This window comes from Lichenostomus cassidix, chromosome 5, assembly GCF_008360975.1.
Source record: "Lichenostomus cassidix isolate B80296 chromosome 5, HeHo_3.0, whole genome shotgun sequence".
NCBI classification, from domain to species: Eukaryota; Metazoa; Chordata; class Aves; order Passeriformes; family Meliphagidae; genus Lichenostomus; species Lichenostomus cassidix.
Genome location: NC_139486.1, coordinates 54,147,090 through 54,435,447, shown reverse-complemented (window position 1 = coordinate 54,435,447; position 288,358 = coordinate 54,147,090). Strand labels below are relative to the sequence as shown.

The window sequence follows — 288,358 nt, the reverse complement described above, 5'->3', positions numbered from 1 at the left end:
AAAAAATCACCCTACTAACTGAAAGGGAACACCAACTTCCATTAAACCGGACCTAAGAAAATAGCAAATTTTCACGGTGAGAAGTGAAGAAAATTATGTAGAATACTCTTATAGTTAAAATATATCATAATCCATGCAATATATAGATATGAAAAATGAGTAGAGCATAGTTTTTAAATGTAGCTTAAAGTAATTGGAAATTATAGTATCAAACCAAAGTATATGTGTCCATAATAATATTTATTGCAAAATTAGATTTGCTCTATATTTCACAAATATTATACTCAGTGTATAAGTAAAGTACTCTGCAGATTATGCAGAAACAAATATAGTAGTAATACAATCTTTGTGTTTCTTAGGAACTTAAAAATATTCTACTATCTTGTCGTCTAGATGTCTCTCACTTTTTAGCAGTTATAAAAAGTTAAATGTATCTGGAAAAGTTTTAACTGGTACAGAGATCAGCATAATCAAAACTAGTAACAGGACTGCATTAATTAGTATTTCTGGTAAATAATTAATCATCAACCCTTTGCGTAGCCCCCGGCCAAAACTATATATGGTCTCAAACTGACAACACATAAACCTCCAGAGGTATTCACTAACTTGAATTGAGCTTGAGGTCATTTGTTTAGCTGTAAGAACATGGTAACTTTTAAATTAAAATTTTTATTGTTAAAGTATTGCTCTGGAATATAAAATTGCTGCACCTATGTTTGAAATGCCAGTTTTAATCATACAGAATGACTTGAGACTTCATAAATTTTTGGTACAGATGGTAGGGATTTCCTGGTGGGAGACTGTGGTGCCAAATGCATTTACTCCTATGCAGAAGCTCATATGTCACATGGCTCCAAGGGGTTAATTTTTTTACACGCAGAATTCTCTACATGATAATGCACTTTCATGTTCCCCATCTGGCTATTGTAAAACCACAGAGGCTGTGAAGGCACGAGCATGAAGTAGAAAGTGGTGTCCTGATTTTCAATGGTACTGAGTGTCTGCAACTCCTGCTGAAGTAAGGAGGGAGCCACAGGTGCTCCAGGGCTCTAAAAACCAGGTTATTATTGGGACAACTTTGGGGCTTTTCTTAAAGAACTTGACATAGTACCACCTATCACTCTAAGTCCCCATTTCTTCTTTTCACGCTCCTCTAAATGCCTAGAGTTTCTACTAGAAATGGAAAAACATTTAACACTGCAATCTGTAATAGATGTGAAAAACAGAAGCGTGATATGAGAATGCAAATAAAGCAACCAGGGGCTTCAGATGGAATGTGCAGATGGAATGTAGAAGGTAGGGAACAGAAGACTTTCCTTCACAGTCTGCTTATCAAAGCTGAAGAATTCTTTGCCACAAATACATTTTTATAGGAGTGAGTTGGGTGTGTGGTGCTTAGTTGCCAGTTGGGGTTAAACCATGACAGTCCTTTTTGGTACCCTGTGTGAGGCACAAAGTGTTGAGTGATAGAAAGCCCTGGCTCATCACCTACAGGAAAGGCTGAAGTATGAAGGCAAGATCACTGTCTGAAGCACTGCCTCATCCAGAAAATTTTCCCTTAAGGAAGCAGCTAAAACTGCTAAGAGTAGATCAGCTGTAGGTGCAAATGGCATCAGAGTATTTCCAGAAAACTCTGAGAAAACTTTCCAGAGCTCATTGCTGATGGTTTCTGACCCAAGGATGGCTGTAGGCCTCAGAGTGCATTCCCTGGCATGAGGGGATTCTCTCATCAGCCTATGATGCCCACCTCTCAGCATTTAGAAACCATTCAAACTTAATACAAATATCTAAAATATACTTCTGCATTGAAAGTAATCCTTAAAGTTGTTGCACATTCACTGTGTTAGTGCAAATGGAAGCTAGCTAATACAGGGTTGCATTTGTAGGTATTTTGTAGATAAGACAGTCAGACTGCTGCCTACTTCATAAATGAAGAAAAGTCTAGCAAATTAAAATCTACTGTGCCTGAAGTGTTGTGCAGTGTGGAGAGAAGGAATGGTTTACTACGAACTGTAGGAAGGTCTTGTTACATGCAATGATGTTCATATGGAAATTACTCTCAAGCTTCATGAATATACACAGTGAGAAATCATGGAATCACATGGATGGCAGTTTTCCATATCTTCATTTTCATGAAGCAAAGACACTTTGGTACTCATAGTATGACAGGGCAGAGCTAGACGAAAACTGCCTCATTTTTGAGGCCATTGTAGAGTTACATATTTGGTTGTGGCTATTCTCCAAGCCACAAGAATGCAATGAAACCTTGGGGAAAAAGCTTCCTGTGCAGCTCTGCGCAATTAGCAGGAAGGGAAAAAGCTGCAGCTAATCCAGAATCCAGCTAATCTCTTTTGTAGATGAAGGTGTGAGACAAAACCAGTACTCCATCTTGGACAGAGTGAGCTATTTATCCTCCCACACACCAGAATATTTTGCAATGATTCACAGGTATTTCTCTTGGTAAATGGTGGAGAAGCCAGATAGGGATGAAATCAGGGTTTGCTGTCATCAGTGGTATCTTTCAGTAGCAGCTACATCCGTTCTCTCTGCTTTAATTTCAACTACAAAATAGCACAAGTGCTCCATCAGGCAGCTGAAAGTTCCGTATTCTCACAGTGACAAGATCTGCAGCCCAGCCAGCAAGCTGGGAGCCCACAGGTTCCCTTCCAGCACTGCATTTCACTTGCCTTCAGAATGGCCTTGTAGCTCAAAGGTCTCTTCTTTTTTTTTAAATCAAAAAAAGATGAAAAAAAAGTTTTAACATTGAATTAATCACACCTGAGCCAAATCTATACTCCATATTACATCAAAACCTGTGGAAATCAGGTAAAGGTGGTCTGGGCAAGGAATACTCTGTAAAGCTCCCCTTAGTAAACAGGTCTATCAGCAGCCCATGAGATATAAGCAAAACATGGTAATGGATTTGGGAGCTCTGCATCAGACCCCTGACAAGTGTTATGTTGCTTAGACTGCATTTTTTAAAATTTTCCACCCTGCTGGGTTCTACTGAGGCAGTACTGCATCTTTCCATACCATAAGAGGTACAATAAAAGAGAAAGATTTTGCATCTCTTCAAAACCCACTGGAATCCACTGGTTATCAAGTAATTCATTAGCTGTGATTTGGTGAACAACATCAACTTTCAGAAGTAGTTTCAAATCTTGTTCTTCTAGGAACAAAACCCACAGCTTCAAACCTCTCATTTCTACTAACAACAAGACACATTTTCAACTGAGTGCTTTAATTCAGCAGAGATCTTTTTTCTTACAGTGCTATGAAATTAGTTCACAACATCATTTATGCCAATTTATTTTTAACATCAATTTCACTTTTAAGAAAACGTGTACTACTTAAAAGCTAAGAAAAATATCCCAACTATTATAGTGGTGGAATTCACTACAATGCAGTCAGCATTTATTCTGTGAGAGCATTGTATACTTACCAGGCTTGCTAACTGTTTCCCTGACCAAATTTTTGAAGCAGAGGCCTTCCCTTCTTATTAGTTCAAAAGCTTTTCTTCCAAGCTAGTTATAAAAGGTACAAGAAAATTAGGGTGAGTGAATGAACACATACTATTTTTCACTGGTGAGGCAAAAGCTATATATTATGGGATCACTCTGAAATCAAAAAATTGGCAGGACTGGGAAAACTTCAGAGAACTCTTCAAAACTGACTCAAGTTCTAAAAATGTGTCTCTCAGAGAGACTTAAAGGGAAAAGGTTATGAGGTTAAAAGGTGATTTAACCTTGGTCACCGGGTTTCCATAAAGGTAAAAAGTAATTGCTATGGGTATGGATTATATGGATCTTTAAAGCAGCAGCCAAAGGTTTACCAAGACACAACTGAAGTATGAGCTAGAAAACATTAAGCTGAACACATAGTGTATTTTGCTATTCCCTAATTCACCTATCCAAATCCCTTGGCTAACTGAAAGCCAACCTGCTGCCACTGTGTGCAGTATTTCTCTCACAGAAATACTGTCTACTGCCAACACTGTGTACTTATCAGTGCTTTTGAGTCCATGTCCAAGTAGTATCTTCCATCAAACAATTCAACAGTTCTGTACTAACAACCACTATATTGCAGTGATAAGAACCAACATTAATTCATAGCCCAATGTTTTTAGACTAGTGGGTTAAAAACAGTCACAAGAACTGAAACAACTGTTTTGCAAGACAAAACAGACCTCTCTCAATTTAGGCATTGTAGTCCCAAACAGCTGTCTTTCTAAAAAATTGGGTTTGGTTCAAACAAATATCATGGATGAAATACAAGAATTACTAGTTACTTTTATACTCTACCTTTTTAATATAAATCAGATTAGTCTTACATAGTAGGTGCTTGTATCCCTAAATCAAGTGTACTGATGTTCAGAACTCAGTTCTAAATTCTTAAAATCTATGAAAAGTGTTCAGTTCTCAGTCTAAGGTGCTATTTGCCATTAACAATAAATTAAAGCAACTGTGATTCATAGAAAAGTATAGAAGTGTAGAATATCCTTTTACTGTTCCAAAATACATATTTTTCAGAAAAAAAAAATAAAGCAGAAAATACCAGGAGAAAAACATCATAATTTTTAATTCTTCACTCTTTTATCTGGTATTTAGGTCTATCTCCTTTATTTATGTAGTGTGAATGTTGCCTTGTTTGGCCTCATTCTGACTTAGTTATCAGTAGAAATAGGACAATGAAAAAGCAAAGAAACGTCAGAAAAAAGTGAAGACCTACCCACAAGTGTCCATACTAAGAGTACATATGTTCATTAAATATAATAAATATGGTATCTGTATGTTCAATTAAATCTTTCTGTCTCATCTGCTTCCTTCACACTGATTGTGTTCTTCATGATATGGAAACAAATTAAAAAGGAAATATATATTAAACAATAAATAAATATATTCCTTTTAAAAAATGGTTTCAATATCACATACTTGGTATTTGGGTTTTCTGACTATGTACTAACAGGAGTATTAACCACAAACATCATCTCTAAAGGATTATTAGAGAATATACTTTGAAAGTAAGCATTGATCTGTGTTTTACTAATCACATAGAATGGAAAACCATATAATGTTGTCTGTGTTTTCAATCAAAACTAACAAAGATAGATTAAATTCCTAATAGATTTTGCATCCTATTATTCATGCCTAACTGGCTCACAAAAATTACATAGCAAATACTTTTGAGAAACTAATATGCCTTTTTGTGGCCATTTAAAACAAACAAACAAAAAAAAAGAAGCTAACTTCATCAAATGAATAATTTTTTTAGTTCTATTCCCAAAACACAGAAGTAGGTACTGAAAAATGTAATTGTCACATCCTGGTGAAGGATGCCTGTCACTTTATATCAGAGTAAAATACTGGGTTGTTTCATTCACATGGTTTTAATTTTTAAGGTAAAACATAAAATTAATATTTTGGTGCATTTTCCCCAAAACTTTTAATCTCAAGATGTCTTTGACAAAAATTACTGGTTTATTTTATCCCCTGGTTCTTCTTTGCAATCTCTCTCAGAACTTAAATCCACATGGAACTCAATTTAAAGAGCAGAAAAGGGGCAGAATGCATTCATTTCAGGACATGATACTCTGAGTATTAGCTGCTGACAATGCCCATTATTTTGCTATGCACAGATAGGACTAAATTCTCTCCAGACTAAGCCACCAACAGGAAACAGATAACTTTAGCTAAAGATATCAAGTTAAGTAGGTGAAACATATCACATGGCATCTCAAAAATCTCTGAAGAAATTTTCTGTGCCTTTAGAAAGGAGCAAGACTTGCCACATTTTCTTAATGGGTTTCTTATTGCTGTAAAGCAGGAAGTAATTTATTAGGCATCCCAGGCTGCTTCAGCTGCACAAAGGTTTTTGAGAAATACTGTGGGGGCCAGAGCCTCTAAGCACACCTGGAAGAATGAGCAGGAAATCCAATAGTGCAGATTGCCCAGGAAAAAGCAGCCCCTGACCCTTCCCTATTAGACAGCAGCACATGGGCCACACTCTCAGAGCATGACAGGCAGCAGGACTCTTGCTGCTCTAATCCTTCAATGTGCTGACACACTTTTGTATTTTAATGGATTTTCTTTTTGCTGGTTACTATTGTGGAAGCTTCTATTAGTATATGTGAAGATAGAAGTGAAATGGTAAGTGGAGAGTACATCTTAAAGTGCATGTGAAAATCCACCAGGCGGGTTTGTTTGCCACACCATGCAGAGGCAACTCTGTGCATTAACAGAGTTCTTGGGTCACCTCAGGGCTTGTGTTCCCCATGTAGGTACAGACAGAGCCTGTGGGGACAATAACACCCCAGCTACCAGGAGGAACTTTCCATCTTCATGGCCAAGGGAGCCAGGAATTTAGCAGGGAAGCATTAGCTGGAGACTGGAAGGGTCAAAGTGGCCATGGTAGCAATAATGCCTTTAACAGTTTCCTTAAGCGCATTAGAGGAGCACCAGGAGCACAAGCTATTAGTCAGGGTGAGAAGAAAAGCAATTTGCAAAAGCAGAATTAAAATCAGAAGATGATCTTATGGCTTTTGTATTACTGTTTTCAAATTAAGCAATAAAAAGGAGTGTGAATTGCATGCTATTAATTCATACACGGTGTTTTCATTCTTGGGTAGTCAACACAACAAGGGGTGAATTAATGTTACTTTGTTCTGACACTGTTGTGATTACAAAATGCTAATTTTAAGAAATATTTATATTGCTAATTAAGGAAGAAGGTCAGAAGTTCTAAACTCCAGCTGCAATCAACACAGTTCACTGCTCTGAATTTTACAAGTTCTGAGCTGTGAATTGTGCTGATTGCAGGCACAGCTCTGGATTCCTATTAGCCAGTCAAACCACCCCAGTTCTACCAAACATTTTATAACATATTCTATTATGTTGTACAAATCCTACCGCTATGATGCAGACATTAATATCATGAAGTGCAACAATAAAACTCATTCTGTATCAGCATAAATAGTATACATGGATTTTAGAAGTTAAAAAATGAATAAAAAGAAAGGCAATAAAGCTATGAGCACTTCATCATAGCAACATGAGAAGAAAAGTCTCATGTCTGTAATTGTACAGAAAAGAAACTGAGGAACCAAAATAAAGTGAAAAGAAAAATCAAACTAAGACAATCCAGAAAACAGGCTATCAAACGGTGTCTGTGTCCTCATGTCCTTGTACAAAGCCTAAAGTTACAAAAGAACTCAGCTAGATGCAACAAAATCAAAACAATCACAGAACAGAAATAATAAAGAATGAAATGGTGGTGGTCTTTTAAAACACCAGCATTAAAACATTATCTGGTGGCAACTAAGAGAAGAAAAACACAAAGTGGGGAGAAAAAACATGCAAATGCTTCAAGAAAGAAAAACATCCCTGAATAAAACGTGACATTTTAGTTGTATCATATGCACAGTAATTTACAAACTTTGCAACAATTCATTTTCAATTACTGGGGTAGCTTTTTATATTTTTTAGCTAGTATAGGCAGGTTGAGATTTTTGCAAGGAGGGATACCTATTTCGTAACTAAGACAAATGCTATAAATGATGAAAGACTTCGATGTTAATGTTCATGCACTCTCACAAATGTAAACTTTCATTTCTTCTTCTTATACCAGCAAACAAATAAACTTTTAAGAGACACAGTTAACCTGTACAGGGAGACCTGGCAGCCCTGGAACATCTCAGTTACAGAGTTAGCACAGTCAGAGTTGGAGAGGAAAAGCCTTCACCCTGATTGCACAGTTTGTAAAATCCACTTTGGGATTTGACCAATAATCTGTAAATCAATTACTCAGTCCTCAAGTATAGATCCTGACAACAATGAAAAAGACAGGCCTAAACTCTCAGTTTGATTTTATGGCGTTTCACTGCAATATTCTGTTATTTCAGGATTACTTAGTGGTCCATAAATCAAATACTCAATTTTTAATACTGAACTGTATCCTTTACCTCATTTTGCATAGAAATTTTTATTGTTTGCATACAAGCAATTATAAAAGCTCGGTCTTTGGTAAAGATTTAGCACACAGGCTTATTTTTTATTTCAGTGCAAAATTGTAAGTACTTGTATTATAAATGGGTCTGTACATTTTATATTACTTTTACAAGCTACTTACAGCATGTACATAATGACACCTGTGCTCCAAATGTCACACTGTTGGCTGTAGTCACAGGCACTGATAACTTCATGGGCTGCCAACCAAGCAGAAAAAATAGTATTAATAATAGAAAAAAAAAAACTTTTAAATGCTTAAACACAAAGCATGAAGAATGTGCTGATGTGGTATAATTTATTCCCATATGTAAAGAGGAACCAACAGCAGATGTTTAAATGAATAATGTACAGGCCTTAACAATTCATGCTGATGTGTCCTCACTTTTATCATTTAGCTGTTAAGGGGGTGGTGACATTGTGACATTAGCTGTGTGATTAAACTTAGTACTCTTTTTCCCCACAGTAAGTTATTAAAGCAGCATTCATAACACACTGACTAAAAGTATTGCAAGACATCACACGAACTTGGTTTTCTCCCAGACATAAGGATGGCAACATAAGAACTCAAGGTTTTTGCAAAACACAAAGCCTCTGTTTGCTTGAACACATCAGATGATGAACAAAATCTGTGGCAAAATACTCTAAAAGTAAAAATGTTCAAACCCACTTATTTCAGTCCTAGATTAAAAATTGACAAATTATAACCTATTCACTACTCACTTTATATCATTTCAGTCGCATCTCAGAAAGATGCTGGTTTGGGCCATCTCAGTGATATTTTATGGGAGATGTGGTTGAGTTCACAGCAAGATCTATGGCTTTTAATTCCAGAATCAATGGAGATGCAATACTTAGCCCCAGTAAGGAACAAGAGATAAAGGCCTTCATACAATAGAAGGGGAGATTGACAGTGAATATTTTACTTTGTGTTGCCCCGAACACAAATCAAAAAATTTAATTAAAATTTAACTTTTAATTCCCAGGAAAATATTGGAATTAATAGGCACCTAGAAGAAAACAAAGAGGTAAAATAGCAGATTACTGACAACAGGAAGATGCCTACCTGTTTTTCAGATCTGTGATGGATAGGGAGACAAATAACTGTCTGAAAATGTTGAGCTGTGATCTCAGATTTTTTTTTTATGTTTTAGGTAGGCACCAAGATTCAAATATCTAATTATTAGGACAAGGATCTTGAAATGGTTAACTTAATCATTTGATAATAACACAACTAGTAACAGAAGACTTTAAAGGAGATTCTGACCATTATTATTGTCAAATACAGGCCAAACCTACTGTAGGGACTCATTTTAAAGCATTCATTTGGATAACATTTTAAACCAGCAGTAATTCCCACTATAACATCCTGGTAAAACAAAATTATATAAGTTTATATCCTTAGATATATATATCCTACACAAAATAAAAAGACTGAATCAAGAAGTTGATATTACTTCTATAATTTTTCTTTACTACTAAACCAGTCTGATTAAATTTTGAATGTCTGTGAGTCTCACACAGGACAAGGGAGGATACAAAAAAACCAGAAAGAAGACCAGAAGGAAAACATAAGCACAGAGGAGCAAAATCAGAAAGGAAAAATGAGGAGCAACTAGCAAGTGATGTAACTCAAAATGAAATCATCTATGAGAATATGAGAAGTAGTAAGACAATGATAAAAACACTGGTGTTTTATTTAACCAAGAATGCAAGTGATAGATGATGTTTAGAAGGCAAATATATTTAATGTCTTCTTGCATCAATCTTAACCAAAATGTCAAGTGCAAGCAATGGACAGTCCAATCAATATCAATGACAAAGGGGCAAGACCTCAGTCTTTTACAGAGAAGGGAAAGGCTGGCAAGTACTTGAGCTGGAAATTTTAAAATCAGCCATAACCAATAAAATTCATTCTGGAGTACTTTAAAAGTGACAAGACTTTTCAGAGCTATTAGCTCTTCAAGAACCATTAGTGGAAGGCAGATAAAATACTTGAAAACTGAAAAAGGCAATCATGGTATCTATCTGTAAGAGAGTAGAAAGGCTGGCATCAAAGAATTATGGAAGTAACACTCTAATTTTAATTCCCAGGAAAATATTGGAATTAATAGGCACCTAGAAGAAACCAAAGAGGTAAAATAGCAGATTACTGAAAACAGGAAGATGCCTACCTGTTTTTCAGATCTGTGATGGATAGGGAGAGAAATAACAGTCTGAAAATGTGAACCACAGTTCCACCCTTTTCCTTAGTCCCACACAAAGGCTCCCACCTCCTCCCTTAGATCAGCTGGAGCAATTATGTGGCTGCAGGTGAGTTAACTGAAAATTTGTAATGAAAAAAGAGATTAGATCACAGCCTGCAGGTGTAAGTTTAAACTGATTGTCAAGCTGGAGGTCCAGGGCAGATAGCTGGAAAAATTTCTAGGAAGATAATGAAGCATCAGAATAGAGTTCCTAGGAAGATAATGGAGTCTCCATTACAGGAGGTCTTTAAGTACCCTTTACACAAATATTCATCAGAAATTACCTCAATATAGCTGCATCTTCCTTTGGACAGAGAAATAAATCAAACAACTCAAGGCCCCTTGCAGTGATGAGACTCTATGTTTCTGTCATCATTAGTAAATTGGAAATTAATTTTATCCTGTACAACCCCTTCACTTCAAGAGTATTTAATACTACTAGTATTTAATAAATCAGAATGTTGGAAGTACTAATTATCTTCCCCTAAAAGGTTTTCTTTTTTGCTTCCATTTGTTATGAGCAAGCTGTGAAATTTGCTGTATAAACTATTGAGGAAAAGACTTCGTAGAATTAAATAAATGAATGCTATATCAGATAATGGAGTGAAGTATATTACAGCATGAAGTGTAAACCACAAAAGGGTTACAAATCTTTATATTATAGAATGCAAAGTTTTTGTTGTCTAAATAGACAAGGGAAAAGCCCTGAAAAGCATGTTCTTTGGGCAGGCTATTTCAGAATTACCAGCTTTTGTGGTTTTGGGCTTTTTTCAGCTTCCATCTCAGCACCAAATATTAATCAGTCCCAAACTCTAGGGTAGGCACCTTTTTTGGGATGGAAATTGTCTAAAAGAACTAGTTTAGTATTTATTTCCACTGTTTAACTGGAAATTCCTATATTTTTGTGCAGCACATCAGAAGTCACAACTTAGCTCTATGTAACCTGAAAGGTCATTACCAGAGTGATACAGAGTTAAAAGAAATCTTACCAAAAGGTACTACTCATCACTTGTCCATGAAGAGAACATTTTTAAGAAGGGTGTAAAAAATGCTATTTTTTTAAACAAGATAGGGTTTTATCCTGTATGTAAAACCTTATTCAAGTGTCATACTTAGATGGAGAAGTCAAATTCTTCAGTATACTTTTATATTTTATACTTTTCATATCAAAGTCTGTGAGACAATACCTACATCTGAAGCTACCAGCATCTGTGAGTTCAGGAAGGACTCTCCTGATACTGAGAGGTGGCTTAAAACAGAAGATCTATCTATACTTATTAATAAAATTTCATCTAAGCCCCATGTGAGCGTGCACCTCTGCCATGTACTCGTGTGCTATATGGAAGAATCTCTGTTCTTTCACCAACTGAAGCAGCTACATGTTGTTTTCAGCTGCGTTTTTTATCTCACACTGGGATGGACCTCTCCTTTCCTGTAGCCACTTTAATTGCTGCTGGCCATACCAGCTTTGGGGTTTGGCTCTGTGTTTTCCACTTCTGCCATTAAAGTCATCCAGGAGTTATCACCCTCTAAAATGAGGGGAAAAAGCAAAGTGAGGAAAGATCTGACCTCATTCCCAGGATGGAAGGTAGGATAAATGTTTGCACCTTGCAGGGGAGATGACATGGAGTGTGAGTTGCTGTTCCAAGTGTTCCTTCCAAAACCAGGCCATGAAACAAGAATAGCTGGCTGTGGTGGTTTCTACTGATGGAAGGGTTGAATTCACTAAAAGGATGGAAGACCTGTTGAAAAGGCAAAAGATTTATCAACATTTTACCTACCTACAGCATTTGCAGGAAGAAAGGCACAAATTGCCCCAAACTGAAGGATTCAGAGAAATCCAAAATGATGTTTCTTAAAATGAGCATGACACTATATGAAGATACACAGGTCTCAGAAACAGAAAACAGAGTTTTACAGTCTGGATTTATCCCATCATATATTACTGAGTTGTCCACTTCAGTGTCTAAAATGATTCTCAGCCTGGAGTCTTCTATCCCAGATAGTAAATTCATCATCCAACAATTCAGTTCTACAAGATGATGCCTACATTTTAACAGTAACTACTACTAAAATAGCAAATTAGTGATGCATAATTAACACGTGATTTATAAAGCATCAAAAACTGTTTTCTTCAATACAAAAGAAGACATAAACATACAGAACATTGTGTTTGGGTAGTAAATATGTATTAATATGAACAGAATCCTATAATATACTTGTATTTCAATCAAGATACAGTCTAAACAGGCTTTTTTTCTAAATTACTAACAGATTTACTTTAAATTTAAAACATTCCTAATTTAAATATTAATTACATCTCACAGCATCTGCTGGCTTCCTGCAACTAATGGCTTGGGACTATGCAAATGTAGATCTGGATGAACAAGGTATGGTTACTTTAAGGAATTTTTTTTTGATTAACCGAGAAATGTAGTTACTATTAAAAAAAAAAATACTCTTTTCAACACTGGCTCTTAGCTTCCAAATTATTCTTTCCCCTAATAACACCATCTAGTAACTCATTTCAAAACCTACTAATAGGTATCAAAGTCAGGTCTCCCAGTAATACATGGGTATTAAAAACAGTTTTTGAAGCAGAAGTGCTACAATTGTCATCTTACCTTTATGTTTAATTTCATTTCACTTATTTCATTGATGCCACTGCTTTTAACTAGAATGTTTTCCAGTTTTAGAGCTCTGCAAACAGTACCTGCCAAGGGAGAGTAAGAAATAAAATGTGACCAGTTGCAGTGAATATATACTGACAGAAACATTTTAAACTCTTTTGATTAATTCCTATGAGCAGTTCCAGTGCATTTTACTCTAAACTAGTGGCAGCCTAACAAAAACCATCTTCCCCACTTCTTCCAGGGGGTTAAAGAAGAATTTCAAATTTTGAAGTCTCATTCATCACCACAATCCCATAAGAAAGGAAAAAGTACATATTGGTTCACTCTTATAAAATCAGATCATCTGACATCATCTAACAGAAAAAAAGTAGAGTCTATATTGTATATTTACCGAATTTGCACATCTTTTCATACCTGAAATTCATTTTTATATACCAAACAAGTCGAGACACAGAAGAAACAAGACTTTTTGAAAGGCACCATTCCATAATGCCAGAAAAAGAGGTAAATGAAGAGTTCATAAAATAAATATGTTGTAACAAAGAGGTTAATAATTTCTTTGCAAAAAAACTCAAGAATTCCTAGTCCTGCACCATCTACAGAATCTAAATTTTTGGCTGGATAGGTTAATTCTCCTGCAGACTGTGCTGAATTGCAGTGCTTCTGTATAAGGTGGATGAAAATGCTGATATTTACTGAACCTTAAATACAATGCATGCTGTTAGGAACTATCAGGAAAAATCCACTTCTGCTTTTTTACTTCCTGTAATACAAGAGACATATAACAACTGGACTAAGTTACAATGTAAAGCAGTTGCAAGCTAGGAAATAATAAAACAGGTATTGTCATAGCTGGTACAGAAAGAGAAATAAAAGAAAATGGCAGCAGGTATTGCATCTGTAAGAAACGTAAAGTTCTAAAAAGACATTCATGTCGTGTATTTTACTTTTTCTTTATTGGACTATTTATATCCTCTGAAATAGATAAAATATCAATCAGTTAACTGTTGTTAAATGTATGAACACTCGAACTCAATGAACACATGGGAGAGACAGAGGACTGTAATTACAGTTTTTGTGAAGACACATTATTGCTGGAGTAAGGCTTTAAATGATGTGTCCTGTCTCATTTTCCATAAAATGTCCTTTACCACAAAGCATTTTTTTAAGTTCTCCATCCTCACACAATTCCATTACAACATACATCTGCTAATATTAATAAAAAGGAGAATGGAATTATTTTGTTCTCTCTGACTTTAGTTCCTTCTACTGTAAAAACAATATATAATTAAATAGCAATGCTCCAGCTGTAGTGATGACCTAGAACCCCAATGCACTCAGTATTTTATGAACAGAAGGCAAAGGACAATTGACCAGCCACAAATATTGTCAATATTGTGTTTACTACAACAAGCCCTCAAGCTTTCAAAACATGCATTTTAAAAATGTACAAAAATACTGTGATTTCAAAACAAAGGCTAAGTATGGATTTTAGCTTAAAGCCTCTTACACTTAATGCATTATCAATGGCTTTTAGAAAGCCTAAGCACCAACCCTTGGAAAAAAACGTAAAATGCAACTTTTTAGCAACTAGAAATTAAAACTATAGTACTTCACTCAAATGAGAATTCCAAGCAATTCAATACCCCAAGACAAAAATCCCACACAAGCAGCTATCAGCAAGTATTTCTTTACATCTCCTACTGTAGTATTTATAATATGTGCTGCCATTATAAAGTCCTGAGATCTTATCTGTCAGCTCAGCCACAAAGCTTTAAGTAAAAATTTGCACTATGGTATCCATACTGATTTGTGAGTGGAACACTTTTTATTCTTTATTTTTACCTTACTTTAGTGATAAAAATTCTAAATGCTTAAAAAGAAAAAACCTGTTCAATTGCATATATTCTTTGAAGAGGTTTGGTTACTTTGCAACCTAATATACAAATATTTTTTCAATTATTCTTTCATGAAAGAATAAGAACGCTAAATTATTTGGTTAGACTGTAGAGTTTGAGTGTTTTCAAAACTTATGCTGCTTCAGGTTTCTGCCACAGGAGCAATGACTGAGAAAAAAATGAATACCTGAAAACTGAGAATAAACATCTCCATAACTGAAAAAAAGAAAGTCTGGATCTAATACGACATCTTGATGCTCAAACAGATTTTGGAAATGGAGTATCATCAGATAATAAGAAAGCTAGGAATAATTTAAAGAAAATCACACATCTACATGGTATTTACTCTTTTTCTGAGGTCTTTTTAATGGCTCATTTTTTGCCAGTAGTCTTGCGGTTTACTTCAGTTATCATCCCAGAGCTGCCACCTTTATTTTCCTTCCAAAAGAATGAATTTCATCAAAAACAAGATAATCATAAAAAATACTGCAACTTTTAAAAAGTCTTAATATATTGATCACCCATTAATACAAGCTAATCTAAACTTTGCAATCATATGTTCAAAAGATGTTCTTAATCTCAGAGAAACGATCTGATTCTTCAAACAAAAATATTTACAGCCTTACATGTTTACTGTAAGGCTTAAGATCAGCAGCTTGCAGAGTTCGGTACAAGTTTTCTACTTCACTTTGAAAAATACCACAAGTATCACCTGTCATTGTCCAGAGTTCCTCTCTTTATTTCCCATCAAATCCCCACATGATTTCTGGAAAATTCCCCTTCTGCTTTCTAAGAATGCCCATCCCCACCCCAAATCAGAGGAATTTACTCCCTTCTTTCCAAGAGTGCATTCCACTGCTTTCATTCCCTCTCATTCCTCACTGAGGACTGAGGAATGTCCTCAGCTTTCTGGGAAATTTTCCACATGCCCATAACTTTGCACAAGATTTCTGGGAATCCTGCCTTTGCTTCATAACACTTGCTTGTGTACTTTTGGGGAATCCTCAGCCAACTTACCAAGAATTTCAAGTGTGTTGTTTAAAGCATTCAACTTTGGCTGCTCTCCTCCATTTTCTACCTTCCACTTTCTAGGCCTTAACGCCTTGTTTTTCAGGAAATTTCTCCATTTCTCTGCAGGTATTTTCCCCCATGCGCTTTTTAGAAAATCTCCTTTTACTTGCTAGGAATTCTGTCCCTACTTTCCAGGAATTTAGTAAGTGCTTCCTAGGAAATTTCCCAGTGTCTTTCTAGTTTCTCATCTTTCCATGGGAAAATGCTTTCCTTGCATTTTCCTACTGATTTCCAGGAATTTTGCAGGTGGTGTCTAAGAAACTAAACAAAGAGGGACTAGTCACTGTATTGTTACTGATAAATAAAACAAACAAAAACCCCAAAAAGAAGCAAAACCACCTTCCATGATGCCTATGGCTTGGGAATTGCAGAAACTGCCTGTAACTGAGAATGTACATTATAAAAACTGTTCTTAATAAAGTGGCAGTTCCTGAATATAATACTAAAAAATACCTCCACAACCTCCCAATCACAATTTTTTTTACAAGAGTGTCATTTTCATAAAACTCCTGGGAGGTCTAAAAGTGGATGCTGTTTAGATGCCAATAACACATCTAGAGAGCTATGACATCTTCAGTTGCTAGGGGTGACTATCCAATATAATTTGACACTGCTTTTGCTGCAGTGACCAACATCTATGGCTACACATCTTCATTTTCCTTGCTGTGGCTTTGTGTCTCCTCCTCCTAAACATACTTTCCCCATAATTCACAAAGGCGAATAATTGGTTGCACATTCAGGTATTTCTAATTTAGGTGCTCCTTGAAAGGGGACCCATTTATGTTGCTTTCCGAGATGATACATTTTATTCTGAAATTTCAGGTTCAGTGCTTTTCTCAAATTTTTTTTTTCAGATGTACATATAACAAACTCCTCCAACAAAAGCTTTTAAAGTTTTCAACTGAACAATTTTTAAGCCTTCAATATTAAAAAACATATTATGATCCAGGATAAATATGTCTCTATCAATGTTAACTACTGCAGGAATGATAAGAAAAGAGACTGTACGTCAACGAGAGTGAAGTACAGAGAAATTAAAGACAATCAACTTCAAAGACAACTTCAGTCTCAATTTTTTCACCTACTATCTTTACTGTGGTATTACCAATTACACACTTTTCTACATCTGAAGGATACCATAATTGAAAGACATCAGGGTACAAGTGGGTAGTAGGAAAACCAGAGAATTGTCCATCACATGCAACCTCTGACTCCTAAAACAAAAGCTTTATTTCAAACTATGAGAACTTTAAAGCCTATAAACATAATCTAATGCATGTTAGGCTATTTCTAGGATTAATAAGTCCTTTGGAACATGTACTTCTTCATCAGTTTAGACAGTGGTAAGAAAATATATCTACTGGAGACATTCATGCAGACAAACCTTCTGCATGAATTGTCTCAATCTTTAAGCATGATATCACAGATCAATATCACTAGAAACCATGACAACACTTCAAAACATTATGCAATATGTCTCATTTATGACACTACCTTGAAGTAAAAAATTACTGTTAAATACCTTCAAAAATAAACCATTTTTTAAAGTCCACTATTTCAAGTTAACTTGCTCGAGTTATCTTCTGATGAATGGATTCTTTTAGGCAGTGGAATTTTGTGCTGTGGAATTCCTGGCATGTCTGCTGGGCAGAACTATCACCCTGTGTTTCCAGGAATTTCTTGGAAACCAGAACATTCTGTGACCACTGAAAGTAATGTCAAGTAGTCATTTAGGGGTAACAGTTGAAAAATATTCTCTGTGGAAGAGACTTTACTCTTCTCTTTAATTTTTTTTAATTCATTGGGAAATATAATCTTTGCTTGACTTTAAAGAAATGAGCACTAGTAACTGTAAAATAAGAATAAACACCCAGTCTTGAAAACACACCTCAAAAATACATAGCAAAGAAAGATAGGCTCAATTCCAGTTTCCTTACCTCTTCTATCCATGCTGGATACTCGTGTCACACACCTCCAAATCCCATGTGATCTTTGTGGCAATGGGGGCAAAAAAACCCACAGCATTGCTTGATTCAAACGAAGCTGAGAACGTGGTTCATTTTGTGGTCTTCCCTCCACTGCTTTCAGACAGCTGTTCAATTTTATATAGTCTGTGCCCAAATTAAATTAAAACACTGAGACTGGCAGGAATGTGTCCACTGCTCAAAGAAGTGGAATAAAACCTGAGAGATGAGGGGTCAGGTGGAACACAAAAGCCTTGTGTTCTAACTGCAGCTGTCTGCCACGCTGACAAGGGACTAGATTGGCATAACACAGCATGCTGGTTTGGACAGCAGGTCTGCAAAAACAAAAAACATAGTCAAAAATGATACTTCAGCTTTTTTTTTTAGCTACAGGATCTCTGGTTGCATTCAGAGATGGGAAAAATAAACTTTTTTTTCCACCAGACAATACGAAACTATAATAGATTTTTTCTTCAAAGCAAAAGGTATACAACACATTTTTAGAGGATTTCAAAACACTTTAATAAACCTGGGAAGCTGTTGATTTGGAGCATCCAATAAAAATGAACTTTTGCTTCTAACTGGCATTGTGTGAGGGTATCCTTCAGCAGTGCTGCCAAAACAGGGAAAACAAGAGCCAGGATTTCTGGGTACTCTTGCAAAGCTGAGAGAGCTGATTTGCACCTGGAGAGTGCAAATTTACCCTGGAAAGCTGATTTGCACGAGATTTCTCAAACTCTATTTTTCTCACAAAGAAAGCTGCACAAAAAGATTCAGAGGGAGTTAAAATGCACCAGAGAAGGAAAACTTAGCTGAACATTTCCAGGCAAGAAGGCCAGAGCTGAGTTCCTCCACAACAGACAACAGAGAAGAAGCAACACCTGGAAGTGTTTGGGTATTAACAAGCCTTTAACTCTTGGAACACCATCAACATGCCCAACTTTATAAAAGAGACTCATTTTAGCATTGTAAATGGCTGCTGCAAGTGAGGCACTGAAAACTGCCTCCAGCTGGCTCAGCTCCAGCAAGACAGGGATCAGAGTGCCAAACTGGAGGTCATCCCTCAGCAAGCACCTACTCCCCATGCTGAGGCAGCTGCTAACCTGAGCAGGGAGAAAAGCAGTACCCCTCACTTCAGGTGGCTTCAGTCTCTGGAGACCACGAGGGTGTTGGCATTTTGGACACAGGGAGACATCAGTGAGCTAAAAGAATGATCCAAGTTGCAAGGAAATGGAAGACATTGGCTTAAGCTGAGAGAGCACAACATGCATTCCAGCAGAAAACAAGGACCAGATCTTCAGCTGGCGTTCTGCAAAACCTCCTCTGCTCCATTGCCTCTGATGCACCTCAGAGATAATCTCAGATGTCATATGAACATCCTTAAGTCCTTTGGTTCCAACCTAGCTCCTCATTTCCCAGATCTAGGACTTTTCTATTTGAATGACAGATGACTTATTAGAAAACAATAGTACAAAATACTTACATGGAGACAAAAACTACTTAAGAGAATGTTCTTTTCTGATAGAGTGCTTTTATCATGAGATAACTTTTAATCTCACTCAATAGCCTACGTTTTGCAATTTACATGAAATGTGATTAATGCCCTATTTCCATATTTAAGTCTCTGACAATATTAATACTCTTAGTCCTACTATCTGAGACATTTTTAACTGTAATGTGATAAAGCTATTACAATTCTTGATTCTCTGAGACATACAAGGGAAAAAAATATGATAACTAACACAAAAAAGAGATAAGCTTAATGATATGTAGAAATCTTTTTGTTCTCTTGAAAATGTTCTGAAAATATTAAAAAAGGGCTAAAATCCTGAATTTATTTTACATTTTACTTCTGAACAAAATTTTTGCATTAAAAAATTCTGACCCAAGTAAGGTCTTCTGTTGATAAATTAATAAACTGAAGGATATGGGGTTTTCCCTTTAATATTATCAATATGACAATTCAAGAAAAAAGAGGATTTACTTTTTCAGAAAACCTTTGTGAACCCTTGGACTAAGCAGAAGAAAATGCTACTAATTCTAAATAAATAAATAAACAAAGCAATAAAAAATGGAAGGGCCTACAGCTGGTTTAAATCAGATTACTGCCAATTCTTGAAAGTTTTAAAAGAAAAAAGAAGAAAAAACCTAATTATACATTAGCTTTTGATTAAAAGCTCATATTCTTGATGCCTTACTCACTTCATGAGAGTCATGCAGTCTTTCTCAGACCCCTGTGGATGTCAGAACCTTAGGGCAAGACACCAGGCTAAGCCTACCCCATCTCTGTGCACCTAACAGATTATTTTGTAAGGTTTTATAAATCTCTGAAACTAGAAACTAACAACATACTTAATCAACCAATTAAAGGATGAACAAATAATGTGGCAGAATACCCCATGGATATATAAAATTCTCAAACACACCAGCAGTGAATTATCTGCCTTAACCACTTGAGGTAACTATGATAAATGCACATTTCATACAATTAAAAGTTGTACAGGAAGAGCAGATGAATACCTGTCTCTTTTTAATATCATGTGATACAAACAGGGAAATAGAGGAGGAATTGTTACCTGACAGCTTTGGTGCCTAGAGGCTTTTCCTCATCACATTTGCAGTTGGCTTTCTTTTCCTTTGTGAATTGACAACGTTACCAAAGAGCAATTTGAAGTTATTTTTCTTTCCCAACCCACAGGTTCTTTAGGTGTTTTTAACCACAGCTAAAATGGTGAGGGATCCAAAGGGAATGTGAGTTCACATGGATATATTTCATTGTTGCTGGTCAAGGTGGACATGCCAAGAGACAAAGTATCCATCACAGATTAAAAATGGCCACACTGGGAACTCCCACTTTGAACTTTCTGCTGTTGAAAGGTAGGAGCTACGTGGCAAATACATTAGAATCTAATATCCCAGCTCTTCTTTTATTTCAATTCCTCCATGATTTTTAGCATCTGCAATACCTGAACTCGATTTAAAAACCAAAGCAAACCAGAATGCTGAGGTTCAACCCTTATTGGTTGCTCCCTTCTACTTTTGGCACATCTGCTTCTAAACTGAGCCAGAAATTAAATCTTCTCCAAACTCCTTTGGGAGCTGAGAAGTCACATCACCCTCCTGCTACAGTTTTCCTTATCTGTTAAATTAAGATAATCTCACTTATCACAATTAATGTTCTATTATTACATGGCAAATAATTTGTGCAGGAAGACAAGAACTGCAAGAGCTATGAATGCACATTGAGGTCTCCTCCTACAATTTTACTTATAAAAGAGCAGCACCTAGAACAGAAAAAAAGCAGGGCCAGGACCTCATTGCAGCTGGCAATGTGTGATACAAAACACAAGATGACAGTCTTTGCCTACACAGAGCTTACTACAAACTGCTCTACTAAAGCAGGGAAAAACTTTTCATATTATGTAGGTTTTCCCAAAATCTGCCAGAGCACCATCCTTTAGAAAGCAAGGTTAGAAATAATCCTATGCCCTTGAAAAACCAAAGGCTCAACACAAAAGGCCTTAGATATAAACCATTTAAATAGTTGACCCTACTAGTTAATAAATCAATATATAACGATTTGTAAGTAGTATGTTTTTACCCTCAGTTTAAACAAAAACTATGTTATTCCTAGAAAATTAAATGCGAATTCCAAGGAAGCTGTGAGAAATTCTTAGAAAAAAAAAGGGATTATTCCTCAAAAACCTGTGGAAAATTTCTACAAAATATACATAAAATGTCTTAGAAAGCAAAGGCAAATGTATTAGAAAGAGGGCAAACAACAAATTTACAGGAGAATATGTCTGGGTAGCACAGAGAAAATTTCTAGAAGGCAGAGAGGAATTCCTTGAAAGCACAAGGAAAGTTTTCTAGAACACACGAGGTAAATTCCTACAAAGTACAGTTCAAAAATCTATGGAGGGGAGATTTCTCAGAAAGCACAAAGAAGATTCCCAAAACATAGGAGATTCAATTCCTAGGAATCAGGCAGAGAGAATTATTGAAAACCAGAGATAAATTCCTGGATATGAAAGAGGAAATTTCCAGAAGGCACATCAGTAATTACTGTAAATCAAGGGGAAATTACTATGAGGCAGCATGGGATGGGGAGGGGGGAATGGTGGGGAAATAACCCTGGGAAGTGATGAGGAAGTAGAAGTAGAGAGCAGACACTGTCATTTCCTAGAAAGCACAGTGCAAATGCCTGGAAAGCTGAGAGGTGAATTCCTAGAAAGCAGGCTAGGAATCCCTAAAAATCACATTAACCCTTTCCTAGAGATTCCCAGAGCCAGGTGTGTCCTGTCCAGCACTAGAGCCCAGCTTTAGCAGCTCTATCAGATTTTGCCTGAACAGAAAGCAGAAGCAATGGAATACTGGGTCATCCCTGCCCTCAGTGACAAAACCAGAACAATAATTTAGCAGTTCAAGCCAAGAGAAAGCCATTGTTTAGGTCAGACACTTCTGGAGACCTTCTCTTCTAGACCAACCCATTTGCTTTCTTCTGTGGCCACTGAGACTCAGAACCACGAAGGAAAGGAGGCAGAAGAGAGGATTGACCTTCCCTGCTATGCTGCAGATCCTCCAAGCCTGGACACACCTAAAATCCTGCTTTGACACGTGCCCCAAACTGCCCCCCTTGTACCAGGAGAAAAACAGCTCAAAAACCTTTTTCACGCTCCTCCTTCCTTTTTCTCTTGATTTTGCTTAACATTTCTGTGTTATCCCTAAATTACAGTGAGGATGTATCAAAGATACGGTGGACCAGTTTATTATCAGAAATTACAGACACTGGTTACTACTTAATCACCAGATATGAGTAGCAGTCAGTAGTTATTAACACAGATATCTCTATCACCTTCATCAATTGGCATCTTTTATTTGGAATTTTAAAAGACTGAAAGTGGAGGTTTTGAGAACCACAAGCAACAAAGGGGTACAGGATTCCCATGAATTTTCTTTGGTCAGTAAAATAAAGGAGGAAAAAGGCACATGAGGGTCAGCATTAATTTGTCTTATTATAATATAAGAAAAAACTGAAGGGTCTGCTGTGGATAGTTTGGCTTGCCAGCCTGAGAAGCCTCCAGAGTTAAGATCAAGTCTTCACTAAACAGGAAACATTCACGTCTGTGCCACTGAAGACATCTGTGCTATAAAATCTGCTGTGAACAAGCTACAATTTCTGTTCTGTACAATCCTGACGTCTTAGTCCCTGTTATAAAGACAGATCTCCCACTGACAGCATCAGAGGGGAAAAAATGACTGCAGGATTAGATCCTACATTTCGCTAGTTTTTATTTATGGCCACTTACCAACACCAACCGCTTACCACTTCTAGAACATGTCAAATTACTCCACCCAACCACAGACACTCAAATATATTCATATCAGCTTCAAACTGACTATAAAGTCAGTGTCAAGGTTCATTAATAAAGAGAAATTCTAGTGACAAGGCACAGGAGTCTTAAAGCAACTCAAACTGGCTGTAAGACAAGGAAAAGTCAACCAGCATGTGCATTTAGCACAACGACCTTGAGTCACCAGTGCAAACCCACAGACAGGTACTTGGTAATTTTAACAACTGGTCAGCAACAAACACTCTTTGAATTAAGAAAGCTGGCAAAAAGAGATGGGAAAAGTCATCTGTACATTTTCTTTTTAGTGGCTTCTGAAAATCCTGTAGCAGAACCGTAAGTGCAATTAAATAAATTCAGATCTCAGTTACACTAAGATGTTTGTGGTAATTCCAGTGAAGTCAGTGTAGTCACACTACATTTACACCCAGATCAGTGGGGTCAGAATCAAACCCTAAGTGACTCAAATCAACAGAGCACAGCTGATACCACTGCCCAAAAAATCGCAATAAGCCTCAGGCATGCTATTATCAGATTACACGATTTCACTGTCAGGTTGAGAAATTTGAAAAGCAGCTACAAACTGTGGAGGATTCAATTTTCACAGGCAAAGGATCTCTTATTTCAATTAAAAGGACAAGATCATGTTGCTTCTTCAAAGATAAAACTTAGTTTTGTTCTTCTCTTGTAAAATCACAGAAACATTCTTCCCCAGTGTTTTATGAGATAAAACATTTTTATCTGTGACTGGAATGTGAAGAACAGAGATGTTTGATTCCTTTAAGAATGCCAGAGAATGTTTGCCATGCAGAACCACCAGAGATTACAATTACAATTAGCATAACACTGTGAAGAGATTCTGCAAATGGCAGAAACAGTGGCCAGAAGTTTATTTCATTTTTCGTGATAGTAAGATACAAAAACAGATTCACCCTTCCAACATCAGACTGAAGCTTGTTGTCTCAATAAAGTCTAATGGGATTACAAAAATTAGGGCACACAAAATTTCTAAGAGAAGCAGTAAGTGGATGTGTTGTGGTATATATTCAATACTTCTAGAAATCTGTCAAAGATCTTTCCTTAACCCCACCAACATTGGAAATTTTTATAAGTTTTTAACCTTTTTATATTCTTATGGCATTTTCCTTTCTCAATCTTCCTAACTTCCTCCCTTCACTCTGTGCATTTCAGAGTGCTGGGTTAATTACTCTTAGTAAAGTAGACACAAAACTTCACAGCTTTCTAGATGAAACAAAAAAATCAGCAAGTATACAATCCTGAATAATTTGAAAGAGCCTTTTTTAGATTACTTGCAGTTGCCAGTTAGTAAAATTTAGCAAATCAGAGGTCAAGTTTGCAGTTTTTGGCAAAATAATGCCCACAAGCAGAGACAAAAGGGGACATCATTTTTCACAGCTCTGATTCAAGATTCCTGGCTGCCTTTCTGCACTCACAGTTGTCCTACTCCAAGCTTGGCAGAGATACAGGGTGAATGTTCACACTCACCAAGTGCCAAGGCAGCCTGAGATGCTTAAAAACCAGAGCTGGCAGTCTTGTCAGCAAAAGGAATTTATTCTGACTTCACCAAAACTGGACCAGCCACTAAGACCCAATTCAGTAGCCACCACCAACTGCTGCATTTGCACCTCTCAGAGAAGGATCCCAAATATCCAGCTAAGCCCCAGGACTGGGAAACAGCTAACGAAATACGTGGGAAAAGCTCGGTGTTTGGCAGCCTAGAACAAGCAAACAACAGTTCAGACAAGCAAAATGCAATTAATGGTTGCCTGCTGGGTTGTGTTTTACATTCCTGCCTGTGCTCAGTAACTAGAATGCCCATCCTGAAGCTGAGGTTGGAAAATGTCCCCATGTTGACACCCACAACTCATGCAACTCTATTTGACATTGCAACATTCATTTAATCTGTTAGGCAGCTATCAGCACACAGGCCTGTTAAAAGGATGTTCCATTAAATAACATTTTAGGCTTATCAGAAAAATAATGAAAATCTCTAGGTAAGGTAATCTACACTAAATTGTAACAGTACATATTAACAACCAGTGTTGTAGGCAGTTACACAAAACTTGCAATTAACACTTTTTTGGTGTATATGAATAAAACATGGGGGTTTTGACAAAAAAAAACCAAACCAAACCACTAAAACTTAGGGTAACCACCGAGATATATGCTTACAAAAATATACAGGTTATATATAATATATAATTTCACATCCAGCATAAGTGCCATTGCAGTTCAATTACATACTGTTCCTTCTTTTTTCCAGATTTTTTGGCATTGATGTATTTTGCCTCTGTCAGTCAGCATAGCTATGTGAGTGCTCCAGGATTATGTTAGAGGGGATAAAATATCAGAAGCCATTGCTGCAATTTCTTAGGCCCAGTTCTAACATCTCGTGTAGCTGGGCATAACACCAGCTGCTGATCATTTTCATTTCCTTGTATTTAACATTGCTGAAAGAAAGTATCACTTTTATTAACAGGAAAACATAAATTTCTCCCCTAACTTTTTCTGTAAGATTTTTTTAAGATAATTCTTTTTTTTTTCCAACAAAGTTAGTTTAGCTCTGAAATTCTCTTTCATCTCCTGAGATGTGATCCTACATCTGCTCTGCAGGTAGTAATTTATTTGAAGTGCACCACAACATAAGAGACAAATCCCTAGGTTCAAATCACTAAAGATTTTCCTAAAAGAGTCAAATGCAAAGAGAGACCTTCATACAAGAAATATGGTTGACTACATGTACACATAATTTCACTGGAAAACACACCGAAAATATGCAATTGTTATCACCTACTTCAATGTATTATTTGATGCATATCTTTATGTTGCCATACATTTTTAAAAAAATACAAAACTCTAAATTACTTTTTTATCCTTCATTTTGTTGAAATGTTTCACAACTTAAGCCTATCATATTACAAGGCTCTTCAGGTGACTTAAATAGTATTAAAATACTATCTTCAATTTGAAGGGCAAAATACCTGGAAAATTAAGGTCACATAATGTTTCAGAACCTAATGGAGTATGGATTTCTGCTTGGAGTACTTCAACCAGAAACCTCAGTAATCTTAAATCTGTCTCTGCTAGACATAATAAGTTTTAAAAGTTTGAATGAATTTCAGAGTACATTTTGTATACCCTGTAATTTCTGAGCAGGGCACCAAGCATTAAGTTCAGAATATACTCAGCAGCCATAAGAAAGAGAAATCATTCAAACCATAAGCACTCTTACAGGACATTGAGAACTGACAGCTGCAGTAATAGATTTTGAACCAGTAAATATGATGTTAATTTCTTACACTAGTGTTAAAATATACATAAATACCACTGTAATAATAAAGCAATGGGTTATTAAAGCTTGGCATACTTAAAAAACGTGCACAGCCAGACACAAAAAATAATCCGCATCTGACACTTATTGCTTAACTTTTCGGATGATGCTAATGTCATTCATTATTTCCTAAGTGTGCAAAGACTCAAAGCATAACAGAAAACAGCCTAAAACATCTTCAGGCTAGGAATATTTTTCAGTATGTTCTAATAGATATTTTTTAATACCTGACCTCTTATGGTCAATGTCAGCCAAGAAAAGCCACCTCACTAATATTCAGCCCACAGAAGAGCCCAGAGACAGCAGAGCTTACAGCACAGGGAAGAACCTGTGCTACTATAACCTCCCACAATCTTCTCAGCAGTTCATGGGGACAGCATGTGAGCAAGCAGCAGATTTCAGAGCTGTGACCCAGGATCAAGGAATTCCTCTACCACTACAGCTACCAAATAAAAGGTCTAAACCTATCTCTTGGCTAGTAGTAAAACCATAATCTGAGATGCCAGATGTGGAGAAATGAGTTGCCAGCCATGACTTGCTCAGCTGCACAGCAGAACCCCCACCCCCAATTACTCCAAATTGTCCCTACAAATGGAGAGGACAGAGGTTGCTTTTGCCTAATCTGAAACAAATTTAGTCATGGAAAAGAAGAATCCTACTGAGGTATTTACACAGGTTTCATTAACAATCCTCCTGAAACCTACAGACAAACTGGGAAGAGCTAAATCCAAAGCCAAAGGAATACAATGTTGCTCATAGTACATTAAATAAGCAGAAAAACCAAGTACTACTTTGGTTTTAGTTGGAGTCACGATGAAGAAAGCAGCATTAAACAACCTCTGGTTTTTCCCCTCAGCTGAGGTCAGAATTTTTAACCCTTCCTTTAGAGGTTCACCAAGCTCAGCAACCTTGTTTCCAACAGATACTGATGGACACATGATACTTTTTACATGGACTGCAGTCTTAGGCACAAAATCACTAAGATAAATTTAAAAAAAAAAAAAAGCAAAAAAAAAAGCTAGCACCCTTTGAAAGAATGCTACCAATTAGATCTCATTTGTAGACTATAAGATGAAAAATAATATCAAAACATTGCACTTTTTCCCAGGAAATATGTGGCTGGCTTCCATAACAAGCTGGCACCACTCTTGGTAAAACCCACATTGGTTTCTTTCTTGCCTCCATCTGAGGTCACACGTTGTCACATGAATACTTTTTAAAAACTCCCAACACTCGGAAGTGTTCCTCACACCAGTGTGACATCAATGATTCATGATGCCCCAACAACCTTAAGTGATCCTGAAGTGTTTATAAGATTCTTATGCAAAAAAAGAGGGGCGCACAGCAAACATGGATCTTCCAAAGCAAAATGCAAAACGAATGAACCTCCAAAAATCTATACAGGAATAAAGGTATTAGTACCACTTCTCTCAATTGTGTAACCCACACAGGGCAGCTATGAGAGGCCTTTACCACTGAATGAGCCAAAAACCATTGAAATAATGTCCTAAAAATCCAGAACACTCTATATAAACCTGTCCAAAGCAAAAATGATTCAAAATCACTGCACCAAGGTTGGTAGACACCTAGTGTTTCATTGACTGCTGTAAGAAATCCATGACATGCAGTTAAGAATGAAAAATTATTACATGTCATGTGTTAATCTGGAAATGTAGAGAGAATTCCAGCACAGGGGTCTGAATGCATCATCATTCTCTTTTCATACAGGGAATATCTACAAAATCTTTTTGTTTGGTTGGCTTTTGTTACCCAGTCAGGTTAGGATGACAGCATTAAAACTGTGCTTTAATACATTAGGAACAATACATTGAATTTGATGCCAAAATCATGTACTGATTCCAAGCATGATTTTTGGCAGTCATTTAACACTTATAACAGAAAGGTCCAACTGCAGTTACTTAGATATTTCATGAAAAGTTCACAGATGTAAATTTCAAAAATAATTCTAAATGTTTAGGAAAACATAAATTCAATTTCCAGCAGCGAGTCACAAATGCATAAAATCTATTTGTTAAACATTTTGAATCATCTACTGCATCATTTAGTTCACCCACAAGGTGGCATCCTTATTCTACACTTACTTTCTTTAATAGTCTAGGGAGGACCAACCTATCTTTTACAAAAAATGCTGTGACCTCAGATGAAAAGTGGAGGCCACTGCACAAAGACATGTTAGAATTTAGATTCAGAAATCATCAATATTTCTTCCTCTCAGATCAAACGTTTACTGATTTTACCATTGAGATAGGAATCAATTTGCAAGTCATACCATCCAATTCAACACTTTTCCCACTCAATTTGCCTAGTAAATATAAAAGAGAAAGTGCTTTAGGCATGATTGCAGAAAAATCTCTTTTTATTCTGTGTACTGATACTTGGTATTCTAAGTATTAAAGCTTTAATAATGAAAACTCTCTAACATGTATAAAGGCAGCTTAAACATGTAATGCCAGCCTTCAACCTGTCTGACACCAACCAAAACAGCTCAGTTTTACACACAAAAACCTGAATTTTAAAAGCTATCTAAAGTTTACCATTAAAAAATTAAATCAAACATCAGCTAAACATGGGCCTGCCAAAAAAGAGCATTCTGTGGTGCATGAAGTTATATACTAGTACATATATTACATAGGTAAATAGCTATTTCATTATATATTTTAAATTAATTATAAAATTGCAAGTAATTACAGATTTCACTGTGGCTGTGAAAATGCACTGAAGGTAGCACTAATTAAAAATTAATTTTCTACATGACAGTGAGGCAGATTTTAATGCAAAGTCACAAATGAGGTAATTATATTAAGAAGAAAAATGTAAGCAAGCAAACAGGCCTTTCTCCCTAAACTCATGTTAACCCTGCTGTCTTGTTTTCATTGCTGTTCTTTTGTGTTTGGTTTGCTGCCACAATCAAATGTATGTATTCCTTAATGCCATACTTTGTTATCATGAACTGGGAAGGTACCAATTTCTCTCTTACATTAAATGAAAAAGTTCCCAGGAACACACATGGCTGAGTGCACACAAACACATGCTCAGCTATCTTCTTTATGCAAAAATCTCAAAATAACATCTATAATCTCAAAGATTGTCTCTCAAAGATTGGAAAGGGGGAAAAGGGTACAGAAAACTGTTCCTAGGATCTTCCAGAGTGCATCACATTTGTGCATTTTACTTAAGATATTCCTTGAAAATGAAAATTCAGTGGTACTAAATTAAATGTCCTTCATTTTTACTGCCATCAACATGCAATTTGAACAGTCATAAAGTGCAGGAATCTATCAAAATTTAAGAATACAAACAGGGGCATGTGAATTATGTGCACTGTTGTGAGATAGTTATTTACTGAAGAGAAATGTCAAGAGTAAAAGTTAATTCTTACAGTTACTTTACTTTTCCTATCCAATACAATTGTCTATATTCCTCCTTAAAGATTGCCTTCCATCAAATTTAATGCAGTTGTTCCAAACTTCTTAGTTGGAAGATCCCTAAAAGTTTTTCAGTTACAACACAAGCAATTTCAGAATTTTTGCACAGACTCCTGTACAAAGAATACAAAATTGTTTCCACTGTTAAAAAATCTAATATAAGTAAAATAAATTATGCAAGTAAAAACCTCCCTCTTACATAAATATTTATCTTAGGCATTGGGCTGAGGCAATGAAACAGCCTCCAATAAAATACATGTTCCAGTTGTGATGGTTTATTAACAATTTGTTCTAACACAATTTCCTACCTTCCCTCTAAATTTTTGGCTCAGTAGAAAGTACATGAAAAAGAGAAATCATCTAAAATAAAACCCTGTAACCTCTCTACACCTACGTGCTACAAACACAAGAAATTAGACAAGTTCAAATCAAGGCTTTTCTGCCTTGGGTAAGGAAGCAGATGAAAAGATTGTTTCAGTGCAAAGCAGCCAACAAACAAGAAAACAACAACAAAACACCACTCCACAAATAAAAAGTCCATTTGGTTAGCTTTCTGGTAGGCACAGCAGCATTAAAAGATCAGCAACTGTACTGTAACCTCATAAAATAATAACTTTCATTTGATTTTATAATTGATTACTTTAGTAAAATTTAGGGGGAAAAATTAATGTCTGTAGAATTTCTGAGCTGGACTAGTATGAGGACAGAAGAAAGGAGACTTCTGTTATGTGTGCAGTTACCCCATGTGTCCAGCCACAGTCAACAGAGAGGGGGTTATTTAAAAGAAGGACCCCTATTGAATTTATTTTTTTAACTGCACACGTGAGTTCAGTTCCTGAAGTATTTTAAGGTAGACTTGAAACCCTTCTTCTGCTATAAAAGAAGGTGAGGGTTGCAAAGTGATGTATCCAGCTACCACAAATCAAGGAAAGATAAGCAATTAAGGCCCTCCAAAGCCGAAAGAAAGACCTTTTTGCCACAAAGATAAACAAGTATAGTGAGGAGTCAATCAGGGCAATGATCTAGTTTGGAAACTGACCCATGTTAAACAGGAGTAAGCGTAACAAAATATTCCATATTTCACTGACACCAAACATGGGTGAAGACAATAGCAGCCTCACCCCTTCACTGGAGCTTGTACCTGGCACAATCTGAACGATCAATTCCAGTTCCAAGCAGTTTAGGCAACCACACAAAGTATGCTTACTTTGAAGAAATCCCCCAAACAATCTACTTCAAACTATATTAAATATTGTGTATATGCTGTTTCAATACCAGTTCTGCATTTGGTGCCTTGCCCAGAGCTCTGAGAGCAGGTGTCCTCAATTTCAGTGATGCATCCAGCGTGGATCCATTCATCCTGGATGCACTTCTGAGTATTAATGCATAACAGCATCATTTGTTAGCTGCTGCTAATTAGTATCTCTAGTGAAAAATGCTAGACAAAAAATAGGCTGCTTCTCCAGATGAAGACATTTCAGTGTCTAGAGAAATTAAGTGGTGTACAAAACCTACAGGTTTTTCTCCCAACTGTATTAAATATTAAGCTATCAGGAATACCTTTCCCGCACCAAAAAAATATTTATTAGTTGTTTCCCTTCTTATCAAATTGAAAGCACATACAAATTCCCATTTCTGTTTTGTTGAAGTATTAAAAAAAACCCCACTACTTCCTGGCAATTATTTCTCACCTAAATGCAAAGAATGGAGATGAGATTTTGCACACCTCATGGACCAAACCTAACACAGAAAAAAATCGGTTTGGAAGACTTACAGTAAGAATATGTAAAATTGGTTTGGAAGACTTACAGTAAGAATATGGAAAATGCATTTTCAAGGTAACAATTATGATGTACCATCAAAAGTACAGAATGATAAAAGAGGTTTCTGCCTTTTCCTCCCCTCAATAGTGCCAAACAACACATGAGGCATATACCTCAATTGGAATTATACACAAGAATCACAAAAATCACCAGTTTTCAATTCACTTGAGTATCTGTTCACCTCTAAAGAGATAATAAACATTCTCAACAACAGTTTTAATAAACAAACACCTTATTTTTACACAGAAATATAACTTTTATCCTAAAAAATATGTACTTTATAATGAGATACAAAAATAATTATTTAGAGGATGGGTTTTCTCTGGAGGAGCAGCAAATGTTCTTTCAAAAAGTGTTATACATGCAGAGTGTTTAAATTTCAAGTCTTGTGATGTTCTAATAAAGCATATCTACAAAATACAGAAATGCTCTTCCATTGCTGAGCCAATGGGAAGCAGGGAAAAATTCTTTGAACCCTCAGTTAAAATTTTAGAGGATAGAAAAACCAAGATATGCAGGTGTGCATCTTAAATGTCACACTATGTAACTGCAGTTTTATAAGAGTATTAGTTTATCAAATATTTAATTTATATTTTTTTCGCTTCATTATTAATTACCACTGCACCTGACCAGTGCCAGGCACTGCTTCAATAATGTTTTTATGACTTAAGAAGTTAAAAGCACTTGGTACATGGCAACATAATAGGCAGAAAATTAAAAATTGTATCCAACATAAAAGCTGAAGCATTAATGGTAATGTTGTGTGCATATATATATATAAAAAAGATTGAAATTAGCAAATGAAATTAGCAAATAAATCTAAAATGATCCTCTCCAAAATACAGTGATGGGGATGAACATATTTCAAATCTAACGTGACAGAACTTCCAGACAACTTAAAAATAATGAAAATTTCTTGGATTTGAGAGATCATGTTTCCTCAGGCATTCCAAAAAAGATAATTTACACCTTGTGATGTTTCAGGAAAAAAAGAAAAAAAAAGGTCCAAGCAAAAAGTACAGGACCTGATCCTTCTTCTAGACCAAGTGACCAAGATTTACTTACTTGAACATGCACTAAAATTAAAAAAAAAATTATCAAATATTGAAATCCTCAAGTTACTGATATTTTGTGTGCTTGTGTTGCAGCTCAGTTTATATGTTCAGCACAGCAAAACCTCAGTTTAGATTGGCATGTGAGCACATTGACAATTTTTAAAGTCAAAAAAGGTGAAACTGTTAAAGCTTTTGCACACGACAAAAGTATTCTTGTCCAGCATTCAAGGCTGCTCCACAGTGTGCTTGGCACAGCAGGTTGGAATTACACTAACACAAGATTCAACATTGGGAATCTCAGGAACCTGTAATTTTAGCAACTTCTCATTCATCTACTGATCCCCCAAAATATTTGGGATTTACTTTAAACTAAGAAATGTTATTACCAGCATTCAGATACACAGCACTCCACTGTGCAGCCAGCAATAGTTATAGAAATATGAACAATGAAAAAGTGACAAAACACACAATTTTTGGAAGCAATTCATATTGGCTAATTTTAAACACAACTGAGTGCTCTGCTGCAGAAAGAAAAAGTACAGGAGACACCAGAGGAGCCTGTCCTTTAAAAGATATTTGCATGAGAAATGGCAGTGGGGAAAAAAACTTTACACTCCAGCTCACACCCTCCTTAAATATCTTATTCCACCAAGTATATCAGCAAAGCTGCCACGAGCAGATGCTAACACTGTAATTAATTCTCAGGACCCTTTTGTTTTACTACAGGGAAGGAACGTGAAATAGTTGGGTGAACTAAACTGAGCATCAAGTACATTCAGTTGCTGATGGCAAATTGATTTTTTCACAGCAGGCTATCAGTACAATTTCAGACAAGCATTTCATTAAGACACAGCATACATAACTCCTTATAACTTTGAACTACCTTCAACACAGCATTCAGATCAAAGAACAATCAAGTCTTTGAGACTATCCTTAAAATAAAAATTGGGCACTTGACACCATGTTCTCCAGACAGAGGAAAACAAAAATCAAACTCCAAAAGCTTGCTTGTACAGTATTTAAGTTTGCTAACAATATAACTGGCATGAACTGTTGTGTGGCCATTTCTATATGTATCTCCCAGCTTTTTTCTTAAAAACACTTGATGTCAGTTCTAGATGGAAAACCCACACAATCCTTGTTTTTTTCCAAATGACTTATCACAGCAGTGCTCCTGACTAAGCAGCACAACCCAACGTGGAGAAATATTCTCCCTAGTGCCTGGCAGGCAGGAAGGTCATTGCTCTGCACCCTTCCTGAATCTTATTGTGAGGATGGAAGCAGTGATGGAGCAATACCAAAAAAAAGAGGATTCTCAGCAATGCTATTCACACAGTCTAAAACCCACCAGCTTTCTCCAACTCATCCCACAGAAGGTCTTTCACAAGGCGTAGCACCACCTGATTCAAAACAAGAGCTTGGAAGGAATCTGGGCAGGATAAATGGAAAGTGGCATCAAAACAAAAAATGCAGAAAACACTAGTGCCACAAACTGATCTTGAATTTTTCACATCTATTTAGATGGTCAAATAGTTATTCTCACTTGGGTTCAGCGGTGACTAAAGTTGTTCCAAATTAATAAAACTTCAAACTAACAGTTCATGCCAAATTCCTGTTCAAGGAAAGAAAATAAAAAGGTTCAAGTTAGTATTTCCTCCAAGCTCAGTTCAATTAACTGTATTTATGTAAAAAACAGTGAAGAAAATGCTGCCTTGTGTGGTGTTTTTGCTCTAACCTTTCAGACAGGGTTACTGGGCTTCTGCTTAATGAGAATTTTTAGTTGAAAGCTCAGCCTTTAGATGCTTTTCAGCTTGCTGCCAGGAACGATGCTGAACTCTGTACAGCAATAGAAGCTACCAAATTATCTTCCTCCTCTATTCACTTCCTGTCCTACCCATCCCACAGAGTCTTATCTCACACATCCCAAAACTTTCTATGCCCTCCTCCATTCCCACTCTGCCTTTCCATCACCTCATCTAGCCCTCAGCTGCATCTTTATGGGCTCCACACATTCATTTCTGTGATGCTTTTTTTTCCCCAGCTCCTCCCTTATCTCTGTCTCTGATCCAGTTTTTCCTAGTGCTTCATTCTCTCATTGTTTCATTCTCATTCACCTTCCTGCTGTTCTCTAAAAGCATACAGATTCCAAAGCCAGTGGAAGATATCAGAGATATTGGTCATCTTTGCTGTGCCAGTCCAAACCTGAACCTGCAAAGATTCAGTAGAGCCCACAGTCCCACACCAAAATGAGTGACAGGTAGCAGGTACATTTTAAATGATCAGCTGTAAAATAAATATTTGAAACAGTCTTTTAAGTGAAACACAAGTATTTTGTTTAAGAGGCCCAAATTAGGACATGGTGTCAGATTACAGCTGAATTTTTACAATTGCAGGAGGGTTTAATTTTTCAGAGTTGACATGAAAAAAGATTTAAAATTTTGACAGAGTTTTAGATGGCTTGTTTTGTTCATTTTAACTCAAGCTAATTATTCTGTGTATTTGACTGTTTTTTAAAAATGCAAATTTGATGCACAAAAATATGTCAATATGGGTAAATTCATTACTTTTTCAATATGAAGCAGTTCAGGCAAATATCTGTGTGTAAAAACTCAATAAATGCAATTAATAAATCACAACAAGCGTTTCCTTGGTTCTGTTACAGTTGCTTAAGATGATGAAACAAAACACTTACTTTAATTGGTTGTTCCCTGTTCTTTCTATGCAGTGCTGTTTTCCCTGTGAGATTTCAAATGATAAGTAACTGGAAATTAGGAAGAGAATTAGTCCATTATTCTGCAGCAATGACACAATGATTAATTATATTAGCTTACTGCCCCTTCTGCTTTCAAACCCTGCAGTCATAAAATTAGTTTTGTTCAATATTCCAGAAGGGATATGAAAATTAAATTTATACAGTTTAACAAATTCCTGCAGGAAAGCCATACTCATCTAAGATGGTAGATGGATGGATCCTCTAATTTACAATAAAATGCAGATGGCACACCTACCCCTCACAGAGCAATGTGCTGATAAGGAAGCTTCCCAAATGGCTCAGAAAAAGAGGCTGAAAGGACATAGGTGGAAATAGATCAGGCAAGCCTGAGCTTGTGCATCCTCCTGGAAAGCACTCAAAAACTTTTCACTGTAATTCTACCTATATTTAATAATTGTAATTTCTTTTATCTAGTTCTTTTTGAACCACATAGTATTTTAAACACCCTGAGCATTTTCTATGCCCCAGTGAATATGAAATAAATGAAAGGCTATTAGGGTCTAGGGAGGCAGATGGTGAATTAAAGTCATTGCCACACCAATCCAAATCCCTACAACTCCCATGTTTCTGGTAAATAATGCATTTAGGGAACAGCATATTACTTTTGAGGAGCAATGTTTCTGCCACATTTTCAATGATGGAGAACACTCAGATGCAATCCTACCTCCTCACTGCATGCCTCTTGCATGACATGATTACATAATTCAAAATCTTTGCCTTTAATTAACTGATTTTTTCCCCCTCTCCAGAGTTAAGAATAACATCAGAGATCTGAAACATTAAGTACATATCTTAACCCCAGAAGAGCTATGGCCAGAGAGCCAGACTCAGCAGATAGCCTTTGTTAGCTGGCCCTGACATGGACACTGTTTACTGGTTATAGAATATCAAAATAAACTGACTGCAGAGCATTATTTCCGCTTTTAAATGAATAATACAAAACAAAACAAAGCTTCTATGTGAAGAATGCAAGGGCTTTATAGGATCAAGGTCTGCACAATTATGAAGTAGATTTGATCAAAGAATTTGAATGTTTGCACTGCCATATAATCAGGACATAGCTAAGTTATTGGAAAAGAGGGGGGAAAGTAGCAGTGAAGTTAAAGGACTTATTTATGTCTTGATTTAGAAGGTTGGCATTTCATATTGCCAACACGTTGTACCTCTATCAAGTAACTCTTAGATGACCTTTTCTGCAATCTCTGGATAAACTGGATTATTATGGGCAAACAGAAAAAGTTAGCAATGCACATTATCCAATAATAATTTTATCAAAATTAAACCCTGTACTTTATTGCAAATTCAGTTCATAATGAAAACAGACAGATTATTAAATATGAGAGAATACCAAGATCTTCAGCTGGTAAGCCAGTAAAATCTAGATACTTACAATTTATTGATCTTAAGATAAAGTAACTCTCTACTTTTTAACTCATTTAAAACAAACACCATGACACATAAATCACCTTTGACACGTAAAAAACTCAGAACCATACAGGAAATCATGGTGCAGGAGGATGGGAGGCACAAGGCTCTCACTGTACACAGGACATATCCTGCAGGGTATTTGTGCATTCTGTTTATTCATAAAACTCTGTGGGAAAAGTGGAACAGTAGAAGCTACCACATGGCCTGCAGTATTAATTATTAAGACCCAGATGAGTTTATACTGGGAAAAAACCCAACAAAACAATATTCTTAAATATAGGTATTTCTAATAAATGTAAGTACTATACTAAAAGTATAACACTCATTAGGAACATGGCATATAAGGTACTTCAACTAATTACATTTGTTTCTCCAAAGTTAATCACCACTGGAGAGGCAGCAAACATCACCTCAATGCTCATGCCTGCAGTCAGCTCCCAGCCCAAGAGGCAGCACCTCCGGGGATAAGCACATTAAAATCTACCATCAAGCAATAACTACCCATTTTCTCTTCTAAATTTCCCAATATTCTTCCCATGCCAAAAATATTTTCATTCTTCTTTAACAGGTATCAATGTCTGACGTACCTGACTGAAATATATTTGATTTTCCAGTTAAAAAAAATTAAATGGCTCTACTTTAAAAAGTGATTTTATTCTGCTCATTATACATTATGAAATAGGAATCTGAAGGTGCTGCAATCTCCCTTAATTCCTTCAGGGTGCTCAGTTCCAGCTCATGCTGACTGGAATTGACTCACCCCAGCAACTCCTCATTGTGTTTTTAAGGGCTTGGCATCTCCTACCAAAACTACTATTGGCTCCCCAGGTTTACTTCAGGAAGTATTGGTCCCAAAGAAGAGAAATTTTAAAAGCCAGGCTTAAAGACATTTTCCCCAATGCTTGGTATCACCATATTAAACAGGCCTTTGAAACATAATTCAAATAGATCAGCCACCTTGCCAAAGTTTACTGCTAGAGCTCAGATATTCACCCATTTAGGAGCTGAGCTTTTAAGGACTCAGGTAGCAAGTGTATCAGCTTCTCCAGGTAAATTATTAGGCATTCCTTGTATGCCAGTGCAGTTGAAACTATTTTTTCCCTGAAGAAAGATTATGAAATTCCTAGGCATAAAGACGAGGGAACATATTTGCCAGCCCTGGAATAATCTGAAAACTGGTGAAAATGGTTCCTGTGATGATTTAGGGAGAAAATGGGGTTTTCCCTGTTTTGGGTACCATTTCACAGCATTCCCACTAAAATTTGACCACTTTGCTCTCGTTTCTTTAGGGGTGCTGAATTTTTCCTCGCACAGAGTGAGCTTCAGGGAGAAATTCCCAGTTACAATTTTACTGTGACTTGGGAACAACACAGTGCTCTTCTTGGCTTGCGACCACAAGTACCAATGCTAAGAGAGCTCTTGCAAAGGCTTATTTAATAAAAAGCAACACCTTTCAGGCAAGAAAGCAACTTAAAAAAAAAAAAAAAGTGTATACTTCGATTCCTCAACATTTGTTATCCCTGAGACTTTGGGAAGAGCCCCACTACTTAAGCCATCTCCCTCTTCTCCTCCCAGGCATCATTTCTAAATTACTTCAGTTTCAGTCTGAGGAAAAAAAATACATCACAGCAAGTGTAGCCTGAGGTGACAGTGAGTGACTCAGGCACCTCTGAGAAAAGGCCACTTCCAGTAGAAGAGGTCAACTGTAACATTTCAGCTACATCAATAAAAATTGCTTGTTTGACCACTGTGGCTTGTAAATCGAGAGCAGCAGAGGCTCCTCTAAGACCCCCACATTCCAGATTCATGTTCCAATCCACAGCTGCCAAACAAGTGCATTATTCCCAGCATGTTGTCCCACCCCAGGAAAGCGGACCAAGAGCCAGCTCCCTCAGCCACCTGACAGTCACCCAGGGCAAGAGTGAAAGGACTTCACACAGGGCAGGTGATGACAAGGACATGTAATCTACCCTAATCAGGGCTGTTTTCAGGGGAATTTGCCCCACTGTCCCCAGACAGGTCTCTGCTGGCTAACTGCCTCGTGGGGTCAATTGCACACACACAGTTTGCAGGCTCCTTTTACAACCCCTGTTCAGATCTGAGAGGCTTCAATAGAACCTTTTCCAGCCCTTCTGGTGGCTGCTCCCAACCTGCCTGTGCTGTAATTTACCTCCATTGTGTCTGGGTTGAGCTGACCTGGCTTGCAGGTCTGTTCTTTATTTCATTGGTAGCTTGCACAGAGGACACACACTGAATTGTCTCTGTGTCCTTCCACTGAAAGGTTCAAGTTGAAACTGTCTGTGTGCTTTGCCAGAAACTTAAGATCAACAAAAGTAAACAGTCCTGTCAAATAAAGGGCATCAGTTAACAGGAGAATAAGAATTCAGTATTATGACCATACGACAGCAATATTGAGGCTAAAACACAAAACACATCAAAGGCTCACGGGGAAAATGATACTTTCTCATTCTCTTCATTTTCCAGTTCAAAATGCTAAGCACAAGTAAAAGCCACATATGAAGAAAGGAACCACTGTGAAAGCTGCTGTTCTCCTCTCAGTCAGTACAAGAAAATCTTGACCTTCATGCCACAATATTAAGCCAAAGTTCTTGAAAGGAGGCATTGTTTCAAAAGCCAGGCATTTTCTCAAGGGTGAGAAATGCGTGTTAAAGGCTAGGCTGAAACCTCTGAGGTCACATTACTTTTGACATGTGACATCTAAACTTCTTTATCTGAAAGAGGAATTTAGAAAGCTCTGACTGCTCTGTGCTACTTAGCTGTGCTTTGAACAGAATCCAGCATAAGTGTGTACTAACAGAAAGTCTATGGGAAAGCTTTAGATCGGGCTTTAGATATCCTTGCTACTTATCTAAATATTTATCCTGTGGTGTGTGAGTACACCTGACTCTCTCCTTTGGGCCTAAAGAGAGCTATTTCTGTTTTGGAAAGGTCTGGCATTAAATACACAGCAGATAAAGTGATACCAGCCAGCCTGCATCAGCAACACCAGAGGAAAGAGGTTCCCTGAGATGGAAAATGATGTCTTTTATCATACAGTAGTGTGATTCTAGTTAGAGCCTGAATACGGATGCACAGAAGCTTTTACTTCACACAATATGAAGAATAAGCTTATCAAGTGCCAGTACCTTTAACTAATTGCCCTGAGAATGATAATTTGGCATTAAGAGCTGCAGTGTCACCAACAGTGAGTGAAATTTGGACAGAGACACACAGCAATAAATGGTGGATAAAAGGCCAGACACGACCCTGCAGGGTGGGCTCTGAGCCCAGAAACCCTGGGCTACATCTGAAACACTGTGGGCAGCAGGTGAGCAAGGGGATTCTGCTCCTCTGCCCTGCTCTACTCTGGTGAGATCCCACCTGGAGTACTGCATCCAGCTCTGATTCCCCAGCACAGGGAGGACATGGAGCTGTTGGAGCCCAGAGGAGGCACCAAGGTGATCAGAGGGATGGAGCACCATTCCTGTGAGGAAAGGTTGAGAGAACTGGGATTGTTCAACCTGAAGAAAAGAAGGCTTCAGAGTGACCTCACTGCAGCCTAGTAGCACCTGAAGGGAGCCTACAAGAAAGAGAATTGTTTACATGGGCATGTAGTGACAGGACAAGGGGGGGAATAATTTTAAACTGAAAGAGATTAGGCTTTGGATATCAGGAACAAATTCTTCCCTGTGAGGGAGGTGAGGTACTGGCACAGGTTGCCCAGAGAAGCCGTGGATGCTCCATCCATCAAAGTGCTCAAGGCCAGGTTGGATGGAGCTCTGAGCAGCCTGGGACAGTAGAAGATGGCAGTGGGGTGGAAAACAGGTGATCTTTAAGGCCCCTCTCACCCCAAATCATTCTATAAAATGCTTCACGAAATTTCTTTATACAGCATGACTCCTCAGATCCCGGGCAGTGCTGCGCTCGCACTCACTGCTCGACTCAAGTTCATGGGCAGAGCAGAGGGCAGGCGGGAGCACCGCAGCAAAACAGCAAGGGCTCTTGCTCCTCCCACACCGATTTCACAATCCCTTCAGCAACAGGCAGCCTGGAGCTCCATCTGCCGGCACTGGCCGTGCAGGAGGACAGCTGCCCGGGGCACTGCCGGGTTAACGGGACCGTCTGAGGGAAGCTGCTGTGCTGAGGGACAGCACGGCCTGCTCGCCATGCTCGTCCTGCTCGCAGCTGAGGGTCTGTGGGTCATCGCCTGGGGAAGGGCTCGAGCTCCGTCAAATGAGCTCAAAAGTCATTGAGACTCCACAGGGACTCAAAGGTGATGCAGTACATAAGCACATTTCTAAAGGCATGAGGAGCTTACCTCAGGGAACTTGGTTGCACGCAGATGGGCGAATTCTTGTAGGTGACCCTCTTTTAAAATGTGCAGTATCGAATATCCTAATACTAACATCCCTAAAATGTTTAGCAACCAGTGGTAAAAACTCCACAGACAGGTTCTCACAGTCCAATTTCTTTTTCTTTCCCAGCAGTGTCTGAAATCAGTTCATTTTCTCTCTTTTTTTGCTGTGCAAATATATCGGTTTCAGTTCCTCAGCCCTGCTGCAGTGGGAATTGGCCTCTCACAGCCCACCTCATGAATTTATCCCAAGCATTCACCAATTTAATCCGATCAAATAATCACAGCACAGCCAGGCCATAAAGGCAAGGCTCACTCGTGCATCTTCTCAATGAGAATTCAGTTCACAGCTATTTGCAAAGCACTTTTTATATCCAAAAGTTTGGATGAAACTGCTCATATTTTTAAGAAATAGTATGCAGTCTTTTATTGTTAATGTCTATCTATTAGACATTATTAGAATTATTAGACAGCTTTATTAGAAATGTGCCTTTCCTGTCTTTTCCATCATTGATGCATAAGGGTTAGAGAGACTCATGAAAAACTGCTGGTTTGACACTCTCCATCTACAAATTAAGCTCCTTTGACAAACACTTTTAACTTGGTTTTCTCATAAATTTGAATTTAAGCACTATCTTTTTCTACAAAGAAAATAAAGGGGGAAATTAACTCCCCTCTTTCCCCATAACACCAGATTGAGAGAGAGCTATCAAGAAATATACAAGTGCTAACTGTTTTCTACTGGGTGCTTAAGGGAAACAGATGGGTGTAATTACAGTTTTATGGAGGTCTTACCTAAAATGCTTACAACTCAGCTGCCACATTACAGTTTGATCCTCGGTTATAAATACATATATTAATCTTTGTAAAGGTTTATACAGATTTTAAGCTAAGGCGGAACATACAGCTTCGTAGTGACTTCACAGGGAAGGAAACCACATCAAAAGCAGAAGGCGCAATGATGCTGGAACCTCCAGGACTTGGAGGAGGCGAGTTCTCCTTGCTCAAGACGACTCAAATCGTGCTGAAAAAGCAGCAGAGGGAGCCAGCTGCCTTGCTTTGGAGGTACCAGCTCCGCTGATGCCATGCAGCCAGCCCAGCACCGACACTCCACATGCTTTATCCCGGGGGCAGTGAATCTCCTGTTCCCAGAGGCTGTGTCGTTGTCAAGGAAATATTGGGGAAAGCTGAGCTTTGCTACATAGTTAAAGTTTACCGACCCATTCAGGTTGTACCACCACCTGTGGCAGTGATGCTTCCCAGGAACCCGAGAAAACACCCGATCAGTTGCAAAACTATTTAAGAGATAAATAAAAATCTTAATCTCCCACCCCTTTACATCTGTTTAAGCATTTTGTCTTTTCATACGAGCTGCAGAAGCAGTTTTGCTCAAACCAGTGAGGAGAATTATACACAGAACTTAACTTCTCTGACAAAACCAGCAACAAGACTGCAGTGCCACCTGTCCCAGTATCACCCTTGGTGTTTACTCACCTTCAATTCCATTAAAAGAATTCTCATTTTCTTCCCATGTGATGAGAAAGTGTAAAAGAAAGCAGAACGCAGCTACGATGCATTTTAAAATTTGAACCACGGTTTTAACCAGTAAAGTAATACAAAGACAAAATTCCATGTGATTTTTGTATCTCCAGCTCTAGAACCAATTTTTTTTTCTCCCAATTGGAATTACAAGAAAACACGCACAGGGCTAAAGGACACAAATCCTCCTGCTCCCAGCTCAGAGAGCCTCTGCCTCTTTTCTCACACTTTATGATGTTAAGGCTCAATTTATCTCTGAGTGACCCTAGTTAAATCAATCAGTCTTCAATGCATTTGCACAGGTACTCAGGAGGAAACAATTTGATTAGCTAATCATTTAATTACAAACTGCTGAAATAATAATGCAGGAGAATTTGACTCAAAATGAGAACGGCATTATAGTACTGACATCTGGGAAGAAGTGAGGCAACCTACATAAATTTATTTATTTACATAAATTTTTTGTAAACTGTGTATTATTTGGAAGCAGTATAAGCCAATAAAAGCCGAATCAGGCTAATTCTGCAGGTATCTTCCCACTAATGGAGTAAAAGGTTGAGCTCTGTGGCTATAAATATACTCATATATTTACAGTATGCCCTAATTAGGACCACTGAAAGGACGGAAATTGCATATTCTCATCCCATTAAATATATACTTGCACAATATGAATCATCCGGCTAGCAGATGAAGGGTGTGCTGGAGCAACACTTTTCCCAGCTCAGGGGCTGAATGTCTCCAGGGTGTTCCCACCTCTCCAGCACGTGTCCACCGCAGGCTGTCTCCCCCTGCCCCCAGAGATTCCCAGCCTCAGGGCACGGAGCTCAGGCTGGCATGATGCAACACAGCACAGCACGCTGGGAAGAGCTTTGAACATGGTGCAAGAGCTACGAACACGCAGTGAGACTCTCACCTCAAAAGATCATTGCTGTGAACTCCTTGTCCAGCAGGCTCACACTAATCAAGAGTGAAGAGATTTTTGTGAGATTTAAAAGATCAAATAAAGATTAAGGCTTTCTGCTTTCTTGAATGGTATGAGATATTACTTCTGGGGAGCCTTTCTGTGGTTCATGCTCTGGAGAAAATCCATCCTGCTGGTAACATCCCTGAGATAACCTCGCTCAGCCAGAGATGATGGTTATAGCATCCCCATTGCCCAGGCACTGCAGCTGCTCCCGAGCTGCAAGGCAGGGGTGAGTTTGTAGCAGTGGACTAAGCATTGGCCCTTTCCCCCTCACTCAACAGAAGTGCCCTGGAGGTGAGACAAGCTTTGTGTGATTCCTGGCACTGCTCAGGGACTGGAGGTGCTAAGCTCGAGCATCATTTGCAGCAGACAGGCAGAACGAAATCCTGTCTTCCATAATGAATGGTTCCAGCTGGGCATCCCAAAGCTGAGATGTCTCACAATGCTTTCATTTAACACTGCTCCATCATAATCCTGCAACCAGGTCCGAGGGCTGCATTCAATTCCCATCTCTGCTGCTCACTCATTCCATTAGATTTTCATGCTGTTTTCCACAGTTATAAATGGGAAATATTTATGAGTACATCACAAACATGGACAAAAGCCAGTTAACCAATGTTTCTAAAGCCCTCACAGACCACAGGAAAAAGGAAAAGAGGAGTGTCCACTGTTTGCTTAAAGCACTGGATTTTTTAATGCTATTTTTCATAAGCCAAAGCCCACCTGTAAATGTTAATAACATGCTGCACTGCAGATGGCTGAGGTGTTCACAATTATATGTAAGATGCAGAACACGGTTTGGGTAGGATTTAAGGATTAATTTTTAATTGATTTTCACTTCATCTAAGCTCTATATTGTTCCTTTATTTATAGCATAGAACAAAATATCCTATAAAGTTTTTGTTTCATTTCTGTGATATACAGAACACTTGCACAGTCTGCTGGTTCTATAGTGATCATCCCATTCTATTAATACTTTCAGTATTAGAAATTAAGGGTGTTTTCAGTTTGCTGTTCTGCTACAAGCAAAAACTTCTTAGCTTGGCCCAGTGAGTAAATTCAGAAGAGTTGCACTGTGCACCACAGGCTACACAGTATGGTATAGACATGTGCATAAACTGTTTCTTTGATTTAAATTTAGGTCTGTTTTAATGCTGTGGCAAGGAGCATTAAAAGTGTAGTAAATAGAAAAAATGTGATTGTTTACAGAATGAACACTAACTTATTCATTACCATACAATCCAGGAATAACTACATAAAATATCCTGGCACTCCTTAACTTTCCTATTACAACACTTGATCTGTTTTAATTTTTCTTCTATAACAACGTCTATCTGTTTTACTTTCATTGTCTGAAGATAGCACTATTCTGATGCTTTTTAATGATCTCTACATGCTGACATTTATACTGCTGGGCCCAGTATAAAACCAGATTAAGTTCTATGAGTTTGTATGAGCACAGTTCAACATCTGGAGCAGTGTTAGGGTGCTGTTTGTTCATTCAGCCAGCAGAAATGTTCATCCTGGTGCAGGCAGTCAGCAAAAGAACTGGCAACCAGCTAATTCTGCAGTGTGTGTCCACAGGAGCAAGTCTTACTGGTTGAGAGGCACAATCCAAATATTAGCTCTGCTATGAAAATTTACAGGGAGTCTATTACAAATTACATCCTAAGCAGGAACGAGTTATGTGAAAATTATCTTTCAAGAGCCTCCTTTCAGACACTTGGAGTAAAAAGGGAGCAGCTAGACCTGGATATCTGACAACAGATTTGAACAGCGCAATTTCTCATCTCCACAGTAATATTCCCACCACAGGAAACACTTTCCCCCACAAACCCATCCAAATACCGTGTTGTTATTGTTACATATCCTAATATAAACTTCTGCAAAATTCTCCGTAGTCTAAATGCTACCAGTCTACTAAATGCTCTCATGAAGACACACATGACTGCTCACTAAAATGTACTTTCACAAGTGTTTGTTAATGGACAGGAACATTTCTCAAAAAACAACCACTCCACCTCTTACTTCTTGCCCCTGGTCTACAAACAGAGCTTCAAAAGGTATGCATCCTCCTCGGCCCACGACTACTGCTATCTTTATTTCCCTCCAATGATCTCATTTAATATCCAAATAAAATCAGAGAAACTCAGCTGGTATTTAGCTTTGAAGTGAATTGCCTGTTCTTAACACTTGAAGGAATTTAGTGCCCAGAAGTTTTTCTACATTTTCTGATTTATACAATAAAAAGTTACTTCTATCTATAAATTATTTCCTAATTATATCTGAAGAGCAGCAGAGCTGCAGCCCTGAGAGGAGGATTCCTCACCCCTCAAGCCAATAGGCCCCCAGGTCAGCAAGCTGATGCTGATAGTTATATTTTCCCATAAACTAGAGAGGAACCAATAATAATATAAAAACACTTGCAGTGTCTGCTTGACTTCTTGCCAATAAAGGATTTTGTTCTTTTTTTTTTTTTTTTTGGTAAATTTTTTCAATTTTTAGCATTTTCAGTTTTAGAATATCTCTTCTGATTCCTCCAGATGAATACATTACAATATGTTATTCCTCTCACTAATAAGTAGCATATTCCTTGGCACTTTATGTGTACAGACATTAAAACGACGAACATTGTTTGCTACTTGTTCATGTCATGTTTGTTTCTCAATAACTCACAGCAACTGAAAAACAGCAAGGCAAAATATCTACTTGGTATTGAAAATATTAGCACAAATAGCAAGCTGTCTCCTGTGTTAGCATAGCTGCTTTCATAACTGCTCTGTTTTGCTGTCAGAAGTTATGAGCAACTTGGCTAATGATTGTTAAGCAATAAATTACACAATCCATACATTAATTGAAAGCAGATGTACTGAGAGCAAAAATTTCAGATTGATATGCAAAAAGACATTTCACATGATTTATTGTTCAGCAATGCACATTACACATATAAACATGCAGTCATTGGTTAATCTGTTAATTGTCAGACACCTGTTTGTAATAACTGTGATGCCATTCTCCTGACACAACACTGGAAGAAGCAGATCTTTGAAATTATCTGGGGTGGGGGGAATGAAAGCCAAATCTGGAGCTGTAATTTCTTCTTTGACAGACCTGTTATGAAAGTGCAATTTATCTCTTTTGCAACTATTTAACAGCAGGATTTTCTCATTCCACCTGTAACCCATTACATGTAGGAAAATTTGTGCCCTTGCTTGCATTTGCATGGGCCTAAGAAATTTGCTGGGATTTCCACAGTCTTCCTGGCATTTGTTTCTGCTATACTTACTTCCACTGGAAAACTTCAGGGTTCCTCCTTGCTCCCTTTCTCCACATCTGGATTATGAAACAGGCTGTGTGATAGAGGGAAAGATAACCACATAACCTATCACTTTTTTGGGCCACACGGCCTGTTGGATTTTAGAAGAGAGACCCTTCCTTTCCTACTTGTCAGTGCCTTCACCAGTGTGCAACTGGTAAAACACCCCAAGAATTTATGGGCCCTGGTGTTATGGTGTCCAGCAGCAGGAACATCACAAGCCAGCAACTTTAAGGCAACATCCAAGATGGATAACATTGTTCTTATTGCATGCACTGTATTGTGAATGTGCTAACCCATGGATTCATGTTTGAAAGCATATCAAGTCACATGTAGGAGTTCAGTTTTTGTTCTGCTTACCAACATGACATGAGGTTTATGAGGGTTTTTTTAATAGTTACGAATCTTAGAGGATTAATCAGAATCAAAATGCCTTAAGAGTGCTCAGGTCATTCAGTCCTGCCAACACACACTCAAAACATGTTTTATTTATGATGGTAAACTGGAAAACTCCTATTTTTAATAGAGGTATAATATACCCTGGTTAAATTTCATTAAAACAGGTGTTCTCCAAAACTAATGGTAGAGTAAATAAACTTACAGCCTTTAAGAAACAGGAGGCTCTTGTTGACTCTACTCTTCCAGGAATAAAAGGAAGCCATTGCATTTATACCAATGCCCCTAGATAAAATCTAGACAGCATATCATTTTTGCACTATTAATGGTAAAATATAGGTCTTTGGTGGAGGAGCTGAGAAAAAGTGATACCTGCAACACAGATAAGGGTGATCGATTCAGTGACAAACCTGCACTCACTGCCCTGTGCCAAGACTGTTACTGTTCTGAGAACAGGATCTTATCAGAAAGCAAACATATAGGAATTCACATTTAGAAAATGTGAAGGCTGTCCCTTCATCTCACAGTTTTCCAGTCAGTTTCTAATATCCAGATTTTCATTTCTTCAAAGAAAACAAAAGATTAGCTCACTACCAAGTTAAGGGCAAACAGTAAATCACACAGATAAGTAGAATATAACATTCATGTCTTATTATTATTATTATTTCATATATAAACCTTTACTTCAAGTGTTATCTAAAATAACATACATGGTTACCAGACAAAATAGCCCATATAAACTATGCTGAAAATATCATCTTTATTTACAGGAACCTAATTAAAATCAACTTTAATCGTGTTTGAGGTCTGCAACAACCTCCTCTCTCAGCGCTGGACCCCAGCCTGCATCATTCTGCTGGGCAGAGCTCTGAGGAGGAAGATGCCCCTCACACCCATGAAGAAAGCACTGGCCATGCAAAGATGTGGCTCAGCTGCTTCTGGAAGCAGCTTGCAAGCTATCACTCTCTGCTCAGGTGTGATGTCCTGTTACCCACCCTGCCCTTCATACTTTACAATGACATGCAGCCTTTGTTCAAGTGAACTCTAAATCTGCTCTTAGTGGTGTTCTGCCTATACATTGCAAATCTTAGCAATAAAAAAAAACAAAAAACACCAGCTTAGACATCCTTTCATTCTGTTTGAGCTTCTACATATGTGCATTATCACCATCATCTTCTAGTTCTGCTGGTAATCACAACTACAGGTAACAAGCAAAGAGAAAATCAGAAATAAATGACGTTATTTTATAGGCACTTCTATAACCATGTAATTCACTGCATAGTTAGATTACTGAATTCCAGTATCTGCTCTATAGAGAAAACAACTGCCTTGGGTTGTATAAAAATGCTGCCTTTGAGAGCCACGGAATCCCACACTGCTTTAGCAGGCATGAATTAGATTCCAGAAGAATCATGCCTTGCAAACAGAGCACCAAGTATGCACTGAGAAACAGCTCTCACAGAGCCCTTGTATTAGCACTATTAGCACTTGTTCTTTGGTGATTTAATGAAAATGCTGTGCTTCAAAAGAAACAGCTAATCAGATAATCACATTATACTGTATCTCATAGGCTTTGAGCAGCCAAGCTCCCAGAAAAATCATTGAATAAGACAACAGGATTACAGCCTTAATGACTACACATTGTATTTATCACAAAGCATGGCCACCATTCACACTGAGGCTTCAAGATTATTACATGGTTACCTGTGCTCTATAAAATAGAGATGTCACATTGAACAGATTATAAAATGGTACTGCAGTATGAGATACTATTAGTATGTTATTTTTTATTATTATTTATCATTACCTATGACCAAAACATTAGTACTTCAGTGTAAACACTGCAAAACATATACATGATTTAACAGATGGAATATGGACAGATTTAAACATTTTGGATCTGTTCTCTATCCACAAGATCTAGAAATAAGGCATATGGTCAGCAGAATAGGAGAGTTTAAATAAACAGCCCGAGTGCTTTGCTTTCCTCCCACACACCTTAACTCTGCCAGTCATGCTGCTGGATTCCTCAAATCTCATATCTTGAGGAGGTCATACCTGAGGAAGGCTGTTAGCTGGCTGAAACATCATTCTTTTAGTTTTTTCACTTTCCTGTGTACAAAGGAAACAAACAATGAATAGCTAAAGGGCTTAGTCTTTTTACAAATCTTGACAGAGCTTTCTGCTAGGAAGAAAACTGTGCAGCCTGAGAGGCTTCATTTTTTCCTGCTCACACACTTATACACATCTGACACTTTATTCCACTCAAGGGACCTCGACATAAAATTGTAGAACTGATCACACATCCGTGATAGATGCTTGACAGTTTTCCCACACAGCCCTGCCAAAACTTCCCATCAGTAGCTGCAAACAGAGTTAGCAGGGTGGCCACTTGGCAACCAAATGCTTTTGCTTTTGCAATCTTACAGTGTGGCGCCGCTTCCTTTTGGGCTGAACACACTCCTGTCCGTACGACGGCCACTGGAAATCCTGGGATGGCACTTGGCTGCTCTGGCTCTCCACGTCTTCAGAATCAGAGTCGTCCTGTTGCATTGAAGGGAAATGCCTGTCTGGATAAATCTCTTTCAGTTTGTCCTCAAAGAACTCATCCAGGCATCGTCCAGCCTCAGCAACCTCGGAATCTGGCTGTAAGGGAATGAATAACCCTTCAGTTCCACCACACATGGGAATCATCAAGGATCAAATCCAAATAACTGCCCCACCCCAACATCTCACCTCTGCTCTGTCTGTGACATCTCCATTAGCCTCTGCACACTTTCTACAGCCCATTAGTCCCTCTCCATTTCCAGTGTAAGTAAAAACCAGATGCTGCTATCAAAGAACAAGTTTGTGCACCTCCAAGAAATAGAGAGGTGCAGTGAACTAGAAAGAGCAGGAGTCATCACTGCTTAGGAATTTCTGTGTGTTTTATTTTCCCTAGGTATTTTGCTGGCTGTGACTGGCTTCTCACAGCAAACTCAACAACATTCCAAAGAGAATCCGTGAAGATGTCCCTCTTTGATTTTAGATCCATATGTATCTCAAGTTCTCAGATATATATATCATATAACTTCATTTCTGCCATTAAAAAAAACCTAACATAATTTCCAAAGAATAAAATTGATTAATACTTCCGTTTGTCCCAGTCCTACATCTGATTTCCACGGAATCAACAGTTACACCAATGTGACAGCCACTGAAAGAGCCACCCTGCTTTGTATGCCCCATGCATGTATATTAGAAACATACATAATTGAACTTTGCACAGTTCCAAAACATGAGACGCACGTCAGTCACAAGCTCCTCAGGTGCAGAATAGTGGGACTTGTCCCTTTTTTGCAGCTTCTTCCGTATGGTGGACAAATCCATTGGCCTTTTGATGATCTGATAATAATGCCGAGCCTGCCATAAGAATAAAGTGCTGGTATGTGACATTTTAAGTTAAAACTTTTTCTCTCCATTGACTTCTCTGCAAGTTTGGACAGAAATCATTGCAGAGGAGTCCTTGCACTGGGGAAGAGAGCTCCAGTGTTTTAGTGTCTACACTTGCACATCATCTTCCTGGGTGCTTTTTGGTTTGATTAAAAACATATTTGCCTGCAAGATGGATTTTGAAAACAGCACACTTCAGTGACTTCTGCTGCTTGCAGTTTGTAAAGTTTATCCCCAGATAACCATAACCCCAATTTAACCATGATCAATAATATATGTAACATTGATAATTAGCTGACATTTTCTCTAAGCAATTATAAAAAGAACGTGCTGCGATACTGGCAGCTGATAATGTGGGAAGTAGTCTGTCAAGAGTGACTAAAAATATGATACTCTGCACTCTTTTAAAAGTTCAACAAGAGTCTTTTCCAATGGGCACCAGCTACCAGGATATCCCACTCCTTAAATCTTTCTGGGTCTAAACCTACTTGTCAGGTAATTTGTTCCACAAGTTTATCGCAAGCATTTTTAGGTGGAATGGGTTTGATATCATTATTTGGACTATTCCTTCACTTAAAACCTGGAGACAAAAGGAGAGACCTGGAAAAGGAGAGACTCTGGGTTCCCTCTGATCCCTGCATGTGCTGTACTTACCAGGGGACTGACAGGTTCATGGAACGGGAGGCTCATACTGCTGCAGAACAGGGAAAGCACCAGCTTTTCACACTTCTGTGGAAGCCAGAATTGAAATACATTTTAAATCAAGACAAGACAGTTTCATTTCTGCCCTTAGTTGAAAGATAATTCTCATGTAGACTGTTGCAATTCTGATCCAAAATGTCACACTTCACTTTCATCCGAGGAATGTTTTGCCTCATGGCATTGCTATAGCTTTGAAAACAAGGATAGTCAAGAAACGCAAGGAAAGAAACATTTTCCGGGAAATTCTTGGGAATTAATCACTATTATTATTTACTTTCTGCACTCCAGGTCTATTCCTTAGATCTCAACTGAAAAAACAGCAGCAACAACGTGGAAAGAGTTAAATGGGAAATGTTTCATACTGCTGATATCCATACATGCAAACAGATGTAAGTTGGTAGTACTGTATGAAAACTTTTCCCTTTAATCATCATTAACTTGTAAAAGACTTACACTGGTCTTTGGCTTTTCACTAGTGAAAAAACAATGTGCTACAAAAACATTATAAACCATATTTTCTCACAAACAAAGGAATTTTTAATCAACTCAATTTTCTAAATAGGACTTCACTATTCAAGACCCAGATTTTTGGCCAATTGCAGCAAATCCAGTAGAAACAGGGCCAGCTCAGCCTCTGCATGAAGCTGTGTGGACTCAAGTCTCTCCGTCCAGCTGTCACCAATATACACAGGACATCTATTTTGAATTTGTACCTTCCAAATACCAAGTGGACTTGGTATTTCACATATGATGACTATATGATCATTTCAGTCCAACTGAAAGTCAAAAATTGTCTTCATCACAAAACTGTCATTGTACTGGCCCAAGCAGATGTCTGAGAAGGTGTCAAGTTTTAAAGGAAAAATATTCAGAGTCATAAAGCCAGGCAAAATTTACTCAGGGAAGCTCTGCTGTTGAGTGTGCCTTCCTTGTTCAAAGGAGAAAAGAATTCCACATCTGCATTCATTTTTAAATTGAATGGCAATGCCTAGAAAGACAAGTATGATATAACCAAACAGCAACAATGCCTTTGGTGTATTTACTACTGCGTGTGGCATTCGAGCTGCAGCCAAGTGCAAACCGTCATCTTTTCCATGAAAAAGGAAAACCCCCTGCTGAGATCATATGGCCTGCTCTAAATAGTGCAGTGTACAGTGATTCCCACCTTCTGGTCACACTCATCAAGGCCATATTGTGCACTGTAGCTGTGGCTGTAGCGTGTGTTTTCACAGTCATATTCCACCTCTGGCTTCACTGGATTACGGCAAAGCGAGCACACCCATTCACCCCTGCAAAACAGGAAACCAAAAAACTTGTGGGGAAGTTTTTCCACAACCTTGTCAAATAGCAAACCTCATAAATCACTATTTGAAAAGCCTCAATCCTTAACTAGCATTATGATAGCAAGCAATCTGAAACCCGTTGTACTAGATGTTCTTCACTGAACATGAATCCAGTTGGAAGTATAATCATTTCAGGTTCTATTCATGGTTTTTTTTCTGTCACAAAGGAAAAGAAAAAGTCCAAATTGTGTTTGAAATCAGGTACCAGCAGTGTGTGCAGCTGCACTGGTTCAAGTGCTGCTTTGGAAAGGAAATAAAAAAAAGGCAAAACAGGAAACAATTGGTTCATAAGACAAACCCAGACCCATTTGATAACTGAGGTATTTATTATCAATGGATATGATAACTGACATATTTATCTAAGGAATCAACATTATCAGAAAAGGTAGGCTAGTGCACAGGTCCCCAAACCAAACAGACAATTCTGCAAGGGCATGCATGTCCTTGCTAGTAGATCCATTTTCAGAAACCACCTGAAGAATTTCATTAAAGCAGTGATGCAACTTCTGCAGCATCAGGGTCTGAATAACTATAGATGAAGATATATCAAAAAACTATGAATACAGAACTTAAGGGAATTATTTTATTTAATTTGAATTTAATTTTGCCTAAAAATTTATTCTAACAGGAAAACTTGGTTTTCACATTGCTTTGAAACTAGAAGTTTAATTATAACTCAGCTACTAGAGAAATGAGTAAAAAGCCAAGAGCTGAAAAGCCCCTTTTTTTTTAACAGAAACAACAAACCAGAATTTCTTATTTAATATCTTACAACAAATTTTTCTCAGCCAAGACAATTATTTGGGCTTGGTTCAAATGAAGCAGCCTCTGGTCCCACTAGGTAATGATTCATAACAGAATTCATAATTACACACCACAGTAATGCACATTATTCAGCATCACTTTTAGAGTTTGGTATGTGGACATGCATCTACTTCTGGCTTATTGCACACAATCCATCTGTGACAAGCTGCTAGAAAACACATCTTAGGGAAACCAATGACTTCAATATTTCCACAAAAGCCCTGATAATCCTACATTTCCCATAAAATTTTCTAACACACTGAATAGAAATTCACTGGTTGCCCTTCCCTTGTGCTAGTCTCTGTTCTTGCAGAAAAGAGCTGATGTCTACACTCCAGATGTTACATGAGAGTTAGGATTTTATTCTTCTCCAGAGAGTCATATGAAAGTGTATTAAGTTCAGGTCTGCCACCTCCCTTGCTGTACTGGCCAGTTAACTGCAGAAAGGGCACAGTGGCTGGAAACAGATGTTTTCATAATTCATCTAGTTCCTAGCATGTATGACAAAAAAAGTATCAAAAAAGGTAAGTGAGAGATGCAGTCCTTGTACAAGGCTGAAACATTCATCCCTGAGGATATATTCCACCCCCAGGCAGTGAGCAGGAGCAATATGTTAGTGAAATGTCATCCATACTCACACTGGGAAGCTGAGCAGGGCTGGAACGTGGCAGGAGAGATGGAAGACCTTGGGGCAGTGATCACAGCACAGCAGCTCTCCCCCATTGAGACACACAGCACAGAAATCCTCATTTTCAATTGGACTGACTTCATGAGTAACTGGGGATTTTTTCATGCTGGAGATGCCATTGCTGAGCTTCTGATCAACAGATAGAGTATCTACAGGAGAAGATTGTGTCTGTCCTGCAGCCTGGGAGATGAGAAATCTTCTGTCCTCTGAGTTCTCCGCTTTGGACTTCTGTCCTTCAGCAGGACTATCTTTATTTATCTTGAAGGAAGAAAAATCTGGGATCACGCAATCATCATTTTCATAAATGAGCATAAAAAATCACAGGTTATCTGCAGACAAATCAGTTCACTTCTCTGCAGTGAGCTCCACTGGGGAGGGCACTGGGGCTCAGCAGGCTCACACTGCTGGCATCTGCCACTGGCTGGCCAGGTCAGGTCACCTTGGCCAAGTCCTTTCTTCCACACACCTCAGTGCAGCAGCGCTTTGAGAGCTATACAGAGTCTACTTCACAGAAACAGGATGCTCTACAATTTTACTTGCAAGTTTTACTGTAAACGCCTCAAAGCCCCCCACTTCCCCCCAAAAAAAAACCCCAAAAAACCAAAACTAACCCCACTAGAGGCCTTTTTCCCACCAGAAATTCCTGTTTCCTTCTGTGGAAAGAAGTTCACACTCAAGACTCCTCTGAAGCAATAGAATACAAAGCTTTTAAAAATCTATTACATTGTGATTTCTGGAATTGGTTGCTATCACTCAAATACACATTCAGGCCAGTTTTTTAGCTATTTATCCCGTATTTGTAACCACACAGGTAAGCCAAGTTGCTTTTTAGAATATAAAAACACTACAGAGACAGTCTTCTCAGAAACAGAAGTGTCAGGGAGTTCCACAGCAAGCTAAATGCTGTATTGTCTTTACCTCAACCCATCACAGAAGTACCTGAGGGTGAAACCAATCAACAGACTTGTCTATTGCACAACATTCCAGAAACTGCCTACAAACCAGTGGGGTAAAGGGGAGAAGGCAGGTAAAACCTCAAGGAAACCTCACACACCTTTATAGACATGCTTGAAGAGCGTGTCCCACACTCAATGACCAGCAGGAAATTGCCCTCCTGCTCGCTGTCCTGCGGCTGGAGCTTGAACACGGGCAGCTCCCCCACTTCCGAGGCTGAGATCTTCAGACGCTCCAGCCGCACATAGGGGATCTTCTGCTCCTTCGGGGCACCTCTGCAGTCAGAAGGACACATGGTTACATTCAGCCATATTCCACAAAATTCTCCTCACTGCTCAGCTTCATGCACTGTCATTTGTGCTCCTTCTCCTTTGTAAGTGTGATTCTAGTGGCCAAACACTGAAAATCTGGACATTTTTTCACAAGCCAATCCTTTAAGAAATGTGAATGAAATCACTTTAAATGAATCAGATGTGTAAATACATAACTAACTTCTGTGCTAAAACCTTGCCTAGCTCTGTAGATTTTTGTTTGAATTATCCCAGTTTAAGCTGTGCTTGATACTTTTCAGTGTGGCTGGCTTCAACAGAAGCATAGCACATTATCAACTTTAACATATTATCACAGCAGGAGCTGAAAACAAACTTTTACAAAGTTCTTGAGATAATATTAATCCTGTTCTTATTTTAAGTTTCATTGGGACTTACTATTTTCTAATTGTTCAAGGGAGATACATTTGCAAATACTTATTCATTCTTGAAAACTACACAGAAATACATTATTTCACCACTTCTTTTCCATTGTTGTTTTCAAGGTTAAGAACACTTCACAACTTTCAGAACTATTATCTATAAGGAATCTAGAATTCTTTTTAAGTTCTCCATCATCATCATTAAGTATGACAAATTTTCTAAATACATGCATAAAATTTCACAGCCAGTGCTTTTGTATTAAAAAAAAAAATACTCTGATACCTGACATTCTGATTGCTTTTCATATCCATTTCAAAATGTTCCTTTTCACAGTTATTGGAATCTGGAACAGAAGATAAGAAAACGAATAAAATATTTATAATATCACAGGCAGATTAGGGTAGAAAGTACTTCAATATTCATGTACTTCTGACTGGTGTTTAATATGATATCACAAGTGAATTATGGAATCATTTTATCTATATGTATAGAAAGTGTGTATGCTATTTTCTGTTCTGGTGCAGAGCCTTTGTCTTTCTTTTTTACTTGTAACCACAGCTTCTGTACTAAATATGAGGAGCATTTATGAAATATTTTGTGGAAATGGTTTCATTCCCAGGGAATTATATATGTACACAGCCATATCACATTCATCCATACACATGGAAAAACGTAAATAATCCTCTTTGTTAAAGAGCTTTCACTTGAGAAAAACAGACCTACTGAGGTCTGAACCCCCGAGGCTCAGGAAATCTTTGTGGTCTCCAGCTCCATGCTAAGAAGCTTCTGGATAATTCCAGTTACTTGAAAACAGGAAGAAAATTGTGTCTCACATCTGCCACTGAGGGGCAAAAGTTACACTATAATTATTTTCTTTCCTCCAAGGTCTCTAACCTATAAACACATGAATTCAAAACTATCTGCTATATAAGCATTTAGCTGGGGGTTTATGTAGCTATATCAGCATATAGCTGTAGTGTTTGACTGATATTAAACACAAGTAATAACACAATTCTGGGGAGACGAGAGAGAGTAAAGACAAATGTCCTGGTGGATGCACTCATAAATAAAAATCCACTGAACAATTTCATAATAACTCCTTTTGTTGGGAATTAGTTTTACATAGCCAATACTCACAAGAAACAAACCTATTGTCATGGTTATCTTGAGATAAGCAAGGGCCAGGAAAACATGCTTTTAAAAAGGAAATCTAGCTCAGGCCAATGGTACCTCAACACATGGCTTGAAGGCAACGTGCTTCTAAGATTCTCTGTTTTTTCCAGCCACAGGAAACACAATAAAATCAAGACTAACAAGGAATGGTGCATTTCACATCACACCTGAGGCATTATTTTTTTATGATTGTTGCTCAGGTGAAGGGTGGGTAGTCCTGACATGGACAGAGTTACTAAAGGGAGACTGCCCTCCAAGCTGAAGGAGCAGCTCTCGTTGCATTCTGTCAAAGCAGAGGATGTTCCAGTAGTCCTGGGTTACTACATCAGCCAACATTTCTGTCAGCAACTTGGCCCACAAAACCATGAAATGTGCGGAAAACACCAAACTAGAGGGGTGGCATTGTGGAGAATCTTTTCAGTTACAAATAGACCTTAATACACAAGAGAAAAAAAATCCCCTTAATCAGTAAGACTGAATTGAGGTAACTGTATTAAGCTCATGAAGGGTCAGATAAGTGTAATCCCAAAGGAAAACAAGTGACCAGGGAACTGTTCTTCAAAGGAACTAAAGGTTAAAGTGGACTGTTCACTACACTCAAGTCAACCACCTAATGCTGCTGCTGCTGCAGAAGAGAGAAATGCCATCCTGCAGGGTATTACCAGCAGCAGGAAATGTAAAACACAAGGAGCTGATACTCTGATTCTACATGGCACCCCTGAGACCTCAGCTGCAGCACTGTTTGGCTGTGGGCAGCATTCCTTAGCTGCAGAGAGCCCAAAATAGCACAGCATGAAGGAGGTGGTTTTGAAAAAATCAAATCCCTGACCCCCGAGGAAAGACTGAGACCATCAGATTTGTTTAGTCTGGGAAATAGAAGAGGAGGGGAGGGTGTTTATGCAAGTCATAAGAAAGAAAAGCGGCTGTAAGAGGGGAAATTATGACATTTTATACAATTTTTACCACATCCCTTGTGCCTAGGATAAGAAATATTTTGTTTTAAAATAAGCCAAAATGTTTAGGTTTAATATCAGAAAAGGATGAGTCATGGGAGACATATGCCAGAAGGAATGAGGCTTGGCAGCAGAGCACTGCTGAAGCCACCAGCAGGGATAACACTGCCTTTGCAGCAGAACTCATATTTTACGGTGCCCTAGTGACTGCATCTCCTCAGGTCTGCCCTCAAACAGTGACAACAGCAAAGCTGCTCATCCCAGAGACACTTGAACCTGGCTGAGGCACAGCTTTTTACAGGTGCTCCTGATTCTTGAAACTCACACAAATCATTGTGGCATAATTGCCACAATTTGGCATGGGACACAGAAGAGAAGACGTACATTTCCTTGGCTCACTGGGCTAGGCCTCCTTTGTACTAATTAGAATTATCTGAATAAAAATACAGCACAGAGACAGAAATATTCGTTCATCTTTTATAGAGAAATGCAGCCAAATGTTGGCATAAATCACGGGATAACTGCTTGATCCTGCAATCCCTTGCTTGCATGAATAGTTCCATTGACTTCCAGAGTTTGCAGGAAGGAGGCTTTACAGTGCAGCACAACGATGCTGGCAATTTGCCCATGAAAAGAGTTAAGTAAAGTCTAATTCTCCATTAGGGCTGAAGAAACAGGCCTTGGCTGAAGGGAATGTTCCACACCAGACAGAGCCAAGCAAAGGCACATACTGTGCAATGTATTAACAGAAATTTGGTGTTCTACTGATGTGACAGACTCAGCAGAAGGCACATTACATTTCGGAAGTAACGTGGGTTTTCTTAATTGAATTTGGACTCTTCAAACCAGCTCTTCAATAGTCATAACTGCAGGTCTCATTAACAGGAGTGCTTCTAAGAGAGCTAATACTCCAGGTACTTCACACAGACACACTCGCTTCTGGCTCACAGATGAGGGATGTTACAAATTCAAAGCATATCATTTCCATGTTTTTTCCTCCATAAATGAGATCAAACACACTTTTCCGCTGGATTAAGTACTCTGATTATATTTGAAGCTTGCTGGAAAAGCACATTTACATGTAAGTATATTAATAAGCATACTGCTCTGCAATGCTTGCAATGTACAGTGCTAAGAAAGAAAAAAAACCCCAAAATCTAAAGGAAATAATTAAATGCCCAGTACCTTCTTTGCTTCCAGGTTGTCTCATCCTGTCATTCACAGGAAGGAAAGAAGTGTTGCCAGGCAGTTCAGAAGGAGAAGTGCAGTGCTGAGATTTTTTGATTGAAAGATTAATAGGTTCTTCCATCACTTTTTGCATAGAAAGAGTTAATTCGTTAACTACCTCTTGCCCAGCAGCAGCAAAGCTGTTTTCTAGAAAACAATCTACAGCATTGAGGTCTTCATTCTCCAGCTTCAGGGGGCAGGGGAGAAAGAAATGCAGAGTTTTATTATCAGTTTTCATTCTTTCCATGTTAAGAAAATAATTTGTAATCAGTCTTCAAATACCAGATAAGGAAAACTTAGCCCATTGAAATAGCAATTCAATTTGACTAACAATAATAACCCGTGCTGTAAATGAAAGCTGATTCTCTCTCAGCAGAGGAGTTTGAGCCATCCCTACCTTGCATTTAGTGCCTCCCTGGCATGCATCCCCTGGTGTGAGGCCAGCAGGAGCCCCAGGGCTCAGGTCACTGGGAGCTGTGCCCAGAGCCAGGCTGTAGCTGGGCAGGGGCTCTGGTGGAGTCTCACAGTCACAAAGGCTGTTTGGGGACAGGCCAAGTGTCACAGCAGCTGCACCTTTCACCTGAGGGTCAGCCGAGCTGGATAACCTTGCTGGAGATAATTCCATTTCTGAGCAGTTTGGGAAGCCCACAAAGCTCAAGGATGCTGAATGCTGGGAAAGGCAAGAAGAAAAATAAACCAATACATTAATGAGCTTTTCAGCAGCAAAATGCTACTGGTCCTTTCTATAATAGATGAGATGCTCAGTTTCAGCTTGACATAATCAAACAGTTGTGTTACAAGGGCTGTAAGAATCTACTGTAATCCTATACTACTTCCAAAAGCTTTAGATTTTCCACCATTAAAACTGAAAACTGGAAAAGAAGGCAGTTGGGTTACTCTTCTGTGTCTTACAAAAAAAAAGTCTTCCTGACATCAATTAAAGAGATTCTGATTTTGGGATCAGGAAATCTAAGTATGTAGAATACTGTACCAGACCAGTCCTTGATAAAAACCCTATTATTTTCCATTAAGATCTTCCAGAAGAAATGAGATTCAAATCAGAAAATTTATCATTTTATTAAAAAATAAGCAGATCACTTCACTGAGAAAAATGATTCAGAAGAAATAAGATTTAACTCTGACACAAGAGTGCATGAAGATTTTGTTCCTGTTAATGATGCTGGAAACTTTATGCTAGTTAGTGAGTTGGTCCCATTAAAACCTAAGGCATTTACCCTTTAAATATCACAGAGTAAATCCAGAAACATCCTACATGTCCTAATAAGGAAACATGTCCAGTTTCCAAAGAAAGGGAACATTTACTGTGGTATCAATTCATATTTTTTACTGTCTCATGATTTGTCACTGCCAAACCCACAGAGATACTCTTACACAAACCAAAGCAAATCCACCATCTAGGTGACTTCAGTGAGCTGCCTCACATCCAGGGATATGTGATAACACTGAAAACAAGACAATTCTGGCATCCATGTGAAGCAAACATAAGCAGTCTCAAGAAGTGTACAGATCTGTGTCACCTGAATACACAACCTTGATTTCATCATTGGTGTTTCACCCTTGACAATTGTCTGACTATATCCTTTTCATTTGACTGCAATACAATGGGTAGCACCCACTGTAATATAAAGGAAGACACTAGAAATGTGTCCATTGCAGCTGAATTAGAGTTTAAATATTCTGTTGTACTTATTTCTCCGCTAGAGGCGGAGATGTGATGAAGAAGTGAATCTGAGACAGGACTCATCTGCATAATTTAATTAGTATTTTTCTCAACTTATACTCCATTTTGGATTTTGATAATTTTGCCCATCTTAAGCCCACGGTAGTAAAGACTGCAGCCTAGACTGAGCTGTCAGATGTGTAAATCCTACATCATGCCAAAGTCAGCCTTGAATTCCTCTGCTTGCAATGCACACCAACTATCTGCAAAGAGAATACTGCCCACAGACATTAATTACACCTAGGCATGTAATTTAATTCCCTTTTTGTCAATTTGCAATAGAGGCTACAACCTGAACAGTGAGCTTTGCCTGAACAGTGACCAGTTAATTTGATGAGACAAAATAAACCTGCATTTGAGACAGAAAGAGGTCAGCTCTTCTGCAGAGCTAGGGAAGGTCTGTGCCCTTCTACCACACAGTCCTCCAGTGAATTTACTTTAAATAGTCCCTCCTTGTAGGAGGCATCCCAGGGAGCACTGGGTTCCTGCAGCCAGGGAATTGCTCATTCTCCTCCTCTTGAGTCAAATGACATTTGACTCCTCCCTTGAGTCAAAGGAATTGAAGCTGTCTGAGCTGTAATAACTGTTTGGAAGCAGCTGGAGCTCTTCCAACATGTTCTTCCCACCTCACATTTGAACAACCTTACATTGCAACCAAAGTTATACACATAGGTCAGCAAGGAATCCACTTTTCATGGCCACACATCCTAAAGTCCACAGAGATCAAAAGTGTTTGTTTGCCATCACAATTTGCTTGTGAGGGGCTCCTGCACATGCAGTGACAAATGTGACCTACCAAATCCACATTTTCCTTTCCATTCCATCACTCCTTTTATCACAAGCCTTTTTCAGATGGCAAAATTAACATGTGAACTGTTGCCATATCACTTACAGAAAAAATAAAACAAGCAGAGTTCAAGCTTGAGCTGAAGATGAACTGTAATCAGCCCTTGCCTTTTCCCCTTATTTCAAAGTCCACTGCGAGCATTAATTAAGCCCCTGTGAGGTAGTTAAATATTTATTTAGTCAGGTTCTCCAAAGCATGAAGCATCCACAAATTCCTGAGTCAATAGGAACTACCTAGAGCTGTGCTCCATCAGGAATGGCCCTGCTGAGGCACACACATGGCACACACACCACCCAAATTTGCTCACCACATCTTCCTATGCTCACTGATGAGCATGTGCCATCATCTCATGTACTGAGACCTGACCTTCTGTCTAACTCAGGTGAAATGTTACCCCTCCTAAGGCCAGGCAGCATCACTCCTGGCTCCACTGAAACAAGTTTCCTTGCTCAGAGTAGTCACTGGATGACTCCTACTGAAGAAGGCAAAAAAAAAAAATAAAAGAAAAAGTATGGACACACAGGTAAGATTTTGTTATAGCTATAGTTTTCAGAAAAAGGTGAAATTCAATCGCATGGTATGGTTATATCCTCTTTTACTCTTCATCAGTTCCTTCAGAGATCTTTTGAGATTATATAAGCCAATGTAAAACCTCACTCTTGTTAAAAAGAATAATGAGGCCATCAAACTGCCATCTGTCTTTCCCTTGGGGCAAAAGTTAATTTTGTGGTTATTTTAATGATGAAGCAACATTATGATCTTTCAGTGCAAAATATTAAAACTCACAGTTAAGAACAGACACATTCCATCCTGATCCATGGAGCTGCTGTCAAGTGTGAAGTGAACAATGCACTGGGAACAAGGCTCATTAATAGACTATTAATTCACTCCCTAAAATAATCATTTCTTTTGCCATTAGCAAAAATTTCTCTTTTCCCTTGACAGTTCAGCTAGTTTTTGCAAATGGGATGCCTTTAAAGGATTTATCTCCTTTTTATAAAAGCTCTATTGCTTTTATATTGCAACATTTGAAAAACAACAAGCATTAATTATTCTCTTGGGCAGAGGGTAGCTTCAACTGTTGGTTGATTTTGAACTTTTTGACATTTTAATGTACAGTCTGGCACATTGAACTACATCTGTGTCACTATAAATGGAATTCTCATTGCCTCATAATTAATTTTGGTCTGATGATCCTTATGATAAATACAATGGCAGCAGCATCACCACCCCAAAATGCCTTCTACCACAATTTTCTTAGCTATGGCAGTGAAAGGTAAGAAGAAAGAACATGCAAAGTGCCTTCAGAGAACAAAAAAATAAACATATGCTTCAGTTCAAATATTTCTTTGCTCACTGTTGCATTCAAAAAGGTCCAGTGTAAACATGCAGCACCAATACAGAAGAATTCTGAGAAGCAAAATACTTACCTTGAAACAGTGGGATTAGGATTTGTTAGGACTGTTTTGGCAAAGTCTCAGGGCTGTTGACATTAAGTGTCACTGATAAAGGAAGCTAAAACTGGGAAGAGCCAATTCTCTTTGCTATGAGAGAAATACCACGCTGCAAATGGTTGCAGAGTAATGAACGGCTGCTATTAAGTGGAGCAATCCCCCTGGCAGCTCATTATGCTGGAAGGTTAAACAAATGTACTGCTCCAATCCAGCTGCTTAACACAGCAGTGCTGATAACACAGCCTGCACATGCTTCCCATTCCCAGCTTCAGAACAGAATCCCAAGGATTTCCTTTCCGCTTTCAGGAGAAAATAAAGAATCCAAATCTTCCTTCTCAATTTGTCTGAATAAACTGGAGCAGGCTTAAAGTGGAAGGAGGAAGAGATTGCATGGAGCAAGCAGCATCATGTTTTATTTATCCTTTTTTTTTTTCAGGTCAAAGGAAAAAGGGTTTGTAAAATTAACATTCTGGGAAATGTACCTAATTGCATTAAGCATGGAGGCATTTGAGCTGTAAGCAGTTCAATTCTGTAAAGTAAAAAGCATGCTCTGTTACTTTAGAAATTCATAGGACCCTAAATTCCAGGCTGTTATTTCCTACATCACTAATTCCTCTAAAATTAATAGTAATTAAGGGGGGGGGGAAATAGCAACAACAAACCCACTTTGGTCCCAAGCTTGGATTTGAAGTTCTAGGGTTGGATATTAAATTATTATTACTTTCAGTCACTAAGGAAACACAACACGCTCTGTGCAATACTAAGAACAATTAAAATGCTCTCTCCTCCAGCCACCTCTCCACAAATTTCATGTGTTTTTAAAGAAAAAAAGTTTCACCACGAACTGTCACCGTGTTAGTCTGGCATGAATTGCCACCACAACATATACTTGGAATAAAACAGAAGCCACTCAGAGTGCTCTGAAGAGTGCTTCTTGGATGGCATGGAATATTTCCTAGGATTTCCCCATTTCAGGTACCTTATGGTGTTTCAGACAAACAGAGCTCTCGAACTAAGAAGCTGGGACTTGTGCCAAATCATAAAGAACACAACAAATATAATGCACTATACAACATTGCCATGTGGTTACACTTTCATTACTATTTCTGGTCACCGTGCCTCAAAAATGATTTATCAAAACCACAAAGTATGGGGGAAATGGCCAAAGATATAGAGAACCAAAGTACTGAGTGGTTTTCATGAAAGAAAAACCTGACTCCAAGTGGTCACTTTTCAGCTTCAAAAAGAAACTTTTGAGAGTGAATTAAATACTGACCAATAAAATACAGATATTATGAATGTGGTGAATACAGAGTGATTATTCACTGTTTTTCCTAATACAAGAACTAGAAGGCATCTGACTGAACTATCAGGCAACAGACTTAAGGTAAACAACAGGGGAACTTCTCATGCAATGCACAACTCAGTTGCTGTGGAATGCTGAGGAGACCAGTAGTATTAAAATGGACCCACAGTAGTGAATTAGACAAATTCATAGGGAAGGAGTCCATGAAGAGCTCCAAAACACAGTTGTCTGGGTACAGTCTTCAGGTCAGAAAGTCCCTAAAGTGCTGGCTTTCAGAATCAGGGATACCATCAGATTATATTTGCCTGTTTCTGAAGCCCTTCCCTGAGGATCTGCTGCTGGCTATAGCTATAAAGAATCAGATGCAGCTGTTCAGTGATGATTTACTAATACGGTGCACAACATATTCAGAGATTCACTTAAAGCAGAAGGTGAGCTAACAGCTCAAGGGGAAAAACCCTCCAGGATTGCTAAGGAATATAACCAAACCTGAGGAGCAGAACCAAATGTTGTCCAATCAACTCACAACTGATCTGTGTCCTGGAAGGCAGGACCACACCTGCCCAAGCCAATTTTTTTAGGATGAGTGGGGAAGGTACAAAATATTGCACTGCTGTTGAGTTGAGCCAACTCAACAGCTGGACAAGACAAGGAATGCTCCCTCTCAAAGTAGAGGTCTTGCTCCAGACTACAGAAAGTGGTACACTTTATGGACTGTGAGTAGGAGAGATGCCCAGCTGGCCCTGCATCAACACCAATGTCTGTAGCAGTGGTCCCTGAGGCTCAAATTACAGATCTGTGCTCTAGATGTACAGTAATCATGACATTTCTTCAAATACTAGATGCAGCCTTTAGACCTCTTGCTCATCACAGCCCGAAATAAGAACTAGGGATGTGCAAACAAAACAGACTGTATTCCTATTATTACTCCTGAAAACACAATTAGGTCCATAACATGTTATTATTCTTGCCTTTGTTCCAGAGTAGATGACCTCTCTAGCCCTGTGCACAAATTAATCACTGGATATCATACTCTGTAAAAGCAGCAAGATAATGTCATTGCAGAAGGTTGGTAACCCTTTCCACAAAACTGTTAAACTAATTGAGTACTCATTCCTCCACACTGCAATTTAGCAATTCCAAAGCTTGTGTAAAACCTGTTTGCTAGAGCTTGGCACAACTCCCTGGAACTGAAGCTCAGGTAACACCAAAGTTATTCAGAAATCTGTTCTCTGTCTTGCTGAAATTCTTACTGGAGAGGTTGGGTATTTGACAGGCATGAAGACAGAGCAACTCCACAATCCAAAACAGAGGTCCTGGCTATGAGAGGGAAGTATTCTGACAGGGGAATATGAAGGGAAAATTATATCCATTTTCCACAGCGACAGAAAACTTTTATTCCTAGTGCTGCATTCTTCAAAGGTGCTAATCAAGCCCAAAATTATGCAAAGTGCAGTAATTGATTCTTATCAAAAAAATCGATGGTCTAAGTATAGAAAGATTTACTCTGCACAAAAAAAATTAATTCACAGAAAAAGAAGAGTTAGGAGAATACACAGGAAGACAAAGACTGACAAAATATCACCATTAACATCTGAAAATGAGCAAAACAAAGGAAAGCCATCTCAAACTATTAAAATCCCAAACTATTAATAGTATCTTCTCTATATTGCTTTACAAATAAATATGATCTTGTGTGCAGACAATTCATCTAGTTATCAGTCAATAATATTAAATTCATACCATAAACATGTTTCAAACTTAACACACAGAGGTTTAATTACGTGAGCAATCAAGCCTCGCCCCACTCCAAAATAAAGAAAACCACTGGGCTAAAGAAATTTTTTATTTATTTATTGGACAGATCTTGGCAACCTTATCACTAAACAGTTAACTCAGGTGCACACTGCTTTCTCCTTAATGAAACAATCTCAGCAGACAGGGAATTATGTATTCCACTGGGAATACTGTGCCCAGCTGAAGGCTGTCAGAGTTCAGCAGAAATGCAACACAAGACCATGAAGTCCAACACCAATTACTCTCCAAGAGACAGAACACAGCTCTTCTTCGTGTAGCAAAAATTTATCTAGCCATTTTCTCTACCATCTTTTTCAAGTATTTCAGGCTTTTCCACACTAATTTTCTCCATGTCTTCCAAGATCTTGAGAGAGATGAAATGTTCTGAGCAGAGGCCATGTGGGAGTGCATGGACACACACCTATGCAGAAATTTTTGTCTGGAGATGAGTATAAAAACATTGCATCAGGTGAACCAGAGATGAGAATGAATAGACACATTCCCTTGTTCTTAAACAGGAGCCAATCTCCCATTTAAACTCAGATTTAATCCAATTGTCAGCAAAAGCAGTCAGACTTCAAGAGCATTCATGAAGATTATATTTCAAGAATTTATTCGCTGTGCTGTTTCTCTTCATCATTTCTAATTTGCCATTGCCAGAGCTCAGAGTTAGTATCTTCATCCCATCCAGATGTCTTCAACTCTAATAGCTCATTAGAAGAGATGAATACAAGCAGAGATGGGGTACTGCAGCTGTTGAAAGTTCTCATTTCTTGAAAAGCCACCCAGCACCTCAAAAACCAAACTGTTTTCTGCACAAGAGCATACACTACTCAACACCATTAGAAATAAAATCCCTTTTTTATTTCCTAGGAATATCTTCCTCTCACCACCTTCTTAATTCCTACAGCAACAAATCAGCCCTTTTTCCTTTACTCCTCCTGCTTTTCCCATCACACTACGCTAGTCTCTCTCTCTTGCACATCTGCTTCCATTTTCTTCCTTCTTTCTGACTTTTCTTGCTTAAGCTGTTGGGAATAACCTTTCATTACAGGTCCTTGAAACAGATTTCTTTGTGGTTTTCAAATCTGATTTGCATGCTGCTTCCAGGCCCATATCCCTGCAACTCCCAAAGGGATTTCCAACAGTTCTCTGGATGGGTATTGCATCATAAATATGTTGCATCAACAGAGTCACACGCAAAAGAAGGAAAAATAACTTGCTTTTTGAGGCTAGAAAGGAAAGACAAGTGCTTCCACAATATTCCACATACAAATTCCAAGAGAAAAATATCCATGAAAGGCTTCTACAGAGTACACGAAACGAGTCATGCACTGAAGTAACAATTTGAGCAACCTGAGTATGATGTGTTGCTGGGACTGCTTCAAACAAACTGTGCAGAGAAGTAAAAGGCAGTTTCTCTGCTCCAAAAGCACAGGTGATATCCAGAGCCAGCAAGGGTCTGCTGATAAGTATTGGTTTTCCTGGTTTTGTTCATGCTGCTTCTTCAATAGTCAGAGCCTCACAGTAGATGGAAAGACCAAAGCCTGGCTCTATTATGTACTAAAATATTCTAGATATACAGAAAGTGTGATTTTTCTGCTTATAATTCAACAATGTGAATAAGTATAACAGAATTATATCCCTTTCAGGCACCACACCTTTAGTAGTAATCAGTGTTGTTATTTCTTGGGCAACTATTTTGAAGAGTGTTTCTCAGGCCTGATTTCATCACCATCTCTGACTCTTGCTTTTTTTTATTTTTTTCAAATTAACTGCTTCTAGTACAGTAGTTAGCAAGTGCTAGTAATTAAATCCCTAGACATAGCAGCCAGACAGAACTTAGGCAGTGAAGAAATAGAGCTCCTATTTGTTTGCCAGGTCATGCTTAACAACCATGCCAGCCAGATCTAAACACTATCAGTCTCTAGAAGAGTTGGTCATCCTGGCACCTTACTGGGAGATGCACACAAGGTTAGGCTGTGACTGCCTTCCAAAATTGGCTGACTTTTACTGCATTTTAATTTTTTCCACCTGACTTCAAACTCCAATGCCATATTCAATGTTATCAAATCATGTTTTTCCCCCCCCTTTTTTTTAAGAAGTTCTTTATACCTTTCTCACCGGATGGAAAGCTGATTGCTGCAGTGTGCTCTCAGGGGAGTGGCTCCTGGCACTGGCTTCTTCATCTAATGAGTGTGACAGGGAGGGACTGTCACTTTTGTCCAGAGGAACAACAGGTTTCTGGGCATCAGGTTCTGTGGAGCTCTCACAGACCTACAAATCACAAATAAGAATTTGTGTCTTCAAGCTCTCAGAAAAATGGTAACAAGTTTACATCAACTCACAGCATACACATTATGACAAGCCCAAAATACTCTAAAACAACAGAGATGTTCAAGGCTACCCTAAGTAGAGTGAGAAATGGAGAAAGATTTCTCTCAAACATTAATGAATTACTTAAAAAGAAAAAAAAGGACTCAAAGCTGCTGAAACGTACAGCTATTCCAAAAGCCTACAGTCTGCTCTTAAAGGTGACCTACTTTGAGGACTATACAAGGTGGCAGCTCCACAGAATTTACACAATGGGAAGTCTGAGACACCTTTCCACCATTTTAAATTAATTTCCAAGCCACCCTATTCTGCAGTTCATCTGCCTTGTAGTTTGAATGCTCACCACCAAGCACTGCCCCTCTTTCAAAAGGAGGATTTTTACTAGCAGAGGAAAAGGGAAGAGATTAGCCCTGCTGACAAAGCTGTAGCACAACAGCATGTGTGGATAATGATGATAATCTTACAGGACATGATGCAGCAGCAAGAGCAGCTACTAGGATGGGAAATAACTCTCAGACCAAGAAATCATTGTCTTCACTGTCTTCAATAATAATTCAGAATTGAATCCTGTTGAAGGACTCAGGGCTTAATGTTTCCAGTAAAAAACAGAGTTGAGATGGAAACTACTGCAGTGCTCCAGTCACCTGCTTGAAAGGGAGAAGTGATGGTGCTTTCATTCTCCCACACTGCTGCTCACATTGTCTATTTAGAGATTCAGATCTTTGGGATCCAGGGTGTTTGTACAGCACTTCACAGAAAATTCTGGCCCAATCTGCATGAGGCATGAAGCCTCTGTGCTGCATACATCAAGACACCAACAGAAAGTTTAGAGAAATGCACGAAATCTCAAAAGGTGTGTCCCATTTCTGAACTGACACTGACTAAATGCTGTAGGAGATAACTTTGAGAGAACTTACTTGTGCTTCATCTTGGATTTGTTGCTGCACTGAGGCTGGCTGCCTCACAATGTAGTTGATCTGACCAACTATGGTCTGCTGAACATGCTGAGGTGCCTTGGCTTGGTTCAGCTGCAAGCTGGACTGTCCCTGGGCCTGCAGGAGAAGCTCCAGATCCTTTTTCATCTCCTCCAGCTCGAGCTGGTGGTGCATGATGTCCAGGCTCTGCTGGATGACTTGCTTGTGGGTGCTCTCGTCGGGAGCTGGCGGTGGGGATGGCAGTGGCTGCTGTGGGGCTGGCGGCAGCACACGGCTAGATTTCATCTTCTGGAGGTGGCCGAGCTGCACTTGCACAGCTGATGCCTGCAAAGGTGCCTGTGGGTGGCTCGTGTGAAGCTGCTGAGCCTCGTGGGACACAACAGCACAGCTCTGCTGCAGCTGCTGGGGTTGGCAAGGCTTTCCCACCCTCCCGGACAGGCTCTCCGGCTCTGAGCGTGGCTGCTGCTCCAGCCCAGCCTGAGGGAGCTTCACGGGCTGGGCAGCTCCCCGTGGCTCCCTGTCCTGCTGCTGCAGGCTGTACTGCAGAGGGAAGTGCTGCTGGGGAAGGGCAGGAGGCTGGAGGAAGTTCTTATGGTGGTTCATGTCTTGGTAAGAAGGCTGAGGCTTGTTTGGAGGAGGAATGCTGAGGCAGTGGGAGCAGCAGAGCGGCGCAGAGCGCTGGACTGCAGATGGGAATTGGTGTGGATGGCTGTTCTCCAGCTGGGAGGCTGGGGAATGATGCCCGTGATACAGAGAGCTTTGCAAACCTTGAATATTTCCACAGAGCAGCACATCTGGGTGAGAAAGGTGTCCACCTTCCATTGTGAAACCCCCTGGGAAAAAAACCAGCAAATTTACTTCCTCCTGTGGTCTTGATGAATTTACACAATAAAAACTGTAGACAAGGAAATGACCATCACTCACATTTCAAATATAAAAGATATTAAAATATCCTATCCAAACAGTCTGCCAACATACATTCAAGACAAATTTTCCAATATTTATCTAGCTATTTCAATTCACACCAAACTCCCACTGATGTCAGTGGAATTCACGGTAGAATTACCCAGCAAATGCTTTGAAAAATTGACCTTATTTTATCTTAACTGATGAATATGGCTTATACTTTCATTTTTTATTGAAGTGTGAGTTTATCTTCCCATTCATAAGCACAGGTCCAAAAGACAGCTTCCAGGATGCAAGTGACAAAAATAAAAGAGATTAACTTTATGTAGTGAGACTCAGAAAAGCTAGGAATAGAAGCAACTTATGAAATGATCTTGTCCATGCTTTTTGTCAAGAAAAAATTGCTGCCTGCAGCACCTTTGATCATATTTTACCTCTTTTAGTTTTTAACACCTTAAAATGGGAAGAGAACTGATCTTTTAGATCAGTGATCAGCCCACTGAGCTGAATTTACTGTAAAAACCCATTGCAGTTGTGAAATTTGTAGCTGCTGGGAAACAAAGTCACAGCATGCACATTTGTTATAGAGATAACACTGTAATTATTGTACAGTCAGTGTCTTAAAGCCATCTTTTTGCCTATCAATTGCAAATGTCTCAACACTGCTCAGGTCCTGTGGCCACTGAGAAAGCACCTGACATCTCAATGGTCTTTTGGTGAATGGATATAACTGGAGAGAAAAACAGGAAAGTTCAGTCACACTTGCTTTTCTTCAGAACATGACAAGAGTTTCAAAGCTGGATGTTAAAATAAAAAAAGGAGAGCCCTTTAGGGGAGGTACTGTATTGTCTGCATCTGTCTAGCCTAGCTTTAGACACTTGCATATCATATTTTTCTTACCCAAATTGGAGAGCTGCTTGGTCCAGTAGGAGGGATCCCAAGTAAATCTGACCTTCAGAGGAGGTCCCATGTCTGGGTTACAGTTTGTCTCTAGCAAGCGCTGGATCTGAAACACAATCTGGTGACACATTAAAGGATGATGATTTTATTCGCAATTCTAAGATCGTGAAAAATGTTTCATTTGAGAAACACCAAATCCTTAAAACAGTCCCCACAGTTACTGCACAACAAGCACTGCTCTTACCAGCTCTTTACTGAAGAGAAATGGGATGGTTTTTTTACTGCACACGGCCCAGCTGATGAAGTTCTGGACATGTTCTACCTGTCTGCCTAAAACCACAACACCTTGCAGCTGTTGCTCCAGCCTCTGCTTCCTTTCACTGGTGATTTTCTGTGAATAATGGGAATCAGTAGAAAAGAGCTGTCATTCCTCAGACACACATCATGCATGGAATCATTGGCACTACACTATGCAGCATTTGCAGCAGCACTGTTCTTCAGAATCTCTTCAAACCACCAATCATAAAAAGAAGGCAAATCCAACTCAGGAGATATGTCTGAACTCAGGAAAACCAGTGATTTTCCAAGGAGCAATCAATCTGCATAATTCTGGCCTTGGTCTAACAGAATAACATAACCCAAGAAAGCTGTAGGAATTGGATCAAATTTGCACCTGGACCACTTTATTGTCTGGAAATTCTGATCAGCAATTTTTGTCCTCAGTATATTTCAAAATTAAATCTCATGTATTTCAACTGGACACCCAAAAACTGAAGAGTCAAAACTCAAAGTTCTGTTACAGAAATTAGACCAAACAATCTTTTTTGAAACAGGGCATTAATTGTGCTGCTAATGGGCTCCTTAAATTAAACATTAAACATTAAAATCAGAAGCTGGTTTGTTTTCTAAGTACTCAAAAGGTGCACATATATTCTCTGTAAATGCTTTAGAAATTGTGGTTAACTCATGATAAGCAAACATTTTGCCATTTCACCCTGAATCTTCATCAACCATTGATTCCACATAAAAGTCTGCAGAAAAAACCTCAAATATTTGAAAATATGAGGAAAGGAACAACAGCTCCCACAGTCTATATTCTTTCCACTGGCACTGGGATTAAATTTAATTTAGTTTAATTTCCCAAGGTATCAAACAAACTAGCCTCACTTACTTCAAGTTGCTCAAGGAGGATATTTGTTCGTTTATCAATTTCATTCATCAGAACCATCTTGGCCATTTTTATTTGGTTTTCCACCTTTTTGTACAAATGTTTCACTTCAAGCAACCTACAGTAAGAGATACACATCCCTGGATGAGCCAACTGTATGTCATTTATTCACTGCTCAGCAGTTATTTGTTACAAGAACTGATCTAGTGACAGAACTGCAGTGAAAGTTGCCTCATTTCCCATTAATTCTCCCCCACTTCTCTGAAGCCTGACCACCCCTCTCTGGATGTGACATCCTAATGCTGATGGATTCTCCCAAATATCATGCCAAGAAGAGTGTTTAGCTCTTTGTCAACAAATACATACATAATACATCCAAAAGCTTTCAGTTTATACTAGATTATGAATAGCATAAACAGATTTGTACTCTTGAAAGGGTTTTATTAATGCAGAAGAGAGATCCAGCTGCCACTAAATGCATAATCAGTAGCTGAAATCCAGTTCACATAGTTAAATATTTTTATTTTTATGTTAGTCTGGAGTGCAATTACAGCTTGTTTTGAGATTTCTTGAAGAAATACGGTATTTTAAAAATTATCTTTATTTCTAATATCATCAAATTCTAGTTCAGAAACAGATTATACAAAGAAACCTTAACTCTGAAGTCAGCTGTCACATGCCTTACAAAGACTACGGAATCATATATTACAATGCCATGACTTGTCAGTACCACTTAAATACGAATTTGATCTTTTTAATCTTCCTATCATTTCCTACCCTCCAATAAAAAAAAATATAGCAGCTGCATTTAATTCTGTTAACCTACATTTAGTGAAAATATTATTTTTGCACATCAACCACATTCACGGGGGGAAAAAAGAAAATGCATAGCAATTACCTGTCTTCAATCTGTCTAGCTGAAACCTGAATCCCATTTTTTTTCTCCTCCACTTTGCTTATGACATTCTCCAGGATAATTCTCTGATTTTGCAGAGCTTCATCAAGATGCCTGAACCTGTGAAAGAAGGGGAAATTCTCTCACCATGATTTTCCATGTTGGTGAGTGAAGAGGTGAGAACAGGGAGAGCCAGGTGAGGGCAGTGAGATGCATGTTGAATCACTTGGGAACAAGTCAACAAAAGTGAGTTTTCTGTGCCTTCTAAATTCAGAGCAGCCTGCAACATCATCTGGCAAGCACAGATGCAAAGTTTTGAACCTCAGAGAGCCCCCTGAGCAGGGAGGTACCTGTGCTCCTTGTGCTCAGCCAGCAGGCAGCCGCGGCAGGTCAGCGTGTCGCAGCTCTCACAGAACACCTGCAGGGGCTCTTGAGGGTGTGCTGGGCAAAACAGGGAAAAGTCCCTGGCTTCATCTTCACCTGATGAGGAATGGAAAGGCAAGGGAGTCACTGACAAGGGGCAGAGCTCAGAAAAAGAGTGACCAAACTAAGAATTTCATGGGAAGGCTTGATGGTGTTTGAAAAGGCGCAGAACCTGGAGCCATCGAATTATCTGAAGCTGGGTTTGTTTGTACTTTTTCCTTATCCATCCTACAAACTCAGCACACCAGGAACAAGCCATCAAAACAAACCATTCTGTCCTCTAAACCCTCGTGAGTTTTAGGTATCAGGAACAGGAGCATCTGCCTCACAACTTTAAATGCCCTGGTCTGGTAAACCACTTGACAAAACTATTGTAAAATGTAGAATGGCAAATCTATGACATAAACTTGCAGTGACAGGAGAAGCAAGGAAATTCTTTGTTCTTAAAAAGCCACATGAGCAATTTTTTCCCCAAATTTTGTTTGTTCCCATTTAGATCATAGACTTCAGCAGCTGGGGCTGATCTTAGGCCCTAAAATCCATTCTTAAAGGGTTTTTCTAAAGGGTGATGTGATGAAGAATAAGAATGGACAGTAGGCACACAAAGTGGAAGCATTGCTCCTGTACAATGTATTCTTGCCTCTTTTCTGAAGGGCAGAATTGTTTTAGAAAGAAGGAATATTCTCAACAAAAGATGCCCAAAAAAGACAATGCTAAACCATGGCAAAACAAACCCTCAACCACCAAAGAAAAGCTCAATTGCATCCTCAGAGTACTCCAACAAAGACACTATTCCATTGTTCTTTACCAACACATAAGAAATTAAACAATCATTATAACATGTGTTGGTAAGAACTTTAAATTACATGAAAACATTAGTCAATTCATTATTATAATAATATAATATAATTCATAATTAGTTCATGCCATTATTTGCTCATATGAAATAAGAAGAAGCCTTTCCATTTTTCCACACCAAACCTATATTACTTATCTATACATTTTAAAAAAACCCAACCTGTGGCAGAGATCATGGTCTCATCCTGTAGCAAAATGGAGCCTTTTATAGAATCAAGCTTCTGAAGTGATAATTATTGCAATAACGCAGACCCACAGGCTACAGCAGGATATACTGCCTCAGTCACTTCATTTTCAAATTGGAAAATGCACAACTGAGAAGCAGAAAGGCTAAGAAATCTCATGGCTAACAATGACAGTGAAAATATGGAAAAAATCCTTGCCAGTCACTAAAAAAGAACACATCAAATTGCCCAGTTTTCAGATTGCTATCTACTCTAAATATTTCTGAGGAGGTTGATTTACTTCCTCCAGTTCAACTGACTTTACTTCCACCTTCCTAACAATGTGCAAGAAAATAATTTGTGACAGATTAGGCCAAGATGTTCTGTAACAGCCTTACATAGTTTACATTGCTATGAGTTATTTACTGCAGTATCATGCTTTATTCTTCAGGGAAGTTGACTGGTTTGTATCATTATTGAATCAATGTTAATAGATAGCATTAATAAAGGAGGAAATGAGATTAGGGTTTTTTTAACCCACTCCAATGTTTTCTATTAGAAAGGAGTAAACTGAACTCACCTTGACAGAAGATTTTTTCCTGATTATACTGCAAATATGTACTTTTGTATTAAAACCTGCAGCTGACAAAGCAAATAAAGAGGTTGTACAACTAATATGTATCCAATGTGGATGTCAAAGATCATCCTTTCCTCCCCTATGTGATCAGATTTTATATGTTAAAAGAAAAAAAAAAAAGCCCATAACAACTTTCTAAAGGTTTATGGGCTGGAAAAACTTCTCAAAGTGTTTGTTATCTGTAAAGCATACAAGCTGTTTTTCTGTAAATTGGAGATCAAATTTTCCATATTAAACTCAAACTTATAATGACATGTGGTCTTAAAGGTCCATGTATCATGAAGTCTAGTCACAGTCTTTTATAATCATTTCCCCTTTTTTTCTCTCTCTGAAGGGTTCTTTAGCATTTGGGTGATTCCAATCATCCCAGAGAATTCATTGGGTTTTTTTAAATACCATGTCAAATCTAAGACAAAAGCAGATTTCAAATGAAAACTAAGGATAAAATCAATATTATCTAATTGCAACACAGACCCACAGCCTCTGCCACTGGTAATCCCCTGACTCAGGGGACATATCAGTGACAAGTGGCACTGAGCCATGGTATTCTTGACCTACTTTATGCTCAGCTCAGAGCCACACTTCCCAGTTTTGAAATAAGCTTCATACTTAGAAATCAAGTCCTAGGCAAGGGCACAACACTGTTTTTTCTAGCAGCAGGTATCTAACCACAACCATCCATGTTAGCATCTCAAAAAGAATCTCCCTTGGTGACCAGAGAAAGCTCAGTTGCCCTAAATTCTGATATTTAATCATTTGAGTCACCATTTTCTACAGCCTTTATTTTCTTTATCTCGGGTAGATCTCTTGAATAATTAACAAATTTTTTAATTTCTGTTCCTCCACTCAGTTGATGTCAACTTTGGAAAAGCAATCTCTACTAACAGAATTCTCCCACCACCTGCATAATTCACAACGACTCAAACTTTGGTTTTATAGGTTCATACTTTACCTTGAGACACAGAAAGAAAACAATAGTATAGCAAAGAGAAAAAAAAAACAAAACTACTGGTCTGAGTTCTAGTATATCCTAGTTTTTGCTTTCTTTGAACTATTCTAAAGGGATATCTATGTCCAAAATAGATAAAACATATATAAATAATAAAAACAATAATAAAAAAGCACAAATTACATTCCAAATAATTTTTATATTAACTAGTCTGTATATGAACTACCAACATCCTTGTTCATGTTTTTTTCAGCACATAGAATTTAGTTTAAATCAGAAATTAAAAGAATTAAAATCCTTTCTCATCTTTTATGTGTCTGCACCTTTTTATTTATATAGCTCACACAATCCCACGACTAAGCCACACATATATTTTCTTACCAGTATTTGTCAACAATATGAGCTGCTAACCTTAGCTAAAGTGACATGAAATTATAAACAGTTGGAGCCTCAAAACCACAGTCCTTATCTTGTCATCAACTCAAGAAGAAAAACATATTGTCCATCCAATCAGGACATCTGAGGGGAGGCTGGGGGACTTTGGTTTATATTATTCTCTAGAAAAGACACAATAAACATTTAAATATAATCTGTGCTTTTTTTATTATTGCCCTTCTTATGGACTTCTTTTGTTAACACTCTATCTGGTAATGGCATATTTTGTCTCAAGTGCCTCAAACTCTGTTTGATAAGACCACCCAGTACTTAAAAGAACTCCATCTATGGCAAGTCTAAAACATAGTCTTCTGTAAGAAAAAATCCTGAAGAAAAAATAAATAAATAAAATAATCAGTGGGGAATTTTTATTCCTTTTTCTGTTATTCTTTTATTCCTTATTCCTTTATTCGAATTCCATCTTCCTTATAAACAAGGATGAGCGTGCAGCATAAATCCTTATTTTAAGTTTAAAAATCGCTTATATTAGTTTAGGTTAGCAGACTCTGCAGAAGATTTCTGGCATATGAATAAAGGAAATGATGAGCATTAATGGGAGATGGTAATACTTTCTGTGGATCTTCACTGTATAGGGATGAGGCATATTTCCCAGTGAGCCTCATTTGTGCTTGCTCATGGCAGTGGATGCTCAGAAGACGTTTCTCACTCCAAACTTAGAGAGGAACATCCTGTAGTGATCACAGCCTTTGTGAGTCCCTCATACACCTTGTCCATGTGACTCCCTCACACACCTTGTCCAAATCAGGACAGAAATACTGACAGAGCAAGGCCTATCTGTGTATCACAAATATCCAAACTTCTTTCCAACACTGTGGAATGCTGATTGAGGCAATGGCCCTAAAGCTGGGGGAAAACCACATAATCTCCCACTGACACACACATGTCCTGCTGAGTCAGCCAGAGCATGGTGTCTGTGGCACAGAGCCTGCAGCTGCTCCTTGTGCAGCTGAATAGCTGGTGTGAGAAGAAACAAACCCCCAGGTGTCCCCAGTACCTGTGCAGCCTTTCAGGGATGCCGACAGGAAGAGATCTCCAGGCTCCTGGCCGTGTCTGTGCTCCTCTGTGCATGAGCTGCACAGCCACCTGTTGCACCTTGTGCAGAGGCTGTGGGCTGCTCTCTTCTCTTTGCACATGGAGCAGCTCTGGGAACACAAACTGCAATCACACACGTGCATAACACATCTTTTATACAAACTCTTGTCTTTAATACACTGGGATTTGGACTGGTAAGATTAATATTTTTGGTCCTCAGACTAAAGCAATTCAAGTTATTTTAAGACTGTGGTTGCAACCGTCAGAAAAATGTACAAAACAACCTAATGGTGAGATAATTTAGGAAACAACATGGGGACATCCTCATACTATTACTGAAAAACTTAGTTCCTATTGTCTAAAGAATTGACCAGAAATTATCTCAATCTATATCTTGATATCACATGTGGTGAACTGGAAACTTAAGACACAGGAAACCTTAATTAAGTATTCTCTCTGTTGATTCAACAATTTTGGGAATGTCCCTTGCTATACAGGCCATGCTGCCTGGACATGTCACTAAGGGGGAAATGAACAGAGAAGCATGTAAACCAAGTGGGTAATTTAACTTTTGGTATCCAGAATGAAATCCAGAGTCATTTCAAGATAGCTGTAATGATAATTCTTCTAAAAAAGAATTGCTAACTGCAGCCACAAATAGGTACTAATGGGCAGAGTGAGCACAGCAATGTAATTTTAGCATCACCAAAGCATAAAGGCTTTGCCACCACTTTGTCAAACTGAAGCAATGTTTTCCAAAAGGTACACAAAATAATTTAAAGCAAAAAGCCTAATAAAACTTATACAGCCAAAATGCAAGGATATTTAATTTGGGGAACAAAGCTTGTTATAGAAAAGGAAGGGTCTAACCTAACTGTACCCACCTAGGTCCAGCTGAGGGATGAGGTGAAAAGTTGAGGGATGCTCTGCCTTCTCTGCCACAACCAAAACTGCTCAAACACAGCTTTACCTGCACCAGTTCAGCTCTCAGTCTGACTGGAATCTGTATTGACACTGCACTGTGTTAACTTTACTTTTAAGTTGCAGAGTGTTCCCAGAGTTACATTATTTATGATGCAGAAATGGGCTTTTGGGCAAGAGAATCTGAATTGCATATTTTTGAAGCTCCTGCTGCTGTCCTGTAGCACATTCTATCATTCATGCTTCACTCCCTCACACACTGAGAGACACCTTGCTTCCAAAACACTGTGTTACAAACCTTGACAGGTTCCCATTTGAACACACTAGGAAAATTAAGGCAATGATGGCAGCTCAGCTGTGTCTCAGCTGGATGATCTGGTGCTTCTCCTTTCTGTGACACTGAGGTGAAACTGTGGCTTTAATTTGGGGTGTGATGGTGGTGGTTAAAGACAGAAAGCAAGCAAAGCTACAGGACTTGACTCAGTAAAAAGGAAGCCAAAAACTATGAAGGTTCACAAGTTGCTCTAGGGTACTTGTGTGCTCCAGTGAGAAATCTGCATTACTGAACTGCTCTTAGGACTCCTGAGGGATTACAGAAAAGAAAAACCTTCTTTTAAAGATGGTTTGAAAAAATAATGTAGTGCTTTTGAAGACATTAGATATTCTCATTTGATTTCCTTTCTACACAAATTCTCATTGAAAAGTAAATGATGCAAGTCATGGTAATTAAGAAATCCCAGTACAATAAGTGCATTTTAAACACTCAGCAGTATCTTATGAATTTTCTTCTTCTCTTTGGAGAGTGCATGTGAATAGCCCTTCTTGTTTTAGATCAAGTTATATTGCACTCTACAACCAATGTACAACTGAAGATATCAACATACTTTGCTTACCTTAATTTTTTATTTCCCCAGAACACTCTGTGGATTAGGTTACATATTCTTTACTTTTTAACAATACCCAATTTCCTCTGTCCCTCCTCTCCACCCAAATTGGCAGCTACAAAGCTGTGAGAATAGTCCTGCCTGTTAACTGGGCATTTAACAGAAGTGAAATCCATCTAAGTACAGTGTCAATACAAGGCAAAAGTAGAAATCCAATGTCTTCCTTTGAATGTATTCCCCAATGGGAAACTGCAATAAGATGTGACTTTTTATCATTAAAACAGACAATCAGAAAATCATGATTTCTCACATGACCTAATGGGTGATGTTGGTGTAACATCATGTCAGTAGTCAGCAGAGCGCTGATCCTCCCCTCTGCTCAGCTCTAGTGAGGCCACATCCAGAGTGCTGTGCTCAGCTCTGGGCTCCTCAGCTCAAGAGAGACAAGGAGCTGCTGCAGAGGATCCAGCTGAGGCCACAAAGGGGATGAGAGGTCTGGAGCATCTCTTAAGAGGAGACTGAGGGAGCTGGGGCTGTTCAGTCTGGAGGAGAGAAGGCTGAGAGGATCTCCTCAATGCACATAAATATCTCAAAGCAGGGCTAAGAGGATGGTGCCAGATCCTTCTCAGTGGATGAGGAGCAATGCCATGAACTGAAACACAAGAAGTTTCACCTCAACATGAGGAAAAACTTCTGTACCCTGAGGGTGGCAAAGCACTGGAACAGCTGCCCAGGGAGGTCGTGGAGTTTCCCTCTCTGCAGACATTCAAACCCACCTGAGTGTTCCTGTGTCACCTTTTCTAGGTGACCCTGCCTTGCAGCAGGGTTGGGCTGGATGATCTCCAGAGATCACTTCCAACACTTGTGATTCTGGGATTGTTTACTTTGAGTTGGGAGCAGAAAGAGGACTTTGAGGAATCCAAGACATTCAGTACCTTTCTAATATGTTGATTACCACTGATACCTTAGTATTAATATTTTTAATGGACTATTTAAAATGCAGAGAGCAAAACTCATTCTTCAGCTAGAGTTTTAAAAGTACTCTGAAGGCATTATGTCCATCTCTAGCAAAGTAGTAATTACAGTGCTGCATAAGCAAACTAAGAGAATCTGTTGTTCAAAACGAGATTTGCTCTGTCTTCAGTGTTCATCTGGTGGTGTTTCAACAACCCACAACTTGGTGGCTTTCACTTACCTTTGCCATAGCTGAACCACCAGTGGGAAAGTCCTTGAGGAAGAAATTCTCAACTACATCCCTTGCAAAGCAGGTCTGTTTGCACACAGGGCAGGAAAGGATACCTAAATTTAAGAAGGGGAAAAAAAAAAAAAAAGAGAGAAAACCACTGCAAATAAAACAATGCACACCAGGCATGTGAACCAGGAAATTATATAAACCACACTTCAGTATTGTGGCTTCTTTATAACACGTGGGCAGTTCCAGGAAACTCAGGCATTCTTCAAGCCCTAAGTGGCTAGACCTAGCTCGATACATAGAAAAGAAAAACAAAGCAACAAAATTCCTAGAAAAACAACACAGTTCAGCTGACTTTTTTCAGTATTTATTGATGGTATCTCCACATCCAAATTCTTACCTGGCTTACAGATGAGTAACACTGAGTGGCCTGTAAGTTAATTAAACCTTAATTTGTCTATTACTCTTCACATTAGACCATTATCAGAGATTCTCACATTTTCCAGGTGTTTAGTATTCCCTGTCCCTTGGGACATTGCTCCTGCAGTCCCTGGCCAGGGGCAGAATGTCAGTTCTGAATGTCTCCCCCTTTCAGAGCCAGGCTCCTGTAGCTTTGACAGCAGCATTTGACACTGACAGGGACACACAGACCCCACAACATCCCTACATTACCACTTCTGACAAAAGCACTACACAGTCAGGTGTCTGAACATTCTCACTGTCCTTCACAAATGTTTTGAAGAAGCTCTCAGCTCTGGTACATCTCCTTCCAAGAGTATCCCTTTCTAAGAACCACTTCCATGGGGTTTAGGGCTTTTTGTAGCCCAAATCTTGTATAAAAGCAAAAGCATAGTTGTTCTCTATTTTTCAAGGTTGCATTTGCAACAGAACTGTGATTTGGGGGCCCAAGCAGCAGCCTGTGATCTACCTAAACCCCTCATTTAACTGTGCATTTCACACAGCCCTGGGTGTTGGTGCAGACATGAGAAGGGACAGGCTGTACCACAGGTGACTGAGGTACTCAGCCACAAGTCACCCCAGGGGAAAGGGCAACACAAGCAATTTCCAATGCTCTGCTCATCAGGCATGTAGTTTGAGTCTTGTTTAAGGGTCTTTGGCTTAGCTACAAAGATGCTAAGAAATTATCAGATGAAGATGCCCATGATGGCAGAAAGCTGCAGAACTCTTTTTAAACAGCTCCTCTACTTTGCATCCTTCCTATAAGGAATGCAGCTGAAAAAATATCTTAAACACCTACAATTTGTGTAGCTAATCACATTTTCACATTACACCCCAGCACAGCACAATTCTTCTATACTGGTGGCACTGAACCCTCTCCAAGCTTTCCCAAACCACCGTGTGTGAGACTGCTAGGTGTCTGCTAGCAGCTCTGCTCTCTGGAGATGTGTAAAGCAGCAGGAGGTCAGACAAGCTGTGTTACACTGACAGTGCCTCCTGCCCCTTGCAAATGGTGCTTTCTGCAAGTATTGGTGAATTGCAGTGCTGATTCCTGGGAGCTGAAACACTTCTCAAGTTTCCCTGCCAGCCCTGCACGGAGTGACACAGCTGGGACAGCAGCAGGGATAAAACAGAGATCCATTCTGATTGATAAGCCAGGAAGCAAAGCAGCTCTGCAAGCAGCTTCTCAGCTCAGTCTCACAGGACATGCTCCAATTCTCAGTGCAGGCAATAGGAACCAACTCCTGACTTCACAGAGTCGCCTGGAGCCCCTGGAGACTTGGAACCAATTTCCTTCTCCCATAACAGCCTTGCCAGCTCTTGATGTGGCTAACACTGAGAGAAAACCTCCATACCAAGACTACATAATGCTCTGCAAATTGACCAGAAGGGAGATAGCCAACAGGTTACTTTCTGAAGTAAGAAACCCCCTGACTTCCACAGCTACTCTCTCCTTTACAAGCCAGGTGGGTGAGCACACAAAAATAATCTCTGGGAACAGCTGCCAGCAGGGAAACACAGGGCTCTGTCACAGCAATGACAGCTTCTACTGACATACCACATAAGGTAAAGAAAAGTTACTACTGAAGTTACTATTTCATTATGTTCCAACACTATTCAGCTAGTGCAGAATGATAAATCAATTTATACCAATTGAATGATATTTCATGGAATGCTGATGGCCTCAGGCACATTGATGTGAATTTTAAATTCTGCTAATTTGTTACAAACCAGTGAAGTATAGAATGCAGGGTAATTAGAATGCATTAATTTGATAACAAGCAAGACCATCTTTTAAGTGTCCTTACATTTAAAAAAAAAATTAAAGAGAACTTCAACAACTTTCACACTTAGAAAACATAAATCATGCATGGATTTCAGTTTTGTACAAAAGCCTCCCTTAGATATATGCTGAGAAATGCAATCAAGAGCTTGAAGGTAAAGGACATTACTACTGATTAATACAAAGGGATACCTAAAAGTGACACCCTGGATGGCACAGAACAATCTTCTCCCAGGTTTTAGATCCAAGTTATGCTACTAAAATCAGTGTTGCTCCAGAAACACACAAGGAACAAGTTGCACATGTCAGAGCTTTGTGTTAGACTGACCACCACAGACCACCAAGCACAGCTTTGATTGTGTAAATGTCACAGTGTAGCTGAAATATCCAACTAACTGTAAATTATAATGATTTCAAATCTAAAAATCCCTTGAGATAAACATAAGACGTGCAGAGTCCTCAGCTTAATTTAATAAAAATTTAGAAGAGTATAAAAGTTAACAGAAAAAATAATGGGACACCATGGCAATAGAGTGTTGGAAGTAATTTCCTACTCACAGGCAGGCCAGTCAAAACCACCTAATACTGAATTCTGTATTTAAAACCTTATTACAAGCACAGGTGACAGATTTTTTCCTTGCTAAAAGAGGGATTGCCTGAGCATGGTGGCTTTGGATATCCCACTTGCTCATCTAATTGGGTTTCTTATTTGATACCTTTTCCCCTTAATAAAAACCTGTGCTCTCTGGAAATGTCCAACCTTTTTCAACATGAATCCCCCAAAGAGTCAAAAGTTATCTTGGCATAATAAATGCACTACAAAATGGTTTGTGGAGGAATTAACCCGAAATTAAGCAAACCTCACACACCTATTTACAAACAGCCCCCAGCAGCAGCACAAAGCTCAGAGTGCAAACCACCAGTAAGGCACATTTTCCTGGAAAACCCTTACCTGTGCTCTGGATAAAGAGCCAGAGAGCTGCCCAGAGAGTCCCCTGTGCTCGGGGACAGGTGGGTGGGAAGCACTGCACACACAGGAATTCCCTGGAATCAGGCAGCAAACTGAAGTCCCTGCACCTCTCACAGCTACCTGGGGCTGCTGCCTCCTCTTTAGCCAGGAATGCTGGCAAACCAGCAGGGAGGAAAGATGAACTGAGCCACTACAAGGTGCAGAGGTTTTTTCCTCTTGTCTTCTTTCTTGCCCTTGCCTCTCAAATTCATTTGGGCCTCTGAAAGCTTGCCTTGGTTGGAACTTTCCTCAATAAAAATCCCATAGTCAAAATGAATAGCAGTGTCCTACTTCCTTTCTTGCCTGGGTCTTCACAGAATCCTCAGAAAAGACTGGAGCAGAGGGAAAGGGAAGAGCTTTTCCAGATCCAGGGAACAGCAGGTCTTACAATGCCATTCATCCCACGATACTTTTTGCAGACCATTCCCTAAGTATTTTTTTTGCCTTCCTACCTGAGTGCTGCCTCCAAACATCACTGTTAATCTGTTTTAAGAACCTGTGCTTTGCAGACAGCTCATTTAAATATATCATTATTACAGCACTGTGGGTGAAGGGAAGAGTAGTCAGGAGCCCTGGAGACTCCGTGTTTGTACATAAGAGAATGATGCAATTCCTGGATCTAAGCAGCAACTCAACAAGGAATTGCAGGACTCAAACAGTTTACCTATTCAGATCAGGAGCCAAATTCAGCTATGGTACAATTGTGATGCCTAAAGGGAGGCCATTATTGACAGCAAAACCTATAGAAGTAGCAAAAAGCTGAGAGAGATGTTGACACATTCTATTTTTGCATGGAAATTAAATTGGGAGGAAGGAGGTAAGAACATTTGCATAACTTATCTTTTAGAAGTTTATTGCCTCCTGCCGTTTAGCACTCGGAATTGTGCCCCTCTTTAACTCCTTTCACTGCCCTCCACAGCAGGCTTGCTCATCTGAACATCAGCCCAAAAAGCACCAGCAAGAGATGTGTTACCCTGTGTGTGGCTGGGCTCATGCACAGGCACCTCTGAGCCCTGAAAAGTTTCAGCAGCAGATGTTTACTTTGCTGAATTAGTTTGCAGCCCTTTTTCATGAAGCCACTGTGTTCATTTCCATCTCTGCACTCCCATCAGCAAGAGTAACTCGACAGAGGGTTGGGGGGAAAAAGGAAATTCAAAGGCAGTGGATCCATCAGTCAGACACAGAAGCCCAGTCTGGACACTCCAACTCCACACCTGGGATATCCAAAATCAGCTTTCAGGACAACAAGAAGTTTCTGCCTTATCCTGTTATCTCTCACATCCCACAGCTCTTTTTCTGTCCCTGGAAGCTGCCACACTGCACTGGACACAGGAATAATAACACTCAGTGTCCCTTGGTGGAAGCACAAATAAATAAACTAGAATTTCTGAGTCCTTTCAAGTTTTCACTCCACCAGTACTGCAGTTATCTAATTTGTAAGTGGCACAACTATGGATTATTTGCAGAAATCATCTCTGGAAGTGCCAGCTGTAACCTCTCCACCACCTATGGACACCAAGCACATGAAAAGCCACAACTCACAGTTTTGTTTCAAGGTCTTCCAGTCTGGTCAGGCTTAAACAGAAAGAGCACTCAAGCTGGCTGCTTCAGAAATAAATCAATGCAGATAATTTACTTATTATTACCATGAGAATTGATTAGCATAAAGAAACAAACAGTGGAGCTAATATACACACCACATTTGTACTTGCTATCTACATGTTGCACCTATTCCTCTGCTCTTTTTCCTCCAACAACCATCAGAATAATTATTCTCAGAGAGAATTAACTACAGCTCAAGCTGCAGGCATAATTTACACTTCCTTGGAGACCCAATTATAGGTTATAGGAAACAGCTCTGAAGACAACCTCCCACTTTCCAGTTTCATATTTATATAACTAAACCCCTCATTGTTTCACTTGCCTTTTGGATCTGGCAGCCAAACAGCACAGTGCAAAGGGCTGACTAACTTTAAACCCATTTTAAGTTGACTAAATACATACATTACGAGCAGTTTCTCTGTTTAGAACCTTTCTACTTCCCTTTTTGGAGGTAAAACATGCACTGGAGTTAAGTGACTCCAGTCAAAGCAAAAGGGTGTTCTCCTTCACAATTAACAGATCATTGCATCACTTGCTTCATGAGTATCAAAACAAGGTTACTGGGGTCCTACAGCTGTACCAAGGCAGCCAAACTGTCTCACTGTAAACTAAATTGTGGTTTAAAGGACTCTGTAGATGGCTTTTTGGTTTTTTTGTTGGTTTTTTTTTGTTGTTTATTTTTTTATTATTTAAATACAGGCTTAATACAAGCTAAGCCACTGTGTGTTGACACCTGGAGTCTCCTGCAGGCAGTGCACATCACTTCCTGTGCCAAAACTTCACACTGAAACTGGTTTTCTCCTGGTTTTACCCAATCAGTTTGCATTTCTCTAATACATAACCCTATTTTATTTCTTGTCATTAATTAACACAGCACAAACATGGGCAGTTTTTGGCTTATGCAGAGAATATGGGTAGAAATTATGCAGCCATTTTCCAGGATTTTTGTTATCCAACCTAGAGAAGTACAAAAGGGCAAAGACCCTTTTAAAAATGAAATTGCAGAAAATAATAGCTCAACACATGAGTTCAATACAAAAACATAATGCAATTAAATCCACCAGTTCACAAAGCAATTTACAAAGCTGGGCACCTAATAATCACATGTTTCTTTACAGGTAAGGCTAATTACCCAATTTAGTCATAAAATGTCAAGAATACCAGTTAACATAAATCTGTAAGGTGTTTCAGTACATCTTTTCTGCCTTGTTCTCAGGGGTTTTAACTGTGATTGAGCAGCAACAACTTGTGATTTTTCTTATTTTTTATGGGAAAAACCCCCAAAAAAAGACAGACCCTTTAGCTGAGACAGTCTTGCAAAAATATGAACTTCTCACAACAATGCACCTCCACTGGTCCTCATCTGACTGCTTTTGGAGTTATTGTGTTGGTGAGATTTAAAGCAATAAATCAATTTTTATCATTGAACATCTTACAGAGAGGAAGACTCACAGATGTGGGGTAATTTATTTTGGCATCCACCTCCAGTTCAGGGAGGAGGGACAAGCACAGGAACATGGATGAACCTGGTTTTGAATGTATTGAGAACTTCATGAGAAAGAGGCAGACCAAGAGGCCAAGGCAGATGCAAGAACCAACATTGTACCATGAGTGGCAATTCACACAGGTAGGAGCCTGGGAAAGTCCTCATCTGAGAGATTTCCATCTCTAGGGATGCGAGAATTTTCTCTTTTTCTTACCCAAGCCCTCTCTAAAATCATTCTTTCCCATCCAGTAAACAGACTGGAAGCACATAACACGCAGATCTGCAGAGGAGGAGAATGTGGGTTCTCTGTTACAGAAAGACAAGGAATAAAAATAGGAAAGCAACACTGGCCTGCAAAAAAAGTAAAAAAAGCCAAAAAACCAAAAAAACACAAACAAAAAAAACAAAACAGAAAAGGAAGACTAAGAATCTTAAAGTTCCCATCATAGAAAACACGTATGTAGGAGCCAAACTCACAAAAATAATTTTCTTTGTCCACTCAGATTACTCCCAAACTCTCAGTTCTCACAGTTATGTATAAATTCTGATGGATTTGAAGCTTTTCCAATAAGAGCTCTGGGTATCATATCTGGCTTTTCATTCATGAGTCACCTTAAACACACACAGGAATAAAAGGAAGTTCCAACACCAACCCCCATCAAATGCCAGGACCACTTACCTCCAGCTTCTCAGCAATTTCAATACAAAACAATAAACTAGAAAAGAGCTGTATGTTAGTAGAGAACTACTTGTGGTAAAGCATACAGACACCTGCACATTCAAATATTCTTTTTGTGACAAATGCCAGAATGACTTCACTTGGAAATGCACTCATTTTTTCCATCCTTACATTTTGTTTAAAGAATTCGTAGTAAGGAACACATTTTTCCTACAGGCAACCTTTCATTTTTACTCAGCTAAAATGGTTGAGCACTTGCACTTACAGTTTATCATTAGCACCTTTATATGGTCATCCTTAAAAGATAACACTGAGAACTGAGTTGGAATTGCACTGCCCATAACTCAGCGATGGGTAAAGATAAGACAGGCAACATTTAACACCACAATGCCATCAGCAGAGCTCACAAATTTATCCTGCCTGACCTATGGTGGCTGCAGTTTCAGTCATTGACTTAATAAAGAGTCACAGATGTTTTGGTTTTGCTGCTTTCCTTGCTCATAGATTAACTGAGTCTCTGCACCTGCTGTCTCACTTCATTTACTGGGTCATCATTGCTCATTATTTCTTTTCTCTAGTCTTCCTCTTTCCCACAGAAGTTCCCTATCTACAAAACAATGAAGAAGGAAACAGAGACACTTCAGGAATACAGAAATAAACTAGTATTAATTCCATTTTGATATAGACAAACAAATCCTGATCTATTTGAATTCCTGATTCAGCTTAAAGAAATATCCAATATTTTACCAACCCATGAGAACCTTTAGCTGCACTTCATCCAAGATCACTAATTCACTTTTCCACTTAGTAAACAGAAAGGAGGAGGAGAGGAATGGCTGAGATGTCAAATGAGGATACCTAAAAAGTGATGGAGTGCTTGTTTCAACAGTGTTTTATTACAGAGAGGTCCCTCAGACTTTAGGCCTGCTGCCTTGCTCTCTTTCTCTCCTTCTCCTACCTTCATACCTTTTTCTGTCTGTACCCCACACATGAACAGCCTTTTCCCCTTGCTTTTTCCTTTAGCTTTTGTGTTTTGCTAGCCTTTCAACAGTGACCTCTTAACACTGATTCCATTTGTTCTCAAACCTGAACCAGTCTAGTTTATGTTATCTCATCCATTCTGACCATCATCACCTCAGGGAAGGCATCCTCTCTTCCTACATGTGTCTAAAATCTGCTATGGAAGAGATCATAAATGATGCCTCTTACTCAACTGAAGTTCAAAACCTGTGAAAATAACAAGTTCTCTATAAGCCTTTGCTCTTCTCATAAATTAGTAATGAGTCTGGAATGCTTCCCCACGGCAATTAAGACTTATTCAGTCAAAATTACTATATTTTGTCATCTAGGTTTTACTCCAAAAAAACAAAAAGTTACACATTTTCTAGTAACATCACTGCCAAAAACTGTACAAATACCTTCAGGATCTCAAAAGGCACAGCTTAAAAATGCTTCTCATCCTCACTAGTTTACCCAGCTTGTTATGGTGAGTTACAGCCACAAGGGTTCAGGTAGAAAGAAACAATATTCACAATGAGATAAAAGGAAGAGTTTCGGTGCACCAGAATACACATATTCTAATAATTATTATGACCTCTGTTAGAAACAACTGGATGGTTTTGTGGTGTTGTTGGGGAGGCAAGGAAGGAGGAGTTGAAGGAAGAATAAAGCTATCACAACCTGTACCATAGAAATGTCCAACATGTCAAAAAGATTGCAAATGGATTCAGTCTGGAAGCTGTCTGGTAACATTTATTAATTTATTAAGCTAAGAAAATCAAGTATTCAACTTGATAAATGAAACATTCAGCCCATTCTGACAAAAGTTAAATGTTCCCTGACTGTGTCATTTCTCCTCAAAACATTGCTGTTGGATGAAAACCATAAGGAAGGAGGTTTGTCCCCAGTCCACTCTCTGCTCATAACAACCTTGATTCCCCTAGTTTATAAATTCAAAGCAGTGCTGTAGAATAGGCTTCCAAAAATACTTCTCACTCTACCTCTTTTTATAATACTGTACTGCACAGAGCACAAGCCTGAGATTCTCAAACATTACCTTCATAGAGAACTTCATACTCAGTGGGAATGCAGCTGTACCCTTGAATCAAATCCGGCAGACAGTCCTTACAGAAGGAATGGAGACAGGGCAGCATTCTGGGGTCTCTCCTCTGCAGCTCCCATTTGCACACCAAACAATTCCTCAGCACATCCAGGGGCTCCATTCCTGCTGGCTGAAGCCTGGCACTGCAAACACGAAGAGGCACAAAATGGCTCATGACAAGCCCTGCACTTCACAAAACGCTTGATCACTCAAGCGCAAACCAGAAGGCAACATGGGATGCACGAGCAAATAAACAACACTCATTTAGCCCTTGTGAAAAAAGAAGTTTCCTTGCAGCTGAAAATCACATACCTGCTTTACAGAGGAGATTATCTTTGCAGATTGTTGTGCAGGAAAGTGTGGTTTAAGGTTTAGAAACCATGATCCCACTATCTCTCTAGTATTTGCGACTTCTATAAAAACTGAACTAATCTGTTCTATTGATCTACTTACAAAGCTGAATTGTCACACGCTGTACATTTCCTGCTAGAAGCACTGAAACTGTGCAATTAAACTGATGAGATTCTCTGACTGCTTTTACAATTTCACTCAAATATTTTACAGCTTTCAGGTAAAGAAAATAATACCCACACTTCCACCATTACAGCAATGCATGTTAGAAAGGTGCCTTGAAAAATGTACAGCATCTTCTGACAATCTTCTTTATAGAAAATGGACTTTGCAGCAATCCAATTTTAGCTGTCAGGATGACCACAGATCAGATTATAGACCAAACCTGAGCTTCCCAGTGTTCCTCCCACCAGCCTAAGCTCCCCAAGGCCAACACAAAGTTTTACAATTCATGTTTCATCCTCAGTTCTGAGACTGTGAGAGATGTTGATCACATACAGCCTGCAAAGGGCAACTTCTGCACATTGTATCAGAGCAAATAAAGTCTCCTTTCCTCGGGATTCACCCTTCCAGCTGATCCAGCCTCCTGGGACCAGAGTTGCATGTAGCTGCCAATTGCCCTGGCACGGTGGCCCTGCTACCAGCAGTGTGTAATTGAAGCTGCAATCTCCAGATTTCCCTAGCACAGAGGAGCAGCAGCTCTGATCTTAGGGCTATCTATTCTCCTGAGGGATTCTCTCTGCTGGTAAATTCCAGTGGAAATGGTTAGTAAGAAGCACTGGGTTTGGCTTTTTATTCTGCAATGCAAAAAAAAAAAAAAATTAATGTCTCAGAAATTCACAACCAGTAGTTTTTTAAGTGTTGTAGCCTGAAGTCATCAGTAGTTAAAGTATTTTAGAAGAAAAAATTGACCCTATGTTAAAGTCTGCATCCTATTTCACACCCAAAGCCCGTTCTATTAGGTAGATACCCACCAGCTTGACCGACAAATTACTTAGATAAATTCAAACCAACCACTAAACCTCCTAATTCCAAAACCAGAGACACCTTTGGAAAGGAGCTGTGCCAATTGCACCTATGGTTTAACTAGCATTGCATCAGTGCTTACTACACGAGCTTACATTTTACAGTGCACCTTCACTGACCACTTATCAGAGGCAAATGTCACCAGAGCAGCAGTCTCCCAGCTCACCCCATCTGTCATTTCTTGCAGCGCCTGTTGCTAAGAGTAGCACCTACAAAAACATGTCATTTCTGCAGTAGGAAGTTGAGGTCTTAAACTACCACATTGTTGACACAGAGAAACCACAGCCCAAAGCATCCAGGCACAGATAATCAGTGCAAACAAAGCCTCACAGTGGGAAATGCTCTGTCACCTTAAAAGCCAAGTCCGTGGCTGCATGAGCAGAAGCAGGTTACTGTACATCTTGATTTATGCCTTTTGCACAACATACAAAACTGTGTAGAAGTTCTTTGGTAGGAAGGGGAAGAATGCAAGTGCTAAAAGTATTTAAAATTTTGTTCTGAGGCAGGTATGCAAAGTAGTAGTCAGGCAGCTAGTTGGAGGAGGAGAAAGGCTGATGGATATAAGCTACAAGGCCAGTGGTGTTCCCCAGAGATCAGTGCTGGGCCAGCCCTGTCCAATATCTTAAATCAATGATCTGGACAAGAGGATCGAGGGCAGCCTCAGTCAGACTGCAGGTCAGGCAAGAATTGATCTGCTGAAGGGCAGGAAGGCTCTGCAGAGGGATCAGGACAGGCTGGATCCATGGGCTGAGGACACAACTGCAGAGGGATCAGGACAGGCTGGATCCATGGGCTGAGGACACAACTGCAGAGGGATCAGGACAGGCTGGATCCATGGGCTGAGGACACAACTGCAGAGGGATCAGGACAGGCTGGATCCATGGGCTGAGGACACAACTGCAGAGGGATCAGGACAGGCTGGATCCATGGGCTGAGGACACAACTGCAGCAGGTTCAGTGAGGCCAAGTGCCAAATCCTGCCCTTGGGTCACACAAGCCCAGGCAGCACCACAGGCTGGGGCAGAGTGGCTGAAAAGAGCCCAATGGAAAAGGACCTGGGGATGCTGCAAAAACAGCTGAACATGAGCCACATGTGCCCAGGTGGCAACAGCCATTCCAGCACAACTGAGAGAGAACTATCCAGGGATCACAGGACTGGAATTTCCAGCAAAGAATTAACAGATTTCAGACAACAGAACTTTCTAATGATACACTCTTGTAACACTGTAACTTCTGTATTCTAGGGATCAACATTATAGAAGTCTTTCAAGTTCCTGTGATCACGGGGCCAGCACACCTCTCACCACAAACATTCTGCACAACGGAATGGGGGAGGTTTATTCAAAACAACATCAAATGTTAGGAAAAAGCAGTCCCAGCAGCCAATGAAAGAGTTCCCATATTCTCACCTGTGTATTTTGGAACAAATTGCTCATTAAAGCTTTAGTTGCTCACAAGTAGCAGTACCACTGGCTAAGATGAACTGCTTTATAAACTGAATGCATGTCAACCTCACCCTAAAAGCCCTTTAAATTTAATCATTGTCACACACTAAGAAGTTTATTAACTAGGATTGTATCACACACACTAGAAGGCAATTTGCACCTATTAACAATTCTAGACTTCAGCAGTGGGCATTAAACAAGCGACAGTGTTTATATGCTTTGGTCTGACATTAAATAACCTGCTCAGTCACTTCAGTTATTCGATTTTTTACCTTTAAAATACGCTTTGGCACACAGGGTCAAGCCTTGCAAACTTTCTAACTGGATGTTACACCCAAGCAAGCATTATTTTAGGTAGTCATTTTAAACCTAATACATCAAAACTGCACACAGAGCAGCTCCAGAGCCATGCCATTGCTTTGCCAGCTCAAAGGAGGGCTGAGGATAGCTGGCATCATCTCTGTCCCACACGTGGTAACTGCAGGAATTGCATGCCCAGCCTGGGGAGGGCAGGGATTGCAAATGTTCATCAACAGTTAATGGCACACTACTGTCACTTTGCATTGCTGCACTGCATTTCTGTGTCCAGACTGCTGCTCCATTCCCACAGGCCAAGGCACCATCCCCACAGATTTCCCCTGGATGTCATTTTAGTGCACAAGAATCCCCACCAAGAGCACACCAAATCTCCTTTCCACAGACAGCTGTAGAGAGCACCACCAACGGAGAGCAGCACAAACCCAGAACCAGTTCTGCCACCCTGCAAAGACAAAACAATGAACTATCTGCACGTGGCAGGTACTGAACATAGTAACCAGTCAATTTCACAATAAAGTGAGAAGCAGTCAAACCAAGGATCAAAAACTGCCAGAAATAACTAACTAGGTAAGACTCAAGTGAACAATGAGTGGACAAGTCATGGGGAAGAAAACAAAACCAACCAGACTTCTGTAAATTAGCTCTTTTATGTATTGTGTTTATTCAAAAAACTTGAATAAAACAAAAACTTTTATGCCACAAGCACACAGGCACCACCAACTTCTTTGATCTTCTCCTCTGCTCTTCTACTGAAGAACTTTGCTTTCACAATGACAGGCTGCTTGGGCAGCTTCCCCTTGCCCAGCACTTTGTAGTAGCCCTAGAAAGATTTAAAAAAGATCAGTGTTTGTGATCAGCTTGCAGGCTCCTACGTTCAGACCTGTCTTTTAGCACACACCAGTTAAAAACAAAACCATGCTCACCATGACCTCATCCAGTCAATTCATTACATAAAAGGACCCTCATGACATGAAGACCATTAATACCACAGCTGCTGAAGTCACTGCTGGTTAGCAGTGGGGCCTAACTGGCCAACACAAGTGTTTAATTTGGGAGGCAGAACATGAGCACTTGGCAGAGCAGTGTCCCTGATTCGGTGGCTGGCTGGGACACAGGACATCACAGCCAGTGAATATGGATCAGCCATTTCTGTTCGAGAACTATAGCACACCAAGACAACCAAACATGTGGAGATGTGACTCGAGTCTCGAGGGTGGGCAAGTGGCATCATGGAAGTGAGGCCAGTTCTGCCATGGTGTTGTACATGCCTTCAGCAACATTTCAAACAAGCCATCTTTCACCACCTACCCACAGGGGAGCAGTGCCTGTCCACAACCACACCAATATTTGAAAAAATGTAACAGCCTAAGTGCCTCTGTAACAACTTCCAGCCCGAGATCTGCATTGAGAACCTCTAAACACTGAAACACTGGAGCTTATCTGCAGCTCCCCATCTCCCCAGAGGGACGTGCAAAGCTCAGTGCCACAGCAGCAGCAGCAGCAGTGCCAGGGCTCAGCCCGAGGAGCTTACCGAGCGCACGACATCGATGACCGGGGCCAGTCCAGCCTCGTCCTTGGCGTACTTGAGCCTCGTCTGCTCACTGACCAACGTCCACAGCTTGTCCAGGTTGACAGTGGGACAGAACTTCTGGTTCCTCTTCAAGTGATAGTGTCTCATGCCTACTTTTCCAAAGTAGCCAGGGTGACTGTGGAAGAGACACATTCTGCATTAGATCACGTTTTTGATTCGTCCTGAACAACCATCTTACATTGTCAAAATCATTAAAATGTCCCATCATACCTTTCTTCATATCAATACTTGTAGGATTTAGGTATTGTAATAATTAGCATCCAAACCAATAAGAAATTACTTTTTCTTCCCCTTGAGCTCACAACTGAATCCCCCTCTTTGGAGAATCTGTGTTTCCAGGGCAAGCCCAGCTCCATGAACGCAGGGAGGCTGCCCTGCCTGGGGAGCTGTGGCACTGCTGTCACTAACCCGGTGACTGACTGAGCCAGGAGTGGCACAGCCAGTGAATAGAGATCAGTGGTTGCTGTCCGAGGACTCCAGCACACCAGGGCCACAGCAGAGCCCAGATGTGACTCTATAGTCTCGGGAATCAGAACAGCATCCCTCACCTTGGCAGGATGCAGCTAACAGGATGTGGCTGGGATTCAACAGCACACTCTGCATTTGCTCTGTGTGCTCTGTCAAGCAGGGAACACATCAGAACAGGCACATTTGGGCAAGTTCAGCTGATGCTGCACTGAACTCTCCAGGCTGCCAAATGAAAAGACCTTGGATTTTAGGGTACGTGGGAACATGATTTGCTCTAATGCCACACTTTACATTAGAGGAAAAAACATATAGGATTGCAGGAAATTTTGGTTATTCACATATAAAAGTTAGCTGCTTCTACTTCAGGAACATACACGTTGTTAGTATGTCGTTAAAGAGTTAGCTTACTATTTATCAAAGTTAATCCTGTGATGGTGCAAACCACCAGCATTACCACGTCCTCCAGGATGCTTCCTGTGCTTGCCTGAGAAAAAAAAAATTTGTTACATTAATATTACACATAATACTTGAACTTAAGGGACACATTCAATGCCAATTTAAACTACTTAAACTAATTATGTGCGACAAGGTAGGAATGGATAGTTAGAAGGGAGACTGTGCTGCCCTGAGTTTCAGATGTCCAAAACCCAGCAGTGGCTGGCTGAGCACTACTGGAATAACAAATCCAGCGAGTCTAACACGTGCAGGACTCGGTGAGGCCATCACCGCGGCAGCTGCCCCCGCACAGCGCCGGCGGGCTCTGCACCCACAGCCCCGTTGCTCTGGGATGCGAGGAGAGCAGCAGCAGCCCCTCAGCGCTGGGGAAGGCCCGGCGGGGCGCCTCAGCCCACCCGCGGCCGCTTCTGCACTCACCCACGCGGCCGTGGCCGTGGCTGACGTGTCCTCTCAGCTTCCGGGTCTTCCTTAGCCGGGAAGGCTGCGGGGAAGGGGGAGAGCAGCCGTGAGCGAGGCGGGCAGCGAGCGGCAGGAGAGCCCCTGGCCCGCCCGGGCCCGCCCAGGCCCGCGCCATGGCCGAGGCCTTCCCGCTCCGCGCCCGCCACCGCGGGCCGAGACAAGCTTCCCCACCTCCCGCCGCTACCCCGCAGCCCCATCCCGCCGCGGCAGCGAGGGCCGGCGGGCGCGGGGTCCCGATCCGATCCCATCCCGATCCCACCCGATCCCATCCCATCCCAGCCCGGCCCGGCCCGGCTCGGCCGCAGCTCGCACCATCTTGTCGGCGTGCGCGAGGCAGAGAAAGGGCGCGGCTCTCGCGAGAGCGGGCAAAGCCGCGGGGAGCGGGTGGGAGGGGCGAGATCTCGCGAGGCTTCGCTGAGGCGGAGTGGGCGGAGCGGAGCTCCGAGGGCAGGGGCGGGGCGGAGCTCTGAGGGCCGGCGCGGGGCGGAGCTCTGAGTTGCCGGGGCGAGGCGGAGCTCCGAGGGCAAGGGCGGGGCGGAGCTCTGAGTTGCCGGGGCGGGGCGGAGCTCTGAGGGCAGGGGCGGGGCGGAGCTCTGAGTTGCCGGGGCGGGGCGGAGCTCCGAGGGCAGGGGCGGGACGGAGCTCTGAGTTGCCGGGGCGGGGCGGAGCTCTGAGGGCAGGGGCGGGGCGGAGCTCTGAGGGCCGGCGCGGGGCCTGCTCCGCCCTCAGAGGGGAACGGTTTCCTGTCTGTTCCCGCCAAGGAAAAACAGGAGTTTAACCAGATTTCAAGAAAACGTGCATGTTTGGTCACTTTATTAAACATCCCTAACAGTGAGAAAATGAACGCTGTGTCCTTAAAACACAATTGTTTGCCACACTAGGGTGTGAATTCCTGGAGTGTTTCTTAAGCTTGGTTTCTAGGGTGTTTTTTTTAATGGATTTTATACTGTTAAGATTGTAAACAAAGCTTTACCAATTTCAAAGAGCGGTCTCAGTACTGTATTTATTTTTCTCTAGGATTTCCCTGGTGCACTGAAAATGTTCCATGCTCACAAACACCACTAGCTTTAACCATTAGTTTAGTAGGGGAAATAACGCACTCCTGGATTTTTGCTCCTCTGATCCTTTCAAACACAGAGCTCTGGATAACTATATAACACAATATACAGGGATTGTGTTACACAGCTGCAGGCTGAGAATCAAGAAGGTCCCTACAGGTTTTTTGGGACATGATCTCACCCTGGCCAGCAGTATCCTCTGATTCACATCACAAAATCAGGAACATGGTGATGGATAATATGATGTTTAAAAGCTTTCTCCTCCAAAGTGCAAACGGAGGAAAACAGCTTTGGCCAGGAGATGGGTTTTGCAGCACCACATTCCTGTACATCAGCATTCTGTGGCTTTGTCTTGCCTTTGCAGTAACTCCACAGCAAGTCCTGACAGTTTTATCCATCTTTTTAAGAGTACATTTTAATATGTACTTCCCCCTACATTAACTGGCAGCTGCTGTTTATAAAAAGGCCAGAAGCCACCTGTACAAGTGACATTATTCCTTCCACTCTGAAGAATTACATCTAGGAGTCATTCTGGATCTTAAGTGCACATTACAAAATAAAACTAATAGAAGTTATTGGTTGTGATGCCATTTTCCCCTGAATCAAAAGCACCTGGTATTTTACAACCATTCCATGTACACTTTAAAAGTTTTTGTATATTCTGGGGTGTGAGGGAGGCAATTAAAAAGGAAACTACTTCACCTTTTTAGTGAATAGTCCCTCGACTTTGCTGTATGAGGCTGATAGCAAACCAGAACCACGGTCAGGTTAGGAATTGCGCGAGCCTCAAAGTCAATATAACCACAGCAGTCATGCTGCAAATGACAAAAAACAGAGTGTGGTGTGTTTCCTTGAAAGCTAAGATGCTTTAGCCAATTTTCATTATCTGTCAGACTTGCAACACATTCAAGCATTTTATATTTTCTTCTTCAGACTACAGGAAAACATATAGAACCTCAACAGGAGTTCTGTTACCACACCAGGGATGAATGTGATACTTGAGCACCATGCACAGCACAAAGCCAACCTGAAAATACCACAGTTCAGGAGCAGTATTTATGCCACAATGATAAAATAATTCACTGCTAACCCATGAAAAAATGTTTTAACAGATGCTTCTGTTAGGATAATATTTTTTAAAAAGGGATATAAAATCTTATCTCTGTCTGTATCTGTCTTAGCCCCAGTGGAAAGCATTGAAGAAACCCCAAACTACACGTCATGAAATAGCAAACCTACCAAAAGACAGGCTCGTAATAACCATTTTATATTTTAATTACAAATTCATTTAAAAATCACAGGCAAGTTGCTGGGTTTGTACCTGCTCCACATGAGGAACTGCAGAGGTCTGCAATGAATATAAACAAACAGGTCTATTTACAGAGTTTATTAGGAACCATACATACATACATTAGGAAAGGCTGTACTGTACCTACTCGCTGCAGCTTGCATGTCAGAGAGCTGAGATCCCCCCAGGCTTAGCAGTCTTAGTGCAGAATGGGTTACAAGTTTACTGACCAGAGTTCAAACCAAGTGGAGGTTTTGCAATGTGAACCAAGTACCTTATTATCAAGTTACTTCGTTATTTTTTCTTTTATAATTAATTACAAGGAAAAAAACCAAATGCCTGTGCTGCACTGGAGCAGCCCTGTGCATACAACCTCTCCCACGTACCCGAGCTCATTCACCCCGCAGTGTTCAGGCATCAAACATCCCTTGAAGTCAGTGGTTCTGCTGAGACAGTCAGCTGCACATAATCAGCTACTCATTTTTGCACCAAGCATAACTCAACTCATACTAAAGGGAAAAAAACAAGCACCTGTTATTCTCAGGAATATACAAATATTTACCACAGTTTTCTCGCTCATTACAAAATCAGTTACAAAAGCTTACAGCGCATTATGTACAAATTCTGCCCAAATCCATGGAGGAGCCATCGCGTGGCACACTAACAGCATCGGGGTTGCCCGGAGCTGTCAGCTCGCTCTGCTCTCCTCCCACTCCGCACTCTGGAACGCCGCCGGTGTCTCGCACAGTGCCATAAATAGTCTTTGGGGTGGTGTTTCAGCAGGAAGGAGCTAGTTCTTCTTGTGAAGGAACTTCATTTTGTTGCCTAAAGGAAGCACACCGTCAGTCTTTAGCAGATGCCAAAAGTCAACCCAAAGTGACGGCAAATGGGTCTAACTTGTAACTGCAGTGGGGTAGTTCTTCTGCTCAGCACCAGCATGGAGAGCTGAGTTACAGAACACTGCCTATGCACCTTCCTGTTCGACTCGGTTATGGTTTGGCTCCCCCACCGCCAAGTGAAAATGAAAGTGTTAGCAGGAGTCATAATAAATCTGCTTTTATCACCTTTAACTGTGTTTTCATTGTTTTCCTTTTTGTATTTCCTATCACGCTGAAACTGCTTGACTACCTCCTTTCACCTCCGGTGAGGCTTTTTTAAATTTAAAAAAAAAGAAAAAAAACCCAAACAAACTAAACAAAACCCACCATTACCATGGAAACTCATTTCAGAAACACTTGTAAAGGTTTTGCTCACCAAGGCCTCGCAAGAACTTGTTTACTCCACTCTGTTCCGTGTCCGGGAGCTCTTCCAAATACTGTTCCACTCTCTGCTCGAAGAGCCCTGTGGCAGAGGGAGACAAGGATGCAGGGTGAGCCGTGCCCGGCCGATCCCGCACCCCTGCCGGCGCTGCGCTGTCCCTCCGGCAGGCTGGGCTCGCAGCCACCTTCCGGTTAGCCGCGCGGGATTGTCGGGATGCCTTTCCGCTTTCCCGGAGCGCAGGATGGACACTGCCGCTGCCCGCGGGACGCGAGCGGAGCAGCGAAACCCGCTCCGCAGGGGAGACGCCCAGCCTCACCTTTTGCCCTGCATTTCCGCAGCTCTCTGTCCTGGATGAAGCCGGCAAACATTTGGGATTCCATGAAAACTTCCAAGAAGCGGCGGATGCTCTTGGAGGCCACAGATTTACGGAAAGCCTCCCTTTGGAAGGCACGCTCTCCTTTTTCATTCTGGGTTAGGAACAGGGAATAATGGCCAACTGTCTCCACAAAGAATCGGATAAAAACCTCAGACACTAATCCATTCAGGGTGTTACATTCTGCAAAATAAGGCGGCAATAAGACACCAAAATCAGCTGCTAGCAGAGCTGTCAGCATTATCCCCACGGGGCCAGGCTGTGCATCTCCCGGTTCCCTGATGCTAGCTGGAGCTGCAGCAGCTCCCTGCACGCCTGGAGGCACATGGGGAAGGTGACAGCAGCACAACCACGAGTGCCAGTCTGCAGAGCTGGTGTTACGTGACAAAGAGTCAACAAGAATTACAAAACCTCGGGAAACAGCTCAGAAAATTAAACATTTGATGGGTGTTTCATCAAAATTATACCTCTTTTCACTCTTGAGCAAGTTCTCTTCAGAAGCTTCTGAATGACTCAGGGTTAAAATATTTTTCCCTGAGGATAATAAGCCTGTACCAAGAACTGATCAAAAAGGGTCTGTTGTAGAATTTGGGTTTTCATCGTTTCTGAGATGTTAAAATGGTTTTATATATGTAATACGTGTGACTAGAAATAAATTTCAAAAATTGAATAGGGGCCTGTTTCATACCTTCTAACCACAGGCATTTCAATTTACCCTGGGCTGTTTTTACCATTGCTGAAGTAAAATATGAACCTTCAGAGGCAACTCAACCCATCTTGCACTTAAACTCTTTTCTGGTGGTACCTGCTTTTCCCCCTGAAAATACCAAGTGCCAAGAGCAACTCCCAACACAGCCACACCCCTAAGCCTGCAGAATTATCTGGATTGAATTAGGGCCAAGTTAACTGCAAATCTCTGTTTGAGCAAAGGTTCAGAGGGACCCGTGGGAGTCCATGTCATTCACAATGAAATTAAAATAAATCATGGGTGAGGTATTACTTGTGGGTTGATGCCATCAGTGTCATTCCCTGTGTGCTCAGAGACAACCTTTGATGTCACCAAAGGTATTTGAGACCTCAAGTCCCATCTTTCTTTCTCCTGCATGGACAGTCACAGTTGTACCTATGTATGTTTACACAAGTCCCTGTTTCCAAATGAACTTACCATCATCTGAATCACTATCTGAATCCTGATTTATCAGTTCATTCTTTCTCTCTAGAGCCTGCTCCAGAGCAGCTTGCAATTTTCTAGGTAATAGTGTGTCTTCATCATCCATCTGACAGAGGAAAAAAGATAATCTTTAGGCCACATTAATCTATGCCAGAACTACAGTGAGTACTTTCAGAAGGTTTAAAATTCAGATGAACATATTTGTACATGCTGCTATCATGGCTACGTAAATTAAATAATGAAAATCTATGTGCAACTAAAAAATACTTCTTAACAAAATGTCTTGTCACTCTTTATAAGATTAAAGTCAGGAATGATAATCCAAAGAGCAGGTAGAACAGAAATGTGGAATCAGCTCTTTACATGACAAAGAGCCCAAATAGTTGCGTTTAACTAAATACACATCATGTGAAGCCTTGCTAAATGTACACACAGCTGCTCTAGTTGGATTTTGGCAGCTCCTTTGGTCCCTGAGAGTTGTGTTTACTCTTTTGTAGTAGATCTTGTTTTCTGGGTCTTCTCCCTGTTGTTCTCTTCATCTTATTTGATGTTTGTTCAGCAAAACTGAGTAGACACAGGAGCCTTAGCTCTGCAGCCACTGCTCACCAGCCATAGTATCCAGGGAATTGTACACAAAAGTTTCCTCATCCAACCTGCAGATTGTTGTTTTGAAATTATTTATTGCCACACGATTTTCAGGAGATGGTGATCCCTCATCTTCCTGTTTACAAGGCTTCTGCTTTTCCTATCACCTTAAACTATTCTTCACCTTTGTGCTCTCACTCAGGAATTTTCATTGCAATTTTTGTCCTTTTCACCTCCAACAGTGTGAGTTTTCTTGCTAAGGTGATATTATTATCTTTGGATATTTTCTTTCCACTGTGAACACAGTTCTTGATTCCTTCTGACAGTTATAGCCTCAATCCTCTCTGCATACCTGAGAAGTTCGTTTTGCAGGTGGAACAGAAAATGGGAACTTTTTTTTTCCTCTAATTGCTTTCCCTTTGCACACACAATTCCTGCCAAGTCTCTCTGATCAAAGAAACCTATCATGCTACAGGAGTAAACAGCTTGCTAGACTGCATGGCAGCATTTTGAGCTGTACTTTACCTGTCTGATGAATCGATCAGATCCCAGGTTAACCATCAAAGCCTAAAGAAAAGAAAACACTGCAGTGAAATATATCTGAAGATACAGAAAACATTCATTTGTTCATGGCTTTTTAATAGTAAAAGATCATCTGAACAAGCCTTGACATGAATCAAATTCCTACTGTGAAACAAGAGGTTGTGTGCTTTATGAAACAACAATATGAAGGTTTTCTTTAGAGCTAAATGTCTAATTTAACATAGATACAATAGATCTTGTATTAGATTAATCTGTAAAAAAAGCTAGAAGGGTTGGGCAGGTCTTTTTCTCTTAAATCCATGCAACTTATTGCTAATAATTTTTGTTAATGTGTGTTTGAAAAGTGTTTCAGAGAGATTCAAAGAAAACAGTGTCACTGGAGGCAGCAGGGCTTCTGAGGGGCAAGGGTGTGAAATATTCGAGATTACAAAGCAGCAAAGCTGAGAGATGGAGCTGAGAAGACATGGAAGAGAAATATTAGGAAAGTGGAGGGAAAACGGAGCAGAAATTTACATGGGCCAGAGGCACACAGGGCTTTGGAAGCGAGCACAAGAACAGAAAATTTCTTAGAAAAATGACAGGAAACTAATAGGAGTAAAATATCCTGAAAGAGCTGATCAAATGCAGCTCTCATTTGGTTTCCAACATAGTATTAACAAAGTCTTAGAAGTAAAACAAAAAAAAAAAATTTAAAGGTTTTGGTTTTCGTGGGAGCTTGGCTTCATGCACAGCTTCTGTTGGGATTAAGAGGTGTCATAGTGGATGGCTTCATCTTCTTGTTCCAGAACAAATCAGCCTATTTACACCCTACTTACTTGTGACCAGGCAAACATTCACCTGTCTCTGTCAAGGTGCCAGGTATGGAAGAGAGGCAGAACAAAAGAGAAGAGTAAAGCAGTTTTGCCAAGAGGCAGTTGCCCATGAGAATCAGGCAGAGAAGAAACAAAGAGGCAGATTAAAAATTAAACGTGAGGATTTATGTGCCAGTGGCAGCCCTCTCCTGGGTGAGGCCAGCTTTACTCCAGGCAAACAATTCTGGTGCCAGCTCCTACCTCCTCTACAGGCAGGTCCTTGAGTTTGGGCAGAGAGCTGGAGAGCAGTCCCACCAGGAAGGGGGTAGGGCAGCACACGATGTCAATCATGGATGAGGGCAGGACAGGAATGAAGGTGTGCTGCCAGGAGAAGGGGTACAGCAGGGCCACCACGGCGTGGGAGCAACTCGACAGGGTGCTGCGAAGAGAGGAACAACCAGGTTAGCAAAAGCTTTTCTTGGTTTAGAACATCTTCCACCTGCTGAGGAACTCAGCCTGTTTAAATACAAGTGCCCACAGCACTCTCAGTCACTTCTGACTTCAGACAGCCTCGGTCCCCTTCCTGTCCCCATCCCCTCTGCTCTGTGCAGTGTGGGAGTTCACAGGAGAGTTCAAACGAAAGGTAAAAAACTAAAGTCCATTTGTTTGGAACTAGAATCCATTTGTGTCATTATAGCACTCAGGAGATACTTTGATCTAGAAGACAAGATTCAATGTTCCCAAAAGCACTCAATGGCAGCCACTTTGAACAATGCTTGAAATCCAAAAGCAACTTCAGATCTTGGTTGTTACCACCATATCAGTAGTAAAAATGCGTAATAGTGATGTTCTTAAGTCAAGCACTAATGCAGGAGCAAAGGAAAATGAAAAATAAAATAAAACTGGGGAAAAAACCTCTACCAAATCAGATGTAAAAAGCCCTCAGCAATCAATATTTATTCCAAAGGAAAGATGGTAAAGCAACACATTTTTCAAATTATATTTTTGTAACAGCAGCTTATTTTTATTATAATGCATTTTGAAGGGCTTATTAACCAACTTCAGTGATAAAGGTATTGATCCTGCTCAGCAGAGTACTCTAAAATACAGTTTGATATCCCCTAAAGCTTAAGGTTCGATATTAATGTGGAAAACATGATGTATACCTTGTCCTTCCATCTACTGAATCTGATTCCCTTTTGCAGTCTCATGGTTTCCAAATGTTAAAAATTAAGGAACATCATTACCAAGCAAGTTTTAGCATCAGGGGAATAAAGACAGGCTCTCCATATCAGAGCTTTTGAGTTTGGACTGAGTTAGGGCATCTGCCTCTCACAGGCTGAGATGACAGAAGTTTGGATCCAACACAACAGAACTAATTTTCTCACATAGCAAACTTCTGCTGTGATTAACGTAGCCACAAAGAACTATAAATAATAACTGCAGAGCTGTTACTGCTTTAAAATGCTGGGGAGAGATGCTCATTTCTTCTACTGCAAGACTTGGTAGAGACTTTAGGTGGCATCAGACGTCCACCAGAAAAACCTTTATGAGCATTTTTACTTTAGTTGTGGATTATTCCAAGGCCAGAAGAAGGATTTCACCTGTTTGTTCCTGTCAGTGATTAACCTTTGAAACCTGCTGTATGGGAAAAGTGAGAATTAGAGGACAAAGAGAGAAAAATTTGGGGAAGAGCAAATCCTTGTCTTTTACTGCAAATAATCTGCTGGTTTTAATGTCAATTAAAATATAACACTTCATTTAAAATACAACAATCACAGCATGGGTTTATAACATATGTTGCCTGACACAAGGTTCTTGTAAAATGATGCATTTCTGTAATTTATTTTTTATATATAACATGCAATGATGCTGCTAGTGCCTCATATTTTGGTCTCAAGCATCTACCTTAACAAGCACAGGGGTGTGTTTTGGAAGAGCTGTGGAACATGGTACAGACTCCCAGTACTTTCTCAAGATCACTTTAATGACTCCCGGGCATTTTCACCTACTACAAATTCAGTCATCTTAGCTGAGCAACTAAAAAAAGAGCCCTGCTAAGCTAAAGGCAGGAAGACAAACATTCTTCTGATATTCAGGGAGTATTTTTTTCCTTTCTATAAAATGCCCTTTTGTAACATGTTGTTTTACACGCAGTGCTGTGACGTAAATCAGCCCCTGCATCCTCTTGTGCGTGCTATTCCCACGCTGGGGGAGGCTTCAGGCTCCGGCCCAGGACACTGGAATCTCTTCCCAAGCTTTCCCTGGAGCTGGCTGGGGCAGGGCAGGGCAGAGCACAGGGAGCAGCCATGGTGAGGATGTCCTGTGGCAGCACCCAGCTCTGCCCTGCCAGCACCCAAGGACAGTCACAGCACCACCCGTGTCAGCACCTCAGCCACAGCATTTTAGGACTCTGCGTGCAGTTTTTCAAATCCTGCCTCAGGAAAGCTTTCCCTGTGGAAAATCTCATCCCCATGAAATATTCCCTCTAAACTTTCAGCCCCCAGAACATCCTGCTGCCATCCATCCATCCTGGACGCTGCCCCACAGAGGGCAGCATGACTCCCTCAGCTGTCACCAAACTCCTGCTTGTACAACGTGCCTGTCTCTCTTCCCTAGCTGGAGACATTTGTATTTACAAACCTTTCACTTCAGTGTGAGGTTTTCATATTCTGTAAAGTAAAATTCTGAGATACAAGGGAACCCCCAGCTTGAATCTCTAATATATTGTTCAGACCCTTTTAAAGGGATAGTATTCATGAGAAGCATGTTTAGAAAAGTAAAAAAGAAAGTCCTACCCTGGGAAACCAAGTCTGCTCCAGTTTTTCCTTTCAAAATGTGCAGCCCACACATTATCCAACCGTTCTTGTTTATGAGAATTAAGCAGTAAGGTCAGATGATTTATTTTCTTTAAGGTGTGTGAAGCCCACAAAGTAAAGCAACAGAATAGTCAAAGTTAGATTTTCAAAATATTTTCACTTTTAATGCTCTAGGGCAGCTCCAGAGAGCTGGTTTGGATAGTGGGCTTTTCCATTTGGTCTGTGCAAATGGTTTTACAGGAATGCTACATAACGTTTTAACTGTTGTTCTACTGGAAAACACTTTTTTATTTCCATAGTTGTCATCTTGTAAAAAAATTATTTGGAATTTGCCAAGATTTTGGTTCTTCATATGCCTTTTATTCACTAGATTAAAAAGATCTTCAGTGTTTGATCTTCTCCCCATGAAGGTAGTAATACAAGATTATACAAGTATATTAAGACATTTCTTAATGACAAATTTCCCTTGAAGAGATCCTTTATCATGTTAGAGGCAAAATATGACATGACTTCTTTCCCACTCAAAGTTGATTTATCTTCCTCTGGGCTATTTTTTTCCCAAATCATTTTCTCATGATAGCACACAGAACCTTTTCCTTGCAGTGTTGTTGGCTGGGGAGACACAAGCTCAGGCTAAGAGTTGAGGCACAGGAATTTCAAACATAGCTGTGACTCAGCTGAATTTTGGACACTGCTTATGAATGTGGTTTAGGTCAGTGTCAAAAAGCAAATTACTTTTTTGTGACTTAACAAGGTTCTTGTGACTTAACAAGAACCTTTCCTCTCCCTTAGACAGGGATGATGTCTGGTAGCAATTTCTGAGTTGCCCAACCAACAAATAACCGCAAGCTCAGGCGATATCCATATCTTATCACAGCACAGTTAGCACACTCTGAGAAGGACACGCTGTTCGACAGGGAATGGACACTGCCCCAGCTGGGAACTCAGTTCTGGTTGTGTTTGTTTCAAGGACTGTGGCTTGCTGCATGCTGCAAGTCACCAACTCTCTCAAACTGCTAAAGTCATGTTCAGTTACACCTACTATTCACAATGGAAATATTCCACAGATATCCTGGATAACTCTTTTCTTTGTAACAATAGCAAACAGTTATATTCCTTCCTCCTTCCCCACCACACCTAGAATTTCTTACAGACCCAAGGGAGCTTCACACACTGAACATCTCCCAAATTCAGGATTAAGCCTCTGGTACAGGGCTGACAAGGCTCCCCGATCCACCTTACTATTCACATGCACCTCCACAGTAATTTTGGCATTTCCATTGAAGGAGAAGCCAAGAATATCCCTTCCCTTCATCCACTTCTCGCAAGGGACAGACAAGCTTCCTCAGCCAGGAGAGAAGTGAGGCCACCCCAGGCATGCAGAGCCAAGCCACACAGCAGCTCTGTCACCCCAGGGCTGGTGCCAGCGCTCTGGACCGTGCCCTGGACTGGGACCAACACTCTGAATCTGCTCTCCCTGCTTCCTCAGATTGAGAAACATAGCCAAAAATGTAAATTCACCAAAAAATGTTTCCATTGTGTACTTTTCCACAATCCTTTTATATTCCTCCTTTCTCGCTGCTGATTAAACGATGTTGCTCTGTCCCCATTTGCTGAAGTCTTTCATCTGCCGTGTTGACACATTCGTGCTGCAGGCCACAACCACTTGGAGACTGAGTTACCTCCCTGACACACATCCCTTCATCTGCCTGGGAGAGCTTCCTGCCACTTAAGGTTGGAGTCTGGAGGCTCTGTGCTTCCCAGGTGTTCCCTTGACTCACACAGGTATTTCACACCCAGGTGTGTCCTCATCACAGGCCATGGCCCTGCTTTTCTGGGACAGCTCCTACCTTTGGGCCAGTGATGAACTGCATAGCAAAACCAGATTCCTGACACTTCCCTCCTACACCCTTTAGTGCCACTCCTGATCCTGGATTAACTCCAGTCTCTGACAGAGACTGTGACAACTTTTCAAGATGAAATAGTCTGGTTTTGCAGAGGACTCTGTAAAGGACTCTGGGGAAAGGCTACAAGCCAAGGACTCAGCCCATCTCCCCTCCAACACACACAGGCTGCAGAAGTGGAAAGGACAACTCAGAAAACTTGAGAATCATAAAAGTAAAGGGAAAATGGAAGTAAAAACTGTGGCAGACTAATACATTTGGTGGAGATGGAGTGGAGGAAGCAGTGCTGTTGCTGTGCTGGCAGTAATTTGGAACAGAACTGTGCCATGCTGGGTACACCGCACACCAAGGCTCTGAAAAAATTAAGGTGTCTCTGGGTGTATAAGAATAAATAAGAGAATCATTATTAATCAGTCTGCTAAGACTAAGTAATAGCACCAGGGACAAGACATAAATGAAAACTTTTAAGTATCAGAAGTGATAGTCTCCAAACTCCAGCTGTCTGCAATGAGCTCCTGCAGCATTCCTGCAGGTCAGCTTTGGAAGCAAGCCCTTGAGGATGCCTGGCCTGTCAGAAGAGCTGGCTGACAATGGGGACATGTTACTGCTTTCTCCCTGCTCCCCAGTGTGGGTGCTCAGCTCCCAGACTCCCTTGATCCCCAGATGTTCTTCCCCTGAGGTCCCCTGGGCCCCCAGATCAATGGTTTGTCCTTCATTCCTGGGGTTTTGTGCTGCGAGAATACATTTTTCATTAACCCAGATACCACCAACTACTCACCAAAAAGGGAAGAGAAGAATAAAATAAGAATTCAAGAATTCATTTGCTATAATGGTGCACAATGTCTCCAGTTTTCCTGCCAGTATAAAACTATCAGACATGACACTGTCTCTTCCTATGTAAAATTATTGCTGTTTCTCTGTTAGCACTTCTAGGACATTTAAAAGGGAAAAAAAAATCTTCAATTCCTGTCTTTTGACTCAAATCAAAGAAATTATATGGTTTTGCAGCTTTTTTAACAAAAATATCTACCCCATAAGGCCCGCAATTCCTGATGGCTGCGGAATATCTCCCTATTTGTAAGATTGCTTGCATTTGTAAGGCACTATTTTCACATGATCTGGATTCAAAATTTAACTTGTTTTCACTGATGTTTTTGAGTTTGTATGTCTGCCTCTGGATAACTATTTTGTTTTCCAATTTAAAGTGAAGTTATATAGAATCATAAAGTAATTCAGATAGGAAGAAACCTCAGGAGATCAACTGCTTCAATTCCCCCTTGCTTTACATCAGATCAGTTTCTTTCCAAAACTAAATGAGCTTATTTTTTTATATTAAATATCTTTGCTGCACCTTTTTGTGAAAGGGCAGCATCCCTTGGCAAGGACTTGAAGGCTGGTAGGAGGGTGTGCCAAGGACCCCTAGCAGTGATGTCTAAACTCACTCTGATGGCTATGTTAGAAGCCATCTTAAAATAATTTTTTTTGTGCATACTAGAAAGAGACTTATTTAGCTGCTGATTTCTTCAGAATAAATTGTTAGCACTAAGCAGGACCTCCCTTTGTAGCCCAGGGCTATACTGAGGAATGAAGGCTTCTCTGGGTGAAAGAGATCATGCTCCTGCAGGGAGCCTGAGGGAAGGAAGGTAGGGAAGAGGCTGAATTAAATGCAAAGAGGTAAAAATAAGGTGTGTGAGGCAGAACCAGGAGGGGAGGGAGACAAAATGAGCCTGATGAGCAGGTAAAAAGGAAACTGAGGGCAAAGAGGCCAGGATGTAAAATTAAGGGACAATACAGTGACTAGCTGGGCTGAACAATGCAAGGACCAGGGAAAACTATTTAATATGAACATGGTTAAAGCTCTGTCACACACATGCAGCCAAATTTTTAGATTCCAAGGTGAAACTTGTTCCTCCCTGTTGCTATAAGCAGATGGAAGGACATGAGCCTGTCTGATGCCAATTGCCCCTCCTCTGTCAGGACCAGAGGTTCTAAGAGGGGCTGCAGCTGCAGGAGGGAAGGTCACAGCTGAAGGTGACAGAAGCTCAAAGCTCACTGGTGGCACAGAAGGAAATAAAATATAACCAGTGCTCTGCACTTCAGCCACTCCTGCTCTGCTTCCCCCTTGCCCCACTCTGCACAGCTGCTGCTAAGCAGACAGACACAAAACCACAGTTTTATCAGGAATAATTCTCAAACTGAAAAGTTGCCTTCACAACAGATACAACCTGTACATAAGAGGCAGGAGATTATGACCAAACCAAACACCAGAATTTGGGCTTAACATACTGTTGTTTGACCCAAATTAATTGTAATCCAGTTAATTATCTGAGCACTACTAAAAAAAATATTTCCAATGATTACAGAGCGACAGGAGTTACAGTCAGTTCATGCCTTGCCTCACCAATTAAAATAAAGCATGAAGGGACAGGCAAATTACTGTTTTAGGCTTTGATTCAACACAGTATTTCAGCACAAGTTTCAGCTTTAATTTACTTTCATTGTGCTGAAATACTTTGCTGAAATGAAGCCTCAAAGACCATTTTTTCCCCACTTCTATTTTAATCAAACCAGCCCCCAAGACACGATAGCACCTTCTGAACCACGAGTTCCCTGACTGCTGTGGGAGAGGCTGCTGCAAAATCAGTCTCTCATCAGCAAGGCATGTTGAAGCTTTGGAAATTTGAATAGTTTTTTACTTTTCTAGAAGCCCTTTAGGGGTTGGGCAAACTACAGAGATTCCTTCAAGCCTTTCTAAGGTGGTTTGGAACCAGAGACTGTAATTTTTGAAGCTAATAAATATTGTAGCTTCATTTTAGTGTATTATTAATACATTTTTTAATTTTAAGAACATAATTTATTTTTAAAGTCAAATAATTAGATTTTAACGTCCTGGATTGAGAACTCCCTGTGGCAGAATCCTTCTGTAAAGGGTCCAACACTGTGTAGTGGTACACAGGCAGAAGGACTCCTCTACTGCTGCCAAGGCACTTCTCCTCACCTGACCTTCAGGTGAATCTGTGAGAATCTGCGTGGCTGCAGGAAGTTTAGGATGGAGTGGTTGCATAAGTGACTTAAAAGAGAGTTCTGAAGTTGCTGAATTCCCTGTTAATAAATCTGATTTCTCTAGAATAATCAATAAGATATGGACAATTGCATGAATTTAGGCTGTAAAAGCCAGAGTAATATTTTGCATTGGGATTTATTTTATACAGCAAACAATAAGAGGTGAATCAAGAGTCATGACTTGAGGTCTTTAGTAGTTGGCCTGAAGTATGCAGCTAATATTGTACCTCTGATCAATACCTGATATCCTCCTTTTCAGGAAACACAGACAAATCTGTGTGTGCATATTTTAGGTTACTTTTTCTCTTGATGTCACAAAAGACCTGCCAATAGAAAGTTCTGCTCTTATTTTGTCTGAACAAAAAAAGGAATTCTCCAGTGTAAATGTGATGATGGATGAGAACACTTCTAATTCACGTGAGGATCATGGTGAGCCAGTTCTGAACATTTTACAGCTTAATCTTTATACACACTGCAACAAATACTGCTATGGTCAATCTCTAGAACTGGGTAAAGAGCTCCCTAAAGCACAAAGAGATCTCCCCTGTCTATTATGGGCTGAAACATCTATTACCCACACTTAACATATATTAACATGTATTACCAGCTGTGAGATAACTACCCAGTCCAGAAGCAGGGGAAAATCCCTCACTCTGCACAGGAGCCTGACAAAGGAATACATTACTCAACAAGTGAACACTTCCCAGGGTGGGTGATTGCTCTGCCAACCCAGCAGCACTGCTATGGCACCTTGTGCCCTCAGCCTCCAGGGTCCATCCACTCCTCCCAGGCCAAGTTCCCACCTGGCAAGCAGCAGCCTGGTGCAGAAGTAAGAACCAAACTATGTTTTTCCAGGGGCAGAGTCCAACCACAGTGGCTCCCCTAATTTGAATGCTGACACGTTTGCTGCAAGTGACCTTTGTGATATCTCATGGAATGCAAACAAGTGATAACACTGGCAAGGAGAGGGGGGCACTGCGACTGAGGAGGAAATGCATACTTTCCACATCACATCAGCCCAATTATCAGTTATTGTCCTTTGCAAAATCTTTTAATTATGCTTACAGCTCAAAGAGTGTAGCTGCTTAACCCTCACACCACTCACAGGGCAGTTTTGCCTCATGAAAATGAGCTGAACCCAAACCCAAGCCTTCTTTTACAAGAAACAAGTCACACTTCAGGTTTTATCTAGTGCTTCCTACAGGGCAACATGAGAACAGCCAAGCCTGTAAAAGTCTCATAAAGGAATCCCAGTATGTCCTCACCTGTCTGACAAAAGCAGTGCTGCAGCTCCTTATCACTGGGGCACCAGTGATGCACCTACTTTTGGGACAGGCTCCAGTGACTATTGAAAATGAGTTATAGAGAACATAGGCAGCAATTCCTTTGTGCTATTGATGATTCCTGGCAGGAGACTTTTTGTGATGAACCAAGGGTTACAATCCTGTTTCTGGAACTGTTTTCTCTGACTTGCATTCATGGAGCCATGGTTTACCATGCTGCAATGTCAACAAGCACAGTTCACAGAGCAGACTTGCCCAACATTTTGCATCATCATCTGTGTTCCTTTTCTGGTCCCTCCTTCTCATATTTGACAGAAAACTGAGTGGGCAACATCTTCATTGGTAAACTCTTCTCTGGCCACATCCCCTTCAGCTTACATGCAACATCCTCTCCTGTTTTGTGCTGTTTTACCCTACCAGCATGAATCCATCATTGACACTGACTGAACATGTTCCCACAGCTAAACAAAGGTGGACTTCACGAAAGATGATGGTGAAAGATAGGAGAAATTCCTATTTTAAAGCCACTGAATTTTTCAGTCACCTAAAGTAATTCAGATTTTCAATGCCTGGCAATTAAACAACTCATTAGGAGATACTATGAAAGAAGAGATAAGAGCAGGTTCATTCTGACTATGCAGGAGGCTTTCTTTTTGGTTTTCATCCAAATTTTGCAAAAATTTCCAGAAGTTACCATAACTTGCCACATTTTACTTCAGTAAGAGCTGTGTTTTCAGAACCAGCCCCCACCATTTGGGAACACCTGAGTGACAGTCAGTGTGAGGTCCCATAGATAACCTGCAAAGCAAACCCTGGCTCATGCAAAGATGATCAAGGTTGCAGCCCATGGAGCTGAGAGCTGCAGAGCAGAGAAGACACTATCAGGAGAGCTCTGTCTCTCTCTCTCACACACACACAGAGTAGCTTTGAAGTAGTTAATTTAAAAGAAAGCAGAGAACAGTTGATTAAAGGGAATGTGGTGTTAATAAAGACATTATTTTTTGCTCCTGTAATACTTGTGTGTAAGTGAGGCACTTGAAAGCCCCTGGAGAAAGAGACATGCAAAATGCCCTATAGAATGAGGACTTGTCTTTTCAAGAAAATAGGATTTGGGGGAAAAGTCATTGCTTTGACACATCAGCTAGCTGTTCAAGCTTTGTCAGGTGGTAGAAAGAAAAAACAAACCCAACTTTTCAAAGTATAAAGTTATCCTTTGTATCGACAGAGTTATCAAATCCCTTTCCTGCAGAACAATTTGTTAGGATTAATAACAAAAGTGGTCTTGGCCCAGGTGCTCCAGAGGAGCATTAACTCCTTGTTCTTTCCACACTGGGACCTTGGCTTCCACCAGTCCTTGCTGACACGGGTGGTTTCACATTCCCAGGCCATCCCTGCACTATTAACAGCAGGACAGCTGTAAAGCAGGATGAAGTATTTTTCCTAGGTAGTAACAAGGGGGAGAGGAACAATCTCTCCCTAATCCTTCTTATTTAAAAGCTGAAAAGGGGGAATCTGTCTAAATCCTCTTGCAAGGAGTTGAAGTCAAGTTGGGAAGATGTTGCAACTTACTGCTATGTTGTGCCAATAAGCAATCCAGAAGGAATTACCGAACAACATGGTTGTCTTCTTAGCCCATTTCCTTTCATGGGGAAGGGAGAGAGAATTTTTTTGCACAAATTATAAGTGGAAAAATTATGTTTTCCCACTATAGAGCATTGGCCAAAGACTGGAGTGACATAAATAAATACCACAGGAAAGTAGGGGAGGAGGGAAGGAAGAAAAGGAAAATTATACAAGCTCTACCCTTCTTGGGATATAACGTATTAAAAATGCCATTGGAGTTTACTGCACATTAAAAATGTCACTATTAGACTGTTTTCTCTGGGACTTTGGAATATTAAACAAACCAGAGACTTAGAATGTTCATTTTGTTTCTTGGGCTGTCTCTTTTGCCTGACACACATTTTCCTACTGTCCATGCACAGCTGCTCTGTTGGCATCAGCCATCACACAATCTAGTTGCTGGAGAAAGTAATTCAAGTGGTACAAAACGTAAGTACCCCTTTAGAAGAGGGAGTAAAGTACAGAATTTCTCTTAAGAACCTTAGGAGACAGCTCTGCTAGCCCACTCAGCAGGGGCTGATCTGGCTCTCACTGGAGGAAACAGAAACTTTCTGGTTACTTACATGAGAAACGGGTGTTTTTGTTGTAGAATAAATTCTGTCCACTAGGCACGATTGCACATTGGATAATTATACAAGGGCTCATTCCTTCCACTGCAGAAATTAGTGAAAGAAATTCTCCAGCTTATCTTCAGCATATCAGAGCAGACAACCACAACAATCCTGGCAGTATTAAGAAAGGTCTTCAACTTCTTTGGATAAAAATAAACCAGAAGAAATATCTGCCATCCATACTTCTCCTGGGTTTAGACAGAAGATCTGTGAGCTATTACACATTCCACAGGTGCAGTAGTTTGCATCTCCAAACATCTCCGCCTTCAATTCACAGTTGATAATTAAAAAACTACCATGACCCGGTAAGCCTGTGCTCAGAAATGGTACAAACCAGTAAAAGACTGGCAACAATAATTCTCCCTCACAGGCTGGTTTCTGCCATGTATTTGTTGTCAGATTTAGCTCACCTTTTTTATTTTGTGTAGGTTTTTGTGACAGGAGAAAGTAAAGGAAATCTTTATTGCTGGCCAAAGCTTATGTCTGTTTACCAAGCACACTTCTCTCTGTGCTGATACCCACTTTTTTACCTTTTAAACTGCAGGCTGGCAGACTTTACAAGTGTTACCAGATGACAGCTACTGGAAAGGAGCATTCCCAGGCAGCATGTGAAGCTGTTCAGACCTGTCATTACCATGAGTCATTTGTAAGAATTAAATCCTACTTTTGTTAATAAAAAAAGCACAATAAGGAGATAGGGAATGAGCTTGCACTTTACTAATCTGACCCAGAGTTTAGCTGCTCTTGCTTTTCCACTTGACCTTGATACAGGAGTGAGGAGCAATGATTTACTACTAAAACATTGCCACTTATCTCTTATTTAAATTTGCATCTTTTAACCTGAGCTACAAGACCATGCAATGATTTTAGCTGCCAGATGGAAGGATGTTTTTAGGGAGGCACCAAGAAATGGGGCTCAGACTACCTCTCAGCTCTTGCTGCCAGTTTCTAGCATGGCCCCAAAACAACCAATTCAAACCTGAGTAGCATCACCACTCCCTGAACATGCTGGGCATAACACAGACAGCCCTGAGCGTGTCTGTCCGTGAGAACAGGGAAATGCTGCTGTTTGTTCTGCAAGCCTTTGCCCTTGAATACAAGAACACACTGCTCCCCTTTTGCTCCACAGCTAACAGAGACATGCCTGCGGGATGACTTCCCCACTATTTACATATTTATGCTCTGTCCTGTATTAGTCAGTGTTTCTGTCTCCAGTCCATAACCTTTGGTCAGGTCTGGGATCTGCCTGCACTTTCTACAGTTGTGCTGGAAGACAGATTCCTCCTGGCAGTTCAAAATACAGTGGGGAGGGGTAGGGAGGGTTTTTATCCTTAACCTCGTAGGTGCCCAGCTCCTGGGTGCAGCAGCACCTCTTGACTTCATGGGCCAAGTGCTACACAGGAGGATTTCAGGGGGCTGCAGCATCCCAGGTGACAGAGCACTGACAGGGCCATCTGCTTTGGGGACACTTTGCCAAAGGAGTAATTCCTGCTATAGCTGGGCAGGCTCAGCCTGCTGAGTGAGGGACAGCACAACACAGGGTAGGAGCAAACAAAGGAGCAGGAGTGAGCACTTCCTGAGCTGGCACTGCCACTTAGAGAAAAGCCTGGCCCACCTTCACCTCCCCAATTCATCCATATGGTTTAGAGCAATCCATTGCTGTAAATAGAGGGGTTTTATTCTCTGAGGCCCATGCTCCTGCTTCACTGAGAATTAGCTGAAATATCTCATATAAAACCAAAATTCACAACAATGAAAACGACTATGGGAGCCTTTCACAGCCCCAAAAGTTTTTGAAAGGCCACTGAGAGGAGTACTGTAAGATTTGGACCCATAGCAAAAAACAAGCCTCATCCAAACACTCCCACTGCCTGTGGCCAGGCTTGGACTGGACCCATATGTGAAACGTAAGCAAAATATCCTCAGAGTCCTTCACAATATAGTGGATTAGAGCAAGAGTGTTTTTTATTTATAAAAATGGGGTTATAACAAAAGGACATTGCTATGTCCAGGGCCTTGCTTTACCCCTCTCCAAACATTCAGGGCAAAAGGCAGAGAGACTGTGCTCACATGCATGGATACATCACCTCCTCAGCAAACACATCCACAAATTTGTTTCCCCAGCATAAAATTAAAACAAGCAGAGAAATATTTTTCTTCCAGTGTTTGCTTTCTATTTATTTTCTGTTGCTACCTTTGTGTCTGCAGCAACATCAATGTTCCTGAGCCCCAGGACCCACTGGGTTTGCATCTGCTGCCTTTCAAACCCCAGAGGATGGCACTAGAGCAGCTCTCCCTCTACAGCTGGCAGGCATGGGACTGTTGCAGAGTTGAGGCGAACAGGCAAAATGTTGGGATCATAAACAGAGGCTCCCAGTGGGATAGAGTATGTCCCATCCCAGCTCAGTTGTGCTTTCAGGAGATTTTTAAGGAATTGAAGCCTTAAGTTACTTCTTTAAGAGAGGTTGTATTATTTTTATTATTATTTTTTTTCCAAGTTTCTCTATTGTTATTTTTATTTCTCTGTTCTCTTCCTGACTGTTCACAGAAAGCAAAATTCTGAAAGGTCACTGGCAGATTCATGTTCATTTTTGAAGGTGAGCAAATAAATGCAGGGATTTATTCACCCAGTTTCAAGCAGAAAAAATACATAATCAACTTACTGGGGGAAAAAAGTGCCCAAGCCTAACTGCACATATCTAACCAGGGCAATCTCAGAGTCCTGTCATTCAGAACTTCACTGTTGTTTCCTCACTGCTTGGGAGCATCCCTTTCTGTGCTGAAAAACATTAACCTCTTCCTGCAAAGATCAAGGACTTTAAATTTGGGCACATTCTGGGCAGTATAAGAACCATAAACAACAACTTATTGAATGAATCTCTCTTCACTAGGCATGACTTTCCCAAACTCGTATAATGTGTGAAATCATTTATTGCTGGGAGGCTCGTTAAACAGGCAGCCACAAAAGTCCATTGCATTCTACTGTTTGAGGCCTAAACCTCAACATCATTTATTTCTAAGCTAGTTTTTGGGTACATACAGAAATGAAAACCTTGTAAAATCATTTTAATTTCCTGCTCTCGTTCTTTGGGCACAGGGTGGACTTGTAAGATATTTCATTCTTTTTTTTTTTCCACATTACTGGTAAACTCCATTTTCAGCCAGGATGCCCATAAACAAAGCTCATGTCAGACAAGGCAAAGGTTCCAAGACAGACAGTTGTTAGCTCAAAGCCAGAGTGTTTCATTTTAGACTTCATCCCCATTTAAACCATGAAAAGCTCCGTAAGTATTGAATTTAAATCCACTGTCACTTTCTCCAGGCTCTTGTCAAAGGACTTGTTATTAGTTTTTGTTTTACAGTACCTCCTAGATCCCCATGCTGAGAGGGACCACACTGCATGAAGCAAAGTCTTCATCTCAGAGCATTTGGGATCCCAGACAGACCAGACAAAAGATAAAGAGGAGGTGCTATGTTTCCAGCATGTGACACTCAGCAAGTCAGAGGGTTCAGAAGGATAGCTCAGGATTCACAAGTCTGAATCAGAACCTTATCTACCACATCAGATTTTGTCATCCTCTTATCAAACGAAACCAGGTTTATACGTATAATAAAGGGTACCCGTGAATACAGTATAGCATATGAACATAAGCTTTTCTTGTAAGAAAGGTTCTGTCCCTTCTTACAGGAGCAATCACAAAAGCTCCCAAGCGTCTCAGATCCATCTGAATCCTCTCTTTTCTCCTGTGCTAATGGCCCTTGTCCCATGGCCTGCTCTCACACAGGAACAACAGTTCACTGGAGAACAGTTTCTGCAGGAGAGTACAATGTTGGGATATGTGTTTGCCAAAATATGTGTTTATAATTTCTGTTCGTGTTGGTCCTGGTGCCCTATTTCTGTGCGCCAAAAGGGTGAGCAGCACACTGCCCATAAGCAGGACTCTCTTATTCCCTGCTCCAAGGCCTGTGGGACTAGGCAGCTATCAAGGGAATGGTAATTGCACAGGTGAGCCTGAACTGCCAGCCAGCATTGCAATGTGTGTAAAACCCTTGCTGTCTTGTGAAGTCCTGGGTTACCATAGGATCTCAGGTGCCAGCAACATGACTGTTTTCCATGCCAAGCTACCTTAAGCCTGTCAAAGTCGGTTTAATTGTTGATTTTCTCTGCACAGTGCCCAGAGCATTATGAGACATTGGCTAGGCCAGCTGTCCCAGGGAAACACTCCAAGGAATGGCTGCTGGCTGTCTCATCCCTCATGGCTGAGGATCTCTTCCACAGCAAGCCATCTCTGCAGGACTGTGCCCAGGCTCACAGAGCACTACAGAGGAGCAACTGGGAGCTCCAAAGCAGAGCAGCAGTTGGCAGCAGCACAGCAGAGCCCTCGCTTCTGCTGTACCATTTCTGTGAGTTTCCACTCAGATCACTGTGCCAATGGAAGGAATGCAGATCTGTGTCAATCTGAATTACAGTCAGACTGTGTGGGTGAAAGAGTGGTAAAACAGAAACAGACAGAATGAGGTAAGTAAACATACTGTAGGAAAAGTCAGAAGGAATGCACCAACAGTATTTTCTAAAGCTACCTGCCCCAACATTCATGGTGTGATTCATATATCTGCTAAAGTACTGCAGAAATCCTGGACTAGTTACACAATTCTCATCGTGGGTTTCTGTGAAGTTAAGTCATCCCAAATGGTCATTCAAACCAAGGATTACTGACAAGAGAAGGGATGAAATAAAATGTTTTTGTTGTTCTGAACACAAAAAAGACTGCTAAGGAAGTAACTTTATAACCTGAGAAGGGTCTGCCACTTTAAGAAATTCTCCCCTAAAGGTTGTAAAGCTTTTACTATGCAAAGTATTTTTGCTATTATATACGCTGGCGGCCACTAAGTGCAGCTATTATTTCTGGCGGTCATTCAGAGGAGGTCGGGACTGATAAAGTGTTTAACAGAGTTTGTTTGGGTAGATCCATCTGTGTTTTTAACCTCCCATACAGTCTCTGGTGTCCTTTTAAAAGATGCTGGATGTCCCTGAGTCTAATAAATTACAGGCTTTATTTTTATTTGCCATTTTGTGTTATTTATCATGCCACAGCACAGAATGTCTTCTTTACATTGCCCATACTTTTCTGTATTGATTACACAAGCATATAAAAAATAGGATTTTTCTTTGTTGTGGGGCAGGGGTGCAGCTTACTCAGAGCTCCCATTTCCTTGGGAAAGGCCATGTGGAGTTGTGGCCTGTTGCTCTCACTCCTTGGGGTGAGTTCATGCCTCAGAGGAACCAAGAGGGGAGATTGCAGTCAAAGGGCAGGGAAGCAAAAGGTGTGTTGAAAGGTTGTAGCAAGGAGCCCAAGATGGAGCTTCCAAAAGGAAATGTTTTCAGGTCATGTGAGCACCAGGAAGAACATCCTAAATAGTTGAGAGGGACCGTGATAGCAGTTTAACACTCCCACTGGATGGGTTTGGTAGGGCAGGAGTTGAAACATAGCCTCAGCATAAACTGTCTGTACTGCATGGAGCAAACCAGGAGAGCTCTCAGCACCCCACTTTCCCTGCCTGGCTGCACTGCATGAGCACAAGGTCAAGCACCTCAGTGACAACTGCTACTCTTTATGAGCACTCCGTGTCCCAAACCTGAAAAGAAACATTGCTGGGACTACATTTCTTCAAAGTGCTGTGCAAACAGATGCTGACTGTGAAGCAGGTGAGACTTTGTATCACCATTTTACGGACGGGAAAGTAAGACAGAACACCCATGGAAGCAAAGGACACTTAAATCCTAATTGTGAGAGGATCCTCACATCTGAAAACCATTCTGTGCATTTCATAAAGCCTTTTGTATCCAGAGATAGCACTGTCCTGGATGTGTGGTTCAGGTCCCTCCACCACTTACCTGAGCTTGTCTGCTACAAAAATGACGCGGCGCTCCAGCAGGAGAGAGGCGAAGATGCGGATGATCTGCCGCACGCTGAGGCACTTGAAAAGGCATTCAAAGTCCACGTGCTCCAGGCGGGAGTCCATGGGCCTCCGCAGCTCAATGACCTGGACACACCCAACACACAGCAGTCAGCACAGCTGGGCAAGGCTGGCAGTGCCAGGGTGCCTGGAAGCTCAGCCTGGCTCTCCAGCACTGCCCCATGCCAGCCTGGTGAGGCACACAGAATGAACAGCCCCATGTGCAACTGAGGCTGCAGGCACAGCACTCCAGAAAAACGGGTTATAGCACAATTCTGCCCAGAATACAGCTGTGTGCACTGTCGGCTGTCATTTCCAAGGGAAGCATCATCCTCCCTTCCAAACATTCTCTCCGAGATGTAAAGCTCGGCTGAGTCAAGAGTATGAAGCAAGTAGCAAGCAAACATTGGAGCTGGAAGCTTACAGGGTTAAAACAGTCATAAAGACGAGGTAAATTTGGTTCTAAGCTTGGCTAACAATTAATGTTATCATCTAGATAAGGGCCTGGGTCTCAACTAAAAGACCAGGATGACTTAAAACCCAATTTACTTCATTTCCACTCCTCTGTGATGTGAAATTCACTAGATAATGTCTAAAACCTTTCTCTTTCCATATAAAGATACGTACATACATATATATATATACTTAACTGGGGAGTCAGGATAAGGTCTTAGATGGTGAGTTGTGACATCCCTTTATAGTCTAATTTTCATACTTCATCCATGACCTCACGCCCTCTCCTTCCTTTTCTCAAATGCCTTTTCCTTGATTCCTTTATTATATCTTCCTTTTACTCTGCAAGTGACATGCTCAGATGTAGAACTTGAAGGGAGAGGACAGAAAAAAGAAGAGGGAAAAATAATGTGAAGAAGAGAGTAACAGAAGGAGAAAAATATGAAGCACAAGACAGCAAATGATGGACTATTGAGGAATTTGAGGAAATAGAAGGGAAAGGGAAAAAGTTGGCCAACTGGAAGCTGTGTTGAAATGTCTGAATATATATTAACAGACACATATATACATCTTCTTCTTTCCATGTGTCCAAAACTCACCATCACTTTATTGCTTTAGACCACTCCTGTGTTTTCATGCACATGACACCACATTTCATAAGCAGACTGGATCAGTTTAAAATGGAGTAGCCCTTACAAAATTCCTCACAAACACTGTTAAAAGGATATGCTCAAGATCACAGGATACTGTAAATAAAGTTCATATCGGTTTAGTTGTGATGTTGTTTGTGATCAGTAACACACAACTGTAAAAAGAAAGCCACTCTTAGAACAGTATCTGTGCATAGATTTGATTTTTTGAAGCCTGAAATACAGGAACATTATGATGAATAGACACCCATCACTCAGCTGTTGCCCCAAACAGCAGTAAGAAGCAAATTGTGGAGTGAGAGTACACCAGGAATGCCTTCCCAGAAAGGGTGCCTAACTCTTCCTCACCATCAGCAAAGGTGCCCACTTCCATTCCTTAGCACTGGGATTGCAAGCTCAAGTCAAGTGTATGTGCCAAATCATGAGGAGCTAATTCTACTGCAAACCTTCCAACACAAACATCTTGCTGCAGGGTAGGATGCACTGCAAGTTACGGCAGCTTTTACAAATACCAGGGATGTTTTCTGCTGCCTGGCAAAGCCTGCTGCTTCAGTCTGCTCATCACAAAGAAATATACTGTCTGCTTCCCAATTAATCATCATCTTTGTTTAGGCAAGAGGAGCCACAATGGAAGGACAAGATTCTGTTCCTAATTAAGCCAGTGCATTCCATTTAAATAACGAGTTTGTACTAGCACAACAGAGAGCAAAGCTCAGCCAGAAGAGAGTTGTTTGTTTGTTGGAATTATCTCAATGTTTTTCTCTGGCAGAGTTCAGAAGCTTGAGCAGAGGATAGAGAAGTTGCAGATCCATGGTTCCCAGATACATTTACACAGAAAAAGCATTGTCAGGTCTTTCCCCTGTTATGCCAATCACCCTTTCAGACTCTCCAGATGAAAATGGTGGTGACTTTGAAACACCTTGCAAGTCACTAATACAAGGAACCTTTACATTTCATACCAGCTTATGCCATACATTACAGCCCCACTCCATTGAAGTCAGTGGCCTTGCACTTAGAGAAAATATGATTCAATGCAAAAATAACAAAGGCACTGTAAAACTAACCCTAAGGAGTATAAAATAACCTTAAAGAGGAGGGGTGTTTTTCCTGCTTTCACTAACTGGGACAAATTCTATTTCTGTCTTCAGTAATGTATCCCCTGTATATGTTTGTCCATCTGAGTGGATTCATAGACAAGGGCATGCAGAGAACAGAATTTGAAATGGTGAATGGCTGTCTAGCCCCAGGCTGCAAAAGCCTTTTAATCAATACTGCCATTTTCCAGTAAGGCATATGTTGTCTAATGCTAGGCTTCTATCTACTTGAGTCAGGAATAAAAAGAAATTACATCTATTACATGTGTGCATACACACAAAAATTTTACATGACATGCTTTTCTTTGAGGGCCTGTTAAAAGGTATTTATTGGCAAAAAGAGCCATTAAATGTTGCTGGTCACTCCTACCAGGGCCAGGACCAGCAGTAATGATGTTTGAAATAACAAGAAGCTGCTGAACTGCTCAGGTACAGACAGCATGGGAAACTCACACTTGCCTGTTATCACTATGATAAAGGCCAGCAATGCTGCAGTCTCTGAACTGCACTAGGCCAAGCACACTGGGACCTTTGTGTTGAGTGTTTTTCTTACTCACACCCTATTAATAAACACAAAATAATGAATACATAACCATAAATTGGATTACAATCATCAGTGGGAGCTATCATTAGCATATCTGCAGTGGTGCAACTCCTGCACTGCTCCTTTTGAGGGTGTGCCACTCCACATATCCCTGCAGGATCTGTTTGTCTTCTCCTGTTTTTCTTTTGCTGTTTTGATACTGAAGTGGTAAAAGGGAAGGCTTTGACTTTTAATGTTTGCAGTTGCTTTTTACCTCATTTCCAGCTCCAGGCAGGAAGGTTTTGACTTTGATTGTCTTTCCAGGTGCAGGAAAAGGAGATTCCATCAGACTTCTCATAAATGGATAAACCAGGGCAGCAGATATTCCCCTTCTCCTTTCAACCTCATCCAGGATCTGATCCATTAGTAAGACATAAGTGAGAAAGAGATAGAACATGTCAGCATCACATACACTTTTGAAGCATCCTCTGACCCCCATGTGTTTAAACACATGGTGGATCTAAGTTAACTTCTCCTCTTCCGTGTATTTCTTCACTCTTGTCAAATGCATGGGATTGGATCATACTCTAAAAATGATGCATTTTCCGGTTACAAAATGAAGCCTGTTTGTGAATGCCAGAGGCAAGGAAGATTTAATAAATCTGGGAAAGAGAAAGATGACTCCACATGACTAAAGGGATCTATATGTTGGAATTTTGCCTGAACAACAGAGTGAGCTGAAGGAGACAAAGATGAAAACAAATCCCATGATCACAGGCCAAGTATCACCTCTCAGGTGGTACATCTTGTAACTTGTATCAAGAAAAAACTTTCTTCTGCACTGGGCATCCTTTCCATTTCAACTGAGAGGTCAGAAAAAAGCCAGAGCAGCAAAGAAAGCAATGCTGCCACTATGATACCAGGACAGAGCTCCTGAAAGGGTCTCAGCAGTGGCTGTCAGGTCACAGTCTGTGCTGAGCTGGAAACCACGAGCAGCCCCTGAGGCAAGCCCAGCTGTTCACACTGGTGCCTGCATTAAGGCCATTTTCTCCTGGACATGATGCAGAGCAGGCAATCTAGTCTTGAAATAAGCAGATGAAACTTCTTACAGATAGAGGAGACTATTGTTTTCTTCTCCCTTTGGCCACATGGGGCAACATAAATTAGATCACAGCTAAGTTTTCCCACATTAGACAGAGCATATAGATAATAAACCTAAAGACAGAAAGCAAGGTTCAAAGCAGTTAGTGGTTTGACCTGCAGTGGTGATCTTTTAACCACCACTCCAGAGCAAAAGGCCATACAAGAGTCAGTGGGTCTGAGGCAGGCATTTTCTCTTGCTTCTCTTGGAAATGATTTTCACTGAAGCAGAACATTAAAAGACACTTGAGCAGAAGCTGGTGACCTGTAACAATAGCTGGTGACACCAAATGCCAGCAGAGGCATTCACTGGTGCATAGTTTCCCCTTCCTCCCTGTGACACAGCAAAGGTCTAACTAAAGCAAAGCTGCCCCTGTGTACATAACTTGCATTCAGTCCATGGAAGTGGCAGATAGCCATAAATGAGGACAAGAATTTCACTCTTGATGTAATTTGCAGCAGAACCATCCTCACCAAACAAAACCAGCTGCCCAAGTGGGAAGTAGCAATGAAGCAGGGCTGTGCCCCAGGTCCCTTGGTACTCCTGCACACTGCCAGCACACAGCTGTGTTCCTGCAGCCACTGCTTGATGCTTTATGTTGCTGGGGTTGGGGTCATGTGTGTGTCATATGCCTGCCCCAAGGACCTTCACAATGCAAATAAAAGAAGCATTTAAACCAAATAAAAGTTGAACAGAGATCCCAAGAGATAAAATGGTCAGAAACATCTGTTGAAACCATGACCAAATGAACTGGCAGGAAGTTAACATATCTGTGGTTCTCAAGTTTGTCTCAGCAATAGGTATTACAACAGTGAGTGAGCATAAAAGGCTTTGTGGAAGACAAAATTAATGCAAGTTATCAGAAATAGGATTATAAATATTTTAAAACAGAGGAATCTTTTTGCTTTTGTGATAAATAATAGCTAAGATTTAACACCTCATGGTCTTTCATCATTCCTAGGGTAAGGTAAAGACAACTATTTATTATATTAACTAGTTCAGCAAAGTGCATCACCATTATTTTTTTGCCCTCTTTCACTGAATTTATTAAGTAAGGACCAACCAGGTTCCTCTTCCTAAGCTGGGAATAGTCTCACACTTTTCAAGAACTTCTGTCTCTATCCACACCTCATCAAAACCGACAGGGATGCTAAGGCTCCAGCACCTCCTCCTTCATTTAACAAGTGTTCCCTTTCCAAACGAAGTGCTTGGAGTGTGTGCTGTGCAGCTGTGCTAAACCCAGCGCCACGTGCTGCCATCAGGAGGTGACAGCTCTGTGCAGGACAGCACTGCTGTTCCCAGACTCCAGTGTGGATGGGCTCCTCCTGTGGTGCCTGGGAACAGCCCCTACTGGAGCCAGGGAAGTTACACTCACCCATCAGCCTTGGGCTCACTTGGGCTGGATGACCACACACTTTTTCCCAGGTTACAGACTCAACTAGGAAAGCAGATTATTTACAATTTCGGTGCAATGACCTTCCTTGTCTGGCCTTAGACCTCAGCTGCAGAGATACTTGGTTGTAAGGAAGATACTTAATTTTTTTTTTCCCTTCCCCCAAGTCTTCCTTTGAAAAACAGTGCACTGTCAAAATTAGGTAAAAACATAATAGCAAACAAAAAGCCTCAGGAGATCTGTCCATACCACAAGTCTGGTGAGCTGGGTGATCCTCCCAGAACAATGCGTTCCATTTTACTCACAGATATCTGTGTTGAGATACATGTTCTGCCTAAGAGACACTGTTATAAACCCTTGATTTCAGAACGTTATGAAAGACAGCAGAAGCAGAATGGCAATTAACTATTGCAACCCAATTGGTGTTCTTCACATGAGGCTTGTGTTAAACAAAGGTTTATCTAAAATAGCTTGAAACCTGCTTTAAAGATAATATTCTGTATTAATAGTAGATCATATGAACAGTAGAAATGCTATCATTTTTATTAACACCAATGATTTACATGATCTTTTCAACCTTATTCCTGTGAAAATTAACAAGTAATATCTGTGAAAGTAGTGTGAGTTTTCCCATATCTGAAGTGAAAACCTCTGGCAAATTAAAACATTATCAATTAAAACTGGGCCAATTAAAAGATCATCTCTGCTTTATTCTATTCTCCTAGGGTGAAAAAAAATGCGTCACTTGTGTTAAGTGTGTAGAATTCACATATCAAGTAATCTTTTTTCTTAACCTCCTCATTCCACAGGGTATTGGAGTGAAAGTGGTACTGGCCCATCACCCAAATTATGGATGCCAAGAATTACAGCTCAGCACAGAATGGCTGTAGAAAACAATGGAAAAAACTTCAGTCAGCCAGACCATACAGACACCCAGATGTTTTCTGAATCAATTTCTGCCTCAGTCACAGAAGTAATAAGACATTCTTTGATGAACCAAATAATAGGGATGGAATATCCAAACCAGCAACTGTAAAATAGTTATCTCCCATCAAAGGAAGGGATGGCTTCCAGTCTGGCTCATCACTGTGGATGTGTCTTAGTAAACAATCAAATTAAAAAGCAATATTAAAGAACATCTCCTTACCTTGGAAAATAAGTCAAAGCACCCCAGGCGGCTGATGACACAGTAAACTTCAGGTAGGCGGGGGCCTTTTCCACTTGGCTGATAACAGCAAAGAGGAGATGGGAATTACACATTAATGTGGAGCCACGAGGAAATACACTTCTCTCTCTGACCACACAGTTGGCCATCATGTGACATCTCTCACTATCTGCTTCTCCAACGCATAGCTGCTCTTGGAAAAGCATCATATGTCTTCCATAAGACAGGAAACTGAAAAGCACAAATAGAGCTTATCCTCTTTGGAAATCACAGCATGTTGGAGCTGTATCCCAACACCACTCCAGCTCGCAGCCATAAAAGCACATGGAAGCAGGGCTGTAACTCATGCCTCTGCTGTCTCTGTGCTGTGCTCCTGCTGCAGCACGAGCAGTGGGGCCACATGCTGCAGGAGGAGAACTGCAGCGCAAAGGGAGGTGATGATGGCTTTAGCTCCACACTCCTCACTCCATGGTGTTCAAAGGGAGCTCAACCTACAGAAAGCGAGCTCACAGCCTAAACAAAGGCAGGCTGCTTGAGTAAATCATTACCTTCCTCGGACCAACTCATGATAAACATGAAACTCACATCACTTCAACAGCAGCAATGAAACAGTATGAAAAAACACTGATACACATGTCTCTTAGCCCTCCCCAAAAGAGACTGCCAAGACCATCCTCTATAACCATCCTATATCATCTATGTCCTGGAGACACAAATGGTACTTTCTCAGCATACTGGACTCTGCTACCCTGCCTATTCCACTTCTCTTTGTCTCTTCTTTAGACTCTACTGGCACAGTGATCAACTTCCCTATGGAGTGTTTGACATTCGCTTGCCACAGAGATGACAATCAAGAGAAACTGAGGGGTAGCTGTGCTTTTTAAACCTGAATAATGCACTCTAGACTGGAACAGTCAGCAGGTGCCTGCCTGTTATAATAAAGACCACAAAAAAAATACCAAAGCTAAGTGAATACAGATGAGTCTATTTCTGGATCCAAACCTGCTCACTACACGTCACATCTCTGAAAAAGCAGAGCCCTTTTTTGTCCATATTAGGTATAAAATCCTTTCTAAAGGCACTGAGTGATTATATCAAGCATGTGGGATTTTGGTTAAAATCATTGTGTCAAATCGGCAGGAATGCCGAAGCCATGCCAGGAGCCTTGGACAGCTCCCAACCAAGAGCTGTCTCACTGAGTGCCAGTAAAAACATCACATTCCTGGGTCATCTATAAGACCAGAAACAATAACTGCTTAGCACTTACTCCAAGTTTCTCCTTTATGAAATATCATTGCTTTCAAATGTCTTAAAGGCTACATGTCTGTGGGAGCTGGGATTCTTCCCTCCCTGTGCTCACTGTGTAGGACATCCTTTTCTGTTATTTCAGAGACCTTTTCCTGCAAACAGCACAGATGCACACACATCATCTGCAAAAGCAGCAAGCAAAAGCCTCAGGCAGAGCCATTCTGAGGGGCAGAACTTCTCAAATTTATAACACTGGCAACTCTTCACATAACCTCCCCTCTCAGCCATCAGCTTACACCCCACAGATTGTTCTAAAACACCCTTTGTGCTTTAGGTTGCTTCTTTCCCAGGAAAGAACACTGTATGGGACATGACACTGCTGCCTGGATTCATCTCTCTTCACTAGGGGAGACTCAGGTCTGGCCATCAGTACCAGTATAACCTCTTCCCTTCCCAAAAAGGAGCTCTCCCAAGTTGTAGGGTGTGCTCTACACAGTCCTGGAGACGTGTCCTCCATCCAAGGCTCACTCTTGCACACAAAGAATAAGTCCAGCTCAGGAAAGCAAAATGCTAAAGTAGCCCAGCTGAGGGGCACCCAAGTGACTCTGCCTTTGTGCACTGCACTGCTCCTGAAAGAAGGGGATGATGGTTTGGGTTTGATTTGCTTTCAATTTGTGTTCATGAAGCCCAGGATATTTTGAGCCTTAGTCCTGTATGGCAAAATGAAAGTGCTAATAACTTTTGATAACAAGACAGTTCCCCAAAATGAGGAACATAAACTGACAAGAACTTGGCTGAGATGGAGGAGCTGAAATCTACATCTGGGCTGGTCCACACATGGCTCAGGACAGTCTTTTTTTATAGTGAGTTTAATCAGAATTTTACTGACCAAAGCCCAGTCCAAAATCTTTGGCAACAGAAATGAGCAGATTTTGCTCCAAAAACTAAGTCCGCCATTTTTCTCTTTCAAATCACACCTTCCTGTCCGTGTGCTTGGAATCTAGGGGAGGCTTCAGAGATCTCCTCCTCACAGAGATAGCACTGATCACTGTGAAGGAAGTGGCCTTTGCAAAGCACATACACCTAGCCAGCATATCCAGAATCAGAGATGCTCCTCAATGGTGCCAGGACTCAGAACAATTCAAACACTGGGAGGCTAAAATGAATAGTCAGTCACAAGCCAGATTCTATGGAGGCTCTTGATTCCTTGTTAGGGCCAATCCAAATTCTGACCATGAGAAAACTGTGGGTGTTGTGAATCCAAAAGCTCTTCTCAAAGACTTCTTATATGTGAAACATGAACTTTGGGTGCCAGAGCACCCAGTGTGCACAGGGCTGTCAAAGTGCTTGGGGAAGGGCAGGATAGAATGAAGAGGGCAAGGAGAAAAAAAAAAAAAGTTTTCCAATGAGCTTTTTGCAGCTCCTTAAACAGTCTGCATGCCACAAAAGTTGCTTTCACAGTGTAATGAATTCTTTTCCTGCTCCCAGCAAATGCAGGATGTAAAGTTAGTCCCAACTAACAAATGCTTTCCATGTTTTAAGGTACACACTTCACATTCAGGCATCTGCTCCTCCCTGGGCTCCTGGGAATGGCTTGTCTTAGCCTAGAAAAGTGGTGGAGAATCAAATTTTATGTGAGGGGGAAAAGAGGGGTAGGATTAAACAGCCCCTGCAAGGGTGCCCAAATAATCTCTGCTGCTGACATGTGCACTCACTAGAAAAGCTGTTCCAGGATTGCCTTGGAAATATCAAGTTGTAACTGGAAAACTTCATGCTATCTATGGAAATGCAGATTGTCTGCTGTGGGACAATAGGTTACATTCCATTCTAATCCTGTTCTAAAATGAAACAAAACAATATAAATACATTTAAAGGGGATACTGTACAGGATTTGTAGAACAAACAAAACAAAATTGTCACAGTATCCCTTGAGGTAGTTTTGGCACATAAACCCCAAGATCTGGAAGAATCTGAGATCTGAAGGCAGAAAAGTGGAACAGTTTGTTCATATCACAACACGCTAAAGGAGAGCAAGGCTGACAAAACACAATTGTTTCCTAAATGGAGGAATCTGCACATCAGACCTTGCAGAAGAACAGCCAGCCATCCTCACAGGATCAGGCTGCCTGGCCCCTCCAGCCATGGAGCTTTTGCCAAGGAGGCTGCCAAATGCACCAGAAGGTGTGAGACACCTCTTGCTGGGTATTACAAGAGCATCCCTCACCAGGACAGCTGGGAAACATTTTCTAAGGAATTAGCCTCACAGCAGTTGTCTTGGCTTGAAGTGGAGCAGTCTATAAGAATTTTAGGTTTTTTTCATGGTTCTGTATTACAGCGTAACCTCGCCTTTCTCTTACATAATGTCTGCTGAAAACTGCATGTAGTTCCCAAATGATGGTTATTGCATTTCACAGAACCTGCTGGTCAGGAATGGGACTAATTTAAGGAGATGCTGTGCCCTTCATGAGCACAGCCAAACCTTATGGAAAAGGCACTTGAGGTAACCACCCAGATTCCACCATTTCTCCCAGCAGGACAGAAGGAGGTTGCAGCACCCAAATAAAAGTCTCTGTTACTTTTGCCTTTTCCACAGGTAGAGGAAATGCTGAGATGTTTCCCTGCAGCTTCCAAAATCTTCTCTCTAAGCCCCAGTTTTGCTCTCAGAAGGCAGGGCAGGATTTGCCCCAGAAAGGGCAAAGCTGTTGAAGCGAAGTACACTGGCATCACCCCTTCCTTTCCTTGGCTGGGCAGGCTGTACCAGTGAGATGAGACATGTCAGCTTCTCTATGCCAGGGTTTGAAATCCAGATTGAGCAGCCTGAACTAAGTGATCACCCAAGGTGGCAGCACCAGATCTGCTTCATAACTGACTTTGTAGTTATTAGATAGATTTAGCAAGACAGTACTTATTTTCCCTTTTACAATTTTTAAAATTTTTTTTTCTATTTGATTGATTTTTGCCTTAACCAATGCAGGATAAAAGCCCCCCAATGCTGTTTCAAAACACCATTATATAAATATGTGCACTATTGATTTAATTCTCTTCCTGGTATTTCCTAATATGCACACCCATCTTTTGTACAGCTGAAAGTCAGTGTTCTATTTTTGTGTTGTCCTTGATGTAGGGTGAATTTCACTGAACTTTAAGTGACTAAAAAAAGCCTATGTTAATGTTTCATTGACAAACTGATTCAACATTCCTGTGTATAAATGTGTTTTATTATCACTGGTTATTTCAGTCTCAGTGTGGCCCAAGACCAACCATTTGGCGTTTCACAAATGCAAGCTCTGTGCACGATAACAAATTTACTGACATTCTGAGAAAGATAAATTTCTTAAATCACCTTTACCTGGTAGAGTGAAAACATTCCATAATTTAATTCTAGCCAACATTTTCTGAGGTTGTGTTTTGGGTTTTTTTCTGAGTATACTTTATTATCCTTTTAAAAGACAACTTATTAAAAAAAAAAACTGAATTGTACTGCTGCCCTACATCTTATGCTTATTTGCACCAGCAAGGATGACTTCTAGGTGCTTTCCTTGTTTATCCCTGAGTCAGCCCCTGACCAGCCCTAAATTTACTGCAACACAAGCCTTCAGTGACATTTCCTGCCCACGTATAAACCTTGTTGTGGCCACTCTGACACACTCTATTATGGAGATTGAATCTCTGCAGTGCTACCTATGGCAAACACTGCCCCCAGAACCTATAAACAAGTTTTCTGTTACGTTAGTTTAATGAAACTTCTTCCAAATAAAGGAACCACACACAGCAATACCTCCCAGACAGAGCATCTGCTGTCTGCATGACAAGGGCCCTGCCATGGACAGAGAGCAGGGTCAGGCACAAGCAGCAGTGCAGGATGGAGGGGACTGTTCTAATGACAGGGAGGAGCTCTGCTGGAAGCTACTGAAGGCAGGTGTTCCCTGCCTGAAAAATACTCCCTTTGCACACTCTGCAAGCCTTTGTGCAGATGCCTCCCCCAATACACACACTGAGATACACTCAGTTTATCCAGTGTCCAGGGATTTTTCAGGTGATGAGACAACACAGTTTGTAGGCTCCCCACCTCACCTGTTGACAACCCCTTGTCACAAGGACTGAAAAGGAGCCTGAGAAACCAGACTTCCCACAGCTGGCACCAGCCTGTTGCATGGTTCTCAGCTGCAGACTGATTAGACAGTGCTGGCAGAGTCCTTTGAGATGTAAGCAGCTGCCCAAGAGATAAATACTACGCACAAATGTTTAGAAATACTGGTTTTGCCTTTGTTTCCATTGTTGCAGTATTTCTGATTGTGCTTGAAAATATGTCACATAAAGAATTTATGAAGCAAGTGCTCACACAAGAAGCTTTCCACATTTTTAGAAATTCGCTACAAGCCTTGGGATCTATCTGATTGAAACAGCCATTACAAACTCTTATTTTACTTCATCTTCTTACATTTCCAAATTTCAGAGTGAGAAAACCCTGTTTCCTTTAAAAACCATGAAAGACACCCTCAGTTCAGACTACAGCCTGGAGATCCTGTTTAAGAGAATTCTGCCCTTTGAGGTGAAGGTGATTTACTTACCAAGAGCCTCCTGCAGTACCCGAACCGCCGGCTCCCGTCTTCCCCAGTCAGCATGAAAGAGAAGGTCTCACTAGGAGAAAGTGAATTGCCCAGGTCTTATATGAGAATTCCAGCATGGCTACAAGGTAGATCATTTAGGAAGGGATACTGCCTAATGCAGTGAGAGAGTCTACCCACTGGAGGGTCTTCATCATTTTTGGACATATACTGTGGGAAATTTCTGTCATCAGTAATGGTTAAAGACAACCCAGATGTCCTAGGAGAAGATAGGTGCTGAATATCAGTGAAATGGCATCCCTTTATTCTGCTGGAGGGCACAAGAGTCAAATTTTGAGGGCAGTATTCCAATGCTCCTTTACCTTTAGTTAGACCTTGTCTTTGGACTGAGCTTTGTTTTTAAAGGGAGAACCTTAGATATTCTCTAAGAATAGAGAAGTCATTTTCTAATCCAGAAACAACACAGGTTTCCAAGATCCAGCTCATTTTATGTCTCTGTCTAGGATAAATACCATTTGTGATACTGCAGTGAAACAACAGTGTAAAGCTGTAATTTCAGCACAGGTAAAGGGATGGGTCTGTGAATTTGGGCCTGGGCTTAGAAACATTCCTGACTGCTTTGCAAGTTTCAAATGGCATTATACAAGACACTTCTTTGTGCTGAAATGCCAGGGTTTATGTAATTACAGCTGTCTCTGGGGAGACCTTATTGTGGCCTTTCAATACTTAAAGTGGCCTCTAAGAAAGATGAGAACAGACTTTTTGGTACCCTAAAACTGGGTAGATTCAGACCAGATAAAAGGAAGAAATGTTTTAAAACAAGGGTAGTAAAACACTGGGACAGGTGGTCCAGAGGGGTGGTAAATGCCCCATCCTTGGAAGCATTCAAGGTCAAGCTGGACAGGGCTGAGTAACCTGATCTAGTTGAAGATGTCCCTGATCATGGAAGAAAGGTTGGACTACGTGACCTTTAAAGGTCCCTTCCAACCCAAACTGTTCCAGGATACCATCCCTTCTGCCCATCCTGTTAATTTACACCTTTGGATCAACAAGTTCTGACATACCAATTCAGGGAAAAAACTTTTTTTTTTTTTTGAGGTCACTTTTGAATGAAAAAGAAAATGCAAGCCTGGCTCTCCTTTTCCTTGCCCTACTGCTGCAGTCACTCATCTCCAATGGAAGGAAGAGAAGGCTCCTCTGCTAGGATAGAGCACAGCTCCAAGAAAGTTCTCAGACAGCAACATTTTGAGCCAAATGAAGGGGTGCCTTGCAACGTTAGACAAGCATTCTGAGGTGAATGACTAGGGCATGGGGTGGGCAGGGCCCTGTCCTTTTTAAGATTTATTTTAAATACTTCCATTTATGCTTTTGAATCTAGCACTCAGAGGAACGTTCAAGCCTTGTCCCCTCAGCCACACAGGCCTATGAGGCTGGCAGAATAGGGAAGAAAAAGAACACAGAGCTTCAAAAGAAAGAAAAATTAAATACAGCTGCTTGATCACAAAGTGGCCAAGACTCAAACTGCTGCTTCCTTAATTGGGCATCAGGGAGGCTGTGGCTGCTCCAGCTGCACTCCAGCATCATTGCAGCACCACCCCATCGTGCAGAGGAGCTCTGGAGCACTCACCTGTTGTACTCAGAGACAGGGAGCCAGTCCTTGGCATCGGGGAAGCAGAACTGTGGGATAGCCTTGAGGCGCTCCTCCGCTTCCCGCATCTGCTTGGTTGGTCTTTCCAGCTATCGGGAGAAAAGGGAGGATCAGTCAGGCCCTGGAGCATCCCTTCCCAGCTCTGCTCAGGGACAGGGTCACTGGTGAGATCTGAGAGCCAGGGCCCATCAAATGGTCCTGATTGATCAGACTGTTGGCACAGTGAGGCATGACTCCAGGACAGGCTTATAGCTTCTTCTGTACAAGCAGCTATCACTGCTGGGGCTTTGCTTTTTAATCTCTCAAAACTTCCTTTTTGCACAATGGCCACTTAAAACAGAGCCCTAGCTTGAATACCTTTCTGCTGCAAGAGCACAAGAGAAATGCCAGAGATCAGCAAAAGTCTTTCCATTGACTTCAGTGAGTTTTGGAAGAAATCCTAATATAGCCAAAAGTAGTTAAAAGCGAAATATTTAGAAACTTAATTTAAACATAGTCTTAAAGCATCCGGCATCAGGCCAAACTCTCCAGCTCTGGAAAAGATGAATCTGAAAACAGGGAAAGCTTTCAGCTACCCTCTCTATGCCCTTTGCTTTGTAATATTGCTTTGGAACAGTTCAGAAAGCTCCATTTAAAAACTGGATTTCTATTCATTTTTCCATTTATTCACTTTACTGATCTTAGAATGAACTGTACATAAGAATTTTTCTTTTACCTTGGGAAACTGGTACGTCACTTCTGGGAGGTAAGTGTTTTTAGACGGCTTCTTTTTCAGGGACACTACCACAAAATACTCAAATAACTCCCGCTCCTGCCACTCAATCAGCTCCAGTTCCAGGGTTCGATAACTTGGAGCTCTCTTCAGCATTGATTGGATGTGCACAAGGCGCTGGGTATGAGCTGGCATTTTTTTTAAAAAAAGGAATAAACAAAAAGAGGCAGATCATTACCTGAGACTGTGTTTGTGTAAGCAACAGCCATTCACAAATGACTTTCAATTTGCCAGAGTATTATTCCAAGCATGTTCTCCTTTCAAAAGCAAACCTTCTAGTTAGCAAACCTTCTGTAGTCTCCCTTGCTAATTGCACCCATAAATCAAAACTGTCTCCAAGTACTGAAGTGATGCAACACTCAGTCATTGAAATAATCTGCAGTTCATAACTGTTACCCTGCCAAAGGTCTGGCTTTTCTTCACACATAAGACTGGATTAGAAGCCCTTATGTGGGTGTGCAGATGCACTGGGGCCTCGAGGGTGACACATCTCAGGCTTGGCACACCCTGGTGAAAAACAGTTCTGTGCCCTGTCCCTACATAGCACAGCTTTTTGCTACAAACCATGGAAGGCAAGCCATGGAATAATCTCCAGGGAGGAAAGGAAAGATGTGCCATTGCCTCCTGTGGGTTGCTTTGTCAGTGCTAATTCAACTGGGGGCAATCTTAGACTCACAGTCACTGTCCAGACCTCAAAGATGTGCCTTGATCCAGTGACTTGTTGCTCGACATCTACAGAGGACTGGTCATTATTACCATTACCAGTTCTGGTAGACCAAGAAAACAAAAACAGCTCAGTAAAAGCAGCTCCCTGCAATGCTCTTCCCTAGCTCTTCATTCCAGGACCTCTGGGCAATGGCAAAGGAACTGTTAGCAGCACAACTCAATCCCCTAAGGCTCTACTCACTGCCTCTGCCCACAGCTTCCAGAAGGCTGACTGGCTCTCATGGCAGGGAAATAAAATGTCACAAGCTTTAAGGGAAAGCCCTTGATGACCAGACCTACATGTGGTTCAACAGAAAAATTAAAAATTAGTTGGATAAAGCACTTGGGTCTCTCTGTGACTGCACAACTAGGGAAGATAAATCCCCAGAAATAACCTGCCTGGCCCTGCCTTGAGACAGCCCCACACTGCAGGCCACTGCTTCAGGTTTGCTAGAGGTGAAACCAAAGAGCCCACACCACCTGAGGGGCACCCAGTGAGTCCTGTCATGATATACATGACAGCAGGGTCTTTGGCTCAGGATGCCCTAAGAGCATAAATGTAACCACAAAGTCACTAGGGAGCAGTTGGTGAGAGAGATGTCAGAATGAAGATTCTGTGTTCCACAACAATGGTGGAAAAGCCTCCCTGTTTCCAGTGAGATCAGAATATCCTCCCTGTAACAAGAGAGGGGCCAGGCCCTGTCTATCTTCTTTCATGGCCTGTGTGAACAAGCAACCCCTCTATCTTCTGACACAAAGAGAAACAGAACTGCAAGTGCTTTTGGGTTGGTAATGGTAGACAAAGGAGCAAGAAGTCATTTTCCACACATCACTGTACTGGAACATGTACAATGTTGCATACAGCCTGTTTTGGGTGGTCTTACCACCACCTATCTGGAACAAACTGTTTTCCTAAGACAATGTTTTCCAGAAGGTTTTGCTGCATGTACAGTAAGCAGGTGACATCTGCAGTAGATACACATGGATGATTGCCCCTCATAACAGCTCCACACCCTTGTGCTTTTTTCCCCTCACCTACTAACAACATGATGGGTTTTCAGTAATGAAATCTGTTGCTGCTATCTTCACCTTTTTATAGGTCTCTTTCTGTATCAGGGCTCTTGAAAAGGAGAGACTAATTTGCTAGCCTGTCTCAGGCAGAGTTTGTGCAGCTGCTGATAAAGGAATTTCTACAATTTGGAGACTGCAGACTTATAAAAGAGTCTAAGAACCGCTATGCTGGATCAGACCCAGATCCTTGCCTCCAACAGCACAGAGCAGTAAACACTGAAAGCAGCATATGAACAATAAAGGAGCATCTTTATCCAATCTCATCCCTCTAAGCCTGCACCCAGTAGTCAGTCTGGAATAGATCAGCATCTCTGAAGTGGCTGACAAAGCCAATCTATCGAAGGTCCTGTTCTTCATTATGTGACACAGTTGCCAAATCCTTGTTAGATCTTCACAGATCATTTTGTCCTTGCTTTCCACGTTCATGCTCCTGTGTTGGAACTTTGTGAGCTCTGCAGTAATGGAGTTAGCATAGTTCAGGAAGGAAACGTAGACCATGGCAGGAACAACATGCAGTGGCAGGAGAACATACATTGATAAGGTCTGTGACAGGGTCTGAGTAGATGTCATTGCAGGCTGATCCCTTACCTTTAAACCTGTCATCTGAGTCACTCTCGCTCTCACTGTTCTCATCTGCAGAGGACAGAGAGGGATCAGTTAATGCAAAACCAGAGCAAATAAACTCGGTTCACTGTGCTGCAACTGGGAAAAATCCTATCTCTGAGCCTTGTGATCCACACATGCACTTCTCCTCAGTCTTAAAATATCTTGAAATAAACAGTTTGAATGACTCCTTAGATTGTGTTTTCCTTGGATTTGGTTTCAATATTGCTTGAGAGTAAGAACTTCATTTTGATGAAAGGGCAAAATTCATTCTCCATTACAGCAACTGTTTGTACTGAATCCCCATCTATCCTGAGCTGCACAAGTGCCATTTGGAAAATGAGTCTTGACCCTTTCACTTCTGTTTTCAGGTTTTAATTTTTCTTTTTTTTTTTTCTTACAGTTATACAGCACTTGAGAAGTCAAAGTGAGCTGTATGAGCTTAGTCTGCCCAGGCAACATTTGCAATCACCAGAACTCACCAAATGGAGTTTGAGTTAGCAGGCAGAAGTAGCCTTAATGACAAGGTGTGTTACTGAGGGGTTTTTGTATTCAAACTCTATTGTACTCTTACTACAAACAAGGCCTGAATTTTCTTTTCGGCCCCTGTTTTTCCAGAAGCAGTCTGAAGCACAGCATGAGTTACACAGTGCGAGTGCCAGGAAAAAGGATGCAACACTTCCAGGGTCAAAACTGTCAATTTTAGACAAAAGTTACAGATGCAAATGACTCAAAAGTGGGCTAAAGGAGAAGCTGGGTAAGTCTTGCTGACCCTGGCATTAATAGGACAGACAATACTGAGAATCTCATTTCTTTTTAGCTCATCCCCATTTTCTTCTCTTGCAGAGAGAAAGTTATGATTGTTCATAGAAGAAAGTTCTAAACAAAGTGGAGTCCAGGGTAGATGTGGAGGAAAGAAGGGAATGGGTTAATCCTGTAACATCCAAATGCATTCACTGAGCCATGATGCTTGTACCATACCTCGTAGGGATGCTGTCTCGATATTGGACATAGAAAGTTTCTTCAGTCGTTTTTTCCCTCTTTTTGCACTGTAGATGGAATTGATTCTTTGGACAAGCTGTAAAATAAGAAAATGAGGAATCAATAAGACTAAACATTTTTCTGCCAGGAGACTTTTAATTAATCAATCCAAACAAAACATGGATGATAGACCAGCTAAAATCCCCTATGTTTTTACTGTTTCAAAGCACCTATTGTTTTTTTTTTAAATCCTATTTGTTTCAATTATTTATTTTGACTCTCACTTCTTTACCTACGGATATATTCTAAAAAACAAATAACTCAGAAGCCTAAATCCCAGATTCAAAAGTCCTGTAGACACTTGCAATGAAAGCAATGAACCTGAGGATTCAAAGGCAGCTGTTATCCTCTACCACCTCATTCCTCTTTGCTATTGTTTCTCTCTTCACTTGCATTTTCTAAATAATAATAATCCATTAGCCACATCCAACTTTGCCAATCTGTCATGGACCTGAAGATCACCTTCATATTTTGAATACAAGAGTAATGTGGGTTAGCACCTCTCTGAACTGAGCTTTTAGCTGGTTCAAATAAGCACAAGAGATGGCTCTGACTTTTTAAAGTTTTTCAGGTACAGAGTGACCCTGTTGCTTTGAAGCAATATCGTGTCAGGTGAAGATCTGGCCCATGGGGATGTCCATGGATTTAACCACCACAAGCCAGAATTTTAAGATCTGATAATCACCTTTGTGACTTCCCTCAAGAGGGCTAATGCAGATAATAACTGTCTGCCCCAAAAATATCTGAGAAGATGGAAAGTATTAATGAGATAACTTGTGTTTAGTGTCTTCAGCAAGAGGCTGAGATGACTAAGAATTCATCATTAAACAGAATATTAGAACTTCTGGAGAGTCCTAAATACATAGCAATTAATCTTCATGATGCTTTATGAGTCAGGAATAGCATCTTTCATTCCACAGCAGATTTATTCATAGAACTATAATACATTCTGTAAAAGCTGTTTCACCTCAGCTTGCAGAAAGAAATAAACTGAGTGAAAGGAAGCAATTTGCCATAGACACAGTAGAGGGGCAGTAACAGAGTACAGACTGGAACAAAACCTTTTTAGTTTTTCCCTCTAGTAACTATCTCAATAAAAAAAACTGATATTCTCCAGGAATATGTGATCCTGAAAGTTAAAGTAATAAGAAATTAGAAATTATCACATAATTTGCAATAAAATTGTGAACATTCATATGCTGAAATCATAATTTCACATCAGGAGAATATCTGGCCATTCAATTAGAAAAAATGTGGGTCCAAAACTAACAGCCAAACTTTCCAAGTTTTACTCAAAATCAAGCTACTCCATAAGTAACCCTATGACTTCCTTCAGAGATGTATGCCCATTTGTGCAGTATAACAACATATTCCAAGAAAGTAAAAATATAATAAATATTAAGGACATAGGATTAATTCCCTGCTTAAAGAGAATTTCCAACAAACTCAAAGAAACATTAAAAATGTCCCTCTACTCATAGTATTTATAGCCATGTACTTTAAAATATGCTCTCTAATGAGAACAGGAAAGAGTTGAATATACAGTAAAAATCAACTTTGTTCACAAGCCAAAATGAAGCATATTGGCAGTTCTCCCCCTCTCTGTTGCTATTGTATTGTTGGGTTTTTGGTTGTTGTCTTGTGGCTTGGGACTTTTTTCACATTCCATTTCAAATCGAAAAACTCCTTGAAAAAGGAAAAATTAAGTTTTACTTCACATCCATCAAGACAGCATGGTTATCAGGATGGAGTAGGTTGTGAGTAAATGAAGGGATACTTATTAGGCAAATTAGTTATTTTCCTGGAAACAAATGAGGGGGAAATAAACCACTTCAGATGCTGCTGCATGTTATAAATAATAATTGCTTGGCCATCACCCATTCAAAATCTTAAAGTTAGATACACAACAATGCTCTGGTCCACAGAGCTTAAGGAAGAGTGTGGAAAACAGAACTGCCTTAAAATCAACTCTGCTCAAAGATGGCCATCAGATGTTTGCTCCTCTTGGATAACTTGGAAGTTATCACGTCTAGGGAAGGGATTTTCACAGCGTGGCACGTAAAAAAAGGAGTATGGTTTGGCTCCTGAGGGTTAACTGTTTCTGTTTCAATCTAAGTGTTCCTTTAGGCTACAAAAAGAGTTTTCAGTGATGGCTAAAGGCTGGATAGAAATGCACAAGTTCCCAAGACAGGTGAGCTCTCCTCAGCACAAGCCTGCTGACACCACCAGTACCTTTGGGATCCTCCTGGCCCGCCGTGTGGACAGCAGCTCGCTGGCAGTGCTCAGGCTGTCCTCGTTGAGGCTGGAGGGGGAGGAGGGGATGCCCAGCTGCGCCAGCAGCAGCATGTCATCGTGGCTGTGCCGCTTGGGCAGCCGCGGCAGGCGGTGGCTCTTCCTCTCCGACCAGTTCCCGACGCGCAGCGAGTGGCTGCTGGGCTTCGAGGGCAGCTGCAGGGACAAGAACAGCTGGAGCTCTTCCCCTCTCAGTGACACGAGGGGCAGAGGCAGATCTCTGTGACAGAGGGGTGGCTGCACAAGGACAGCACGCTAGGTGAGCCACTGCTCTGCAGGATGTGTGCCAAGAGAGGGTCTGAGGTCAAGGTGAAGGGACAAGGGTCAACCTCCAAGACTTCAAAGTTCAAAGAAGACAGCACCACTTCTGATTCTGCTGCATTTCCATGCACCCACACCACACCAACTCCATGAGCCCTAAAATCAAACTTGAAGGCTTGGCTGACAGCAGAGCACTGACCCAAAAGGCCTAGTCCATCTCTTTCACTTGCAGGAGTGAAAATAGAGAGCAATTACACAATTTGGTGTAATATTAATTCATTGTAATAGTAATAACTAAAACAGCAAATTCATGCTGCTTTATCCAAGAAAAAATGAAGTAGAAAAACCAAGCTTGTTCTGTTTTCAAGGTGTTAAGTTTTAAAACCTGCCAATGTGCAGAGGTGCAGTCACAGCTTTGTCCTGCATGCCCAAAGAATTCCCTTTAAAACACAAAACTGTTATCATTACAGGGCAAATGGAGAATCTCACTGAAGGATTAAGCACCAAGTAACATCTATCTTTAAAAAACTGGGGCTCTTTTGGAGCAGTCCTTGGAGCAGCTCTGCCCAGCTCCAGGCCCCTGCTTTCTCCCCTCAAATACAAACACTGTAAAGAAGCTTAACCAGCATGTCCAGGAAAAAGTACTATTATGCCAAACACCTGTCAATTGGCATTTACTAGTATTCTACCAGCAGTATTACAAGCTATAAAGCTGCGCCAATAAACGTCCCATTTTACGTAGGTAGGACTGATTGCAGCACCATCCTACCTTGGATTAAGCACAGGTGTTTCTATGGAGAAGGGTTGCACCACAAATACAGTGTCATCATAAAACATTCCTTTCATGTCTGATGACTTCAAAAACTGAAAATAATCAATGGGAAAAGAAAAGACACTGGGATTCAAAATGACCACACCACCAGTGCTTCTGAGGTCTCTTTTTACCACAGGTTAGCACACTAGGAAAACTGGCAGCAGTCCATACTTTATTGAAAGGAATTCTTTTTGGAGATGATTGCTGGAAGCTAGCTGACCTTCCGATCTCTTCCATCTTGTTTATCATCATCAATGACTGAAAAGTCATGTTGCTAACCCAGCTATGTTGCTATGATGGAAAAACTGGAGGACAAATCATTGCCAAAACTGCCATTATTCAGGAAATTCAGACTTTTCTATTTCTGGTCATTGGAGAATTACCCAGGCCCAAAGCTGACCCACTCCAAGTGTCTCTTCACTTTAAATATCAGCACAATGACAGTGCAATTCTAGCAGGACTGATTCCTGGCAGGAAACTCCCAGCAGCATTTCAAAAAGAGGCTACCAGAATAAAGACAGCCCTGCCGCAAAGATACCAGAGAGTTCTTATTTACTGAACAACTTTACAGAAGCCTGTAAATCTGTACATTCTTTGGTATCCTTGTGTTAAACAGAGAACACTGGGCAGTATCTTCCTATGGACCTGTATGGTTCCCTGCCTAATGACCCACCCTCAGGGATCCTCGGGATGCTACACAATTCCTGTTAACACACACACAGCCAGAAATAATTATGCACCATGTCCCACTATGAGGTTGTCCTCATGACTGCAGTTCCTGTTTCTCCTTACTCTGCCGACTACTTTTCATTTGTTCCTTTTCCAGCAGCTTTGCTGAAGTCACTTCTGCTTTACTAACGATGTGCTAGGAGCACACTGAGAATCCTGGTGATGTTTCTTCTGTCTCTCAGACTGTGATGTCTGCACACAGACAAAGTATGTGACAAAACGTGCATTCAGTTTTCTTTATAGGTCTCTTTACAAGACAAAATGTAAAGTGTTGTGACCTTTTGTTCAGCTGCAAATTTTCTGTTGTTTCACAGCACAATGAAGTTCCCTTAAACAGTGCTTTGAATCTGAAAATTAAGTATGAGATGAGTTTTATATATTTCCTAATGAACACAGCAATCCCATAAATAACAAAGCAACCTGGCATTTCCTGGTGTTCGCAAAAAAACCAGGCTTGCTTTGGAAAATTCACCACTAAAGGGAAAGTCTGCAGAGCTCCTGTAAACACAATATGTACAGCCTTGTTAACCGCACAAACTTCAGGTTTCCCTGACTATTTTATTATTGATGTATTCATTCAGGGGTTTTACCTGGCATTCCCCATTTTACAACAGAACATGCCACACTACTATCTTCACGTGACAAAGTCACACCAAGCCTTGCATGACAACACAGGGACAAAACCAGCAGCTGACTTCTTCCCTCCTGTCCCTGCCTGGCAGCAGAGGCGCAGACAATTCCCTAAGAGGTGCAGCCATACAGAGAGTTAATTTAGGTCCAGATTCAACTGAAAAACAAGCAGTGGGAGGATTCTGCTCAAGACTGTGAGGCCACGGGCAGCACAAAGAGCCACGGGCTCGTGCAGCACAGCCCTGGGAGCATTCCCAGCACAACTGAGGGATCTGTTTGCAGCCAGCCTCTCGCACTCTGCTCTTCCTCCCGTGCCACGATGGATCATGAGAAGGCTTTAACCAAGCTCCAAGCACAGCCAGCCCGCTGCCTTTACCTGGGGAGGTGCTGTGTATTTCCTGTTCTGCGGCGTCCACATCCTGTGTAGGGAATCTAGGGAGTTCTCAGACAGCTGATGGGATTTTCGCCCCGCGTGACGGCCTTTCAGCTCCACATCCTCGTACGGGTTTTCCTTGGGTGACTCGCCTTCACGTTTGGGTTTTCGGGTTTTTTTAAGGAAAGAAAAACAGACAGGAATGCAAAATTAGGAAAAAAAAATCAAAAAAATCATGTGAACCAAGTGAAAGGCTTTTAGAAAAGCTCCTCAGCTTTCAGCATGACTCATCCCTCTCGCTGCAGCTGGAAGTATTTGGAGGAAAACTTGGCTATGAGGTCGACAAGTTTCTTTGGATTTTTTTACTGTCCTCTTTTTTTTTTTTCTAACTAAAATGCGAAGATTTCACAAGACGTGCTTCTGAGCATCTGCAGCTGTGGAAAATTTATTGATATATAAATGCTAAGGCACTTAACTTCTTTAAAGTGTATCAGTAGGTTTTATAAATCTGTAACAGCTACTCACGGGGCAAAATGAAGACCAATAAATAACTGTGCTCAACACACCACCCTTACATACAATAAGACAATTCTTATTTGATGCAACCTTCATTTTTCTCTTCTCCTGAGAGAAGACAAAGAAAGAATAAACACTCCAGCTCAGCAGTGCCAAGAGACAAGACTGAAAATGCAAAAGGGTGAGGATTTCTGTCCCAACAATACTGCATCCTCAAAGTGTTCTTAAACATGTCCTGTCTTCAAATTAGCTATTGATGTCAAGTTATGTGAAATTTCTGTCTCCTGGAAGGAAACTCACCCTGCTTGTGCTATGCGCAGGCTTGAACAGTTAATCAAGAAATATGACATAAATGAAAAATACATTAAAAATCAGACTGCAATCTTTGAACTTTCAGCATTTGAAAATAAGAACCAAAATATGTAGTTGAGATTTAAGTGAGATCCAATAACCACCATCTTCTCGAAACTCCTGAACTTAGCAGACCACTCACTGAACAAAGAGCCGGAAGATGAATGAGTGCAATTAATGAAATTAACATTTTTGTATGTGTTTTTTCAGACAGTTGATAATCAGCAACTGATTTAGAACTTCAGGTTTTTCAAACACAGGGTTCTTTCAGTTTTCCAACCATCTTAAACAGAAAATAATCTAAAAAAAAAGCGATCTACTCAAATTCAAGATTTGATTTTACAGAAACATGCAGGAAATTCAAAGCTTTTAAACCAACTTGCTTTTGGTTTTATATCTAAAGATGACTTTAAAACCCATGGGTTTAGTACAATATAGATAGTGTAAAACAAACTCTATAAGAAATTCAGCTTTGACTACATATTGTGTCAATTGAGAACTGAGAACAGAAACTGTAGCATGGTTCATTATTCCCACTGTTACAGAAAATATTCACAGCATTTAAGGAGATGACAGCTAAGGCATAAGGTGTTTCCAGTGAGAGCAAGGCCTGGGTTAACACTCAGTCTGTGTCACTACCAGCTATGTTGTTCCAGGCAGACTATTAAATTTCCTTATTGTACAAAAGAAAACAAAAGCAGTTTTTGCTTTCTACTTTATTGTTGAGCCTGGAAGTATGAGGCTGCTTGATTCATCAATTACAGTCACAAGAACTTTTGCTGAGCAAGTCCACCTAGTCACAGTACAAATAAAAATGCAGTTTTACTTTGGTAGTGCATCATACTAAGATTTCTAGTCAAACATAAGCACAAGAGTGAATGTTTTAGCTTTGTTCTAATTAGAAGCCTGAATCACTGCTTCTCTTGAAGAATGTTTGACTTGGCAATCACAACTTATTATTTCATCCAGAGGGAATCTGATTCTAGAGGCTGCACTATCAGTGTAGCCAAATCTAATGCCACACAGAAAGAGCACCTTCAGGTGCATGGGGTACATGAAAAAAGACCTTTTCATTAATGCAATGAACAAGATAAATCTTGAGCAACAAATATTCCTTTTAAAAAATGTAATGCTATGGAGGACTATGAAATGGATTGATTCCTCCTGTGGGAAGAAAAATAGATATTACACCCTAATTCTGTTACTTGCAGACTCTATAGTTCTAGAAATTATAATCATAGCTATGATAAAGAGTAAAATTTGCAAAATGCTGCTACTTCCTCACAGCTGATTGGGCTCTAGTAACATAATAAAATTTCTTGTAAGCCCAAGTCAAGCATAGGTCAAGCAAGCATTTTGGAATGGATTAATAGATTTCAAAATACCCAGCTACACAAGACAGGGCTCAAACATGCTCTTCCCCGTGAAAACAAATGTTATTGCAGTAGTCTACAGAGTATCTGAACTCCTGAGAAGAAACAAGCCCATCAGTGAAAAGAAACTTTTTTTACAATGTAAAAGCATTTATAAATGTTTAGGGGATTCTCCTTTCCAAAACACAATGTAAAACAGAATTGCTTGAACCCAGTTAAACTCAACATAAATATTGTTGACCTGACATATTAAGTATAGAAGTGGGCCCAGAGAAGTCTTGGATGAGAGAAGAGGGAGGAGCAAGGAACCATGAGCAGAGGCTGTTTTTCTGAGTCAGAGTCTCTACCAAAAGAGAGCTTGGGCCAAATTCCTTTTCAGTGTAATGTGAAGGTCAGAGGAGACACCACAGGGATTTTAACCCTTTCCCCTAGAGCTGTGAGAGCTTCTGCAGAGGATTGGTTTGCTGCTCAAGAACTCTTGTTTGTATTCTTTCTCTCATTTGCATAAAAATCAAATTATTTTAGAGCTTGGGAGTTTTTATCACTTTGAAATAATGCCTTGAGACCAAATACATCTCACCTTTTTTATTTGCCTTTTTTTTTTAAAGAAGAAACTCCTCCCACACCAAATCTCTGATAATGAAACAGTCTGATCAGTCAGAAACCACCTGTTTTTCTGATATGACTTTTGAATGAAGTATTTGTTTCAAGCTGTGCTCTAGAAGAGACAGGCAAATAAACTACCTGTTCAGCAATTTTCAGTCACCATTTTTTAGCATATCTGCTCCTCCTAGTGAGGGAGTGAGGTCCTGGGGGAGACCCATGGTGGTGGCTGCTACTGCTGCAGCACAAAAAGGAGATTTGTTTCCATATCTCTGGGCTGGCTCAGAGCTTTACAGCTTTCTCCTCAGCACCACCACTTCTCTAGTCCCAAGTCTCATGCAAGGAACGTTTGCAAGCTGCAGTGCTTGGATTTGCTGCAAAAGGAAAAGAGCAATGAAACATCCTTGTTCCTGCCATATGGATGTCTCTATTGGAAGCCAAAGGGAGAAACATTATGCAGTATAGAGGCCAGGCTTGTCTTGATGAGGCTGATCCAACAGCCACACAAGACAACAGCAGATTATCACTGACTTCAAAGGAAGCTGAATCATACCCCCAGAATGCATATGGTCACAAAAAGTAATTCTTTGGCAAATACAGTCTCTAATCCCCATCCCTACTCCCAGATCAGTTCCCTTTACAAGCATTTTTTCCAAGTTTCCCATTCTCTCAAATTCTACGTACCAAACTGCTGAGTTAACACGGGGCATTTATCTACACGACATTTATCTTCAGAAGATCTTACAGACAATGTAATGAATGGTCCATCAGGGAAAGAAAAGAAAAACAACAACAACAAAAGATAAAATAACCACTGATATTTAGAAAAGTCCTGAGGAATGCAGTGCCTTGAGCTTAAGCCTCGATGAATTCCCTCCAGAGGTTGCAGTTCCTCACTCTGTGATGCTGTGCTAGTCAGCCCCACCGAGTCCTGGGGCAGCACACAATGTTCCTCTGCTCAGCTCTCTCACACGTGGCAAATGGGAAGCAGAGGCAGACTCAGCAAGCCTGTCTCACGCTGAGAAAGGAGTGAAAAGTAAGGCTGAGAGGAAAAAAAGCAGCAGGCAGACGCTTCTCTATAAATGGCAGAAAGCAGGGAAATGCATCATTTCATTCTAGATGGGAGAAACAATTATCAGAGGAATTAAGTAATTCACAGAGTGCTGAATATAGCTCCAGCCTTTTGCACTGCCAGGAAGGGAGAAGAAGGGAACAGTGTGTATAGAGTTAAGGAAAATGTACTCCTAAACTTAAGTTGGGTACCTAAATTGGGAGCCAACGCTCACAGAGGAGATACTGAATCCACAGGGAGATGCTGAGTGCCCAAGCTGTGAGCCTGCTGCCTTTCCTCCTGGCTACTTGGAAAAGCCAAGGGCATGAGTTGCACTGCCAGGACAGTTATCACCTCTCAAATGAGGTGCACGTGCATTTCTCATTCATTTCAGTCATAAAATTACACCAACGCAGATTCACACCACCATGCTGGAGGAGAACTGGGCCACTGGGATGTTTCTGAGCATGTTCAGATCAAAAGGATGGAAACCAATAAATCTCCACGCTCCCATAAAGTTTCTGATCTTAGATCTTTGGTACATAGATGAGCTTTTTCAATAACAGAGATGCTGCAACTCTGCATGTCAGCTGGGGATTTCACAGGAAGAGGAACTATTTCGATCTCAAATTACAGCTAACACACATTACAGCTGCTTTGAAAAGGTACTGCTGAACAGCACTAAGTTACAGACCATTACTTGCTTATAGTCCTATCACCCAGCGTATCAGCTCAGTACCATGAGCTCAGACAAGCAGTAGAGCATCTGCAACAAGCAGAGTGGCAAGTCTAAAATGCAATCAGCCTTTTGGGCTCTGGCCCATGGAGTTTGTAGGCAACAACCTGTGCATTCTGAACTTCTCCAGTCCCGCTTTGCCTTGCAATAAGCAGGAGAAACACTGCAGATACTTGCTGCTGTCTCTGCAGGGACTGCAAGAGCTTAGATTGTAATCATAATGAAGTATAAGGGAAAAGAAGTAGCACAGCTGATAAATTAGTAAGAAATTTCACCCCCAAAAATCACCTATTTACCGCTCAGTCCAAAATCATGAGCATGAAAACATCTGATGAGTTAGCACAGTACAGCAGCAGCAAGCCTGAACTGCCTGCACTTCAGGGGTTTCACCCTCCTGGCTTCAACACAGTCCCTGAATTTAAAGAATGATTTGGGAGAGCAGTCTCATGGTCTTTCTTCTCTGTTTTACTAGCCTGCAGCACTAACCAGAAAACCAATAAAGCTAAGAGACTGTCACAAGAAGCTGTAGTGGATGGTACAGTGATGAGACTGACTCCACAGGGAAAAACTGAGCTCTAAACAGGGCACAAGATGATTATTAAAAGTAACTGGAATCCATGTAGCCAAATGTAACAACAAAGCAGCAGGCTGACTGTCAATAGGATCAGCTAAAGTATTTGGCCTTTCTTTGACAGGCCCATATGAATGCTGTTTGATTTAATGTGCTCTGGCTGCCATTACCCTACAGTGTCTATTATTAAATTTGCCATTATTATATCCTCCAAAATCTCACATTCTTTTTAGGCTGTCTCAAGCAGACTGTGGGTGCCGAATAAGACAGGAATATATAATGCTGTAATCACTGCCTGTACCATCATTTTGCACCAATCCTAGTTGCAGAGACCTGCTGGTAAGGATCTGACTGAAAACGCAAAATTTCTTCAGAGAGGCAGCTAGCAGAGCACTGCTGGCAGAGTTGCAATCTCTCCAAGTTTGCTTCAGCTTCACAGCAGGCCAGTAATTCCAGTTTCTCTCCGATTTGTTGTGGGATGTTAACACGACAGACTAAAATGTGCTACAAAACCGTGACAGGAGATAATGTGGCATGTGAGGATGGGATTTTACTCGAAAGTTCAGCTCACTCTCTTTCTAACTTTTTCCCACATTTACTGGAAGAACTTTGCAAATGTTCTAATTTGAAAGCAATGTCAAGCTGGAACATTTTCCAGCTTGACCTCAGTCATCCTTGCTGCAGCTCTGATCACACACAGGGAAGGGTTCAGTAGAACAGCTAAATCATCCCGTTTTGTTACATGACATGCACTGTGTCAAATTTACACAAGAAATCAAATCAACTAATCGGTTTAGGAGAGATGAGGTGCCTTACCAGCAGGGATAAAGGGAATGGCTTGTCCTGTTTAATGCAGAGGTAAAGAAGCTGATTCTCCCAAACTGAAGTGAAAGTCAAACTTACAGAAAAACAGCCAAACAATTGTGTGTAACTACACTGTTTCACTTATCAGTCACCTTTGGTATCAACTGTAACAAGATTCAATTATATCATATACCCCTACAGAAGCAGTGAGTAAGCTGTCCTCAAAGTGCAAAAAATATCTGTCAGTAGGAGTGTCCAGCTACTGAAAGGGCTCAAAATCTCCTAAACAGGACACTGAACAGGCTCAGAGAGCAGAAGGATTCATAAGAAATCCTCCTCAAGAAGGCCAGCTGCCCCAGGATAGTGAATTGCAGGACACTCCCAGCAGGAACCACCAGCAAGATCCCATGCAGAAATTCATCCTGGTTTTAGAGATTCCACAACAATGTTTTTTTGCATTACTTTCTAGACTGCTTCAGCTCTAGCTACCAAAGCAGACATGGAGTTGTGCGATGTTCAATTAAACATTCTCAATCTACGAGGCAACACACAGAGCTCAGTTGAGCAATGGGTTTCCTGCACATCACTGATGTCCTCTTGGAGGAAATCTCCACCTGTTCTACTGTGTCCAGGACTCTGGGGAGTTACAGAGTAAGAAGGCTGGTCTTTTCAGAGATTTCTTCTATTACAGTTAATTTCTAAATTGAGTGCTATTTCTTTCACCTAGTTTTACTAGGTTTTCTCAAGTCAATATTATGCCCTTGGCCTTCATTTCACTTTACTCATTCAAATTTTTTTGGTGACGATAAAAAGAACTTTTTCCTAGATGTCAGGTCAGCAATGCTTCAGAGACACAAGACCTAAAATAACAATGTTCCAACATCTCAACTTCATTTAGGGGAGCAGACTGGAAAACTGAAACCGTATGGTCCATATGACAGGAAATACTGTTGTGCACAAACACAGCAGAAGCAACAATCCCAGCCATCTCTTAATACTATGATAGTTTCTTGAATTCACACAAAGCCAAGCGTGGTTTCCCAACTGGATTCAGAAAGCCACATCAATTTTGGTCTGATTAAAGGCTCATTGAAAACCACAAGAAGCAAAACAATGTTAAGTTTACTATGACTGCCACATTTCTGTGAGTGCTAGTACAGAAGATGAATGAAGTCCACATGGTTCCTTGCACATGGAATACAGCTCTGATTTATATTAGGAATGTGCGCCCCTTTGTAAAACTGCTGCTTGATTAATGCAGAATGGATCATTACGTTCCAATCCAATACCTGTCCTGAACTTAGCATGCAGGCATTTCAGCTATTAAAGTCTACAGAAATATTGCAAAATTGAAGAAAGTGTCTGGTTCACTTTCTGTCAATGATGTCACTGGATTTCAAAGCAAAATAATTTTTGGTTTCAACATACCTTAAAACTCTTGCTTTTTTAAAAAAAAAAAATCAGTTCTTCTTGGAGGTGAAGGGATGAAGGACAACAGCCATGAGTAGCAACAAGGAGAATTCAGACTGGATAGAAGGAAAAGTTTCTTCACAGTGACATCAAGAAAACATTGTTCACAATGGAAGCTAAGCAATGGGAAAGGCTGCACAGAGAGGCAGTGAAGCCATCCTCCCATGGTATTTTGAAAACTCAACCAGATGTAGCCCTAAGCAACCTCATCCAATGTTGCAATTAGCCCTGCTTTGAGCAGAGATTGGACTGGCTGACTCCACAGTCCCTTCCAACCTGAATTTTTATGATCCTGTCTCACACTAGAATGCTTAGAGCATTGTCCAAGATCCACAGCTTTCTTTTCTTATATTTTAACACTTCCTTGCATTACAAATATTAATTCTAAGGGACGGGGGACATGATTCATTTTATTAAGTTTATAACGACAGCAACAATGTTTTAACTACCTATAAGTTTTAGGGAGGCAAGGCGATACAACAAGGGATAGAAAAAAAAGACCCATTGAGACCTCTAGGGCAACTGTTTGCAAAGAAAACCAAAAGCACAGTGACAGAACCCTTTATGGCTTTGAAGCAGATGTAGATCTATAAAATAAACTAACTCTTGCAGACACCTGGTTTGCATGAGCACAAAAGTGCTACTTGGAGACTGGGGTCTAGCACCACTGGTATAAATTATGCAGATGTGATACACAAAACTACGATAGTTTCTTTAAAGCTGGAGATCAAACCACTTTGGCTTGTCTTTAATCATGCTTGACAGTTTATAAGAATTATACTGATTTGGTATTCCCCCTGCACTGCCTGTATTGAATGAAGTGCTTGGAAAGAGGTTGTTAAAAAGCAGTACAAAACATTGAAGTTTTGTGTTTGTCCACAGATCTGAAATGTTGCATTCTCTTCCCACTGCCCTGCCAAAATGCCCAAATTATGGTCTGCAAGGAGCTGGTTTATAGCTCCCATGAGTTGGAAGAGCCCATTATGATTTTGTTTTACTGAACTCAAGATTCCTTCTCATTTGAAGAAAGCTTCCTACCAGTCCTGCACATTTTGATATTTAACAAACCAGACAAGGAAAAGCAGCATTACCACCTAAAATCTGGCGGCACATTGACAAGTTCCAAGCAAAGATGAGCACTGCAATTAACACACAATACATTTTCAAATGTGAATAGCATGGTGGTCTGTCATGGAAAAGGCTAATGATCATATAAGGATGCTCTACACAGAAAAAGACTTCACAGTTTCTACAAAAGTTTTCTTTTTAACTAACAGACACTGAGCAGGAGCTGAAAGTTTCCATTCTAAAAGGATTTTTTTTGAATGCCATAGAAGAAGAATACAGCTGAGAATTGAAAGAGTAAATTCCTGTTTTGACCGAGGCTGATAAGCCAGAGACAGAATCTGGGTCTGACAAAGAGCCCCAGGCTGCAATTTGTGACCACTGTTCTTTGCTATATCAACTGATACGACCAAGAACAGTTTTGTTCTATTGTCTTTGTTTGCCTCTCAAACATTTGTAAGCACTATTAGAGTGCCTTTTTACCAGACTAAACAAGCCCAGCTTGTCAGTGTCTCTTCAGAGGATGTGTGCTCTAGGGTCCCAGCCTATCTTGGTAGCCCTCCAGCTTTCAGCATATAAAGATTCATTGTCCAAAGTAAAATGAAGTCCCCTTTGTATCTGTTGTAATAATATAACACTGAAAGAGTTAAAAACAATGCAGATATTCATCACTTATGTGGAAAATCTGTGCTCTGAAAAGCTGCCCAATTTTCGGTAATTATAACAACATTTTTTTGATGTTAAAAGAATGTATGCATAGGCCATACATTTCCTTCTAAGACCAAAAGAAACATGTTTTTCTTATGAAGCATAATCAAAACAGTGCTTTTTGTTGTGCATTCCCCATGGCTGTATAGCTAAAGGAAATTAATTCTTCTTTAACCAGCAACTGAGACTTGGAGGAGACCAGGCACAGTGCTGCAAACAACTGCTTTGGGGCAGTCCACACCGGAGTCCTGAAAAGCTCAGGCTGACCACACAAGGCCTCTGAGGTTAATCTTGCTGTTGGATAGTCCTGTAAACACTGTCTCGGGTTCTGTTCTTTACATTTTTACACCACTCAAGGCTTCAAGCCAAGGCCTTGATAAAAAGAACTATTTGGTTCTTGAAAAGCATTGGCAAAAAGCTGACCAAAGAGTCTGTTTCCAATACTACCCAGTAAAGTCTGAAAGAATCAAGACTTCCTGCTTGCAGCCTGAGAGCTACATTTGCACTGAAGGATCAAACCCATTCAGCCTCCATTTAATCTCTCTTTACTGACAGCACTGAATGCTCCTGCACAGGGCATGTGTTCAGCACTACATGGCCTCCCCACAGCCACTCAACATCTTGCTGTGAGCCCATGTTCAGCAGCAGCTTCTTACCTACAATGTCTTCATAGGCATTTTCTTCTAAAGTGCTCTTGGATCCAAATTTATGCTGGCTCTCAGTTCCATTTTCAGTCGGGGAGGGAGGGTACAGGGATTGCAGACTTGAGGCATCCTCAAACTCAAAGGATTTTCTAAAGTTTAAAACAAAAAGTAATTAGTAACCAGATTGCAAAATTATTCAGACATTTAAATGAGCATTTGCTTGCTAAGAAATATATATAAAATGTACAAAAAAAAAAAAAAAAGACATCATGCTTTAAGGACTAGCTTTCAGCAGACCCTCACAGCAGTCTCTAGTAGACAAGAAAATACCAAGAAAATATGTGCTATTTTTCCAAGTTTACAGAGTAAATTAGCAGCACAGTCCTCAGATTAGAAATTACTTTGCTCTTTTCAGAGGCCCCAGAAACGTGTGGCACTCTCTCTTCAAGAAAAATATGTCTCAGAAAAGCATTCCTGCACTGGTTGCTCTGGGAGATGTAGCCCTTAGTATGACACCACTCATGACTTGAGCCTTCAGATGTGTTCCTGCACAGAGGTCAAATGCCAAAGGCTGACTCGTGTGAAAGTCACCCATTTCCCTTGCACACCCTGTGCCAAGCACTGGCAGCAAAGGAGAAAGCACTGAGGAAATTAGTGCTCTCTGGAATGGATGAGTGACCTGGGCTCATGGCTTGGGGGCTGAAGGTTTGGCCTTTCTGGCAGGAAGGTGAGCACCAGCTGGGTCAGATGAACCCACACAATTTTTCTCCTACCCACACCTGCCCCACTGCTGCTGAGCAGTTCTGGAGAGAGAAGAGCCCAAGTTGTCCCCACTCTCCAGTGTACCCAGCACTTGTTCTCCGAGGCAGTAAAGCTGGGAGGCCCACAATTTGCAGGGGCTGGCATTGACTGGATTGATTTACTGGTGAGGATGGAATGGTGAGAAGAGTGGGCTCAGGTCAGAGCCTAAATCCCGTGGTGCTGCAAGGCTTGCAGGGACTGTGCTCGTTCTCATACTTCACTCACTGAGTCCCAAACTAGATTAATAATAAATCATCCTGCCATCAGCCCCTGTTCTTCTTCTTCCCAGCTGGAGTGAAGCAGATGTTACAGCATATCCATATGGCAGTGACAGAGTCTCATGAGACACTTTGGCCTGTGAATTGGCTCGAGCATCCCTACAGGTAACACAGTGACTATTGTACAAAACACTGCATTTGATTAGAGCATTTCCTATTTGTCTCCTGGAGCAGACTTGTGGGTCTGGCTCAGGCGCCTTCTTTCTCTCTCTCCTTTCCGTAATTTCAGAATATCCAGATCCAAGTTATGCATATCAGGATTGTGGCAGAAAAAACCTCTTAGTTTCAGATCCAGACACCTGCTCCTCCACAGCTACTCACAGTTATAAAGGATGCTGACACACTGCAGGCATACCTCTGTATTAAATGAGACTTTCTAAAGTAGTTAAATATCCAGCTCCTGTAGGTTTCAAGGCAATGCTGTGATGTGGTGACACTGTATAGGTTTATGGGAATGGCTTTGGGGACCAACACTCAGCTGTGGTCTATGTGTCCCAAGCCCATCCTGTGACACTCCTCTCCTGCACCATGTGCATGCCAGAGGATTTCCAGCTGCTAGGGAGCACCCAGCTCACACCAATCTGAAATGTTAAAGCTACTGTTGGCACCAGATCCTCTGAATACAGACTGGATCTCTGCTAGCAGACAAGCATGAGAGACTTCCTCCATATGACTAGAACGTTGAATTGGCCACCAAAATCAGTGCTTTCAACCAAAGTACTGGGAAAATAAATACCCTCAGTCCATTCTCATGATGTTCCAGTGAGTGCAAACCACATGTATGGTCAATCTGAAACACACAGCTACAAGCTGTAGATGCAATGAGTTATGTCTGTTCTCAAAAGGAGAACAGTTTAGATACTGAGACTCCAGTAATATCTGTCAACCATATACTGTCATTCTTAGATTACATGCATGGTCTTAAGTTCTCTGTAAATCTCAGAATTCTCCTTTCTGTAAATGAAGGAAGGACAGCAGCAAAAACAATAAAATTAAGATTTTTATAAAGGATTTCCACCCAGCATTGAAGTCAGACAGAAAACCTGAGATTTTTGGGAGGTTGATTTGAATTTTAGATCATGTTTAACAAGAGGTGTATCCAGAGAAATTAATATTAAAAATATTAAAATTAATATTAAACTACAGTGGGTAAAGCTGTTACAAATGAATGGATAGCTACCCAGGAAAATGTCAAACTGATTTGCAAGAATCATCAGATACACATGAGAACCCTGTTAGTCCTACAATTTATACTCTACTAATCACAACTTAAATTGATAAATAATGCTTTTGGGGGGGGGCTGGCATCCCCTAGCCCTAACCGAGGCCTGAAGCTCCTCTGCTGAACTGTGCTGCTGTCTAACTCCACTATGACAGGAGACTAAACCTGCAAAACAGCAGGTGCAAGCAGAATTGTGCCTCTTCTTAAAAGCAGCTTCAAAACAATCTCAAAAACTCATCGTGATGAAATACTGTGGTTCTTAGATGACTTGTCCCTAATTTTCCAGTAAACGCAATCATTTACACCAGAACATTTAAAAATTATTGTTTGTCTTCTGCACATCACAAATGCTGTGCTGAACAAAATTAGGGCAGCTTTACTTCACAAATTCCTGTTAAAAACTAGATTTACTTCCTCTGAGATTATTGCCAGGACTCAAAGATAAGCACTTGTAATCAGAGCTTGACTTTCCACATCCCCCCACGCCTTTCTGGGAGAAACAGCACAGCTGTTTTATCTTTCAGAAGCAGGTGTCTCCTGAGAGAAAAGGTTAGAATCTGAAGGCTCCTCTTCTCCTTTTCCTGTCCCAGCCTAATTCAGGTCAGGTTGCGCTGACATAAACTTTTAATAATTGAGCCAACATCAAGCGCCAGATACTGAAGTGATAGTGTGAATCTGAGATGCTGTTTAGCAGCTCCTTGCAAATCTCATCAGTGAATATCGAGGGAGGGTGTGTATCATACACATGCACAGACAGGTGAACTTGTTACAAATGCTGTAATTTGAATGCTTAGCAGCAACTATGCCTACCATTTCCTAAGCAATGACCAAAATGAGTTTTACCATATCTAAAACTCAGGAGGAATCATGTGATTTAAACAAGCCAAGCTCCACAGATTGCTGGGGAAATGTAGCCATACACTCTCCCCATCATTAACTCAGGAATGACATAAAGGATTTCTGTGATAAAACGCTTTTCTCAGCATTTATCTTCCACAGCTGTTGATAGCAACTTAGGATAATATTCCTAAGCACTGAATTAAATAAAATCACCTATACTGCATAAAACTGACAACTGCTACAGTAATGAGCTTTGGAAACAGAAAACCAGTGCAGGTACATTTTTCAGGAAGAAAAGGCTGTGAGGGATCAGCTATGGTCACACTACCAGACAGTAATGAAATTATGGTCCATTAAAAATCACAATTCAGGGTATTTGTGCTGAAATGAACTAGATAACCTTTAGCACACCTAACCTAGAGTCTTTTTCAGGGTTCAAAGAATGCAGACTGTAGAACTCCAAAACTGAAGGCATGCAAAGGTATTGTACCAGTGCATCCCATCAGAGCAGAAAAAAAACCACTTGTCTTGCATGCAATTCCTAGCTTTTTAATGTTAAAAAGCACTGCTTTTGACATAGAGGGAGAATATAAAATATTGTTTCTACAGAAATACAGCCCATTTATTTATTTATTTGGAGAACTGAGCACATTTCCTTGACTTTTACCTGTTCTGGGATTTTCTGTGAAAGAGCGACTCCTTCTTCTGCCTTCTGGTGACGGGGGGAGCAGGAGTGGACGGGAGGGGAGGAGGAGCAGCAGCTGTGGGAGATGGAGGTAGACCATTGCTTGGTTTGCTTTTGTGGGATTTGTCTGCCTCGTACTCAAAGGTGCGTTTGGGCTTGGGGACAGGATTCACGGCACTGTTCGCCGGGCTTTCCAGGAGCAGTTTGGGGCCAGCTGAGTTTGCAGTAACACCCTGTTTTGTTTTACTGCTTTTCTCAGCCTCAGGAGGTGTTTCTGGTTCACTCCCCAAAATAACACTCCCTCCTTTGCTATCGCTCAGGGTTTCGCTCAGTCCCTCCGCAGTACTCAGAGTCCCAGACTTTTTCCTCCCTTTGTCAACACTGTAGCAGCTACTTGGTAACTGGGGGAGGCCTCTGCCCGACTGCTCCTTCAGTGCCTGCTCGATCTTCTGGATTCTGTTGAGCACTGCAGAGGACTCTTTCCTCACGTGGCTCTTAAGGAAGGTGGCAGAAGGAGGTTCACTCCTGCCTGGTCTCTTTTCAAACCGATGGCAGGAATCCCTGTCCAGCAGTTCCTCCTCCTCTGTTTCCGGGTAAGAGCACTCAGAAAATGTTCGGCTCATTCTTCTGAGCCCTTTGAAATCAAATGTCTTGTCGCTGCAGGGAGAGGTCAGCACACTGGGGCAGCTCTCACTGCCCGACCTCTCCCCAGCATCCCTCTTGTCCACACACACGCTCGTCCTGGGCGACAGCTCCCGGCGGCATTCCCATTGCGTGATCTTCTGCCTGATGTCCAGCGCCTGAGAGCGGACGCTCACCCTGCTGACGGAGAGGGTCCTCAATTTGGTGGCAGTGCCCAAGGACAGAGTGCTCCGGGTGAGCGGATGGCTCCCTATTGCTTCCCCATCTTGAGCCTCGTTTGGACTCTCCTTTTGGTCAGCCTTGAACACGGACAGCCTTTTATCCAAAGCGCCCACGCTGATGGCTTTGAGCGGGTGGCTCGGGGAGTCGGTGTCCGATGGGCTGGTGGAGGTGCTTCGCAGTGTGGACGTGCGGCTGTTCCAGTCCTTGAGGCACAGCCTGGAGCTGGAGACCTTGGAGAGCCCAGTAGAGCGGGAGGAGTCCTCGCTGTCACTGAGGGGGTAGGCAGGGCTTCTTCGCGGGGTCAGCAGAGGTGGCGGGGTGGCTGACTGGCACCTGGAAACAGAAAGAAATGAAAAAATCAAATCCTTGAGGAAACTGGAGTTATTTGCCAAATTTCTTCTGGTTCCTAGACTCCACGCTGGAAGACCACCCCAAAGCATCATTAAGACACCAAGGACCATTCAGCCACGGAGTCGGGGGTGGGAGGTGGCAGCATTTAACTGGTGTCAGTGATGGGCCATGAACAGGACACTTTACACATCCAAAACAAGTTTCTCACCTCTGTTTGACCCCCAGCTTTTCCAAGTTTCCCCAGCTTAAAGCCAGCTGAGGTTCTCATAGCAAGCCACTACCTCAAAAGTGTCTACCACCTCCAGATGAGTTGACCTGGTTTGTCTTCATTCTGATGCTGTGGCCAACAGACTAAATTCCCCTTATCAAACAGACGTAATTTCTAATCAAAAGAATATTACACACTGAGAAAACACATTAATCTGCCCACACTAGGTGTTGAAGAATATAAACTACACAGAAAGATCTCAGTGTTACCCTGGAAAAAACCCTTGGAACCAATTCTTGCCATGGTTTGCAAAATCAACTATTGTTACTGGAGGTTTGTACATTGTTGCAAAGACTTTTCAGAACAAAAAGACACAAGGAAACTTAATAACAGATTAATGATTTGGTCATCAGTGATGAGCCAGCAGTAAGGAAATCAAGCCAAAACCATGTCAAAAAAGGGGGTTTGCCACCCTGCCAAAATCCATCCATACAAACCATAACAGAAGTAATCACAGCTCCTTTAACATTAACTCCTTTCTGCTCCAAACAGTTCAGGAAAAAGAGGAAAGACCCAAAAGTAATGCCTTGTATATGCAATTAAGTTTATGCTCTGTGAAGACTGTAGACAAGCCGTTTATCAGCTGTCCTGTACACAGACAAGATCCAAATGAAAGAACTGCTTGACCAAAAGAAATCAAGGGAGTAAATGTCTGCACTATAGCAAAAGGAGTTTCAGAAGATCTCTGCTGCTCTATTGTTTTCTTCCCAGCAGCCAGCCAATATCTACAGTAGAGGTGCCAAGTTCTGTGCATTAATCAAAAAATCCAGAGCACTGGGTGATTTCTGAAAAATTTACTTTGACACAGGAAATATTTTCTTCTCCTTCAGACAAAACCCCAAACCAAATTATCAGATTTCATCCCATTTGCCTACATTTCACAATCAAAGCTCGAAAATATCACAAAAGAGAAAAGTTCTGGTCAGAAAAAGAGAATCAGATCATCACAAAAGGGAACTCACATCTTTTTTCACAGGCTTGAGACAAGCAAGTCTGTCACAGAAGTTGCATTGCTTGGTGACTTATTTCTTTATTATTTTGGAAGATAAACATGCCCAAAGGAAAAGAGATCTCATGTCAAAGATGATGGCGAATACTCCTACAACAACTGCTTAAAGCTTCCCCATTTCAGGAGAGAAAGGATGCATGTCAGAATATGCTCTTTACATCCTAGAAGATGAATTTCCTGCCATTCTATACAGCTGCAGACAGGTGTCTTAAGAGATCTCAGAAGATCAAAAGCAGATTACAGATGGTGAATGGCTTTGGCTGGCTGTTACAGAACAGAGTTTGTAGTGGATTACCTGAAATTACCTTGGCTGACATACCTTTATAGTGCCTGAAGATGAAACCTAAATCAGCCTCCTCAGGCTTGGTGGGGTACCCTGATTCTTCATTATTTCTGCCTGTCTCATCTCAAGCTCTTCAGGCTGATATCACAAAGTCAAATTTTTATATTATTCTTAACACACGCCCTTAACTTAGATATGTGATCCTGTTCTCCCAATTTTTTTACGTCATAATGCCTGCCCAGAGCTGCATTGGCATTTCTCCCAAGGAAACAGGCATCACCAAGTGGAAGTGTATTTTACATCTAAAGATTACAGCCTCTACTGGAAGTGTATTTTACATCCAGATACTACAGACTCCACTGCAGTCCTGGAAGCTGCATGTTGGCTAAATCCACTGTCAGGATTCATCTATGGGATAAGGACAGAAGAGGCTACGTGGAATGCCTTAGCATATTACAACTTATTTATTAGAGTCTAATCTGTACCAACAATAGCAAGAATAAAATACCAAATGACTGAAGTAAGGCCAGTAAAATGGGACAGCAGAGGTGAAGGATATGCTGACAATCAGAATCATGGAAAGCTCTCTCTCCCTTTGACACACTGCACAGAAAATACCATAGGCATAGTCCTTTATCTCCTTACAAGCTAAGCAATATCTTTTCAGTTATTTCCACTGTCAGGAAAGGTTTGGTGATTCATCAGGAAAGGAGGAAAAGGGGAAAATCATAGTTTGCATAACCTGAAGAAGTTGCAAAACATTTCTTACGAGATATGAGCTATTCTTTTAAACCCCAGGGTCCCAGTAAGGTATCTGCAATTAAGGCTCGATCTCAAAACCCCCAAATTCAGTTACAAAACTCCCACTCACTTCCACTGTGCAGAACCAGGGCTGCAGAGACCCAGGCCTTCTGGAGGTCTTTGCTCTCAAGGACTTGGGTTACCTCAGTTAAGAAAAAGATTCCGGTTTATACTGCATTGCACTCTAAATTTAACTAATCCAGAGAGAAGCTGTAGGACTAACTCAACATAAAAAAGAAGAACAAAGCTTTGTCCCCATGGTTTCAGCATGCGTTCTCTAAAGGATGCTGGTAAGTAACACAATTAAAGAATAAAACAAGTCCAAAATCTGATAAGTGGATAATAAAACTATTCTTCCCCAAGAAACCTGTTTCCATTAGAAGAATATTCTCTTGAAGGCACAATAGTTCCACAGGCTTTAAAATGTGTATTACTGGACAGATAATAATTAAGAAACTTGCAACCTTCCATACAAAGACTGTAAAGCAAAATGCTTTTAAGTTTTCTATGTACATAGTGATACAGTGCAGTACCATATAATGCATATTATTGCATAAACTTTCCAAATATCATGTATAAACAGCATAAATAGAGATTATGGAATCAAGTTTAGCTTTCTTAACAAGTTCACTTGAACAATACCTTCATTCTGAGCAAGGGTATTTCTTTGAGAATATCAGCATTTCACAAAAAACACTGTTAATAAGTTGCTCAGATTCCCTGAGGGCATTTTTCCAACATGCAGCCATAGGTGTGCAGTTCCCAAACCCTGGCAAGTCAGCTGTGCATTGCAGTCTCAAAGGCTGCCAAGCAGTCTATGATGTCCTCTAAACAGGTCACAGACCCTGAAACCACCTTTCTGCTGGGAATCATTGCTGCTCACCAGGGAGAGCAGACAGAATCCAAGAGGTGCTTTCCAGCTCTCTAGACAATGCTTAGCTTTGCTGATGTGACTTGTTCCTTGAGAAATGAGCAGTTACCCACAGTAGGAGAAAACTAATGATATCAGTCATGCTCTGTAGGATTTTTGAGCTGTAGATGCAACTGATCTTCACATTCTGATTTACCCTCTTCTTTCCAGTTTCTCTTTTTCTCACGCAAACGTACAAAAAAAACTTGTAATTTAGAAAAACTGTAATTCTTGAGGGCTGCTCTCAAATATTCATACTGTTTTCTCTAGTAAAGGCATTTCCTTTCACCAGATCCACTGGATAACAGTGGAGCTGTATCTCAGCTGCACCAAGAAGGAAACAGAAGCATTTGCTTTGAGATAATTTTCAACCTACTCACCACAAGGCAAAAGCTGAAGAAACGGAATTCCTGTTCTCGTTGTGAAGCCTTTAGCAAGGCTGACTTTTACTAAAAATTTATAAGGATGGAGAAAGGCTAGCTCCTGTTGCCAAAAGTGCCTGAGTTCTCACCCTCTATCTGACCCCAAAGTTAAAAAGTCTCAAATTTTGGACAAAGACACCAATCTTCTTCTTGCAAAATGTGGGTGCTAACATTTGGCTGTGTGTAGAAGAGGAGGAATTTAATTCCTGGAAACCACTCTGAGAGTGGGCAATAGAAAATTAGTATTAAAACCAGGGGGTCTGGCCTTTTGATCCAGTTGAGCAGAAGCACAGCTCCTTCCTGCTTCCAATGCTAAACATCAACTCCAGAAAAGAGGATAAAAAGAGGGTGGAGAAAGTTCCCACTTCATGAGATAGCTTTCAACAGCAACAACAGGGGGCAGCCAGAAGGGTGGCTCAAGAGCTGGTTTTGTGCCTTTTGGAACTCAGATGGATAATCAGAATGTGCATTTATTGAGGTGTTTGCACCCAAGATCCACACACTGTATATACACCAAGAAAAATCGTAGGTTACATGTCAGACCAGGCAGTGACAGTGGCTGGAGAGTGCTTTTGTGACTTGCCTTGAAAGAGTTACAGGACTCCCAACTCTCACTGCCCTCCTCTGACCTCTGAGCTAAGCAGCTCAGACTCTGCAGCAGTGTTTTAGTTTCCCTGAAGTGTCAGGAGTGACCCCACAGATCATCCTGTCCTGAGGAAAGGCAAACTGGAAGAAGCCACTCAGCAATTTTTCAGTTTTGCAAATCCCATCTGCTCTTCTTAAACCAACACATAGAGAATAGTAAGCCAGATTTTGGCTCTCTGATCCAGGGAATTTCCCACTTCAACATGCTCATGCATGGGAGCCCATTTACTGAAAAAAGTACAGGGAACATGCTGACAAAAAGGTACTGGGTTTTCCGGGCTCCTGTTGATGAGATCCCATAATTTCCCAGTGACACTGATGTTGGGTGAGCTCATGCAAAGATTCCCAGCACTAGTTTTACTCCTCAGGACTTTCTCCCCACTTTTGTTAGGAAAAATATTGCTTTCTTAGTACTTTATTCACGGGGGTTTTCTTATCCCTGGTTCTTCTCAGGGCATTGTGACATTTTGTCAGGACAAGTGAACTTGTTTCAGGGTAACAGTAACATCAAAATCAGCTGCATCCCTAGGGCTGTGAGTTCGGATGTGAGTAGATTTGGCCTGCTGCACAACACTAGAGACTTCTCATTGCTCTAGCCAATATTTAAAGAGATCTGAGACAAAAGCAGCAGAAATTTCTCCTTGGGCAAAAAGCTCATGTTTAATACACACACTAAAGCTGCCCTGATAGGTACATGAGGATGTAACTTTGAAATTCTCTGGAACTTTGTAAGATAGGATGCTAAGAAATGTTCACCTACCAACTGCCAGCCACTCTGAGTGCAAATACTGCAATCCATCCTTCCCAGAGCAAGGCAAAAGGAGAGGGAAGCACACCCTGCTCACCTGTTAACTGGAACCAATCACCATTCCATGCACTGTACACATTTTGATGCACTGCTGCTGAGAACAGATGTAATGGCTCACTACGATATTAATTTATACCAAACTTCCACTTGATTTGACAAAGCAGGCAGAGGAAAGAAAATATGTAGAGATAAACAGAAGCTCAAATTAGAATTGGTGCTCATGTCCCATTCTTTCTGTGACCTGGACAGAACAAGCATTCTTGCAGAGGTTCAGTAGCCACAGCTCCTTGTAATTTTTCACACTCCCCAAGGGCAGTGCTGCCAGGAAATCACCCAGCAAACAAACAGAGCACATAAAAACTCTTCTGCCTTTGTCAGACACTCTTGGGAAAGCTCCCAGTAAGAATCAATACTTTTGCATAAACAAAAACTGAACACACTACTGCAGTACAGCAATCTCTCAGGCCTCTTCAGGTGTAAATAGGCAGAGTAATTCAAAGCATTATGGGAACATTAAGACAAGGCAAAGAGACCTCCTGCACTACTGATTTTAAGTCTACTTTCATTTGGCAGTAATTTTTTCTGTTACAATATGTTCTGCACTCTCACAGCACACAGCAGTTTAATCCTCTACATAACTCAAGTAGATAATTACAGATTATATTTAATTACCTTAAATCTAAGTAGGAGTTTATGGTGTATAAAGGAGGTGAACTTATCACACTCAAGTGCTGGGCGCATACTAGTAAGGTGGTTTCTGAGCTGATTCAACTTGGTGATGGAGCAAGTCATGCAACTTGTCGTATCTTGCCTCTCTCTTGGAAAGAAAAACAATGTAAATGGTAGCAGAACAAACCCTCTTGCACCAGACCCTTTATGATTTTTAAGCTCTCACCAGGAATATGGCTAAAAATCCCCAAGAATCTGCATTCCAGATAACATACTCCTGTTATTCTTGACTTTGGGATTATGACAAAAACAAGGCAAAAACTTGTACTTTCTAAACTGATGCATTATAGGACTGTTTGAAATAGGCTCACTCTCACAAACATATGTTGTGATAGAAAAGTCCCAGCATTTAGAGAGAATGAGGCAATAAAGTGGACAACAAATCACAAAATGTTTAAAGACAGAACAAAAATAGAAACACCAATTCCTTTCCTGTTTGTACTTCTGAATTTTTCTTCCCCAAGGAATTTTGATCGTTTCCATTTAAACAAAAAACGAAACCATATCAGAACTAAGTCCAAAATGACAGAACTGTGAAACAAAAGTTAAAAAAATACCAAGCTCTGTGTGCAACTTTAACAGCTCCAGTGTCTGTGTTCCCAAGAAGTACTGACTCAATGATAACAATTGTGGGAAGCATTTGCAGGGGTGCTGTGGTGAATTCCTGTGTTTAACACCCCTCAGAGTTCTGGGCTTTTGCAGTTGGTTCATGAAGAAAAGTACACTGCTGACTGCAGCTGAGCTGTGGTTTTACGGTTCAGAAGCAAAAAGGCTGATTTACACCAGAGAAATGCAGGAGTCATTCTGCCAAAGTAAATTACATGAGGTGGCAACTATGCTCCGCCACTGTACAAAAGAAGGGCAAAGAAATCAAAGTTGATGAGTCAGATCCCAAATACTTGAGTTAGACTGGATCTGAAAAGCCAAAACAGCAAGACAAATCTGACCATGAGGAATGACTGTAAAATAAAACACCATCAATCAACATGCACTAGGTGTCTTTGCCAAGTAAGGGGGAAGAAGATAACAGGAAATTGTGAAATTATCTAGACTCAGAGGGCTAGATTCCCTGCCACTCCAGATTTATGGCAGTCTTCTGCTCTATTACAAGGCAAGAGCAGGATGGTCTTTAAATAATTCCAGGTTTAAGCCTTTTTCACCTCCTCTGTTCAGACACAAATAACTAGCTAAGGCAAAGAATACCAATGAGCCTGGGCTGTTCTTTCCATCACAGGGATCAGAAGCCAACTGTGAAAAAAACAAAAAGCAAGAGCTGAAGTATCAGAGTAAGCCATTCTCTCTTTTCCACCAAAGTACAGTGCACTGGTTTCCATAGGACCATCTTTTATTTTCTCATGAAAACATATGATTAAAAGTTAAAAAAGGGAAGCCTCCCTTGCACTTACTCTTTTCCCGTAACATGTTCTGAATAATAATTTATGCAACAGATATTTCCACTGTTACAGCTCCACTATTTTTATTGTTCTGGAATTGGCTCAGCATGTTTTAGTCTCACCTGATTTCTTAAGAGGAAGTGGCAACACAGAAAGTGATGGCCTTTTCTTAAAGCAGGCAGAAAGCACAAACCTTCATTTGTCTATTTAAGAACTGCCAGTCCTTGAAACTTGTTCTTTAGCAGCATGTCTAAACATGCTAACTGTTCAAAACCCCAGTGCACATGGAGGCTCTCAACTTTGCTTTTTCAAAGCACAGGTGATATTTCAACATGCTTGCTCATCTGTCCTGGAATATCAAAGCAATAAATTCTGTGGAACTACTTCCGCCAAAGCTTTCCGAGTTTTCTCTGCTCACATGCACACAATTTGGGAAGGGTTAAAAATCATTTTTCTGAATTGTGATGCTTAGTTTTCAAAGTATCTGAGGGCATTCTGGGTTTGGCAACCTCCAAATCTGGAATTCTGGTTTGGAAAAGTTGTTGTAAAATAGGCTCATCCCTCTTCTGCTCTGACAAGTCAGAAAGTCTTACAAGGTCACTTTATACTTTACTGAAATACTCCATACCCAAAGAGAAAAGAACAGATCAGGAAGTCAAAAAGTCCTAAATCCTGGCTGCACATTAATCCAGAATACAGACAAGTCTGCTTTCCCTGCTTCACATATAAATCAACTTCTAGGTCATGCAAAACCTCATCAAATAGACTCAAGTATAACTATCTAACAGAGACAGAAATAAAATAGGAATTCAGGACTCCATCCCATCCCTAACAAACTTTCTTAATCTCATCCACTCAGCGGAGTTTGTTTCAGAATAAATATAAAATATTTTATTTGCCTTTCCTATCGGTATCCACATTTTCCTTCCAGTCCCACCAGCATAGCTGTGGTCCCCAATGTGCTGCCACTGTCCAGTGAGATCTTCCTGTAGAGGTTTCTTTTGCCCAGTTTTGCAAATTAGTTTATTTAACATGTGAGAAAGCATCCTAGAATAGTGGGTTATAAAACCTAAATCCATTGTCCATCTGTCTGCTATAAAACAGACATTCTTAATTTCTGCCATCATTTCAACTACCAGTATCACAATCCATCAAGTCTGACGCCTGAGGCATCTGGAGAAACTAGAGTATCAGATAGGATAACACCAAAGTGATTGAAAAGATCTGAGAATGTCTGTGCTGCTTCTGGAGTTACTAAACTGCATAGAAAATAAAAAGCAAAACAAAATAAAATAACTTTTAAAATATCAGCAGAATAGAATCACATGCACTATCTCTGTGAATCCAGAAGAGCCTCAACGTCACCTGTCCAAACAGACCATGAGCCCCAGCCCTCTCCCTGCTGGGCACTTGGAGCCATGCACTGGGATGGTAGCTCACAAGTCACGGGGACTGCCCAAGGCAGGGGAAAAGAAGAACTAATTCACATCTCCAACTTTGCCCAGGGAGTGCTCAGACCTCTGAGGGGCTGACTCATCTCTGACAAGCAGCTGGGTGCCATCCTGTTGCCAAGACAACTGTAACAACTCAGTTCAACTTGCTGCAACCTTCTCCTCTGTAAGGAAAAAGCTGAAGCTTTGGCATAAAACCAGCACACTCCATACTAGAAAAATTTATCTGTTCCCTGAAGGACACTTTTTGTACATGTTTCTGTAATATGGATAAAGCAGTCTGACAGCTTTTTGTTTGTTACTGCATGACTCTTACCATGATACAGCTAGAGAAATGTGCCCTTGTTCTACATCTTTAACTTTTTTTTATAAGTTTTGCCCTCTCTCTTTTGTCCCTTAGAAGGGTGGATTTCTACCTGCCTAGATCTCCAAAGGTCTCTGTGCCTCAAACTTGGACTATTTTGCCAACATAATAAATCATATTACCATCCTGTGTGAACTTTCCAATCACTTAGTTATGTAATTGCACCTCAAAAGGTGTCTCTCTCCCATACACTGGCATTCATTGGAACCTTTGGATAGGCAAAACAATTTTCCTACCAAAAGTTACACTTTTTTTTTCTTTTCTAAGAAGTAGCCCAACATTCATAACACACTCTGGACTGGAGCAGTAGTAATAACTCTCACACATACACAATATCTCTCTTTTATATTAACAACTAAAAGAAAGAAATCTAATTCAGGAAATTTTTTTTTGGCACCTGAAAAAGTAGAAAGGAGAGGGAGAAGTTGATAAGTAAAAGATGACTCATGGAGGTGCCAAAGCAAGGAAGAGAGAAGGTAACGTTAATTGAGTATGCAACCTCATCTTTGAGGGCTGCACCTTGTATCTGAAAGAGGAAGGATTTCAAAGTTTATACCCCTGACCTCTCTTATCATAATTTTCTTTAGTGAATCCAACCTTATGGAATGCAAAATAAATTCCAGCTATGATGACAAACATGACCCTTGGTACACTTTCCAGTGTGCCTAGATGTAGCTGGATGCCAGGTGCCCACCAAAGCTGCTCTGTCATTCCCCCTCCTGAGCCAGACAGGGGACAGAAAATATAAGAAAAACCTCATGGGTTGAGATAAGGACAGGGAGAAATACCTTACCAATTACCATCACATCATCTGGGGAAAAAATGATTAGTTAAATACCAGTCAAATCGGAGTAGGATCATGACAAATAAACCCAAATCTTAAAAACACTTTTCCCTCACCCTCCCCCCTTCTTCCTGAGCTCAACTTTACTCCTGATTTTCTCTACCTCTTTTCCCGCAGCAGCTCAGAGCGATGGGGAACAGGGGCTGTGGTCGGTTCATCACACGGTGTTTCTGCTGCTCCTTTTTCCTCATGGAGAGGACTTCTCACACTCTTCCCCTGCTCCAGAATGGAATTATTCCCTCTGGAGACAGTTACACTCTTCTCTCGCTCCGGAATGGGGTCGCTCCCACTGGAGACAGTCATACTTTTCCCCTGCTCCAGAATGGAATCATTCCCACTGGAGACAGTTACACTCTTCCCTTGCTCTGGAATGGGATCTCTTCCCGTGGAGACAGTTATTAAACCCTTCTCCTGCTCCAGAATGGGATCATTCCCATTGGAGTCAGTCACACTTTTCCCCTGCTCTGGAATGGGATCATTCCCATTAGAGACAGTCACACCTTTCCCCTGCTCTGGAATGGGATCATTCCCATTGGAGACAGTCACACCTTTCCCCTGCTCTGGATTGGGATCATTCCCACTGGAGACAGTCACACTTTTCTCCTGCTCTGGATTTGGATCATTCCCATTGGAGACAGTCACACTTTTCCCCTGCTCTGGAATGGCATCATTCCCACTGGAGACAGTCACACCTTTTCCCTGCACCAGAATGGGATCACTCCCACTGGAGACAGTTACTACACTCTGCCCTTGCTCTGGCATGGGGTCTCTCCCACAGGAGATAGTCACAGTCTTCCTTCTCTCCCCCACAGGGTCTCTCCCACTGGAGACAGACACACTTGCTCCATGCTCTGGCATGGGGTCTCTCGCACAGGAGATAGTCACAGTCTTCCTTCTCTCTGGCACGGGGTCTCTCCCACTGGAGACAGACATACTTGCTCCATGCTCTGGCGTGGGGTCTCTCCCACAGGAGATGGTTACCGTCTTCCTTCGCTCCGGCATGTGGTGTCTCCCACGGGAGACAGTTCTCCAGAAACTTCTCCAAGGTGGGTCCTTCCCATGGCTGTAGCTCTTCATGAACTGTTCCAGGTGGGTCCCTTCCACAGGGTGCAGTCCTTCAGGAATAGGCTGTTCCAGTGTGGGTCCAGCCCAAGATCACAGCTCCTGCCAGTAATCCTGCTCCAGCATGGGCTCCTTTCTCCACGGGTCCACAGGTCCTGCCAGGAGCGTGCTCCAGCATGGGCTTCCCATGGGATCACAGCCTCCTTCAGGCATCCACCTGCTCTGGCATGGGGTCCTCCATGGGCTGCAGGTGGATCTCTGCATCCCCGTGGTCCTCCATGGGCTGCAGGGGCACAGCTGCCTCACCATGGGCTGCACCACAGGCTGCAGGGGAATCTCAGCTCTGGTGCCTGGAGCACCTCCTGCCCCTCCTATTCCACTGACCTTGGTGCCTGCAGGGCTGTTCCTTTCACATATTCTCACTCCTCTCTTCTCTGGCTGCAGTTGTTCCTGCACAGTAACTTTTTTCCCTTCTTAAATACGTCATCCTAGAGGCACTGCCACTGTTGCTGATGGGCTTGGCCTTGGCCAATACAATGGATTTGTACAGATTAAGAAATTATATACTTGACTTGAATTTATGAGGGAATTTTTTTTTCTTTCACTTCCTTTAAAAGTCTATTAACCAGTGCTTGATTTTCTTCTGGCTTATGTCAGCACAAATCAAGAGTTACTAAAGTTGCTAAAGATCCAAACTGATGCAAAAGTTAGTGCAGGAAGATTTAAGGCATTGATCTGGTGCAAATGCACACTTACAAAAAACAAAGTTTCAGTTTAAATAACTTTTGCACTGAAAATTATATTAGGTTACTCTATCTGACTGGTTACTGTATGCTTCATTCTACTCTGTCTAGCTAAACAAGCCAGAAAAATGAGAAAATGTGCTGGGCATACCCACTACTGAGCATCTTATGAAAAAATTGGCCAGCCAAAAGTTGTTGGGCTTTTTTTAGTTGAACAGAGCTTTGAAAAAAAAAAAAAACCTCTTTAATCTATTTATTTATTCCCCAATCTGTTGGCATATACACATGAACTGAAAGAGAAAAAAAGAAAAAAAGCAAAATAAAAAAGCCAAGCTGTGACTTGCAATGCTTGTTGCTATCATACTTATTTACCTAGGAGTCCAGACAAGGCCAAATTTAACTTGACCGAGGGCTACATCTGGCCCTAATTCAGTTTCACTGCATATTAACAAAAGAACAATCAGTCAGTGCTGGAGCACTGTGCACACCAATATTCAGAAACATGATCTAAAGGAAACTTTCCAAAAGATTCAGACATTGGCTTCTCTCTGCTTTTTGCTGCCCATAACTGTCAACAGGAGCAGAGTTAGGTCAGGGAAAGACACTCCCCATGACTTTGTTCACCGTGATCAAGGGTAACATAAACGTGTCCATTACTCATCCAGCTGAAATGAGCCTCCCAGACCAGATTTCAGCACCACACCTACAAGAGCTGTGGGATCTCAAGCCTAAATTTGGAATCAGGATAATATCCAGGGGATTTATATATCCTTTATAAGCATTTTATTCTCACAAGACCACAGCTTCTTATAAAACTGTGGATTTAGTTTTACACCCCTGGTTGGCCTACTAGGATCTATACGGAGCTGGCCAATACATATTAACTTTTCACTTCACTTTTTGCTTCTTATGAGAGCATTTGTATGTAGTATAACCCTAAGAATGAATATTTTTTGTGGCCACTGACATGCACAGAAATGCTGCACATTAAACTGAAAGTTTTACCTAATTTAAGGCAACTAAAGTTTAACATAGAGCAACTAAAGGCAAGATGTTTCCCCTGTCACACATCCTTTCCTGCCACGATAAATGTAAGCTTCATGTCCCTACAGGAAGCTGCATAGGTAGCACCAGGCAAAGCATAAAGAAAGTGAAAATGTCATGGTGGAAGTGAGGCAATACCAACATTTTGTATACAGCAGCAAGAAAAAACAGGCAACATTTATAAGCTCATCAGCTCTGAAAATATTTGTCCCTACAGACTACAACACTAACAACAAACTCCCTCTGGTAACCCATGGGGTCTCAGATAATGAATACTTAAAGCAGTAAATTGAAGTCCAGATTATGACCCTAAGTTACATCCAAACCTCCAAACCTCACAGAGCTTGACCCGATTTTTTCCTGAAAAGCACAAATGTGTGACTTATGCTATTTATTCAATGGAGGGAAAGAAATGCAAGCTGCCTCACAGCCCAGCCAGTACATTTCATAGAAAGCATATTAAAGATACCACAAACCCCTAAAACCAGAAACTAGGCATCAAAATCAACACAGCACACAAAAGTGTGCCAGCAGCACTGCATTTAACACTGTGTTTCCACCTCAGCAGTTAGAAGAATACATTCATTGTAAGGCATATTCAGCCTAAGTATAAACAACTATGGTCTCTCTCTAATGGACAAACACTTTTTATACAATGAAAACAAATTAAACTTAGCATGGATATGACTACTGCTGAGTAACTTTAAAAACACCCTTAACAATTAAAGTAGAAAAAATGGAATCCCATCAGACAAGAAACAGGCATTTAGCCTTAGAGAGATGAGGTACTGAGAGCCAGAAAGGTAGAGGGAGGGGAAGAGAAGGGGTGTAAAAATGAGTTTTAGTTCCACAAAGTCATTTGTCCTACACCCCTGGAAATTAAAGCTATTCCTATAGCATCTTCAGTAAGCAGAAGAGTGGTATTGAGTTCCTCCTGCCTATGAGTAGACAGTTCATCTCCTGCAAAATTGGTTATGGGAAAAGACATTCAAGGAATTCAATGCTATGGCACTTCATGCTCTTCACCTCTGCTGTATTTAGTCTCCTGCTCTCATGCCTCTGACAAGCACAAAACTGCCCACCACTGCAATGGCTTCAGCTGACCCAGACTTACTCAGAAGCTCTTCCCTCCTGGAAACATGCAGGATGGAGACGTAGGAATTCTCAGTCCCGTGTGCTTTGCTGTAGCCTCTGTGCTCCCTGAACGCTGCCTGCTTCACTTGTCAAGCAGCAAATGACACACTGAGAGCGTTTGTCAAACCTCTGTCCCTTTGTATGCTTAAGGGGAGGAAACTGCCATTAATGTTTAACAAAGATAACAGGAGCAAAGCCTTTCTCTGCAGTCTCACTTGTTGGCTTTGAAGGGACCGGTGTGTGAGAAATCTGGCAAGACAGAAGTTTGCTCCTGGTAGCTCACAGCTTGGGAAAAGAAAATGGGGATTTTATTTCAAAGTTACAGGGAACAACAATTTCCAATTCATTCCTAAAGCTCTGAACTGAGGCAACCCAGCTGCCTGTTGCTAAAGAAATCATACAAGCTGTGTCAGGGACCAAACCACACACAGACATAGCAAGCCTGCCAGGCTCAGCACCTATCTTGAAGCCCACGTGGGTGACACGACTGTCTGACAGGAAAGGGAGAGGTTAAAAATCCACATTCAAACGCTTTCAGGTCCCTGCCAACAAATGGACATAGGCTATCTGCCATCTCCCGTTTGCCTGTGTTGACATAAAGTGGCTTCCCAGCTCAGCAGCAGACCAAGGGGGCAGAGGTCTGGTGTGAGAGCAGTCTCATTATTGGACATTTGTTCAGTTGTCAGGACTCACAAATCCTCTTTTGGCCCCAGCTGCCTCCCAGGGTGAGCGTCCTGCTGCACAGTAAAACAGGTGAGTCAGCTGGAGACATCTACACTGTGACACCAGGAGGATTAACCAGCACTACCCACACCTGAATCTCACCAACACTGCCCCATCCCATGCTCAGAAGTCCCCTGGAGCAGGAGCCCACCTGCCTGCCAGCATTAGCTATAAAAAGGACCTTCTGAGGTCTTGCTAGCAGAATTTGAAACACAAAGCATTTCTGTGCTGCTGCCACTGCAATGAATTCTGTTTCACAGTTCAAACAGTTATGTTGTTACATGGAAAAAAACTCACTTCTTGGAAACTGTGATGCACAATGGGCTTATCCTATGAATCCAAAATGAAAAATACCATTTCCATCTATTAGCTGCTGTTAATTGCTTGTCAAAAGTGTACTTGCTGTACAGCCACAGTACTGTGGATCACCTACTCTGAAGAAGTCCCCTTGCTTTACAGACCTAATATTTTTTTTCTATAGCTAGGGAGAGAAAAAAACCAAATTAATATTTTTCATTTACTTCAGCAAATTTCTACAGCTCCCTCACAATAATACTAACACAGCATTAAAGCTCACCATTAATATGATAATCATAAAATATTTCCTTTATAGAAATAGTGTTTTAGCAAAGAGCTTTAGGAGCAACATATGGGCACTGGGCAAAAAATTCCATATCTGGTTAATAATAAACAGGATATTCAGGCTCTCAAAAAAAGCAGTCAGGCTGTCACAAGAACAGACATTCCTGTTGACTACAATAGAATTTTATTGATTGACTCAATAAATCAATTTTTAAAGTGTTATTTAGTTACTAGGAACATCATATCCTTTACAACTGTTATATTTAGCTGTGCTTTCAGCACTGAAGCCCATTCTACTGGATGCCTGCACAGTGCTGCCTGTTGCTTAACTGCTCCAGGGTTCCCTGGTCCCAAGGGAATGGGACACATTCCCTCGTGGCACATTGCCATTTCTATATACAGGACCTGGCCAAAGTGGAAATAACCCCAGAAAGCATGATGGGAATTGTGACTAAAGTTTTGAAAAAGTCTCCCAGGAATTATGGGCATTTCTGCACGTATATATCGTAATAATATGCACACCACCTGTGTATTTCCATTAGCCCCTATTTCCCTGCTTGCAGAAAAATGCCTACAGTTTATTTTGCTTTTAAAGGCCATTTGCTGTCAATGTTCATTCCTCAAGTGTGAATGCAAGGGTGATGCTCAGTGTGGAGACTGAATCAAGCACTGAGCTAATTCCCAGTTTCATCACCCAATATTGCCTGGTGAATTGCGACTATGTTATTTAGAAGATGAAGTCTGTGAGGATGCTATGTCAGTGCACTTCTGGCTTTCTTTTTCCAGGAAAAATGTGGGGGTTTTTCCCAATCAGAGAAGAAACATAATACCTATCTCATTATATATGGATCTTCCTTTCAAACTCACTCTTTACAAATTCTGCTATGTCTTCTTTTAATGTTCTCTTCTGCCCAAGTGGAAAATATCTTCTCAGGATAATCAAACAGCGCAGGAAGCTGGTAAGACAACACAGACTCTTTCATTTGTAAGCCACTGATTCAAATCCAGACTGATTAGGGCACAGAACAGAAATTGTTCTCCCATACTGATGGCTTTTCAACAGCTCAAGTGTGAAGAGATGAGTGTCTTAAAAAGCTCCTAATGGACAGATTGTCACAGAACATGGAATATCATTAGCAGTGCTTATGACTTGCTGACAATCTCACTGAAAAGACCAGCAAAGATGCATCACCCTGGTCCAGAAGGCAACAGTTTCATTTCAGAAAAATGGAAATATTGGCATTATGATGAAAAAATTATTGACATGACTACTATGCCATATTCCCTGAGGACTTCAGTCTCACCTCTTATCTCCACCCAAGAAACAAATTCACTCAAGACTCATGCTCTGATTCTGTTACTGCACTGGTGGGAACTCCTTTGAGTCTTGTTCTTTGCTTATATTTGCTACATTTCAGTGCAGTAAAAGCACTACCAAGGCATCAGAAACATTTCCAAAATCAAGCTCTTGTAATAATTTTCTGAAAAAATATCAAAGTTTAGTTCAGGTCTTAGTACCTCTGAGTCTACTAATATAAATATAGTGACAAAAAAAATACAGATTGCAGTGTTAGGCTAAGTAGTCTCCATACTGCAATAGTTGCATTAAAAATGCCTCTTTTAGTCTAACCTCTTATATAGAAGTCTGTTTTCTAAAGACTTGTTAGTTTCTCTTTTTAATTTCTTCTTTTTTTTTTTTTTTTTGTTTCCAGTGGTTTTGGCAAATATGAACCTTAATATAAGAGAAAAGGTGATTTTAATGATAAGGTATGATTTGCTATGTATAAAAGCATAAAGCATTCAAACCGTCATGGGAATTAAATTACAATGGAAAGTACTTCACTGCATTCCCCTAGCCTCTAAGTAATAACAAAGTAAACTTGATCTGAAGCTCTAAGAAGCAAAATTCAATCAAAAATTTTGGGTTTGTTGGGGTGTTTCCTTAGGAACCTATGTGGATAGGAGGGATTTATTAATAAAACTTCCATCTAAGAAAAAGTTATTTGTTTACCTGACAAGTGCATTCTTCCTGAATGGACTTCTAAAATTAAAGTGAAACAAACCAGCCAGTAATATAAATGGAATAGCAAAATTCCCTCTCCCCCCATCAAGTGTTTGAGGAAGCCCAGAGGATGTATCCAAAGCTAGGACCATTTCTCCAGTTCTACCTCTTGATCTAACTAGAAGCTGTCACCTCATCTTACACACCATTCCTCTCATGTCTCTGGACTACTGTGCTCATCAGAATATTCATGCAGCCCTGCTAAAGTGATTTCAAGAGGTTTTAGCCTGTGCCCTGCTCCGCCAGCCCGAGGTCAGTGCTGAGCAGTGCGAGGGAGGAGAACATTGTGCCTCAGACCATCGGAAATCAGCACAGCACCAGAGCTGCTTACCCAGATAAAGGACAGCAGCACAGTCAAAGCCTGTATTCAAAGCCTTCCCAGCTTCAGGGTCATTGGAAACAGCACTTTGACTTGTTCCCACTGCAAATGTTTCAGCTCCCGATGGCAGTAGGTGTCCTCCCACCTCCAATGGCCCAGTTCAGAGCTGAGCTGCCTGAGCTTCATATCCCAAATGCACCTCCAGCCTTACAGGGTAAAGAGCAGCTCTTATTCCTTTCTGAACCAATTGTAACTCTGCACTGCTGGGAACAGAGCTGCTGAAAATTTGTCAGCTGCAGGGTTCAGGCTGTTTCTGCTTGTAAAGTAAATACAATATTTGCTAATAGATTTCACATCAGTTATTTAGTTTTCACTGTTATTTGGCTAAAGTTTATTTGTACTGTTTTCTAAATCTCAGTGGTTTAAACAAAATAAAAAAGCTGTGTCTCATCACAGCTCCAACAACTTAGCATATTGCTTAGTCTTAGAATTTTATTAAATCACTATTCCCCCTGTTCTCAAGCTCACTGTCAAAATATTAAAACTTGGTTCTCTTCTAGAGTAACAAACATTTTCTACAGGGGGTTTGTTGTCTTTTTTTTCCCTCATAAATCCATAAAGAGCTTATAAATATTCTCACTAGTACTTCTGAGCAGTAGGCAAATCCTTTTGGCAGGAAAATCCATCTCAGCAGTTCACTGTGGAGTGCCTCATTGCCTTGAGCCACACTCAGCTGCCAGGAGATCTCCTTCAGCAGAGGGGAGAGATCCCAGCCTGGGCAGTGGGGAGAGACTGGGACATGTTGAGAGCACGTGAGCTCAACTCACACCACTGGCCTCTTGCTGCTCTAACACAGTCTCTGAGGGCTGCTCTGGCTGACAAAACTGGGAGATGTTTTAGCCCAGGCCACCCCACAACTGATGGGGCAATAGAAGCTTTTATTTTAAAACAGAAATGAAATGAAGCCTTGGCTTCCTGCTTTAGGCATACATAACTCACTCTCCTTTCCAAACTGGTCTCACCCCTCCCTCATCTGAGTTCCTTGAAAAAAAACTTGCGTGCCCAAGTATGCACAAAACAGCAACTACTAACCAACCAAACCATGCACAAATGTCCCAAAAGTTGTGAACAGCCAATTCTAGACCTGCTGCCTTCCCTCTTCCTGTGTACTAAGTGTAAACCCAGGCAGAGAGGGCCTTTCACCTGTAATTAAAATGCAGCCATCCACAAGCAGCTTTTGTACCACTCAGAGCAGTGCTGTCCACACAGAACAATGCTGTCCACTAAGCAAAGAAAGTAAGAGATGAGAAAATATTTTATCATAAATCTAATAAGACAACGGCAATCATACATAAAAATTAGTGGGAAAATTGCATACATTAGAATTTCAAGTAAGATCAAAACCCCATTGCTTTAGAACAACACAGAGCTGAAGCTGCATCTTTTGATTTGCAAGTTATTGCATTCTTCACAATGTTATCCATTCCGAAAACTCAGGGCATGTAATAAGTCTCATAGTCTTTAAATTTATATTCACGTGAAATACGTAAATGCAATGAATTACATTTTGTTTATCTTACTGTTAATAATTTTCTTACAATAGGACCAGGGCTTGACTGTGGTAGATGCAGGGTTATCTCCCTCCCAATGCTCTGTAACTAATGGTGAGGGGGTTGTTGAGTGTTGTCCTGCCTTATCTGCCCCTGGAGTCATCCAGCCTGGATGTGAACACAGCTCCTTTGCATTAGTCACAAGATAATCCATTGTCAGTGCAGGCAGACTGGATCACATCTGGATGAAAGACCTGACAATAAATTTGGGCAGTGCCTACAGTTCAACACAGAGCTGAGGAGCATTGGTTTAGTTTGTGCTTTTTTCTTATATAGGAGTAGCAGAAGGATTGAATTAATAAGAATTAAAGTAATATTTTTACATAACTGGTAACACAAGCAAAAGGCACTACATTTGCATCCATGAAGGGCTGTCTCTAAATGAGAGACAAGTCCTGCAAAGACATTGTCTCTCTGAAGACAACCCTTCTCCCTAAACAGATGGGTTTTCCTCAAGATATAAGTTCATCTTCGATATGAAAAAAATCTACTGTGGAAAGGGAAGAGAATAGAGCATTCTCAGGACAAGCCAGCAGAGCGAAAAGCTGCCAGCCCCACTCCAGCACTAACAGCAGAGCACTGCTTAACCCCAGTGCTGGATATATCTGCACATTCTTTTGTTTAAGAATTCTGGAGGTGTCAATTCCTAAGGCAAAATATTTCTAGTCCTTTGCCCAGCCCACAACCACATAATCCTTTCAAAGGAAATAAAGTATTTCAGTTGGATTTAATAATGTGGACCAAAAGTTAATTTCACTTTAAAATAAATAAATACATTCGCTGTAAAAATGAATGAGCTTGGCTTGAGTATGACTGATTTTGGAAGCGATCATGCATCTCAGGTTTTCAAGGCTGAAACACAGGCACAAATTCTTCCTTTAACTAAGATTTTTCTAAAAGTTTTCTTAGTGTCTAAGACCTTTCTAAGTTTATTTCTGCCTTCAGAGAAATGCAGGAATAAAACAAGACCTTGATGTTTATGTGAAGCAGCTGAACATGGATCTGAATGCATGATGGAGACAAGAAATCAACCCAAAACAATACTTCTAGTAACCAACCTATGGGCTCACTTTGTTTAAAAATGTAAGTCATTATTTTATTTGATATTTAAAGAATTATAAAAAATTAACCTGAAATGCTCCTCAGGTATCTCTAGAGTTATATTAGTCCAGATGTGTTCATGTGGTGCACCTCTATTGCCTTCACTGGAGGTAAGGTAGCTCCACCACTTAAAACTCTGCCCTATTAACTTAAATTCTGAAGAAGTAGTTCTGAGCCACAATGCCAGTGCAAACATATCTCAGCACATATTAGGCTAGTGGGGGTGGCAAACTGTCAGTGACAGCAGTAATGTCCTCACACACTGCTGGGAGATAAAAAAACCAAAGCCTGTATGTAGAGGTTTGTGGGTACCCAGCTCAGCTCTTCCCAAGCAAGGAGAAAGATGCCAACTCATGATATCAGATTTCAGTTCTAACCAAATAAGAGTATATTTGGGTCAAAGACTCAACTAAAAGTATTTAGAAAGGAAAAGTTTTCTGAGCATTATTAGATTAGACACTTTGCAACTTTGTGCTCATGGCAATTGCAGATGCAATCCTTTGTTTGCACAAATTTCTGGTGTCTTGCTATAGCACCTCCTGACATGAGGACCCCTAGTTTGTAGTGCCATCAAATCATGATTGCTCAGCTGGAGAACATCCTTCACCAACATCCTGTGGTGAGGACACCACCTTTCCTGTAGAGACTTGGTGGAAAGACAAGAGCCCAAATCACAAAATCCAGTCCGTGACAAAACTCCTGTGATTCCGGTGGTATAGTTTTCCTCAGGCACATAGCCCCTGAGAATAGTTTTTTCTCAGACATAGTCCTTTTCCACAGCTGGAATCAGGACTGGTTTCTGCTTTCTCTGTCTTCCCAAACTGAGCCCAGAGACATTAAACTTAAACTGTGTTTGTTTTCACTCATCATGGCAATCCCGCTATATATTCTACCAAAGTCACCATACTAGCAAAATGCTTACTTGCAGCAAACCTAATTTTTGTTCATTGTAAATGATATACAAATGTTTTTGAGCTTTCAAAGGCTCTCTCCTCTTCTCCAAGGTGCAATTCATACATACAGCACAGCTTGCACCACAGAAAGTATCACAGGCAAAGAGAAATCCTGACACTTACAAATGCACTGGAAGAAGTCTGTATCCCCAAAATCGGAAGTTATTTATGCCTCATGAAATAAACTGAGATTAAAAAGTGTAAATCAATAGGCTCCTCTAAAAACAAACCCTTCCTGTACTTCAGTCACTGCAGCAGGTGAGAAGGCTCAAGTGTACAAAGTGCTTTGAGATGCAGAGTTAATGGATGGCGTATTAGCCAGAGGCAAAGACATCAGGAATGATTTACCGAAGTTACATAGCTGCACAACTCTATTTTTCAGCCCTGGACTGGTCCTTTTCACATCTAGCATCTCAAACTGAGCTGCAATTTTAAGATATGATATATTAATATGTAATTATTTTGTTCAGGATCTTTTTTTTTTCTCCTGGTCTCTTTTACACTATACAGCCTATGAGTGTGAAAGCTGTACTTTGCTAATTAGAACATGACTTCATAGGCATAACTATAGGCCTGTTTTAGTACAGGCCCATACACCTCTACAGTGTAGAGGTGATTTTTAAGTCAAAGATGGTAGTGCCATTGCTACCATTTACCTTTGTTTGCACTGGAGAAAACACAAGTTTTGGAAAAATACCTAATAACAAATAGAGTTTTTGGTAAAACACAAATACGCCAGATAAATGTTAAATCATTTGCTACGAGAAAGCAAGCCACTTTGTAAGGAGAGGAGCTACAAACACTATGCCTTCCTGTGACTTTTCTTAAGGTTTTCTCAGAGTTACACTGATCCTCTTAACTGTGGAGCAATCAACCCAAGGACTCATTTGATGCAAAAGGGTCATGGTCATGCACTAGCTGCAAGCATACTATGGGCTTCTTTGTCCCCTGCTGCAGGGTTAAGAAGATTTCACAGAGCTGCTTCCTGCCAGAATTGCTAAGAAGTCACTTTCAGCTACACCTAAGGTGCTTTCCTATCCTTCTGTTCCTTGGTGTTCACCTCAGTGACTCACAAGGAAGGATTAAAGTTGTACCCTTGAAGTTCACTGGAAGTCAGAGTCTCCTTTTGTAATCATAACAATCCTTCTGCAATTTCTCCAATTTGCTTCCTGTAATTGACTCTTGTTCCAAACAACATCAGAATGTTCCCACCAGCTTGAACCAAAACAGCATTCCTGGACCAATGTTCAGTCACAGAGAGTTAGCAGGTGCCTGGAGAAGAGAATAAGAGTTTGCAGTGCAATTTAACCAGCTTAAGAGTCTGTTGACTCACAGATTTTGTTTCTGTGACTAAAAGGCATTGGAAGATTTTTCTTCCATGAATTTGTCTGATTGCAACATCCTATAAAAGTAAGTTTCATAGTTTAGACACATGCTGCAGAAAAGGGCCTTTTTTTCAACCTATTCTTGATCTTTTGTCTTCTAGTTTCATTGGATTTGTATCAATTCTTAAAAGGAAAGAGAATATTTTCCCTATTTATCATTTCTCTTCCATTTATCATTTCAGATACTTCTATTACTCCTCTTCCCCTTCAATCCTTTCCTTTCCAGGACGAAGAGTCACAACCAATCTACTCTTGTCTCACAGTGAAAATGTTTCATACCTTCAACCATGCTTGTCATCATTCTACAATTTTCCCATTCAGAGCACAGTCAAGTTTTCTCTTCTAAGACACACAAAAATTTCAGTTTGTAACAAGGGGTGAATGAACTTCAGGTAACTTACAAAAAATGCATTAGTTTGGATTTATTTATTTAAAACACTTCCCTTTCTTCAGATCTAAGAGGGTTTTTCCCCTCCTGCTCACAGCAGTAACACATGAATCCCACAACCACATTCTCAGGTGAAACTCACAGTTATCCTCCAAAATAAAGTCCTCACTCTGCTCTCTGTCTTTCCTTCATATCCTGAAAGGGAATTCACACAACTCTGGTGGAAAAATTACTCTGGTGATTCATGACAGTTAATTCACTTTCTGATGAGGACCAAGGGAATTTTAGTTACTGAAAGAATCTTAATGCCTGCAAAGCATGCAGTTGTATACATGTTTACATGGAGGTACCTTCTTTCCACTGAAGATTTTTATTATTGAAATTTAAATCTATTATCTACAGGGATCAGAACCACTGCCAAAATAATTCAAAAGACTTCTCCAGACTTTACTGACCTTTGCTTCTGACCCATAAGGAATAACAAAACACTGACTCAGCTAGTGACACTATATCACTGAATCACATCTCGTGTCTTAGAATCATAGAAGCATTGAGGTTGGAAAAGACCTGTAAGATCATCAAGTCCAAGTGAAGAGTCTTGAAACAATAAATCACACCAAAAACTAGGACTGACAAGAAAATAACCCTAAAAATATGTCTTGGCAACCAGGAGACTCATACACCTGTGTTATGCCAATATCAACACTAATAAACTCTGCTACCACAAATTATAGAGAAAGTACATTTGCAGGTTTCCAAATGTCCAGTCAAATCCCACACTAAACATTGACAGTGACTGGTTTAAGTGAATCTTTGAACATGTTTGCAATAAATCTTGCAAGCCTTAAACTTTTATTATGCCAGGACATAACAAAACTGATTTACAGTCTGACTCAAATGAAGAATCCTCATGGCCGACTCAAATAACATCCTCTTACAGTGTTTCTCAGAGACAGATGAAGATTACGTAAAGCAAAATAAGGGATGGAGAAATGGTGCATGACAATCTATTCATCTCACATGTTGTGCAAGTGCCACTCATAGATTTTACCTAACTTCAGGCACTTACTTGTACTTACACAATCTTTTCCTCACAAAGTCTAATCAAAACAGATGATGATAAGGAAAGACAGTTTATTTGATAGTTACCATCCAATAACTTAGTTTCACACAGTACTTTCTAAGCTATTCAAAACGGAAATGATTTCGAAACCAAAGACTTATCCAAAGTTTGCTGAAGTCTAGGCCCAAGTTCCCAGCACCAATCTGTCTGCACTGGTGGAAGGATGATACACAACTTGAGAATTACAGAGATCATAAGGGAATTGTTTTTAACATGTACATATTAATTCCCTAGAAATTCCTCTTGTCACCCTGGCCCCTCATTATTTTATGGTTTTACTGTTTTGTACTAAGAGATGGCAAACACACAAACTGGAAGTGTACAAGGATATCGAGCTCACCTCTGCTGAGCTCTACCACAGCATAATATGCCTAATAAAAAACACCAGAAAAGATGCTGGTTATCTGTATCTTTATTTGACTGCACATTTTAAAATGTTTCATTTTCCTCTAACTGTGAATGATAAAGGCAATCTACTTTGCAAATTATTTTAATGCTGCAGAAAGGAGAAATAAGCAAAGCAACAGGGATGAGCCCTGTACTTTACATTCAGCCCTTTCCCGCTTGCTGCCTGACGTGCAACAGGAGACAGTCTGACCATGGTCTGTGAATTCAGATACAACAGAGGAAATGTGACAGAAATCAACACAAAGCATGAACTGGAGACTGGCAGTGGAGAAAAGCTGACATGCAGTCATGTGGCTGAGGAATTTAGCCCAAAACTCCTGAGCCCCACACAGCACCTTCCTTCCTTGCAATTTCTTCCACTATAACCAGCCTGCAAGCAGCAATAGCTTCACAGAAATACACCAGAAACAACCTTTCCTTATGAATTGGCTCTTCCTCTCTCTACAAAAAACTTCTCTCAGCCCAGCAAAGCTCTCTCTGTGTCAGAATAGAGGTCACTTACCCTTGAACAGAGATTTTTTTCAAAACACAGAAAAACTTTACTCAAAATCTACAAATTCTGCAGTTCTCCACTTACCTATCCAGAGTGTCCTGAGGCGCTTTACTCCCTCCAGCTCTGCTGTTGACACTGGTGTTCTTGTTGGCAGTCATGGTCATTTCTGCTTTCTAGAAATGTGGATATCTGTGAGAAGAAAAGTCAATTAAGCTTCAATAGAGCCCAAATAACAATTAACTGCTTGAACTACTATGCTGTGTAAAGGCAGAACTCCACGTTGCTTTCCATTCTATAAAATGTAATCAGTGTAGTTATGATCCTGAAATCAAACCCTACCTCTCTCTACTGCTGCTATTCCACATCCACAGCCAAGTTTATCAGAACCCAGGACTATAAACGGAAATATCTTATAGGCAGTAGGTGTGTGCTTCAGGTGCTGACCTGTCTGATGAACAGAGCTTGATACCAAGTTCACAAATATCACAGGTTTGGTGTGGGTCTCCCATCCATCCATGTATGTGGAGATCCCAGCAGTGCACTGTGTAATACTTGCAAACACCATAGCTGTGACTGGCATTTTGTCCACACAACAGCTATCCCAAGGAAAGAACAAAGTTTCTCACTTTTAAAGTGCAGCTCTATTATGGAAATATTTTCTAATAGTGAAATCTATGCAATGATGGATTTTTTTATTATAATTTCCAAATCTGCTTATGACACAAAAATATCACAAATGGTTCTCTATTGGCCTCAGGGCACTTTAAGTAAAACTGTCTTAGGACACTTTTAAAACCTCAGGTAATATAAAGAATCTTTATGAATTCCTACCTGGTTTTTTAGCAATTGGGTAATCCCAAAAGTTGTAAATTTAATTTCAGCCCTGTATATTCAGTTAAGTCTCACTTCTGTGACAGAGCTGCACATTGGCAAAGGGACAGCCCAGTACCATGATTTATTTTGCCTTCATTGTGCTGTCTTAACAGGAACATCATGCTGTCACTGAAGGGAGAACATGATGATATGGATATCGGCCAGGATATCATCAAGGGATGCAAAAGCAGGAATCCCTGATATCATGCCCCTCCACTGACTATATGCCATGTTTCTCTGGTGTACAGCACAGCTCTTAGTGGCCATTTCCTCTGTCATTGTAATCCCTTGAGAAATACTTGGCAAAACAAGGGAGGAATGTATTTTCATGTCATGATAAGATTCCTAAAATGCCAGAAGAGTCCCTTGAGAAAGAAGTGGAAAAGTATTTATTCCACCCAATGCTACACGAGTCGTTTATGAAGGATTTTGGATCTGCTGAATTCTGGTCTGGGTCATTTCTGAGATGCTTCTTAGTTTATAAACTGAAATATCTACCATGGTTTACAGCACTGCCACCCAGGATCTGACCAGAACTACCAATTTTTATGACCATTAACAGCACAGCTAATGCAAAAATAAGGAGTGTTACGAAACCTCTTGTTTACTCAAACCCACAGGAAGTCCAGACTGCTTGAGAAGCCACTGTAATGTGATGCTGCAAAGCAAGCTTGGGACTGACAACACACAAAAATCCCTGACCTATCGCAGTCAAAAGGACATTCTCTAAACCACTTTATTCCAAGCAGTTCTGCCACAAACACAGTCAGAAAATCTCCTGCAGATTGCAGCTCCAGAGGCAGCCAATCATGCTGACCACCAACTCCAGGTCTACTTGTCCTTCTCCAATGTTTTGTATCAATTTTCCCAGATTAAGTGGAGATTTTTTTTTCCTCTGGTTGGTAACATTTTTTTCTACACTAAAGCTCCCTAAATTCCTCCAGTGTCTCATTGTTATTGTTAGTGCTACATTATCAAGATTACAGGACTGTAACAGAACTGCCTGTTCCGACTGGAAAAGGGATTGCTTGGGACAAAAAAGGAAGCCTGCTAATGCTGGCCAAGCTTTCTAGGACTGTACATTCCACAGGGAGTAAGCAGTTTTTTTAATGTTTTCCACTCACCAGTTCAATACTTTTACTGTGTTAAATCTAAATCATTTATTAACGCTTAATGTGAGAAAAAGAAAAGAGATAAACATGGCATAAGGAGAATAACTGTTAGTATGCATGTGTAACATTGGTTTTCCAAGATGTGCTTTTCTGTTCAATACAAAAATAAGCTGAAGAGTCCCTCAAAAAGATGGGATACTGACCTGACACAAAAAAAGAGGAGGAAAAAAAAAAGCTTTTATGGTGGTGTTTTTAAGTGTCCACTTTTCCCATACCAAAAATCAGATGGGGATGGGGGAGGGGGGGGAAGTATGTCAAAGCTTGATAAAAATCACTGTGGTCAATATTTCAAAGAAGTGATTATTTAAACCTCACCTTTCAAAGCCACTTTAAATTTCAAGTACAACAAACCGGCTTGTTCTCAGCTAGAGTTCTAAAAGACAGTTTCACAAGATATGTCAAATTTAGCAATATAAATGTCTTCCTTCCCATGTAGTTGAGCCTGTGGTATCATATGATGGTATCAACTGACTTTTCTATCCAATTTTTCTTTAATGATTATTTTGGATGAATATTTTACTGCAGGTGATGCTGGTATCATCCCAGCATATGCAGAGAAAATGCAAACATGAACATCACAGAAAATATTCAATCGTCCATTTACAGAGGTGCCTGGAAGCAAGGACTTATATCACCCCTAAAAGCCCACCCATCCACCAACCCATGCTCCCCAAAAATATAGGGAAAAAAAAAAAAAACAGAGACAAAGGAACAAGGAAAGAAAACCTACATTTTATGGTCATGTAGCAAGTTATTTTAGTCTTCAAATTAGTGTGACAGCTTGCAAGTTTATTGAATTACTGTATGGTCAGAATCACATCCCTTGGGCTTGGGTGAGAGCATTCCTCATTACAGTATTTGCAAATTATTCTTCACAAAGCAATGAAAACCAAAATCTCTCAAATATTGTGACATACTGTTAAAAACCAATCCAAAAGTAGTCATGTCACACAGATTCTGCATTGCCTCATAAACCATTTGACAAACCTGGTTTAAAATTGCAGGATTCTGTTTTATTTGTAAATGTAAAGAATTCCACTGAAACCCTTATTTAGCCATAATTTGTGTTTTGCTCTAGACACAGTTTCACTAATTTCACTAGAACAACTCTCAAATTGGCAATTTAATGAGCCCAAATGGTAGAATCATTACATCAATATTGTCTAAAAGCTCCACAAATTATTTATCAGGATGAAAAAGTAAAGGTGAGAGACAAATATAAAAAATGGTGTGATGGCAATGTGGGATCTGCTGCTCCTGCCAGGCAAAGTTCAGCATCCTGACTGAAAATGGTTGCTGCAATGCAGATGTTTCCTAACAGATCCTTATCACTGCAGGAAGCTCCAATGACAGAATATTCCTTATGGACCCTCTGTTAATGGTATCCACACACTTTTACACTTTTAAAATTAAAGTGAGGCCTGAAGCTTTTTTATGCACAGATGGGGCACTGAAAGACATCACACTTTGGGCTAATAACATTACAGCACCATTGAATGTCTAATTTCACTAGCAGGTGTTAGCATGGGAGGAGTAAATCCTCTGCTCCTCCCCAGTGCAGTTTAAATTATTCTTAATTTCCTAAAGCATCCTAGCACTTTGGAAGCATCCACTCTCAGTGCCACTGCAGTGAAAGCTGTTGATGGGAGGGGGTTGAGGAGTGAGGCTTGGAGCAAGCACCTGAAAAGTCAATGCAACCCAGAGTGCTTTAATCACTTTATAGCCTCCTAAGCTCTCAAGAAAACTTCCTACTTTCTAATATGCAGTATCCATCACTTAGTACATTCCAAGAATTGATTCCCTCCTCTCCTTCTGTGGAAGGTGAATGTTATTGAACCTAGAAGAAGAATTTACATGTGGTGTCTGATGACTTGAGAAGGGAGCCCTTGAATGTAGGTTCTCAAGCCTTCTTCTGGCATTATCATTAACATGGCTTGAGATCAGCTTGAGATCTTGAGTTATGAAACTTTTTAAGGCAGATTATTTTCCCCTTGAAATACCACTGATCTGGGATCTGGAAAATATGGGGAAATATTACTCTTTTGGTCTGCCCCACAGGGCAGAGACCTGGAGACATAACAGGAAGGCATATCAGGGAAGAACTACAGGCTGCTAAAACAAACTCATTTTTTTGAAAAAAGTACATTATTATAAATACAAATTTTCATAAATATATTATTAATAATAATTGAGTTACCTACTTATTTTTCTCATAACAGTAGCTGCTTCTCTAGGCATTAAGAAATTAGCTTAACACGTTAATATGCTTTCTGAGTGCTTTAAGGGAGCTTGCCCACATGTCAAGAGGTGTTGTACAGCCAAACTTTTGTTCAGTAGTTGCAGCCTGCCTTGTGGCAATTTGCCCACTCCCTTCCAGTAAAATAGATAATTATGAACAATGTCAGTTCTGATGAGCTGGAAAGTCAAAAAAAATGTTTAGCAATTCCTGCCTTGAGAGGGCGCCTGTAGAGACTCTCAAGAACATTGTTGCAAGAATTACAGCAGGAATACCTGTTCTCCAGAGTGGTATTAACTCCACAGTCTCATCCAATTTTTTCCTCCCTATAATCTATAGCGTGTTTCCAATGAAGTCAGGGATCAGTCTCTGTGCAAAGCTTTCACTGAGAGATGGCAAGTTTAGTCCTAGCAAAAACTTCCTACTATAACCAGCAGGGATGATGGACTTGATTTTCATCGACCCTGGCAACGCCAAACCATCCTCTCAGCAATTCAGTCCCCACTGAACCAAACGGGTATTACTGGGAAACTGACGATGCAACACTTACTGGAGGGGAAAGAAATTACCTCCCCCAAGCAGGTGAAAAGCAGACACCCTGCCTAGAGCAAAGACAGCTCTCCACTCACTCTTCACCTTCCTTTCCTGTTTTTCTGCCATGTAAAATGCTTTTCCCTTTCCTGACATTCTTGCTCTTTCCTATTTCGTGCTTTTATTCTGTCTTCCTCACCCTACTTTATCTTATTACTTCATTTCTCTTCTCTCAAGCTATTCTTTCCTCCCTCCTTTAATTGAAAATGGGCAATAACTGGTGAAGAGAAGAAACCTCACTTGAAACACACTGCAGTCCAAAACTAGTGTCTGAAGTAGGTAAGAATTCAGTGCTAAGCTCTTCTATTACCCTTAGCACTTCTAGGGCAATCCCAGCTTCCAAATGGAAGGAAAACAACATGAAAATCAAGGAAGAAGACATTAAGAGAAGGAGACATGAACAGAAAATATATGCCTGTTATTGAATCAGAAATTAGTATTTCCCTATGTAGGCTAAAGAAAAAGTTTGAGTTTTTAAAAATACATTGACTATTTCAAGCTTAAATATCTTGATTTGAGATACCAGGGTGGAAAGACCCTGCTAAGAAACTGTGCCCAATATATATCACAATTCTTTTGTGTTATTCTTCCTTTGTTCTTTCCTTTCATCCTCAGGATTTATGCATAAAAACCACCATTGCAGTCTCAGGAGTTCACCTGCTCCTATTGCTGACTCCTGAGTGAAGTCATAATTCTCTAATTGCAACATCAACACCATTTGCACAATAATGAATTGTTCCTTGTGACATAAAAATCAAATTATAATTTGGCTAAGGAATGAGAGTTGGTTAGCTTTGAGAAACAAAGATTCTTTTTCATTAATATCTTCTGTGTCACAAAGGATATGACAAATGAGAAAATAGAGTGTCCTTTGGTATTTCCCACAGGGTGTGACCAGTCCCTAAAAACATCCCAATGCAATCCACACAGAGAACAAACAAAGATGAAAATCTTAGTAAGTCTTAAAAGGAACTTCCCAGTTGAGCTGACACTGGTGACTGAACCCTCCTCACACCACGGCTGACTGACAAAGTCTGCCAGGGAGCTGAGAAGCATCCTGGCTTTGCAAATGCTGTAAGTTTTGATTTGTTAGAGCATCATGTGAGGCAAAACACAGGTTACAGCCATACTGTAGAGAAAGCTCCTGTGCCCAGAGTTGAGAGCACACCTTCTCTTCCTGCCTGTCAGGCACACATGGCTCCCCCTCAGAGACCTGACAGAGTAAGAACTGCAAAATTATTAGCAGTTATAGGCCTTGCAAAGTGTTTTAGTAGTACATGATGGGAGGAAGGGCAATTATCTTTGAATACCTCAGTCAGATCAAGAGCTGGTGTGTGGCAATACCATGAATCTCCTGCTTAGATCACTCTGTGCTAGTAACTCTTCTGAGCCAGATGCAGGTCCTGTCCATGATACCCAAGCTGCCAGTGCTAGTGCTTCCAGTGAAGAAGTTACTAATTTTCATGGATTGTCTCAATATGATGATAGAAAAGCACCCTGGGAGGATGAGGTATGGGCTGGAGACCTCATGGATGTAAGTAGAAAACACTGGCCAAAGCTGTCTTGGCTTGTACAAAGATATGAGAACAACATTGAGTCTGTCTCTTCAGCTCTTGGCAGCAACCCAGGGAATCTGTAGAAAGGCACACAGAAGATTTTAATTCCCCTAGAGAAGATCTTAATTCCCCTGTATCCAAAGTACATCCAGAAATGAACCTGGATACAGGCATTAGCAGCAACAAAGGGGATGGCAAGTGAGTCCATTGTTTGTATTAGGGATTTGTGCAGGAACCTTTCAGGAAGGTATCTGTTTACATTTAGAAATGATGTTCTTGCACTTAAAGCAACATCTGCAGAATGCAGGAGCTCTGAGCTGTGCTGGAGCTTTGACATGGATTTCAGTCGCAGTTTTAGGAAACCTGCTTAGAAGTGAGATCAGCAAATTCATTGCCAGAGAGCAAACACCATCACCTACATTCTGGCATCTGGCTGAATGGCCCATTTTATCAAAGACACTCCTATTTTTCCTACTACCTCAGAAATCTATCCAAATCTCCAACTATCACCAGAGATAGAGACCTAAAACTGGCCTGTCTTGAGGCAATGAGCACCTCCCTCATGCACAGTGGTTTTCTGATTCAGAATCCCTTCATGTCTGTGATAGTCTTGGCTACTGCCTCCCTCTCCTTCAAACCCTGCATGTTCCAAGCCAAAAGAAACAAACCCAAGCCTCTGTGCAGACAATCATTAGAGAGAAGCACAGACCCAGCAAAATGAGTGAATCCCAGTCTCCCTCCTAGCTGTGTTGCTGAAACAGAGAATGTATGCAAAAGAAGAAACAGAGAGGAGGGGTAAGGTGCAGACAATTATTGGAAGTGTTCAAGACTGGTAGGACAAAGGTGAGGTGAAGGATAGCTAACATACCATGAGAAAAACAAAAATGGGAAACAAAATGAAAAGATATTTTAGAAAAATGAAAATGCAATAAGAAACCCCACGTGAGAAGAGAAATACACACTGGAAACATACTCAGTGTCCCCCAGAAAAACCAGTCCGTCTTTCCTCATTCTCCAGGCTAAAATCTTCCTCATGGAATAAACTTTGGATTTTCCTAAAGATACTTCAATACAAATGGAAATGCAATACTGTGGTCACCTGACATGAGATTTCACCAAAAGCTGGTCTGCATAGCTGGTCATGCAATACACAAGCCCAAACTCAAAGCTAAATTCAATTCAAGTTTTTGAGTCCTTAATTCATGGGTAGAAGCCTCATCACCCATGCAGATACAGCCCTGCACTGACTGCAAGAGACTTGCATTTCCCAGACTCCTGCAGTTTCCTTACAAAATTGGTTCTAAGGGCAATTGGAGGAAAAAGAGGAGGGGAGGAAGGAGTGAGAGAATATTGGCAGCTATACCAGAATGACAATAAGAAACTAAGCAAAGCAAACCACTTCTTATTCTCTTTGTTAACAAAAGTTATAGTAGCTATAGCAACAAAAAGCGGGACAGAGAGGAAAAAAAGTCTGAGGCTTTTCAATATCCCCAAAGAACACAGATTTCTAATATGGAAAAAATCAAGATTTATTGTACCAGCAGCTCCTTCAAGGCAGGGCTATCACAGTGCACAATGGTTTCAATTAAAAGCACCAATGATTAACCAGTACAGCTGGGCTGAGCAGTTGACAGGCAACATCATGTCTTCCAGTGAGCCACGATTTCTTCAGGGACTGAACTAGCTTCTCTTGCTGTATGGCATGACCTCCAGCCCCATTTCTGGTGGCTTTACCTCATATTGTCTGTCAAGTCCTGTGACAGAGAGTCACTGCTCAACAGAGACATCTCCTGTGCTGAAGCCATTGTGCCTATATCCCTTTGCCAGGCATCACACACTGGTATTTCTGTGGACAATGCCCACAGCATGCCCCTGCACACTCAGCAGGCATCTCAGGGAGAAAAGCATTTCAGTTCCCTGCTGCCTATGTGTATTTTCCTTCTCAAATACACACACTTGCAAGCTCAAAGAGGGGAGGAATGTCTGGCACTTCTGCGGTGACCATCTGGCAGAAGCACTGCTCCATTTTCTGGCAACTTGACCAGAGTCTTAGAACAATTATTTCAGTTCCTGATTCAAGCGCTGGAGACAGAAGATCAAGTTACATCTCTCCAGCCATCAGCACTAATTCAGTTTTCACTAAGTCAGCCTTGCTGGAATTTCACTCTTCTACACTAAAACAAAAAAAAAAAAAAAAAAGGTGTGAAACTACACTGAAAAGCCAGTAGAAGAAACATAAGGAATTCCAAGAGTTGCCCTTCACAAATGTAAAAAATGCCAGAAAGATACAACAGACTGAATGTCTTGAAAATGAAATGATATCACGGTCCTCAGTGGTATCCCCTGGCTTTATAACAACCATTTACATAAGCTTTCTTCCCTTACTGACTGTGAGGTGAAGAGAGTACCTTCCCACCTACTGCTCAGTCACAGGTATACACAGCCAGCAGCAGAGGCACTTTTCCCAAGAAAAGAGTTCAGCTCCCACTGACCTTTGTCATGTGCATGAAAGGAAAGTTTCAACAAGCTACCGCAAGCAAAAGTGTTATAAATCACCTTTCATCAGGCCTCCAACCACTAGCCAGCACAACAAGTGGAAACACTTAAACCTGTTTTAACATTCCTTGTAGAAGGGAGGCAGGGAAACATGGCCCCAACCACCCACTGGAGACAGGAGCCGATTGCAGCCACCAAACCACTCTGGACACTCCTGCCAGTGGAGTTTCTGTTGAGGATTGCTGGAGCAACAGCCTTTCCCAGCAGAGATAGAAAACCAAGCAGCAGCCACAGAAGCTCTAGCTCTGTTCCCATATACACTGCATCCAGAGTGGCAGAAGGGAACCACAGGGGTTTACATAGAGGCAAACAGAAACAAATCCACAAACAAACTGTGAATGATCTCACATATCTTTTAAAGTTTTATGGGCTGGGAGATGGTATTTGATGATTCAAAAGAGCTTCTCTTTCCTTTTATGAAAATTTTTTACATGCAGCTGTGTACATGGCATGTTGGAGACTTCTCAAGAGACCGGCCGCTGTTCCAAAGAACTCACACTTCTATGATAGGAATTTCATAAATGAAGGCACTAACTATCTTCCCAGATGCTGGCTTGAATAGACCCACTGTGCTGGTGAGTTCTGCTGAGGGAACAATCTTTCTTCACAGTCCCCAGAACAGGAGTAAACTGGACACAGAGCAGTGTTACAGCCTGAACAGCTTCATTCTCGGGTTGGGGAGACAGAGACCAACTGGGGCCGTCAGACCAGCGCTGCCCCCATCACACAGGCCATGCAGAATGCTCCCATGGGGGATCCTGACTTCCTAAACGTCACATCTCTGCTTGCAATCCAGAGCTGAATATCTGTAATGCTAGAGAGAGCATGGGAGAACACAGCCTCAAAAATGTGTCAAGAAGAAAGTGTGATCCCATGCCCTTCCAGTCAGCTGGATGTGCCCAGGAATACCAAGTAGCCAGAGCATGCAGGACTAGGGCCCCATTCCTTGTTCCCAGGTTGGCTGGAAATTATGGTTCCATAATGTGCTACCACTTATGTTTAACAATATTTAAACATGTAACATTAACTTGAAATATTTGTGTGAAAATATTAATTTTATCCAGACAGCATTTGGAGTGTCGCTCCAGCACCAGCATTTCTACTCAAAGTTTTATCACTGGTGTTCCTGCTTTAACTCAGTTCAAAACTATGAGGAAAATATAATTTAATAGCAATTTGATTTTGCAGTGATCTCATTGAAGAGGCATATGCAACATTGCCCTTGCAACACAGAAACAGCCACAAGATAAGCCTAAGGGACACAGATTAACACTCTGATCAGATATTATTTCAGCCCCTTCTCCCTAGCAGGGAACGTTTTGGCATTTTGCCAAGCAGAGAGCATTCCACACACACTAGGGTAAATTCGGTGAAGCACCCATATGGAAATACCTTCTTCACAACAAGGCCAGGGTGTAAAATCTATTATCTGAGGGACATTCTCTCTAGCTCCTAACATCAATGAGCCTACAGCAAGGTTTGACTCAAACTTTCCCCATCTCATGGGAGTCCATATTTGAGCAAACTTTCGAATGGCACTGGCACTAAAGCTGGCTGTCATCTTTCTTTCCTTCCTTCTTATGGATTTAAGCTGAACACAGCAGCAGCCAAACTTGGATCTGATCCCTATACAAAAATATTTTTGTTGTCTCTTTTGAAATGCAGTTACCATAGACAATAACTCTGATCAACCAGACCTTCAGAATCGGATCTGTCTACTCACAACAAAAATGTCGAAGCAGATTTTGTTATAACTGATCAATGAATAGCCTGAAATTGTGTCCAGAGAGGCTTAGGTGGATATGAGGAGAAGGTTCTTCCCCCAGAGGGTGATTGGGCACTGGAACAGCTCCCCAGGGCAGTGGTCACAGCACCGAGCCTGACAGAGCTGGAAAAATGTTTTGACAATGCACCCAGGCACATGGTATGACTCAGGATTTCCTGTCCAGGGCCAGGGGTTAGACTCAAAGATCCTTGTCAGTCACCTCCAACTCAGCTTGTTCTGTGATAACATACGGTCCATTTAGGGAAAACTGCAATTCTACTCTGCTTTCACAAAGTTTATGCTTATGCAGTTGTCAGCTAAATTCTAGTTTCAGACACACCTTTGCTACTGTTCATAGAGGGTGATAGCAGAAAGGAAATTGCATGTCAGACTTTGTCTCCTGTTTTCTACTCCTTCACTGGTCCTCCTTCAGTTCAGTTGTATGCACACTCATCCTTCCAATACCAGTAAACAGAGATTTGAAAGGGCACATCCACAAATAGACAAACTGTTACAGATAGAGGTACAGTTATGCACAATTACATAAATGCATATTACATTGTGCATATATTACATATGTGCAGCATTGCACACAGATTTTGATAATAAACTTCGCAAATAAAACTTGTCTTCCAGAAAGTAAATTGAGTAGAATAAGGTACACACACAGGGTATAAACAACACTTTCCTACTAAAAGTTCCATCATCACAAAACAAACACAGTCTTTGAGGGTTATTAAATCAATTACACAGAAAATCTTCCTTGTCAGCTTCCTGTGAATATATTTTTCCCTGTGTTTGATTAATGAGCAAATCGAAACAGAAGTCTACATTGCCAAATTCCACGTGGTTTCCAGTTGGTACTACAAACTTGGCCACAGTTCATTCAAAATTCAATCCTACTCCTCCAAACAGTAGATAAACACCTGTGAAACTTTTTATGATGCCAGGAAGGTGATTTGTATTACAGAGGCAGATAGAATTGTACCTGTGCCTAGTGCACAGTGGACAAAAGCTGACTAACAGCAGATTCCACACTGCTACAACAAAATAAATGCCTTTTGCAAATCCAAAAGATAGAGATTTATGAGATTATGAACCCACTTCAAATACCTTTTGTGACTATCTACTCATTTGATGATTTTGGGATGAGGTATTTTAACTGATAATTTACCTTAAAATTTGTAGGTGTTATAAATATATCAGGATTCACAATGCATGAATTCCTGAAGTTTTCTGATGGAATAACTGCTTCTCTCTTCTACTGTGTACTTGATACCTAATATCTGAACTCCTACCTCATTTTCCCAGACAAATATTCTATTTAACCTAAAGAAGAATGCAAGGTACAACATGCACACACAACAGGTTTTCTTTATCCTATGTTTTAGATGCTAGAATCATACCAAGGATTTTTTTTTTCTGATCCTAGGGAGTCTAAGGGTGTGAAAAACAACAAATTTACTTAGGCTGATTTTTTACAGCAGCTATATTCTAGGTGAGGCTCTAAAGAAAATATATGTGTGGAAACGGTTTGAAGTCTGAGGGTTTTTTTTTTAACTGCCGTGTAATTTATGGCAGTTTCAAGGTATTATCTCTGCTATTTCAGACAGCTGCATTTTCTTTACTATTTGACTAGTCTTTTCATCAAAAAGCCAATAAGGTTGGAGTTTCTGTGAGTTATAAACTCACCTCATGCCGTAGCAAAACATCAAGCAACTGCACCATTCAATTCTCACAGAAGCAAGTTTCAGCCCTTCCTGTTTTAATGAGAAAACTGGAGCCACAACACAAAACCAAATGAGAGCTGCAAGGTGTCTAATTCCACCCCCAAAACAGCACCTTTGAAAATGCAAGCACACCCCACTCATACTCTGTTCTGTGCCCCATGTTCCCACCCACAGATACACAACAGAGGAATACCAGCTGTTGAAGTTTTGCAGATGGCAAATCCGATATTGTGCCATCTTGGACTTTCTCCTCAAAGGATCATTCCATGTGGTGTCTTTCACAGGGTTGGGATTTCTTTTCTTGGGGGGATGAATATCTGGACATGGAAAATATCTGTGGGCATGAACAATGGGGAAATAGCATTTATAAACTGAAATAAAGCCTTTCCAATTTGTGGAAACAGCTGGAGGGAGGACAGAATCTTATGAATAATGTAGTTGAAACCAACAGGCTGTTGACAGCGAGTTCTTTCAGATGCTCACTATGGCTACACTCTTACATGATGTACAACATTTAAATCTATAACTAAAGATAATTAAATGCACAATGATATAGCCAGCATTTTGTTTCACTACACTGAGATTAATCAATCCATCCTTTCCCTACACATAATTTGTAGGAAAAAGAGTAGTTTTTCAGCATTCTGTGTACAATGGTGCTGTACAAGTGCTAGTATGAACATTGATTTTCAGAGCTGCGTTAATTCATTCAACACAAAAGTATTAAGCTCAGCAGTCAGTCCAAGGGATGCTTGCACAGGCATCTTCAAGGGAGCATCTGCTGAGCTTCATATTTTTCAGAAGGTATTTCACTCCTGCCACACACAAAGAGGCTTTCAGGTTGCAAGAGGGAATTTTGTTTCTTACCAGAGAAAAAGAGGGAGATTTCAGGTGTATGTCATTCAATACAGTATGTTTTCAATACAGCATGTTTTCAGAGCAATTCCACAGGTAAATGCCCAATGAAAATAGACCAAAAAAAAAAAAAAGACCCAAAATTCCACATGAAGAAACATCATAACAATCTCTTTAAAGGTATTACAGAAATCTTTCAAAACACTGTCAGCAAGGTACTTTACACATGGTTAAGGAGAAGTTAGTATATTTCAATAAATCATTTTCTTTCTCTATTGGAAGAAATAAAAGCTACTTGCCAGCTAAATATTTTCCTTCAAAGCTACTCTGTTTCAGCCAAGCCCCATCAATCATTATGCTCTTAGACAAGACTGTTATGATGTCCATAGATCATACAGAAGATTTAAGACAACAAGCTGTCTGAAAAATTCAGTAATAAGGTCAAGGTAAACCAAGGTAAAAATGTTTACTCTGTTCTAATTTAGTCAAGAGTTTTACTTGTTTCACATAAACCCAAAACTTTATCAACTTTCGATTGTTATTTTATTTTATCTAGCACTACATAGTGCAAAACTTCTGTTATTACTATTGCCTGACTTGTCCAGACACCTGGAAACTCAACCATCTAAGGAGAAACAAAAACTGAATTAGAAATACTCTATAAATGGGCTGTACAGAAGGCACCTTGCTTCTGCAGTCAGTTACTGAGTTTTGTGTTTCAGAAAACAACAGCTACAGAGACAAAGATGGGAAAAGGACATGATCAAGATTATAGAGAAACACCTGCCCAGAGAGTTGGGAACTGCTTGTTTTTTAATATGCAGAGTTGTGCCTATTGATAAAACTCTCAGCCCAATAGCTCAGTGAAATCAGCTTATTCAAAAATCAAGCCTTTTTAGTCTGCTTGCTCAATTAACTTAAAATTAAAAGCAGCATTTCTATTAGCTTTTGTCTGTGAAAAACAGCAGTATGGAAGTAGGAAAGGTGCACAGTTTCAACACTTCCTTGACATTAACATTTTCGTAAAATATGGGGTTTGTGCCAACACACTGAATCCTGAAGAACTTTTACTCCTGAAACCAGCAGAGTTTTGTCTGAATGATTACAGGTCCCTGCTGCTTCCACAAAACATCAAAGAGAGTTCAGGCATCTGGACTTAAGGCCAAGGGCCACTATATTTTAGTCTGAACTTTATTTCTGAGGCTTACTTTAAATAGCACCAATGAGTTCTACAAGCTAAAAAAAAAAAAACCAAACCCCACAACCACAGGAACTGAGAAGAGGAAAAGATATGTTGACATTGATTGAAGTGATCCAAAGTCCCTGTTCAGACTGACCAAGCAATTTGAGTCTCACTGAGTAATCCCTGAGAACCTGGGCAAAACATGGGGGTTTGGGGTCTGTAAGGGTGTGTGTGGGGGTGACAGTTGAAGTTCTATTTGGGCACTATAAACAAAGAAAACCCACACCTCCTCTATCAGACAGTGAGTGGATCCCCCAAGAATTAGTTTCAGCAGAAACTATTCTTTTTATAAAAAATTCTATATATAAAAATTCTTTTGGAAAATATTCAAGTTATGGTTTATGGATAGAAAAGCATTAAAAACATACACATTAATGCCTCCATTAAGAAACAAAAAGTAGAAACATACAGTCAAATAACTATTTAAATTAATGCTTTGGCAACAACAACAAAAATTTAAAACATCACTTAAATGGATTTGACCCAGATTCCTACCCTCTGTTTTAAGAGAACATTCTTGAGAACAGTTCACAGGCCTGTTGGTACTACTCATTTATCTCAATTGTGTTACAGCTTTCAAAGCATCAGTAAAAGACTTGCAACATCCGTTCCCACTTTGTTGCCTACACATATTCTTACCACTAAGGGCTATTAAAAGAAGCTGAACTAAAACTGAAAACAAGAAAAATTTTAAATCATAATCAACAGTTGAAGAGAAGGGTGTTTCTTCTACATACTAAAGAGGAGGCTTGCAGGATCTGCCACAATAGCTATCTTGGTTTGCTCTCCATTTCATTTAATCCCTAGTTCCTGTGACAACATAATTTTTGTTTAAATTTGTGTTTGCTTGCCTTCAGCCCACCCAGGCTGTCTTCATCTTCAGGTGATGACACTGTCATGCCATTTAATCTGTTTCGGTCTGGAAAATCACCAACTCAGCTGTGTAGAAGGAGTAAATCTAACTGCATATTCCTTATAGGAATCATAGGAGCTCAGCATCTTCAAATATCTCAGTGAGAAAGAACACATTTCTAAAAAATTAAGTTTCCAGTAAAATCACACCTCAAGCATTTACCCTAAGCTTTTATTTTCATCTCATTTTTGTTTCTGTCAGCATTGTAACATAAACCATCTGAGAGGTTTAAAACTAAACAGTTCTAAGCAGTAGGGGAAACCACAGCATGTTAACTGACAGGAGGTTTTGGCTCCTTCATCATTAAGCATTGATTACTCAGCTGCTGTTTCTCTGCAGCAGGGCCTAGAACATTTATAGACTTCAGTCCAAGACTCCTAGCTTTCTAATACATGCTGCTTAAGCATATTTTCTTTTGATTTGGTTGTTGGTTTGATAACTACACCACCACTGTATTCCAGCTTGCCCATCTGAATAAAACCAACACTAATTCACACTTACTGCATCTGGCACCCTTTGTGGAACACCTGATTGTTCAAATGCCAGCAAGCAGCACACATGGCTGTTATATCACCTAACAGAATTATCCCTGTCTGAGAGGTGTCAGAGTTTGGACAAAGATGATGAACATAAAACAAGACATGGATACTGAGAAATTAAGGTAAAGAAGAAATAATACAAGTATGATCCCTCTAAGTATTAGTCAGTCCTCCTTCAGCCAAATAGAAACATATTTTCAAAAATGTAAAATATTTTTTCTATGGCATATGGTCCACAGCCAACTCCAGCACAAGAGATTTTATCCTGAAACAATCTGAAGAGTGGAAGAATGAAAGCTTATAAAATACATATCCTTGTCTACGTTGGAAATAGCACAATTCCAAACCAGAGACTAATGCTGAAATACAATCCAGGGGCTGTGCTTCCATTCATAAACTGTTCCATTTGAACACAGGGTCTGGAATGAATTTTATCCTCATGTTCAACCAGAGAGCCACAATTTATTATAATGCTGTACTTTTCAGTTTCAAAATCCTATCCCTAACATTTTTTTCTGTCAAGTCCAATGGAGATTAGCAGACTTTTCAACCAGGATCATCCATAAAGGGAAAACAGAGCAGAATCCAACTGCCCAGAGACACAAGGAAGCCAGTCCAGTTATGTACCACATGGCTAAAAGAAAAGAAAACCTACTGTGTACACACAGCTTCAAGAGTCTGAGCTGGAAAGGCATCAGAAAGATCCTTTCCTTAGTAACAGCATAACTGAAATCTCAAATTTTTAGCTCAGTAACAGCATAAGTGGGGTCTCAGATGTTAGCTCTGTCTTTAAGTTACCACTAGACTGTCTATGCAGCAGCCCAGCTCTATTACTCCTGTGAAAGATCACAGTAATTCTCCCTGACAACTTCAAACCCCAAAATAAATAACCAGTGCTTCCCAGGCATTGCATATTCTGCAGCTGAGATGTGCCACAAACGTACAGGCTTTTCTACATCAGTTAAACTTTGAGCAGTTTCAGGAACCTCCCTAGGTTCTCTAGATAATCACTACTCTCTGATGTTCAAATTAAAAGGAATTTAGGATTTGACAGCACTAGTATGACCAATTTCAATCTGTAGGCTCACTGCATTTTGCATCATTTGTCAACAGTTTGCCAGTATCTTAAAACATTTCTCTGGCAAAAAGATCATTCCAAAAATTGCAACAGAGTTGAAAAAGTTTCATTGATAGTTCTCCACATTGAGCAAAATGAAAGAAACATCTGATGCCAGTATACAACAAGGTAAAAGCAATTTAAGTAATTACAACAAAACTCCCATCAACTTCTGGGCTAGAAAAATTTCCTCCTCTAGGAAAAGGAAATTAGTGAGATGGTCCTTCAGCCTAAGGATGAAATCCAGCAATCCAGCCTGTGATTTAACAAATCATTTCTCAATCCTTATTTTTCTCACAAACCTTATTGCACCAGAAGTCTCTAGCTTGATCATTATATACTCATACCATACCACAAATCAGATTTCCACAGTACATGGAGAAGTAGAAACTAGACTTCAGTTAACATAAAGCTTTAAATGAAGACAAAGGAAAATAGGACAGCCAGCAGGTACATAATCCTTCTACAGTAAAATTTATTAATCTGTTAACTATTAACCAAACTTTCACATGCTAGTAAAAAGCACTTGATAAGTCAAAGCCACTACCATGGGTCTTTTGCATTGCGTTCTTACATTTTATCTACTTGATTACCTAACAGTTTAGGTCCCTTCAAGTCATTCACCTCTCTTTGGCTGACACAGAGCAGTCATTTTACAGCATGGATAACAATTTAAAAAGAACCCTGCTTTGACTAGAGCTGCTGCAGAATATCTTTTTTTAAATCATCTCTGAGTAGCTTTGTTTGTGACTAAGGTAAGAAACATTTTTAACACAGTAGCTGGAGCTCCATGAGATGCTTCACCATCTATTTTGGAAGGCAATATGCCAGGAGAACTGTGGTGCATTTTCATTCATCTCTTGGCTACTGCTTCTTCCAAAGTTTCTGTCCAAAGACAGCCAAAACCAAGTTCTATGAATCATCACTTGAATGAGATCTAATTATTCAATTAGTTTTAAAGCCCTTATTTTTATTTCTTGACAGCCTTACACACCTCTTGCCCTTCAGGGCATTTGTCCACATGTCTTTCCCACGATTGGAAATGCAGGCAGCTTCTTTCCCAGCTGTAACAGCTTTCAGATTAAGACAATTGAATACAATACCCTGCACCTCCCCTTTGGATATAATCCTTTTTATCAAGGGAGAGAGGAACAATAAAAATCTGTATAATCACCTACTCACGGACTTTTCTGAGACCGGATCTGCTGCTTTGCACACACCATAGATTTATTGCGAGTTAACTCCCTCACAAAGATATTTGTCACGTTTAATTTTACCTGAATACACAAGATTATTAATAAAGTCTCAGCTATGAAATTGCAAATAAATGATCCACTTAACTATGTATAAGTGGGGGAAACTTAACATTTAGCTGTAAAACATAAACTACTTCCAGAAGGGTACTGTTTGGAAGGTTTTGATGATGGGGAAAGAGGAAAAAGACAGAAAAACCTCTCTTAATTCTCCACCTTATACTTTGTGAGTCCCACTATCTTTTGTTTTTCCTGCTACTACATGAATACAAAACAAAACAAGCCTCAGAACAAGGTTGTCTGCTTTCTCCCTATATAATTACACACAAAAGAAACAATGAATGGCATAATAGAGATTTACAACAAATTCCTAATTATCTGTTCATCTAAGTCATCAAGACCAGAACTCCAGGTCACAGTGCTCTCTCAATTCCCTGGAAAGATGACTCAGTTCCTTTTACAGGAATACTATCTGGGGTTCAAACTCACTTTTTAGGGGGGAGGTTTTCAAGGTAGAATGAAAAATTCAAGCCAGAATGCAGACAGCTAAGACAACAAAACATTTTTTCCACAATTTTAAGAAGCTGGTTTTCCACTTCCCCACCTGTACTGCCAACAGGAATGTGCTGGCTGTAGAAAAACAACAGAAATGCAAACTTCCCATTGAGACACAGGATGGACAGATTTTGTAAGTGCTGCATTTTTAGCCACAGATTTGTGACAGGATTGGGAGAAAGTGATGAGCAAATTGATAAGTAGACTCATTCACCTTTCCTTTTAACCAAAAGATAATTAATGACTCTTGAAAATCAAAATGTCTGTAACTCTAGAAGAGCTACAGCTAGAAAAAAGGCAATATTCTACTCAATTTAACGGTAGTGCTCATCAGGCCTGAACTTTACTAACCCAGTTATTATTACACCCACTAGCTCAAACAGAGTAAGACTTAGTGTAGTGAACACTATAGAAACAAAAGCCAAAATGTTGGTCTCACTTGAGCAGTTTCTCTTCAAGCACTGTGGCAATTTGAGTTTGCTGTGATGTCATCCACACAGTTTCTTACACCATCCCTACAAAGGTGCAATGGAAGAGGTACCTTGCTGGGACTGGTTGTTACCAGGAGACAAAGAAAACTTTGCAGTAAACTTCATGAGTCACCTAATGCTTCATTTTGCTGTAGTTTTGCTAAAGAATATATAGCATGATTGGTAATGCTGCCCACCACCACTACCAGCAGAGCCTACATACAGGGGTCACACATTATTAAATGCTTGTCAACTCCTTTTGATTGACTGTCCTCAACTGCTTGACTGATTGACTGTTACCTTTTCTACTTTCAATGCCAAAAACACAACAGCATTTCAATCTTGCACAGAAATACTTCATTCATTAAGCAACACCTTCCCCTTCTTAAGAAGTCTTTTTTCTTCTTTCTCAAAATAGAGATTTGATATTGTTAAAAATGCAAAACAAAGGTATTTCCCCACAAAATACCCTGCTGTGCCGAGGTACAGGGTGTCCTTTGAGAACAAACATTTGCATCCCTTGCCTTCTATTTTCTCACTGACTGTGTCACAAAGTTCACAGAATCATCAAATGGTATGGATTGGGAGGGACTTTTAAAGATCATTTAGTTCCAACCCCCCTACCATAGATAGGGACAGCCTTCACTAGATGAGGTTCCACAAAGTCCCATCCAGCCTGGCCTGGAACACTTCCATAGATGGGGCATCCACAAATTCTCTGGACAACATGTTACAGTGTTCCACCACTCTCTCAGAAATTAGAATTTGCTATTAGTACATGACAAAATTTTGCCTGAGACACATCCTGATTCCTTTTTATTCAGTGTTCTGAGTGTAGCATCAGGATTCAGCTTGTGACCTTCTGATGCAGAGCCCCAGGGTCTACTACTTCAGCTAAAAAAAAACTTCAATACCTGCCAATATTAGCAAAGCTGCATCCTGTTTGCAATTCCCCTCAGAGATGGACTGAATGCTTATAAGCAGATCTATTCAGGAAAGGGCAATCATGATCTACTTCAAAAAGCCCTCTTCCTTTTTATTACTTATGTCATATTATCTTATTTATACAACTATTATTTCCCTTCTTTTATCTTCCCTGTGTAAGAGGGGCAAATACTGTTATTACAGACTTCTAGTTTTCACAATAAATATGCTCATGATAAAAAGATCTCCCCATGCCTAATTTTATCCTTTTGTTTTCTCCTTGTTTTATGTATGAGTGTGATTTGGCATACGACATATTAATAGATAATCTACAGATAACAAGCAGTTGTAGAATGCTGCATCTTGTAGCATTCACTGAAGAATTCCAAAGGGATATATTAGTGGAATATTAAAAAAAACCAACAAGAAGCCGGGAGCATTTCATTTATAACTGCAAGATAACAAATCTGACTGCTCACCCCACAGGTTCATCCCTGGCCAACATACCTATCTGAATTTCTGTAACTGTTCTGCAAAAAAGTCAGTTTGATTCAAGGGTGCCAAGTCTGCCCTGTAGCATCTCCACTGGTGTTTCAATCCCCAGAACTTCAATCTGACCTTTAGAGCTTACTTGGCCCTCAAAACAATAAATAAAACTTCTTAACAAATGGAAAATATATTGAGTCAGCACTGGTTCAGCCCCATCCATGAGGTACTGCAAATTACAGAGAAATGTAGCCAGACATGGCTGGCTGCTTCACACACAAAGAGCACAATTGGTCAGTAACAAAGAGCAGGAAGAATAATTTTCTCTCCTTATCCATATGCTTTCCTGGCTAGGGCCCACAGGGCATTTGCTGATAAAACACAGCTTTGTCACATTTGTCAGACCTGACGCTGTCATGGAAACATAACTGATGTGACAATCTTTAATGAGCCACTGTCACAAGGGCAATCTGTCCAAGGCAAGAGTTGCTGCTCCTGTTCAGCAGCGGGCAGCAGTGAAACAGCCCAGCAACTCTCAGCATCACCCCACTGCCACAGTGTCCTGGACTGTTTTGTTTTGGGAACACCATGTGTCCACAGGACTGAAAAAATATTTTACAGGATTGCCAGTCTACAGTGATGGGTCAGCTTGCTTTTAAACCAGATTGTAAGCAAATCTTGCAATGATAAGTGTTGAAATGATAAGCTGAGCCAGAAGCCTGGGCTTTGGCTCCCTTTCTGCCCACCTTGCAGAAAGCCAAACTCTCATCCAGAAGAATAATGATGTTTTAACAAGGTTCTCTTAACTTCTTTACAATATCAGCTGGCTTGTTTTTCTGCACTGTTCCCCCAGCTATTTCATAGCATTTCCTTTTTCTACTCAGACTCAGGAGCAGCTGACTGTTCCCTCACTGCAAGCAACAGGTTTCTCCTTTTCTCATGATGAATCATTTTTTAATAGTAAACATTTCAATGCTTCCAGAAGCCAGCATATCATTTGGCACCCATACAGGTATTAAAAACTCACCCTTCTCAGGAGCCAGTGGCAGCTCATTTTGGAGTCTGTCCTGTCACTGTGCACCCCTGAGGGACCCATGTGATGCCAGATTCCAGAAGACAGTAAGCCCAAGTGCACTGCTACTGTAAGCAAGGTCATACATCACACCAGCAATGCAGCTGCCAAAGCAGCATTACACACCTGATACAACTCAGCAAGAAGTTGATACACAGAAGAGGTCACCTAATGCAGCCTGGTTTAGTACATGGAAATATTGAGGTGGAGAAAGAGGAATTTCTTCAGGATTTCAGGACATCTCACAGCCTGACCGGAGCAGCCACTAACTGACTCCTGAAATCTCTGGATAAATGGCCATTTTGCAATCAGTCTGCCCTGCCCCAAAACTGAATTATGTAGATTTTCCAGAAACACCACGGAAACCTTCAGCACAGCTCCACTGCCTTCCTGTACCTGAGGATCTCGCTATACTTTTAGAACAGGTAGCACACCCATTATCAGAGCCATCAGAGCCATAAGCACAGGAACTGCAGACTGGGTGCTACAGCTGAAGACCTCAGGCTGCCTCTTGGATGCCCAGTTCTTCCAGATGGTTATATATCCCAGGAGTCATTCTGTGCTATTGTACATGACACCGAGTCAGGTTTACATTTGGTTACTGAGTCACGTCTACATTTGTTTCTGCTGTCCATGCACATCAGCTAATAGTAAATAAATCACAGCAGGGACCTTAGTTCTTGATGTGTTTCAGCAGAAACATGGATAATGTCTCCACAGGAGAGGAAAGCAGATCTTAATGCCCATGTCAACTCTGACAGCACATTCTACTGTCCACTGAGCTTGGAGCAGAAAAGAGTATAACCTGCTGATGGGGTTCTCTGCACAACCAGAGATAGCAGCCCCCTCACCACACACAGAGCTCCAAATACATCAAGCAGGTGTTTGTAAATGCAGTTGGTTCAACTTCTGCCCTCACCCCACCTCTACATTATACAAATCCCATAACTAGGAGACAATTTTGCCTCCTTGCCCCATGTCTCTCTTCACTCTCACCTTTTGTGACTCCTGCCACACTAGTCTCCCACAGGGAGAACAGTCCCATGAAAGCAAGCGACATTACAGCATCATGGCAGAGGCCTATTGCTGTAGGAGGCAGAAGGCCTAAATATACTACCTTTTGCAGCTCCAGGGACAGGAATATCTCTCCTTCTCCACTAAAGCCTCAGATCAGGGAAAGAGTATTGTAATTGTGCCTCAGCTGCTCAGGCTGTCAGCAAAGTCTTGCTTACAAGGGCAGTGCTTTCCACAGGAAAAGAAAGGGGCGACCAGACAGCCATCTGCAAATGTCCTGGGGTAATATTGCTCAGCTCACAACCTACTGTCATGTGCTGCAGCTAACAGAAAGAGCACTGAAAAAACAGTGTCTGCTCTTAGATCTTCACACACTTCCAAAAGCCAATCGGCTGCCCCAAGCCTGAGTGCAGCAGGGTCAGTACAACAGCAAAACCCAGTCTGATGCACAGCAGAGCAGCTCTAATCCATAGCATCAGCTGATTACACAGAGCATACCACCCATTCTCCAAAAGTGGTTTTATTTTCACTCTTCCCTCTAAAACCAGCTTGACTCTTCTTCAAAAACCAACACCAGAATGAGTCACTTGAAATTACTTTTTAGGCAAGTTTCTAAAGATTGAGTTGCACTACAGCCCCTGCCCTGTGACAACATGCCAGGAAACCCCCAGGAGCTCTCCCAGAAAACTGTGAGGGAATGAACACAAAACAGGCTGAGCTGTTCAGCTTCTCGTCTCCCCCAGCACAGGCTTGAACATGTTGACAGCAGGGTGGTATGAAGATGGTTTTGTCCCCTACAAATCTTTTGGATAAGCAGGATTGTGATGTACATCAGAAATCTCTCTTTGTAACTTCAGTCAATATTTTCTTGGCTTGCCACTCTTGACAGTCATAAAACAGCTCTCTCTGGAATACGCCATTCAAATTAATCAGCTGTCAGCTATTCTTTTAAAACTAATAATAGAAGGTCTGCATGAGCCTGTGAGAGACTGAAACATAGGAATGTGAATTGTGCAGCTGCAAACGTTTCCATGTTGCTGCAGCTCTCAAGTTGCTTTTTGCCCTCTACCAAGAACACATGAAACAGCATTGCAGGGAACAGGTTATACAGTGTCAAAATTACAAAACTGTCCTCAGCATGCCCATAAATGTGGTAAATGCTTAGTGATGCCTTTTAACTTTCAAGGAAGCTTTAAAGACAGGAGGGATGTTCTGGTTATAAACCAACAGGCTCAGCTGGCCCAGGAACACTGATAATTCAATAGCTTGTATCCTTTGGATGCCAGCTGCACAGAGGATGCCAGACTGCTCTTGCCATTGGCAGAAGTTTTAGCCTCCAATTCATCTTCTTGTCATCAAACTGCAACAGGATGGGCATAAAGGGTTCCACGAGGAAGCACTGCCCGAGAGGATGGGGAAACAGGACTCCTATGGACAGCCCCTTGCCTACAGCAGTTTGGCTCCAAGTGGGGAGAGAAGATTAATGTTGCATGAGGCTTGAACTCAGAATAAGAACTGGCACTGGAGGAAAGCCAACTGTGCTACACTCCTGTAACTGCTATGGGGACTCTTGTCATATGCACCTGAGGAACAACTGGGAGGCTCTGGTCAAAAAGCCCCTAGGTTGGAAGCATGTTTGCAAAGCCTGATGAAGGAACAAGAGCAGCGCCTGCCTCTTCCAGGTCTGACTTCAACTAGTACCATCTAGGGACTTTGCAGTAGATTCATCTTCAGCCTGAAAAAAATACTTCTACAAGCATCTCAGGCTTTTAAGGGAAAGAAGCCGTTTAAATCCCAGACCGGAAGCCTTAATTATAATGGATTTGTGTGAAAGTTGCCAGATCTTGCCCTGCTCTGTGATCAGGGCTGTGCCAAGAGTCTGCTTTGTGTCACACTAGCAACTGTGCTAAGTCCAGCAAAGTAACTGGGTCAAAGATGCACAGCCAGAAGAGACATCACTGATTAGCACTAATGAGAGCCTTCTCTGCAGAGCAGTGTGACAGTGCAGTCATGTTGAGGTTCTTGCTCTAATTAAAGGTAGCCATGCTCATATCCAGTGTGAGCTGCACAGAACAGATCTTTTTGTGTGTCACATTTTACACCTTGGGAAGACACTCAGTCATCATGACCAGAAAACAGCACATGAGCAGGAACAAATGAGAACGTATCATTCACTTTGCTGGAATTGAAACTAACTTACAGAAAATCAGGAAAGATTTGAGCATCCCCAGGAGCAGCTCTACATGCAGAAAAAATTGGTTTTTTCAATAAATTAATTCTACCTGTAGTGGCCATAAGGTTACAGATGAAGAAAACTGATCTCATGTTCAAGAATTTAATGGTACATCTGTCCACAACATCAGGTGCTCTGAAGATCAGTCTTCAAAGAAAACAGCAGAAACAGAAAACTACAGGGTTTTTCCAATGTATCACAGCCTTTCCCTAAGAAGGAAAATAGAAAGGACTTTGTAGTTTTTTAGAGAAAATAATAAGAGCAGAAACAAGTATTGAATGATACAGACACAGTCGGTCCTAGGCTTCTAGAGAGCCTCAGCTCATTCACAAAGCAGCGTATTTCTAAGTAATAAAGACAAATACATCAGGGTGGCAATTAACCTGGAATTCACCTCAATAGACAACACAAACTTCTGCTGTCAACTTATGGAGATAGGGTGTACAAGGAATTACACAAGACAGGATGTTATGCAAGATAAAACAAGCAATTAAAACATAATATGCCTCAGAATGTAAAAATTACTCAGACAGCCAAGAAGAAAGAACAAAAAAAGCTTGCTACTGTGTCCCTTCACTGTCCTTCTAGATTCAATGAGACAGAAAGCAATTCATCCCATCAACGAACTACACCAATGTCTCTGGAAAACTCAGAGCCACTGACTATCCACAGACAGAATATGGATATACAGCCACTGGAAGGACCATGGTGGACACATGGATGCAGTGAGGAGATTTACATTAGGACAAAACAAAGCAACTATCTTTGAAATACAGAAACGAATGCACTTGTAAAGTGACAACTGCAGCAAATTGTAAAAGCTAGGCTAAGGACCTGTCCAGAGGTGCTGTGTTGAGCACAGAGCTGTTACACCTGCACAGACTCCTGCAAGAACTCCATCTGCCTTGCCAGCTCTACCAGCAGCCTTCCCGAATTGCTTACTCCATCAGTGGATGAAAAAACAATGTGTCAATCTTGATACGTGTAGTTACAAGTATATTATATTTTTTATTATTATTTCCTACTTTTAAGGTAGTAACATATGGAGTAACATATGAAAACTTCATTTGCAACCATTCAGAATGCTAGAACATATGGAAATTATCTTAAAGGACCAAGGGAAAGGATGCCTTGTATCACTTTTCAAAGTAACTTGCAAATGCTACAGCACAGACCATTAAGAGAAATGCCACTCAGCCAGAAACTCTGGGAGAGAATTCACCAGGCTTCCTGCTGCACCACAGCAAACAGATACACACCAAAAACCCACTACTGCCTTTAGAATGCCCAGGTAGCAACACCTTTCAGAGTTCTCTCAGGATTTCCAAGATTATCATCTGTAAAAATGTAAGCACTTAAAAGCAGTGGTTCTGACACTGAAAATCATTAGATTTGTCTGTCTCAGAAATTTCAGGGACTAACAGCATTTTCCTGCAAATGAGCCTGAAACTGGGGAAACCATCACAGTGCTCTTTCTTAAGGGTGGGGATGGTTCAAATTAGCACACCAGCTCCACAGATATTTCACCTCTAGTCATAAATGGCACAAGGATTTCTTATGAAACTGGTCCCAACCACCAAAGAGATGAAATATATTTGTTTTTCCAAACCAGGTTATCAATATTTGCTAGCAGTAATATTTTATTTATGGAAGCAAGCTGGTGGGCAAGAGGTGGACACAAAGTGTTAGGCAGCACTGACAAGCCCTCAGTTTGCAGATGACAGCTGTCAGCTCTGCTCCAGCACAGCCTGCTCTTCCCGCATGAGTGCTCTGGGGTAGGTCACAGCTATGACAGTGTTTTTTCCCTAAAGTTGTCCTGGAACTTCCCCCTGAAGCACAGCCCTTTAATCAAGGAACAATTTGCACACACAGACTCAGACACACACACACACACACTCAAACAACAGCTATTTGTGAGGAGGGGAGGTGGGATAGAAGGGTCCAGTTTCCATTCATTGCACTTTTCCCTCTAGGAAGATATGAGGAGAAAGTGGAGATCAGCATCACCATTATCTCCAGCGTGTGTTATTAGCAGCCATGCTGAAGCGAGTCAGCAGTGCCCGGCATTGTTTGGAGCAACACAAAAGACCTTCTGTTTGGAAAGTTCAAGAAAAAAAAAAAAAAAAAAAAGGGGAGAGCCTGTGGCCTGGTCCTGCAGTCAAAAGACTGACACAGAGGCTGGGAAGTTCTCAGGCAGAGGCTGATCCCAAGCCCTTTGAAGTTGACGGGAAAACTCCCATGGACTCCAGCAAGCTTTGGATCATGCCTGAAATGCACAGAAGGGAACAAAGCAGCATAAAAGTAGAAATGAGCATCTCCAAAGGGAAATTTCAACAGCACAATGGTGACCTAATATATTCATCATGGTTGCTGGTGTAATGTGTTTTTGTGATGTTTGGCAAAGTAGGATTATATCACATTAAGTCTTTTTGATCTTTTTATCCTTTTTGTTAGGATATAGCAGTCATCATTAGGTATACTCATCATTAGGTATTTTTCTGCTTAAAATGCTATGTATGCTACCGTAGTGTTGAGTGTTTAATGCAGCATTTAGCAAAAGGAAAGCTGGGAGGAAAAGTCCCTTTCAAATTGCTGAAACTACGAATTTTCTACTTTCTTTCCCCATTGTCTTCTCCAAAAAAGGCTGGTTTACAGCTGTGAAATACACAGCCTAGGACTGAAAATCTTATTACGAACAATGCCGCCAGCATCATCTATTCATGAGCAGCTGTTTGAGGGAGCCCAACCCAGGAGAAACTCTTTAGTAGCACATTCTCCAATTACTAAAGGATCCCAAATGCATGGAGGCTCCAAATCCTCTGCTTAATTATAGTTTAATTAATTTTCTCATTAAAGATTAATATAGGAGTATTCAAGATCAAAGAAAATTCTTCTGATTTCTGTAACACTTCCATAATAATTTTCTTGCACATAGGAGTAATCATTGCAGCGGGTTTAAAGTTTGTTGCTGTCTAGGTCCTAAATGATATTTTCTGGGAGTTAATTTGTTACAAACTTTTTTTTAAACACTTCTTGTAGCCTTTGCACAAGATTCAACAAAGAGCCAAAGTTACTCCCTTCCCCCCCCACCCCAAAAACAAAAAATGCAGGATGTTTCCTCTTTCCCTGGCTAATAGAATCCAACTGTTGCCGCATGACATCATTCCCCAGAGTTAGGGAATCCAAGCTTGCTCCGACACTCTTGGCTGGGAGTAAACACCACCACCAGTGAAAAAAAAAAAAAAATAAAAAGTCAAAGTTTACAATGGGAGGACATAACATTAAAAAGGCAATTTTTGTTACCTGAAATTTGGAGCATTTCCCTTTCCACTCCATTCTCAGATTTGTATTTCCCAGACAAAACTGTGTTATTATCTGAGGCAATCAGAAACCAGTCGTTTAGTGTCTAATACCTGCTGCGCTTCCCATAACTCCTTCACATGACCTCTCGCAGCACTGATTCCAGCTAAAATGATTGCAGAGAACACAGATTGGCCAGGCCAGTTGTCATGGAGATCTGTCTCCCCCCCTTTTTCATAAGCGCGCGCGCACACACACACAGATTTAAACAATTCTGGGAGGCATCCACAAAACAGCATGCCTTTTCATCAGCTAGGTTTTGAAACATTCCACCCCTCCTCCAGCCCCTCCCCAGAGTCAGCCCAGGAAGCTGAGCTTTGGTCAGGAATTGATTGTTGAAATTAGAGATATTGCCTTCTAAAAAAGAGAAAACAATTACAGAACTTGTAATTTTTCCCCCCTAGATGGGAAAACCGAGATGTTTGCTCACCAAAGCTTTGAGCTAAATCTATTGCATTCAGACCTGCAGGCTATTTGTCTTTGCCTGCCTTGTTATGAATTTGATATCTGAAAGCACTGAAGCTTTGTTGAAATACAATCATGCAGATTACAAGAAATGCTGCTGGCATGGCCTGACTGCTTACCTTGCTGTTCTCCCAGTCCTGAGCCAGTGACTTAATTAGCACAGGTATTCATCAAGGTCATACAGGACTTCCTGTATTCTTTCATGTTTCTGTAATTAAGAAGAAAATTGGGCAGGTCAGGAACATGCAACTCAAACAAACAGAAAAAAATCCCCCAGCTAAACAAGAACACACAGATACATCTGGAAGTGTTCTCATACTGACTATGAGTTTAAGTGTCTCTTGCCCAAAACTTGCTATCTCCCAGTTAAAGGAGAAACCCATTTCACTGACGTTTGCAAATACAAGAACTGATTAGTTTACCATATTCACTGGCACCATGGTTGCAAAACAAAACTTACTCCAAACATAAATAAAGACTCACAACATTTTTTCCTTGACAAAAAAAAAAAAAAAAACCTAAATTAATCCCCACCAACGTCATAAAGGAAAGTCTGGAGTGATAAATCAAGAGAACAGAAAATATTTTATAAAAAAGAAAGAACATTTAGTAAGAAAATTCAGTAAAAAAAGTATTTGGACTCAGAAGAAGAGTACTGTGCCCAAAATTTTTACACTTGGAGCAATACCTTGGAGACTTACTCTTTAGAGGGTTTAATCAGTCATTCAAAGTCTTAAAACTTCATAAAATATACTGAAGGGATTTCATTACTCAGTTCTGCAACAAGCAGTATAAGCAGCAGTCCCTCTAGTGGGCAGAAAATTGAAAAGCTGCCTATGCCATGCTATGTAGGAAATCAATTTCCTCTTTAACTATCAGCCACTTCATTATGCTACTATGATATTCCACTCCTGCATTTAAAACTCAAAATTAGCATATGAAATCCTTTCTGTATTATTTAGGGAGCTGAACACTAGAACATTTACATGATATAATCAACATAACCAGGTTTATACACGAGGAGATTAAAGAGTTCCAACATACTACTCTTCTGGTTGTGTGAGATTGCCAAGAGGTTTCATGGGAACACCTGTCTCTCCACATAACCATTATTAGATATAAACTACAACAGGACATATTATTGCCTGATAATAAAATTGAGAGAAAACTCTCAATTTTGCGAGTGACAGAGCTCCCAGCAGACCGCAAACTTAAACCACCTCTCTGTCTAACAAAGCATCCCACAAAAGCACATACATGAGGCATATTTTACACTGTTACCAAAAACTGCATGCAGACTATTCACAGGTCAATAAATATAACAAAACTGCTACTTAAGCTGTCAAGGATTCAGAAGATGCTGAGAAGACATCACATCAAATAGTTCCTAGCTATGAATGCACCACATGCTAAGTTTACAATTTCACACTAAGTTCTCTTAAGAATGCACCACTGAAGCCCAGCCAGAGAGCCATGAGAGCCAAATATAAAAAAAATTATGACCTGGTTTTGTCCTGAAAAATTTCCTCTGGTGTATGACTGAGGTAAAGTCATCACATGCTGCAAGTGGGCACAGTTTCAGCAGTGTGACTGGGGAAAGAGGGAAACTGCTAACTCCTCCCAAGAAAATAATGTTTTACACTGCATCACTGCAGAGGGAGCATTTAAAGACACAGAAGTAATAAAAAACATTCTAGGAATTGATCAATGGGCAAGAGAAATGACTGATCATGCTCAGGTCTTCTACAGACCCCATTCCTGGTAACAAGGGAGTATGTACCAACCATCTGCATCACATCCCACTCCAAGCATTCATGAGAAAGGCTCTGTGGCACTTCATTCAGTGACCACATCTGCATATATGGCAAGGATCTGGGGGAGCAGGCAAGCTGGCATTCGTAAATAATTGAAAATGCTCAGTTCATTGCATATGCGCACAGTTACGGTTTACTTTCCCAAGCAAAGCAAAACAAGTTGTTAAAATATATCATACATGTACAAACATGTAGGAACAAGGCACAGTAGTAAAACTATGACCCAAGCTTTGGTCTTGGGCAGGTGACTACCACAGAAGCCCTCAGACAAGCACACTTTTATTCTAAGCCTCATGAATACACCCTGAATCCATTCCTTGCCAAAAGGTGACAGATGTAGCTCAGATTGATCCCAGTGAAACAAGAGCCATTCCCACATTTTACTTTTTTCTCACTGTGCTTTCATTTGAGCACATCAGTACCTCAGAACACAACTTAGGATTGGAACAGAGTCTGAAATCATAAACAGAGGACATGATGAACAGCTGATATTACATTAATTTCATCATCATGGCTACACTGCCATCAAAAGGCACCAGTGTACCCTCACCCCCTGCAGGAGACACTCAATCCATTACTCACAAACAGCTGATGTTTGGTTTCTTATTTCCGATACATTTCCCATTTCTGACTGGTTGAGCACACTCCTTCCTACACTCCTGGCCCGGGGATGCAGCAGCCACGTGAGGTGCAGGAGCAGGCATGCACTGAGCAGGGTGAGTGCACAGCAGGAGACCCCACCAGGCGTACCTGAAGTCTCTGCCTGGAGTCTGGGAAGGGAAACATGAGCTGCCCTCTCGGCAAGCTGCGTGGTCTGAGATCTTTACTGAATGCTTTCCAAACAGCCATCATCAGCAACAGGAGAGGAAACCAAAATCAGACTTGTTTCTCATGAAATTTTATCACTTTCAGTAGGTGAAAACACATCAACTATGGGATTTAAAAAGCCAGAACCAGAGATGAGCTACAGATTAAGCCAGCCACAAGAGCAACACAAATCTCTGGTAGGCATAAATTCAAATTAATCACTGCTTGAACTTCATTTTCCTTTGCATTTTTTAGATTAAAAAATCCTCTTGTAAAATTACTTGGGATTTTTCCTCTTCTCGAATAACTTTCTGCCCTTCTCAAGGGTTTTTGCCCCTTTACCATCGAAGATGTCACCTTATTGCTCTTCCTCTTGTGTCATCCCTACACATTTACTGACCATCTTTCCAGTGACCGCAACAAAAGTGTATTTGTTTGAAATTCCATTATTAAGACTCAACAAGAAGTGAAACAATCTGTCCCAGTATGTTTTTAACCCAATACTGCTGCAAGTGCCTGCTGCTCCTGCTGACCTCACTGGGAGAGGCCGTGAGCTTGAGAACAGCACTTCCTCATCACCAGGCAGTGACTTGCAGAGGTATGGAAATAAGGGGAAAAGCCCGAGACAGCTCTTAATACAAAGCACACATGCACTACAAAAACTGTGTTCTTTGCTCTTTTTATAGAGACCCAGTACTCAATCCTTTTGCATAGGGAATTCTGTGGGCTGCCAGGTGGGACAAAGTGATGACAGGCAGGGCAGCAGCCACCACACACTCTGAAGCAGTCCCACAGCACCACTGAGTTCTTTAAACTAACAGTGCACAGCCCTGGTCCTCATTGTTAATGCTCCAATGTGGTGGTATAAGAACACAATAATAAAGCAAGTGGCACAAGATAACACCTCTGATCTCAAATCACGTCATTCTACTGGAGTGATTAAACCTTCCACTGCCTTCAGTGGCATGTTAACCTCAATTTTCCACACTGCATGTTTTACTAGGATGGTGGTATCAAAGTAAGTAGCACAAAAGTACATCGTAGCCTTGCAAACAATAACAAAGGAATTGACCCAACATATGAGTTCCAAGGGGACTGCACAAGTGAAGGACTAGGATCAGTCAGCTATGGACTTGTTTTCTTCCCCCATTTCAGATCCAACCCTTATGGGATACCTACAACTCTCTTCTAACAGGAGAATTAAGTTTCCATGACCTCCTTAATAGCCTAGCAAGGATCAGGTTTGCAGCCCAGTACTGGTTTCACTATCACAGAAAAAAACTGTGTGTGTATACACACAGTATTTATACAGTATGTATATAGGAAATTACTAATCATAGCTGTGCTCTCTTTGAGATGCTGCCAATCCCTTTATGGCCCTATATCCCATTTCAGTTTGATCTCATCCTGCAAAGGATAGCCTGCCCTTCTTGGGTCTGACCTTGACATTGCAACTGTGTGCAAAACAGCAATGTGAAACAGTTTCTAATCCACTGAAATTAAGAGGACATCTGTACCTGGGGCTCATGACAAGAAGCTGACACACATTCAATTCCTGTGCAAACACTCATTCAGAAATCAAGTGGCTTAACTTTGTGGCTATTATTGTTTTAGGCCCTGATTCAGCAAAGCACTTAAACATGGACTTCAAAAGCACTTAAAAATATACCAAACACATGCTACAATATTTTACCAAAGTGGTAGCTAGTAATGTTGTATATTTTAGAAAAGAGAGGTGGAAAGAGTTTTTATTTGGCAATTAAAGATTTAAGACACTGTTTGGTCATAGTGGGACACAACCCCCATGCTAAACCTACTAATGATGTTGAAAATTTGCTGAGCAATAAGCTGAATAATTCCTTAATAAAACAACTTTAAACATGAACAGCATGGAATTAACTCATGTGAATGCCTGGTTTGAGAATTATCCATACCTATGGTCTGATTCACGACAGGAGACACATATTACAGCTCACCCTGCTAGAAAAGCAGTACAAAGCCAAACAAGCCATACGAACTGGCTCTGGGCCCAGGCAGCCGATTCAGCCAGCCTTCAACATCCCAGCAGTGCAAACTGTGTCAGATGGCACCAGGCCAAGGCACAAGCCAAGCCACAGGGATAACCAAAAGGTGGGAATCACATGTAAATTAGTCCTTCTGCTCCTTAACTCTCCCTGTCTGCAACCTCTCTTCCTTCCAGTCAACACCCTTCGTTGCATGGCTAAGCTACATTCCAGGCATGTCCAAAAAGGAGAGACAGGAAGCTGTAGGTCCAAAACTGATGGAGGGGGCAAAGCCCTGAGGGAGATGCTATTTGTCCTGCCTTGTATATCCCCATCAAGCATGGATTTATGTCCCAAGAAGAAGGGCAAATGAGACAAGCAGGCTAGTTCCCAGAGGAAGCCATATCAGGAGATATGTCAGTGAGTTGCTTGAAATTCTGCAGGACTTCTGATTTGACCCTACATGAATGTGAGATCTCCCTTTGTCTTATTTCACCAGTTTCTTTCAAGTAAAAGTGAAAGGACAAGTTTCTGTTGCTCCTGTTCACAGCACACATCCTGTTACACAAGATGCTACATGTGGGACTAGAACACAATTCAAAAAACAGATCCCCTCACACCTGGAATCGCAGTGAAGCAGAACACACAAGAATATAACTCTGGGAGAACTAAATCTTGTGTCAATCTGAGAAAGTGCTGCAAAGCTTTGACTTAATGGGAACAGAGAGGCAGAATCCTTCTCAGAGTATATAATTTATGGGAATACAGATCATATAAGCTAAATCCCCACCTGAAGGAGAGCATTTCAAATTGTTGTCAAGGTAGCCCTTCCTGTACTCGCATCCAGGTAGTGAGACAAAAAAAAGATACTGTTGGGAACCATCTCTATTGATATACTGGCTATAAAGCTATCAAAGGGAACAGAATCTTAGCAAAGCAAGGGACACAAGGACAGATAACACAGGGATAACTTCTGAAGAAAAACATGGGTGGTGGTTGCATTTTTTCCCCCCTGCAAAGATGCTTTCCAGAGCAAAAGAGCATTTAATTTAAACACCAAATGGAAAATTTGGGCCTAAGCCTGTGCATCCAGTATGATATCACCTTGTTTACATGAGAAAAAAAAAATCCCAACCAATAGCACTGTACATTCTTTGAACTCCTAAATAGATAAATAAATAGATAAATAATGACAACATGTTTCGTGATCCCTTTTGATCATCAACTATGAAAGTTCACAGGAAGTTTATACAACCCTCTCTGACTGGATAGATGTTATCTTCCAAATGCTAGGAGCCAAGAGACTCCAAGAAGAAAGTGTCAGCCTGATGGTCCTTTGGACAAAAGGCAATGGCTTCTCCATGTGCTAACACAGTTGGCTTCCTTTATTTTAGCCATGACTTGAACCACGAAGCTGGCCTGGAGACCCTGTAAACTGCTGCTAACATGCTGGGGGGATGCCTGTGAGCCTCCTTTCTCATCTCCAGGGAGGATGGGTCATGCAAGCACTGGCCCAGCACTACTCCCATCACCTCCACCCCATTGAAATCAAAGGCAGTGGCTGCATGTGTTTTGTGAGGGATACAATGAGTTTGTCTTTTGCACCGTCAAACATCATAGCAGGCAGATTTTAAGCCACAGACAATAAGACGTTTTCTTCTCTACTTTGGATAGAACAGATAAACATAATATTGCTTTGAATATGCACAGCTCCTTTTATTGAAGGCCCTCAGGGTTCTTTGCAAAGCTGAGTAAATGTCACTCCAGTGTAGCTCCTTGGAAAAGAGGAGTTTAATGGCTTTGTGGGCAAGTCTGCACAGTGGCCCTCTGGAAACCCTGTGTGACCAATAACATTCTGAGTACCAGGCTCTGCTGCCTCCCCTGAGGTGAGAGTTAGAACCTGGAAGGTAGTTGGGGTCAGTCAAAGTTGGGGTCTTCTGGAAAACAATTTGGTCATGGGAAACAGCTGAAACGAAGCTTTTTTCTAGCCGGTTTCTAGTGCCAAAGAGGGAATGAAAGTCAGTGACAGTGGGGTGGCTAGGACAAGCTTGTGTAAAACAAAAGTAATCCAAAACCAGACCATGCAGACAGTTCAAAAACATCTTATAGAATTCTGTTTGTTTCTCAGTACTTGAGTGCTTCCTGGGTTTACCAATGCAGTGTGGTACAGAGACGTCCAAATGAGCCCCAACCTTCCTAACTCCAGAACTGGAAGCAGCACAGCCCCAACAGCACAAAGCACTGCTTGAACTAGTGCAGCTGTATTTTCTGGGAAGGGGGCTGTGGCTCCACACAGTGTCCCACTGCAGCGTAGGGTGGTGCAGGCCTCCTGGAGTCAGCTCCAGGGCCCTTTGTGCTGAGCTCCATTGTGTGGCACTCACATTCCCTGAGCAACATGCTGCAGACCACAGAGGAAGCCAGGCCCAGCACTGGAAATTTAGCTCCCAGCACCCAAGCTCCAGATGAATGCCTTAAAAGCAAGGTCATTCCTCCTCCTTCATTCTGTGCATTCTTCCAAACAGAGCTGGGGGATGTGTATGAAAAAGCCCCACAGCCAAGGATGGATTGTCCCAATGCCCACATTTAGGCTGGTGGAGAATCACACACACCTATCTTTTCTTCACCGCTAACAGTAGAGAAAAAAAAAAAAAACAACCACATTCTGCGTTATTCTCACCAAAACAGATAGCTCACAGAAGATTTCTCACCATGAAAAAGCATAATTTCTTATTTTCATTAAATTATTTCCCATTTTAGAGACCAAAGGAAAGCAAGAATCAACCCCCTTTTTTTTTTTTCTTTTTTTACATCAAACTGAAAAGGGCAGAACTTGGGAAAGTACCAGTGCTTTCCTTCCAAGTCTGGGAAAACTGTACCATTTCCATAGGCCAGGACACTGTTATAGATATTTTTCCTTTAAAACACTGGATAAGGTCCATGTAGTCACATGATGTTCCCCATTGCTATGTACATTGTTTTAAGGGTGTGGACAAAACTCACTCGCTGGAACTGCTGCTGCTTGCTGTTCATACTATGCAAGTGGTGAAATCCCACAACAGAGGCTGAGTGTCAGCCATTCAGTGTGCAAAGACCACACACCAGAAAGTTTGCAAAAGACCTTGCTGCCAGTGAAGAAGGGCAAGTAAAACCTCTCTTAAAAGCCTCAGTTCCTAGCTAAGCCCTAACCTGAGGTAGCACTGAATGCTACACTGGCATCTCCACCTAAATCCCACAGCTGGGCTGAGTTTCCAAAGGAGCTGGACCTTCCCAGTCAATCCCACAGAATTATGCCAAGATCTAAACATGTAAGCTATGGCTGTTACCCTTGCAGCTGGGTGTGTGTGTGTTCACTGCAAACACAAGTTAGTGCCTACAGTCCTGGAAGCAGCTCATGGAAAGTCTGAACCGTAAGATGCAAATCATTAGGAGCATGCATCCCAACTTGCTCTGGGGAAAATTCCCCATTCAAGAACAGACACGCTGATTACATCTCCAGTTTTCTGATTTCCTGACGTGTGAAAGCCCCATCAGTAAACGAGAGCTCTGTGCTTACTGAAAACATAAAGCAACACTCTCAGTTTGTCAGAAAGAGCTGAAAGGGCTATTTTGCACATATACATGGTGTTGAGAACCTCTGCTCTTCCTCCTGTGCTGTGTGGAGGAGCCTAACAAGGAGTCAGAAGAGTCATATGCTGTTCTTGCCTTTGACACTATGCAGGTATATGACCTTGGATAGCTTTCTTTGCCTAGTAACACAAGGCCTGTTTGGCTTTCTGAAGGTGTTGGAGCAATGCAGTAAATTGTAATCCACCAAAAACTTCCAGAAAATCTATTTTTGGTCACATTGTACAATTTGGTACATTAAATAACCTATAAAGCTGTTTCTGGTTTCTTAACCTGCTTCACAGCTATGCATTTTTCATATTCCCTCCAGCCTCAAAAAGGCCAAGCATGAACAGGGTTTCCTCATCATCCTTACCACTGAAATAAGAATTTTCCCAGAGAGCAAAAAATGCAAATGCCGTCCTGAGCCACTGAAGGAATTAGTACCTGATTTTTATAGCCTGTTTACTGGGACAAAGTCAGAATTCCGCACTATTTTTCTTACATTTTTGCATCTGGTCACACCCTAAAATAAGTAGTCACACTGTGAGATTAAAAAGAAACAAAGAGAAAACCTGTGCTGTGGGTAATTTTTAAAATCCTCTCCATCCAGCTGCATTCAAAAAAGGCTGCACTGCACCTGTCTTGCAGAAACCTCCCCAGTGGTTAAATATACCACATGAAGTCTTGTGTCTTATCAATAGTTTTATCTCCAGTTTACCTGGGTGTGACCTGCAGCAGATTTTAGTAATTCTAATTCCTCACCTCCTCTAGAGGATCCCAAGTATAATTCACATTGCTTGCGAACCAACTGTAAAATAAAACAAGAGCTTGCAGGCCCCATTCCTAGATATCTCAGACACTCATAGAAAGGCAGCAGACCAGCACAGTATAGAAGGTGTTTGTAAAACACAGTGTCATTTTACATCTTTTGTAATGGTATCTTAATACTTTAGAAAATACAACCATTGCCTGCAATTCAGCATGAGACACAGGCAACTGAAACAATTTTCTGCTTTCTGCCAGTTCCTTTATCTCTAAAGAGCTGATAATAACTGAATCTGTTAGAAATACCATTAAAATAAATTTATTAACCTTCACAAGATGGCCACAGACTGCTGGAAGGAAAGCAATACTATATTAAGAAGAGACTTGCTGTATCTCTTTTTAATTTAACTGGATTCCTGCTACTAGGCCCATTTAGGAGGCTGTATTAATACAATCCTCAGAAACATTTTCCTTATACAAATTTAAAATCACATGCTGAGCTAGGGAATGGAAAAGAAATGTCATGCACTGTCATGCACACACAGAGAATAAGAGTCAACTGCTTGAATGCTGTCTCCTGGATGAAAGAACATGCCTATTAACAGGAGAAGGTGATAAAAAATCCATATGCAGCACAGAGCACCTCAAAAAGCCAAAACAACAACAGGCAATTGAGGTGGAGAGTAGAGCAGACCGCTATGACTCATAGGCTATAAGTCTAGTCAGTGAAAAGTCTGGCAGAAGTTCGCTGTTTGACTATGTCTGTACATTCCCAAGAGATTTATAGCTGCTTATTAAATCATCTGTTCCTCTTAAAACTAAAGAAACTGTATATGTTTCACTGGATTTTACATCTGCTAGAGAGACCCATTAACCATTAGCACAGAGTAGAGTTTTTCCTATTGAGTGAGTCATTCAAAAGATTTTAAGACATTACTTGAGAGAGGAAGCAAAACCTACACAAGCGATGGGCTGCAGTGTGATCCAAAACCTGCTGCTTCAGGATGGGTGTCCCTCACTGGCATCTCTGCTGTGCCTGGCTAGTCTTCAAAATGGATCTTTTCAGTCACAAATACTTTCCGCACAGGAGAGGAAACAAGGACTTTCTACCAAGGAAAGTTCTCTAGAGGAAATAGTCATGTCTTCAAGTAAATGACCACTGTGGCCCGAGACAGGGTTTGTGGAGCAGGTCCATGGAGCATGGTGACACACAGGCACACACTGGTGCCAGAGGACCTGTCAAAACACAAAGAGCTGGCAGTGTCATCAGTTTCCAGACAGAAGCTGCTGTGCTCAGGAGCTAGAGTGAAAACACCACTAGGCCTGCTGTGTCATCTCCAAACCCAAGGAAGAGGAGAAGGAGCTGTGCACAGTCCTGCCCCAAACATGAACAATGCTGCTTGAGCACTGGTTAGCTCTCAGAAGAGTAAGACAGAAGGATGAGTAGGGCTGTCATTTCCATCCTGGTTAGCTAAACAAGTTTTTTGTTATCTCAGAGTGCTTTTGGAGCATCTCCGCCCCTACCCTTCCCACACATTATCCATTGAAAAAACCTGCACAAACAAAGAATGTTCCTTCTCCCATCTTCCTCCCCTCCTCTGTCTTACTTTTTTTGCTCTTTATTTCACCCTTGGGCACATCCACAGATTAGCTCTCTGAGATAGCCATCTCTCAATGGTAATGTACAAAAATGTTATTAAATAGAAGCCATTTGCTGAGGCATAGATGGGGCTAAACATCCCGAATTCCTAGGAGGTAGGAAAGTCTTACACATTTTTAATTAACCTCTTAAAAATAAACACAATCCATGCACATTTGCCAAACATATGAGAATGCAGAAATACTGTATCCACAGCTACTTTTGTGTTAAGACTGGAATAGAGATGTACTCTAAAGACACCAAAAATGCCCTTCTGGGTCAGACCCAGCAGTGCCTCTAGCTCAATACTCTGCCTTCAGAGGCAGTGAAAGGCAGTGCTAGTCAGGACAAGCCCAGGAACCTTGCTGCTTTCTGGCCATTTTTCTCTGTCTGTGGGTGACTGCAAGCTGTGGGTGAGCAGAGCTGAAAAGCAGCAAGATTTACAAAATGTTGCTAACAGTGCTTTTGTTACTCCTGCTGTACCACTAAAATCCTATTAAGTCTGTAAAGCGAAGCACAACAGAAAGCCATGTGTGAACTGCTGCACTTAGCTGAAAAGTCAGCAGCTTGGGAGCTTGAGAACACAATAATAAAATCAAGACCCACACCAGCTCACGCACACGGAACGCCCAAAGTCTGCAAGCCAGTGGAGGAGCCTAGCATCTTCATGCCCGTGGGGTGCAACTGTGGCAGATTTGCCAGCACACACTGGATGGGGAGACAAGAAGGGATGGGTTGCTCAGCACATTTCTCTTTCATGTTTTTGAATTGCTGCCTTGTAAAAGTCAATTTGCTAAAAAACATGACAAGCTAATGGTAGGTCCTGCTGAATCGGCACAGTTATGCTATGCCAAACTGATTCCTGCAGTAAATCATGTGCACTCTCCGAACACAAAGGCAGGGCTGTACAGCTCTGCAAACTCGTTATTTACTTTTGCCAAAAATGACAAAATGGCTGTCAGACTTGTTTTCTCTTTATTATCTCTGCATTGAACTGTCTTTACTTTAGCACTCTGAATCAATACAGAAGGAACAAACAAGCATGGTGAATTTGATCTCCCAGCAATCTGTACGAAAACTGAGCCTGAGTATGCTCAGTAGGTTATGTGAATCTCCTACCCTAAAACTGCACACCACCAGCTTCCTACCTGACACAGTTACCAACTTTCTAATATGTCAATTCATCATCAATATGCTGAAACTGATTTAGCTCTTTCCCCTCTTTAAAAAAAAAAAAATAATAAAAGAAAAAGGAAAGGAAAAAACCCAAACCACTATAAAACAACATTGTGGGGGCAAAAAAAAAAAAAAAAAATCATTGTGGCAATATCCATACCCAGCACAGTAATACCACATCTCATCCTGTTAAGGGTGAGACATCATGACTAAGGCATATCACCCCTGCAGCAGACTGCCTAGCAGGCCTTGGACCAGTCACATGCTACAGGACTCAGGATGGTGGCACAGAAAACCAAGAGCATTAGTCAATCCTAGCAAACATCTTCATATCTACTGATTTGGCTCTCCTTCCTTAATGGGAAGCAGCTACACTTGTCAACACCAGATGCTTACTCTGTGCCAGCTTTGCTCTCTGTCATGCACACAGCAACACCATACCTCACAAGAGGTGAACTTAAAGCAACTCACAGCCCAGCTCAGGCCAGATCACCACCACCACCACAGTGAATGTCACCCACCCGCCTCCCCAGTGATCCAGCCTGGTAACAAGCTTTTTCTTCACACTGCGAAAGGAAGAGGAGTGATCATTATATTTCACAAGCACAGGAAGCACATAAATATTGCTGTCCACTCTCACCAGAGGAAACACCACATGAGAGCTGCTGTGAGAGCTCCAGCAGCCTTCCAGGCCAGCATGGAACCTGAGTCAGCCCTTAGGCAAATTGCTGGAATCAATTCTCAGCTTTCAAGCACATGCTCAAGTATTTGGCTGAGCTGGGACCATTTTCAAGTGTGGGATGCAGAATCCCACTCAACAGTTGTTTCAGTGACAGACTACAAAAGTATTCTTGATATATAATAATGCAGTAATTGATGGGGGTGCATTCTTCCTTAAACACAACCTCAGACTCATCTGTTCTTTGCAAGCAATCGTTGCTTAAGGAGTATTGCTGTGCCCCTCATCTGAGACACAGAGAACAGCTGCCAGCCACAATAGGAAATGGTTTGCTCTGATTGAAAGTATTTCTGAAACACCACCAATTCTGCTCCATGAAAAAATAGAAAACCCAAGCCAAAAACATACAAGTAACAACAAGAAAACCCAAGAGAATTTGATAGTCTTTATTCTGTTCATTGTAGAGAAGTAAGGATCTTTGTTTTCTCTTTCAGACCATTCTGTTATACACACAGTCAATTACAGACCTAACCAATTCTATAAATGGCTGTTCCCCGAATTCATGGTTTAAGTCTAGGTCAAAAGAAGATCATTCTTGTGTGAAGCATGACTCTCCTCTGGCAAAGTAAAGCCATTCTGGCTCCTGACAATGCTATATTTAACTTATTTTTAACTGTCCTGATTTTCTGCTTCTTTTCCTCAAAATAAAAAGTGGTAGATGTCAGGAGAAAGGGATTCTGGAATCCTCAATTAGAAAGGTCACCTGGAGGCAAGCTCAGAGCCAAGAGTCAGCCAGTGACATCATGGATAGATCAAGACCTTCCAAATACTAGATTTCATTTTAACATGGTACCACTGACCTACCCAAAGTCACATGAAAATTTCAGTGCCTCAGTGCAGGATTATAACACTTGTTTACCTAATACATGGGTTATCATAAAGGTGCAGTTTATAACAAACAGATTGTTACCATTTGCAGGTGACTAATGCTCCTCTGATGCTCTATAAAGCTGTGACTATTACCTGCACACTGAGACCATCAAGGAATGAAATGATGCCCTGTAAAAGCTATATAAAACAAAGCAAACACATCTTAGGCCATACAGGTTTAACCTTGTAAATTTAAGGTAATACAAGGTAAATTGTGCTAGTCATCTGCAAAGGCACAGCACCTACCAAAGAGAGGCTGCTTCATTCAGTGGGGTATTCAGTTTCGAAGGCACAGTTCATTTAGCCAAAGTTTTAGATGAACAAGTATCTGTTTGCACCTGCTAGTCAGGAGCTGAAGTAACTGATAAGAAACTCTACAGACACCTGAAGGCAAATTATAGTTCCTGTCCTTCATGTGTCCACAAAATGCAGACTGGGCAAACCAGCCCCTGGGCTCCCAAGCCAACCAGGAGCATACAGCTATTTAAATATATACAGGACCCTGTTTTAAAGCTGTAACAATGCAGTTAAATAACAGGACACCCAAAAAAACACACAGCAGAGTGACCAACTAATCCCCACTCAATTTGGTTATCATTGATGCTAAAAATCTTCCTTTCACATGCCATGCTGTCAGAATCAACAGACAAATTTCTACAGAACTTCAGCTCCTGGAAGGGTTTTGGAGGCAGGGGATTGGTGGAGGATTGGAACAGTTTTTTGGGTTTTTGTAATAGCTCACTGCTTTCAACTTATTTCTATTCTACCCAACAAGACTGGATAGGTGAAAGGTGGACTGGACAGTGAAAGGTGCCAAGGACCAATTAAACTTTCAAAAGTCTGAAAAGGAAACCTCAAAATGCTTTGTTCCCAATTAAAAACTTTGGAAGCAAATTAGCCTTATCTGTGAGGCTGGCAGGAAGATAAAAAGTCTTAATGCACAATCACATCTGATTTCCTGCAAAGCTCTGCTGTGAAAAGCAGGTGTTACAAGAGAAGATTGCCTTGGTTGCAAACAGGCCTGCTCACCTCCACTACAATCTTCAGTGCAATTCCTGAAATGGGAGTGAAGTGGAAAGCATGGCCATAAAGCTGTGCTACCCTGATGCACAAGAAAGCTTCTAGCTTATGAGTAAGCTTCACTTTCTAAATGAAAGGCAAAAGCAGTAGGAGAATGTCCCTGAAAAGTTATTCCTTTCCTTCTCTTACCCTTCCCCCAGCTTTCCAGAGAAAGTACTCTTTAGACAAATTGCATACAACACGTGCAATCCTCCTGCTTGGAAAATTTGGTCTGCTAATAAAATCAAATGCCATACAAACAACAACAACAAATCTATTTTTGATGGGTTTGCTTGTCATGCCATGGCCCCCAGTTGACATTCTCAGGGATTTACCAAAATATTTGTCTATTTACATAGAGCTCAAATTCTGGAGAACCAGATTCTCTTCTCATTGACCTTTGGCCATGCTTTGACATTACAGCAATTAAATATATTTTCAGTGACATCAGTAGGGAAGTAACTGTACTGTAAATAACATACCAAAAAGCACAGCTTTGTCCATCCCTTCCCAATACTCAGCTTTGTGAAGGATAATAGAAGTTCTCTCTTCACTAAAACCCTGAGCAAAGTTCCAGTTCCTTTCCCTTCAGTGAACACAATCACTGACCACTCCAGGTAGACACAATTTTCTCCTGTCATACCTCTCAGCTGGATGGGAGAAGGGCTCAGTCACAGACTCCTTTCCTGTTCTCCCTCCAACACCACACAGAAAGTGGACAGTGAAAATTAGAAGTTCATACTATTGGGTTTAAGTACTTTATGCCTTGAAATAAATCCCCATGATGCTGTGAGATGACCTAAGCAAATCACAAAATTTTAGGAATAAAGGTGGAACTCCCCCTAGGTTTACAGAGCTCAAGCCTCTGGGACCCACATTTTCAAGCTTTCCCATGTAGCTATGAAAGCCAGAGAGGGTCAAAGCTTCTGATAGTCACTTAATTCCAGGAACTCTGGCCTTAAAAGAGGGTAGAAAAAACACCAAATACAAAAAAAAAAAATCCTACATTAAAATTGGCAGAGTTGACAAGAATAAGGAAGAAAAGCTGTTGATTTTTTTCTTTTGCATTTACCACCCACTGTCTCCCACCCAATAACAGCAGGTAAGAGCACATTGTGACAACACTTCTAGACCTTACTTTAAAACTCCTTAGTCACTCTAATTGTATACAGAGCAAACAAGAACTGCTTCCCTTGCCAGCAAAACACAGCAGCACCTGGGCCACACATGGCAGCCTTAAAGGATGGGTAAAGATGAAGAAGAGAAAAATCAACCAGTCTGGAATTAGAATATTAGAAAGCCAGACCAGCACACCCTGACCCACTGCAGGCAATGCTACCTTTAATGAGAGATATTTGATAACCACCTGGTGCTTTGATTATAGCTTTGTCTCTCTATGTGAAAGTTGACAACTACTTGCAGGATGCAGCCACCACATTGGGGGTGTGACATAGCTGTAGCGTCCCTACAGGTACTCAGGATATGATAAAACTCACTAAATCCTACCTAATGAAGGTCAGCTCTTCCCTGCCCCACCCGAGGGATTCATACGCAAAAAAATGGCGTTTCTGGAGATGGAAAACTAGAACAACTTAGATGAGACCCACCAACCCCGGGCAGGAGGTTTCACACCATCAAAATTTTCTGGTACTTTCCTGGAGCAAATAACAGCACATTCATCTGCACATCAGGCTTATCTCAAGAGGCCATGATGGTTAAGATCATCCTCTCATTCACTAGCTCCACTAGTAACCCCCTCCATAGCAACTCCCGCAATTACTGTTTCCACATGAATCATTACGTGCTGCCTACACTTCAGCCTCACTCCCCAAAAATATCTGTGTTGACTGCAAAAACATGTGTTACCACAGACCTTTCTTACAGATCGAGCAAGCAAGCTGCACGACTTTGCTGCAAGTTTATTTTGTGAACCCCACATGCAGTAACTTCATCTCCCAGAGAAAATGTGTGTTCAACTCAGCCCTGGGGGACAGGGTGAGTCTGACGTTCCCTTCTGCGGGGAGGCCCTGTGCTACGGATGGCTGCTGTGTGGAAGTGCATTGTTGAGGCACAGATCAGCCTATGAATATTTCTCCTTGGATGTAGAGCTCCCTTTGAACTCTCTCATAATTGCACCGACCTTGTGCACACATGTTCACTGCCTGAGCTGTGGGTGGGAGGCGCATCTGGCACCAGCTCTATGCAAACCTTGTACGGCATCATTCTCAGTATCACTGAAGTCAACATGGGCTTTTCCACAGACTTCTTCAAGCTTCAGACCAGATCTGCATTCCTTCATTTTAAAGGACATCAGAACTGCACTGAATATTTTCAGGCAAGTGTTGAGTCACTACCCTACTGCTGCAAGGCCAGGAGAGTGACCTGCTCAGCCAGCTTTTTCCACAAGCCCTCAAGGCAGAACTTATTCATTGCACTCACAGTGTTCATTTTCTTCTCACTAACAAACACAGAGGAAAATTAGACAGAAACTGGCCATGAAGAGTCTTAGGCTAGAAATTTGGAGAAAATTTTCTTTTTCTCCCCTTTTCCAAAACTTACATTCACCCAAACTCTTCATTAATGCAGGAATGTCCCTCTCTTTGGTACACAATTGCCCACCTCAGCTTTACTGCAGGGGACACCAACAGGCAGGAGGTCCAGCCCACCAAGCCTCAACCACTTTCTCAGTCTGCTCCTCAGGAAGTGAAATGCTGGACTCTTCCTTGCTTTGGCCTGGGGTAGGCTCATAACTCACCATTTGGCCTCCAGAAAGGAAGCCTACTGTTCCTTACTCACATTCAGTAGCGCTTTAGTCACTGAGCTCACAGAGCCCAGAACTTCTTACACAGTTAATAACTATTACTATTTACATAGTAAATAACATGTGCCATTAATCATGTCAGTGTTTGGCCCACATCAGAGCAGCTGTCAGGGCCCCAAGTGCACCAACAGCCTTCAAATGCCCTGTCCAGCCAGACCTGGGACAGGTCACAAAGCCACTGCTTTGAATTTTGGAGGAAGGAGAAATATCAGAACACCTTTTCCAGAGAGATTCAGCACCTTGGGTTTGACCCATGGAAAATCTGAAGAAGTAGCAGCTAATTTGGTATCAGAGTAAGTTTAGGAAACTGGGTCACTGGTTTTCCTGGTGATTAATTCCAGGGTAAGATACTGATCTGGTTCAGAGAGAGTTCAAAACATCCCTGCTTATTCAATCAGATGCATGACCAGAAAAGGCACCTTTGCAAGCAATCATCTTTCCTTCAAACAGAAATATTGCATCACGGAAACACAATTTCCTGCTCACAACAAGGACTGATGGATAAATTCAATGATTCACACTTAGCAAGGTTCTCAGCTATCCAGACATTCCTAGCTAGCCTGAGGTAAAAACAGAATCTTAAAATAAGGTTGTTATTCCCACAGAAACAAATTTTCCAAAGCTTCTGCCATTTGCACTAAATGCAATGTGGCAGGGAGCATCCTTACTGCCCCACAGCAAAACTATAACTACAACAGAGTTTTCCTCAGGATATGCAGCAATCCTTGTGAGCATTCCAGCCTTGCCTTACTGTCTGCCTATTGGGAGCACAGGCTGGAGGCACTGGAAGAAAACTGGAGTCCAGTTTTGGAGCTGTTTTATCACTTCTCCTCTTTACATATCATCCTTTCAAACAAAAAAAAAAAAAAACCAAAAAAACACATGAAAAAGGCTTTTTCTCTCTTTCCTGTTCATAGGTAGAGACAGAGAAATCCAGAAGCTGATTTCCACATAGAACATTCACCAAGAACTAGGTGCACTGTATGAACTTCAGAAGTTATTGCACGTGACGTGCAATATTACACACAGTGATGTGCAAAATTAATTCAAGCCACAAATGGAGCATATGATCAGAGAAATTACACATGCAGGTTTCAAATCTGTCTTTTTTTCAAAACACTATGAGTTGCATAGGCACTTTCATAAGGATATCCTATACTATATGCTACCAGCAAACCAAGATGCAGTTTCTAGAGATAGATCATTTTGTTTTGGGATAGATGCCATTTTACATACAGCTGTCTACTTTCTAAATTATCTACCTGCATTGTTGGATTCCACTCACACCCCACCCCAGCCCTAAACAGTTTTGTCTTTAAATAGCCAACCAAAAGCTCTTGCAGTGTCACTGCCTATATATTCTAGGTTTTGGTTTTCTTTTGCAGGGAGGATTGGGGGTTTTGGGGGAGAGATTGTGGTTGAGTTTTTTGAGCCCACAGAAGTTAAAGAGGGGACTCTGCCCTCCAAACTTTGGTGGTTATTCTGGTACAGATGCCTACAAAAGACACACTTGTCTTCTGAGGACATGGGCAAGGACAGTGGGACATAATAAAGAGCAAAAGCGGGCTGCAACGGGTGTCCTGGGAGTCCCACAGGTAGTCCAGGTTTCCAGGAGGGAAACCTGCAGGAAGAAGAGATCCTGTATGTTCTCTCCCTGAGGACAACTTCAGGGCTCTAACATATGTCTGCATTGCTCTGTTTCAACATTGCGTACTTGCTCAAAAAAACAAAACTCAGCTTACCCAAAAGACACTCTGTTCTGCAGGTACTTGTACATAACAGTGACCACATTCATAAAGTTTTGATATAATAAAGAAAATACATAAAACAATGCTCAGCAGTGAGTACAAGCCTTATGGGAACATAGGTCATTTGGAACTGAATCCAGAAGTTTAAATCATTAGGTTTCTGGATGTGGCAAAATTAGCCTGGCCCTATCATGAGAGCTAACCTTCCCATAAGGGTCACAAAACAGGAAAGGCTGGGACTTAGAACAACAATAACTGCAAGAAAATAAACTTTATCTGAAACTAATCAGTTACTAATGATTTGAGGAAGATTATGTCAACTGCCCATATATTGGTTCTTTATCAGAAAGGGTGAAGCACTACACTGTCAAATAACAGATGTGACTTGTACATTGATCTGCGTTTAAGATAAATGTTCTTCAATCACTCTTTTCTCTGAGGGACAATGGGAGAGGATTCCCAGCATCACAGGAATCTCTCCAGAGGGCTCAGTTTATATACAGTCAGTGTATTTCCCTTTCCACAGAATCAAGTGCTTTGATGTGACTTTTCCTAATGAAGCTGTAAGATTCACTCTCCTACAACCACCTGAAAGGTGGCTGTAGCAACATGGGGTTTGGTTTCTTCTCCCAGTTAAGAAGAGACAGGATGAGAGGAAATAGTCTCAAGTTGCACCAGGGGAGGTTAAGTCTGGATATAAGGAAAAATTTCTCCACCCAAAGGGTGTCAAGCACTAGAACAGGCTGCCAAGGGAAGAGGTGGAGTCACCATTCCTAGAGGTATTTAAAAGCCATGTGGACATTGTTTAGTGGATGGACTTGGCAGTTCTGGGTTAACAGTTGGATTCACCAATTTTAGAGCCCTTTTCCAACCTAAAGGATTCTATGGTTCTATTCAGGGTATTTGATTATATTCAGAAACACAGAAACAGCCGTCTAATGCAAGCAGAATATAGAATATTCCACAAGATTTTTGTATTGCTTCCAGCAGAATTCCAATCCGCTGGCTAGAATTCAAGATCCTGGAATTTGGCTCTTGATGCTTCTCCTTGATCAGGTATTAGCATTCCTCCTGCTGCCAGTCTGACAATGTTAATGGTGTTTTTCATAAACAGTCTTTTAGTCCACAATGCTCAGGTCCATTTGTGCTGCAAGGCTGCAGACAGCTCCAGTTCAGAGAAAGTTTGCTTGAGGCATGAGTTGTGCAGCAGAAAGCCATGCTGATTCCCCCTCTATGGAAAAATGAAATGCTTCATGTCCACACACATAGATCTGTTAGAAGCGGTTTGCTCTGAGATTTGTGGTACAATCAGTTCATTGTTAATTACAGACATTCATAACTGATTATCAGCTCCTTCTAAGAGCTGAATTTCCACATCTGGAGAGGCCAACAGACCCCTCTGTTAGTGGGATTTTGATGGGAAGCATCCTGAAGCTTTACAAAAACATGGACACAGGAGGAACGCCTCTCTGTATCATCTGCAGGCATTCTCCTTGTATGAAATGAGGCATAAAGGTTTTCACAAGACACACTTAACATGAGTTATAGCAGGTTTTGATCCATCCCCTTCAGACCTCATACACAACAGCTGAGACACTCCAGCTAAAGCCTCACTGAAACTACTGCCATTGATGCACTTTTCCTCTGACCAGGAAGATCAGGGATATATTTTGGCCAAGAACCTTAATGACCCAACAGCACTAAGACAAACCTTTTCCAGCTATTCGTCTGCATTCTTTAGGCATGAGGACATGAAGGGAAAGCACTGAACTATGTAAAACTGTGATGGAAAGAGACATTCCATGCTACAAAGCTGTTCAGTTAGCATCTCATTTATATTCTGGGCTATAAACATAACTTCTCTCCCATATGTGATGAAGATTCCCATACATAATTTTTCCAGACCAATGCTGTATAAACCTGTTTATAGCCCAATCACCCCACAACCTTTGAGAATTTTTAGTGAATGACATCTTTGACCACTTTTTAGTATCCTACCAATAAATGAATCAAAGTTAACGAGTATTTCTCTGCTTCCTGTCCACTTCTTATATCTGCTTTTATCACATCAAAAAAGGACCTTTGATACTGTTTCCACACACAGCTCATGCATGTAAAAAGACCAAGAAATCTGGCTTCAGTCACTAACTGGTGCTTGTAGACAACACTGGAATATGAATAAAGGTAAAAAAAGGCAGCCAATGGGAAAGAAACCCATCTGAGACCACAGACTTGTTAACAAACAGCATGGCATGAACCATGAAGGTAGGTATAGAGAAAAAGTACAAGATAAGGTAGGAGGGTACTGGGCCACCTAGATTCCTGCCAAAGCCAATAGGAACAAGAGATGGGTTTAGATAGACAGGCCTGCCTCCAATCTAAAATTTCTGAAAGAAACTAGGAGTTCATTTCTCTCTCTTATTCATGCATACTTTAGAAACCTCTGGAGACTGCTCTGCAAACTGGAACAATAAAATAAAAAAAGTCAAGACAATAAATGGGGCATTGAATCTCTGCTGTCTGTTGTAGAAAAGCTTTTCTGACTCAAGGGCAGTACCTTGTTTTCAGTTCACAACAGCAAAGCACTGCAGAGTAAGCGTTGTCTTTCAAGATGACCTCAACAAAGAGACTGAGGCAGCACTGTGTGCTTGGCTCGATCAATGACCTTCCAAAACTTCGAGTTGAAATCCATCTTGCCACAGATATATCTTACTATTTTTTTTGCCAGCTATTCTATGATGTCATTATGGTATATTGTTAGAGACACTTATAAAGAGTAGGAATCCATTTTGCTATAATTCAGAGGAAATTAGTTGCAGTTCATTTTCTGCTCCCAAACTCCAAGAAGCTCCATATATATTGCAACATATCAGCAGTGAAACAGTTCATGTTTTGTCCTCATTTACAACATAAGTACTTCAAACTAAAGTTAGACCTAGCTTCTCTTTTCTTTGACCAGGAGAAATTCACTGTTATTTATCTACACACTTCATTTTACTTGGAATTTTAATTTCTGGAAATAATGGTTTTTATCCAAAAGTGGTAAAGGAAGTGCTTTGTTAAACTATGGTGAAGCATCAGAGAGGCAGCTTTGTGGCCAGAAGATTCAAAGTCCCAGCTCCATCTTTGGCATATTGGGCAATTCCAGTCATGCAAGTAATTTTATTTTCCTCCACTTTGATTTCTTAACCTACAAAATGGAGATACTGGCTAAAATTTTTCATGGGCATTACAATATTCACAGTGTCATTCCTTGCTTTTATCTCATGCTTGAAAGAAACAAACAAAAAAAAACCCTTATGTTGCACAATAAGCCAGTTGTGCTGATATGTCCATTCTCCCACAGAAAGCTTTTGCTGGGTTTGTTTCTGTTTCAGTTAGGTCTTTAGCCCACTCTGACTCCTCAGGAAGCTCTCTCAGCACCAAATGAATTTCAGAAAGTGTTCAGCACCAGCAAAACAGCATATTTTAACCATGTTTCATTGAATCAAAACCTTTCAATTAGCTCTAGTAATGGCTCCATCCAGCTTTGCAAAACACTTTGGAGAATTGCATTCAAAAGTGCTGCATCAGAGCTAGGTATTATCACTTCCACCAACGTGAACGGGAGACTTCAAAATACATCTAGGCAACATCTTTATGCCATCATTGACTTAAACACTGCTTCAAGTCATATGATATTCCTCAATGAAGAATTTCAAATAATTTAACAATTAGTAACCTTACAATACCTTTGAGAAATAAATAGTGAAAAGTGGGCACTCACACAAATTGCTTCATCTGCCGGAATACAGCTGTTTCTCGAGAAAAACCATATACTCTAACAGTGCAAAGCCACAGAAGTACAGAGGGCACAAAGGAAAAAATATTGTTGTATCCATTTAGAGTAAGAGGGGAAGTTTGTGGAGGCAAAAGTACAGTAAACCAAACTAAACTAAACTAAAAGCACTTAAATAGTACCCTGTTCTTGATGCCAAATTGGTCAGAAATAGCTCACATGTCCAAATTTGGTAATCTTCCAAGGAGGAGTCAAAAGCAACAAATCTTTCTAGTGGTTGGTAAAGGTACAAGGGAGGGTTGTCCTGGTTTGATTTACTGGCCAACTTAATCTGTACCATTTATGATTGTTTAACAGTGTTGGTGGGCTGATCTTGTGTTATCTTTAGATAACACTTTAATGTTGCAGGGCAATCATTATTACATTCTGGTGAGCTCTGAGTGCCTTGAACAATTGCTTAAATCCAAAAGATGTAACTCCTCGAGCAGACAAGCACAACTGTCAAGTCCAGCACCTGATGCAGATCTCATTTGCAAACCATGATGTCTGAAAGGACTGTGCCCTCAGCTCCTTGCTGGACCATTGACACACACCTTGTCTGGTCAGCGTCCAGATGCCATACACTGAATCACAGAACCAAGCAGGCTCTTGGGAGGTCTCCTGCCCACAGAGTGAGCCTTGCCCAGTCTGTTTAGCCTACGAGAAACTGCTTAGTCAGAATATTTTAGAGGACCTTGCAAAAACCAGTCTCATACTGCACGCCTTGCTTTGCCAATGCCACAAGTCCTAGTTCAAAGGCAGATCCCACCCTGCTTCTAACTCCGCTGAAAAATGTCATCCTGCTTCTTCAAGCAAGGGTAACTCACTATCATATTGGGGTTTTTTTTCCACCCTTATACATTAAGTCAAGTAAGAAATACCCTGAGAAGCAGGGGAGTGGGGTGCAGGCTACTTTCCTTCATTAGTCTTTCAAACAACATTGCAGAAAAGACTGACATTCAGTCTTAGAGTAAGAAAGGGCACTGTAGGTGGTCATGCCAAATTCCAGCCAGAAGCACGATCCTCACTGTGCAGTGAGCCGCCAGAAGCAGCTTTCTAAACAAATGGAGCAGAAACCCAGTGTATTAAAGGCATTGATTTTCTTACAACCACGCTCCCAGGTGGACACCAACTGGGCATCACTCAGCCTTACATATGGATATATAACCTGATCTCTTTAAGTATCAGCTATGGAAAAACAGATGCGTGTCCCTGCTTTTCAATTCACTTGCTGTTGCTGCTAAGCACAGTAGAAAAAACAATCAATGGATCAGGTTTCCAAATGGGAAACAAAACCACTGGAGAGGTCTAAGTCCACTTTCACCTTGTTGGGAGTTTTTATCATTAGTTCAGAATCCTAAGGAACACAGTATCATGCTGTTTGCATACACTTAAATATCGGAGTTACCTCAGCGAAATGCAAGTGTGTTAATGTACAAGGTTTAGACTTCCATTACCCTTATTGTGAACAACATCCTTTACAAATATAAAAAAAAGACACATTTTCAAGATTTCTTTTTCTGGTTTAAAAAAAAAAACCAAACAAACAAAAAAAAACCAGCTGGGGTTTCAGTCCCAAATATGCAATTGGCATTTGGCCCAGTGTAAAGACATGCCCAAACTGCCTGAGGATGGAGCAGCTGTGGGGCCAGGGGTAGGTCACAAACTGCCTAAACCAAGGAGACTGCAGGAAGGATTCCCTTAGGACAGAGAAAAGCTCTGAGGAAAACAAGCAGCCAGTATACTAAATCACCTCCATTAAGCCTCATGATACACAAGTTGAAAGCAGTTTCTGTCTCTTTAATGTTCCATCTTCCTCCATTTGGGCCAGAAATTGCCAGTCAGCCTGGTTCTCCTGATGAAACTATCTCCCACCATCAGTTTACAAGGAAAGGAGTTTCCAAAGTAGCAACAAATCTAGTATGGTACTGAAAGAAACTTTTGGTAAATATAATAAAGTGCTGTCATGAAAGATCAGCTAACTCAGCATGTGATCCAAGCTCTGTGGAAATGTCTACATGAATGCAGAAAAGGACCAGAAAAAAATACTGGGAAGACAAGAGAAGAGTTCACTTCTCCAGCCTGCAACCCCTCCACAACAGAGGGGACAGGAGAAAAACTGGCAGCTGTGGTACCTAACATCTCTAAAAAGACACAGTGAAACCAATGCACAGTTAAGGATGCAAACAAATCTGCTACCTGCTTATTCTCCCTCTTCTGTACTTTATGCATATAGCTTTAGAAATTTTAACCCAAATGCAAGCCATTTACACAAAAGTGAAATTTGAAAAAGTTGCAGCAAGGTTTGCTTCAGGGGACACAAGTCAATTCAAACAGGCAGCGTATATAAAAAAGTAACCGAGTCCCTACAGAATCCAAAGGACTGACAAAGAAATAAGGTTATTTGGAATCTCTTTTCAAAGTAAGTGATATCAAAAACCCAATTTAACCTGAATCTGAAAACTTTAGAGTCCAGTAAATGTGCAAGAGAGACCTATACACTATTTCCTATTCGGTGGCTGCCAAACAGATTTGTTACACATTTAATAAAGCAATAAAAGAAGGTATTTATGTAGCATATTTAAGTGGAAGCACATTGGTAGCATTTTGTTTAAATGAAAGTGTAACCTGATAGATGCTACAGTTACTGGACAATGGGAAATATGAGGAGGAAAAGAAAAGTCAGAAATCCTGCTGCATCACAAAAAAATAGCATTTTGCAGAGCACTGCTTTAACAGGCCTGTAAAACCTGGATGCTTTGAGCCTCTCCAAGAGTGCCTGGCTGGCAGATGGTGAGTCCTCACGTGCCTTGGAGGGTCCAACTACTTGGAGGGAGTAGTCTTGAAAACCCTTTGCTGGGTCACACACCATTGCTATTCCTTCCTTCAGGGCTTCACCTCATACTTGGCGAGGGAGCAGAGCTGCAGCTCCTTCCAACGTCAACACCTTTTCTTTGCTTGGCCAGAGGTGTCAGCGCAGAACAAACACAAGTTTCAGCCTTCCCAAGTTCAGAGCTCCCCAAGCCACGTGCACTGCTCAGGCTCACTGAAACCTTACAGGAAAATTGCCACAACTCTTCACAGTGCAATTTCAGCCCATCACGACCTTTCCAGGTTACAAAAGAAATGCAGCAAACTGCAAAAGTACATATCATAAAAAACAGCTTAATAAAAACATCTGGTAATTTTTGCTTCTTTAATGCACAGATCTCAGGAATATGTGGGGAAATATCAGTTATTGTTTTACAGATGCACAGGGAAACTGAGGCTCCAGGTAAAGGAATGACTTAGAGGATCTCAGAATGAGTGAGTAAAAAAGCAGAACCTGGATGAGAGATTTGCCAGTTAGCAACTCATTACCCAGATTTCTTTCTTTCCACAAACATTGTACTTAGTTGTTATGAAAAATAAAATATTCTCCTTTGGAGAAAAATTAACATGCTCTTCCTCATGGGTGATTATTCCAAAGTGGGTAAAAATCAAAAGGAGAAAGGTACAGAAACACCAGCATTACAGAGCAAATCTATTTTCTTCCGACTGCGAGAAGAAAACCAGGTATTTTGTGATCAAATTGTTTTAAGTAAGAAGGATTTTTCTGCTTCAACAGAGATATATACAGACATGTAGAAGTATCTTTAATCCAAGGAAAACACTGAAAGAATAAGTTGCTGCCTTTTGCTTGCACATTCTTAATGTGAAGATCCTGAGTTCCCTTTAAAAGGAACATGTGGGCGTTTTATTGTTAAACAATTAGGCCAAAGCCACACTAAGGATTTTTGTATTTGGTTCAAACTGACTTTAATGGAAAATGAGCATCTAACTATCAAAAGGGACTTAGAAAATCTCAGCAGGGTAGTATAAAAAGCCAGAGCATTTTTTGTTCTATATGAATGTAACCTGGTTAAGGCTTTCTAGAGAGCTGCAAATTCATTAATAAACAAAGTGTGAAGGCAGAAAGTGTATTTATGTCCTCCACTCCCTGGCCAAAATTAGGTTTAGGGATAATTGAAACATGTGCTGTGATAATTTACGTATCAAAGCAAATCCCTTTTTACATCCATTAAAAGGGCTAATTTAATCCACACACAGAAAGCACTGTTTGAAATATTTGTGAAATCAAATGGGCAAATTAGTATCTTTTGAATAGTCATGATAAATATACTCTACATAAAATGTAAACCTGAGCTGCACACTGATGTACTGGAAAGTATCTTTGCCTCTTGTCACAGGTTTATAATGGGAGGGAGGATGGGGATAGTAGATACAAAATAACAGTCATAACCATTATGTCTGATTACAGGGAGGCAAAGTCTCAAAAATCAAACATAAGTAGAGACAGAAGAACTCATCCTTTTAAAGAGAAAAAAAGTATCAACATCATCTCTCTGAAGATACATGAGTCCATTACTAAATATTTGAGATTGCACAGTTAAACACGGTACTAAAAGCCTAAATTTTCCTGCTTGTCTCACCAGATGATCATACAAGTTTTGAAGACAACTTTACTTGAAATCACATTCTACATAGGGGAAAAAATAAAAATAAAGGCCTTTTGAAGCACTGAAGGACAGCAGCAATACTGCCATCTCAAAACCACTACCTGGGGTACTTATTTGTATTTCAATGGGAAAGAAAACATTTTGCCTCACAATATATTTCTGATTTTCCTAAGACTTACACTGACAAGGAAGAAAAAAGGTTTTATCTGTTCCCAGAATTACCTTCCTGATCCTTTTCCTCTGTACTGATGTTTCCCTCATCTACCAAAATCAGATGCAGTCCTTTATCCATTTGTTTCCATGTTTTTAAGTGCTTTTAGGTTTACAGATGAAAGATGCTACACTGCTGCAATAGCTTATCATCTTTTTGCTACTACCTGAATTCAGCTCCTGGTTTTTATTGTCATTTGCCTGACTCCAGAAGCCACTAATCCTAGTTTGATTCAGAGGCCCCCATCATTGAGGTATTTAAAATGCATATGATAAAGCAGAGATGAAAACAACCTATCTCCATTAGTCCCAGCACAGGAATACTCCATCCAGTTTGTAGAAGTTATGGAGGTAAGTCTTCATTGTGTATTGAATACAAAACCATATATATACACACATATATAAGATCTCATTTGTGTCAATGAATAATTCTGGATCAAAATGTCTCTCACTGACTATCCAACGTTTAGGGTTACCCTAGGTCTCCACAAAAAAAAAAAAAAAAAAAAAAGTAGCTTCACAGACAATTTGAAAAGTCACAGCCAGAACACCAGTGCCAGGTGAAGAAGAGGTGAGCAGATACTGCTGGGATAATTCACCTGATCCAAAGCAGCTGCTCTGCATGGTCTCCACCCCAGCTGACCTTCCCACTCCATATTTGTCTGGGCTGGACAGGCAGAGGTGCTTGCCAACCTGTCCTGTTGCAAAGCACACCGGAAAGGGAAAAGGAAGTTTTTTGTCCAAAACAAAGCACTAGGTTATCCAGGGCTGGATTCCTACTGTTTTATCCATTATCCACAGGCTCATGAATATGCATTACATATTTGAATTTCTCACATGAATATGCCACTAACATTAATTGTCCTGCTTTTAGAACACATCTCCAAGTCCAGTAGCTCAGCTACACTTCTGTGGAGCAAAACATTCTACTGTCTCTCCAAATTTATGAATAGGCCAGATTCTTTCCTCTATCACATCAGTCTACCCACAGTAGTTCCAGGCCAACACTAGCATGCCAAAAACCAGTCAGTTCATCTCATGCTCTCTGTACATAATAATGCTCTCTACTAAAAAATAATTATAGTGGATTGAATTTGAACCATCACTCTTCAAAAGAGAAGCTGGCTTCACTTAGAGCACCAAGCCACTTCTCTCACCTTTCTCATAGGCTGTGCTTTTAAGCTAGATATTAACCCCTGCCATTTTTCAGTTGCCAGAAATATCACAATATCCAGTGATACACACAACTGAAAAGATAAGACACACATTTCCCCACAGCCATATATCCTGGAGTATTCCCCCCTCCAGATGCAATCTCTTGGAGGTGGACAGGCAGACGGTGTATTTCTCTCATAACTTTTTACATTCCACTGTTACTGTCTCTGGAGCATGTGCCTGTCACTGAAAACAGTTCTGGCTCTCTTACTGCTTTGGTTAAGAGACAGTGCCTTAGCTGCACATTCACCAACTTCCTTGTTGATTTCTCCAGCTCACAGATAATGGTCTCATAGGGAGAGAACTCAATGGCAAATAGAGCCAGAATTAAAGCTGAAATCAAAATCATATCTTACATGATACTATTTAACACTGCAAAGCACAATCTGATACCACTCTTGGTGTTGCACTAAATACAAATGTGAACATCAGAACAACAGGCAAGCACAGGAATATGTCACCAGGAGCTCGAGTAGCTGCTATCTGGGACTGTCTATGACTGACAAGAAACCTCAATGCTCATAGATGGATGAAGAATCTGTCACCATTTTCCCCCTTTCTAGGGCCTAACAAGCCCCAAGCCTCAGTGAAAGTGGCATCCACAAAACATAGGTCTCACATCCTTCTACAGCTTGGATGCAGCAGCACAAGCAGAGAGTATGGCACACACAGAGTTCATTACAGCCCAGCTGCTGGGCTTAGAGAGCTTTCAGAGGGAGGCTAAGGGCTAAAAAGAGAAAAAAGAAAAGCAGCACACTAAGAAACACAAAAAAATTTCCAACACTTCCCTGGGAGCTAACAGGCAACTTTCTCCAAAGTACAGGGCTTTAGAGGAATCTTTACTTATAGTAAAATGGCAAGAGTCTGAGAGGCCTTGCCTCTCCTGAATTTATTTTTTCTATAGAGTTATCTGTATTATCCAAGTTATGCAGCCACAGGAAAAGCAGAGCAGGCAAATGAAGATTATCCCCAGCTTACCTTGGCACTAGATGAGAAGGTAGCTCTGCTACCTGGCAACATCCTCCTTTGCTTCCCAGGCCCGAGGACACCTCTGGAAAGAAAGAGCAGTTCCTCTGCCAACCACTCTGCAGCTACAGCAGCAAAAACTTCACAAGACCCTACTCAAGGTGCTACTTCAGAAGCTAATAAAGCACTGAGCCAATCAGCAGGAAACACCTCTGCACCAATCCTTAGCACCGGGAAGGGAAGAGCTGAAGTACAGCACCTGTGAAAGCAGGGAGGGAGGCTTAGAAGATACCCTGAGGTTGGGTAATAAGGAAACCAGACAGTCAGGGTTGTGCCATTAAAGATTGCAAGTATCCATGAGTGTCATAAGGGCTTTCAGACAAGACAGGTAACAGGAAGGAGACAGCATGAGCTCCCTGTGCTTGTCCTTGTTTTTCCCTGCATTACATTATTGTTAATAAATTCCAGTAAATATCTGGAATACTTTAATTGCAGGAATTGCATTCCCTGCAATTCAATAATTCCAGACATTTACTCATTTCCACAGGAGAAATGGTGACAGACACATCCATAAAACACAAAGAGACATATGCACGCTAACCTAAAGGTTCATGAATTGTATTGATGAGAACTGAATGATGTTTTAACAGTTTTGGGTATTGTTAACTGATCTTTACAAACAGTCTTCAGGGAGATGCAGATGATTTTATGCATCTTCTTTATGACCCCTTTCTTTCCTTTCCCATCCTGATCTCACCTTTCTTTCAAGTGTAATTTCTTACGCAGTTTGAGTGGCACAGGTGATGTTCTGCTCAAAGATTAAGTCAACGATATAGCAGGGACATTGCAGGCTGTAAAATGCAAACTGTAGTATGGAACTGCAGCCCAACTTGCAACTTAACAGTGAAAATAATCAGAGCTTGCTGATTATTTGGTAAGCTTTTGCAGTTTGCTGATCTGCTATATGTTCAAAACCACACCCCTGGCTCATAAAGCTCATTTAAACAACACCGGATAACAGGATCTTGTGAGCCCAGAGCCAGGATTAAGATATGAAGCAAACTGGAAACTTGAATCATTACAATCCTGTAGCACAAATGAGAAGCACTTTCACACACAGCAAGTCAGTCAATGTGTCCCATTTCTCTTTAGCATGTTGTGCCCACATGGAAAGAAACATGACTTCAGGACCTTTCCCGTGACTTCAAGTGATAGGAGTTTTCATCAGGACAAACGATCAAAATCATTAGAACTCCTCATTAACTTCATCCCATATTGCAAAAACTATTTGTACTCCCTCAAGTAGTCACAATGTTGAAAGCAAAAATGTCAAGAGGCAGATTCATCTCCTAACTTGAAGGACTTCCCAGAACAATGAGCAGAGGCAGTGTCTGGAACATCTGCTCCTCACTGAAGAAGGGTTGCAAGATCATCCAGGCCAGCCCTCCCAAAGTCTTTGGTCTCTGCCCTAATACTTGGAATAGCAGGCTGAGCAGAGTGCTCTGCACAGTGCTAGTCAGTTAGCATCTGTCCCCTGTGATTGTGACTGGGTGTCCCATGAAGACAACTAATCTTTTTCCTAAGGGGAAAAAATGCAAACCAGTAATTCAGTGTGACAACCTCATCAAAATGATAAAATGAATTATGGCTTTAAAACTTACGCAGTGACTGTTTTTAATAACGTGGGAGTTAAAGTATAATGTTAAAAGTTTCAACTCAAAGACCTGGTTTCCTGTGTTGGCACCAGTCCTAACACTAAATGTTAACACATTAAGCATTCTTACATCTTCATTTTAAAGATAAATTAGGAGAGAGATCTATTCAAACTGAAATAACATCCCATTCCTGTGTGTGTGAACACACACGGGGTGCATTTCCAACAGAAACTCTGTGCTTTTCCTATGTCCTTAAGGACTTCTCCATTTGCACAAGTTCACTGAATTCTCAACTACACTGCAGCAGCTGACAGGTTTTCAGCCTACACACACAGCTCAAACAAACATATCTTCAAAGAATGGAGGAAGGTGGCATTAAAAATGAACACCTACTCCTGTCCTGTGTTCCTCAACCTACCAAGCACATCTCCAAGGTCAGAAGCTCACAGCAGAATGTAGCAAAAGCAGTGGCTGTATGAATTAGACCATTCATTTCCCTGAACACCTTTTACTAACTACCTGAGAATACACTCCAGATGGAGAAAACGTTACATTACTCTAAACATGTTCACTGTGGATTAAGCTAAGGCAGTCCAAACTAGATTGGCTAAGAACACAAAGATCCAGACCTCAACTGATGAGTAGGAACTCTTACTGTAACTCATTGCAACTCATTCACCTCTATCCCAGAATAGAACCCAGCTCTCTGCAACTAAACTATCCTAACTGCAAACTCTGGTTATCAGCAACAGCCCCAAATAGGAAGGCATCCCCGCACAAGAGGGTGGTTTGGCCATGAAGTGTTAATGTAGTAGCTGAGCTCCATCTCTACAGTTTATAGTAGCATTGACTTCAGAAAGTTCAACTGTTGATGTAGAACACATCTTTCAGGCTCAGTCCCCTGTGGAAAAAAAAATTCTAACAAAATCTAACAGCTGTTGAAAGCCTACATGAATGAAAAGAGGATTTAAATCTGAAACTTCATAAGCAAACATCCCCATTACTCAAATCAGTCTTTAAACTTCTGCGCAATGAAACATCAAGGACAAGAAAAACAGTAGCTACGGAAAGAGGGGAATCTCCACCATGGCTCCTTCTCTACCAGGGCAGAGCTCTACAGCAGCATAGGAGACTAGGACTTAGAGAATCTGCACAGGACCTCATATGTGGGCAGGACTTCTCCTCCATGATATTAACTTGACACAACTCACCAGCATCAGGCATTTCTATATGAAAAAAGCAACAAACAGGAAAAGATTTTGCAGTCAAATAAGGGGTAAAAATGATGATGTTATCAACTGATAACTCTCAGCTGATGTATGTACACCCAAAAAGCATATCCAAAACTCTTCCAAAAAGGGGGAATTTCAGGTCTTGTAGGGTGTGACTCTCCAAGGCTTGGCAAACCCACTTATAACCTCACCAAAGTTCAATTTGACTAAGAATGTTTACAAGCACAAAAACTAGGCCAAATTGAGAATGTAAATATTTGGATTCAGTTCCCCAAACTTGTCTCTATCTGCACTGCCAACTAAATCCCAACTGCAGACCAAAAAATCTGAAAAGCAACAGTTGCACACACTTTACAGGACACAGACAAAACTAACACACATGGCACTTAGCAATACGGAATAAAAGGGGGGAAAAAGGAAAAAAACTCAAATTCGTAATCTAAACTGAACTTATTTTAAACAAGACATCAATAAAATCTGGACAAAAATCAACTCTGCTATCATTTGGTACATTTTGATCAGTCCAGATGTTGGTCCTCCACCCTGCAGGAGCCTGGGTTACATTAAACATAGCTAGATTACTCAAGACCTTCTAGACAACATTATGTTTGCAGCACACAGTGGTGACTTTGACCTGAACCACGTTCTCTTAAGCCATCCAAAGCAAGGACTTCCATTTTTCAGACAGATGAATTGAGGAAGGACTTCTCCAGTAACTTATTTGGAAACCTCAGTCCCATATTCAGAATTAATTTAGGATCCCAAATAACCTGAGCTCTCAACAGGAATGCCCTTTTCTTTCCTTTTCTTACCTTTTCTAGTTTTACCCCTACCCTTTTAGGTATAGAAAAGGATGGCAACCATGGATCCATTCAAGAGACTTTTGACCTCCCACAAACACAGATCCCAAGGGAACCACCATATTCTCAGCTGCCAGTTCCCAGCCCCTCTCCAAAAGTGTTAAATGCCTTTCAGTCCTACATCTCCATTGCAGATAATTGCTGGAGGAAATCAGGAAGGCAAGGGTGTAATCAAGATCAGGGTTTTGTTGTTGTTGTTATTATTGTTATTGTTGTATGATAAGAATTTGGACCTCCTCAGTCCCACTACTGTAAACTAAAAAAAAAAAAAACCATTCTTTGCCTCTTCAGTTAAGCGGGAAAAGCACAAATCTGGTTCTTTTCCTTTGGTCAGCTGTGGGAAACTTGGGTTTGCTTTCCAGTTAAAAGCAGGCTCTTCAGTGTACTTCACAGTGACCTCTTCACAAGGGGCTTGTATCATTTCTTTAAATGCCCCTACACTAAAAATAGTTGTGCTTCCTAAACATGAGTGTTTAGTAGTTCCAGGCATTCTGAGATCCTGCATACCACTTTCTTTTTTTTTTAAACTGGCAACATTTATTTAACCAGCAATTAAAAAAAGGAGGCCCAGCCGCCCCAGTGATTCTTCCCAGAGGGTCTTAGATGTTTATGAAACACAATGAAAACAATAAAGTGGATAAAATCATGCTATTCCATCAAGTCCTTGGCAAGACTTCCCAACCAAGAATAAATTGGCATGGTATGTTACAGTCAACAGATTACACAATGGTTTGCAGGGTCACCAATAATAAGGGGTCACACACTCCTTAAAGAGCTACAGTGTACGTTAAGTCACTTGCTCAAAGGGAAAGGGCAATGCTTGATCCTGAGCTTCTTGGAGCACATTCTGGCAGCCACAGCACGAACATGCTGCAGGGGCAGGAGAGGACAGAAGGCACCTCTCCCCTTCCCCTGAGCCAGGAAGGGCAGTGACTATGCTGCACAAGCTGGCTGGGGGAGTTTAGCACCCTGAAGGGAGCAGCAGAAAGCCAGGCCAGGCAGGGCTCTGTTATTTCTGCACATGTGAGGAAAACACATGTTACATCCTTGTAGGAGCAGGATAGTCTCCACACCCCAGTGAGGCCCAGCACCACCATTCCTACCACTGCTTCCCAAAAGCCCCATCCTCACTCCATACTCTCCAAGGAAACTGGTTCCACCCCAGAAGAAAGATATCAATTTCATGTCAGTCTAGTCACTCTTAACAGGGGATAGACTTTAGCTAACCTTAAAAGGTACTTGACTATAGTTGTGGTAACTTGATAAAGTCATCACCATTGTTTTAAATGTGCTGCAGTTTTCCTTTAAATAACTTATTTTAAAGCAAGAGGGAAATGAATGGTCAAACCCATAAATCTTAATCTTACATGTCAACTTGGTAACAGATTTCCACTATGCCACCAGCATAACATGATTACCACAATGAAAGTTAAATTAATGAAAGTTAATTTAAAACATAAATTATTTCCTCAAATCTCACCTTAAATGCATGATACTCATGCCTTTGCTCTGTTAACTTCCCCTTCCACAATATGGAATATTTTCGTCCACCAACTCTAAATTAATCATGTATAAACAAAACATTCTTAAGTCTTAAAGGCAACTCAACCTCACTTCAATTCACCCTATCATCAAACACCAGACCACAACTAACAGTTTCAGCCTTCACCTTCCAAAGGTTTTGATCACTCTAGATATTTTTATTGGATTATTTAATATATGTCTCAAGTTAGAGATTGACTAGTCAGCATAAAAATGAAAGGAAACCTATTTCCCAGTCCGTGCAGGGTGTAGAAAACACTACTACTGACATACTCCATGCAATAATACTATGCATCCGGCTTCATTCAGCTTGACTACTAATATCAAAGTACATTTGAGTGATAAAACTGGAGTGAACACAAGAAGGCTCTCTCATATGGAACTGCTACTCTTTGGTTGTATTGACCTTAGTAACACAAAAGTTTGGTACCAAGCCAAGAGCAGGACATCTGATTTTCCCACCAAGTGAATTGCTGCAGAACTCCCTTAGCTCTTCAGCCAAATCTGTCCTGGGATCCTAAAGTCTTCCGCCGGAGTCCAGGTGGCTCCTCTACTCTTTTCAACACGCACGCAAACACCGCACTCGGCTGGACCGACGATGCGAATGGGCATTGGAAGAGAAGTGCTGCAGCTCCCCGTCTCCCCCAGCTCAGCCCCACGCTCGGAGCGCTGGCTCCGCAGTTGGGTTGGAGTACCCCAACCGGGTCCGGCCGAAGTGGTCCTGCGGGCTCTGTCCCTCCGCGGTGCCTTTGCCCTCGCCACCCACGCACAAAGCAGCGTCCCGCGAGGCACGGCGGTGGCACCAGCGCGGGAGCACCGAATCCCCGCTCCGCCCGTGCGCAAGGTCCCCCCGCCCATCTGGCTCCCCGGGACAGAGCAGGGCAGGGTCCCGCAAGGACCGCGGGGCCGGCCCGCACCGGCACAGCCTCCGGCGGCTCCGTTGCAGCGGGGGCTGCGCGGTCCGGCGACCCGCAGCGCCCGGCGAGCTCCGGCCGCCCGCCGCCACCGCGCATCCCCGGCCCGCCCCGCTCGCGGGAGGCTCTCGGCGCGCAGAAACGGCGACCCGGAGCACTAGCGATCGTTTGTCCCGCCAGTCCCGCTCCCCTGCCCCGCTCCCCAGAGGCGACCACCGCCCAGCAGCGCGACTCCCCGGCCCTTACCGAGGTGCGCAGGGATGCGCTCCCTCCGCCGGCCGCCTGCAGCCCCCGTCCCGCAGCACGGGCGATTGTAGCTTTTTTGGAGAAGCTGGGAAGAGGGAAAGAAAGGGGGGAGGGAAGGGGGTGGGAAGGGATTGAGATCGAGGGAGAGAGAAGTATGCAAAGGCAGGAAGTGGAGACGGCCACGGCCAGTGCGGGAGATTAATGGGAACCAGTCACCCGGCAGCCAACAAAGAAACCTGCTCCCCCAGCGCAGCTCAGCCCGGCCCGGGCTGCAGCCCCGGGCGGCCGAGCCACCGCTCCCGCTGGCAGCGTTCGGCCCCGGCCCCGGCTCCGGCGCCGCGGAGGGGTGGGCGCCGCCCCCCAGCCCCAAACCCGGGTCCCGGACAAGCGGGAGGGAGGGGAGCCGCCGGGCAGGGCCGGCCGGTCCGCGGGGAGATGCGATGTGCACAGGCGGAGGAGGGGAGAACTCAGCCCCGCGACTGACAGCCTTCCTGCTCGCTCTATCCCCGGGGCGACACCGCTTGCTTTTTATTTAAAACGCTACGAGCGCGGGGCTCCTCTCGGCACGGAGCCGCTTGCGGGGCAGAGCGGAAGGAAGGAGGAGTGCGGGCGGCGCGCTTCCTGCGCCAAGCGCGGGGCAGATGGTTCCCATCAGGGAGCTGGGAACGGGGGAGCTCCCGGGCCTTTCCCGAGCTCCGCGGGGTAGCTTGCTCTACCAGCATCTGTGGAGAACGAGAGAGGCAGCGGCGTGCCTCTGAACTTCACTCTGGGTACCTTGGGTCAGATCCAGCCTCCTGGGAGCAGCTCCTGGCAGCACTGGGGAATTCTCTGTTCCCTGGGCAGCGGAGCCCGAGGTGCCCCGCTCTCTGGCACGGCCAAACCAGAGCCTCCCAGGGCATCGTGTGTACCAGGAGTGCAGAAGGTACCTGCATGGCACAATAAAGCACATTCTCCACGCGGGCCACCTCCCTGGCACACGTGTCCATGGCTTCTGATGGTTTGGCAGATGAGAAACCCACCCAAAACTTTTGACATTAAAATCATACAGAAGAGGCAGGATGCTAGCTGTTAGCAGGACCATGATTATTGCAAAATACAGATGCTGCTCCTAGATCTTGAAGTATTATTGTAGGCATTTATAAAACAAGTCACTTCACAATAGATTAACCAGATGATATTAGGTACAGAAGAAAAATAAGGAGCAACATGTGTATTCTGCAACTTGAAATAGAAATTCCAGCACTACACATTTCTGGAACTTTTAAACACTTGCTGATTTTCTTTCCTTTGACTGAAATGGAAGCAAAATGGTATTCAGCATTAGGCAGATGCTTACGAGCTTTCCTACACAAGGATACTTCTCTGAACCCAGAACCAAGTGCTCAGGATAAACTATTCGTGGCTTTTGCCATCTCACCAGCAAAATGAAATACATTGTCTTCAGATATTTTGATCCATCATCCCACACAACAAGGAATCTGGTGGAAATGCCCAGCATTTCACAAACCTCCATTATATGTCAAAAGAATGAATGTACAGGAAATAAGGATAACTGTCATCTGGATTCTGATGTGAATGTGTGTTTCAAAGCAAAAGCAATTTCAGCTGTCAGCCTTCTTGGGACAGATGTATTTACTCAGCTGCAAAAAGAGTATTGTGTCACCAAACATCAAAAAATGGTGGGAGTTTAAATTTCAACACAACAGGAATAACTTACCTCCTGAACAACAAGCTATTGCTACAAGTACCTGGCAGAAATGAAAAATGAATAGAGTTTTCTCTCCCTGTTATGAAAATGACATAGGAGAGCCTTTACAAGTATATTTCACAAGTATATTTCACAAGAGCATAAAATAGAAAACGCACTCACCTCTCCAGGAGACCATTGCTAACAAGGAATGAGGCAAACAAAGATGTTCAACTTTCAATTAAGCAGGAAGCAGTCTGTTCTGGCTGCTTCTCCACCACATCAAACACACTAACATTGCTTTTATCAATTAATACTCTTCTCCCCCATTTATGTTGCATTCAGTTCTCCAGACCTCAAGCACTCCAGCAACTTGCCTAATTTTTCTTTTGAGTAGGGGAGACCAAACTTGTAGTTAAGTTGGATTTGAACACTGAATGGGGGCTTTCAATGTTTTAATGAACAAGCAGCCTGTGAAGGGCTTGTTTATCCCGGGAGCTGGCTGCTGCTCTGGTTAAGCAACTGGAAGATGACAACAAAATGTAAACTAGGAAAGGATTATTTTTCTTGTTTGCCAAAGAGATTACAGCTAGCAAAGCTCTCAACAAGAATGAAGGACTTGAAGGATCAGGGTGCCCACGTTAACCTGGGCCATGCTGCACTTAAAGAAAATGTCTGTGCTTATTTTGCCCTTCCTACTGTCACCTCTGCGCACACGAGGTTAGTGAAGCCTCAGAGTGGCTCCAACTCCCACGGAGCCACAGCCGCTTCCCAAGCTGCTCCGGTAACTCCGGGCGGTGCGCAGCCTGGCACTGCCCTGCTGGGGAGCCCTCCTGGGACACACCCAGCTCCCGAAGAGAGAGCCGGCGTGTTCGGCAAATCCTGCTCGCTGCGTGGGTTCTCTCACCGACCGTGGGGAAAGGGCTTGAATTTGGGGAGCGGATGCCGCGAGTGTGCAGCTCTGCCCTCTGGCCCACACCCCGTCACTCGGCCAGCCATCGCCACCTACTGTCACTGCTAAGTCGTGCCGCAAAACTTTGAACAAAAACACGAGGAGACCACCGCTTGCCACCGCAGAGACCACGGGGCACGGCAGGGCTCAGCACCTCCAGCTTCTCTCGGCTCTTCCCCGTTGTCGCACGGCGGGGACAGCCGGGGAGCAGCACCGGGGCACCTCACTGACCCTTCACGGAAAGCCTGTCCGGACGCGCCTTTCCCGCGTTACCTCAGGGCGGGGCGCGGCGTGAGGGAAAAACAAAGACCCCCGAGCCCTCCGTATCGTGGGCGTGAAGGAAAAACAAAAGCCCCGCAGCCCTCCGCGGAGCTGCACCCCAGCGGGAGCTGCCCCGGTGCTCCCGGGCCGGGCCGGCTGAGGGCGGAGTTGGGGCGGGGGCGCCCCCCAGCGGCGGCGGGGCCGGGGGCGGGGCGGGGCGGCCGCGCGTGCGCAGTGCGGAGGCCGCGCGGCGGCGGCGGGATGGATGTGGCGCGCGGCAGGCGCGCGGCGGGAGCGGGCCTGGTCGGTGCTGTGCACAGCCCGCGCACACCGGTACAGATACACTCAGAGATACGGGTACATACAGCCCTGTGCGGGCCCGGGCCCTCCCAAACACACCGCCGCGGGCAGCTGCCGGCCCCGCCCTCTGCCCCCGGCGCTGCGGCGTTGTGCCACCGGGACTGTGTCACCCCGGAGACAGCCCCGAGGGCTGTGCGGTTCAGCCAGCCGCCACCCTCCGGCTCTCAGCGACCAGCGGCACGCTGAGTGACCAGCCATGTCTCTCCTTGCAGGATCAAGACCGGGAACGCCTCAATGCAGCGTTCGCTTCCATTGTGAAGCTCATGAGAGGAGTGTCACAGGAATGCGAGGTGAGGAGTCACCCCTGACCCGTCCAAAGGGGAATGTGCATCATGTGCCTGGCAGAGGCCTCTTGGCACTACTTGTAGTGCAACAATTCGCCTTCAGGATTGCTCATGGTATGGCAAGGGTTCGGCCAGTGAGCCTGCGGTGCCGGCCGAGCTGAAGGAATTTGGGGCATTCAGCATCATGTGGTAGGGTGCATTTCACCGGTGCTGTCCTGAGCAGCTGAGCTGGTACCACCTTGGCTGATAAACACCACTGTCAGCATTTCCTGCAGACAGGACCAGTAGCCCGGTATAGATTTTAGCAGAAAGTTTCTCCATGTCTTGGTGGAAAGGCAGTATGGTTAGAGAGACAGAAGTGTCAGGTGACATCATAAATTACATTGTGTCACAGGGTATGGAATCTTTCTTGTGCTTCTGGGTATCTCTGCTGAGGAATGGCCTTATGACATAGTGACCCTTTGTTGTCAACAAGGGAACATGAACTGATAGCCTTTTCTGGGTGGTGGGAATAAGGGAGAGTTTGAATCTCGAGTGAAAAGATGCTTTGTGTCATGTGTTTGTTTTGAATTTAGGGTTTAAGCCCCCTCCCCCTGCCCAGTATTGTTATCATTTAACCCCTGTTAGCCAGCAACTAAGTACCATACATCCCTGGTGGGATGGGGAGGAGAATTAGGAGAAAATAAAACTCATGGGTTGAGATAAGAACACTTTAATAATTGAAACAAAGAAAAATATAATACTAATGCTAACAACAGTAATAATTGTAATGAAAAGGGGAGAGAGAAATAAAACCCAAGAAGAACATGTGATGCACAATACAGTTGCTCAGCACCCATGGATCAGTGCCCAGCCAGTCCCCAAAAAGCAGTCATCCCCCCCAGACAACTCTTCCAGTTTATATACATGACATTCAATGGTATGGAATATCCTTTTGGCTAGTTTGGGTCAGCTGTCACAGCCCTGCTCCTTCCCAGCTTTCTGTGTACCTCTCCATTGGCAGAGCATGAGACACTGAAAAATCCTTGACATAGGGTGAGCACTACTCAGCAACAACCAAAACATCAGTTTGTTATCAACACCATACTTGTACTAAATCCAAAACACCACAGTGCCAACTACGAGGAGGAAAACTAGCTCCATCACAGACAAAACCAGGTCGAACTGGATTTGGGATGTTGCTACTGGATAAGGAGTGTGGGCTCAGTTCTTTCTTCGTGATGAGTAGAAATTGAGAGGTATGGCATACCCATGCACAGCTCCATGGGTCTCATGCTGGCTCTGGCTGGCAGGTGTCATTCTCTACTGGGTGGACAGACTGGGAGCCAACCTCTGCCAGCCCATCCTGCGAACACAGCCCTGCAGCCCAGCTACTGGCTGTGAGAATTCCATTGCAGTTTTTGCCCTTCAGGATCTGTTATGATGCAGCAGGGAGCTCACTGCCTGCAGGGCTAATAACAGAGCCTAAGTCTGCAATTAAATTAGAGAAAACAGTACTTGAAACACACCAAGTGATTAGCTCTTAAGCAACTCCTTTATCATTCCAAAGCACTAGGTACACAGTAACCAGATAATCCTAAAACAACTGGGGCAGGATAGGGTTTTACAGTAGATGTAAAGTGTAGAGAAACAAAGTGTAGAGGGACTCATCAGTGACTTGGCAGTGCCAAGTTTACAGTTGGACTCTATGATCCTAAGGGTGTTTTCCAACCTAAATTATTCTGTGGGTCTATCTTGTGCCCTGTTGAGAGTATTAGAGTTGGAACAAGCAGTGGATGACTTCCACATTTATGTATCAGCCAAGACAGTGCTGCTTCAGTCATTTCTGTAGAGAAGAAGAGTCCTAAAAGGAGGGAATTGTCAGTCCTGTAAGCTCATGGATAAAGCTGACAAAGTGCAAATAAAAATCCACAGCTGAACATAACCATTTAGGCATTTAAATGCAAACTATTAAAATTGTAATTTAAGATGAGATGTTTGGGGTTGCTAAGGGAGCAAAGTTTACCCGTATTTCTTACCAAAAGCTGGATTTCATTTCTTAGCTCTGTGCCATTATGTAAGAGATGCTCTGTGAACCATTATGCACGAGGTCAGAGCATGTGATGTATTTTGGGATGTAGCTCCACAGAAATTGCAATACAAGCAACCAGATCTGTTGATTTGTGCATAAGCTCAAGGAACAAAACACAGAAGTCAATTTGGAGCTAAGAATTGCTATTTGCCTTATTTTGCTTATATTTAGTCTTGACAGTCAAGGACAAGAAAAACATAAGTGAAATAAGACAGATTATTTTGGAATTTTTTGGTCAGTTTGATCAGAAATATAACCTTGGGAGGAGTTCTGTGGTGACAACAGATGGCAGCAGAACTGCACTCAGGCGTTTAATTTGTAGTGGGGAAGATGCCAATAAGTTTGCAGTGGAACCAGAAGAGGGCTGCTGTGGACTTCAGTACACTTCTCAGAACTGCTACGCAAATGGTACCAGCCTTGAGGACACTTCTGCTTCTTTACTGATTGATTTTTCAGTATTAATGTGTCCTGCTTTTAGAGCACTGCTGCTGCACATGCCCTGCAGAACCAGTCTTCACTGACTGGGTTGCAGAGCACCTGGCTTGCATATGTGTCCTCTTAAGGACCCATAAACTGTCCCTTCTTCCACCAGGGCTTTTCTTGAACAGCCTGATCAGGCAGGTATTTCCAGAGTATTCCCTCTGACATTTTCATGAATTCTGTTCTGAGGTGTCAGAGTCCCTACCCTACATACTGTGTCAGGAAACAGGCATCTAAGATCAGGCCTGTCTGATACAGTCTTGTATCAGAAAGCAGGTGTCCTTTGGAGAAACAGGCATTGTTTTCACCCTCACTGAGAACAAACCAGCCAATTAATACACAGCATCAATATCTTTGTAGTTCCACTTTCAGTTGTAAATCTGCAGTAGCTGCAAGTATGCCTCCCACATAATATTTTCTCTTTCTGTTGCTGTCCAGAAGTACTATGGTGCTATGGCAACCCACAAATGCAAAGAGCGTGAAATCAAACACTTCTGCAAATACCATGGCAGGAGAGTAGAAATTAAGCAGGATTCCACAGAACAGGTAAGTAGATACTTTTGGTTTTGATGAAAGGTTATTCCTTCCCTTGCTAAGGGGCAATTGTTATCCAGCTTGACCTTATGGACTTAAAAAACCTGGACTGATCCAAGCCTTGTGTTGGGTTGGGGGAAGGCAGAGTAACTTCTGGCACCAGTCAGTGTCCTATCAGTCCTTTTGTGGAGGGAAAATTTCATGCACATAAAGCATCCCCTCATTTGCCCTGGATTTGCCTGGTGTGCTGGATCATTAGAAAATAATATCTTTTTCTTTCCAGAGGACTGAAGGTTCCATAGCATCCAGACATGTAAGTTTACAGAATACTTTGGTTTTAAGTGGAGGTATTTGATAGCATTTCTTTTATCATTTTGAATCAAGATGATTGAAAATTGTGACAGATGGGGAGACCTTGATGGCACAGAAGATTAACCAGTGGTGCGTTCACAATCATAATATATGTATAGGCAGTCAAATGGGCATACAGAGGCTTGCACAATTAGTTAGAAAACAGATTGTGGCATTCTTGCACTTGGCCCTCCCACAGACTTTCTGAAGGCTCCTGTTCCTCAAGAGAAGAAAACTGTTTTTATTTTTCAAAGCCTAACACCTCAGCAAATCAATTTCAGGAACTTCTAAGCCACAAAAGATGAGAAACATGGAGTCTGTAACACAGTATAAATCAGTGGGAGTACCCTTGGTGTAGGGAATGTTTTCCAGATTTATGTTCCAAACTGTCTACATTGGTAACTTTCAGTTTTGTGAGACAAAGATTACAGCACAGTGATTACTTCCATTGATTGAAACATTAGCTAAAATACTTTGAGTATGGCACTTGCTAATTTTTGTACTGACAGAAACATTTTACAGTTTGGTCCACGCTGCCTTCTATATGTTTAGAAAAACCTTAATACATTTACATAGTAGCCGAAATGTATTTTTTTTACCCAAACACAATTTGTTTTTTTCTTTTAATCTAAGATTACTAACTAGTAATGCAGCTTTTTTGTTTTCCTCTCAAAGCCCAGAAGACTTCCCAAAGACTTCTACATTGAAGTTTCTCCTGGCACCTATTCTGTCACAGCAATGTCAGAGGACATGGTGCAACAAACCCACGTAGTAGATGTCAGTGCAGGACAAAGTGTTGATTTAACTTTTGTTCTGTGACATTTGTTGTTTCCTGGCAATAGCAGGAATAAGATATGAGGCTCTTTTTAATGCATGTAATGAACTATAAATATATTTTTCTTGTTAGCACTTTAATAGTAACTTCCTCTTTGGGACTCCATTTTTATGGCCTGTATATTTGTTTTCTACTTAATGCAATTATATGCAGCCCACTTTGTACACTGATTTTTATAAATATTTGTACATCGTGTGCCTTTTAAATGCAATTATGTGACTGTGTCATTCCAGATTCTTCTGCTCAAAACAATTAAAGATACAATCAGTGGAATAAAATAAATGATCAAGCCTTTGTGGTGACAGCTTCTTTTATATTACCCTCAGACAGAAGCCTCAAGTCATAGTGTTGATCATAGAGAGCATGATCTGTGGGGTATGAATATGGGTACACATTAGCTTCTGTAGGTTGGCACTGATTTTAGAGCAGCTGGCTCACAAGCCACTCTCCTATCTGTACTTTTTCTAGCCTGGTAAAGAAATAAAATGGAAATGAAATTCACTACCTAGAACCCTGACTTGGAAATGTGCTAGAGTATATATTGGATGTTAAATATAGGCATGTGTACTATTGATTCAAGTCCTGTTGCTTTGCAGACCAGGCTAACCCCTTTTCTGAGGGCTGGGGGGTTCCCTGAATTATCCTATTTACTGCTGAGCAACTGCACACTGCAGCTTATGGCCAAGCTCATGGCCAAGCTCATATGCTTTAAACACGAGCAGTCCCACTAGTGAAACTCCCTGGATGCTTAACTTTCCCAAAGGACCAGATTCCACATTTAGAGTTAGTGATGTGATTTGTATAGATCTGCCATCTTTTTGTAGCTGCTGTTATTAGGTTTCAGCTCATTTTCATCAGAAAATAAAAATCAGTGGTTTGAATGCTAATCATTTTGTTGTTTGTGTCTACAGTAGCAGGTCCTTTAGCCTCTGGCTACTTTCTCTTCTGCTTTAATCCTGAAAAAAATATTTTCAGCTGTCAGCTTGTATTGTTTCTCCATTCCTTCTGGCTTTCTACAAACAGAAATTGCTTTGCTGAATTTCTCTGGCTCACTCCAGAGAACTGTAAACAAATTGAAGGTTTATTGGACTCTTGCTGTGCATCTGCTCAGGCTTTTAGTGTTCATACTAGTTCATCTGATCTCTCCAGAACTGTAAAGTCAAGTCCAAATAGTTGGACTTTAATAGGAAGTACAAATAGTAGGAATTTAATGTAACACCTTGCAGTAAAGAATGAGGATGCTCAAGTTTGATGCTCAAGATGCTCAAGATGCTCAAGAAAAGAGAGTTTCTCAGTTATTAAAAATACATAGTCATCCCTAAAGATATTCTACTGAGCCAGTAACTGAATCAGAGCTTAATTTGCTTAATAAATATAACACTGATATAGTAGAAGCAGTTTACCTGAAATTTCAGCCCTGAATTTGATCAGTTGTACAAGTAGTGAATTCCAGTTGATCATGTTTCTCTCGGCTTTGTTGCAAGTAAGCTCTGACAGGGTCTGTAACATCAGGTTTGTCATCTCCAACACAAGTCACTTTACGTTTATCATCTGATGCTGCTTTGTATCTTTGTTTTTCTGATGCTGCCAAGCCTTCTTCCTGGAGGACAGAAAACAAATCCCTGAGAAGTCTAGTCTAAAAAAAGCATCAATGTCTTCATTAACTGCTGCTTTCCTGCTGTACCTCTGCCTCACATAGCTTTAATAATGGTCTGTTTTCCGTGCTGGTAAAAAATTTACAGCTGAAACACACAATTGTACTGTAAGAACAAAGGATTTTCAGAAGCTGTTAGGCTTTGATTAAAAACTTTTCTACTTCAGAAGTTTGGAGGATTTTGTTGACTGCAATGAGAGGACATCAGCCCCCCAGAGAGCACCTCTGGGAAGCCTGCCCTCTAATTTTACTTGTTTGCTGCAAGCCCCTTCTGATGCAGGCTGTATCATGTGATAAAACTGCTTCAGCTATCTCTGAGTAGCAATGTATCTTCTGGCTTTAAAATCACCAAGGGCTATTTTACAGGAACAAAAGGATGTCATTATACCCTGTATTACCACATTGCATCCACTACTGTGATTCATGCTGCTGCTTTGGGGCTGGAATGAAACAAATCTGTTTTCTCATTAGTTTTACCAAAAGGCAACTCATGTCACTTCAGTGCACAGCTTGGATGCTGCTAACATAGAGCTTGCCTGCCTGGAGCTCCATACTGGCCTGAAAATTCCTAGGAAATCAATTACAAAGGTGTGTCATTATGTAACTGTGATTATTTCAACAGTAAAATAAAACAGAAATAGAAACTAGGAACCATACAGTTGATAAGTTGGTAGGAATCTGCTTAAAATTAATGAGTCCAATGGTGAGAATACAAGATGTATTCCAGTGTATTCTCTATTCACCAAGACCTGTTATTAATGTATTCATCTCTAAACATGCAAGTTTAGAACATTTTAAGTTTTACTTTGCAGTTGGCTCACAGTAGCAAGATCATGAAGGTACAGAGAAGCTAATATTTGATTTCATGTATATAATTTATTAATTGTACCCCTGATGCTCTTGTGCAGAGCACTGTTTCTGTTGAACCTGACATTCTCTTTCATCTCCCCCTTCTTCCTGTAAGGTTTTTTCTTCCTCATTTCTCTGCTTGCTTTTTTTAGCATTCATGTTCTAATTATTTTTTTTCAAGTTTTTCTAAAGCCCAAGGGAAACCAGGCCTAAAAACCAGGGTGGTGGTGGTGTTCCTGGCTGTGATGCAGTTTACTTATTCTGTATCCCCCAGCTTCACAGTAGGGATGTGCTGTTTAAACTGGTTACTTCTAGTGAGGCAGTAAAAGAAGGAATTTGGCAAAGACTGTTTACTAAAGAATCTGCTTTCATCTCTCAGAGACAGAGATTGTGACTATCAGAATTTGACTGGCAGAGCTCAGCACCTTTCCATGGGTTCAACATAGGACTTCATTGGGTTGATATCAATGGGCATTTGGCAGGTTTCTGAATTGAAATCTACACTATTGAATGCTCACATGGCTACTGACAATTGTTTCTATTTTCCAAGTAACTTCAGCCCTTCCTTAGGGCTTGGGGATTTTTCTTATGGTTTGATTAGGGGTGGACTCTCCTACCTGTCACAAAAGGGGTGAATGACCTTAGGAAACACTGAAGTTAGAAACAATGTGTTCTTCTTGCCAGGTTCCAGACCATTAACAAGAATATTTTTTTCTATTCAAACAAAACTCTTGGTTACATAACTACAGTATTAATACAGATTACCTTACCCTCAATGATGGCTTGAAATCTTGGTCTCTTAGGATTTCTTTCATTGCGAGTTGCCCTCTGGGAGGCTGCTCAATGGTTTCCAACATTGCACTCTGATTAGCTGAGGCCACACTGGACATGTCCCCAGTGGACATGGCTTTGGATTCCAGCTGGCCCTTTGTACATGTGCTGCTAGGACTTCCAGGTCCTGGGAAGGAGTAAAATTGTATCTAAGAGTGAATCCAGAACTGAAATGGAGAAACATTCATTTCAGATGAAAGAAAAATGCACTTTAAGACTGAAAGGAATTATTTCAAGTTATTCTGCATGTATGAGCTATGCAGTTTAATGAAGATGTTAGCATCATAAAAAGCATAGGAAAATGACAGGAAACAGAGAGGAATATCTGTGCTTCCAAATGAAATTAATTGTTCTGGTATTTTTCCATGGGACGAGCTGCCAAAAGAAGAGCTAGCAGGCCAGATGAGACAGCAGAAACATTGGGGAGGGAATCTCACAGGAGACTGATATGCAAATCTACAGTATTAATTCCAATAACCTGCAGGCAAAGTGACTGCTCCGTGCAGAAGACTTTTGGTTTTGTTCCCCCTGACAGCTGCTTCCCTGTGGGCTTGTTAAAACATACCTGAATTACTGGAATGGGACTTGTGGTGGCCTCTTTTCCAGCATTTCCACTCAAGTCTTGCAGAATCCTTTAGCCTGGGCTTTTCAAGACAGCTGGCACCTGTGTTAACAGCACTGTCCCCCACAGTACTCTTGATGGGAGATGGCTTCAGCTCCCACTCTGAATCAGAAGAGGGGGAAGATGTTGCCACAGCTGCCTCTTCTCCTTGTTTTGTGCCTTTGAGTTCTAGAAGGCGTGGAGAGGGCTCACTGCTGGACTCTGCCTCTTCAGATTTGTGCTGAAAGACCAGAGACCTGGGGGGAAGAGGCCACCAGGCAGCAGCATAGGGGTGGCAGCAGCAGATGCACTTTACACAGGCTGATACACAGCAGATCCCACCATCACAGTGGTGGTGGAAGTGTGGCCAGCAGGGAGAGCAGAGCAAGCAGTGCTTGGCAAGGCTGTGTACAGCACAAACAGGAATCAGGGCTGGCTTAGGACTGCAGGGAAAAATGCAAGAGTTGGTGTCCTGACTTTGTCTGGGCTTCACCCTGCTGGTGAAGGGTATGTGGGTCATCTCCACAATCCTCTCCCATAGGCTAGGAGGGATCCACAGAGCCACACCACGGGGGAGTTTCACTTGCTTGTCATTCCAGAACTGGACCATAATTTCTTCATCTTCTGAGACTGTTAAGAGAAAAAGTAAGCAGCCGGCCTGCCTAGGCAGTGCACATAAACAGATCAGGCTTGGCAGTTTTATGAACTTTCAGCTCCTGTCAAGCAGCAGAGTCAACTCTTGCCCCTCTCTGACACCTCACCACAATGTCACAGAGGGTGAGTGGGCAGCCTGGGCACCGTCATTAAAACAGCGGGCCTGGCAGCATCTTTCCTCTCAGTTTGTCATCAGATGAACAAGAAAATGTTGATGGAGTAATTTTTGTTGTTGCTGCCAAAGTTAGCAGTACTGCTCTGAGAATAGTATTTTGGTAAGTCAGTGGAACTCGACTGTCAGACATGGGAAAAATGAATGAGCTGTTGAAATCTCCTACGTGTGGGTGGTAAAATCACCCCCAGATGTACCATTTGGTACAAATGTGAGCATTTAGGCTCAGATGAATGCTTCCTGAATGTTATCTCACTTGTATCCATCATGAAAAGGCCACAGTCCTGCACACGGCAGACACAGCCTTGCCTAGTTACACCCACAGACACAGATGATGATATTTTTATGGGTCACATCTTCCTTAGGGTCAGGCTGGTGAGGTCACACACAGATATCCATCAGCAGTCTCCTCAGCTCCTGCAAGCTTGGAGCAACACTAAGCTGTAGTCTGTGCACTGTTATTTCTCTATCAGCAACACTCTGGCTAGACTATCCTGACAGCCTCACTTGTGTTCCAGAGCAACATGAGGAGGGAGAGGGCAGCACCTTTCTTACCTCGTAAGGGGTCCCTGGTCTCAATGCCTGTGAGGACAGTTCCTGGGCCATACCTGGAGCTCTCTGGCTCCCAGGGTGCCAGCACTCTGTCTCCAGGGAGTAAGGAGTGCTTCATCCCGTTCACATATTCCAGGATGTCATCTTTTGCTGTTTTTTGCACACACACTGGATGCCTTCCACGTGACACAAATGGTTTGGCAAACTCTACCAGGAACATGCCTCTTTCACTCTGTTAACAGGAACAAAATAACAATTCCACTGAAAAACAGGCCACAATGTGCCAGGTAATGAAATTTGCACTAGGAGACCATCCTGTGCCTATATGACTAGGCCAAAACAAGGCTGAATAGCAGCTAAATAGTGAGTGGTGTTAGTTCAGCATTGAGACAGCCAGAAAAGCCTCAGTGAGACTCACAAGAAAGCAGAATGAGTGAAGCATATGTTGAGATTCACTACCACTAGGATCTGTATTTTCTTTCCAAGAGAAAAAGCTATAGACAAGTGTAACTGGATTTCACAAACCACACTGTGTGCGCTAAGGAACAAGGGACACTGAAGCCATTCAGGCCTGTTCTTCAGTCATGCCCAAGTCCTTCCTCATTACATACAACACTAGCTCTGCTTCTTGGGGGGTTTGTTGGGAATTTTTATTTTCTTTTATATTAAGGCCTGTCAAGAGGCTTTCCATCAACAATGAGACAAGGTACTTCCCTGTTCTTGAGAAAGAATAGGCTCTTCTTTTGTGTTAAGTTTGAAGTGCCAACAAACCAGTGAATTAAAGCTTTCACTGGCACTTCTGGAAAGGCCCTGAGCCACTGGTCTGTGGCTGACTCAAGCTGGACGTGTGTACATAAAACACAAACCCTTTTCCTATGCTATTCATGGTTCTGTGTCTACACACAACAGCAGCCCCTGCACTGCTGGCAGCAGCACTCAGCCTGGCTGAGCCTGGCTCAGCGCCCAGGGCCAGCACAAGCACAGGGCTGCTCAAGCACCTGCCGTCCTGGTGATCTGTTCTCTAATCTCATCAGCTGAACCAAAAACTGCTACACTGAAGTCAGGTGGTGTGTGAGGACTGCTCCCTATTACACATCCCCACAACTACCACACAGAAACCATCACTCACCTCTATCTCCTCTTTTACTGTACCAAGGTAATAAAATCCATCTTGTTCTCCTCTCACCAGCACAGGCACATTGCTTCCAATGCCCCCTGATCCTCCCAGTCTCTTCCATGCTGAGCCAGGGGAGGGGAAGCAGTGGCTAATCCATGGGCACCTCGAAGAAAAGAAAATGGGTCAGCCCTGAAAGAAATAGATTCCGTAGGTCATGAAAAAAATAATCTTGTAAGACTTAAGAACTGGAGCACTCCACCTGATTTTGTAGCACTCCCACAGGCCAAATTGTGTGGGAAGAAACAGAAAACTTGCTTGTGATGGGATAAGTCCTTGATCTTGGGAAAGCACATTAGTGCCTGCTTTTACTCAGATTTCTTTGGTTTGGGGTTTGCAGAAAGCAAGCCAGGGGTATGCTGGAATCCTGGGCCAGCATTACCTGCACCATCCCCTTTGCTGTCTACCTGGCAAGACAATGCAACCCTTCAGAGCAGGAGAAAGGATCATCTCCAGCACAGAGCACAGCAAAGGAGCACTCCAGAGTGCTGGAGCTGATGGCTTACACCAGAGCATTCAGGGAACAGCAAACCAGAGAAGTAAACAACAAAGCTGCTGGTTGATGACAGGTTCTAGTTCAAAACTGGGAAAATAATCCCCTGTCACAAAGCATTAGAAACATTGCATGGAAGATGGTTGCTAATGCAAGATACTTTTATTTATCTAAATAATATTAAAGGAATGTTTCTTTGATAGGAGGCTTACTCAGGCTTTGCTCTTCATAATCTCCAAGGTAGCAAATTACTTTAGTTAATACATCTAAAAAACTGCCAGTGCAGGGGTGGGAAAGCTCAAATGGTGTTCAAGCTGCTAATTTATTAATCCTTAACACCAGCCTGGTTTATCCTATTCGATATCATGGAAAAAAACAAATCACAAATTCAAACAGGAACTTGACTTTACCTCTGGGGGGTGAGGGGCTCAGTGATCCAGGCAGGATACACTACAACAGAGCTTCTGCAGCAGGGGTTAGCTGTAGATATGACACTGGAACACAAGAACGGGTCCAGAGCTGGCCTCACACTGCAATACCTGTGATCCCTGGGCAGGGAGCCTCTCAAAGAAGCCATTCCTGGAAAAGCTGCTATCTGCAGGACTCAGTTGTGCCCTGTTAGAAGAAAAGAGACAATGTATTGACATTTCTAACACAAGCAAGTGCTGTCCAGTGTGCCTCAAGAACCCAGTAACTTTGATTAATTGTTTTTTTGCTTGAAAACACTGAATTCAAAATACTTCAGACTGGCATTTGGCCAGATGAGCCCTTATCACTGACTTCAGTGATCTTCACTCACCCAAATCCTAACCTGGCAGAGGGGCAGAAACACCTAAGGAAACTACAAATGCTGTGCAAATCCCCAGGAAATTAATAACTTTCACCTCCCTTCAACATTTGTTTCCCTCTGTAAAACCCAGTTTTCTTTTCTTGTACCTACACTCTCCTTTAAAGCTTTCTTGTACAAAGACCCAGCCAAACCTTCCCTGTTTTACAAGCCAAGACAGAAATTACAGCTGAAGTTGACAAGCTGAGTAAACGTGACAGGTTTTGAACTTGATGGTAGATTACATTTTCCTGTTATTTATTTATAGTGATGTATTAAGAGGAAATATTTTGATCTTTCAGCTGTCCTGTCATGTTTTATTAACAGTAGGATTATGGCTTGCAACAAGAAAGAATGAGATGCTCAGATGTGACAAGTGATAACTATTCAGAGGCTGTCACAGTAAGATCAATGATGAGATTCTATCTCTGGTAATTTCAAAAGATGTAGTAGACAAGCTTCCATTAATTTTTTTCTTTTTAAATATTGCTTAGAAACAGTTAGGATAAAATTTGCATGGAAATTCAACCACATATAAATTTTAAGTGCTCAATTTATTTTACTAAATGCAGTTTAAGCACTCAGATGATATTTTGTCTCTTATCGAAGAAATATAATCTGGAAGACTTTTTCATGGAGACTCCCAGATATACATAATTTCAGAAAACTAGCCCAGCAAACCCAGCAAGAAGAGCGGATTAACTGCTGCAAGATCCATCTTTCAGTCGGCAAATCAACACAATATTTCAACTTGTTTCACAACTGCACAAACTCCTGTTATATACCAAAACAAGAGAAAGGCAACTATCACTTCTACATTAAAGCCCATTTTAACACTATCCAGCTGAGAGTAGATATCCCTATTTCTTCACAAAACTGTGCACTGGCAAAGGCAATAAGGCTGTTTGTTCTGGATAACTCCAAGTACTTTGACACAGCAGTATTTCAGACTTACCAGCTATTGGTAACAGTACATCTGGTCCATCTGGACTTAGTCTGAGTGCAGAAATCTCACCCTTTTGCCTGTTGGACACAGGAAGCTTTTTGCTGCCAGTGTTTCCCGGTTGCTATGGAGGTTGCCACAGTTGTTACTCCCAGGACTGGACAACCTGACCTTACTGGTTAAAATCCAGTGCAGTGTGACTTCAGAGAGGACCATTTGACTGCCACACATTTGCTCAGTATTCAAGTCCCCATGGATCTACTGCACTGCAGGACTGCAGGGGCAGAGAAGGCATTTTAAGAGATCTCAGTGTCTTCTAGGCTTCTGCCTATGACTGCAGGGCGAAAAACAGCATCAAAGTTACAGGTCAGATTAAGGGGGGGAAAAAGCTTACCACCACAGGGTGTGACAAATAAATTGGTTTGAAATGTGCATAGTGAGGCTGAAGCTGAGACAAAGCAAGGTCAAATCACTCCACAACTTTCTCCTTTCGCAGTAAGGGGGAAGGATTAATGAATTCTACCCCTCTCTTACAAAGTGCCTATCAAAAATATGTCATATTATACTGCAGAAATCTGCCCATTAATCTCTGCTGATATCCCTAATTATCATCTCCTCCTTAAAAGAAAGACAGTGTTGACATTTGGGGGTTGATTTTTGGTTTGGTTGGTTTTGTTCATGGGGCTTGTTTGGGCGGAGGAGGTGATTGGAACACTTAATTGCCTTTGCTAGGCATGTTTCAATTTCACTGCTGTAAAAACAATGTAACAGGGTGGGATGGCTGCATTTAGGGACAAGGATACATCACTTAGGAAGCCTGTGACCATTTTTTTGTACATTCTGCTGCACAGAGAGCCTACAAGCTCTCATGCTGTTAGCAGAATTGTTTGGTATCAATGATTCCCATGCAGAGTAAATGTTAAGGACATTTTACCAGTCATGAGCTAAACTCTCTTCATCATCTTCACATAGTTCTAATGGTTAACACTTAACTGAAACCATCAGCAGTACAGAGAACCAGACTGGGGGACTGGGGAACACCACTCCAAACCTCAACAATTATCAGTCAAAGTCCCAGAAAAATTCTATTGCAGGATTAGTTTTATGCTCATGGCCAAAATCTTACCAGCCCTGTTTATACTGTGTATTGTGTAAGCAGTCCTAGTAATTTTTAAGGGCATCTGACATCTGTAGAAGAATCCAATTTTTAATAGAAACTCTGACATCTGTAGAAGAATCCAATTTTTAATAGAAATTATGCAAAGTTAAAAGTTTTCAGTGTGATTAAAATATTCACTAATAAGAAAATTATGGAACTGCACTTGCAAAACTTTATGCTTTTCCTATATTCAGTAACTCTGCTTCAGAGAGCTCCTCTCCTACTCTATTTTTCTTCCTTTTAAACTAAATTATCCTTTCCATTGGCATCTACCAACACTCCTTGGAACCTTTAAAAAGGTATTTTAAAAGAAACACTGGCAATTAGACTGAATATTTTAAGAAAGTGCATGTGAGAGTAAACCAATAACATTACAGAAAATGAGAAGAATCTCAGTCCCATAAGTAGAAAGGTTTTATTTTAAAGCATGCAGGTTGTGATGATACATACAGTTACTTCACACATATAGGTGTTACATTTTTAGCTTGGTGACAAATTTAGAAATGCGTTCTGATTTTCATGAATTAACTTAGGTCATTCAGCTGAGATTTTCCCAGTTGTCTTTCTCATATCTAAGTGTAGTTACTATCTGCAACATTAAAGCTCTTGTGTGGGCTGGATACTGACGTGTGCCACAACCTGCTCCTAAGAAGTGCCAGGAACACACACGTCATTAACACAGCGGCTACTACATTCCCAGACAGGATACCTTTGGAACACTTTAGATCGTCTTCAGAAACGAGGTTGGTTTGTTAGTGGCTTTAGGTGCTTGGTTTGGCTCCATGACACCTTTCCCTGCCACCACAGAATCAGTGCACAGCACAGACTGCAGGTACCTAATGTATTTGATAGCAGCACGGAGGGTCTCCACTTTGCTGAGCCGTTTCTCCAAATATTCCTTCGGCAGGTGATGCCTCAGCTTGGCATAGCCTTCATTGACACACTTAACACGCTGCCTTTCCCTCTCATTCCTCCTCCTGATGAAAGCTGACCCATAGGAGTACTCACTTCTGTGGAAACTGGAATGGGGCATTTGGTAGGGAAAGGTGCAGGGCTCACTGTAGAAGGTCTCGGTGATGAGATGCTCAGACATGAAAGGAAGGAATGACACATCTTCAGAGCAAGGGACCTGGTTTGGTGTTTCTGGGTACACGTGAAAAGTGACCAGTGGGTCTGCACAGAAAGGCCTTGCCAGCTGTATGTGCTGAGCCTCAGCACAGATGAGGTTACAGTAGCTTTTGCCATCCATCAGGTTCTGCATTTAACCTAGAAACACATAATTACATAATACTTTAAACAACTCACACTGAACAGTAGAAAAAATTCACCTGGACTTACCAACACTTGGCCTTGCTGGCATTTTCAAGAAGAGATTTTTGAATGCATTTGTGACATTTCAGAATGGTGTTGGAAGGTTAGGGAGAACAGACATCATCTCGTTTGAAAACACAAGAAAGTGCAAGTCAGTCACACTGATTAAATGAATACACAACAGATATTATTAAAGCTACAAAGTCTCCTAAAGAAAACAGCAAGCAGCCTCCTTTCACCTCAGCTTTAGAAATTAAGAGAATCCACCTGTATGTACTCCACACAGGTCTAGCTTGCTCCAAATCCACCAGAACTTACATGTCTACAGACAATAAACAAAGCAGGCCAATACCTGATAGATTCTCTCCACCTGCTTCCCCTCCCTGAAAAAACCCTAAATCTACAATTCCAGTAAGACTCCCTATTCATACCAAAGAGCCTTCATGACAAATTATTTTCCTCTCTATTCACTTGATGTCTCATTCAATATATTATCTTAATCATGTGGAAAACTTGTGCAGAGAATGGATCGCCATCTTAATTTCATGTCTGTCAAGTATTACATTCACTCAACATAAGTTTTACTAGAAGTTTAGAGAATTTAGAAAGAAGATAGAATTTCTACTAAATCTAACATCTCCTTGGGTCCTCACACTCCTTTTGCACTCACCTGCAGATTAAACACAGACATGAAATACTAAAAACAATCCTACTGCTAGAGGCTTATGAAGTAAACAATTTATTAAAGGAAAAATGTGTGTCCTAGTAATCCAAAGAAGGGATGGCACACAGTTGTTGAGGTACTGCTGGAAACCTCTAAGTCAGACTGGCCTACCCTCATACCCTCTCTTCAGAGCAGCATTACAGCAGGTGTAACTACTCCAATCACCCTTACGGATTTATTACAAAGATAGTCTTGCAGTGGCTTTAAGAAGCTCCAATATAGTGCCTTCCCAATATCATTATTCAAACATCTAAACGTCAGCCTAAGTGCTGAGAATGCAATGACTGTTACCTAATAGCTACTTACAACATACTTGAAAGAACCAGTTAATTTTTCAAGAATCACTGCGAGCCATTCTCGCAGATTGCAAGCAGTACTTGCTGAGACAGAAGTGATCCAAAAATGCTCTTACTACCATCCACTTGTACATCTATACATTGCTGTCTAAAGCACTTAGGTCCTATCACATCCTCTAAAATGGAACCCATACCTGAACATTAAACCAGGTTACTAGAAACTTCTGGGCTCCATACTCACAGAAATCTGGCAGAGCTTCAAGTGTTCCAATCACGGTTCTGTAACATAAAACAGATCCCCTAACCCTTCACAAGGATATGGGGATAATGTCATGTAATGTTTTCTAATGACTTCACACCTGCCACATTTATACAGAGAATTTTTACTTGGTATGGACCTATTCTCACAACATATTCTATGAAAATACCTCTGTATGCAGAGTTGTCTTTTTTTCCAAAGCACATGGATTTCCCAACAGAAATCCTGTGAGTGAAGAATTGATTTATAGCTCTTAGGCATGAGTGAAAGTCACATGCATCTTAAACAGGTACTTCTGTAGGCAGGCTAAAGGCATGCACACACATCCATTTCACATCAATATGCATACAAAAAATTCAGAGGTGAATATACACTCTTCATAAAATAAAAATAGTAGACAGTCAACTCTCCCTTTTTTACTTAGACAGGTTGGGTTATTGCCTAAAAACGTTCTACTGCTAACAACTTAAAAACACTGAGGAAGAAAAGTCTGCTACATAGCAAAAAAAAAAAAAAAATTAAAATTATAGCACATTATCACTCTAGAGCAAGAAACCAAAATGAACACAACCCTTCAAGGAGAGATATTTGCAATATTTGTTGCTTAGTACTGACACTTGTCCTGTGTAATAGCATCACAGAAAAGAGTTACCTGCTGCCTCAACACCTGCACAAAGTGCAAAATACAAGTGTTAGGAACATTTTCCTCTTAGACTAGAGACTCACCAATCTTCAGATGAAAGTAAAATCCAGGGAAACAAGATGTGCTATCTTAAGAGTGATGAATACCTGAAAATATCTGAATGATACTAAAAAAGAAAAAAGAGAAGTTAATGTTCCATTTTTCTTACACCTTATTAAATAAGAGATCACATTAAACAGGATTCATTAAAAAGCTATGAAAACACTGTTAGTGAATGGCTGGTAGAAGTGATTTACAAGAACATTGATATTCCCTGAAGATCTGTGGCTAGATACAGCAACATGCAAGTCTCTTACCTGAATTATGTAGCTTGTTCCACTGAGTCAATGACTGCTGCAATTTATAGTCAATTGACAACATGCAAAGTAGCTTACAGTTAGATCTGCTCATTTCTGGTTGGGCTTTTCCACCCACACCACAGCTATGATGGCAACAAAACTTGGCATTAAGGGCTAGAAATTTTGAAACTGTAATTGAACACATCCAGATTACCTGAAAAAGTAATCAGGAATATGGTTTGCTCATTTCCTGTCTGCCTTCTGCTGCAGACTACTACAGTATAGTAAGGAAAATACTAACCAGTATTTTTATTTATTGGCATTTTGTGCTTTAATGTCTAAATATAACAAATCAGCTAGAATTTAGGTAAATCTTCACTATCAAGGCATAAGCAAACTAATTTTCATAGCTTCATTTTAAACAAAGAAAACCAGCATTTATTTAGGAACTTATGGATTTCTCTCCACTAGAGGTGAGGACACACATTATTGGTAAGCTTAATGCCTTTAAATTTAATCGTTATACCTGTAGTTTTAGGAAATTCTCTTAGTGTTAAGTATAACACCATATAAAAGATGAACATTTATATAAGAGACAAGATGGAAAACAATGAGCAAACAGCAGCAAGACAAATTTTGCTTAAAAAGAGAAATGCTATGGAATCTATAATGCAATGTACACATGTACATAGGTGCTACATTCATCAGTATATAGCTGTTCAATTGCACAGGTGCAAGGAAACAGGACACCTGTCTTCAAAATTCTCACATTTTACAGGGTTGACACTTAAGACTATCTTACTGGTTGGCCCTTATATCAATCAAAGTATAACCACACAAAAACATCCAAAACCAAACCAGTTTAGCTCAAAACTTTCTGAAGACACCATAAAATCAGAAACACTTGTACTACCAAAAGAGGTACATGCACTCAGTCCTGCTTCTTGTGACTGTCATCCACCAAGGAAAGATTCACCTTCTGCTGCCCCTGTGTGGGGCCACAGTGCTGGATCCCAAATCCCCCTTCCCACACCAGCTTCAGGCCTCATGGGAAAGGCAGCCAAGAGGTAGAACATCCCCCAGGAGTGGCAGACAGGGAGATACTCAACAAACAAGGCAGATATTCAACAAACAGGTTGCATTATTTTTCTTTAGGGGACCCTAAGTACATCAGTGTCAAAACTGGTTCACTGAACAGCACCAGCTGAACAACATCCCACTCATCAGGGCAATGTTGAACACAAAAATTGAAACCCAAGCCTGAACTTATTTTTCTTGTCCTGTCAGTCCTTGTGCAATTTTTTTTTTTAAATTTAGAGAAATCCTGTGCATCCACCAATTCATCACCTGCTTTAAATCCCTCCAGATTAACTCACTTTTGGAAGTCTCCAGGACTGACAAAAACGAAGTTCTGTATCTGCAAGAGTTCAGTCAGTGCAGATGTTGTTATTGCAGCCCTGACCTGGCAGAGCTATGAGCCCAGGTACAGTCTGTCTCCCAGGCATGGACTAAGCAAGCCAAAACTGCACCCAGAAACAGTACTCTTCCATGTACCACATCCTTCCACACTGGAACTGAAAACTGTCAGACAATAAATATGCACAGCTAAATCTGAGTCAGGGACTAAAAACTTTTTTCAATTAGCAATTTGATGAGCCTTTCTTTACCTAATCACAGAACAAGTGCATATTTCTACTCTGAAGCATTTTTAGAGAAGTGCTTTTATAGATGGAATTTACATGCAGCATAATGAGGGAGAAAAATGATGACAAACTGATAATGCAGATCCATTTTTCAAAAATCAGTTTTATCTTTAATTGTTACATTCCAAAGGGGATATATGAAAGTTAGTCATCTAGCAACTGTATACCCTCTGAAGAGAGATGAGTACAGAGTCACAGATAAAAAAATACACCTAACTCCCAAGATGACAGGTGCTAGAGAAAGTATGTGCCTCACACCATCAATCCAGACAAATGCAGGAAGATTTTTATAATAAATATTTCATCATATACTAACTCCTGAGACCTTACCCATGAAAAGAAAGGGAAAGATTTTTGTAAGAGCTATCATATACCTACAATATATTAAGCTATTAAAGCAAAATAGAACAAAATGTCAACACTGTCTTGAATGTGCACTGCATTTGAATTTATCTACATCACAGTACTTGAAATATGCAGCTCCAGGAGTCAGTGTCCACTTATGTTTTGCCCTAAATCTGCAGACATCACTTGCCATACAAGCATCTTGAAGGTACGAGTGCAAGAAACCAAATGATGAACACAGCCAGCAGGGTTTCATTCTCTGAGACCAAAACTACACTGCAAGACTTCGATTTCCAGTACCTAGCATCAATCAGCAGAAAATCCAAATATATTTACAAAAGGTCTTTACATAAAGTGATTAGTGAATTGTAAGTAATTACTGTGTTCCCAGGTACTTTTTAACCACATAAATAGAAGAGTGAAATATATAGTTAAAAACCACCATAAAGTCACAACTGTAAATAATGTACCACGGTAGCAACCCAAGGTATCACAGGGTTCATTTTCTTTTGAGTTTTGTTAGTAAAAGCCATTTGAAAATGTAAATATTTAAGCTTTTGGTTACCTAATCTTTTAAACTGTTTCCACTCCAGTACATTCCTTCAAAGTTCAAATACCTTTTTTATTTTTTTTTTTTAAATCAATAACAAATCATTCAAGAAAACTCTTCTGAATTGGCAGGATCAGGAAGACTTATGTCAGCTCTTTCCACTAGTCCACATCCCTGGAGCTCCTTCCCTGAGCCCCAATTAGCTCAGCACAACGTGACGGTCAAAGACAGATTTGCGCTGCTCCTGCACCTGTAGCTTCCAGCGCTGCTGGGCGTATTCCACTTTGTTGAGCACGTTGGCGCGGCTCCGCGAACGAGCCAGCACGTCGTGGGCGTTGGCGAAAGGCTGGTGGTCCTGCAATGGCAAAAATCCACAGTTACACCTCTGCAGTTCCAGATACTAGAGTCTTTGGTGTCATTACATCCCACTGGATGTGGGGTTTGGTTTGTTTTTTTTGTTTTTTTTTTTAAGGTCAACAAGATGTTCCAACAAGCTGGTCAGTAACAATGACCAAGCAAGCTTTTGAACTGTTGGAACTGTACTTTAATTTCTCATTCACAGGAACTTCCACAGGTTTCCCAAACAGACCACACTTCATTGTACTGTCAATTATCTGCTGCCCAGAGACATCGTGGAGAGCTGCAGACCAGATCAGGCCTGCATCCATTAGCAACTGGAGGGAGAGCAGCCCAGAGCAGACCCAGGCACTCCACGGTGAATGCATTTCACTTCACAACTGAATCAGAGTCAGCTCTCTGCCAGCTCCTGGCCATTCCTGCCAGGTAGTTCAGGATGTTCACACACAGCTTCTATATCAAACCAACACACTCTGATGTTTACCAAACTAAGCCTATTGTGCTGAGCTGTCTGAAAGCACAGTGTCAATACAGCTGTTTAAGTGACAGAGCTCAACAAGAACGGAGTGTTTGTTTAACATTTACTCTGTCTGTTTTCTAACAGTACCTGCAAGGCTTTATTTTCTGCTAGTAAATATAGCCAAGTTATGAACAGTAAGAGTTGGAACTGAACTTCTTATTTGGCTATCAAACTGTTTGCCTGAAGTCATGCTGCTAAAGCTATGTCAGAAAGCATCATATATAAAATGCATAATGAAAAATAACATAATTATGTTCTATATTAAATAACTGCCTTTTTGTATGCCTACATTTTATATCCTTTTTTTTCAGAACACTTTTGAAGATATTTACATTAATGGATACTTTATTTGTGATATGACTGTATAGAACAGCTCAATGACAATTCTCAGATGTACAGAAATTATCATTAATGATACTTACTGAAATGATTGCTCCAAGTCCCAAAACCACAATGAGCATTAAAAAATATGCTCATAGAGAACAGATAATCCCTGATCAAAAGAACTATCATCTCATCATAAAAAATTATACAATTGAATATACCTAGAATGGGCACTTAACAAGTGACAGATACTTCATTGAAGGGGAAAAAAAATCACAATAGCAACACATGGTTTTCTACTGTAAAACACATGGTGGAAGAACGCAGGACAGTCTAGATGATACTGGCCTTCCTGTCAAACAAGAATCTCAGCTCAAAGACTAGCTGCTGTCAATTTCTATGTAGACAATAAGGGGAAAAATAATTTAAGAGAAAAGAGAACTAAGGAAGTGGCTTATACTCATCAGTTGCCACTGTCATCAGTGGTCAACAGGAAAGAGTGAACATACTGCCTTGAAATTCAGCCACAAAATCAGTGGGCATAGTATTTTTGAAGTGTGACAAGAATACCTAAAGAACGTGCAAGAGGGAAGGCAAAGATGGGGATAATTCATAAAGGACCTTAAATTATGTTAAGTTCACAGAACAGCTACAGCAAAACCTGACATTGGTTAAGATAGATCCAGGCTTTAAGGTAAATTCATTCTGAAGTTAACCTGAACTCTGTCATGGGACTTATTTCACTTCTTCCACCTACAATCAAAAGACTAACTCAGATTTGGAGGCATTAGGATAATTTATCTAAGGTATAAATTTGTCTGAGGTATAGCATACAGCACAAGCTCACTTAATTCAAATACTAACTGCCCAATTTGCTGTAAGAATGCAATGGAAGAGTCACTCAAATAGCTCTTTAAAAAAAAAAAATAAACCCTCACCCAAAATTGTCTTAGAAGTCACTAGGAAAATCTTACATTGTCAATACAAAGAGAGTTGAAAGATGTCTACATGTAATACACAGGGAAGTTCAGAAACAGTGGGACATAACCATCAGAAACACCTTTTTAAGTGAAGATGGCTATTTGGCAAGGGGATAATTAAGTAGACAAAATTAGGCATTTTCCTAGATAATTGTTTTTATCAGCCATGCTTTATGTATCTTGATTTCACAACAAAAATATGTGATTTTTACCCAGTGGTAGAGACTGGAAAGGCCAGTAATGACAGGAAACTTCACTAATGGACTACTCCCCACTTCCCAAAAGAAGCTCTTCTGACCCATTGGAATATACTGTCACATATTGATTTCTAGCTGTAACACCAAGGAAATATTTCAGCATCCATCACTGTTCTGCTTCAATATAGCAATTTCTTCTTGAAGTTTTAGCAGCAAGAAAGTCAAATTGGAACAATAAAAGATGCAACACTCATCCTTATTTTTTGTAGAGAGCAATCTAAGCAGTAAGCAGTTTGCACAAAAATGCTCACTAAAAAGACTCTGGATCATTAACACTTAAGAAGTTGTACTCCTATATACACTTACCTCCATGACCCCACCATTTCTTCTCTGTCAAAACAATCTGTGCCTAGAGCTGGTGTAACTGAAGCAGTTCTCACCTAACTACTTTCTAGCCCAGTGAATGAAAGAGTGGCTCCACAGAAGTCATCACACAGTTTATTTTTCCTCTCCCAGCAGGAATAGCATTTACATTGTCTGGCAAAAAAATAAGCTGCTCATCCCAAATAATTATTTATCAACTAACCATCCCAATCTAGCCAAGTGCACAAAGGCTCTGGTGAACTCACCCCAATGTCCTCATCACTTTGTATGAGCTGTGAATGTCCAAGGAGACGTCTCTTCAGTATAGGTTCCACCAGGGTAAGGTACACCATGTACAGAAGAAGCAGGCCCAAAATAGACAGGTATATGATGATTGTCACCTAAATAATGCAAGCACAGTTTATGCCAAGATTGTGACATTTCCCCCACCATCTCACAACAGGCAGCAAGGACCAAAAGAAGAGTACAGGCAAAGTTTGATCTTTGATGGTGTCACCAGATGACCTGAAAACCAGAAAGAAAGGAAAACCAACAAACTACAACATGGTATTAAAAGGGTTTAGGGCAGCTTGGGACAGTGAGATTTCTCAAAGAATCTTATGCTACTCCTCTTAAAACAACTCAGTGTTGTAAATCTCACTTCAACTGAGACAACTGCTTAAACTGAGGCGACAAATTTGGGGCATCTCCCATTCTCTAGCACAGAGAATGGGAGCACAGTGATCTCCCATTCTCTAGCACAGATCTGCATTCAGTCACCAAGCAAAATGGGAAAACAAAACAAAATACCAAACTTCTAAAATCCCAAAATAAAGTAGTCTGTATTGTCAAAAACCAAAAGACATACTGCAGTCTACTGACACCAGGCCTCAATGGCTCCAATGGGACAAGAATGTGAAGAACACAGAAAACATCTGTTAGAACAAACATGGATAAAGAACATTTATAGTAAGCAAGTAAGGCAGCTGAGTAATGAGAGGCCCTCTGAAATAAAGAAAACAAAGCCCAAAGCTTGACAAGACATCTTAGAACACTCAGAATTTTAGCAAGGTGTAAAGTCTGATCTCAAAAGTAGAGATCTTCAATAAAGGGTCTCTGAAGCTACTTCTTCAGCTAAAGTTTGATGCTATTGCTACTGCTCAAGACTGTGAACAACTTCTATCAAAAAAGTTACATTTTAGGCTGCCTTAGAAAACCTTTCCCTTTAAAAATAGTATTTCCCTAAAAGACAACAGACATATTGACTGTGCTTACCTTAATTGTGACAGAGCTTCTCTCCTCATATTTGCACTCACAACGTAAACAATATGCTTCTACATCAGGTCCAGGGACAGGCATGGGCTCCACCACATGGAGACAATCACTGAGGAAACACAGAAACTGCCCTGTCAGTTTTCAGCTGGCTTTAGCTGGGCTGTTCCACTCTGCTGCAGGAGCTCAGAAGCCACCTTTGTTTAAGTTTAGCTGTTCCAAACTGCAGATATAAATAAATCACTATGCCACAGTTATTTCACTTAAACAGGAAATCCAGCTACTGACAAGCTGATAAACAAGTTTTAAGATCTAACTCAATACAGTGTTTTCATTTTTCAGTGAAAGTATTAAAGCTTTGTTAGCAGAACAAGTCCAAGAATATGAATCCAGAACAAATGCATCATTTGACACTGACATCATAGATAAAAGTAAATTACAGCTGTTAATTCCACTTCTTTCTTCACCATATTCAAAAGAGCCTTATTCCATCCTTTCACTGTCTGAAGGGAGATTAGCCTCTCTTTTGACATTCATGAACTGAATTTCTTTTTTCTTGCCATCACAAGGTACAGACATTAAAAAAAAAAAAGGAAGTCAGATGGGCTGTTTCTCTAAGCAGCAAGATAGTGAATAAAGAGCATTCAGCTTTCAGCAAAGGCATTTGACTTAAAAGATTACCAAATATAAGTCAGTCCTCTGTGGAAAAGCGTGGTTGACAATATTATGGGCACTCTATAGCACAGCACTAAAATCCAGCTGCCATGAGACAAGTGCTTCCAACAACAACTTATGTAATGTTGGTCTTTCTGCTGACTCAGGCTTGTTATTCAGAGTTCAGACCCCCATGGTCCCTACAGAGCACTGACAGAACTAAAATCCTGTTTCACCTTTCTCCTGGTTACCTCAGCATTGGCACACCCAGCAGAAGGTAGTGAAACAAAAGGCCTGAAATGACAGCAGCAGCCTGGGACTCAACACTCTACTGGGCTAAATTACAGGCTGCAAACACACAGCCAGGCACCAGCTCATCTATTCTGTCATCCCTGTATTTCTTCTTCATAGCTGCAACTGCTGAATGCCACCTCACAGCCTCTGGAGGGGAGGGTTTATTTTTCTCATTTATGTGAAAGCAGAACTACATTCTCCTGTGTGGAAGAATGCAGCATTCAAGCTACAAAAATCAAAAATATATGTAAGGTACAATCTGTGTGATTGCTGTTCCTATGACTTAAAGCTTGCCTAAATACACTGCACAAGTACAGTAGAAATCTTGTATGTTGCTTAAATACATTAGTAAGTCTGTTACTGAGAAGATAAAAAATACTAACATCAACATTTTTTTTCTCCAAGTCAGCATTTCAAGTTGCTAGAAAGTGCAAAATATACTGGAACCTTACAAAACTCCAGAAACAACAGTTCCTAAATGATGAGTTTCAAGAGTGGAGCAAGCAAAGACAATAGTCCCAAGTCCCAGTTCCAGGCTCATGCTTCTTTGTCTTTACACCATTCCAAATCACTGGATTCAAAACACACCACTTTCTTCCTTTCTACTACTTCCAAGTCTAAATAAATAACTAAACATGCAAGCAAGCAAACCAAAACAGAAGACAGCGCAAAAACTATGGATTTCAAGCCTTGTCCCTTGCTAGAGCTGAATTCTGGAGTACTTTTTAAAGAAAAGCTCCAATAAGTTATGGAAAAGATGTACTTTCTCCTGACACCACCGTAGGAGATTCACGTGTAATCACTAGAGAGTAGATCTTTAACCAGTGAGACTTATCATTTCCTATGTGCCACAGACACTCACCAGTCTTTCTGTGAAACATTTTTGTTGTAAATATGGCCTGAATGGTCCTTGTAAGGAGGGCAGATGCATTTACACCGGACATCCTCAGAATTCTAAAAGTAAAGTAAACAGTATGCTTAGAACAAATTATCATCAGTTATTATATGTATTATCACATAATACATGAAATATTCAATATAAACTGCTTGCAAGTATCTCTGAACAGTCTTATTCAGGATTTCCTACAAGTTTAAGAACAGCCCTTCAAAATTACTAATCAAGCAGAGCAATTTGTGAAGTAATACTATTATTTGAGATAGAAACAGATTGTTCTTGATGGAAAAAAAATGAGTTTAAGCTCATCCTTCTTTTTAAGAAAAAACACACAGGCAGAAATTGCTGATGTTGATTACTCATCTATTCACCTTATGAAGACAACTGCTTAACAGACACAGTGATGAGCTTAAAATGAATGAAAGAACACTAAACTTATTTTAGCATATAATAAGAGAAAGGATAAACTTGGCTTATCTAAAGTTCAAGGCAATTGCTAGGGGCATTACAAAAGAACGTGTGAACAAGTACTGGTAATGAACTTGCACACTGAATAGCCAAGTCAGAGCAACATTAAGTAGGCATAGGTCAGTTGGAAAACATTGACTGCACTATCACAGAATCACAGAAAGGTTTGGGTTCCAGGAACCTTAAAGATCATCTAGTTCCAACCCCACTGCCATAGGCAGGAATGCCTTCCACTAAATCAGGTTGCTCAAAGCCTCATCCAACCCGGCCTTGAACATTTCCAGAGCTGGGACATCCACAGCTTCTCTGGGAAACCTGTGACAGTGCCTCACCACCCCCACAGCAAAGAATTTCTTCCTAATACCTAATCTAAACCTAGTCTCTTCCAGTTTAAAGCAATTTCCCCCTTGTCCTGACACTATATGCCCATGGAATCAGTTCTTCTCAATCTCCCTTACAGCTCCTTTCAGGTACTGGAAGGCTCTAATTAGGTCACCCCGGAGCCTCCTCTTCTCCGGACTAAACAATCCCAACTCCCTGAGCCTTTCCTCACAGGAATGTGCTCCACCCCTGTGATCATCTGTCATGGCCTCCTCTGGGCTCACTCCAACAGGTCCATGTCCTTCCTGTGCCAGGGACCCCAGAGCTGGATGCAGCACTGCAGGTGGGGTCTCAGCAGAGCAGAGTAAATACACACCACTTACTAAATACTATATACCAAACCACTTCTGATCTCCACACAGACAAGTCAAATGTCTGATTACTAAAGTCTGATTACCAAAGAGAGCGTTCAGACACGAAGGCACTCTGACTGTAGCAGCCACGGTGTTGTCTGCCTGTCACGAAGAACTACAGTAATAGTTGCAAACGTTAACCCAGCAGAGCCAGCAGCGGAGCGGAGCGCTCGCACTACGGAGAGGCGGCCGGGGCTGGGTGAGGCCGGGCAGCCACCGCGGAGCGCCGCGCTGGAGCTGCGGCGGGCCCGGGGCTCAGCCCGACCCAGCCCCGGCAACAGCAGCCTCACCTCCGCTCTCGGTTTTGTGCGACGGTGTCGCCGGGCCCACGGCAAAGCGACAGCAAAGGCTGCGAGCTTGCGGCGAGCGCACGAACCGGGGCTGGGCTGGGGCCGAGGCCGCGCCGCCGGGCCCTGCTCCTCCGCCCAGCGGGGCACAGCAGCGCCCGCCCGAAGCCGCCGCTCCCGCCGTTCCCTACGGCCGGCCGGGAAGGCGGAACAACCCGCGGGAACCGAGCGCCTGGCGGGGAGGGCCCGGTACCGGGAGCACCACCGCGACCCGTCCTCCCCGCTCTGCCCCGCTCACCTTGGCCTCGGCGCCCAGCCCCGCCAGCGCGACCAGCAGCAGCAGCAGCGAGCAGAGGCGCTCCCCGCGGGCTGCCATGTCGGGCCCCAGCGCTTTGCGGCCGCTTCACCGCCGCTCGCCGCCGGGCCGCCGCCGGGCTCCCGCCGCCATCACTTCCGCCCGCCGCCGTCTCACGGGGGGCGCCGTACCATGGCGCCGGCAGGCCGGCGGGAACGGCGGCGCTGCACCATGGTTCCGGGGCGCGGGCCGGCCGGCACGAACGTATTCCTGGAATCATGGAATCATCAGGCTTGGAAGGAGCGCCAAGATCATCCAGTCCAACCGCCAACCCCACACTGCCCGTGTAACCCCTAAGTCCGCTAAAGCACATCACCCAGCGCCACATCCAGCAGCCCCTTGAGCACCTCTATGGACGGTGACTCCACCACCTCCCTGGGCAACATATTGCAGTGCCTGACCACGCTGACAGTGAATGAATTGTTCTGACATCTAATCTGAATGTCCCCTGCCTCATCTTAAGGCCGTTTCCTCGAGTCCTCGCACCGCAGGCATGGCAGAAGGGACAGTCCCAGCTCACTACAGCCTCCTTTCAGGCAGGTCTAGAGAGCCGTGAGGTCTGCCCTGAGCCTCCTGCCCTCCAGGCTGAACAAACCCAGCTCCCTCAGCCACTCCTCATAAAACATATTTGCTGAGCCTTTCAGGAGCCTTGTTACCGTTCTCTGGACATGCTTTAGTATCAACATGTCCTTTTTTAAAGAAAGGTTAAGCTGATAGGCCTGTAGTTCCCCCACTCTTGGCCCTGTTGGAATAGACTACACGTGACGATTAGTACCACTCCAAATGAGGTGTGTGAGCAGCAAATAATCCAGTTTTTACACATCTGAACATGCAGTTATAGAAAGCTTCATTCATTTTACAGACAGATGTTTCTCTGAGAAATGACACTAAAATCCAGCAATGTTCCCCTTTTGCGTGGTTGTTAATTATTCCCATCCAAGAGCTCTGTTCACCTTCTTGCAGAGGGCAGGCAGCCTTGGTGAGAAGCAGCATTTCCAGCTGTGGTCCCTAAAGCCTGGCAGATTAAGCAGTCTATGAGTCTTCCCTAATTGTGAAGGAACCCCAAACCCACCCAATGCTGCCAGGGCTAGATTCAGGCTTTCCCTGTCACAGCAGCCACTGCTGAGTAAGGGTTTGTGCTCAGCTTAGGAAACACCTCAGGCTTATCTCAGCACCTCTGACATCCTTCACAGATGAAGAGCAGGCTGCATGACCCAGCCCATTTATTCCCTCTCCCCCTTTTCATACCTTGTGTCTTTCTTGGAGCCATTCCTGTACCAGAAAGGAGCCTACAAGAAAAATGGAAAGGGACTGTTTACCAGAGCAGGTAAGTGACAGGACAAAGGGAATGGCTTCAGACTGAGAGAGAGCAGGTTTAGATTAGACATTAGGAAGAAATTCTTCACTGTGAAGGTGTTGAGGGGCTGGAACAGGTTGCCAAGAGAAGATGTGGATGGTCCTAATGTGGAAATATTCAGGGCCAGGTTGGATGGAGCTCTGAGCAGCCTTGTTTAGTGGAAGGTGTTCCTGCCCATGGCGTGGGGATTGGAACTAGGATGATCTTTAAGGTCCCTTCCAATGAAAACCATTCTCTGATTCCATGATTTTCTGTCTAAACTGCTAAGTAGCAAAACTGTACATGGCCAAAAGCTGCTCTGTTTCCCCTCTCCTTCCCCAGCCCCCACTTGGTGGCTGTAATTTCATAATCCTTTAGATACAGTAGACTTTTCAATTGTGCTAAACTCTCCTTCCTAATACAATAGGTTGTGTAATACTAGCAATGCATCAGACAGCTCGGGAAAGGAGCTTGAGTTACTATGGAAACACAAAACACCTTTATTTAAAATTCAGGGAAAATTGCCAGCAGAGTATAATGAGCGTACATCATGTTTCAGCCTTAGCCAAACAATTTGTCTATTTAATGACTGTATCTGCAATGAAAGTGTTTTGAAGCGTGAAGGTGGCTCTGTGTCTTCCCCACCACCCACAGTCACAGTCTACGATGGGCAGATTGACTGCTGAGTTGAAAAACATGCTGAATCTTTAGAAAAACACGGATCACATTTTGAGCTGAAGTAAACAATACGCAGTTTCAGAGGCATCACTGCCTTTGGAAGAATTTGGTGTAGGAAAAGAGAGCCTGATAAACTAATTTTTTAACACATTCAGAGAGGTCTGATAGACAGGTAATAAATGTGCTTTTATTTAGGTGTCTGAAACAGCCTTTGAGACCTTCAAACACGGTCTTGGAGCTTCCTCAAATCCAGGGACACCAAAAAAATAAACAGGAACTTGTGAGCCACAGGCTCATGGTGCTGCAGGAGGTAAAAATTACTTCTTCTAGAAAATGAGTCCATTCTTCACCTACAAGACAATAAGCAGTAATTCAATAAGCAAAACTTCTGGATGAATTATTAAGAAAAGAACATTGGGAGCGTCTATCGTAACATTTAGATTTTTTCTGTTTTGTTTCCTCCGCACAGCAGTATCAGAAACAATGTTGTTAGACTACAGTTTTTTTAAAAGGGGAAAGACAGCTAAAAAAAAAATCTATACAAAAGTTGATTTTAAGGAAATTATTAAATGACTGCCATGACCATAATTGCTTTTCATCTTGCTAATCTTCTAGAAGGGCTAAAGATGTGTTTCATCTTCAAGAAAGTGCTCACTGGATTATCAGAGGAGCCTGAGCTTTAGTGCAGGCTGCTCCCTGCTCTGCCAACTCTGTCCTTACTGGACCAATCCTCTTCAAGTTAATGCAGCTGAGCTCTCTCATCTAGTTTGCTTTTTGAAAACAACATACACTGTGCTTTAATAACAAGATTTGTTTGAGGGCTGTAACTATGCACTGGTCTCTCTAAGCAAAGCTTGCACTTTGCTGTCAGTGTGCTATGGGGAATTAGGGTTTTTACGGTTTTGTAGCTGATCTCATGTTTGTCTCTGTCATCAATACTCCCACACCGAGTGTCCCCAAGAGCTGCTTTGATCATTCAAAGGCTCTGTATTCGAGGCACTGGGGAGGGGGAAGCCCTGGTCCCACCCTGGCCACAGAGGGGTAACCTGTGGGGTGCATCCCCCTGGGCCATGGGGACACAGCCTGAGCCAGGCTTTTGGGAACAAGAATCAAGGTTGTGCATCTCTAGGCATTGGGCAGGGAAGCTGCTCCAGGGGTGCATCTTTCCTGCTCAGTCATCTTATAAAAATAGCTTATAAAAAGCTTTATATTTCCAGGCACTGCACAGAGTGAGCTCCTGCATTTCCCTTCCTGGTGCAGGAGCCTTGCCAAAGCCACATGGTCTCTCTAGCCAGCAGTGCACTAAACTGTGCTTCTGCTCCTCCTTACTGTGCTGCACTGATTCACGTGTGAATATGAGTATTTGAAAAGCTCTTCTCTGCACAGTACCTTCATGCTCTGTGGTAACTACACTGGCCTCTGCTGTGCTGTGTCAAACAACTGGTGTAGGGTTGCTTCACATTCTGCAGCTGAATGGGCCTTCACTGTCTCAGGGTGGAAGTTCCTCAGGGCAGGCAGGGATAGTTGCTATTTACCATAATTTAAATCATCCACATTATGATTATTTTTTACTAATGCAAATTACCATCTTTTTATGTCAGTTCAGCCTATTCACATTCAGAACTTGCCTGCTTCCCTTTGTTTTCCCAGCTGAAAAAATCTTTTCATTATCAACAATGATATAAAAGAAAAATCTGAGGGGATTATGTAAATAAATGATTGAATCAGCACTTCTGCACTTATTGCCAACATGAAAGTGATGTGACACTCGCACAGAAGAAAAACAAAGTAAATGCAGATTCTTTTTTTGTCTATTCCCTACGTTCAGTTAAAAATTTTAAGTGATGGCAGCACTCTGCTTTGCAAAGAAACACAGGAAGAGATTAATTACAATGTCAGTTGCTCTAGGCTAATGAGAAATTCACCTTTCAGCAGATTGGTCATCAGCATCCATTTGAATATGTTCTGTCACTGGTATTGCATCCCTTGAAATAAACAGCATGGTTTTGTCTCATGAGTTTCTGTTTGGGCCAAAACCCCAGTGGATTGGTTCAGATCTAGCTACTATTCTGGCCTCATGGTCTTTGGTCCCTGGAAAATACAAAGAGAAATTGATGCCAGCAGGGCAGGTGGGGTACAAGGTTTACAATAAAAGCAAGCTCTCCAAATCTGGTTCATTTTGGAGACCCATTACATTACAGTAATGCAATGTAATGGCTCATGGCTTCCTTCCATAACTGAGGCATTATTTTGCAATCTGCTGTCAGGACTTACATAAAGCATTTCGCTGCAGAAATGCATGCATATGGAAAGGGCAAGCTGGGCAAACTGTTTACCTCTGTATTTCTATATTTGTATTGATATTTATGATATGAAGCAAGTGGAGGGAAGTGCTGAAAGAGCTATGCATTTATTTTATCTTTCTGTCTCAGTGAACCCACTCTTGGCTTTTCTGCAGGCTGTAAGAGTTCAAGGTCCCTCTCTGCTAATGCAAGGTCAGTTGGTGCTCTCACACACTGCAGCAGCTGAGTCCCCACATCACACACGTGGGGAGCATGCTGTATTCTGTGTATGGTTTCAATTGGTGACATATGTCATGCTCTTATCAGTGCAACTCCTGCTGCCTGTCCCTGCCTTCCTCAAAGGACACATGCTGCAAATACAAGGAACAGCAGCTTCTAGGTGAGATGGTGGCTTCAGCCCTTTAACCACAATCTGACTTCATCCCTTGCAGCACGAAGAACAGCTTCTGCATTTGTTTTTTTTAATCCAAAACTTATAAATAGCCTCTGCCAGCCCTGACCCAGCAAGACCTCAGATGCCCTGCATGTATTGCTCATGGGAGAGACAAGGTCAGTGCTGCTCCACACACTTTGTCTGCTGCTCCTTGCTCTTCTACCCCAGAGAGTTTTTCCCAGAGGCATGGAGGCAAACATGCCCAAAAAAAGAGCCACAGTTTCTTCCTCATACAGAGTAATCCACTAGGATTACCCTAACAAATTCATGCTCCCTGTTTGATAAGTAAAGTCACTATGAATCCAGAATGTGCTCTGCCCAGTGCCAGCCATTTCATTCCAATCTTTGCTGCAGCCTGCATGGAAACACCATAGCCAGGGACAGATAGATTAAAGGCAAAGTAAGATTATGTTTATGATACAACTCCAGGCATTTTTGTGGCAAAGTTTATCATTGCTTTCCTTCAACTTGTTGCTAAGCAGAGGGGCTTTCAATAACCTCAGCAAGAAAACTGGCAACTCCCCCCCATGCATTGGCTCCATTTTCTTCCCTTGCCTGCTATTTTGGTCACTTGTACAAAGCACAAAGTATCAAGCAAGCCCTGGATGGCTGTGGGCCCCTCATTCACACTTCAGTGTGGATAGGAAATGAGAAGTGTTTGCTCAGCACCTTGCTGGCCTGGGTCAGCGGCAGCAATGCAGTTACACTGCAGATACCTGCTTTAATTAGGAGATCTTTACTCTGCCAGCAGACCTGGGCAAGGCAAAATGAAAGCTTGGAGGCAATGAATTGCATTTTGCTCCTTCATCCTTTTCTCAGCTTTTTCAGCCTTTGTCAGATCTTGTCTTACTTATTGCATTTAATTCTACTTCCACTGGTCTCTGCAGTTTAACATAAACAATACTATTTTTCTTTTGGATACATATCCCTAATAACTGAAAGAGCAGGAATATTCTTCTTTATCCAGGAGACCAGTCACTACCATTACTTGTCTCAAGCAACCACAGTATCACATGGGGTATTTCTTATAAAGAGAATTCCAGTAATTCAACGTATATAGACCTGTACAGAGAAGGTAAGCTGCATTCAAAGACAGCATCATGCAAGGTGAGTCAGATACTTCAGATGACCACAAATATTGACACTATGACAATATTTTGTATTCTGAGCTTGCACACCATGGTGATGTACGTGCTAACCAGGATCAGCACTTTGTCTGCTGCCATGAACCATTATGGATGCCAGATTCATAGGCAGCTAAAGTGTGCACAAACACGGCGTAAAGCCTTGCTCCATTCAAATCGGGAGTGACACCACTTTCACACAAAGGGAGATTCTGCCCTTTGCATTTCATTCAGATTCAATCTCTGCTAGAGACAGCCTGAGAGCTGGCTCTCCCAGTGCTGCAAACAGCATCGATTTCGTGCCACCGCACTGCCAGCGTTTCCGTGGAGGATGCGGAATGGCGATGCCCTACTTGCTCTGTTCCCATGACAACACCCTGCGAAGCAGCTCCTGCGAGCTTCCCCTGACTGCCTCATCGCACCCGACAGCCTGCCCAGGCTCCGACTTTCAATCCAGACAACGCCTCTTCCTTTAATTACCAAAAACCCTTTTGCAAGGAAGAAAAGCCTGCTTGAAATAGCGGTATTTTGATCAGCAGAGCAGAGGTATTAAGCTCTCCACCTCCCAGAAATGAGGAGAATGGCTCAGTTTGGTTTGCCATTCATGCTGCATGCTGCCATTCATGCTGCTCCTCGGTAATGCAATCAGGAATGACTTGGATTGGCTCCAGGGACTTATTCTTTTCTTCCTAGATGCTGCTTCTTCATGTATGCTGAAGTGAATTAATATCTAACAGCACTTCAGGTAACTCCTGATTTCACATAATAGATGGCAAGTAGTTGCTTGGACTAATATTCTGGAGAAAACAGTCTGCTTTTCTAGGTGGTGAGCCTTGTCCTGCCAATCCTCCTCGTGGCACACCATGAGCAAATCCATGGGCCAAACACAGATTGGTCAAGTCAGCAGCTCCTCAGGCAAAAGTCTTTGGAGCAGATGAGAAAAGCATAAATCTTTATGCTTTGGAGCATAAAGATGGGTTCAGGGCATTGAAGCTGAGTGGCAGTGGAGGAAAGTGGGATAAGTTTCCCTGCCTGTCAGTCCAGTGTAATGCTATAGTGAGGTAGAGAATTATATTATTTTTTTTAAGTTAAAAAATACTATAAAACTTTTTCCTGTACAGATTCTAAGCTTTTTGTATGTGGACTGAGAGCTCAAACTGTGGCTTTGGCTGTACCACTCCCAGTTACCTCAATGGGTGCATGTTGTCATCTGGCTAGGAGAGAATCAAAATTAGGCTTGATAACCAAAAAATGGCTGGGATCCTTGCTGAGATTCACCAAAGGACCCACAAAAGGACTCCTTCAGGACTACCCAACTGAGAGGAACTTGCAGCTGAATGCTGACAAGGTTATTTCCATTCTGGCATATGAACAGCTCTGTGACTGAGAAGTTGTCTGTCCTGGCATGGCCATGGCCTTACTCAGGTTTTCCGAGCTGTGAGTATCAAGGGCTCCCTGCACTGCACCCAAGGATTCTGACAGGCCCACAGGCACATAACCCATCCTGGGCCTGCCTCACCAGCAGTGACTGAACTCACTGCGCCCTGCCTGAAGAGTTTTGCAGCACAGCAATGACTCAGTATAAAACCCACTGCAAAAGCTGGTCA

The 288,358-nt window shown here is 41.3% G+C and overlaps 7 protein-coding genes, 2 long non-coding RNA genes and 2 other non-coding genes across 24 annotated transcripts in view; 2 read left to right on the top strand and 9 right to left on the bottom strand.

Moving 5' to 3' along the window:
- Positions 1-8,206, bottom strand: part of LOC146436697 (uncharacterized) — a 13,636-nt gene extending 5,430 nt beyond the window's left edge. Inside the window, exon 1 of the long non-coding RNA XR_014852928.1 lies at positions 8,125-8,206. This is a non-coding gene — a long non-coding RNA (uncharacterized LOC146436697). The remainder of the gene's footprint in view (positions 1-8,124) is intronic.
- Positions 8,207-46,800: 38,594 nt separating this feature from the next.
- TRIM66 (tripartite motif containing 66) lies at positions 46,801-90,774 on the bottom strand. Of its 4 annotated transcripts, none has more exons than XM_085063177.1 (20): positions 90,451-90,774; positions 81,380-81,483; positions 78,342-78,489; positions 74,211-74,340; positions 73,864-73,980; positions 72,969-73,083; positions 72,042-72,188; positions 71,798-71,915; positions 69,974-70,824; positions 68,838-68,999; positions 59,975-60,247; positions 59,536-59,764; positions 56,507-56,567; positions 55,633-55,807; positions 54,529-54,836; positions 52,909-53,032; positions 51,696-51,770; positions 50,859-51,011; positions 50,037-50,255; positions 46,801-49,721 (listed from the first exon to the last, which is right to left on the bottom strand). In XM_085063177.1, exons 1-20 carry the CDS (start codon positions 90,668-90,670, stop codon positions 49,662-49,664), a joined length of 3,789 nt encoding a protein of 1,262 aa, XP_084919303.1. In that variant the 5' UTR covers positions 90,671-90,774; the 3' UTR covers positions 46,801-49,661. The 4 variants fall into 4 exon arrangements, with proteins under 4 accessions (XP_084919303.1, XP_084919304.1, XP_084919306.1 ...); XM_085063178.1 differs by lacking the exon at positions 90,451-90,774 and adding an exon at positions 88,660-90,439 and having other exon boundaries at positions 74,211-74,343; XM_085063180.1 differs by lacking the exon at positions 90,451-90,774 and adding an exon at positions 84,571-84,707 and having other exon boundaries at positions 74,211-74,343.
- Positions 90,775-94,272: 3,498 nt separating this feature from the next.
- RPL27A (ribosomal protein L27a) lies at positions 94,273-97,035 on the bottom strand. Its single transcript, XM_085063176.1, has 5 exons — positions 96,922-97,035; positions 96,568-96,631; positions 96,103-96,178; positions 95,167-95,341; positions 94,273-94,455 (listed from the first exon to the last, which is right to left on the bottom strand). Exons 1-5 carry the CDS (start codon positions 96,922-96,924, stop codon positions 94,327-94,329), a joined length of 447 nt encoding a protein of 148 aa, XP_084919302.1. The 5' UTR covers positions 96,925-97,035; the 3' UTR covers positions 94,273-94,326.
- Positions 94,716-94,847, bottom strand: LOC146436695 (small nucleolar RNA SNORA3/SNORA45 family). Its single transcript, XR_014852947.1, has one exon. It is a non-coding gene; the product is annotated as a small nucleolar RNA SNORA3/SNORA45 family (small nucleolar RNA).
- Positions 95,622-95,753, bottom strand: LOC146436694 (small nucleolar RNA SNORA3/SNORA45 family). Its single transcript, XR_014852946.1, has one exon. It is a non-coding gene; the product is annotated as a small nucleolar RNA SNORA3/SNORA45 family (small nucleolar RNA).
- A 1,878-nt stretch (positions 97,036-98,913) lies between the features above and the next one.
- DENND2B (DENN domain containing 2B) lies at positions 98,914-251,767 on the bottom strand. Of its 11 annotated transcripts, none has more exons than XM_085063172.1 (23): positions 249,286-249,841; positions 225,418-225,458; positions 213,202-213,290; positions 212,561-212,723; positions 184,189-184,293; positions 157,814-159,028; positions 154,018-154,154; positions 144,117-144,265; positions 141,247-141,462; positions 138,955-139,051; positions 137,959-138,003; positions 135,538-135,722; positions 134,802-134,911; positions 133,178-133,247; positions 127,341-127,418; positions 123,934-124,074; positions 120,878-121,026; positions 103,940-104,117; positions 102,870-102,911; positions 101,754-101,865; positions 100,532-100,771; positions 100,210-100,296; positions 99,040-99,780 (listed from the first exon to the last, which is right to left on the bottom strand). In XM_085063172.1, exons 5-23 carry the CDS (start codon positions 184,266-184,268, stop codon positions 99,746-99,748), a joined length of 3,366 nt encoding a protein of 1,121 aa, XP_084919298.1. In that variant the 5' UTR covers positions 184,269-184,293; positions 212,561-212,723; positions 213,202-213,290; positions 225,418-225,458; positions 249,286-249,841; the 3' UTR covers positions 99,040-99,745. The 11 variants fall into 11 exon arrangements, with proteins under 11 accessions (XP_084919290.1, XP_084919298.1, XP_084919300.1 ...); XM_085063174.1 differs by lacking the exon at positions 212,561-212,723 and adding an exon at positions 196,777-196,917; XM_085063167.1 differs by lacking the exon at positions 225,418-225,458.
- A 654-nt stretch (positions 251,768-252,421) lies between these two features.
- AKIP1 (A-kinase interacting protein 1) lies at positions 252,422-257,391 on the top strand. The gene is made up of 4 exons (XM_085063163.1): positions 252,422-252,518; positions 252,758-252,835; positions 255,819-255,926; positions 256,941-257,391. The coding sequence occupies exons 1-4, from the start codon at positions 252,447-252,449 to the stop codon at positions 257,082-257,084; spliced, it is 402 nt and encodes a 133-aa protein (XP_084919289.1). The 5' UTR covers positions 252,422-252,446; the 3' UTR covers positions 257,085-257,391.
- C5H11orf16 (chromosome 5 C11orf16 homolog) lies at positions 253,526-266,951 on the bottom strand. The gene is made up of 9 exons (XM_085063162.1): positions 265,862-266,951; positions 264,491-264,695; positions 263,543-263,693; positions 262,417-262,645; positions 261,513-261,665; positions 261,000-261,158; positions 260,374-260,561; positions 258,504-258,700; positions 253,526-258,056 (listed from the first exon to the last, which is right to left on the bottom strand). The coding sequence occupies exons 2-8, from the start codon at positions 264,655-264,657 to the stop codon at positions 258,512-258,514; spliced, it is 1,236 nt and encodes a 411-aa protein (XP_084919288.1). The 5' UTR covers positions 264,658-264,695; positions 265,862-266,951; the 3' UTR covers positions 253,526-258,056; positions 258,504-258,511.
- LOC146436690 (uncharacterized) lies at positions 261,821-264,280 on the top strand. Its single transcript, XR_014852754.1, has 2 exons — positions 261,821-261,964; positions 263,928-264,280. It is a non-coding gene; the product is annotated as an uncharacterized LOC146436690 (long non-coding RNA).
- A 453-nt stretch (positions 266,952-267,404) lies between the features above and the next one.
- ASCL3 (achaete-scute family bHLH transcription factor 3) lies at positions 267,405-272,227 on the bottom strand. Its single transcript, XM_085063161.1, has 2 exons — positions 270,325-272,227; positions 267,405-268,274 (listed from the first exon to the last, which is right to left on the bottom strand). Exon 2 carries the CDS (start codon positions 268,267-268,269, stop codon positions 267,730-267,732), a length of 540 nt encoding a protein of 179 aa, XP_084919287.1. The 5' UTR covers positions 268,270-268,274; positions 270,325-272,227; the 3' UTR covers positions 267,405-267,729.
- Positions 272,228-272,367: 140 nt separating this feature from the next.
- Positions 272,368-281,002, bottom strand: TMEM9B (TMEM9 domain family member B). The gene is made up of 5 exons (XM_085063160.1): positions 280,821-281,002; positions 279,001-279,092; positions 277,194-277,302; positions 276,185-276,319; positions 272,368-273,532 (listed from the first exon to the last, which is right to left on the bottom strand). Exons 1-5 carry the CDS (start codon positions 280,896-280,898, stop codon positions 273,377-273,379), a joined length of 570 nt encoding a protein of 189 aa, XP_084919286.1. The 5' UTR covers positions 280,899-281,002; the 3' UTR covers positions 272,368-273,376.
- Between the last annotated feature and the right edge of the window lie 7,356 nt (positions 281,003-288,358).

Coding starts and splice junctions, on each gene's coding strand:
- ASCL3 (XM_085063161.1), bottom strand. CDS start 268,269: ATGCAGAACCTGATGGATGGCAAAAGCTACTGTAACCTCATCTGTGCT.
- DENND2B (XM_085063164.1), bottom strand. CDS start 170,051: ATGAAGAGCTACAGCCATGGGAAGGACCCACCTTGGAGAAGTTTCTGG. Junction 101,866..102,869: donor CTGATCGATTCATCAGACAG/GTAAAGTACAGC, acceptor TTCCTCTGTCAG/ATGGATGATGAAGACACACT. Junction 99,781..100,209: donor CAAGTTCTTGCGAGGCCTTG/GTGAGCAAAACC, acceptor TGCTTCCTTTAG/GCAACAAAATGAAGTTCCTT.
- C5H11orf16 (XM_085063162.1), bottom strand. CDS start 264,657: ATGGCTTCTTTGAGAGGCTCCCTGCCCAGGGATCACAGGTATTGCAGT. Junction 262,646..263,542: donor CAGTAAAAGAGGAGATAGAG/GTGAGTGATGGT, acceptor TCCTGTTAACAG/AGTGAAAGAGGCATGTTCCT. Junction 258,701..260,373: donor ATTTCAAGCCATCATTGAGG/GTAAGGTAATCT, acceptor TCTGTCCTCCAG/GAAGAAGGCTTGGCAGCATC.
- RPL27A (XM_085063176.1), bottom strand. Junction 95,342..96,102: donor AGGATTAACTTTGATAAATA/GTAAGCTAACTC, acceptor TCTCTTCCACAG/TCACCCTGGCTACTTTGGAA. Junction 94,456..95,166: donor TCATCGATGTCGTGCGCTCG/GTAAGCTCCTCG, acceptor AAATCTTTCTAG/GGCTACTACAAAGTGCTGGG.
- TMEM9B (XM_085063160.1), bottom strand. CDS start 280,898: ATGGCAGCCCGCGGGGAGCGCCTCTGCTCGCTGCTGCTGCTGCTGGTC. Junction 279,093..280,820: donor GGCTGGGCGCCGAGGCCAAG/GTGAGCGGGGCA, acceptor CTTTACTTTTAG/AATTCTGAGGATGTCCGGTG. Junction 276,320..277,193: donor GAAGCTCTGTCACAATTAAG/GTAAGCACAGTC, acceptor TGCATTATTTAG/GTGACAATCATCATATACCT.
- TRIM66 (XM_085063177.1), bottom strand. CDS start 90,670: ATGAGCCATTTTGTGCCTCTTCGTGTTTGCAGTGCCAGGCTTCAGCCA. Junction 72,189..72,968: donor TCCTCCTTGAGCAACTTGAA/GTAAGTGAGGCT, acceptor CATTATTCACAG/AAAATCACCAGTGAAAGGAA. Junction 60,248..68,837: donor CTTTCCATCCGGTGAGAAAG/GTATAAAGAACT, acceptor TGCCTTTCCCAG/CATTCAGCATCCTTGAGCTT.
- AKIP1 (XM_085063163.1), top strand. CDS start 252,447: ATGGATGTGGCGCGCGGCAGGCGCGCGGCGGGAGCGGGCCTGGTCGGT. Junction 252,519..252,757: donor TGCACAGCCCGCGCACACCG/GTACAGATACAC, acceptor CTCTCCTTGCAG/GATCAAGACCGGGAACGCCT. Junction 255,927..256,940: donor AGCAGGATTCCACAGAACAG/GTAAGTAGATAC, acceptor TTCCTCTCAAAG/CCCAGAAGACTTCCCAAAGA.